Source organism: Lynx canadensis, chromosome E1 (genome assembly GCF_007474595.2).
Source record: "Lynx canadensis isolate LIC74 chromosome E1, mLynCan4.pri.v2, whole genome shotgun sequence".
NCBI classification, from domain to species: Eukaryota; Metazoa; Chordata; class Mammalia; order Carnivora; family Felidae; genus Lynx; species Lynx canadensis.
Window position 1 is genome coordinate 42,575,135 of NC_044316.2, and position 283,286 is coordinate 42,858,420.

At 50.5% G+C, this 283,286-nt stretch overlaps 7 protein-coding genes and 2 long non-coding RNA genes across 32 annotated transcripts in view; 2 read left to right on the forward strand and 7 right to left on the reverse strand.

Annotated features, from left to right (window-relative positions):
- Nucleotides 1-18,467: 18,467 nt before the first annotated feature.
- On the reverse strand, nt 18,468-50,320 carry ARHGAP27 (Rho GTPase activating protein 27). Of its 7 annotated transcripts, XM_030295332.1 has the most exons (18): nt 50,211-50,320; nt 49,165-49,301; nt 47,101-47,778; nt 27,631-28,035; nt 27,126-27,308; nt 26,809-26,889; nt 26,653-26,736; nt 26,235-26,302; nt 25,709-25,799; nt 25,139-25,243; nt 22,733-22,831; nt 21,484-21,589; nt 21,230-21,337; nt 21,058-21,156; nt 20,818-20,895; nt 20,571-20,705; nt 20,319-20,424; nt 18,468-20,200 (listed from the first exon to the last, which is right to left on the reverse strand). In XM_030295332.1, the coding sequence occupies exons 3-18, from the start codon at nt 47,758-47,760 to the stop codon at nt 20,023-20,025; spliced, it is 2,586 nt and encodes an 861-aa protein (XP_030151192.1). In that variant the 5' UTR covers nt 47,761-47,778; nt 49,165-49,301; nt 50,211-50,320; the 3' UTR covers nt 18,468-20,022. The 7 variants fall into 7 exon arrangements, with proteins under 7 accessions (XP_030151192.1, XP_030151191.1, XP_030151190.1 ...); XM_030295331.1 differs by having other exon boundaries at nt 20,818-21,156; nt 21,505-21,589; XM_030295330.1 differs by having other exon boundaries at nt 20,818-21,156.
- Nucleotides 50,321-51,804: 1,484 nt separating this feature from the next.
- Nucleotides 51,805-99,235, reverse strand: PLEKHM1 (pleckstrin homology and RUN domain containing M1). Of its 12 annotated transcripts, none has more exons than XM_036064343.1 (13): nt 99,152-99,235; nt 96,582-96,724; nt 93,329-93,417; nt 89,809-90,056; nt 87,448-88,074; nt 80,092-80,503; nt 70,751-71,021; nt 67,101-68,021; nt 64,655-64,800; nt 60,747-60,940; nt 55,622-55,685; nt 54,979-55,136; nt 51,805-54,141 (listed from the first exon to the last, which is right to left on the reverse strand). In XM_036064343.1, the coding sequence occupies exons 3-13, from the start codon at nt 93,374-93,376 to the stop codon at nt 54,030-54,032; spliced, it is 3,201 nt and encodes a 1,066-aa protein (XP_035920236.1). In that variant the 5' UTR covers nt 93,377-93,417; nt 96,582-96,724; nt 99,152-99,235; the 3' UTR covers nt 51,805-54,029. The 12 variants fall into 12 exon arrangements, 11 of the variants coding, with proteins under 11 accessions (XP_035920236.1, XP_030151185.1, XP_035920237.1 ...); XM_030295325.2 differs by having other exon boundaries at nt 96,582-96,764; nt 99,152-99,229; XR_003964604.2 differs by lacking the exon at nt 99,152-99,235 and adding an exon at nt 54,473-54,686 and having other exon boundaries at nt 54,050-54,141; nt 96,582-99,132.
- A 1,346-nt stretch (nt 99,236-100,581) lies between these two features.
- Nucleotides 100,582-105,378, reverse strand: LOC116737926. Its single transcript, XR_004343266.2, has 2 exons — nt 103,771-105,378; nt 100,582-100,957 (listed from the first exon to the last, which is right to left on the reverse strand). It is a non-coding gene; the product is annotated as an uncharacterized LOC116737926 (long non-coding RNA).
- Nucleotides 105,379-112,049: 6,671 nt separating this feature from the next.
- LOC115500704 (leucine-rich repeat-containing protein 37A3-like) lies at nt 112,050-170,395 on the reverse strand. Its single transcript, XM_036064342.1, is given in 19 exon segments — nt 112,050-112,740; nt 112,842-112,984; nt 113,064-113,118; nt 114,667-114,716; nt 119,110-119,214; nt 119,596-120,747; nt 120,749-121,404; nt 123,429-123,547; nt 131,295-131,369; nt 131,932-132,003; nt 147,064-147,135; nt 152,894-152,965; nt 155,471-159,224; nt 159,324-159,476; nt 163,713-163,811; nt 164,767-164,935; nt 165,765-165,887; nt 169,446-169,625; nt 169,991-170,395. Coding segments are annotated over 19 exon segments (7,242 nt in total). The 5' UTR covers nt 170,087-170,395; the 3' UTR covers nt 112,050-112,643.
- Nucleotides 170,396-171,630: 1,235 nt separating this feature from the next.
- LYZL6 (lysozyme like 6) lies at nt 171,631-189,180 on the reverse strand. Its single transcript, XM_036064352.1, has 5 exons — nt 188,901-189,180; nt 175,733-175,959; nt 174,634-174,792; nt 173,662-173,740; nt 171,631-172,375 (listed from the first exon to the last, which is right to left on the reverse strand). Exons 2-5 carry the CDS (start codon nt 175,869-175,871, stop codon nt 172,306-172,308), a joined length of 447 nt encoding a protein of 148 aa, XP_035920245.1. The 5' UTR covers nt 175,872-175,959; nt 188,901-189,180; the 3' UTR covers nt 171,631-172,305.
- Nucleotides 174,714-240,559, reverse strand: GOSR2 (golgi SNAP receptor complex member 2). Of its 7 annotated transcripts, none has more exons than XR_004908373.1 (7): nt 240,183-240,396; nt 233,845-233,909; nt 231,968-232,104; nt 230,760-230,892; nt 228,233-228,373; nt 224,819-225,030; nt 174,714-174,792 (listed from the first exon to the last, which is right to left on the reverse strand). XR_004908373.1 is itself a non-coding variant. In XM_030295355.3 (6 exons), exons 1-6 carry the CDS (start codon nt 240,466-240,468, stop codon nt 224,869-224,871), a joined length of 639 nt encoding a protein of 212 aa, XP_030151215.1. In that variant the 5' UTR covers nt 240,469-240,559; the 3' UTR covers nt 221,084-224,868. The 7 variants fall into 7 exon arrangements, 4 of the variants coding, with proteins under 4 accessions (XP_030151215.1, XP_035920243.1, XP_030151217.1 ...); XR_004908375.1 differs by lacking the exon at nt 174,714-174,792 and adding an exon at nt 215,983-216,391; XR_004908374.1 differs by lacking the exon at nt 174,714-174,792 and adding an exon at nt 216,398-216,734.
- On the forward strand, nt 197,913-199,154 carry RPRML (reprimo like). Its single transcript, XM_032595703.1, has 2 exons — nt 197,913-198,594; nt 198,858-199,154. The coding sequence occupies exon 1, from the start codon at nt 198,205-198,207 to the stop codon at nt 198,565-198,567; it is 363 nt and encodes a 120-aa protein (XP_032451594.1). The 5' UTR covers nt 197,913-198,204; the 3' UTR covers nt 198,568-198,594; nt 198,858-199,154.
- Nucleotides 200,049-206,855, forward strand: LOC115500710. Its single transcript, XR_003964619.1, has 2 exons — nt 200,049-200,975; nt 206,197-206,855. It is a non-coding gene; the product is annotated as an uncharacterized LOC115500710 (long non-coding RNA).
- A 34,498-nt stretch (nt 240,560-275,057) lies between the features above and the next one.
- The window catches only part of WNT9B (Wnt family member 9B), a 22,094-nt gene continuing 13,865 nt past the window's right edge, over nt 275,058-283,286 (reverse strand). The window contains exons 2-4 of the mRNA XM_030296689.1: nt 278,672-278,928; nt 276,372-276,637; nt 275,058-275,531 (exon numbers count right to left, since the gene is read on the reverse strand). Of these exons, the coding sequence (XP_030152549.1) occupies nt 275,058-275,531; nt 276,372-276,637; nt 278,672-278,928 (997 nt within the window). The remainder of the gene's footprint in view (nt 275,532-276,371; nt 276,638-278,671; nt 278,929-283,286) is intronic.

Here is a 283,286-nt window from a genome sequence, read left to right on the forward strand (position 1 = left end):
ACAGGTTACCTAGCTCTCTTGTGCCTCAGTTCCCTCATCCGTAAAAGGGCAGAATAATAATACTCCTCCCAGAGCGTTGGCGTGACAATTAGAGAATAAAATGCAAAACACCCATATTGCGTGGGACATACTTATACTAAAAAAACTGTTGTTTACCTGCAATTTAACGGGGTATCTTGTATCTTTACTTGCTAATCTGGCAACTCTAGCCTGGCACAGAGATAGCTCCCAGTGTACATTAGCTGGTGTATTACTAATAAATGTTGAGTGACGTGAAAAGCTTTTTATCACAGTATTTGTATGTGCCTGATCTTTCCCCAGTAGTTTGAAGGCACTTAAAATTTTTTTTTTAATGTTTATTTACTTTTTGAGAGAGAGAGAGAGACAGAGTGTCAGCGGGGCAGGGACAGAGAGAGAGGGAGTCACAGAATCCGAAGCGGGCCCCAGGCTCCGAGCTGTCGGCACAGAACCCGTCGCGGGGCTTGAACTCACAAACCAGGAGATCATGACCCGAGCCGAAGTCGGACGCTCAACTGACTGAGCCACCCAGGCGCCCCTAAAGGCACTTTAAAAACATTCATTCATTCATTCATGCATTCATTCACTTAATTATTTATTGGACATCTTTTATATGCGAGTCACGGTTCCAAGCCTTGAGGATAAAGCAGTGAACCAGAAGTAGCCCCTACCCTCGTGGAGCTTCCAGTCTGGCCAAGAAGACGAATATTAAGCGTGAATGACCCCGGACGATGAATAAGCATTGCGACAAGCCCCAAGCAGACGTCCTGGCCAAGGACAGGCTGGGTGGGCACCCGAGCCTCAGACTTTTCCATCTCCTCCCTCTCACTCTCGCCCTCAGTGTCCCCCCTGGTGGGTGCCTGGATGGGGTGTTGGGGGACAAGGGCTCGGAGAGATGCTCTTGATCCCTGGGAAGGAGGGTCGTTGTACAGGGTGGTTCCCACGGTGGGGCTGACACCCCCGAGCCATCCACACTGTCCCCAACCTCCCCGGGAATGGGGTGAGGTGGGAGGGATCAGGTGCGGCCGCGGAGAGGCTCCACCTGAGACCAAGGTGGATCTGGGGCCTTCATCTTTAGGAACACTTTGTGTGTTTGTCTAGCCGGCGGGCTCTGGGTGGGCGCTAAGAGAAAGGGTTTGGGGTGAATGATTTCTCTCGAGAGGGCAGTCAGCTGGTGATGTCAGTGGAGGGGAGCGCCTTTAAAGATCAACTGACTTGACATTTGATGGATGAGGAAACGGAGCACTCGAGAGGGAAGTGACTTCTGAAGGTCACACAGATCTCTCCCGGAGGAGCTGCCACCAAAACCCAGACTGACTCCCGGGCCAGAGTCCCTGCCCTGCCCCCTCCCGGCCGCAGCCCCCATGGTGTTAAAGGAGAAGGCCGCGTGAGATCACCACCTTCTCACTGGGAATCCCCAAGGAGGGGTCACCTGGGAGCCAGCAGCCCTCCCTCTCCCACAGCCCCCAGGCAAGTTTCTGGGCGGTTTGGGCCCCTGGCCTCGATCTGCAGCTCCGAGTGGGGGTTGGTGGTGGGGCGGGGGGAGCCACTGAAAGCCGACCTCAAACAACAAATGAGAAATCTGAAAAAGTTTCACTTCCCAGATTTCACTGTGGTGGCTACACTCCGGGCAGTGGGATCTGACATCCCTCATGCTCCCTCACCGGCTCCCTTTGAAAACCCTGAGGAGTTTGACTTGTGACCTACCCACTGAGGGCTCCTCCTCCCTGGTCCCCAGTGCTACGTCCTGATTCAGCACCCCCCCCCACACATCCAGAAGGGGTTCCCTGAGCATGCACACCCCCACCTCTCAGAACCACCCATCCGGCCCAGCAGTCCCCGATCCTCTGTGTGGATCCAGGCTGGGATGCCCGTGAGGGACAGGATAGAACTTTCCCCTCATGAGTGTCCTCTCTGTCCCCTCTCCATGCCCAGATCCACTGCCTTGGTGAAGACCCTGCCCTCTCTTTCCTGGCAGCCTGGCATCCCGTGAAGTCCTATGGCCTAATGTGTAGACTCTGCCTTCAGACCTCCCAAGTGCATCTGGGGCCACCACTCCCGGTTTTGTGTGGCAGTTTGAAAACGTACCCACAAATTCTTTGGCACCGTGCCCGTCAAGAAATGGGGCCTACGTCTTCCCTCCTCGAAGCTGAGCCAACCTTAGAGAGGCCGGTGACAATAGGGCACGGCAGAAGTTATTGTGATAGGACTTCCAAGGCTAGGTCTTAAGGACACCTCAGCTTCCTTCGAGTTCTCCAGGGACAGTGACCTTTGGCGCTAGGAGCTGCCATGTAAACGGTACAAACTCCGCCATATTTGTGAAGGTGTCTGGCCAGCAGTCCCAGCCAAGGTCCGTGTGGCCAGCCAATGTCAACTGCAGACAGCGAGGGGCGCTGCACTTAGGAATGGATGAGCCAGAGGGACATGCCAGGGTGCTGGGAGCTTCTCCATCAGGGCCCCACGGGCTCAGAGGGTCAGAGCCCCCCCACATCTGAGCTCACAATAGTGAGAGAGCTTGGCTCTGGAGGTTGCTCCCACCCTTCCTCTGGGCAGAGTCACTGGGTTAGAAGGGACCAACGATCTGGCCTGTTGAAACACGCTTACTCTCTAATCTGTGTTTCCTTTATACTCTACCCAGTAGAGTATGAACTCCACAAAGACAGGAGCTCACCGGAGTTTATCTATGTTGTAGTCTGCTACATCTCCAGTACTTACAACAGTGACAGTAGGTGCTCAGTGAACATTCACTGAGTAAGTAAATGGATGGATGGATGGATGGATGGTGTGTCTATTACTGTGAGGCCAGACCGGCTGCACCACTCGCTCCTCTGTGAAATGGGTGCCATGATGGGGCCTATCCATCAGGAGTGTTGGTGGTGACTTGAGAGAATGGGCCGGTGCCCCTGCCTAGAGCATTGCTAAAGTTCAGGAGGGGATTATGGGGATCGTTAGCATTACTGGTCGTCACAGGTTGAGTCTCCTTGTGACCAGAAAGACAAATCCGGGGTTTTTAAAGGCCCTTGGCCCAGGCTTCATGGAGATGCCCAACCCATGAACATACTGGGGCTTCTGACCCTCCAAGCAGATGAGGTACCTCCTTGGGGCTCCCGTAGGCCCCCACACCCTGTGTTCCCCAACCCCAGCTCTGGCACACAGATCACCTGTTGGTCTGTGAAATCCCAGGGGCTGGGGATCGGGCCTCACCCCCTGTATCCCAGGGCCTAGCCCCACTCCTGCCCGGTGAGTGCTGGGGAAAGGACAGCGAGGAGAATGAGTCGTTCAGAGCTTCCTCTGAGATTGCCCGATACCTTCCCGTTCGTCAGATTCTGACCCGAAACCCCAGAGCTTCCCTCCATGACACTGTAAGGATTACAACCAAGAAGGTGGATCACACAGGGCCAGTTTCTTCTCGGTTTCCTCCCCAGGCGGGAGTGCCATGGGAGCCTGTCGAGAGGAAGGCGGAAGCAGTGTTAACCAGGTCGCCCCTGCACACACGGATAAGGTGGCATGGCCCTCCGGGAGGCACCTGCTTTCTGCACAGCAAACACAGCAGGGAGACCGCGGAGGGGCTTGGTGGCTAATCTGGTTCCCCAAGCTCCCCACCGCCCTCCTCGTGGTTGAAGAGGTCCGTTAGGCAGGACCTCTCTGGAGCCCGCAGAGATTATCTGCAAAGCAGCAGGGGTGAGGAGACAGGGGGCCTGCCCTCCCTCGGGCTTCAGGTACCCGCACCTGGGTCCGTGCAGCCTCGGGCTTCGCTGGGAGGGGACGGAAGGAGAGACGGGGCAGGGAGAGATTGTTCTGTAGTTCCCGAAAAGCTAGTTTTAACCGCTGCTAACTGCTAGTTAATTTCTGACCCTCCTTGGGACCGTTCCTCCCTCCACAGTGCCCTCTGCTATGACAACCCACGGTCTCCACATCCTCTTCTTCCCCTCTCCTCGCTGCCCAGCTGGCTCGTCTTCTACCTCTGCCAGCGGGCAAGTCTGCCACAGGTCGGCAAGGCCCACTCCCTTTTCAGGCCTCTCTGTAACCCCTTTGCAGCCCTTTCTGGGGACCTTGGTGTTCTAGGGTGTCCCCTCACCTCCTGGCCCTGGTGGAGACTTCCCAGCAGCCTCCAAGAGGAGGCACCTTGGGGCTGGGAGGCAGGGAAGGGCATCCTTCTGGTTTCCCCTGTGCCTCTTACAAACCATTCCTTCTCCCCCTTCCTTCTTCAACCCCTGGGCTCATTTGAATACACCCCAACCGGCTAGATCTCCCCTGCCCTTGCCTGCCAGCACCAGGTCCACCACCTCCCGGCCACTCCCCTGCATTCTGGGGGTGCTCACCGCCGGCCTTCCACCCCGGCCTCCTTCTCAATGACTCCAGCACTCACACGACTCCCTGTCCACACCCTGACCTCCTCGCCCCCAGACATCACTTTCTCCGCTCTGCCCAGCTGCCCACTCCCAAGGTCATGCCCTACACCTTGCCTCGTTGCTAATAGTACCATTCCTGGATTTCCACCCCGGCCACACCTCTTATCCTTCCAGGCCCCTTCTATAACCACCCCCCCCGCCCCCACCCCCAGGAGCCCTCCCGCTCCCTCACTGGCTGTCACCCCTCTCCTTGCCACCTTGGAGTCCACGGTCTACCATTTTGGTTATTCTTTTGCAACAATCCGGACTCTTGTTCCCTGCCCCCTTTGTCACGTGTGCCTGGCGGAGCCTCACGGTGGCTGAAGCCAGCTCTCCGCTTTCTCCCCACCTGCACCAGAGAACCGGGAAGTTGCTGCGGCCATCCCACAGGCCCGCTTCCCTGGGCGCGCCTTAACCTCGGCCCTGCCTGGAAACTGCTCCCTTTCCCTGGTGTGGACATGGACAGAACTGGCTGGGTGTAGGCGGAGGGAGAGAAAGGATACAGAGAGGACTTAGACATTTCTGGCTGGAGCAGTAGGGTGTGTGGTGGTGCCCATTTTCTGAGACGGGAAAGATGGGGAGAAACAGGCCGGGAAGAGAAACCGAGGCTCCTAGCCCTTGGTTCTGACAGTTTTGCCTCCCATGTGGATCTTAAGCCGATGAAAGTCTCCCACCTTTGCCGCCTCCGGCTTGGGCCTGTGGTCTTGTTAAAATACATCAATGAGAATATCTCCTCCTTAAACCTTTTTATTTTTATTTGTTTATTTTTTGAGGGGGGAGCAAAGAGAGAGGGAGAGAGAGAGAATCCCAGGAGGGGCAGAGAGAAAGGGGGAGAGAGAGAGAGAGAGAGAGAGAAGCAGGGCTCACCCGAAGCAGGGCTTGGGCTCACCTGATGTGGGAATTGGGCTCACGAACCGTGAGATCATGACCTGAGCCAAAGTCAGATGCTTAACAACTGAGCCACCAAGGCGCCCCTCCTTGAACCCCTTTAATGCATCCACATCTCACTGTAGAATGAATCCAGGTATCTACACAATCTGGCTGCTGGCTTCCTCTTCTACCTCATCCCTTCCACGCCTCCGTTTTACCCCCATGGAACATTCCGGTTCTGAGCGCCTTCCTCCGCTTCTCTGATGCCCCAGGCATCGTCCCCGCCGCCGGCACCTGGACGTGTGCTGTGCGCGCGGCCTGCCATGCTCTTTCCGTGGCTGGTGACTTCCCAGATGCCACCTTCTCGGAGGGCCCTTCCTTGAGCACATGTCCGGCCCAGCCCCCCCAGTCACGCCGCGTCACCCCCTGTCGCGCCACTGTGCTTATCATCTCTCTCAGAATTTGTCCTAATCTGAGGCCACCTCGTGCGTGTGTTGGAGTTCATTCTTTCACACCCGCTGGCGAGAGGCGCCTGGCCGGTCCAGCTTGCCTTACGTCCCTGGCACCGGATACACGCCAGGCGCTCAATAGGTACGTGTTAAACGTATCAGTGAGGGAAGGAAGGAAGCGATGGGGGGGTGGATGCATCCGAGCGTGGACGGAGGGGGTCCTTCCTCTAGGGCTGCTGTGAAGAAGAGGGGGATGCTGGGTGTGAAATCACCCTGCCCGCCTTACCCCTCACCGGGCCCAACCCCAGCTGTATCACATTCCCTCCCAGGCCCTGCCGTTCCTGCCTCCAGCCCTCGGGACACACAAAGTACCTCCCTCCCAGGATGCCTCCAGAGGGGCCGACTTGCTTGATCCCCCACAACGTTGTTCCGCCCTTGCCGGATTCTTTCACAGACACTCAGGCATTGGGAAGAGCTGAGAACGAGCCTGAGGTCCCTGCCTTCGTGGCACTTAGATTCTGTGGACTGATCAGCAATCGAAACGTTAACCTCCCTCCAGGAAGCCTTCCCCAGTTTCTCCTCCCCGAACTGGTGCCTCTGACCACCCTCGGGTCCCTGTGCCCCGCCCCCACGGCACTCCCCACCATGTACTGTGAATTTCCGTGGGGATCTGTCTCCACTTCGAAGCCAGGGGAACCTGGATTCTCGTGTTTCCCATCTCTTATCCAGACCGGCATGGGTCTGGGTGGTAACTGTACCTTTGGGTCGCACTCCACGGGCTGGAAAGGTGAGGCGCAGCTTTTCTGGCTGAGGGCCTTAATGGGCAGAGCCGCGTCACCGCGTGAGTGCCCGCAGGTTTGGGAAGAGCGTGGGGTGCAGGGCGGTGGGGTGAAGCCGCACGTGAGCCGCATCTTGGACGGCTGTGCGGGTTTCAAATGGGGCTCTGTAGCGCTTGTCTTGCCGAGAGATTTGTCCCGATTTACTAAACCACCAAGGAAGCCGCGGACGTGGTCACATGTGCAGTCACGTCTGACCAAGTTGTCCCACTCTCCCCAGTGCCCTGCTGAAAACTCCTAATAGTTTGTCACTGCCTCACACAGCGAGTGCCTGGCTTGGGGAACCTGTTAGGCCACCAAGAGGTTAAGTGGGAGCTGGAGGCACTGTCATGGGTGACCTATCCATATAGGGTGGTAACGGGAACTGGGATGACTTGGGGACATCCCTAACCTTTGAGGCTGACGTCATTCTGATAACCACTCACCCACAACACATCTCGTGGTGCCAGAGAGGTAGATGAGGTCCCCAACGCAGGGCTGTGTGGCTAATACTCTTCTGCGCACGCAGAAGGAACCAGCAGAGAGACCAGAATCATTCCAAGAGCTGTTCATTTTTCCATGCAGCAAACTGTATAAACTCTACATGCTTGTAGCTGGGATGGCACAGAGGGGGCAGGGTTAATCTCATGTGGGGGGTAGCATCACACAGGAGGAGGTGTCTGAGCTGGGCATTGAAGGATGGGCAGCGTGATCTCCAGGCGGAAGGGCATTCCAGGGGAGGGAACAGCAGGCACAGACACTTGGTGTGAGACAGCAGGGCTTGCATGGGGAGTGGCAGGCAGCTGGATGTAGCTCCTGTCCACTGTGTGTGCCCCGTGCTGGACCACTTCATTCCACTGATCAAACCCGTCACCCTCCAAAGTGATTTTTGTAGACGAAGGAACTGGTGCTCAGAGAGGTTAGGTAACTGGTCTCAAGTCCCACAGCCAGTGGCAGAGCTCAGGTTCAAATTCAGGTTCATCAGATTCCCAAATCTGTGCTTCCATCCACCATGCTGAATTGCCCCATAACAGGACGCAGGACCCGAGGAGCCAGAGGTGGCCATTTGGACTTGATTCTAGAAGGCTGAGTCCCCTGAACGCCTGCCACTTGCACTCCACCTTCAAGGGAACCGTCACGTCTCAGACTTTCATTTCCTTAATGCTGTCTTTAAATGTTTTACTTAAAAAATTTTTGAGTACTTTTTCTCGGTGTATAACGTACCTATGAAAAGGACACAGATCAATTAATTTTCACTCATGTGAAAAATGACAATTTTTCATCTAGGTCAAAACCAGAATGTTACGAGCCTCTCAGTAGCCAGCCTCAGGCCTCCACCCAGGCACGACCCACCCCTCCCCCCCCCCCCCCCCCGACCCTGCCGCCAGGCAACCACTCTTCCAGTTGTAACAGCAGATTAGTTTTGTTTGCTTTTGAGCTCCATATAAGTGGAACCGTAAAGACCATTCTTTTCAGGGCGCCTGGGTGGCTCAGTCGGTTAAGCGTACGACTTTGGCTCAGGTCATGATCTCCCAGTTGATGGGTTCGAGCCCTGCATCAGGCTGTGTGCTGACAGCTCAGAGCCTGGAGCCTGCTTTGAATTGTGTGTGTGTGTGTGTGTGTGTGCGTGCGTGTCTGCCCCTCCTCCGCTCACACTCTGTCTCTCAAAAATAAATAAAAATGTTTAAAAAATATTTTTAAATAAAAAAAAAAGACTTCTTGTGTGTTTGGCTCAACATTTGTATAGTTCAATGTATTAATTCTCGCTTTTATACAGTATTACATTATATGCATGAGCCAGAATATATTAACCAGAATGTATTAATTTGGGGCCATTATGAATAGAGCTGCTGTGAACATTCTTGTGCACGACTCCCGGTGCACTCATGCACTCGTTTCTGTTGGAGTTATACCCGGCGGCTGAGCTCCTGGGTCAGAGAGTACTTTGGGTACGTCCTGCTTCAGTAGATATGGCCAGCGTCCCAAAGCAGCTATCACAGTTTACAGCCTAGTACCAGTGAATCAGAGTTCCAATCTTTCCACATCCTCGCCGACGTTTGATACTGGAAGTCTTTTTCATTTTGGTCCTAGTGGCCGTACGGGGATCTCAAAGTGGACTTTTCATTCACATTTCTCTCATGATTAAGGCGCTTGAGTGTTTCCAAATGTTGATTGGCCACATATAGCCTCTTTTTACGAAGTATTTAAGTCTTTTGCTCATTTTTCTGTTTGATTTTTAATTTCTATTCATTTTTCTTTTTTTCCTGAAAATTGTTTTTTTACTTTATTATATATACATTTTTATTGAGAGAGAGAGCAAGAGTGTGCATAAGCAGGGGAGAGGCAGAGGAAAAGGGGGAGAGAGAGAGAGAGAGCGCGAGAGAGAGAGAATCCCAAGCAGGCTTCATGCTCTGTGTGGAGTCCAACGACTCAGGGCTCGATCCCGCAACCCTAGATCATGACCCCAGCTGAAATCAAGAGCTGGACGCTCAACCAGCTGAGCCACCCAGGCGCCTTATTGATTTTTCTTTTCTTTTCTTTTTTTTTAAAAATTTTTTAATCCTTATTTATTTTTGAGAGAGAGAGAGAGAGGCAGAGTGTAAGCAGGAGAGGAACAGAGAGAGAGAGAGGGAGACACGGAATCCAAAGCAGGCTCCAGGCTCTGAGCTGTCAGCATAGAGCCTGATGTGGGGCTCGAACTCATGGACCGTGAGATCGTGACCTGAGCTGAAGTCGGGTGCTTAACCCACTGAGCCACTCAGGTGCCCCTGACTTTTCTTTTTGATAAGAGTTCTTTATATATTCTGGATATTAGTCCTTTGATGGATATATGACTTGCAATAAATGAATATGAATATTTTCAGTTATGCTAATAACTGAAAAATCCATATCCTATGTCATAGGTAGTAGGTGACTGGAAAATACGTGAAATAAAAATAAGACAATGTCATTACATTCTATCTAAAAATCTGCTGGCAGCAAGGCTAGAGTCCTGATCCCTGTTAAGTGACTAGCAAGTGAAAAAGACACCAAGGCGGGAAAGAATTAGAAAAGAAATAACTTTTGGAACCTACTCTGCACTAGGCACTGGGAAAGACTTCCTGGAGGAGGGGGCATGGAGCTAGAGAATGGGCGCAGGGCTGATGACAGAGAGGGAATGGCTTAGGCAGGGGTGTGGAGAGGGCTGGAGCAAGCCAGAGGACGGGGAGCCTGGGACTGGGTTAAGATCATGAAAAGTGGCTTGAATTCAGAAGGTGATGGGTCAGCGTAGGTTTTGAGGATAATCCAGTGACTCAGCGCTGTTCCACCATCAGACAGGGGCCAGATCCCTGGGAATGCTGCTTCTCTTCCTGGCCCTCAGGTTTAGCAGGTGCCTCACACAGTAAGTGCCCGCTTTGCGTTTCACAAAAGCAGGCTCTATACAGCCCATCGCGCTTAATCAGCCCGGGGTTTTGGGGGCCAGCGAAAGGCGAAAGGCAGCTTGCAGGGAGGCGTGCAAGAGGGGGACAGAGTATGGGGAGGGAGGGCTTACACATGTTCCAGGGTCCTGGGAGAGTTCCCTGGGACAAGAGAGCAATTGTCCTGGGTGGGACAGGGTGGATGTGACAGAGGTGCCAAGGCCCAGCCCGGTGGGTGGTCTGAGCTCAGAGCCCCCCCTCTGAGAGGGACCCCTGGGCAGGTGGAGGGCCAGAACCTCTTCCCCCTGCACCACACCTGCCTACTTCCTCGGGTTCAGGCCTCTCCTCAGCAGCTCCTCCGCATACTTTATCAGCCTCATTCCCCGGTCTTAGGGCTCAAGGCTGCCCTGAAACTTGGGGCTGGGGTCTGGAGGGGGATAAGACCCTAAAGTTCTCTTGGTTAGCGCGTACAGCCGCCCAAAGTGCCCCGGATCCCTGCCTAGCGCTCAATGTGGAGAATCACCCTTCGGACAGAAGACCTCGGGCGCCCCCTATTGTCAGCCGCTCTCCCACAAGCCGCATCACGTCGTCCCCGTGGCTGACCCTGAGGCAGGGGGCCTGGAGCCATCTAGGGCTGGTTCCAGAGGCGGGGAGCCCTTGCAGGGATGGAAGTCTGACTTGCGATATTTACCTGGACCCCAGCAGCTTCCTAACTGGTCTTCTTCCCTCCATCATCCGCCCACAGCTGGGAGAACCTCTTTAGAAGTGTATTTGTGGAGTACAAGCAGTGAACTGATACTCAGGAGGACTTGAATGGCTCTTAAAGGCATTACACGGAGCGCAAAAAGCCAATCTCGAAAGGTGCATAATTTATGATTCCATCTATAGAACTTTCTCGAAATGACATAATTAGAGAGATGGACAGCTGACAAGGTTGCCAGGCATGAGGGAAGGGGAGGCAGGGTGTGGCTGTAAAGAGGCAGCATGAGGGATTTCTTTTAAGGTGATGGAACAATTCGGTATCTTTTAATTAATTAATTAATTTATTTATTTATTTATTGTTTATTTTTGAGAGAGGGAGAGAGAGAGAGAGAGTGTGTGAGTGGGGAAGGGGCAGAGAGAGAGAGGGAGACACAGAGTCCAAAGCAGGCTCCAGGCTCTGAGCTGTCAGCACAGAGCCCGACATGGGGCTCGAACCCACAAACCCTGAGATCATGACCTGAGCCGAAGTCAGACGCCCAACCGACTGAGCCACCCAGGGGCCCCTGATATCTTTTTTTTTTTTAATTAATTTATTTATTTTTGAGAAAGAGAGAGAGTGCAAGCAGGGGAAGGGCAGAGAGAGAATCCCAAGCAGGCTCCACACCGTCAACGCAGACCCTGATGCAGGGCTCGAACCCACAAACGGCGAGATCATGACCTGAACCGAAGTCGGACGCTTAACCGACTGAGCTACCCAGGCGCCCCGGAACAATTCGGTGTCTTGACTGTGGTGGCGGTTATACGAATCTATACATGTGATAAGAAATGTCATGGGATTATACACAAAGACAGACGAAAAAGGAGTGCACATAAGAAAGAAGGAAATGGAGTGAGTCTAGTTCGTCCCATGGTGCTGATCACATTCCTGGTTTTCAGAGCACATTGCAGTTACCAAAGTTGCCACCACCGGGGGGGGTGGGGGGGAAGCAAAGTGATGGGCACACAGGACCTCTCTGTACTATTTGTGTAACTTCTTGTGAGTCATCATTCTTTGAAACGAAAAAGTTTATGAGAAGAAGAAAAAGCCCACCTGGCCTTATCATCCACCTGCCCATTTACTCAGGTCGCAACCCAGTGGCCTGTGGGGGATGGAGTCCATGAAGGGAAGTCTTTCAACTCTTTGAATAAATCAACCCCCCCTCGGAGGCTGGCGACAGCAAAAGAATATCCCCTCTCGGAAGGTGCAGGGGACGGGGCCTCCCAGCCCTGATTCTACCGGATTTTGTCAATGGGTCCCCTCCTGTACCGGCCTGAAGGGGGCGCTCTTCTTCTGATGCTCTGGCCCCCAGATGGAGCCTTCCCATAGCACTGCTGGGACTCAGGCTCAAGTCATGAAAAAACGCTGCTCTGGAGCTCTGGGGAGCAAAAGGGTCACAGTCCCTTGTGCCGTCCTGCCCTCCTGGTATTCTGGCTGCACATGGAGGGACCTCAGGACACTTCTGCCTCTGGCCGCCCCTGGGCCTGCTGCTGAGGCTCTCTTACCCCAGGACCCAGGACCATTCTCAGGCCTGAGGAATGAAGAAGATAACATGGCCTCCCGAATGTTCCTGTACCAGCTTCTGGGCCATGTACATTGCACCCATCTCACTTTATAATCGTAAGAAGTCTCCGAGGTGAGCATGAATGTCCTAACCTTACAGATAAGCACACTGAGGTGAACCGCCGGCCTCAGATCACTTGATAGAAAGTGACAGAGCTGGGATTTGAACTCTGGCTGTCTGCTTTTTCATGTATTGCCTCATCAACAAGTATTTATTGAATACCTGTCACGTCCCAGGCACTCTGCTGGGGCTAGGCTTACAAAGGTGAGCATACAAAGATGATACTGAGGTTTATAGGACCACAGAGGGTAGACAGCAATAAATAATCATGGTATGTATCATAAAATGACAAACTGAGATAAGAGAAACACGTGGGTCTCGACGTATAACAAAGAAAGCTGGCCTAGCTGGGTATTAGGAGGAGATGCCTAAGGAAAGGTTACCTGAGCAGAATGCAAAAAGATGACGAAGGCAAAGGGGAAAAGAGAACTGAAGAGAGGGTACAGCACATGCAAAGGCCCTGGGGCAGGAAAGATCATGAAACCTTTGGGAAAGGTGTAGTTGTAGTGCAGAAACCAGGAAAGCAAGTAAGGCATAGGTCCAGCAAGTTTTTTACTGAGTGTTTACTCTGGCCAGACTCTGTTCTCAGAACCTCAAAAGTAGAATCTCAAGTAATCTTCACAATTACCCTAGGAGATTGGTACTGCTATCGGCATCCCCATTTTCCAGATGCGAAGACACAGAGGGATGAGTCAATTACTCAGAAGCATCTAGCAGGGGTATTGTGGAGCTTAGGTTTGAATCCAGACAAAGGGGATTCCAGACAAATCCAGAGCCCGTGCTCTGAACCACTGAGCTATACTGCCCCACGAGGAGAAGCTAAGGACCCCGCAGGGGACAAACCAGGCAGAGCCCTGGAGGCCACGTTAAAGTTTGTGGTCTTTTCCTAAAATGAGCAGAAACGTTTTTAAGCAGGATGATGATATCATCAGGTTAATCAGGTTGTTATTTTTTTTAAGTTTATTTATTTATTTTGAGAGAGAGCAAGCAGGGAAGGGGCAGAGAGAGAGAGGGAGAGAGAGTATCCCAAGCAGGCTCCACACTTTCGGTGCAGAGGCCCCACGCAGGGCTCGATCCCACGAATCATGAGATCATGACCTGAGCCGCGGTCAAGAGCGGGTGCTTAACCAACTGAGCCATCCAGGCGCCCCTATTAGGTGTGTAATTTTAATTTTTTTTTTTAACGTTTATTTATTTTTGAGACAGAGAGAGACAGAGCATGAACAGGGGAGGGGCAGAGAGAGAGGGAGACACAGAATCGGAAGCAGGCTCCAGGCTCCGAGCCATCAGCCCAGAGCCCGACGCAGGGCTCAAACTCACGGACTGCGAGATCGTGACCTGAGTTGAAGTCGGATGCTTAACCACCTGAGCCACCCAGGCGCCCCTAATTTTAATTTTTTTTAATGTTCACTTATATTTGAGAGAGAGAGAGACACACACAGTGTGAGCAGGGGAGGGGCAGAGAGAGAGGGAGACACAGAATCTGAAGCGGGCTCCAGGCTCCGAGCTGTCAGCACAGAGCCCAACACGGGGCTCGAACCCATGAACCTTGAGATCATGACCTGAGCTGAAGTGGGACGCTTAACTGACTGAGCCACCCTGGCGCTCCTCAGGTTTGTCATTTTAAACGAGCGTGGGTGGGGTGGGGGAAAGAGGTTGTGGGAAGGGGGAGGGCGTTGCTAGGAGGCTGCTGCAGTGGTCCAGGCAGGAGATGTGAGCCCCTGAGACTAGGTGGGACTCTCGTTGGAGAAGTGGGTGGATGTGAGAGGTAGAACTGACAAAACGGGGATATAGATCAGGTGTGGAGGGTGGAGAGAGGGGGAGAAAGAGCGAGAAGGCCATACCCCCAGGTTTCTGACTTGCCCAGCTTGGAGGGTCATGCAGCCATTTCACTGGGCGAGGGCTGGGTTTGGGGAAGGTCATGAACCTAGTCTGAGGACGGGCGCAGGCAGATGTCAGGTTGTTAGGGAGACACAGGGGTCTGGAGCTTCTGGGAGCAGTCAGGCCTGGGGCTATGGACGAGCGAGGCACCGATGCCGTGGGTGTGGGTCGCGTCACTCAGGGAGCGAGTACAGAGGGAGAGGAGGCGCTGGGTCCGAGGACGCTGACCTTTCCAGCTGGGCGGAAGGGAATGAGTGCTGTGGCCGGAGTGGGAAGGCCCAGGGGGAGGTGGCGGTGTGCCAGCCAAGAGCAAGAGAATGTTTCCAAGGAGAGGGTGGTCAGCAGAGACCGGTGCTCCCAAGGGAACGGCTGATACGAGGACCCCCAACGTCCAGCAGTTATCGAGGTGGGATCGTTGGGAAGTTTAGGGGGGAAATTCAGGAGTCTGATGGTGTGTGGGGGTCAAAGCATGAACAAAGGCAGCAAATGGAGGGAGGAAAGAGCTGGCTAGATGTTGCAGTGGGTGCTCCGGGCGCCTAGTTCCCCAGGGGTGGCGGGGTTGACTGCTGACAGGTCCCGTCTGAGCCGCTCTCTAGGACGTGCCTTGGGCTGAAGAGTCTCTTTGCCTAAATTCATGGGCCTTCCCCCCTCCCCCCTCCCAAGACGGGCCTCATCCAGCGACTGGACGACGAGGTGGTTAATAAAGGTCTGGCCCCCTTGCCACAACGTGGGACAACGCTGAGGCTGTCCCAGCTCCAGAGCTGCCCGCGGGGTCGGCGGAGGCTGGGAGGGGCCTGTATCCCAGCTCAGTTTCCCCTCAGCCTGATCCTGTGGCCTTCATCCCCCACCCCCTCCCCCACCAGGTGTGGCTCCCGAGACCGCTCCCCAGTGAGCTTCCTTCTTTCCATTTCCTGGGGAGACCCACCTGAGACAGCAGTTCAGTGAGGAGGAGAGAAAGGTGGCCAGTGATAGTGGCTACCTTCTGGAAAAGGGAGGAGATTAGCTGAGCCCTGGAGTGACGTCTGCTCTGAGGTACCCGGGGGGGGGGGGGGGCCGGGAGGCAAGGGAGGGAGGATTCGGTGAGCCAGCTGTAAGCTTTGCTGGTGGGATGTTGAGGGTTTCCATCATTTCTGTGAGGTAGAGGTGAGGCCATCTGGAGAGGGAGAGAGAGCGAGAGCGAGAGAGCCAGAGGGAGAGCGAGAGTGAGAGGAGGCGGGGAGGGCCAGAGGTTTGAGGAGAAGGAGTCTGTGGGGCAGTGGTTGCGGAAGGTGGGAGAGAACAGAAACCCTCACACGTTGCTGGGGAGAGTGTAAAATGATTCAGCCACCGTAGAAAACCGTAGTTTTGGTTCCTCCAAAAGTGAAACGTAGAGTGACCATCTGACCCAGCGAGTCCACGCCTGGGTGGGTACCCCAGGGAATTAAGACATCCGTGGTCGGTCTGAATGATTGTGTTCACCGCCCCCACCCCCCCACCCCTGCAATTCATAGGCCAAAGCCCTAACTCCCAATGTGGTGATACTTGGAGGTAGGGCCCAGGAGGACAGGGGGCCCCCACGATGGGATTCGTGTCCCTGTAAGACAAGGAAGAGATGATCTCTCTCTCTCTTTCTCTGCCCCGTGAGCACACGGCAAGAAGGCAGCCGTCTTGCAGGCCAGGAAGGCAGCCTGATCGGAGACTTCCAGCCCCAGAGCTGTGAGAAAGTTTCTGTTGTCCGGGCCACCCAGTCTGTGGCATTTTGTTACGGCAGCCCACGCTGACACGGCGTGTCCACATAAAACCTTGGACACGAGGGCTGACAGCAGCATCATTCACAATAGCCCCAAAGTGGAAACCACCCAAATGTTCACCGATTAGTGAACGCATAAAGAAATGTAGGGGCGCCCGGGGCGGCGCAGTCAGTTAAGCGCCAGACTTCGGCTCAGGTCGTGGTCTCGCCGTTCGAGTTCGAGCCCCCAGATCGGGCTCTCTGCTGTCAGCGCAGAGCCTGCCTCGGAGCCTCCGTCCCCCTCTCTCTCTGCCCTTCCCCCGCTCGCATGCTCTCTCGCGCTCTCTCTCAAAAATAAATAAAATATTAAAAAAAAAAAAAAAAAAGGAATGTCCATCCAATGGTATTTATGTGGCCGTGAGGGGATGGATAAAGACATGCTGGCCAGCAGCCTAGTGGGGAAGCACAATTGCAAATGCCCGGAGCCCATGTGCTGAGAGCTGGAGGGACGGGGGAGCTGAGAGGAGGAGGAGGAAGAGGCAGGTGAAGGGGAGGAAGGCAGGGCAATTGGCTGGGTCACCCGGATGAGAGACTGAGGGGGAGGGGGACGGGAGGCAGTCAGGAGGTAGAAGACAGGGACCAGCGGGGAGGGGGAGGGGACTGGTAAGTGGAGGGCGAGGCCCAGAAGCAGGGAGAAGGGCTGCTTTCAGAGTTTTGCTGCAGGCAGGTGGCTCTCAGGGTGTCTGGGAGCCATCCACGCGGGCAGCCGTTTGCACTTGGAACTCAGGGGAGAGGGGTCCAGGCTGGCGAGAGATTTTTGGGTGACCCACGTGTGGGCCTGGTGACTGAGTCCCCAGAAAGGAATGGATGAGGGCCCTTAGGGAGGGTGGAGGGGAGAGAGCAATGGGCTGACGGCACCACCCCCCCAAGGGGGCATCGCTGTTTCCAGAGTGGGCAGAGACCCACGAGGCGGCAGGCGGAGGAGCGGCGTGCTTCGTGGGGGGACAATAGGCACTTCACGTGTCCACTTGCGTGAGGACTGGGCATTGTCCACAGGGCTTGGCAACCAGGCGGGCACTGGTTTTTTCTGGGGCAGCTTCGGGGGCAGATGCCCGGCTATAGCAGGATCTGGAGCATCTGCTCAGAGGGTGCAGGCTGGGGAGAGAGCCCTCAGTGACAGCCCTTATCAGCGGCGCTACTGTCCCTTATTTTTAGGTCTGTCTCCCAACCAGCTGGTGCTTCAAGAGGGCAGCTACTATTTTTATGTATCTTTCTTTGTGTCTCCAGACACAATCCAATTCGTTCCAAATATATTCAGGGAGCACCTGCCGTGCTCCCGTGCCCTGTGCGGGGTGTTGAGGATTTATGGCGGAGCCCACACTTGAAGCTCCGGGCAGGGCTCTGTCACCAAGCTGCCATGTGACCTCAGGTGAGTTAGGACATCGTCTCTCTAGGAGGTTCCTCATTGGCAGTGGGTGATTTCTGAAGCTCCTCCCGGTGACTGATTCTGGAAATTCTCTGCCTGCTGCTACCTTGCCTGCTCACCAAGGCGTCGACAGGGTCAGGAGCCTGGGGTGGGGTGAGGACGGTCAGGGGAGCGGATGCTTCCCAAGACCTCCCTGCCCAAGGGTCCTCCTGCCACAGCCCCTCCCCCCCCCCCCCCGCCCCTGCCCCGTTCACAGGCACACCCTGTCCCCTGCCTGCCTTTCCTGCGTCACCTCTCATACATGCTCACTGGTTGTATGGGCTCTAGTCACAATGGTCTTTTCAGATTTTTTAAAAGTTTATTTGGGGGGGGTGGCGCAGAGAGAAAGGGAGAGAGAGAGAATCCCAAGTAGGATCCGTGCTGTCAGCACAGAGCCTGACGTGGGGCTCAAACCCACCAACCGGGAGATTCTGACCTGAGCTGAAGTCAACACGCTTAACTGACTGAGCCACCCAGGCACCCCGTCTTTTCAGATTTTGTTCTCTCCACAAGCCTTCTTGCCTCAGAGCCTTTGCACATGCTGTTCCTCTGGCTGGACACCCTTCCCTTAAGTCCTCATCTTGTTGATGTCTCTTGATTCTTTAGTGCTTAGCTCAAATGGGGCTTCTGCAGAAGCATCTCAGGCTCCTGAGGGACAGCCACTCCCGAGTGACACGCCTTTAGGGCACCCTGCGTTTTTTCTTAGCTTTTGTACACAATAATGTAACCACGTAATCAGTTGTTTAACCTCTGTTTAGTTCTGTCCTTAGGCCTGGGTGAGAGGAATCCTTGCCCGGCTGTGGATCCTCCTCTTTAGAAGGTTCTACTCTTGACCCGCTTTCTCTCTCCCCACAGGATGAGGAATCTGTGGGACCCCTTGGAGCCCAGGCCCTTCCCTTTGGGCCCTGCTCCCGATATGCAAGACCCCAGAATTCCCTGCCCGAGTGGCCCCAGGCCCATTCCCTTAAGGGTGGACCATGCGGGTGGCCACAGGACAGCAGGAGCCAGCTCTTCTCGTGCCAACACACCGGGCACAGAACTCAGAAGAGTCACAGAAGTTTACATTGGAACCTGGTCATTAGGTCATTATGAACGTGTATTTACCAAAGTAGGAGAATAGAACATATTTTTATTTAACAGTTATATCTTGATTTGTAACTTTACAATATTTCGATGCATGGGGTGAGGCCTCCGTTTGTACTCTTGTCCCGGCCCTGCTGGCATGTGAGGTGGGCTTGGGTCGGCCACCGGGCCAGGTGCTCCACCAGAGCGGTGGCGTGGGTGGCACCCCCGCCCCAGCGCACAGTGCCCGGCGCGGAGGAGCAGACAATAAATATTGGCTGTGAGAAACTGAGACGATCCGGGTGAAATGCTTGGCGTGGCGCAAATGTCAATAAATATCAGTTCCTATTGTTTGTCGAAGAAATGAACCGTAGCTGGGGAGGGGGGTGGAGGGTGGGGCGAGACCCACAAACTGAGGTGGTTTGTGTATGAGGAGGGAGAGGGCATTGCTGCCCCTGGGGCTCACGCTCCCTTTCCAGAGGCTGTACCCACCCCTTCCCCCAACCCTGCAGGCCTCTCCCAGCTCTTTATGACCAGGTGGGCGCCAGGCAGGCGTGCCGGGCGGCCAGGGCGCTGAGAGGGGCTGGGGATCCGTTGCCAGTGCTAATTCCCCCTCCCCCAGCTGGGGCGGGTTTCCCCTCTGCCCTGAGGGTCTCCCAAGGCCCAGACAGAGCCTACCTTCATTTCTTTGGCTTTCCCCGTAAGCCCAAGATGGGGTTTGGAGGAGAGGGATAGCTTGGAGGAAAGGGCCTCCTGGGAGGCTGTGCTGTGCTGCGAGAGGAGCCTGAGCTGGGCAGTCCGACCCATCACCCCCACGGGACCCTGAACAAGTCACTTTGCCTCTGCCTCGGTTTCTTCATTTGTACAACGGGACTGTGTGTGGAAACGGTGCATGGCAGGTGGCCAGCTCAGGGTATGCGCTTAGCGAATATGGAGAACCCTTGCTCAGAACACGAGTGGATCAGGGAGGGCAGAGGCCTGGATCAGGGAAGCAGATGAAAATGGCCCACAGTCAGCCACTGAGAGTCAGGCAGGAGCTGCGCCTGAGGCAAGGCAGGGCAGCGGGGAAGGAAGGAAGGTGTATGTTGCTGCTTCATGACCCACACAGGGCCGGGGCCCCACAGGGAGGGCGTCCTTGAAGGCCTGACCAGGTGCAGGCCTGAAAAAGCTGAGAAGCCCCTCACCCCAAGTCCTCCCCTGGGGCATGGCCCATCTGGGAAATCAAACTCACCCCCCACAATTCTCTCTCTCTCTCTCTCTCTCTCTCACACACACACACACACACACACACACAGTAGGTGTCTATGTAATAAAGAACCAAACCCAACGAAGCCCCAAACAAGACAGGCCAGGGCGGTGGGTGAGGGGGGGTGGGGTGCGGGGGGAATCACATTTTGCAAACTGCCCACCAGGGGTCACCATACTGCACCCAGCGGCGCAGATTTCACATCCGCCTGCGGACCGATGGGAAGCGGCGGGTCTCACAGATAAGAGTTTGGCCAAGCTGCCTCCAACCGTCCAGCTTCTATGGTGGGACCCCTGTCGCGGTCCCCAGTCCCAGGTCCGCAGCGCCAGCGTCGGGGGTGAGGGTGGGGTCGGCTGTCAGTGCGGCCGGAAGATGTCTGAACACCGCTGCAGGATGAGCTCCACCACCTGACTCTGGAACACCATGGTCATGGGCATGCTGGTTTCCTCAGCCTCGGGCCGCAGCAGCGTGGGCCCGAACACTATGGCCACGCTCTGCACGGACATGCGGTTCTGATCGCCGTGCTCGATCACCCTGCAGGGGGGGGAGTGGGGTGGGGACGGAGGCCATCAGGGCCCAGAGCTGGAGGGGGCGCGGGGGGGGTGGTCCGCCAGCACCTGCCTCCCCACTCCCGCGCGGCTGTCCGGCTCACCGGCACAGGTGCTGGAAGAGCAGCCGCAGCGTGTCGTGGTTGGGGGCGGGCAGCGAGCGCACCAGGTCCCGCACACGGCGGCCGCGCTGGGCCTGGTCCGGCAGCTCTAGGGAAGGGAGGGTCGGCTCGGCCAGGGGAACGGAGGGGCTGAGTCCCAGTGGGGAGAGTGGGGGCGGGGTCCAGCCAAGGGGGTGCCCGAGGCAGGCCGGCCCCACCCCCACCCCGTCCCCCCCACCTCCCCCAGGCGCTCACTGATGGCCTCGATGAATTGGCGGAAGTGCGAGAAGGGAAAGAGGGGCTCCGGCAGCTCTCGAAAGAAGAGCTTCAGGGCGCCGGTGATCACGTGGACGTCCTCCCAGCGCCCGTCCTCCAGGTCCAGGCGCTCATCTGCCACACGGCGATGGGGAAAGGAAGGTTGGGGGGGGGGGTGGAGGAAGAGGCGGTTAGCACCCCTTTGCGCCTTCAGGCCCTGGGGTCGGGGACGGAGGACGGGCCTCACCGTGGTCCACCTTATAGCGCAGCTTCTGGATGGTGGCCAGGTTTCCACTGATGCGGTACAGGCCGTCGATGTCCAGCCCTGGGGCAGACGGAGGCGCTGACCTCGGGTTTGGTGGGATGGGTCTAAAGCTCCCGCTATGGCTCCTACCCAGGGGCTCCCGTTCTCCCTCCGCCGCCCTGCGCCCGCCCAGGGCTCTCCGCCAAGCGGCCCCGGAGGGAGGCCTCCGGGCGCCGCGCGTACCCCGGGCCTCGACGGTGCGGATGCACTGCTGTACGAAGCGCGGCACCGAGCTCCTCTCGCGTTCACACAGCGCGGCCAGCGCGCAGCCGAACACCTGGTCTGGGGGAGAGGCCCGTGAGCGCTGCCCGGCCCCCCAGCCGCCCGCGCCGCGCTCGCCGGCTCCCTCCCGTACCTTTGATGTAGCCCTTCTCCCGCAGCGACTGCAGCGTGGGCCGCCTCAGCAGGAACTTGCGGAGCTTGTGCCGGACCTTGCTCAGGTCGCTCTCCGCGGTGGCTGCGCCTGGGCATGGGCATGCGGGGCCGAGTCGCTCGGTGGCGCCCGAGTCGCTCGGTGGCGCCGGGACTGGCCGGGTGGGTCGTCCCCTGTTCCACCCCACCCCCGCCCCCAGGAGACGCCCTCCGCCCCCCACCCCCACCACCGCGCACCTGCAGTGGGCCGCGCCTCACCCTCCAGCCAGCTTCCCAGGCGCTCCCTGGACCCGAAGTCCGCGTTGCTGCTCTCGCTTTCCTCCTCCGGGGGCAGGTCTGCGGACTGGAATCACGGGGCCTCAGATTGGCAGAGCCCGGTGCCAGCTGGAGGTCCATCTGGGCTGGGGCGGGGACCCCGACGCCCCTCCCAGCGGCTCTGGTGACTCCCAGGCAGAGTGCCCTGTTGTTCCCTTCCCCAGTTAACATCCCCTGACCTCCTTCCACCAGGGGAATCTCAGAAACTTCACCTCCCTTGGCTGCTTGGAAGCCCTTCAGCTGTTGGAGACAGTTATCCTGTTCTCTCCCACTCTTTCTTATCCTGGCCCCCGTTTCCCGTATTTTCCTAGCTCCTCTGTGCACACTCCACTAGGTTAGCATTCCTCAGTATGTGGCTCCTGGTTCTGAATTTGCAGTTCCAGCTGAGGCCTCCGCACTGCCCACAACTGCACCAGCATCACCGCCCTAGATCTGGATTCCTACCTCTAGTAATACAGCCAAATTCTGTACCCCCCTGCTGGCTCCTAGGGAAACGAGGGTCAAAAGGCCCCAGGTTGTTCCCAGGTGAATAGCTGTCAGAGGAGGTCTGTCCTAACTCTATGTAATTAATTTTTTGAACCTAAAAAAATAGTCGACTCTTCTTTAACTTTAAAATTTTAGGGGCGCCTGGGTGGCGCAGTCGGTTGAGCGTCCGACTTCAGCCAGGTTACGATCTCGCGGTCCGTGAGTTCGAGCCCCGCGTCGGGCTCTGGGCTGATGGCTCAGAGCCTGGAGCCTGTTTCCGATGCTGTGTCTCCCTCTCTCTCTGCCCCTCCCCCGTTCATGCTCTGTCTCTCTCTGTCCCAAAAATAAATAAACGTTGAAAAAAAAAAAATTTAAAAAAAAAAATTTTAATAGCTTAAAATTTTATCTTGTGGTTTTAGCCTGTCGTTCTAGTACAGAGGCTCTTTCTTGGATACTTACTTTTCTTCCAGCCTCCCTTGAAACAGGACATTCCTCTAGGCTGTGTCTCCACCCCTAGGAGAACCCTCCTGCAGGGCCAACCCCTGCAACCCCACAGGCTGGATTTGCCTACTTATGAGAGACTATTTCTTCGGCGGCCCATCTGCAGGGAGGGACATTTATCCTCAGATGCCCGACCCACAGTGGGCCCAGCTGCTCTGTGTAATGGCCGACCCACCAGCCCCAGAGGCCCCCGGGCTCTGCTTACCAGCTCCTGGATGCCCTCGCCGATGGCCTTGTGCCAGGTGCTGATAATGGCCTCTGAGTCGTGCTGGATCAGGTACTCTGAGCCATCTCGGCTCCGTAGCTGGAGAGACACAAGTCACTCAGTCATCTCTGGTTCCCTGGGTCTACCCCGGAGCAAGGCCTTAGCAGGGGGAGGGGGAGGGGCAGAGAAATGGTGGAGATGATCTGTCCTTGTCCCCAGGAACTGAAGGCATAATAGAGCAAGGGCCTCACCCTGGGGGCCGAGGCATTCCACTTTGGAATGCCTTATGCAGTAAGTGACAGCATATCTGTTACAGATGGGCAGACCAGGGGCCTCTCAAAACAACATCCATTCATATCTGAAAGTTTCATAGGGAAGGAAAGGCTATATTGTACGTATACGTAGCAACAGATTTCACAAAACGTTCATCCTGTTGAATGCACAGGCAAGCTGAGCTGCCCCAAACTAGCTGTTTTTGGAGGACTATTACTGAAGTTTCCTGTGGCTCTGGAGTGACAAGGAAGACTGGCTGTGAAAATTTGCCGGGCCCAACTACCTTGGCCATGATATAGAATCTGGGGCTGTCTCTTGAGAAAAATCCTAGAGGAGCCTGCAGGCCACCCCTGAATGGAGGGAGGATGGCCACCTGCGGCCAAGAAGCAGAAGCAGGGGGCTCCTCCGCTTCCGTTCAAGACTGTCAGCCTTTCCAACAGCTTGAATAACTTCCACAAGTACCATCTGCCTTCCAGTTCTTGCCAGAAAAGACAGCTCAGAAACATTTATTCAGAAGCTTTCATCAAAAGCCAAGTCAGAGGGACGACATTTATAGAGCACTGGTTGAAGGACGTCCCTTTAGGTCAGGGAAGGGACATGCACAGCAAAGTGACGTTCTCCGGTCTGGCACCCGTGACAGACATTGCTAATTGGTCACAGCACTTGACGCTGCTAAACCTGGAGAAGGCTCCAGACGGACTGACTGAGCAGAGTAGCTCATGAGATCAAACTGGTTTTCCAAGCCTGCTCTGTGGATAACACTGGTTCTAGAACTGCATGAAGCTTGGTGAAGACTACATACTCAAGTGCCTTGCAGAACTGCATTTTCTGAGCTGAATGGTGAGGTTATGCTCGTGGCTTTTCTCATGTTACCTGAAGCAGCTAAACTAGAATGGAGCTCCACACTAAAAATTGCTTCGGGAGCTAAGGGTTAGGGGGAGCGCCTGGGTGGCTCAGTTGGTTAAGTGTCTGACTCTTGATCTCTGCTCAGGTCACGATCTCACAGTTTGTGAGTTCGAGCCCCGCGTCGGAGCTCTGTGCTGACAGCTCGGAGCCTGTGATTCTCTCTCTCCCTCTCCCTTTCCCTCTGCCTCTTCCCCACTCACACACATGTGCACGCTCTCTCTCTCTCCAAATAAATAAATTAAATTAAAAAAAAAAAAAAAGAGCCGGGGCGCCTGGGCAGCTCAGTCACTTGCACGTCCAACTTCAGCTCAGGTCATGATCTCGCGGTTCATGATTCGAGCCCTGCATCGGGCTTGCTGCTATCACCCTGTCAGCTCAGGGCCCACTTCAGATCCTCTGCCCCCCCCCCCCACCTCTCCCCCACTCTCTCTCTCTTGAAAATTAAATAAAACATTAAAAAAAAGAGCTAAGGGTTAGGAAAGAGCTTTGATTTCCCTCAAAATTGGGGAAAGACCCCTCCCTCATCAATAAGAACTATGTAACTGATTTTTTTTTTTTTTTTTAGCAACAACCTAGCACCTGTACATCAGCTGCCTCCTGATGCCTCTCCACACTGACCCCTTCCTCTGACTTGTTGTGGCTGGTGCTGGCTTTTCAGTGGATTTTACCAGCTCACCACACGTGTTCTTGTTGTGAGCTGCCTCAGAACTTTTGGGGACGGAGGTGAGGGTAAAGGTAGTTTCAAAGCAAGACCACATGTGGGCAGTGGAATGTGTGGTACCATAAGGGTCCTTGCCTGGGCCCCACGTGGCCTCTGCTTCCTGCTAGGGGAGCCTGGGAAACTGGGGACCCAACTTATTCACTGAGGACTCAGTTCAGCTGGAAGCTGGGCTCTGATCAGCCTGTTTAAGTGAGTAGTGGGGGACAGCGAATCTCCTGTCTAGGATGAGGGCCGCCTTTCTAGGCATGAGTTTCATTCCACAGAGACCCCTGCTTCTCAACAGCGTTTTGGGGCCAAGAACTTGAACCCAGTTCCTGGAGAGGGAACTGCAGAATCCGTGATGCCAGAAACGCTGTGGGCGGATGCCCGGGGTGGGGGCAACTTTGGCTTTGAGCCCTGAGAATTCCAGTCCCACTCTCCCCAGGTCCCCCTTCTTGAGGCTTGCCTAATGAGGGTCTCAAGCCATCAGTAAGCCCCTTCTCCTTCTCCCAACCCCTATCACTCACCTCCAGCACATTCTTCCTGCTAGATTTGTCTTTGGGGGCCCAGGAGAGAGAGGCCCCCCTCAGATCCACTGTGTACTCAGGCGTGGAGAGCTTGGGAGGCTGCCTCTGTGGGAGAGGGGAGAAGGATTGGGGGGAGCACAGTTACCAGGAGCCCTCAGCTCAGACAGGCCTGCCAGGGCTCCTGGCTCCAGGGACAGGATAGGGAAAGCGGGCCCAGGGGTTCCTAGAACCTAGGGATCCTGGACTGGCTGGTCCTTTGCTGCCTGCTCACCCAGGAGGAAAGGAGAAAGGAGCACAGCTCTCATCCCCAGGAGCAGGTGTGCCCAGTCCCCAGTCTGCCTGCCCACCAGGCTGGGGAGGCCACCCTCAAGGACTGCTCCCCATGCCCAGGGTGGCTGGAAGCACTTGTCGTGGGCTGAATCTGCTGTCGTCACTCCCTGCCAAGGCCCAGCTCCGCTGGCACTCATATTCCACTGTCTCAGACCTAGCCTTAGACAAGCCAGATCAGGTAAAGAGCCGCAGGAATCAGAAGCAGATGGGATGGTCTCTGTCCCGGGGCCTGGGCCTTACCAGGCCGCCTGCAGCTGAGGCCTTGGAGTCCTTGAAGAAAGTCAGGATGCCACCCTCCAGCACCGTCCAGGAGGCACTCCAGTGCTTCTTCCTAGGTGGGGGTGGGGAAGTGGGGGGTAGCCAAGCTTGCACTGGGCCCTGGGCTGAGGCCCCCTTCCACCCACAGGAGCGGGGCACAGAGCTTAAGAACACAGCTCAGCTTGGGGTACCCAACCGTGAGGGCTGGACTCCCAGTTCTAACACGTGGTGGCCAAGGGACCCTGGGGAAGTCACTATCTCTCAGTGCCTCAGTGTGTCCTCACGGGACCTCTTAGAAAGTTGCTATGAAGATTAACAAGAGCCTGGCATATGGAACTGACTCTTCATCTCGGGGCTGTGAGTTCGAGCCCCACATTTGCTGTAGAGATTGCTTATATAAATAAACTTAAAAAAAAAAAAATAAAAGCCTCGATATGGGATGTGCTCAGTAAATGTCATCTTAATTAAGGCCCGCCCTGCCCTAGTCTGAACGCAGACAGGCTCTCACCGGAGCCGCTTTCCTTTGTCCACCGTCTTGGTGCGATGCAGCACACCGGCCTTGTCCAGGGTCTTGATCTTAGAAAGACAAAGGGAAAGAGGATGGGGTTAAGGGGCTGAGCCACAGGGCAGGCAGGGGCTAGTCTCCCCAACAGCCGGCAACTCCTTCCAGGCGGGGCCTGAGTCATCACTGACCCTTTTCTGCTGCTGCTGCTGGTGGGGTGCCTGCTCCCACCCCAGCAGGAGAGATTTCCTCCCGGCTCCCAACCTCACCCAAACCTGGGCCCAGGATAACCCAGATCCAGGTTCATTCAGCTCAGGCTAGTGCTGGGGCCTATGGAGGTGACATGCCCGACCCCGCCCCAGGCCCCACGACCTCCAGGAAGCCCCGATTTCTTCTGCTAGGGCCTACATGCTCTTTCCTTTACCTTCTCCTCAGGGGGGCTGGCCTGGGCTGGGGTCTCACTGTTCTGGCTGGATTTGCAGATGCTTCGAGGGGCAGGGACAGGAACCTGGGGAGTAAAACAGTGTCAGGTATAATGCCCTCCCTTCTCCCCAGGACTCTCGCTTTCCCAGTTAGTTACCTGGGGCAGCTCCCACTGAACCGAGTCGTCATCTGGGTTGTAGAAGTAGGGCTTCCCGCGTTCGTCCTCCAGCCTCATCCACTGTGGGGAGAGGGATGGTCAGGGCTCCAAGCCCGGCTCATGGGAGGGGAGGAAAAGTTTCCCAATATAGCCCCCAGGAGTCCGGAGGGTCAGGTGCAGAAGACGGTGGGGGGGGGGGGCGGTTCTTGGAGCTTGCTCAGGAGCTGCAGTTCATGATGTTAAGGGGAGCTCCTGGTGAGGAAGAGCTGAAGAAGTGACCCAGGGGCTGTCTGTGCCCATCTGCCCGCTGCCCCTACCTGCTCCTGGGTGAAGTGGTTGGTGTAGAGCGTCTGCCCCTCGGGGCTCACGTGGCAAGACCAGCCGGGGGGCGTGGCCAAGGGAGAGGCGGACCGTGGCTCACTGAAAGAGCCCACGGGGGAATAGTCCTCCTCGGGGTAACTGGTCAGCGACTCGGGGTAGTCCGTCTCAGGGGTAGGGGGCTGCAGGGTACAGAAAACGGAGTCAGAGGGTCTCAGAGCCAGTACAGACCCCTGGCCCCGCCCCCTCAGGCCAGGCCACGTCCCCTCACCAGCAGTCTGGGGGCTGCGGGGAGCAGGAGGTGGGGTCTGAGACCCTCAGAGCTACTCCGCCCTGGCCCCGCCCCTCCCTTATCCAGGGGTCCCTTAAAGCCCCTTAAAGCCACCCGCCCATCCCGGCCAGGCCCCGCCCCCTCCCTCATTCTCGGGCGTCGTGGGCAGCAAGGGGCGGGGGGCAGAGGCCCAAAGAGACCCCGCCCACCCCGGCCAGGCCCCGCCCCCTCACCCTCTGGTCCCTGGGGCTGAGCGGGCTCAGTCCCGGCTGCATCTCCAGGTCGTCCTCGGGCTCGTCGTCGGGCTCGTCCTCCCAGACGGCCTCGCCCGTCAGCGGGTTGTAGAAGAACACCCTGCGGCTCTCCTCATCCCAGTACTGGCCCCAGTCTGTCTCGAGGCTCTCGCGGCTGCCCACCGAGGTCGGGGAGGTGGCCGGGCTGGAGGCGCCCTCAGCAGCCTCGAAGGGCGACTCCCAGGTGGTCACGCCCGTGTCCGGGTTGTAGTAGTAGGGGCGCCCGGTGCCCGCGTCCGTGTGCGTCTCCCACGCCTGGGGGCGGGGGGCCGCGGTGGCGCCGGGCGAAGTGGCCGGAGGCTGCCGCTCTACGTTCGCGTACACGGGCTCAGAGGGGTCGTCCACCTGTGGGAGGAGGGAGGGGACGTGACCTTCAGGGCATCTCCGGAGTCAGACAGTCCCGATTCGGCCACTTGCCATCTGGGTGACCTTTGGCAAGTCAGAGCGCACCCCCTCCCCACCCCGCCGCGTCTGTTCCGCCGGCTGCCGGTCCGGTCCGGAAATTGTAGTGAAGAGAGAATGAGGAAATATTCTTTTTTTTTTTTTTAATGTTTTTATTTATTTTTGAAGGAGAGAGACCATGAGCGGGGGAGGAACAGAGAGAGGGGGAGACACAGAATCCGAAGCAGGCTCCAGGCTCGGAGCTGTCAGCACAGAGTCCGACGCGGGGCTCGAACTCACTAACCTGAGATCATGACCTGAGCTGAAGTCGGCCGCTTAACCGACTGAGCCACCCAGGCGCCCCAAGAATGAGGAAATATTCTTGAAAGTGCATTGTAAAGTATGCATTGTAAAGTATGAGGTGTCCCAGAGGCCTAGGGCAGTTACATTATTTATTAACAATAATAAAATATCGATAACAGTTCTCCCGGCTGTGCGCTCAGTGTGCACTAGACCCGGGCGGGGAGGGGAGCGCGAATCAACCGGTTGGGCAGGAATAGAGACATGGCCTCAGACCCATTCCTTTTCCTCTCCCATTCAGGTCACACAGGGGCAGGGCCCTGCTGCATTCTACAGCCCCCTCCCCTTCTTCCTTCCTGGCCCAGAAAGATCCGGGACTGGAATCAGTACTGCCTCTGGATCTGAGACTGGAACTTCCTGAATGTGGGTTTTGCAGTCCTCGGAACCAATTGCAGAGAAGGGAAAGAGTGGGGAGAGCCAGATGGGAGGGAGGAAGGAGGAGCAAAGAAAGGTGAGGCCCTCTTCCCCCTCCAAAGAAAAGTGAGGTGGGCTGGAAACTCCCTTCACACAGAATGTAAGTCAGGGCATGCTTAACACCCTTACCGCTCTCTGCCACCTGCAGGGCAAAGTCTGTCCCACCTGCCTGCCTTCCGTCTGATTTCCTGCCATTCCTGGCCCTTTGCCTTGAACTTTACGCTCCAGTAGCCCTAGTATGCAGTTGCAGGAGGTCCCACCCTCTCTCCTGTGTCTTTTATCACAGCCTGCCTAGGCCCATCCCTGCCCCTTTCTCACCTGGAGGACTCAGGACTCAGCTCAGGTGTCAGGTTCAAGGCCCTTCCTGAGCTTCCTCTTGTGTGCCCACCACAGCCTAGCACCCTCAGCCCACCGGAGAGATAGATAGCCACATTATCAAACCCCAGTCCGCAGAGTAGCACGAGATTAATACTGTTTTCTAAGAACATATAATGCTATGAGGGAAATGCAGATTTCGACACGGTAAACAGCAGATAGTTCCAGTTATGTGTTTTCAGAAACCCTCCAAAATGCTAACAGAGGTTATCTCTGGGCAGTGTAATTATAGGGATTGGGTTTGTTTTTATTTGTTTCTTTAAACTTTTCTCTTTTCTTCTTTAAGCTTTTCTCAAAATTTTGTAATAATAACCAACCCCCCCCCACCCCCGCTCCTTTTCTAATCACAGAAGTTCCTCTGTTGCTGTGATGCCTTCACTGAACTGTAAACTCCCCAAGAGGGGAAGCAAGTCCTGTCAAGGTGGCTTCTCCCCAGGCCTTAGGTAGGTGCCTAAAAATCCATTCATTTGTCCCACGAAGGTTCACCTGTTCCGTGCAGGCCCTGTCCTAGGCACTGGGAATGCAGCAGTGAACAAACGGACCCAAATCCCTATTGAGCAGCTCGGGTAAATGGCCGGGGAGTGGGGAGGGAGCCGAGCAGGGTTCTGAGTGAAATGCACAGCACGTCAGGGATGATTACTGCTAACGAGGAGATAGTGTTGCAGTCTGAGAGCACCCGGTGGCAGGTCCCAGGCACGGAGGGAGGAGGAAGAGTTGGATACATCAGTTTCTCACTCCTCTCCCTCACCCCAGAAGCCCTTGTGTGGCTGAGACAGGACCCTCCACCCCACTTCTCCTTTCGCTGTGCCCACTGCAGCCCTCCTGGGCAACCTGGATTCCACCCACACCCGCCCACTGACCCTCCCCACACACACAAAAGGCATCTTCCTATCGCTGTACTTTCGCTCCAGTCGGTCCCCCAGCCTAGAACATTCCCTGCCTACCCAAATCCTGCTCCTCTGCTGGTCCCCAGCTCCAAACATCCTGGAGAGCCGGGCTCCATTTACGGCCTGGTGGCGTTCTGCTCTGCTGGCCAGTTCATCGTCCACCTGTCTGCCTACCTCCTCTGACCCCAAAAGGCAGGAGGTTTTTGAGAGCAGGATCCAGGATGATGTAACCCTCCTCAGTCACCCTCTAGCAGGCAGCCCGCTGCCCTGAAGCACACAGCCGATCCACCAAGGATACTTACTGCTAGAGTACCCGGGTCAATTCCATGCTACATTTCACAGCAGACAACAAACACACATATCCGACACTACAGGAGAGACGGGAGTTAGCTTTGAGCAGGGACTTTCTGGGAACGAGGGCTCGGCACAGGAGCCAGGAGACTCCTTGGGAGGACTAGACGCACCTCCTACCCACCCCAGCTGGACCCACTGAGGCTGGAGGGTCATATGGGGGGTGGGTGAGCTAAGGAAGGAGCCAGGCTCTTTGGACTGGGGATTTCCACTGGCAGGCTGCTAGACTTGGCTGTGTGTCCTCGGGGAGTCCCGGGCTGGTCAGGTTGATGGGGATCTTGCACAAGGAACAGCCCTAGCAGGTAGAGGAGATACAGGGGTAGATGTGTAGGCCCCCAGCACGACAGGGCTGTCACAAGGAAGGGAAGATACAGAATCACCTTGTGGGGCTCTGGACTGCAGATCAGAGGCCTGGTGGGAGCAGAGGGCAGGGTTCCTTGGAAGGAAGCACATTCTAAGGATTGGGGCTGCTTCAGGGGGTAGTTAAGGGGCCTTCACTGGAGGTGAGCAGTTAGGGGTACTGCAGCCCTGAGGCCCCTTCAAACTCTAGAACTCTCTGCAGAACCCTCACAGTGCTAAGATAGAGGCATTTTCCTCTCCTGGCAGAGCCACAGCCAGGATCAGACTGGAAGCCAGGTGGGGCCAGTCTCTCCGTGCCCTCTGGCCTTCAAGGGGAGGCTCGCCCAGGTTAGAGCAGGGCCCGGCGCCCCCCTGCCCACAGCTCCTGGAGGCCCAGACGACACCCCGTCGCAGCCCATCAACAGACCCTGACTAGGGCACCAACAGCTCTTGAGGCCCAGACCCCAATCATGACAGAGACACGTATGTTTTCCAAGTAGGAAAGGGGAAGTGATCTCCCACCTCAGGCCCAAGGACAGAGCTAAGAGGCGCCCTGGCTCTCACCACACCCAGCTGCCCGGCCCCCCAGCACCCCGTTTCCAGTTCCCTCCCCTCCCCGCAAACAGGTGGCAGGCCTGCCCCTCTTCCCCTCTTCCACCGATCACCGATGACCGATCACCGATCACCGGGTCTCAGCGCCCCTCCACAGCCCCTCTCAGACCGGCAAGGCCTTGGAAAAGGAAAGAGGCAAGAAGGGAGGAGTCCCCCCAAATCTGGGAGATGTCCTGCCCCCAAACCCAGCTCACCCAGCTCCTAACAGGCCAGACGCCCTCAGCCCTCCCCATCAGAGGCCAAGCTTGCCCCCAAACGCCACGGTCCCCTACCTGTCCCCGCAGGGCCCGACTCTGCCTCCTGGTCAGCTTGGCAATCATGTCCACCATCCTGTCCCCACTGAGCTGCTGGGACAGAGCCCTGGGAAGGCTTCAGGGGTGGAGCCAAGGGGCACAACCCCAGGGCTGGCACGGGGCAAGGGGGAAACAAGAAGTTGCTTTGAGATGGCGGGAGGCTGAGCCTCCAGCCCATTTCCTGTCAGGGCTGCGGAAGTGCTAGCCTGAGACAGAGACTGCCTGAGAAAGGGTGGGGTGGGGGAAAGGGGGTGGTGTCTCAGGTCTGGGGTATTTTTATGTGTCCAGGGACACACCGGCCTTCCTGCGCTATGCTCTGATGACTGGCAAGTTCTGAGTCCCAGGCCAGATACAGCCGTGGGGCAGGGTGGCACCGGGACCACAGGTGGGGGAGGGGCAGGCTGTGCGGCTGGGAGCAGGCAGAGGGGGCGGTTGGGTGCTGGTGCCTGGGCTGGCATGGACAGGATGCGGAGTGGCCATCAGCTCCCCGCAGGCCCGGGGAGGATGTGATGGGGAAGAGGAAGCTTGTGTGTGTGTCGCGGGGTGAGCGGGGGACGTCTCAAAGAGGAAGGGGTCTGGGCAGATGTGGTATCAGAGCGAGAGCCAGTGTCTGGAGTCTTCCAGCCACACAGGGAACGGGAGGGATTTTGACCACACCACAGTCTACTCGCCTTGACTGTCTCCTCCAGCCTGGGCCACCGAGACGCATGTAGCTCCCCCACAACCCTACACCAACAGCTTCCCCGGGTCTCTCCTCTCTTCACCCTCCCATCGGGTGTCCAAACCACAGTCCTGCACCACGGGCGCAGCCTGTCCCTGGTGAGAAGGTGCCGACCCCCTCCAAGCCAAGGACCTCCTTGTCTTCCTGACACTCTCAGAGCGGCTCCGACACCCGAGGGTCTCCCCCCTGGCCGCCCAGCTCCCAGATCAGGCTCTGACCCCCACCTTCTATCCCGGATGCCAGACCCCTTATCTTCTGCTCTCCCATTTCAGTAACCCTCCTGCCCCCAGCCCTGGCCCTCTTTTCTCCCCTGCCCATGTCCCCCAGGCCACTCCTTCCCTGCACGTACCGCGGGCTCAGGACAGGGACGTCCGAGTGGAACTAGGCGTGGTGTAGGCTTGGGGTGTGGGACATTTGGACGGACCACATCCACAGCAAGCCAGGGACCTAGGCCCTACTCTGCCCTCAAAGCTCTAGTATCACTCCCCTACCGTCCCTTGTGGGGCTCAGAAGCCTGGAACACCAGAGGCAGAGAGGCCTGGAGTCCTCCCACTTGTCACACATATGACCCATCCCACTGACCCCACCCTGAGGGACATGGTCCACACACACACACACAGGACAAGTCACCAAGAGGGACGGAGCCAGGCCCAGGAGATGGGAACAGCCTGTGTACATTCCAGAGTGGCCAGAAACTCTGAGCCGGCAGCAGGGAGGAGCTGGGGCCGGAAAGGGGAGAGAGGAGGCAGGTGTGGGAACCCGGGCCCTCAGTGCTGCCCTGCTGTGGGGTTAGCAGGCAGGGTCTCCCTGGGGCAGGAACCAAGAGTGACAGCGTGGGAGACGGGGACCATAGAAAAGGCTGCCCACCTGCTGACCTTCCCCGGAAAGAAGCCTGGCCGCCATGTCTGGCGTCTCCCAGAGGGCTCTGGCCTCACACCATAGGGACTGAGCAAAACCCACACGGCTCTGGCCTGTTCTTCTCGGTCAGGGAGGTTGGCGCCTCAGGCCTCAGGTATGGGCTTCCCCAGGCGAGATGCGACCACAGCAGCTCCCCAGTGGGGTCCTCCTCCCTCAACCACACCCTCACACCTCGCCTGGCCTCCAGAGGCACGTGGTGGAGGAGGGGACAGAACAAGCCAGCTTCGCCTCGCCCCGTCTCTCCGGCCCTCCGTCCTCGCCCCCGCCTTCTCTGCAAAACCCTCACCAGTGTTGGGGCACAAGCAGGTGCAACCAGAAAATCCTATCCGTTCTCTGGGGCCGGAGGCAAAAGAAATGCCTGCAAACCAGTGACTGCAGCCCGGGGTCTGGCTCAGGTGGCTGCGGAGGGGACAGGATCTCCTTTGCCGACTCCATGCCACCCGGGTGGAGGGAGAGTTGGGAATAAACTGTGATCTTTGCCTCAGTGAGGCAGTGAGCTTAGCCAAGTGCACAGAACTGTCCTGGTGTCCCTCCCCCGAGCACGCCCTCTCCAGGACAGAGTCCGGGCCTCACCGTACCCACCCCTAGCCCTGAGTCACTCATCCAGCCGTGTGCAGTGGGAAAGCTGGGGGTCACCCCGCAGGCTCCTCAAGCCTCAGAATAGTGGGGAACCATGCCTAGAGCTGCTCCCCCCACCCCGCCCCAGGGTCTGGTGTAACTGGTTTGGGCTGAGGCCTGGACGCGGGCTAAGGCCCACGTGAGGCTCAGTGTAATCTTATTGCTTGCCTTGTAGCCTGAAAGTCCAAACACAACAGGCCGAGGTGAGGGTCTTCTCTGGGGTTTGGGCCGGAAGCATCATTTGATTCAAAGGAAAAAAGAACAGAGCAGGATTCCAGAGACAGGGCTTCTTGTATAGGTTGTGCCTTAGCTTCTCTCTGGGCAGCCCCCTGAAACTCTGGGCCTCTGTTTCTTTACCCATAGAATGGGCTGTCATTCTCCACCCCACCCCCCCAGCCCCCCTTCCCTGCTCACAGGGTTGGGTTCTGTGAAAGGGCCAGGCAGGTCCCCTGAGGTTTCTACACCCAGTGGGGACGTGGGGGAGAAAGCGGGGCTGAACCCCTGCTTTTCTGGCTCTGGGTTTCGACTGAGTGCCCTGAGCTCTGGACTCTGCCCGCAGCCTCTTGGCGACCTCATGGGGCTCGCTCCTCCTCGTTTCGCTCGCTCCTCCAGGCAGGTGGGGCCTGGGGTGGAGTCCCTTTGCCGCTCACACGCCCTGTGCTCTGGGTGAGGCCTCCAGACACCCAGAAGGTCTCCTGCTGCTGGGCCAGGAGTCAGAAACGGTCCGTCGAGGAACCTGCCGGCCAGCAAAAGCTGTCATCGTGAGCCATGGGAGGAAAATGTGCCAGGGCCCCGTCCCCTCAGACGGATCTGCACCTGCACCCACCATTCCTCCTCACTTCCCCAGTGGAGGGACCAGGGTCCCCCGTCCACGCCGACCTCCCCAACCTAGGCCCAGGGGACCCCATTGTCTCTCACTTGCTCAGAAGCTGCCTCTCCTCAGATCTCCAACTCCTCCCACCTGACTGCCTTTGGCCCTTTGGCCTTTCAACAAATTCAAGGCCTCTCCATCTTAAAAAGAGACAGCGCGCCCCTGGACCCAGCTCTCCCTGCCTTGTTTCCAGAACCCGCTTCTTGCCCGCGTGTGTGCACCTGCCATCCCGCTGTCCACGCACTCCGACGTCCAGCCCACTGCTCAGGTCTCCTACTACCTCCCCGATGACAAAGGTGGTCCTCCTTGGGCCTGACTCCCCTCCGGGACTTAGTCCTTACAACCCTCTCCCTCCTCGTCTGCCTCCTCAGCCTGGGGCCCAGGCTCCTCTTCCTCCGCCCATTTCCCTGATGCCTGCTCTCACCTTTCCTTCTCACTCTACTGTCCCCGGGGAAGCCCAACCAGCTCAGTTAACTTAACAACCCGCAACCCCGCCTCCAGGAGCGCAGACCCAACTGCCCCCCTGCGTGTCCTCGGTATGCCTCAAAAGCTGCATGTCCCGGGGCGCCTGGGTGGCGCAGTCGGTTAAGCGTCCGACTTCAGCCAGGTCACGATCTCGCGGTCCGTGAGTTCGAGCCCCGCATCAGGCTCTGGGCTGATGGCTCGGAGCCTGGAGCCTGTTTCCGATTCTGTGTCTCCCTCTCTCTGCCCCTCCCCCGTTCATGCTCTGTCTCTCTCTGTCCCAAAAAAAAAAAAAAAAAAAAAAAAAAAAAAAAAACGTTGAAAAAAAAAAGCTGCATGTCCCAAACCAAGTTCACCTTCTTCCTCCTCCTTCTTCCCATCTTGGCATCATCTTGGTTGCTCAAGCAGAGACCTGGAGTCACTGAGCCAGGTGACCTGACCCGCCTAAGCCTTTCACACCTACCAGTCCCCAGGTAGCACAGGGATTAGAGGAACACCACATCGAGGAAGCAAACATTCAGATCTAGAGTAGATGTCCTGCAGGGAATTGGTCTGGTCTCTGTGTCAGGGCAGGAAGAGAGGGACGGGACAGTCAAATGGAACGCATGGCCCTTGAGCCGATCCTGGTTCAAACAAACTGGCTGTGGGGCGCCTGGGTGGCTCAGTCGGTTGAGCGTCCGGCTTCGGCTCAGGTCACGATCTCGCGGTCCGTGAGTTCGAGCCCCGCGTCGGGCTCTGTGCTGACAGCTCGGAGCCTGGAGCCTGCTTTGGATTCTGTGTCTCCCTCTCTCTGCCCCTCCCCCACTCATGCTCTGTCTCTCTCTGTCTCAGAAATAAACATTAACAAAAAAATTAAAAAAAAAAACTGTGAGAGATTTGTTTTAGGACAATGAAGGAGCTGTGAGTATGGCCTGGGTCTTAGATGATATGTAAGGAACTAATGTTAATTTTGTCAGATATAACAATGGTAATGGTATTGTGATTGTGGAGAAAAACATTTTTAAGAAATAGATGCTGAATTTTTTAGGGATGAGATGCGATAAAGTCTGGAATTTATTATTTCTTGGCACACACACACACAAAAGAACAAACTTGGCAAGGAGCAATCGTCAAATCTAGTAATGGGTATAATTACATTCGTTTTAATATTCTTTTTGCTTCTTTGCCTATTTGAAAATCTTCATAAGAGGGGCGCCTGGGTGGCGCAGTCGGTTAAGCGTCCGACTTCAGCCAGGTCACGATCTCGCGGTCCGTGAGTTCGAGCCCCGCGTCAGGCTCTGGGCTGATGGCTCAGAGCCTGGAGCCTGTTTCCGATTCTGTGTCTCCCTCTCTCTCTGCCCCTCCCCCGTTCATGCTGTCTCTCTCTGTCCCAAAAATAAATAAAAACGGAGGAAAAAAAAAATCTTCATAAGAAAAAGGGGAAAAGCATCTCCCTCAACCTTTTTTGCTATTGTGCGTTCTCAGTGTTACGACTTTATGAGGTGTTCCCTGTTTCTTACACAGAAGGACTGGCCCTTCCAACTCTCCCCCTACCCTCGGTCGTAATTTCTCTCCCTTTATGATGCAGCTCCGGTGCCAGGAATTCTGGAAATACGGCAGCTTAAACATGTCCTGCTTCTCCCCTTTCTCCCCCGACTGCTACGCTCTATGAAGGGGCTGTGCCAGTTGGTGGGCAGGGCTGGCTGGCCCGGGAACCCGGGAGACCCCGGGGCAGACCAGGCCCACCATGGGCCCCCAGAGGGAAGGCAAGGTGACCCCCAGGAGCTGACAGGGAGCCAAACAGGTAAGCTAGGCACTCTCTGCCCACAAGGTTGGGGAGGCCGGGAAGGCAGGGAGGGAGCAGGGAGAGCTCCTGATGGTGTCTTAGCAGGGGCCTGCCCAGCCCCCAGAGACCATCACTCCTCCGCTCCAAGCTCCAAGGGCTCCACCCCAGCACTTCGAGCAAAGACCCATAAACCCCACTCCTCTGACAAGCCAGAGGCTGGAGAGAGGCAGAGCAAACACAACCCAACCCACCGCCTTAATATAGCGGGTCCGGAGGGGACGGGACGTGCTAGAGACCGATCACAAGTCATGGTGGGAAGAGGAACTTGTCAGTCAGAAGTGACAGGACAGCTGGATGGCCGCCCAGAAGAAGATAATTAAAGGTGGGTCTACATCTTACTCTGTCCGCCCAAATATACCCCCGGAGGATCCAAGATTTAGATGTAACAAGTGAAACCATTGGGGCGCCTGGGTGGCTCAGTGGGTTAGGATTCGGACTTCGGCTCAGGTCATGATCTCACAGTTTGTGGGTTCAAACCCTGCGACAGGCTCTGTGCGGACATCTCGGAGCCTGGAGCCTGCTTCGGGTTCTGTGGCTCCCTCTCTCTCTGCTCCTCCCCCACTCACGCTGTCTCTCTCTGTCTCTCAAAAATAAAATAAAACGTTAAAAAATTATTTTTTTTAAAAGTGAAACCATAAAAATACTCAAACAGGAAAACACGAGCAACATTCTATATTTAAAAAAGACTTTTGTGGGGCGCCTGGGTGGCGCAGTCGGTTAAGCGTCCGACTTCAGCCAGGTCACGATCTCGCGGTCTGTGAGTTCGAGCCCCGCGTCGGGCTCTGGGCTGATGGCTCAGAGCCTGGAGCCTGTTTCCGATTCTGTGTCTCCCTCTCTCTCTGCCCCTCGCCCGTTCATGCTCTGTCTCTCTCTGTCCCAAAAATAAATAAACGTTGAAAAAAAAAAAAAAAAAAAAAAGACTTTTGTAAAGGCGTCTGGTTGGCTCGGTCGCTTAAGCATCTGACTCTTGGTTTCAGCTCAGGTCATGATCTCACGGTTAGTGGGTTTGAGCCTTGCATCAGGCTCTGTGCTGACAGCGCAGAGCCTGCTTGGGATTCTTTCTCTGCCCCCCACCCCCCGCCCTCCCCCCGCTGGTCCTCTCTTTTTTTTTTTTTTTTTTTTTTAAAAAGACCTTTGTAACAGAGACTCAAAATCTAAAAGCCATAAAGCACATGATTTATACATTTGACCACATATATGTACTTTAAGTGGGGCGCCTGGGTGGCTCAGTCGGTTGAGCATCCGACTTTGGCCCAGGTCAAGATCTCACGGTTCGTGGGTTCGAGCCCCACGTCAGGCTCTGTGCTGACAGCTCGGAGCCTGGAGGCTGCTTTGGATTCTGTGCCTCGCTCTCTCTCTCTGCCCCAACCCACTCGCATTCTGTCTCTGTCTCTCTCAAAAATAAATAAACATTAAAAAAAATTAAATAAATAAATAAATAAATAAATAAATAAATAAATGTATTTTAAGTAATTTGTGTGGCCAAAAAACAACATTAGCAAAGTCAAAAGACAATCTTAGGGAGATTACAACTCAGGTAAGAGATAAAGAGCTGTGTTCCCTAGTGTAGCAAAACCTAGAAACCAATAAGGAAAAGACCAACAACTCAGTAGAAAAAGGAGCACAGGATACGAACAGACGGTTCACAGAGAAAGAAAAACAAACAGTCCTTAAATCTATGTAAAGATGCTCACCCTCACTGCAAAGAGAAATGCAAATTTAAGCTATCTTAAGATCCTACATTTTGCTATCAGACTGGCAGAAAACAAAATTTTGATGCGACTTGGTTGGCAAGGCGTGGGGAATCAGACCCTCGCATTTGTGCTGGTGGGAATGTATGAGCCCCACGGGCGGGGACGGCAACTTGGCAAAATATAACAACTACCCCCTGTTTACCCTTCGACCCAGCACACCTACTTCTGGGATTTAGCCTCGATTTACCAGCACGTGTGTGAAAGATTATTTCTTCTAGCATCGTTCACAGTTGCAAAAGATGGGAAACCATGCAACTGCCTGTCAACAGTATACTGGTTAAATATATGATGATACATCCCTAAGGGGGAAAACCTGTCCCGCTGGAAGGAAGGAGACTGACCCTCTCTGTGCACAATCTCCAAGATACACTGTCAAATCAAAAAGGCAAAAAATAAGCAAGTTATAGGATTGTGTGTATTGCATGCAACCTTTATGTGAGAGAGGCGGAAAATCAAGTAATCAAATGCATATTCTTACAAGTTTGTATTTGTCTGAAGAACCAGTGAAAGAATAGAGAAAGGATTAATGAGCGTGGTGACTTCTGAGCTGATGGTGAACAGGGTATGGAAGCAGGGGTGAGAGAGAGAGAAGGAGAGAGCAGAGGAGGGGCAGAGAGAGGAGAGAGAGAACCCCAAACAGGTTCAGTGCTGTCAGCACAGAGCCCGAGGTGGGGCTCGAACTCACCAACTGTGAGATATGACCTGAGCCGAAATCAAGAGTTGGATGCCTAACAGATTGAGCCACCCAGGCGCCCCTTACTATATACTTTTTAACGTTGTTTTGATTTTTAAAAACCATGAAAGTATATTATCGGATTAAAAAAAAAAAACCAAGGCTATCGGCAAGATAGAGGGGCTGGAAAACACAGTGACAACTTAAACAACAACAAACTAGAACTCTTAAGAAGATTCAAGTAAAGCCCAAAAGGAAAAAAAGACTACTTTAGAACTTAAAATATATCCCTGGGCTATTCATTGGAGGCGAGGATAGGCACCCTCCAGACTCAAAGTAGTGGCCTAGAAGATAAAGCAGGAGAAATTGCTCGCAGCAAACGTACACAGAGACAGAAATGAAGGAGGCAAAGCTACAAAACTGGAGGTTCCAGTCAAGACAGCTAACTTGCAAATAAAAGAAAAAGTCAAGGAAACGATAATCCTACAACAAATAGATTGCTCTAAGCTGAAAACAGACCCAAGGCTATCTGGAAATGGACAGGGTTCCAGAAGGGAGTGCTGAGAAAAAGAATCCCCACTCTGCACACCCAAGGAGTGTTTGGTTAGGAACCCCAGGGAAGGGGGCCTGGGTGGCTCAGTCGGTTACGAATTCCGCTCAGGTCATGATCTCACGGCTTGTGAGTTCGAGCCCCGCTTCGGGCTCTGTGCTGACAGCTCGCAGCCTGGAGCCCGCTGCTTCGGATTCTGTGTCTCCTCTCTCTGCCCCTCTCCCTAAAATAAACCATCAACTACTTTGTACCCATTGTCAAACAAAATGTGGAAAGGTTGCATTATCCCATCAAAAGACAGAGTCAGCTTGGGTTTCAAAATACAGTGACAGGATATATATAAAAATCCACTTAAAAACGTGATGATGTTGAGGGGCACCTGGCTGGCTCAGTCACCAGAGCACGTGACTCTTGGTCTCAGGATTGTGAGTTCGAGCCCCACGTTGGGTGTAGAGATTACTTAAAAATAAAACCTTAAAAAAAAAAAAAAGGGTAATGTTGAAAATAAAGGGATACCGAGAGATATCACATGGGCAAAAAAGAAAATAGAATAAAATAGAGTGGCCATATTCATAAAAGAAAGGTGGAGTTTCAGGTTGAAAACACTACGCGGGATAAAGAGGGGCACCAGGTAACGACACAAAGGGACAATCTGTGATGACAGAACCGTCAAAATCTGGGCGCTCCCAACAGTGTTGTAGTTAAATATAAAAAACAAAGCCTACTAAAAATACAAGAAGAACTTTATAGAGAAAATTTGAGTGGAAGATTTAATAAATCTCTAATGGAACTGGAGTAAAAGAATAAACAGAAAGAAGTATACAAAGGAAATGCAAGTTTGACTAATATAATCAATCAGCTTGGTTTGATACATAGGGGACCTTACATCCCTTAAATAAAAAATATACGATTTTTCCAGGTCTATGAAACTCTTAGAAAAGTCACTGACTTGGTCACAAAGAAACCCATAAATAAAATTAAAAGTGGAGATTTTACAAATCCAGTAAAAAAACGAATGCTTTCCCAGTAAAATATAAAATGGCCCAAATTAGCGAGAACTGGTGGAAAACTTGAAAAGACCAAATCACAGTTGATGAGAAAAAAGTCTGCCACTGACAAAGCGCCAGGTGCAGAGGGTTTCACGGGAGAGGCTGACTTGTGGAAACCTTTAGGATTCACCTGCCGTCTCCCTTCCTTGGCCAGGAGGCAATCCTAGAGAAATTTCTCTCTGGCTAGCGAGGTTCTGGGGAGGAGGGCTCCACACAGCATCCACACCACATCGTAACTGTCAGTTGGCTTGCCAAGGTCTCCTCCCAGACAGTAAACTACCTGAGGGCAGGGACCACGCCTTGTTTTTCTTTGGCTCTCACTGCCCAGTCCAGCACCTGCCATTTACTGAATCAATGACACGGCGAGTGAAAAGTTACCGTCTCACTGTCAGCGCACCGTGATGCCCTGGGTCTGTAAAACTCTCAGACACAGAGCAAAGCAGAATGGATGGAAAGAAACCAAAATGCTAATAGTCATTAGATTGAAATTCCACCACCCCCCCATTAGCCAAATATATGTAGGGATATTAAACTATTTCTATGATGGTGGGGGGGATAGTAATTTATAAATTCAGACAATTCCAGGAGCGCTCCAGTTGTGGAGATGAGGCAGGAAGGAGGCTGGGGGAGGGGGGATCTGGAGGCAGGCCCCCTTCTGGCACCTTTCTTGGTTCTTCCGGCTTCCTCTCTCAGGCCAAACTGGCCCAGCCCCCAGGACAGACACGGAAGCCTGGACAGAGACCCCTGCCCTGCTCACCTGATGCCTCATGGTGGATCTCCACCCAGGGGAAGGAGAGGATGCAGGGCGGCACCTATAGGAGTCCAGAGCCTGGACACAAGGGCCCTGCAGGCCTCACTGTGCCTAAGCAGGTGCTCTGGAAATCCCCGCGCACCACAGACCTTCCTCAATTTGGCAAGAGCGAGGGACAATCCTTGCAAGAACCCCTATGTCCCTCGGACCCCGTCCTGGCAGCCCTAATTCCCTCAACGCCAACCAACATCAACTGTCCCCTGACACTCCAGTCTGGAACCCCGACCACATTCTGATCAGCTGAGCCCGGGCCTGATGGGCTCTCCCATGCCGGGAACGGGGCACTGAGCAGCCATCGGGGTTGGCATTCATAACCAACCACCTGGTCCTTCCCACTACTGAACACAGCTCCAGGAAGGGTGGAGAAAATAGACGGAGAAAGAGGCCGGCTGCTGGGGCTCAGGAAGGAAGTGGGGAGGCAGGTGGGCCTGTCTCAGGAGACCCGGGGTGCTGTGGGGAACCAGAGACTGAGAGGTGAGGAATGGGGCCCAGGCTCAGGGGAGATCACCCAGGGGCCCCCCACGGGGCCCCAGGGGCTGACACGGGGCCTGCAGGGTGGGAGGTTGCCTTGGGAGTGATGGGTGGCTGGGGAGGAGTACTGGTGGCCAGGAATGTGGGGTGAGGATGGGAGGGGGGCTACCCACGGAGCTGCTCTTTCATGGGTCAGGTCAGAAGCTGGGCAGTGGGGTTCCAGGGTCCGCCTGGGGCTGAAGGTGAGTCATGGGGAGGAAAGGTCAGCCCAGGGATGAAGAAACCAGCTGGGCCGCCTGGGGAGGTGAGAAAGACAGTGGCTAGGAGGAGGAAGGACTCCGGAGACCCTCCCCTTGGCCTCAGCTCCCCTGCTCTTACCAGCACCCCCCTTTCCAGAGGGCCCATGGCTGGTCCCCACCCAAAGGGGACCCAGGTGGGTTTGTCCGAGGCCTCAATCACAGCTGCCCTGGGCTGCCCTCAGAGTCTGTCCCACGGAATGGGTGCCAGGCCTGGGATCCGGAGAGGAGGCAGGGGCGCCTCCGGGCGAGTCACCGGGCAGGTGAGTTTCAGCAGGGGTACAGGAGAAGACCAAGGAGGGGGGAGGTCAGGGAAGAAGGGGAGAGAGTGGGCAACTGCCACGGCCCGCCCCCGCCCCCTGTGCAACGATATGAATGGTCACTCACAGTTCTCTGAAGAGGACAGGGAGCCAGGGCCCCGGGGCTCCTTCCAGTCCAGGCCGCCTGCTCAGGTGGGGCACCGGCCAGGCCGGCCGTTTGCAGAGGCCCCGGCTGTAACTCTTTCCTCCCAGTGGCCAGTGCCTGGGCAGCAGGGGCGGGCTCCAGTCCAGAGGGCTGGCCTGAGGCCCCGGGGCGGGGATGGTGACCGGGGATGGTGACTGCACCCAGAAATGGACTCAGCAGGGGAGGAGTCTCAGAGGCCCCTCCTCACCTGGCTTCCCCAGGCTCGAAAGCCTCTCCTCAGCGAGGGAGGGAGTAGAGTAGAGGGGAACAGGCTGGCTACGGCCTGCAGGCCACCTGGCTGAGACTGAGCCTGGTAACTAGGGTGGGGTTCAGGGTCAGGAGGTACGGGAACTGACTCCCGCTCAGCCAGCTCCCGCCTGGGTGACTTTCAGCCAGCCACTCAACTTCTCTGAACCTCTGCACTCTGGCACAGGGGGGCGCCCTTCCATGCAGGCCTGCCTTCAGAACTGCTGGGAGTGGGAGCCTTTGAGTGAGAGCCCACGGGATCACTAGCCCCTGTGGCGCAGGATCACGTCATGCGCCACCATGCTTTGTGTCCCCAGTGTCCAGCGCTTTGACCAGCGCACTTTGACCATCCACCGGCGCGTGGTGGATGACAAGGCCGTGAAACGCCACACGGTGGGCGAGGAGGCTTCTCTCTTCTGAGGGTCCCCGCCTCTGCCAATCGTCCTACACCCATGCCACCCTCTCCCCTTGTCCAAGGCTCCCCAGTCCCCGATGAGCCTGACCCTGTGTCCCCTCCATCCTCACATCCTTGGCCCTTGCCTCAGAGGGAGTGGGTCCCTCCCCGTCTGCCCTGGGCATCACCCTCACACCTGTGTCCTGGGATCCCGTCTCGTCAACCAGCTCCTCTGGCTGCTGCCCACTCACTCAGATTTGGGGAGCCCCCCCCTCGACCTCCACATGCCTCTGGCCACACGGCACCTCTCCCTTCCCTGCCATGCTTCTGAGCGGTCTCCACTCGGCCCTGCACCCTCATCTTCACCCTCTGACCTCTGCCTTCTGCTTTTGGTAACCCCTTGGCCAGCTCCTGATAAAGTGGCTGCTGACCTTGAGGTCACCACTTCCGATAAATGTTCGATGGCCTTTATCTAACTTCCCCTTCCTTCTGGACACCTCTCGGTGTCTGGACCAGTACTCTCCTGCTTCTCCTCCTTGTTCCCTGACTGTGTTTTACACTTCCTCCTCTTCCCTCCCCTGGTCACCCAAATGTGGTGGGCCCAGGGCTGTGGTCCCCGGGTCCACATGCTCCCTTGCCCCCCACATCTCCACACCACATTCTGGGCAGCTCCAGGACTCCTCCCACGCCTTCCCAGTGTCCCCGCCATAAACAGACCACTGTCTGCGCACACTGGGAGGCTGGGACTCATCCTGACTTCTCTCCCGCCCTCCTCAGCCCATCAGTCACCAGCTCCCTCGAAATCCGCTTCCCGAACCTCTCCTGTCATCACTGCATGCCTGGGAGACCATGAAAGTCCTCTGCCACTCTTAGAGTTCCAGCCAAGGGGTTCCTTTCTGAACCCCACTCCCCTCTCTGCTGAGAGTCTCCCGGTAGCTGCACGGTGACGTCCGAATTCCTGGCGAGGGCCATGAGGCCCCGCCCCCCAGGCGCCACCCACTCCCCACCAGAGCCCCAGCAGCGCAGGGTGGGGGCGGGGCTGAAAGGCCCCAGGGGTGCCCCATCTCACACCTGCACCCATGCCTGGGCACCGCAGTACACTGGGTGTCCTTTTTATCTCAGATGGCCTGGGCCATGCCGGCCTGAGGCATCTGTCCCCTCTTGCCAGGCTCCTGACCCAGATGGTGGCCCTCCAGGCCTGGGACTCTGCCTCACCAGATGCTCGGCAAGTGCAAGGTCACCTCATGCTTAGTTAATGAGTGAATGAAGGGGAAAGGTAGGAGCTGCCTCTCCTGCCTCCTCCAAGAAGAAACAGGCAGGCTCACCATTCAGGAAATTCTTCCTCTAAATGCTGCCTTGAGTAACTAAAAGGAGAATGGGGTTTCCTTCCCAGGAGACAGGCAACTCCCCACGCCAGGAGTGTGTAGGGGCTGGGGTGTCAGGGAGGCCCACAGCTGACACTGGAATAAAGCAGGGTCACAGGAAGTGTGAGATCATACCCATTACACGGGGAGGAAACCAGACCAGAGGTACTAAGCCTCTTGTTGAGGCCATACAGTGCATTCATTAGGGCCAGAAGTGGGACCGGGCAGAGCACTTCCACCAATACCCGGGTCTCTGGCAGACGCCCCAGTTCTTCCCTGCGCGAGCACCACCCCTCTCTCCATCATCTGTGTCCCCCGCCGCGGATACACCACTATACTGTGTGGAAAGAAAGAAAGAGGGGCAAGCTGGACAGGGGATGTGGAAAGGTCCTGGAATGCACCTCCGAGAGCCTGTCCGGGAAACGGAGGGACGCCGGGGTAAAGAGCACTGGTATCCAGCCATCTGTCCCAGAGAAGGGGGCCAACTGGCCAGCAGAGACGGCCGGGCACATTATTTCCCACCCCCTTACCCCTCTGGTTCCTTCTGGGCGGAGTCCCCATCCTCGTCCCCACGCGCCGGTTGCTATTCCCCGTCATGACCACAAGGGGGCGGGCTGCTCCTTGCAGAAACGGGAGCAAAGCTGGCGCAGACCAGGATACCGAATGCGACCCCGGCCAGCCTCGGTGGAGCGCCTACTACGTGCCAAGCGTTTCCATGCCTCACCTCGTTGAAGGCTCACAACACTAATCCTTAGGTTTTGTCCTGCGTTTACACACGAGGACACTGGGGCTGGGGAGTTAAGTGACTCCTCTGCAGCTGGCAGGTGACCCAGCCGGGTCAAATTCCAGTCTCTCTAAGCTTCAAATCCTGAGCTCTTTGCACTGTAACCAGATGGGCGGAGGGGAGACGCAGGAGCTCCCAGCCCGGGAAGGTGCTTCCTTCCTCTGGGCATCCCACACTCAGTCCTGGCATGGGCCAGGCATCAATGTTGACAACAAATACATTACATGAAGTACAAAGAAAGAAATCAGAGACTTACAAGGTTTAGGGATCATCCATCCACACTTTCCACCCCTCTTTGGGCCAAAGGACAAATCAAGACCCTCTGAGAGGAAATGAATTGCCCATAATTACCCAGCTGTCAAAAGGCAGATGTCAAAAAGGGGGTCTGTGCATCCTCCCTCCACATCTCCCCAACCACCGACCCAAAAAGTTCCTAAAGTTGAAGATGTCAGGGTCATCCGAAGGATTCTGAGGATGTAAAAGTGTTTTTAAAACGTGCTCTATTTTCGATTTCCTAAATTAACAACTGGGTTCTGAAACGAAAAAAACACACTCACTATCACTGGACCACTTCCTGAAACAAACAAATCAAAAATTGTCTTTTTTTTTTTTAAAGGGGGAACTGAAATATCGGAAGAAGCCAAAAAAGGAAGCAGATCCCTGACTTCCACATCCACTATCTCATCTGACCCCTAAGCTCCTCTAAGAAGAGGCAGGTGGAGTGGCCCGCAGGTCCACAACTCCATATCCGGGCGTGTTTCGGAATGTTGTGGATTTTAGAAAGGTAATACGGCGCACACACCTGCCAGCAAGGCTTGGAGCAGTACACTGTAATCCGGTTCATCTGCACTTGCGTAGTAAAACTAAATGTAATAAATAAAGACCACCCACAGCTTGACATCGGTTCAAATCAAATTTTTTACCACCAACTGAGTTACGGGAAACCTTTGGACTCCAGGGAGCTTTGGCATTTCGGAATTGCCCATAAGTGACCGGGAGCCTGCACCCTTCTCTTTCCGTGGTTTTGAAAAGTGAGGCTCGGCGGTGACTGCCGCCCCGTCGAGCCGGACGCTAAGCCGAGGGGGGTCTCCTGGAGTCCGGGCCCGGAGCGGCGCAGCACCCCGGCCCGCCACCCCGCTCCGCGTACCTGCTGCGGGCGCTCCTCCCGTGGCGGGCCGCGCACGTCCTGGACGACCTCGTAGACGTTCTCGGAGTCGCTGCGCGCCAGGGGTCGCGGGCACACCCAGGAGCCCGCCACGCTGCAGGCCTTGAAGCTGCCCGCGCTCCCGAGGAGGCCGGCAGGGGGCGCGACGGCGGCGCGCGCCAGGTCGTCCAGGGACTGGGCTGGCCGCACGGGCGCCGCGGGCCGCGTGTACAAGCAGGTGGGCAGGCCCGGCGCCAGGCTGCTGCGCTGGGTGGCGGCGCCGCGCCGCGCGGGGCCGCACAGGGAGCCCACGCGGCCCCGGGGCTCGGCGGGCGTGCCGTCGGGGCCCGCGGACACCGGCGCGCTCACGAAGCGGTAGTCGTAGGCGAGCGGTTCCGGGGCCACGGGCCCCGGGCGGAGCGCGGGTGGCGTGGAGGTGGTGGCCGGGTCCCCGAGCGCCGGCAGCTCGCGCACGTACTGCGCGGGCAGGTAGAAGGGGCGACCGCCGGGCTCGCGCCGCACGTGCCACCAGTGCTCCGTGCTTCGGCGCAGCAGCCTGTAGCGCTCGTTGGGCTGGATGGCCACGCGGCGCCCGTCCTTGCCCGTGTACTCGAAGGGATGCTCCACCAGCACGTACACGTCCCCCTCGACGTCCGCCGCCATCGCGGCCCTGGCGTTTCCCTGTGAGTGACAAGGAGGAGGGGCGCGGAGGTCAGGGCCACCGAGCTGGGAAGCGCAGAGGGACAGAAGACCTGGGTTCGAGTCCCAGTGCTGCATTCCTTATGTGCGTTAATTTCCTAGCTCAAAAATGGGGGGCTTGGATAAAATAATCTCCAAGGTTCTCATTCTTACACTCACTCATGGAATTATGACAATACCTTCATTCTGACAATGCCTTCATCCCGTGGCATTGATTACGAGATTTGAGTCCCGGTTCGATCCCTTGGTGGAGAAATTGTGGGTAATATTGGTCCAGCTTTACAGCCAAGGAAGCCTTGACCCAAAGAGTTGGGATGATTGACCGCGATAAAGTCACCACATTTGCCTAAAAGTTGACTGGGCCTCGGTTTACAGGTCTGTGAAGTGGGAAGAACAGCCCATTCTCTACCCACCCACCCCCGCCGCCACTCCCCTCGCCCCGCCCCCTGCCCTGCCTGTCCCGCCCCAGACGTCTCCAGCCTTCAGGAAATCCGCGTGCCCGGAGCCTCTTCCCTCCAGGCTCCCGCGCCCCCGGCCCGCGGAATCAGGGTTGAGGCGCGGGGCTCTGGGAACCACCCCGGCACCGCTCTATCCCGGGGAATGCCCCTGCCTCGCGTAGTCCAAGGGCCTTGGCTAAGGGACCGGACTGCCAAGGCCGGAGAACCGGTTCTCTCGGTTTCTCTTTCCTTCCCCAGCGGCTTGGCTGCGGACGTGAACCCGGGGCCTGGCCCGCCCAGACTGTCCTGCACCGCCCCCTGTTCTCCAGCTCCCACCTCCACCTCCCGAGTGAGGCTCGGCCCTCGCGGCCTACCCACCAGCCCTGTGATCTCCACATTGCCCCAGGAGAGTGGCCCCTAGAGAATGCACTTTGTGACAGTGACTGCCCCTGCGGCGTCCTTCCCAAAGCTCTCCCGGAGTGATCGCCACAACCCACCGCCCTCCACGCCAGCTTAGCTTGGCGCTTGATGTGGTGTTGGGAGTCCGAGCCTAACTGTAAATCCGCCTGTCTCTCCATCAAAGAGATGAGTCGGTACCCTCTTCCATAAGTGGCTGGTCCCTCCAAGCCTTTGCACTGATCCCATCTCCTGCCCCATAGAGGTGTCCTGGGACCAGCAGCTGGGGAGCTCGGTGGCTTGCTGAGGCTGAGGAACCCAAGGAACAGGGTCTGACCGGGGGGTGGGGTGGGGGTGCAGGGTCTGGCCAGGGGCACAGAGCGTTCTTCACTACTTTCTCCAGCTTCCCTTGTTGGGGAAAGGGTTGCACTCTTGGGCCCTGAAGTTACAGTGAACTGCCTGTAGCTAAGCCAACAACCCCCAGGGAGGACACCTCTTCCCGTCACCTTCCCCTGGACCCCCGCCTCTCACTCACGTTGGCAGGGCAGGTCTCTCCGGGCCCATGGGCAGGACCGGCGGAGTCCGCGGATGGATGCAGATCAGGCCCCTGCCATCTCTTTCGAAGGGCGGGGCTTCCAAGGGCTAAGCAGGAGAGACCTCCGGGATCAGGAGCTGGCAAGGGGAGCAAAGAAGGAGAGGGATGCTCAGGAGGGCTGCCCCCAATCCCCAACGCAGCCGTATCTCGGAGGGGCCAGGAGGAGCCTGAATGAGTGTGTCTGGGCGGGTGGGGTACACCGGGAGTGGGACGCACAGCAAGAGAAGGCGAAGGGAGGGAGGGAGCTGTAGGGGCTGCGACTGAAGGGGCCCTGCGGGGTCGTCAGCGGAGCCCAAGGTGGGTAGGGTCCCACCCCTGAGCCTCCCGCCGTGGGATTTGTTGTCCTCGAGCCTCTGCGTCCCGCGGGCGCGCTGCTCTGGGACAGCTCGACCCTGGTTCGTTGTCTCGCCCAGGGTTACAACCGAAGCCGTATGCACCCCGAATCACCACTACAAGCCCTTTCCAGCCCGACTGAACGCACCACTCGCTTCGGACCCACCTCCGCCCTCCCTGGGCCCTTTCCGGGCGCAGCTCGGCGGGGCCTGGAGTTCCCACGGCAGAGATCCCCACCGGAGCGCAGGGGCTCGGGCTGGGTGGGGAGGGGACCCGGGTCTCGTCTCCTTCCCCAACTCTGGGGGAGCCAGAGGAGCCGGTAGGATCCCTGGAACTTCAGGACTGACCCGTCGTCAGGAGGTGCTTTTCGTGCACTGCCCGGGCGACGCGAGCCACAGCGGCGCCGGGGCCTGGACTCGGGCCCCGCCTGTCCCCGGACGGAGGGCAGCCCTTCGGATCTCCGCTCCGCGCGGGGGACATCCGCCCCGCGCGGCCCTGCTCCCGGGCCCGCGCGGCTCCCTCCCCAGCGCCCGGTGAAAGGGGAGCAGGCGCGCGCGGCGCTCCCGGGTGAGGACCCGCCACCTGCCGCACCGCGCTCCCCCAACCCCGGCTCAGCAACCCCCACCCGGCCCGGCCCGGCCCGGCCCTGGCACCTTGGGGCGTCCGATCACCGGCTTCGCCTCCACTTGTCCCGGCAGGCACGCGTGCTTTCGGCGGCCGGCGCTCCCTCCTCCACCGCCCAGCTCCCGCGCAGCCCGGTTTCCTGTTCAACAATACAGCGAGGGAGGCACCAGCCGAGAGCGCCCGGCAGAACTTCCTCCCGGGCTGAGGCTGGGCTGCGGCTGCTAGAGACAATCCCCGGTGTCCCGGCTTCCTGTCCCCTCTGGGCCGGGCCAGCGCCCTAGGAGCTCAGACGCCACCCTCCCCCCTGCACCCCCTGGGATCCGGGGCCACACCTGGCTATCTCCAGCGACGTGGAAGCGGCAGGGCCAGGAGGGTGGCATGACAGGGGGAGGGAGGGAGCCTCCTCAACTCCTTCTGGAGAGGCCAGATTTCCCTCCCGCTGTGTGGTTCCATCCCCCTGCCTCCTGGATCCTCCACTGGAAGAGGGCCACCCTCCAAGCTGTCCATTAGGGTGTCCTGGAAGTGGACTCGCTCACCTCAGCATCCTTTCTTTCCCATGAACTTGGGACAACAACACCTACTTCACAGGATCTTTAGGAAGATTGAATGAGATGTACTAAGTACATACAATTCAGTAGTAGTCTCACAGTAGTATCGGAAGGATGCACAGAGCTATTAACGTTATTTTTATTATCAGATGAGCTGTCCTCCTCCTTGGGGTGTGATTGAGGTCTCCAAAGCCCCCATTCTTCTTTAGGCAGGAGGGGGAAGGGAGACACAAACGTCCTCAGAGGCACCTTGCTGAGGGTGGAGGCACTGAGACCAAAGGCAGGGTAGCACCCAGGCCACATGCCCCTGGCCTTGGTCCCCAGCGCTGGAACCCAGTTCCTTTTGTGTTTTCAGAGCCCACCCCCTACAACCCTGGAGGGACTTGAGGCCCTGGAGGGAAGCTGGGGCTCAGAGGATACACAGAAGACCTCTCTCATGGGCTGAAAGGTGTCTTCAAGGACCAGAAACCATAGGGCCAAATGTGTTTCAATCCCACTTTCCTGCAAACTGATTTCCCTGGAACACGTGTTTCCTTCTTCTGTCCTTACGATGGGAAGTGGTGGGCTTCTCCTGGAACTTCAGAGGAAGGGAGCAGCCAAGTAAAGTCCCCTTGGAGCCCTAAAAGCCATGAGCCCTGATTCTGGCCCTCCTCAGCCTTCCCTCCCTGAGCCCCTTCTCTGGCTTTGGATAACCCAGTGGGACACGGTCCCGAGATTTCTCACGTTCCAGTGTCGGGGATCGGTGGACAGGCACAGGAAAGAAGCCGTTGTGGTGGCATTTCAGGGATCAGTGTATGTGGGTAAATCTACCCAAAGGCCCAGAGATGCTACCCCCCTCTCCCTGCCACAGACTCCGACTCCTAGTGGGAGGGGGACAGACTGAACACGGTCACCCCTCCTCCCCTGCATGCCCACTTCTGGTGCACAATGTTTACCGCCGGCCACCCCTCTCCAGGCCTCCTGTGTGCCCAGGGACTAATGAGAGTCGGTGGGGGCGGGGGCATCAGACGGCAGGACGGCTGGTGGTTTCCTCCCAACCACTGGCAGCGTCGGGATTCAGAAGCGAGACCAGAGGTGAGAAAGATCAGGTCTTTACTGCAAAATCATTCAAAAATCACACAGCAGCAGTTCCTTCAGTACATTGCAAAGCGCCGTTCGGGGCCAGCGCGCCTCACTAGAAAACAGTTTATTGCATAAAATGGCGTTTTAAAAATAGTGTGGGCACCACTGAGGTTCACATCAGCTTTCCATTGGAGGTGAGAGGGTAAGAGTCAACTCATCGGGAAGCATCAGCAGCTTTCTGGTACTGGGGAGAGGCTGAATTGTAGCTAATGCTGCTAGTCCCCGGTGGGGGTGGTGGGGGAGGAGGGGGGGCACAGGCCCCACACAGCCTAAGCGAGCTCCTCTGGGGCCCCACTCCTGATGCCTCCTAGGGCACCTTCTGGCGCGCACATTGTTCTCACGGGCCTGAGATGAGGCCCGGCCTGGGCGGCACCACCCGCCGTCCCAGGCCGGCTCTGGGCCACTGGGGGATCTGGGGCATCTGTGGCTCTGGCCGGTCGCGCTGGGTCTGCGGTGGGGCATTAATCCTGGCTGTGGGGGTGCGGGCTGAGGATGGGGATCCACTTCCCCGTTTAGGAGGCTTTGGTGTGCCGGGCATAGGTGCGTACTGTTTCCGTGACAGGGGACAGACAGGCTGTGTGGCAGCCCCCTCCCCCACCTGCCTACCACCTCCTCTCTTCTATTGCACAACTTATCCAGCTCCACAGGGCTGGGCAGGTGACTCAGCAGCCGAATCACCCCAGGGGAGAGGTGGGAGTAGATTCATCTCTTGACAGTGAAAGGCAGTCTCCACCTGAGGCCCCCAATCCAAGGGGAGAGCTGACAGGACGGCCAGACGGCCCAGGGCTGGGGATCAGGGGGGCGATGGGTCCAGGAGAGATGGGGGAAGGCAGCAGGGGAATCGCTCCCAAACCACAGGGTCTAAACATCACTTTGCAAACCATTCCAGGCTCGCACTCTACCCCACGCCCCTTCAAAAGGCAATCGTGCTCTGGGGAAATTCTCTAGTCTCTGGCGGCGCCCCCTCCGGGCCAGTCCAGCAAAGCTTTGTGAATTCATGGCTTTGTAAACTGAGGCTAGGCATCCCTCCCACGAGGCGGCCGCCCCCACACATCGCCGCAGCACGGCTGGCACTCTTCCTGGGAGGACGGGGGTCACCACTCCACGGTGCCCAAGGCTGGCCTGGGCTCACTGCCCTCTCTGTGGGCCCCGCCTTCCTCTGTCCCAGCAGGGGTCAGTCAGGCGGTGGGGGGTGGGGGGTGTCCCCCTGAGAGTGTGTCTGCAGCAGCCCCGCCCGTCTGGCTTTGGGTCTGCAGTAGGTGAGGAGGACACGGGGCTGAGGGGTGGGCAAGATGATGACCCGGCCCTGGACCAAGCGAGGGCTCAAAGTGCTCACAGTGCTGGTTCCGAGTCCCTCCCTTCTCCCGCAGGGACCGAGAGCCCAGGCTACGGCGGAGCCAGGGGGCTCTGACGCAGAGAGAGGTGACGCGGAGAGAGGTGACGGGCTTTTCAGGTGAGGAGGGCAGGGCAGGGCGAAAAGAGGCAAGGGAGAGGAAGAGGGTGGTCATCGGGACCGACCCTGACAGCCCCTGGGCAGTTTGGCACGTCGTATTTGAGCCGTGGGCAGCAGTGTCAGGCGCGGGTGAAGGAAAGGCACCCATAGAGCTGACAGGCTCTGGCCCAGCGGCGGCCTGCCCGCCCAGCCACCTGCCTTTGGCCCGCAGGCCAAATGTTCCCACGTGTTTGCTCCGCATGAGAATGTCTGGATTTCTCAGGTGACTTGTGTAGGGTCAAGAATAAAAAAATATTTTCTATTGAAATATGAAGGGAAAAAACCCACCTTAAAAAACTAGACCTTTTTTGAATCCGGAATGTGGAACTGAGCACGTGCCCAAGTGTGGTTTCCACAGTGTTTGAAGAGCCCTGATGGAGGTGCCGTGTCTGTGAGGTGAGCTGGGGCCTGGTTAGTGCAAAGCTCCCCTCCCTGCTTCCCCTGGGACGGGGGTCGGGGGGGGGCATCTGATGGCGTCCCCACCTTGTGGAGCAGACGGGTGGTAGAGGGACTGGGGGACATCCTTGAGGGCTTCGTCTGGTAGGCTCGTGCTCCAGCTGCATCTGGGTCCTCCCGACAGGGGACACGGCTGGGATACCTCGAGAGTATGCAGGCTGATGCCACAGGCGGCCGGGCTGGCTGCGAGCCGCTGCCCCGCAGTCTCGGGCCGGGGATGGCGCAGCGGCTTAGAGGAGAGCGCTCCTTTCTTGGTACTTGCGCCGGCGGGCACAGCGGGGACAGCCCCCCTTCACCACGGCCTGGCAGCTCTGGTGGAAGACAGTCTTGCACTCGCCGCACCTGGGGGAGAGCCGCGAGCGCCGCTGGTGCCAGGGGGCCGGGGGCGGCCAGCATCCCGACCAGCGCCCGTGGCGGGGTGCGGTTCCACTCGGGACCCCAAGACGCGCCGCGCCGCGTCCCCCCAGGCCAGATCGCTGCCTGGAGACAGTGCTCACCCCCGCGTCACACCACAGGCGCGGACGCTCTCGATTCTAATTCACGTTCTAGAGAGGCCGCTAGAGACTTAGGGGATGATTTCTTGCCCACGTCGAAAACACTCTGCGGTTTAAAAAGCTGAGCCCAGGGGTTGAATCTGGGCCAGGCGACGCCTACTGAAAATGGATGCTCCCACCTGTTCAGTTTTCCACTCCCGTGTGGGCCGGAATGGAGGTTTGGTGGGTGACTCTTTCCACTTAGAGGCTTCTGATCAGGAGCGGTAATGGGATAGGAACGATGATTACCGCAGCAGAGAGCCAGGCAGGCACCAGCCGCCAGGCACCCACTTTGTGCCCGGCCTGTGCCACCACTCCAGGGCAGTAACTCATTCAGTCCCTCCCTCGGTCCGTCTGTAGATGACAACACCGAGACCCTCACTCAAAGAGGCAGCAAGTCACCTCTTCTCTAGGAAGACAGCTTCCCTGGTCTAGGGTAGGGCCCCGCGAGGGCTCTCTTGTCCCCGGAGCTGGACTGGGGCTGGCCGTGACTGCCCAGGGCGTCGGCTGTTCTAGACAACCTCACCGCCACGTGGCACTGGCACAGCTGGGGCGTTCAATGTGCTGCTGCACAACGGTGCCGGGCCTGCCTCCCTGGCACGCTGGGGCCCGCTGGGGGGGGGGGGGGGCTGGGTATCCCGCATACCTGACGGTGGTGTCAAACTCGAAGGGGAAGATGATGTCGTGGTGGTGGCAGATCTGGCAGATGAAGCCACGCTGGGTGCACAGGTCGCAGTGGTAGACGTGCTGGGAGGCGAATCCGATCAGGGCATCGAGGAACCCTTCGTACGCCCCGTCTGCGATCTGTGGAGGGCAAGGTCAGGCCGCCAGGCCTTTCGGGCAGCTGTGCTGAGACTGAGGCCATCTGTAAAAGGTGGCCCGCTGCTGCTCCTGGCCCCCTGCCTGAAGATTTCCGACCCCAAGAGAGGTTTCTTCGCACTTGGGCCAAAGAGCCTCCCTGAATCAGGCCGAGCAACACAGGTGTCCAGCAGCCCCATATGCAGAGGTCGCTGGGGATAACGGGCTTGACAGACGAGACCCCAATCCGCAGTACCCTCCCTCGAGGAAAGGAATGTCCCCAGCTGTCACCCCTGTGACCTGGGCTTTGCTGGAGTGCCTGCTTACAGCAGGAGGCTGGTGCTCAGTCATCACCCCAGGAGCGTGGGACAAGCAAGACGCGGAGCCTGAGGTACCGAAAAGCTGAAGCCTCCCTACCCGGTCCTCCTTGCTGATTTCCCATGAATGAGGGCTCTCTAGAGGGGCCTGGGGGCCGGGAAGGGCGTTCTCACCTGCTGGAGGTCAGCAACACTGTACTTGTGGGGAGACTCCAAGAGGTAATTCCTGTGGTTGAGCCTTCAAAGAAAACATAAGAGGTTCCTTATAAGGGTTTCCATGATCTGGGCCAACCTGTGTTTGTTTTCATTCCTTCAGCTGCTCACCGGGTGTGAACACCTGGCCAGGGCGGTGCCTAAGAGCACAGTCGGCCCCCTGGGTTGGGGACTTGGTCTTCCAGGTGGCCTTGGGCAGATCACTTAACCTCACCGAGCCTCAAGTTTCCTCACCTGAGCAATGGAGCTGTTCTGAGGATTCCTTTATGTAAAGCATTTGGCACAGTGAACGCTGAGTAATTCTCAGCCACAGTTGATAACACTGTGTTGTGTAACTGAAATTTGCGAAGACGGTACAACTTAAATGCTCTCGCCAAACACACACGTGTATACATGTAGCGAGCTGATGGATGAGCTGATGGATCCCTCCCCGGAGGGGAGGAGTCCTGTCGCAACGTATACATGTATCACAGCATCGTGACGTACGCTTTAAACATCTTATAGGGGCACCTGGGTGGCTCAGTCGGTTAAGTGGCCGACTTCAGCTCAGGTCATGATCTCGAGGTCCGTGAGTTCGAGCTCCGCGTCAGGCTCTGTGCTGACAGCTCAGAGCCTGGAGCCTGTTTCGGATTCTGTGTCTCCCTCTCTCTGACCCTCCCCCATTCATGCTCTGTCTCTCTCTGTCTCAAAAATAAATAAACGTTAAAAAAAAAATTAAAAAAAAAACAGTGTAATTTTGTCACTTACACTTCAATAAAGCAGAAATGTTTTTCAAAACAATTTGAAGGGATTAAAAAATGTCTATAAGCAACACTAATGAGGAGGAGGAGGAGGAGGAGGAGGAGGAGGAGGAGGAGGAGGAAAGCTACCATGTCTTATATCCATTAACCTGTTTTATCCTCACAGTAATCCCGTGAGGTTGGTACTACCTAAATCCCCACTTTGAGAAGACAACGAAATGGAGGCACAGAGAGGTTAAACAACATGCCTGTGGTCACGCAGCTTGTGTGTGGCAAAGCTGGAGCTTGAACGCAGCAGCCTGGCTCCCGAGCTCACATCCTTACCCACCCGGCGAAGGCCTGTGGGTGTCAGCTGTGGTCATGAGTGCCACCATTACATACCAGGGGCAGTGCTGAGGACAGAAATGCATAGGACGTGGTCCGTGCCCTCCTGTGGCCCCTGGTCTAGCTGAGGGACAGACAGTCAAGCATCCGGTTTCAGTGCTACGTGAGAGGCACTGAGACGTGGCCTAAGTACAGCAGGGTCCCATTTCACGGTGGGGTGGGGTGTGGGGGAGACAGAGGACAAGGACAGCTCTACTTTCCACCTACCAATGGCAGAGATCCTAGGGGTTACATCCTGAGGGAAGGATAGGAAACACCTGCAGAAACCCTCCTGGACAACCCCCGCCTGGCTTTGCCATGTGCGCCTGCGTGGGTAACTGGGGTTGGGGAAAATGCTCCAAGCCTAAGGAAAGCTTGCAAACTTGCCCCAGGATGCCCAGGACATCTGGGGGCGGGAGGGTGCCAGGCCCCGGGGCATCTGGAGTGGGGGCTTGGCCATGCTCCACACTATGGCCTCAGGTGTGGTCTGGGGGAACCCCATGTGGGGCAGAGATGACAAGTCCCATCAAGCAGCCAGGCAGGCCATACTGTGCCACAAGGGTGGGGACACTGCCGGCCACCTGCTCCGTTCACCAAGCTGGTTTCTCCAGTAAACTTCCAGTTTTCTGGGAACAGCAAGCTGCCATTCATCACCAGGAAAATGCAGGGGGCGGGGGTGGGGGGCGTGCAGACTGTCCCTGAGCTGGCAGGAAGGGTGGGGCTGATCTGGATGGAGAGTCATCTCTGTTATCTGCCCTCTGTCCACCATCATGGAAGCCCCAGGGACCAGCCAGGCCCAAGGCCTTCCTTGCAAGCCACTGTGCCCTGGGCCCGTCACACTCTCCGTGAGGCTTGCAAGTGATTTCTCCACAACGCTCAGTCCCGAGCCAGAGGGGACAAAGCTTGGCCGGGGGGTGAGACGCCACTGCTCATCCTGGCCGTCAGGAGAGAAATCCACACCCCAGGGCCACTCTGGGCCTCTGTTCTCCACGCCACAATCAGGAGACCCCTCTCTGTCCTCTTCAGGTGTGAGGAGGACTGCCTGGGAAGGGGTCAGAGAGATCCACAGGGCTCTCCGGAGGACACTGGAAGACAGAGGCAAGGTTGCCCCTTCACTCCTGCAAGCAGTGATGGGGTAGGAAAGGGCGCGCGGGCAAGGCTGGCACAGCTGGGTTCCAGGCCCAGGCTGGGGTCTCCTCTGAACTCAGGAACCTCCTCTCCCCACCCCTCCAGGGCGTTTCTGTGATGGCTCCTTCCCAAGGGCGGGGAAGGTGCCCTGGGGCTTCTCTGGCCCCTGAAGATGCATCCAGGCCCATCCCCCATCGGAGGATGCCTTTCTCTCAGAGCGCCCACCCCAGCCGGAGGGCTGCCGCTAGCGAAGGGGAACTCTTCCCTGACTTTACTCACACTCAAGACCTGCCCTTCCTTCTCAACCATTCAGGTCCTCAGCCTCCACTCTGGGGGACCCAGGCCAGGCCTCCACACCTCCCTGGGCTAATTACTGCACCAGCCCCTGCGCCCCACTGCTGCCAAGCTGGCCTTTTCTAAACCCCAGAGCAGATAAATCCAAATCTGGTGTGGTGCCCAGGACCTTCGAGGTCTGGCCTCTGCACCTGCAATCCAGCTGCACGGAGCCCCTCACAGGTCCCAGTGAGCCACACTCCCGCCCTTCTCCACATCACAGGCCCCCTTAAGCCAGGAAACCTAGGCCATCCCTCCCTCTTTCTTTTCCTTGGTTCTTTTGCAAAATCCCAGTTCACTATGTACATGCTGTTTGCATTGAGGCAACTCTTTTCCTGTGTGTAAGGACAGAGCTCTGGAAGCAGAGCCTAACGGTACTGACTGCGGTGGGATTGGAGGAGTGATCCGAACTTCCTGCTTAATTCTTTTATACTGTTTGAGTACTGACCAACTTTGTAAAGAAAAAAAAAAAAAAAAAAAAAAAAAAAAAAAAAATATATATATATATATATATATATTTGTAGCAGAATGCTACAAATCCTCAGCTCAGATGCCATCCCCTCTCTGGGAACTTTCTTGGCCCTTTGGCTGTCACAAGGCTGGGTCCAGGTGCTTTCCCTCACAGCACAAGCCATGCTGACCCCGGGCCGTCTGTCTGCCTGTGCCTTTCCCCAGACTCTGAGCCCCTCACGGGGCCCTCACCACAACTCCAGAAGGTCGCATGAGCACAGGGATTACTGGCCCATTTTATAAACAAGAAGGATGAGGCTCAGAGAAGTGAAGCAACCTCTCTGAGTCATACAGCAAGTCTGAGGCTGGGCAGAGTCTGCTCCTGAGCTCTTTCCCCTGCCCCATGTTGCTTCTATTGGCGTGGCCTTGTTCTCTTGAAGGCTGGTAGGCTGCACAGTAGGTATGCGGTGCTGCTACCCAAGGATGGGAACAACAAGGCCAGAGAGAAAGAGGCAGGGCCGCCCAGCAGGTCAGCCCAGACAGGTCAGTAAGGCCGATGACCAAACAATCTGAGCAGGGTGCGGACAGGCGAGGCCAGTGCCTGGGACACACCCTGCAGGCACCTGGTCTGCTCAGGTCTGTGGAAGATCCCCTTGACTGGGGTGGGTGACGACAGGGAGATTTCACCACCCTGGTCAGGGGGTCTGGAGGGCAGATTCTCTGGAGCCCTGAGGCCTAGAATCTCAGAAAGGAGGGCAGTGAGTGAAGACCCAGGCACCCAGCTGATGATTGAGACAGGCAAGGCCTCCCCGGGAAGCAGCCTGCTAGGGTCCCTCATGGTGGCATCCAGGGGGCTTTCTGGTCCTGTGGAGACCAGGGCTCAGCTGGCTGCTCTGGGAGCCTATGAGGAGCCAGCCTCTCCCCTGCAGCAGCTCGCTCCTTGAGATCCCCAGAGGTCTGTACTGGCACTGCCCGGGCCCCAAGCAGCCAGGCAGAATTGGCCCTGGGAGATCAGTAACCAGGACCAAGGAGCTGCAACCTATCAGAGAGGTGGTCTCTGGGCCAGCCCAGTGCGGAACTGTGGTTGGGGGCGGGGAGGAGGGGGACTGTGAACTGCTCCAAGTCCCCAGAAACCCAGCAACAAAGCCCAACTGGACAGTAGGCACCAGCTCCCCCACCAGCACAGCCCCAAGAAGGCTGCAGCCTGGGCTAGGAGGCGTTCACGATGGGCACAGGAAGGCCCTAAGCTCATACTCAAGCACAGCATCACCTCTCAATCCTAAGCAGGCCCCCGAGCGCTGGGGGCCCAGAAGCTTCTTCAAGGGCATCCTGAGGGTCCCACCCTAACCTTGCCCTCTTCTGAGGATTCTGGGAGGGATGCCATGCCAGACGGCAGCAGAGCAGCCACGAATGGGGGACTGGGGGGGGGGGGTAGGACAACACTGTCCAGCCTTCTCACAACATGCCCCCCTTCCCTCCTTGCACGCCCCGGAGCTCTCTCTGTTCTTCCCTCGTATGGGGCCTTCATTCAGGGCCTGAGCGCACCGTTCCTTCCATCTGTAACACTCTTTCCTGAGTCTTCCCCTTTCTAACTCTGACTCATTCTCCAAGGCTCATCTTATATGTACATTCCCCCAGGAAGTCTTCCCGGCTCTGCCCTCCTCCACTCCGGATTAGAGGGCTCACCTCTGTACTTCCAGGCATCCTGCCTCCCTTCTAGCTCCCTCTAGGCTGTTGTAGCAGCTCTACAGGCTGTTGTAGCTCTAGGCTTACTCATCTGCCTTCCCTGTGAGAGGGTAGGACCGGGTCTACCTTGCTCAGTGTGGAGCTCACAAAGCTGGCTCAGTGCTGAGCACTTGGTATGTTCTCAGTAAATAACTTTAGATGAACGAGTAAATGAATGAATACATGAACAAATAAAAACCACTCCCAAAGCTTGTGGTAATTTCCCCAACCTAGTGGGAAGGTGATTTCTGCTCGGCCCTGGCATTTTTCCCAAGGGGGCGTCTTGGGCGGGCACTAGGTGCATGCATGCGTGTGTGTGTGTGTGTGTGTGTGTCCGGGACGCTCACCTCTTGCTCAGCTCCTTCAGGGCCCCACTTCGGCACAGGCCCAGGTAATCCCCCAGAAGCTTCAGCTGCTCCCGTCTCCTCCGGACGAGGCGCATCTGCTCCACATGCTCGTACAGCGAGGCGTTCACCAGCTGCAGGCTGATGAGGGGCTGGGCCCGGATCTGCGTCAGGAACTTCAGAGCCTGCCGGCAGATCTGGGACACCACCAGACGGCAGACGGGGGCGGTTGGGGGGGGGGGACAGAATGGCCGTTCGGTGAGCATCTCTGCGACAGGCACAGTATTACCCACCCACTCACCCGCCCTGCCACCACCGTCCAAGGGAAGCGGTGCCATCTTCATTATACAGATGAGGAAACGGAGGACCAGAGATGAAGTGACCGGGCCTAGGTCCACAGCTCATAAAAGTCAAGATCTGAACCCAGTTGCCCTAACTCCCAAACCTACTCTCCCTCCCAGGCACTAGCTGCGGTCCCTCCCCGGCCACGTTGGGTCAATGCCCCTCTCCCCCTGGGCCTACAGATCCTTCCCACTATTTCCTGTCTTCCCAGCCCCCATTTTCCTGCCTAACAGAAACAGGCACTGCCCCAGCGCCGACTCAGGAACCAGGTGACTGTCTGAGTCAGGCTCCAGCCACGGGAAACTACAGATCAGACACAGCTTAACAAGGTTTCCCGAGCGCCCCCGCCCCAAGCTCTGGCCAGCAGCACCAACCAGGGCTCCCCCAAGTCCCCGTGTGGAGGGGAGCGATCAATCCCAGCCTCTCCCACTGACAGGGTGTTACAGGTTCTACCCTCGGCCCTGACCCTAATGCCAAAGCCGGTTACTGAGCGCCTACTATTTGCCCCACGGTGGGCTGTGGATCTCAACCATATCCTTTCTTCGGGCTGATGACAATTCAATGGGGGAGGTGTCACCACCCCCATTTTACAGATGAGTAAATGGAGGCTCAGAGAAGCTAAAGTGGCTTATCCAATCTACCTGCAGAAAGCAGAGCCCGGGTCTAAACTGAGGTGTTGTCTCTGCACACTTGGCTGCCTCATTAACTACCAAGAAGCTTCTCTCCCCTTCAGTCTCCTCCTTGGTGTAATAAGAAGGCCGGAGGATCTGAGATGGTCTCCACCATCAACTACCATGCAGTGGTTAGGAGTCGGGCTTTCAAGTCAGAATTGAATTCGAATCCTGGCTCTACCACGGCCTACCAGTAGGACCTTGTGACACTTATTTAACCTCTGTGACTCAGTTTCCTTGTCTAGAAAGTGGGGAAAAGAAAAGCATCTCTTACGGAATTATTTTGAGTTTAGGTTAAAATAATAATAATAATAATAATAATAATAATAATAATAATGCAGGGGCGCCTGGGTGGCTCAGTCGGTTAAGCATCCGACTTCGGCTCAGGTCATGATCTCCAGGTTCGTGAGTTCGAGCCCTGCGTTGGGCTTTGTGCTGACAGCTCAGAGCCTGGAGTCTGTTTCAGATTCTGTGTCTCCCTCTCTCCCAGTCCCTCCCCGCTTGGTGTGTGTTCTCTCTCTCTCTCAAAAATAAAGAGATAAACTTAAAAAATATTAAAAAATTAAAACAATAATAATGTAAGCTCCTGGCACCTAGCATATCCTCAGTAATGGGAGCTGCCTTCAGACCCTGAGTGCCTGCGCAGCCCAGCTGTCCCCCGAAGCGTTAGGAATGTACCAGGGCCCTCAGGAGACTGTCACACTGGGGGCTTGGGAGCCTCTGGCCCCCTGTCACCCAGCCCCACTGCTATCTCTTGCCTCCCGCAGCAACAGACAACTCCTCTTCCCACTTCCTAGTGCCCTGAGGTGACAGCCCCCGAGCCAACAAGCAGCCCAGCAGCAAAGCCCTGGTGACTGCTCAGACTGCTCTTCTCCGTCCTGGCCCAGCCCTTCCCACGACAGCTTAGGCCTTGGGCGAGGCTCAGATGAAATAATACACAGGAATGTGTGCTGAAAGCTGCCAAGTGCTGCGGACGGACGGGCAGGAGCTTCCTGCTCCCCAGGGACTGCTCTTGTCCTGTGGGCTTGCCGGAGACAGTCAAGAGAGCAGCCCCAGTCCCGGGCTGACGTCCTGCCAAGTGCCAGCCAGGCCTCGCACAAGTGGGTCAGCCGGTGGTAACAGCGAACAATAAGGCCCTCAACCCGTGAGCCAGCCACTTTGTATTTCGAATTTTCCCGTTCTTGCGTAGGCCAGGGATCTTTGAGAGAGCAAGAATGAGCGCTGGGTATTTCCTGATCTCAGCTATGCCGAGAAAAGTACCGTAATTTTCTAGCTGGAAAAAGGAAGTGGCACAAGGATTACAGCAATGAATGGGAAGATGGCTTAACAAGTGTCCGGATGTTGGGGCGCCTGGGTGGCTCAGTCGGTTAAGCGTCTGACTTCGGCTCAGGTCATGATCTTACGGTTCACGGGTTTGAGCCCCATGTCGGCCTCTGTGCTGACAGCTCAGAGCCTAGAGCCTGCTTTGGATTCTGAGTCTTCCCCTCTCTCTGCTTCTCCCCCACTCGTGCTCTCTCTCTCTCTTTCTCTCAAAAATAAATAAATGCAAAAAATAAAAAATAAAAAAAAAAGTTGTCCGGATGTTGTAAATAGCGAGTATGTTTTATGGCCAAAGAATTATTTGCATCTGTGGCGGTTCTGAGGTTTAATATTCTATATGCAATTAGTTAAATACTTACCACTGAGGGCAGGAGTGAGGACAAGGTAACCAACAAAAAGCCAAAGTGAAGCTAATGTCCTTGGGGTTCCGGTCCCCAGCAAGGTGGAGGCTGGGGTGGCACGGAATCTATGAGTCACGTTCCCTGTGCTCTGACGACACATCCACACGTCAAGACTGCATGGCCAATAGGCCTGGGTCTTGAGAAACAAATAGCTTCTTCTTTGTGCTTCTGTGTCTGTCTTAAGCAGAAATCTGTGCCTTTGGGAGAAAGTCAAGTTTGTGCTCCTCCAGGCAGGCTCTGACCAAGTGAATGAGGGGCTGAAGGTGTGGCAGGCCTCAGGAGAAAAAAAGGGCACTGATGTAAGGCTCTAAGAGACTGGCGGGTGCCATCTCCTGTAATGTCCTCTGAGGCAGGTACTTATTAATCCTTCTTTATAGATGAGGAAACTGAAGTTAAATAATTTGCTAATGGTAACATAGCTAGGTAAGTGGGTAAGCTCAGGTGGAGAAGAAGAAAAGAGAGATCTTAGAATACATCTTATTCAAAAGCATTTGGTGAACATAAAAAAGTACTCAAGACCAAATCACACTAAATGGTACCAAGTGGACAGAGCCTGTTATAAATCAGTATGAGTCCAGAATGATCCCAACTTTACATATGTATGTAAACAAATATACAGAGAAGGCTGACTGCTCCAAGGGGAAGTACAGCCAGTTGGCCAGCCCACCCATGCATCCACCCGTCCATCGGTCCACATCCATCTACCCATCCCTCCATCCACATCCATTCACCCAACTATCTGTCTACATCCACCCGCCAACCCATCCGCCCATCTATCTATTCACAACTATCTACCCACCCATCCCCCATCCATCTAGAAATATAATCTATCCTAACTATCTTTCCTTATCTATTCTTCCTCTCCCTCTCTTTCTCTCTCTCTAGTTGCTGGTGCCTTAAACAGTTTTGTCCGTGGCCATGGGAGCTGCAGAGAACCACCCTCAGACCTCCACCTGAGGAACGAGGCAGGCACTGACAGAGTTCTGCCCAGGGGCTACAGACCAGCAGCACAGGTTTTTCTTGGTTGGCCCTCCCACCATCATGGGGCCTGAACCAGTGACCCTAAATTCCCTAGAGCCAAACTCCTCCACACAAAGAGCAGCAACAAAGGGGAGCGACCATTCCTTTGTCACTCCTCAGCCCTGTGTGGCCACGACTGGTTGGGCCCAAGGCTTACCGGGCGCTTGGTGAGGTCCCAGTTGTGGATGATCCTGGCCGGAATCACCGAGGCATCGTCCTGGTGGCAGATGTCGCAGTAATAGAGGCCAGAGAAGGCACAAAGCTTGGGTCGTACAAACGAGAAGCCAATCTGCCGGGAGCAGCCTGGGGAGAGGGACGGCAGGAGAGTGAGCAGTGGCGGGGCCAGAGTCTGGGGACAACGCAGAAGCTCCTAGGCAGAAGGACCTGCTATTTAAGGAAGGGGCAGACATAAAAGGAGGACACAAAGATCAAACAACCGTCACTCACATGCCCACCGCTGAGAAACAACCCCATTACTTAGTCTTTACGACAAAACACCGTTACAATTATTGCTGTCATTTTGCAGCCGAAGCAGTCGGTGCACAGAGAGGTCAGGAGACCTGCCCAGTCACAGGACGATTAAGTGGCAGAGCCGGTAATCGGATTTGGGTTGGGTTGGTGTTAGAGCCCACATCCTCTTCTACCTAGCTGCCTGTGTTCAGTGTTCCCACTGCTTGCTCACCAATGCCAACCTCCCGTAGGCCCACCCCTCCACTGGGGCCCAGAAACGGAAGCAACCGAGTCAGCGCCTCAGCAAGCAGGGTAGGAGCTGGGGACATGGGGCCGGCCGACAGGCAGGGAGTAGGTGGGGAGGCCAACCGGAGGCAGGACCGTCTGGACACTGCCTGGTGCCAGCTTGGAGTCAGAGAGGCCGGACATCTCAGGACAGTGGTGCAGGGTCCGGCTTCAGCTCCTCTGCTGGAGGTCCCTCCACAGCAGCGGGCGGTGAGAGTCAGAGTGGGGCTCAGATCCTGAGCACATGCCTGCCTCCCACAGGGCCAGGGGAAAGAGGCCCTCTGGCCTTGGGACGAGAAGGGCTGGCTCTTCTGCCTAATAGCTGCCTCATCCTAACCTTCGTCGAGGTTTTACGAGGTTCCATTTCAGTATCTATAAAATTCAGCTGCTCCTTGCTCTCCTGTGGGGGTGATGACCAAGTTTAAATGAGATGAGGCTTTGAAAGTGCCCTGTGAACCATGAAATACAGCCGGATGCCGGCGGTGGGCATCCACCCGGCCACAAAGCCATGCCTGCAGCAGGAAGGAAGCCCAAGCCCCCAGATTCAGTCTCGGCCTGAGGGCTGGCGGGTGAGAGGCACAGTGAGAGCCGCCCCCTGCCAGCATTCACACCCACTGGGGGACCCTCCCCACCAGCCCTGGGGGGCCTGGCCTCCTCTCCGAGCCCAACACCCACAGGCGGAAAGGGCAGAGCGTGAGTGTTAGGGGTTGGCGGGTGTGAGGAGGGAGTGAGCAGGGACTTGAAAATGTCTTCTGCAGGAAGAAAACCACAGACCACTTCCTTCTGGATGCCCGAAGCAGACTTTCCCTCCGGTCCCACAGGCTCCAGCCAACAGGATGGTCCCCAAACCACCTGCAGCCGCGTCTCCTGCTAGGGCACCCTGCGGCAGGGCAAAATCCTCACAGTCCCCCTGGAGAACCGAAGGTGATGGAAACAGGGGTCTGGGTCGGGGAGAAGAGCTAGAAATGGAACGTGAGCCATGGAATATCTCACTGCCTTGAAAAGCAATGGGGTGGAGAGGCCCTGCGGGGACACGGCCAGAGCGAGGCTCTAGGACCGTCAAGGTCCGCATCTGGCTTCACCACAGGACAGGTTATTGTTAGGACTAAGTTAAATAACCCAAATAAAGCAGCTGGCCCGGTGGTCCCACACAGAAGAATCAGACTTGAGGACAGTAATGATACGGCAGATGTACTGACGTAGAATGATATCCATAATACATTCCTCAGTAGAACAAAACCAAGTTGCAGAACAATATATACAGCTGTGCTGGCCCGTACGGTGGCCACAAGCCACAGGCGCCCATTTCAATTTAAATACCTTTAAGTTAAACTGAAAATTTGGTTCCTTAGTCACACTAGCCACATTTGAAGTCCTCAGGGGACACAGGTGGCTTGTAGTTACCGTATTGGACAGCACAGATCTAGGATAGTTTCACCATCGGAGAATGTTCTATTGCACAGCATTCAGTAGGATGAGCCCATTTTTGTTAAGCGAAAAAGACTGTGTGCACTTGCAAAAGCATGCAGAAGTACTGGAAGGGTGCCGTGCCCCTGCTCCAAAAGAATCCAATGATAGGGTGATATAATAATGAAGGGGGCGGAGAGCACAGCTCCCTGGATGGAGCTCCCTGAGCAGAGACAGCAGCACCCGGCAGAACTGTGCACCCACAGGTCCCAACCCTCGGCAGGGCTGCTGGCCTCGGTGGGTGCTGGGGAGGAGCAGAGGCTACGTCTGCTGCAACATCCCAGGGGTGGCATGGGGGCGCTCGTGGAGAGCCAGGAAAGGGCAGAGAGCCTAAATCGGGAGCCCCACCCGAGGCAGAGTGAGGCGGGCAGGCTGGGGGTGGCGGGACAGCAAGGGGGCACCTGCACAGAAGCAGCCCTGGGAGTCGAGGCCTTTCTCCGTGGGGATGGCCACGAGGTACCGCAGCAGGAAGCCATTCTCCCGCGTGGCGAACTTCAGCACCTCCTGACAGTTTTCGTCCAGACTCCCGCCCAGTGTCACCGCCTCCTCGGCTGTCTCCAAGTAGGACGCCAGGACCTTGCGCACCAGCTCCCTCCACAGGGCGGCCTCCTCAGCATTCCCGGCCTGCAGCTTCAGGACGGCCTTGGCCGTGATGATTTTGAAGAAGGATGGGCCCCCGAGGCTCGTGTCTGGCAGGATGTCTCGGATGGTCTCAACTCCGTGGCTGTCACTTAACATTTTCTCGTTGTTTCTCACTCGGAAGCATTTCAGAGACTCCAAGGATAGGGAAAAAATATAGGGCATCCAGGTCCTGTCCGTGTACAGGTACAGAAGGGATTCTTTAATAGCATCTGGCTCGGGAACTTGGGCAGAGGACCAACAGAACTGCGTGCCCTGGAGAGTCTCGGGCTCAGTGGGTGGGTCCGGGTGGGAGTGGAGGCCACCCTGGGGGGCGTCTGGGGGGTCCTCGGGCTGCTCAGGGTACTGGATGTTCACCCACTCATCCTCCTGCTGGGGCCGGCACTTCTGTAGGGCCTCCCGCACCCGGTCCAGCCAGTCCTCGGCTTCGTCCTGGGAGGAGGCCCGCAGGGCCAGCTTCCTGCCAGAGAAGACCAGCTCGAAGCGGCCGTCGCCGTGGGCTGGCCCCACGGCCTCGCAGCGCAGCAGGGAGCAGTTCTCCACGCAGGTGCGTTCCTCGGTGTTCAGGTAGAGGCGGAACTCCAGAGGGGAGAGCTCGCAGAAGAGTTCCTTCCAGATGCCCATCGCCCCCCGCCGCTCCACGGTGCCCAGCTTCATGAGACCCCGGAATGGGTTGGACAGCCCTGGGGGCAGAAAGAGGCACTTTAGACGGCGGCGGGCCAAGCCTCTACCTCCCGAGGCCCTGCAGCGGGTGGGGACAGGGGCTGCCGCGAGAACGCTTTAGGAGTGCCTTCGTCCCATCCGCACCCTCAGCTGTTGACCTTGTTCCTGAATTTTACTGAGGAGAAAAAAAAAAACTAAAAAAATTACCTCCACAGAGCCCTCACTATGGCATCTGTACCCACACTCAGACTTCCCCCTTGTCACCGGGGATGAACTTCCGGCTCAGTCTGAGGCCAACTCCCCCGTCTGCACAGGGGACCCCTCCCCACCGCCCACTCAAGGACAGGGACGTCTCTCCAGCAGCCCCACCCCCCCGCCCCCACCGTGTCACTGCTTTCTCCCTTCCCTCCTGGCTCGTTCCCATCAGCACACAAACACGCTGTTATTTCTGCCATCTTTAAAAATAGCTTTCTTGATGGCACTCACATCTCTAATTACCACCCTGTTCCTCTGTCCCCTTTACAGAAAACCTCGAGGAGGTGTCACAACTGTCTCTGGTTCCCCTGCTCCCGTTCCATCTTGAATCTGCTCCAGTCAGGTTTTTGTCCCCTCCTTCCACTGAAACGGCACTTGGGAAGCCCCATGCCCTCCTTGTCACCAAATCCCAAGGCTAATCCTTGGTGCCAATCTGGCCTGACCCATCAGCATCTCAGGACACAGCTGAGACCCTCCTTCCCTCATGAGACACTTCCCTCACACGGCTGCTGAGGGGCCACTCTGGGTACTCCTCCGCCACGACGGGCCACTCTTCTGTCCCCCGGGCTCACTCCTCCGCCTCTCCCTGACATGTCAACATTGGAGCACCCCAGAGCTCAGTCCTGGGTCCGCTTCTCCATTGACACCCACCTCCTACCTGATCGTGCCTACGTGCAGGGCTTTATGCCAACAGCTCCCCAGCGTTTATCTCCAGCCTGAACCTCGCCCTTGAACTTCAGGTTCAGATCTCCGCCTGCGCCATGTACGGCTGATATCGAATAGGCATCTCAAAATTGACATGCCCGAAAATCAATTCCTGCCCCTCCCGCTGCAAACCAGCTTTTCTCCCAACATCCCTCATCTCATAAATGGCAAACTGCATCCTTCGAGCTGCTTGGGCTAAAAACCTTTCCTTTCTGTCACACACATACACACGCAGCCCATCAGCGAATCCTGCTGGCACATCCGGAACCCTCTTCTTCTCACCACCTCGACCGCTACCACACGGGCTAGATGGCTGTCACCCCTGGCCTGGCTTGTGGCGAGAGCCTCCTGACTGGTCTCTCTCCCCTGAGGTCCTTCAACATACGAGCCAGGATGACTCCCCATTTAAAGGAAGTCAGATCACGTCCCTTTGCCCCAAACCCTGCAATGACTGCCATCTCCCTCAGAGGGAAAGCTAACGTCCCTTCTGTGGCCCGCGAGGCCCTCCGTCACTCCGCCCTCATCTCTAACCACCCCCTTCCCATCTCCTTGGTTTCCTGGGCACGTGCCCATGGCAGGATCTTTGCATCTGTTCCCCTGCTGGAGCCACACAGGTCGGCCCGTGCCTTCCTGCCTCTCTCCCTGCACATCTCCTCAAATGTCACCTTATCTGTGAGGGCTTCCTTGGCCACCCATAAGAAATAGTACGCTCCCCCCCGTGGCACTCCCCAAGTTCTCCATAGCAATTATTATCATCAGTCCATACTATACATTTACTTGTTAATTCCCTTCTTCCCTGCCTCTTGCACTAGGATATAGGAAGTCTGTGAAGACAGGGACGTTGCTTTGCTTCCTGCTGTGTCCCTAGCACCCAGAACAGCCTGGCACAGCACAGATACTTAATAAATACCCGCTGAATGAGCGTGTGCCTGGACACCACACACCCCTCTATGCTCCCTGGTTCCTAGGGCTCTGCCAGCAACTGGGGGGTCCAAAGGACGCACAATTCTCTCTTCCGCAGCCTGAACTAGCCTTGGAGATTTCAGATAATTGTATAGGGTCTTCCTACCCTTCAGGGAACCTGACGGCCTACGCATGAGGCACACTTTCTCTGGCATGGTTACACGGACTACAAGAAAAACCTAAAAGAAGCCAGTGTGGAGACCAGGGCTCTCCTGAGCTAGGAACCTGGCCGGAATCGTCTGCTGAGTCACGGCAAACAGAAAATGAAGTGAGAAAGAGACCGGCTCCAGGGCAGACTTTTCTGTTTGTGGGGGTTGTGGAGAAATTCGCTTATGGTTACTGAATGCTTTTTAGAATTGCACAGGGTGCGGAACTCGAGCTGGCCTCATTGTAAACAGCGCACAGAGGACGGCTAACAGATGGCAGAGCTGATACACCCCCACCAGAGCTGTTAAACAAACCATCGAAGACAGAGGTCTCGGGAAGGGGCACTGAAATGCCTTCCGGAGGCAGGGTTTGCTCTGAGCTACAGGCAGAACCCAGAGTCGTGCATAGTCACACGACCTCGGGGGGAGAGTTTCAGTATTTCAATATATGAAACAGGTTTGGGGGCATGATACTGTGGAGCTCTCATGAGAAAATATAGCACGTTTCCTGAAATGCTTCCCTGAATTACTCAGCAAGGGTGTTCCTGATTACATTTTGGGAAGAGGTTTTGCTCGTGAGAATACACTACCCAACCGGTAATGGAAAAGAGGGCTCTGGCACTGCTCTCCGAAAGGCACTGTCCCCGCGGCAAGGTCACTGGAACCCTGCGGTCACCTACCCATCTGCCTACGGTGCACCACCCTGAAGTTCTGGTGCTCCTGGGCCGCCGCTGCCCTGCTTGGCCGGCCTCCTGGGGAAGGCACGCACGCTTGGTCTAAGGCCCCCGTGGAGTGGCTTTTCCTTGGCCCTTGAGAAAAATGCCGGAGGAGCCCAGGCCTGGACTCCGGAGTCCCTCCAGAAGAAGCCACGGAGTGTTCTGAAGGGCTCTCTGCGGGCGGCTCCTGGGGAGGCCGGTAGAAGTCATCCTCTGAAATCCAGCTCCTGCTCTTCTAGTGGGAAGGGAGGGAAGACATAGGTGGTGTTTGAAGGTTTTTGTGTGTTTGTTTTGTTTTACAGACATCTTGATGGAGACACAATTCACCGATCATCAAAGGAACCCATTTAGAGCGCACGACTGAATAGTTTCAGTGTATTCACGGAGTTGTGCAACCAGCACCACGAAGTTCAGAACATTTTCATTCCTCCAGAAAGAAACCCCGTGCCCGGGAGCGGTCAGTTCCCATTTCCCCTCAACCGCTCCAGTTCTAGGCCACCACTAATCTACTTTCTGTTTCTAGAGATCTGTCCATTCTGTTTACATAAACAGAATCTTCATTTATGGTTTGTCTTTTTATTCATTTGTATGTATATTGATTTTGGGGTGTGTGGGGGGGAGACAGCATGAGCAGGGGAGGGGGACAGACAGGCAGAGAAAGAGAGAGACAGAATCCTAAGCAGGCTCTACACTCAGTGTGGAGCCTGACGTGGGGCTCAATCTCACGAACGTGGGATCACGACCGGAGCCAAAATCAAGAGTTGAACGCTCAACTGAGCCACCAAGGTGCCCCAATATAAAAGGAATCTTCTAAATGTGGTCTTTGTGTCTGCCTTCTCTCTGAACATCAGGTTTTCTAGGTCCATCCATGTTGTGGCAGGCATCAGTATTTCTTTATTACTAACTAGTATTCCAAGGTATGGATGTAGCACATTTGGTCTGTCCGTTCATCAGCTGATGGGCATCTGGGTTGTCTCTGCTTTGGGGCAATTATGAATAATGCTGCCATGAACATTCACATAACCATTTCTGTGTGGACGTATGTTTTCCGTTCCGTTGGGTACATGTCTATGAGTGCACCTGATGGGCCATTCGGTAACTGTGTCTAACTTTCTGAGGAATTTCCAAACTCTTTCCCTAAGTGACTACACCATTTTACACTTCCACCACATATGGGGATTCCAATTTCTCCACATCCTTTCCAACGTTTTTATTATCTGTTTGATTATAGCCATCCTCACGTGTGTGAAGTACCGTCTTGTGGTTTGGGTTTGCAATTTCCCCAGTGTCTAAGGACAATGACACCGAGCATCTTTTCACATGCTCAGTGGACACCAGTAGATCTTCTTTGGAGAAATGTCTATTCGAATTCTTTGCCTATTAAAAAAATTTTTTTAATGTTTATTTATTTTTGAGAGAGACAGCGAGAGAGTGGGGGGGGGGGGTCAGAGAGAGAGAGGGAGACACAGAATCGGAAGCAGGCTCCGGGCTCTGAGCCGTCAGCACAGAGCCCGACGTGGGGCTCGAATTCACGAACCATGATCTGATCCGAAGTCGGAGGCTTCACCGACTGAGCCACCCCACCCAGGCTCCCCTAAGTCTCCAACTGATTTTGAGTTAATTCTTGTGTATGGTGTGAGGAAGGGGTCTACCTTTATTTTGTCGCAGGTGGACATCCCATCATCCCAGCACCAGTTATTGAAGGACTACAGTTCGTCAGCCCCACTTATAGGGTTTGAGATGAGGGAGGCATGGGTGAGCAGGACCCAGGACCCCTTCTGTTGCTGAGACTGAAGCTGCTCACCAGTGGGAGAAGTGGGGTGGGTCTGGGGTCACAGAATTGTGGGAAGGGATTTTAGCTTCCCGCCTCCCCCATTTCAAGCACTCCCTGCCTTTCTGTGCCTAAGCATGGATGAGCAGAGGCAAGAAGAAAGCTGGCTGGACTGCCCTAAGTGGCTGTCTACACAGAGGAAGTGACTCACACGAGAGGTGGGTCCAGCCCAGCTATTTTGTTAAGTGTCACCAACCTCACCCTGAAGTTGCTATTTCCACCCCCTAAATGAGACTGCCCTCTCTGCTCCCGTAGACGCGGAAGGGGAGTAAGGCTGAGGCTGCCCTAGAGGGATTGGTTTGCACACTTTAATCCATTCAGATGCTTTATGGCACCTTAAGCCAAGAGTGGAGAACTCTGAGTCGCGAGTACTGGGGCCTCAGAGCTGGGCTCCAGGGCTCCCTCTGAAAACCCTCGGAATTAGCAGGTGCTTCCTTCAGTCAGTGACAGGACAATGTGTCAATCAGGGTGGCTACTTGGGAAGCATTTGCAACACAAGATTCTGAACAAAGCCTGCGTGGGCCATAGAGACCCAGGGGAGCTCCCTGAGGAAAATGGGCAGGAGCCCCACAGAGCCTGGCACACACACCTGGGAAGTCCTGCGGCCTCCCAGCTCACTATTCCTTAAGACTCAGCTCAGGGGCCGTCCATCACCTCCTCTGGGAAGCTTTCCTGACTATTCCCCAGCCTACACTCCTCCCGCTGCCTAGCTGGGTCAGGGACTCCTCGGGGCTCCCACGGCATTCTTTGCCCACCCCACCCAGCACCTACCAAGCTGTATGCAATGGCCACTCTTCTTTCTGCCTGGCACAGAGTTATCACAGATGAGGGAATAATTCTTGAGTATCAAACGTCTTTGGCATAAAATAACAAGGCTGGGGCAAGGGGACTGGAAGGAAGGAGACAAATGTGAATTGTGAGGTGATGTAAGTTCACTGGTGAGGGCTTCTCTCTCCGAGGAGGCGAAGGAGACGACCGGGAAGTGTTCAGACTCGGTCCAGCGGCCACAGGTCAGCCCCCAGGAAATGATACTCCAGGAAAAATCTTTTGTTCTCTTGGACAACAGACAAAACCAATGGGAACACTGGGTCCTTGGAGCTAGTGCACACAGGCCTGGACAGAGCTCTGTAGCTGTGCCCCAGCCAGGGCCCCCGGTCACCAAGCGGGGTGTGGGGGGAGCACCCCACTGTTCCCCCTCCCCCTTCCTACCACTTACCTTCCTACCTTCTGCTCATTCAAGCCCCCACATCTGGCCAGTTCCCTGCCGCTCTAACAGTGGAGGAAACCACCACAGACCACGGGTCAAAGCCATGGCAGCACCTGCCACGAGGGGCCCGAGACAGAGGAATGCCACTTTCACTGGGTGAAGTCTTAGAATCCAGACTGTCCTCTGGAGTGCAACTGAGAAATCCGTTCACAGCCCCCCGGAGTCCACAAATAGAAGTCCCCTTAGCTCCCCCACTCCCGGCCCCTTTCCTTCCTGGCACTTGTGACCAGTGTAATTATGATGTGGGTAATGACTTGCCTGATCCAGTGTCTGTCCCCAAGGAGCAGGGCCCTTGTCCGTCCTGTCCCATCACCGTACCAAGTATGGTGCTTGGCCCAGAGCAGGGCCTCTGTGGTGAATGAATTTAAAATAATGTTTTTTGTTTCTTTTTTAAAGAAAGACTGAATGGCTCTCATGGTTATACGACTTGACAGTCAGAACCCTCTACTCACCCCACCCCCCACCCCACACCACCAAAGTGTCAAATAAATGGCAGTGACTAAGGGACAGAAGCACAGGAAAATGAGACTCACAGGGGTGACACGCGGGGCGGAGCCGGGGGTCCACCAGGTGGGCTGCACGGGAGTGCCCAGCGACTATCTACTTAGTGGAGGGATGAGTGGGTCCTGTGGGCTCTCAGCAACCTGAGTCCCCTGAAGCCTGCGGGGAGGCGGAGCCCACCCTGGTCAGACCCACCAGCCCAGCCCATGCACTTGGCGGCCTACTTCTCAGCGTAAACTCCCAAGCTGGCATCTCGAGAGTCTCTGAGAGTTCGAGAACCATTAATTACGCCTGCACTCACCCAGGTACGGTGTGCAGAGCTGACCTTACAGAAGGGAACAGACATGCTCTTCCGTATCACGGAGCCGATATTCGAGTCCAGAGGCAGGAAATCAAGTGAAGCAGGCAAATGGGAAAGGGAGTCACTGGGGACGGTGCTTTTGGGACAGGGTGCTGGGGGAAGGCGGAGACAAGGGTGAGGAAAAGGGGCGAGCTGGGAAAGGGTCCGGGCAGATGGAATGGCAAATGGAAAAGCCTGGGGCTGAAAGGAGCCTGCGGTGGCAGAAGCTGCCGGAGGCCAGAGGAGCAACGCCCGGTGAGCCGAGGAGCTTGGGTGACAAGTTAAGCTGCCCTGTCCCATCAGCTCTGGGACCCTGGCAAGACAGGATGTCGGAGCTGAGACACAACACGAGTCAGGTCTTGGACGGGAGTGAACTCAGCTTGGTCAACGCCACTCTGTGGCATCCTGCTAGGGCGCGCAGCCCCAGACCCTAGGGGTAGCCCCCTGCTTCCAGCTCAAGCCGGGGGCTGTGGAGTCGTTCTTCTTTACCCTTCAGGGTGTTGACAGTTGTCGACTCAAAACCTTCAGAGTCCTCTGACATTCTGGGCCCTGAAGACTCTTCAGGATAGTAAAAAATGGAGACTGTGACCCTCATTATACAGCTACATGGCTTATACAGTCACATTCAGTCAGTGGTGCTAGTCAGTCCGATATCTGTATGGACAAAACGTGACTTTTGACTCTTACCTCACACCATACACAAAACTCAATCCCAAGTGGATCATAAATCTAATTGCAAAAGGTAAAGCAACAAAGCTTCTAGATGAAAATACAGGGGTCTTCACAGCTTTGGGTAGAGATCTTAAAAATAGACACAAAATACGTAAACCACAGAGAGGCCAATAAATTGAAGAGCATTAAAACCAAGAATTTCTGCTCCACGAAAAATACCATTAAGAGATTTAAAACACAAGCCATAGGGGCACCTGGGTGGCTCAATCAGTTAAGCATCCAACTCTTGATTTCGGCTCAGGTCATGATCTCACAGTTTGTGAGTTCAAGCCCCGAGTCAGGCTTTGCACTGACGGTGTGGAGACTGCTTGGGATTCTCTCTCTTTCCCTCTCGTTTTCTTTTGTTTTTTAATGTTTATTTTTGAGAGAGAGAGAGAGAGAGAGAGAGAGACAGAGTGCAAGTGGGCAAGGGGCAGAGAGAGAGAGATGGAGACACAGAATCCAAAGCAGGCTCCAGGCTCCAAGCTGTCAGCACAGAGCCCGACGCACGGCTCGAACTCGTGAACCGCGAGATCATGACCTGAGCTTAGCCGACTGAGCCACCCAGGCATTCCTCTCTTCTTCTTTTTCTGCACGCGCATGAGCGTACACACTCTCTCTCAAAATAAATAAATAAACGTTAAAAAAACAGGCAAGCCATAGACTTGAAGAAACGTTTGCAATATGTATATGCGACATATTTTTTTCTCCAATAAAAGACATATCCATAATATGTAAAGAGCCTCTACCAATGAATCAGGAAATGCACACAACTCAATTTAAGAATGAAGCAATGACTTAGAGACTTCCAACAGCCAATAAGCAAACGAAAAGGTATCAAGATCGTTAGTCATCAGGGAAATGCAAATTAAAACCACAGTGAGGTCCCACTGCACACCTATTAGAGTGGCTGAAATGAAAAAGACTGATGACCCACTGGCTAGGATAAAGAGCAATGAAAATGCTCACATATTGCCAATGTGAGTACAAGTCAATGCAAGCACTGTTAGAAAACTGCTTGGCAGTATGCACTAAAGGTAAACATATGCCTTCCCAATGACTGGGCAATTCCGCTCCTAGATATATACCCCCAGAAAAGAGTGCAGAGGGGTTCACCGAAATACAGATGTAAGAACATTCACATCAGCTTTCATCATAATAGCCCAAACCTGGAAACAACCCAAATGTCTGTTAGCAGGAGAATGGATAGATGCACTGTGATATACTCTTACAATGGAATGCTACAGAACAATGGAGAAGAACAAACTATAGCCTCATGCTATATGCACAGGTGAACCCCACAGACATAATGCTCAGTGAAAGAAGCAAAAGAGTATGCATTGTACAGTTCCTTCCATACGAATGAAGTCGAACAATAGGAAACATTAATCTACGGTGCTAGAAGTCAGAATAGAGGCTTCCTTTAGAGGGGAACAATGGGACAAGGCATGAGAAAGCCTTCTGGTGGGCTGGAAATGTTCTATGTTTCCATCTGGAGGGTGGCCATAGAGGGTACGTCGTATATAATTACTCACTGAGATGTGTACTAAAGATCACTTTACAGCATTCCTCGAAAACGTTCTAAAGGGGGAAATAATAGTCTTTTTTTCTGGTAAATTTTTAAAAATCTTTATTTTTGAGAGAGAGAGAGAGAGCGCGCGAAGGGGAGGGGCAGACAGAAAGGGAGACACAAGAATCGGAAGCAGGCTCCAGGCTCTGAGCCGTCAGCACAGAGCCCGACGCGGGGCTCGAACTCACGAACCAGAGATCATGACCTGAACTGAAGTCGGACGCTTAACCGACTGAGCACCCAGGCGCCCGGAAATAATAGTCTTTTGAACAAATGGTGCTGGTACCACGGTACATCAATATGCAAAAGAATCGAGCTGGACCTCGTCCTTATACCATATACAAAAGTCAACTCAAAATGGATCATAGATCTCAATGTAAGAGCTAAAACTATAAAATTTTTAGAAGAACACATGAATCTTTGTGACCTTCGGCTAGGCAACGTGTATACAAGGGACACCAAAAGCACAAATGGCGAAAGAAAAAAATAGGTAGACTGGACTGTATCAACATTGAAAACATTTATGCTGTAAATGTTACCACCAAGAAAGTGAAACGACAACTCACAGGATGGGAGGAAATAGTTGCTAATTATGTATTTAATAAGGGTATACAACCCAGAATACATAAAGAACTATTATAATTCAATAATAAAAAGACAAATAATCCCATTTTAAAATGGGCCAAGGGGTGCCTGGGTGGCTCAGTGGGTTAAGCATCTGACTCTTGGTTTTGGCTCAGGTTGTGACCTCACGTTTCGTGAGTTCAAGCCCTGCATCGGGCTCTGTGCTAGCGGCAAGGAGCCTGCTTGGGACTCTCTCTCCTTCTCTCTTTGCCCCTCCCCTACTCATGCCCGCACTCCCACAAAATAAGTAAATGAAAAATAAACAAAATAAAATAAAAATGGGCCAAGGTTCTGAATAGACATTTCTCCAAAGTAGATCTACAAATGGCCAAAAGTCACACAAACAAGATGATGCTTGACATCATTAGTCATTAAAGAAACGCAAATCAAAACCGTAAGTAGATACTGCTGGTGCCCTCGGCTAGCTATAATGACAATTTTTAAAAAGACAGTAAGAACTTGGTGAGGATGGAATACATTGCTGGTGGGAATATAAAATGGGGCCGCTGCTTTGGAAAACAGTTTGGTAGTTCCTCAGAAGGTTAAATATAGAGTTACCATGTGACCCAGATATTTTGCTGCTGGGTATACATCCAAGACAATCAAAAATACACCCACACAAAAACTTGTACATGAATGTTCATTGCTGTGTTATTTATATTAGCCAAAAAAATGGGGGCAAAAAAAACAAAAGTCTATCAACTGATGAAGGACAAAATAAAATGTGACGGGTTCATACAAAGGAATCTACAATGAATTATTACTCCCGGAAGCACAGATCAGGCTCCAACAACGATGAATCCCGAAAACAGTATGTTAATTGGAAGAAGCCAGTCACCAAAGGCTGCATATTACATGATTCCATCTCTGTGAAATGTCCAGAATAGCAAATCTATAGACAAAGGAAATAAGTAGTTGCCAGGGGATGAGAGGAGTGAGGCCGGAGGAGGAGGATGGGGCGTCACTGCTAATGGTAAGGGATTTCTTTTCTTTTCTTTTCACATGTTTTTATTTATTTTTTGAGAGAGAGATAGAGACAGAGCATCAGCAGGGGAGGAGCAGAGAGAGAGGGAGTCTGAAGCATGCTCCAGGCTCTGAGCTGTCAGCACAGAGCCCGACATGGGGCTCGAACTTGTGAACCACAGATCATGACCTGAGCTGAAGTCAGACCCTCAAACGACTGGGCCACCCAGGCGTCCCAAGGGATTTCTTTTATGGGGGATGAAAATATTTTCAAATTCGATTGTAGTGATGGCTGCACAACCTTGTGAATATACGATAAAAAATGGAATTATACACTTTAATTAGGTGAATTGTATGGTATATGAGTCATATCTCAATAAACCTATTTAAAAATGTGTGTGTGTGTGTGTGTGTGTGTGTGTGTGTGTGTGCGCGCGCGCGTCCTAATCTATTTCACGGCCTTGGCCCCATCCTGAGTTACAGGATCTGGAAGCTACCGGATGAGAGATACGCACGGATGGAGCTGAAAAAGCAAGACTATATCCTAACGTGACCCCAGACAGCAGCTGGGATAAACCTGGGGTTCTGTATGTCCGCGTGCACACGTGCATACAACTTCCTACCCTGGCTATTCATCCTCAAGGACAAATGTGAAATGGCAAAGAGCTCAGGTCCACAGCTTTGAAAACCGCTTCACTGGGCCGATAGTTCTCAAGCCTCTGACCCATGGCTCTGTGCAGGCGATTCCCAGGGCTGGCTTCCCTCGGGGTTATCAGCAAAGGAGACCGGCCCATTCTAGAGCTGCACTGCCCAACAGAAACAGAATTCCAGCCACATGTATCATTTTAAATGTTCTACTAGCCACGTTTTTAAAATGTAAAAAGAAACACGTGAATTAACTTTTATATTTAACCCAGTATCAAACATGTTTTCATTGTAACACATAATCGATAAATGATTGAGATATTTCACATTCTTTTTTTTTTTCAGACTAAGCCTTCAAGATCCAGTGTTTATTTCACATAGCTTATCTCAGTTTGGACTAACCACATTTTACACGCTCATTCAACAGCCGCGTGTGGCTAGTGGTTACCATATGGGATGGTGCAGTTCTAACCTGGCTCATATTGCAAGATGAGTATTCTCAAAGTCTGGCATTTTAGCAAATCTGAATTTAATAATAACAAGAGCTGAGGAGGAAACCAAGGCTCAGTGAGGCAAAGTGCCTTCCCTGAGGCCTTGAGCTGATAAGTGGCAGTGGTTATGCGCAGGGTCTACGATCAGATGAGAATTATCTTCTCTACGGGGTCAATGTGAGAGGACAAGAGAGACCCATGGGAAGGGACTGGCACCGTGCCTGGCTCACGTCCGCCGTGACAGATATGAGGGGCTAATGGAGACAAGGCAGAGACCACTCGGGGTGGCTAGCTGGGGAGACCCTGCACCAGCTCTGAGACATTTCCCCAAGACCTCTCCCCGAAAAGCTTGTATCACTCACCGGGCTGGTGGGTGAGGACACCCCAAGGCTCCGTGCAGCTCCATCATCCTCCAGAGACTTCTGCTGGCCGCTCCCCGGGCTGACTGCTCTGGCCGCCGCCTCTCTCACGGGACTGGAAGGCCTCTGGTCTAAAATGCTCACCGAGGGGACAGCTTTGGCAGTGCCCAACTGCAGCAAGCCCAGGGTGCCAGGTGCCTGGGGAGGCGGCTCCTGCTTGCGGTCCCCATCTTGAGTCCCAGAGGATGCTTGGGGCGGGAGGGGCTCTGCGGGCACATCAAAAGGGATGCTGGCCTCCAGGCCGGGGAGGGGGAGTGAGGCCCGCCCCGTGGGAATCTCCATTTCTCCACTCAGTCCGCTCAGTCCGTTGGTTGGCACAGAGTTTACCTGGGCTTTGCTGAATTCCGACAATACCCTGGAAGTTTTTAAACAGAGAAACCTGTGTGACAAGCTGTCAGCTAGAATGCCCAAGGCTATTGGGACGGCGGTAAGAAGGCAAAACTGCTGTCTGGGGATTTCAAAAACAAAACATCCTCGTCATCCACCCACTGTGCTCCTCTGCTTACACACAAGCCTTCCTCTGACACTCCTCACAAAGTTTCTCCCCAGCTGGGACTGAGGTAGAGCGGGCGGCCAAGGGAACTGCGGGGCCCGGGATCTCCGGTGCAAGCGCTGGTCCACCAGAGCTGGGCCGTATGTGGGGTCCCACATGCCTCCTGTTCCCAGGACCTGCTGCCGGAGATCAGCGTACACGGGGTGCAGGAGTGTGCACGCAAGTATACATGGGGTGTGCACCTGCTCACTCTTCCAATGGTACTGCCTCTTTCTGCCCTTCAGTGGTGCTTCAGGGACTACGGGGAGCCAGTGTTACTGTCTTTACGTACACACACACACACACACGCACCCACATGAAAACTACTCTGGGCCTTCTAAAATGTGCACTGGCTAGTGGCTGCTCCCCTTCTCCTGAGGCTTCTGAGAATCCACATTCTGTTTCTGAACTAGAACTATTTGCTGTCTCCTCCTTTGTTTATGAACCAATAGAGTATGTCACGGGCGAATACAGATTCATACAACAACAAAGCTACCCGGGGCCCAAGAGATTGCCCATATCTGCCCTAATGGTTTAGACTGGGTCAGAAGACGTGCCAAACTCCCCTTAATGTGGGCTCATTTCCATAAGGATTTTAGAACTCAAGTTTCTACCTTAATGTCTTCTGGCTGAGCTGTGTGCTCTTATCTACATCATAACCCCAAACAACATTTCAAGACATGCTAGTCAAACATTGGTGAACAACCCATACATTTATGGGCAACTGATTTGCAGCCCAAGACATTTCAGTGGGGAGAGAATAGTCTTTTCAACAAATGGTGCTGGGATAAGCGAACAGTCCCATGCAAAAGAAGAAAGTTGGACCCCTACCTCACACCATATAAAAAATGAACTCAAAATGGATCAAAGACCTAAAAGTAAGAGCTAAAACTATAAAACTCTTAAAAGGAAACAGGTATAAATCTTTGGGTCAGGCAATGGTTTCTTATATGACAGCCAACAAGTAAGTAAACAATAAAAAATAGGTACGCTGGACTTTATCAACACTAAAAGCTTTGGTGCTTCAAAAGGATACTATCAAGAAAGTAAAAAGATAACCCATAGAACAGGAAAAAAATCTGCATATCTTATATCCAAGTATTATCATATATCTGATAAGGGTCTAGTATCCAGAATACAGAGAGCTCTTACAATTCAATAATATTAGAACAAATAATCTGACTGAAAAATGGGCAAAGGTTTACAGAGACACTTCTCTAAAGGTATACAAATGGAAAGTACATGAAAAGATGCTCAATATCATTAGACGGTAGTGAAATACAAATCAAAACCGTAATAAGATACTACTTTATGCCTACCAAGATGCTTATAATAAAAAAGACAGAGGGGCACCTGGGTGGTTCAATCAGTTAAGCATCCGACTTCGGCTGAGGTCATGATCTCACGGTTCGTGGGTTCGAGCCCTGTGTTGGGCTCTGTACCAACAGCTTGGAGCCTGGAGACTGCTTCAGATTCTGTGTCTCCCTCTCTTTCTGCCTCTCCCCAACTCATGCTCTGTCTCTCTCTCTCTGTCTCTCTCTAAAATAAGAAACATTAAAAATTTTTAAAAAATTAAAAAGACAGAGAATAACAAGTGTTGGCAAAGGTGTAGAGAAAATGGAACTCCTACACGCTGCTGGCGGAAATGTGAAATGGTGCAGCCTCTGTGGAGAACAGTTTGGTAGTTCCTTAAAAGTTAAACATAGAGTTACCATATGAGTCAGCAATTGAACTCATGGGTATATACCCAAGAGAATTAAAAGACAATGTCTGCACAAAAACCTGTACATGAGTGTTCACAGCAATATTATTCACAGTAGCCAAAAAGTAGGAATAGAACAAATGTCCACTAACTGAAAAGATAAGACAAATTGTGGTGTATTCACACAATGGAATATTATTCAGCCATGACCCATGCTACAACACGGATGAACCCTGAAAACCTACTAAGTGAAGGAAGGAGGTCACAAAAAGCCACATATTGCATGATTCCATTGGTATTAAATGTCCAGAATAGGTAAATCCATAGCTAGTGGGTAAGGGGTTTCCTTAAAGGGTGATGTTGGTTGGCTTTGGTTGGCACACTGCTGTGGCCCCACAATAGGTTCCTAAAGTTCACGGACTTCATTCCTTTACCCGTAAAACCGGCACGGTAACGGCACCCACCTATGACTGTGTTCAAGGCTGAATGAGATCATATAGGTAAAATGCTTATAGAGTGTCTGGCACAAAGTAAGTACTCAATAAACATTAACCTCAATTTGTCACTGGTTGTTCTTATCGCCACTGGCAAGACTGCTTAGCCTCTACACACATGGCTATAAAAATGTAAGGAAGGAGAATTACGGAAATATTCACCAGCATTACCGAAATGGTTATCAATTATAAATGACCCCTCATCTGTAAGACACATTTTATTTTATTTATTTATTTTTTTTAATTTTTTTTTCAACGTTTATTTATTTTTGGGACAGAGAGAGACAGAGCATGAACGGAGGAGGGTCAGAGAGAGAGGGAGACACAGAATCGGAAACAGGCTCCAGGCTCTGAGCCATCAGCCCAGAGCCCGACGCGGGGCTCGAACTCACGGACCGCGAGATCGTGACCTGGCTGAAGTCGGACGCTTAACCGACTGCGCCACCCAGGCGCCCCTGTAAGACACATTTTAATGATGGAGTGGACTGGGTGTGGGAATAAAGAAACACCACCCGACAGCAAGAAGCTTGTGTGATAAATTAGAGTTTCCACCAAATCAACACCACGGTCAGGATGAAATCAAGTTCACAAGAGTCTCACCAGGATCAGAGCTGGTCGGCAGGACCCAGAGAGAATAAGAGACATGCACAGCAAGTGGGAAAAAGTGCTAGAGATGAGGTTTTGAAGGAAAAGTGAAAGAAAGAGAATTTTCAAAACTTTTGAAGAAAATGCAACATAGGGCTGAAACGCTCCGGTCCTTCCACTTCTGTCCAGCTCAGGGCAGCGTTTTTCAAAAACTGCCTGTTCAAAAATTCTAGAAGTCTCTGCTTTCATTTAGAAGATAGTCTGAAAACATATACGTATTATATACATACGTATGTTGCGCGTACACAGAGGCGTAGGTGTGGAATAAAAGCATGGGCTGGAGAATCGGCATGACCACCCCATAAAGTGCCCCCCGCCAAGCGATTCTGAGCCTGCGCTTTTCCTGAGCGCGTGGACTAGCGTGTTGGGGTCCACGGCACCACCTGGCGGTCAGGGGTGCTCATGAAAGCACAGGAGGGGGCTGCATGTGCGAAGAATCATTTCCCCCAAGAGAAGGCCTCATGATAACGACCTCTGACAAATATCATCAAGCACAGATCTGCAGCCGTGTATACACCGACAAGTAGCGCGAGAAATGACATCACGGGGATGCCCAGTAGTAAAATGATAATGACACCACCTATGGAGCACTCACCCTGTGATTGGCACTGCTCTAAGCGCTTTGCATACCTTAACTCACTTCCTAGCATTCTTATCCCCATCTTGCAGATGAGCACATCAAGGTCAGAAAGGTTGAGTATCTTGCCCGGGGTCGCAAAGCTGGTTAATGGAAGACTCCAGCAGCCTGGCTCCTGAGTCCACACTCCTAACCACCGGCCCCTAGCTGTGCTTCTCAGCGATCACTGTAATTCAGACCCAACCAACACAAAAGAAGCTATTCAGGCCATCAATCCTCTATTCACAAAGCAAACTGCAGTTTGGTTTCCAGAAAACATTAAGTTAATACCTTTCCTTGGAATGTTACATCTTTTGTACTTTATGTTTAACTTGTAGATGATTTTAAAAAACTTTTTTTAACATTTATTTTGATAGAACGCCTGTTCTCTCTCTCTCTCAAAATAAATCAACTTTAAAAAATCCACGTAAACAAATATTTAAGTAATATGACAAAAATAAGCGAACTCTTAACTGCTGATGTGACTCTTCACCCTCAGACACACCCTCTAAGAGCTGGTGTGTGTGGACGTGCGAAGATAACTTCAAGCCCAGCACTCAGAGTGATGGTGCTGGATGTGTGTCTGTGCATCGGTGTGCTCTGTGTTTGCTGGTTCCGCACGCCACTGCCCCGCGCTGGTCTGTACATCCTGACCCTCTTCCCTTGACTTCTCCCACAATGCCCAGGATGACGCTTCCCACACAGGGTGGACGGTCACTGATTCAACGGCCTTAAGCTGGAATTTTCCAATCACAAGACTCACGAAAGATAAAAGCAGGGCACATGACAGACAGAGGGCCTGCGGGCTGGCCTGTGGGAGGAGGAGACACAAGGAAGGGTTCAGACAGGTGAATGAACTTAAGTCACGCCATCGGCCCAGCCGATAGAGAGGGGATTGCTCCCTTCCAGGATGTCCTACCTAAATTCTTGTTTGAGGTTTGAAAGTTCTAGCTAGGGGCGCCTGGGTGGCGCAGTCGGTTAAGCGTCCGACTTCAGCCAGGTCACGATCTCGCAGTCCATGAGTTTGAGCCCCGCGTCGGGCTCTGGGCTGATGGCTCAGAGCCTGGAGCCTGTTTCCGATTCTGTGTCTCCCTCTCTCTCTGCCCCTCCTCCGTTCATGCTCTGTCTCTCTCTGTCCCAAAAATAAATAAACGTTGAAAAAAAAATTTAAAAAAAAGAAAGTTCTAGCTAATGTGCTCTGTTGCTCAGAAGCTGCTTCAGCCGTAATTCGCCCCCAGGCATCTGATCTGATTCTCAGCCAGCTAGCTCTATGAGGGAGCCTCCACTTTACAGATGAAGAAACAACCTCACAGAGCCAACGCTTGGCCTGCCGTTACTGGACTTGGGACTGGTAGAACAGGGCTTGAGGCCGGATCCTGCTACAAGCCAGTCCGTACCGGCACCCAATCTGGTGTTCTTCCCACAGCAGCTGGGAAACCTGTAAAGACTTGAATGAACCAAGAAGGTAGGGGCACTCAGGAGTAGAAAAGAAGATCCTAGACGCTGGCTGAGGGAACACGGGTCTGGCTGAAGGAAGCGCTTAACAAAAATTTACCATTTTCGGGGCGCCTGGGTGGCTCAGTCAGTTAAGCGTCCGACTCTTGATTTTGGCTCGGGTCATGATCTCACAGCTCCTGGGATCAAGCTCTGCATCACGCTCTGCACTGACAGCGAGGGGCCTGCTTGGGATTCTCTCTCTCCCCCCCCCCCCCTCTCTCTCTGCCCTTCCCCAACTCATGCTCGCTTGCTCTCTCTCTCTCTCTCTCTCTCAAAACAAATAAATAAACTTGAAAAAAAGTTTATCATGTTCTACCTATTAGATGAGCAAATATCCAAAAGTTTGATAATACCTTCTGCCTACAAGGCCGAGGGGGCACAGGTACATTCCTGACAGAGTGTAAACAGGCGATTATCTATGAAAATTGTAGACTCATTTATCCTTTGCCTCAGCAATTCTGTTTCTGGGACTTTACTCAACAGAGATAGTTGCATAGAATTAAAAGATCACATACACACGGTTATTTATAGAAAGAGTGAACTCCAGTGTCCAGTAAATACAGGGCTGGTCAAATAAACTAAGGTACATTCATACAATGGAAACACATGCCACAGGGGAAAAAAAAAAAACCTGAAGAAACTGATATGAAGCTCCAAAACAAAAATTCTGAGCTCTTCTAAGACAAGGTATCAAACAGTGTATTTATAATAGCTTTGTGGGGATGAGGCAGAGACAAGAAATATAAAAGACATTAAAAAAGTCTATCTATTCATATCTGTTAGATGCATTTAGAAACATCAGAAAAAGACATGTAAAGGGGGTGCCTGGGTTGCTCGGTCAGTTAAATGTCTGACTTCAGCCTAGCTCATGATCTCACGGTTCGTGAGTTCGAGCCCCACGTTGGGCTCTCTGCTGTCAGCACAGAATCTGCTTCAGATCCTCCGTCCCCCTTTCTCACTGCCCCTCCCCTGCTCATTCTCTCAAAAATAAATAAGTAAACTTTAAAAAAAAGAAAAAGAAAGATGTAAGGTATTGATAATTATGGTTACAAAGGTGGAAAAGACGTTTCACTGTAGGTAGATTTTTTTTTCTTACCATAAAAATAAATCTATTAAAAAATGAATGTTTCAAAAGGGCCTGAATGAAGAAGGCTCTGCTGTGGTGAGCATGGTTAACATAGAGAGATGGTGACTCACTACGTTGTACACCTGAGACTAATATAACACCGTGTGTCAACAATACTCAAATAGAAAAAAGTTCTTTTAAAGAGATAGCTCTGCCCAGGGTGCCTTCTCTAGTCAAGTTCATTGCTCCCTGTGCTCTTCCTCCACTCACTTGCTTGGCCCCTTTTGTGCACCACCTCCTCCAGGCCTCATTCAGGGTCTGTGTCCTTCAGAGGCCTTCTGGGAGGTCGCAGCGGAGCACCCTGACGCGCTGGGCTTCACTGCGTCTTTTGGAAGTCGTATATCTAACTCCGAACCGTTCGTTTCCGCCCTAGAGGCAATAATATTTTACACGAAGCCTCAGAGAAATTGGGTAACTTGTGGAAGATCAGCCAGGGGTAGAGCTGGATCCTGATTCAGCTCTGAGCCCTCCCTGAATCCATTCTCCTCGCTGCCCCATGTGGCCTCCAGTTACAAGTCCCGGCAACTCCAGTCCCTGAGGAAGAGCCACGGTCCCCTTTTCCTTTATGCCCTTAGAGAGGTCAATGCTCAGTGACAGGCAATCACATGCTATAGGAAGGGAGAGAAAGAGGAAGAGGAGAAGGAAGGAAGGCAGGGGGAGGAGAAGGAGTGGGGGAAGGACACTCACTCTTGCAGAGACGGGTCTGAATCATCGGCATTTGCTGTCCCCAGGTCGGAGTCGTAGGACATGGGCTCCTCGGAACGGTCTGGACTCTTGGAGCCATTCTCTTGGAGTAGGCAGCTATCAGAGTTTAGGCTGCAAGACAGCTGGGATGAACTGGCGGTGTCCAGGCTGAGGGAGGAGGCCGTGAGCTTCCGGTTCCGTCGGATCTTATGGCCTGAGTGCTGGACTTCGATGTCCTCCGAGCCTGAGGAATGGGACATTGAATCCAGAGACTCTTTCCGCTGTAGTTCGGTCCCAGAGGTGGTGAGGGGGTCGAGCTCAGAGAGCGGGCAAAGCCCAGAGAGAGCCAGTGGGGTAAGCGTCCACTCGTTTAAGATGGCGGACTTGTAGGAGAGCTCGAAGGATAAGGACGTCAGTCCCTGCAGGAAGCTGAGGAGGAACTCGCCCTCCTCGGCGTCTCGAAGCAGGGCTGTGGGCTGATAGTACTCGCACAGGCGGGCGGGCTCCTGGAGGAGCAGCTTCAGGTAGCACTCCATCAGGCCGTCATTGAGGGCCAGCCTCAGCCAGGCCCGGCAGCGGCCCACGTCCGTGCTGACAAAGATCAGGTGCTCCAATTCCGAGACGATGTGTCTGCGGGTGGAGAGGACAGGCTTGTTTCAAGAAATGATTTCAGATCACGGAGGATTGTTTTATCCACTGGTGAGCAGGAGCCAGTAATAACGACTGCAAGTATATACAGGCTTGGGAAAAAATCTCAGAGAGCAGCGTTCTACAGGGAATTGGGAAATATTTAGCTACAACTCCCCACGTTTTCGAGGTTACTGTCATGCAGGATTATTGCCATTTTTGTTACAACTCCCCAGGCGCCCTTGACATCACCTGCTCTTCCGGCATACATCTGATGAGCCCCTAAGTGCCAGGTCTTCGGAGCCGTGAAGATACAGGATACAGACATGGTCCTGCCCTCAGTCCAGGTTACTACCTTTCAAGGGCACACGGAGGTGAACCCTGTGGTCAGTAGAGCTGGGGTGGGGGGAAGGCAATCACTTCCAGGTTGCAGTAAGAACAATGCCTCAGGCAAGGCATTGAGGGATTAGGCATAGGGATTAGGGATAGGCAAGGCATTGAGCTGGGCCTTGAGGGATTTCAAGCGGCAAAGATGGAAGGGGAACCTTAGGCACCAAGGACTGACAGAAAAAAGGCACCAAGGGTAGGGAAGCAGCAGCTGTGTAACAGGAGTGGTGAGCACTCCCGTTACAGCACGGGGAGGAGGAGGAGCGGCTGATTGGGTTGCAAAGTCAGGTGATGCAGGGTCTCGAGCATCCAACCGGTGAGGCAAAGTGGGGCAAGGGTCCCCACACCTGGCTGTGCGTCAGAATCACCTGCGAACCTGGTCAGGATACAGATTCTGGGGCCCCAACGAAGTGAATGGGACTCCAGGCTAGCACTGGGGAGCCTGAGAGTTTTTACACCGGGAAATGACTCGACCGCAGTCACGCAGACTTCTGGGTGGGCTGCTCGGGATAAGATCACGTACCAAACTCAGTTCCCGAACCCTTGGTCTGATGTAAATGCCCTTCCTCTGACCATCACAGTGCCCCGAGCACGTCTCGCCCATAGGAGTGCGTGCTCCACAGGGCTCAGGGAATGAGCTCGGGTTAGCTTAAGCTCAATAAATGTTGACCAGCTGCCTGACCTAAGGACAGACAGAATGAGATAAGGGGGACAATTAGAAAGCCACTGCCACCTGGGAGTGAGGTAAGACCCTGAGATAGGGCGGTGGCAGTCAGCAGGAAAAGGAAGATACAGACCGACAAGGCACCTTCAGGCTGAAGGTGGCATTTAATAGCCCTTAGAGGCAACGTGCCAGCAGCTGCTTGCTCCAAAGCCCAGGCAGTTAGGGCCAGGGCCGCAGAGGCAAACGTCCCGGGGTGGATATTCAGATGATCCGGATTCCACTGCTTTAAAAAATGCCACAGCCTGTTAGGATATAATACTTAGCATAGAGATGTTCAAACATTCCAAGGCAGGGTCAGCAAACCTCTTCTGTCAAGGGCCACTTAGTAAAGATTTTAGGCTTTGCAGGCCACACATTCTCTGTTCCAACCACCTAACTTTGCCACGGTGTGGCAAAAAAGCGGCTCCTGCTAAAGGCGACCAGCCAGGGGCCTGAGCAGCCCCAGGCCATTGCCTGTGCGCTGAGGGGCTCTTGAGGCTTGGTCTAACAATAACCCCTATCTCACCCATCTCCATTCTAGAACACAGAGCATCTCTGCTGCCTTCCCATAGAGCTGTAGAGGGAGAGCCCAGGCTCACCCACACTGAAGCTCCTCCCCAAAGCAAAGCCTCCCCTGCTGATCTCACTTGTGGGTGACAGTTTTCAGGAGGGGCCAGAAGACAGGCTGAGGCAGAGGCTTCTGGTGGGCGCTCTTCTTCCTTTTCCCTCCGGCCTCGGCTCGGATGTGCTTGGCATGCAGGCCGTGGATAAATACAGCCTCCAGGGCACTGCACATGGCGTTGGCATCTCCGTCTTCGCTAGTGACCACTGTGTCCGAGGACACGTACTGCTTCTGCAACGCCTTCACAGATCCCACTAGCTTCTTCTTGATGACCTAGTCAGTGTCAGACATAACACAGGCCTTTAGAAGATCCTGCGGTGACCCCTGGAAGGGAAGTGCTTATCACCAAATACACGCACACCCACACACGTCTCACGGCTACCTGTGGGTGTGTATACAGCAAAACTAGCACAAGCTAATCATAGAAAACAAAGATGGGCGCCTGGGTGGCTCAGTCGGTTGAGCGTCCGACTTCGGCTCAGGTCGTGATCTCACGCTTCATGGGTTCGAGCCCCACGTCGGGCTCTGTGCTGCCAGCTCAGAGCCTGGAGCCTGCTTTGGATTCTGTGTCTCCCTCTCTCTCTGCCCCTCCCCCACTTGCACACGCACGCGCGCGCTCTCTCTTTCTCTCAAAAATAAATAAACGTTGGGAAAAAATTTTAAAAAAAGAAAGAAAACAGAGACAAAGCATAGAGGAGAAAAGGAAAATTACGTACTTATACCACCCAGAGATAGTTATTTTTTTGCAAAGATATTTGTATGTTTTTCTTTTGTTTTGCTTTTTAAACCGAACTTCAGTGATTTGATAGCCATAGAAATCTTGTGTTTAAATACCGGCTCCATCATAGTTACAGGTGTGGGAGCCTGCGTGATCCATCTAGGGCAGGGGTGAAGCTTTCCACCTTGTTTAGGGGTCTACGATTCCATGAAGAGGCTACAAGTGCCACTTTAGAACCATAAAAACACCAAGAAAACAGGAGCATGGTCCACATTACGAAAGATCCTAGGGGCACCTGGGTGGCTCAGTCAGTTAAGCATCTGACTCTTGATTTCAGCTCAGGTCATGATCTCACGGTTTCTGAGTTTGAGCTCCGTATCTGGCTCTGTACTGACAGTGTGGAGCCTGTTTGAGATTCTCTCTCTCTCTCTCTCTCTCTCTCTCTCTCTCTCTCTCCCTCTCCCTGCCCCTCCTCTGCTCATGCTCACTCTCCCTTTCAAAATAAATAAATGTTATTTATTTAAAAATATCTTTTTAATGTTTATTTTTGAGAGAGAGAGAGAGAGAGAGACAGAGAGACAAACTATGAGGGGGGGAGGGGCAGAGAGAGAGGAAGACACAGAATCTGAAGCAGGCTCCAGGCTCTGAGCTGTCAGCACAGAGCCCGACGCGGGGCTCGAACTCATGGACCGTGAGATCATGACCTGAGCCGAAGTCGGACGCTCACGAGCCGTGATCATGACCTGAGCCGAAATAGGACGCTTAACTGACTGAGCCACCCAGGCACCCCTAAAATAAATAAATAAACTTTAAAAAGAAAGAAAGAAAAAAGGAAAGATCCTTGACCTGGCAGTCAGAGGCAGATGTTAGTCTCAGCTCTGTTGGTCAACAGCTGGGTCACTGCAGACATTTCACTTAACCTCACTGAGCTTAATTTCCTCATCTGTTAAACGGAACAAATACTTCCTGACCTACAGCACAGGAGTTGGGGGGTGGGGGGATTACTCTGAGGGCAGGACTTGCTTTTTTTTTTCATTCTTGCATCCTCAACACTTGGCCTGGTTCCTGACACATGTAAGTATTCCGTTAAGGTCTGTTACATAAATCAATTATAAAATACATATATGTAAAATCCTTTGGAAAGATAAAGACAGTTCTGTCATAATATAAGCATGTCAAAATTACCTATGTGTTTTGGAAAAGGATTGGGAGGGAATACAGAAAATCTGGTTTGAACTGTTAGCTGATAGGATTATGGATAAATATTTTACTGTTTTATTTTTATCTTAGCCCAAACAGTTCATGTTAATGTTCTTAGAAAAGTCGAATGTTCTTTTTTCTTTAAAAAAAATTTTCTTTTTTTAATGTATATGTATTTTTGAGACAGAGAGAGACAGAGCATGAACGGGGGAGGGTCAGAGAGAGAGGGAGACCCAGAACCCGAAGCAGGCTCCAGGCTCTGAGCTGTCAGCACAGAGCCCGACGCGGGGCTCGAACTCATGGACCGTGAGATCACGACCTGAGCCGAAGTCGGACGCTCAACCGACTGCGCCACCCAGGCGCCCCTGTTCCTTTTTTCTTTATAACAGCTTTAATGAGACACAATTTACATTGCATAAAATTCACTCATTTAGACTATACAGTTCAGTGATTTTTGGTATATTCACAGAATAGTGAAACTACAGCCACTACCTAATTTTAGGACATTTTCATTGTCTCAAAAAGGAACACTGTGCCCATGAGCAGTCACTCCTCTCTAGTCCCCTCTCCCTCAACCCCTAGCAACTACTAATCTACTTTCTGTCTTTATGGATTTGCCAATTCTGGACATTTTGTGTAAATGAAGTCATACAGTATGCAGTCTTTTGATGTTAGACATCTTTTCATATGACTTATGGGTCATATACTTCTTTCATTGTTTGCTTATTTGACTTGAGAGAGAGAGAGAGAGAGAGAGAGAGGCAAAGAGAGAGGGGGACAGAGGATTCAAAGTGGGCTAGGGAGTGACAGCAGCAAACTCCCAAATCGTGAGATCATGACCCGAGCCAAATGGACGCTCAACCGTCTGAGCCACCCAGGCCACCCTAACGCCTTCTTTTCTTTTTTCTTTTTTTTTAATGTTTATTTATTTTTGAGAGACAGAGAGAGACAGCATGAGAGGGAGAGGGCAGAGAGAGAGAGAGGGAGACCCAGAATACGAAGCAGCCTCCAGGCACTGAGCTGGCAGCACAGAGCCCGATGCGGGGCTCCAACCCATGAGCCGTGAGATCATGACCTGAGCCGAAGTCGGATGCTCAACCGACTGAGCCACCCAGCTGCCCCTTCTTTTAATGTTTACTTATTTTTGAGAGCGAGAGCGAGAGAGAGAGAGAGAGAGAGAGAGAGAGAATGCGCATACGTGTATGTGCCTGTGGGGGAGGGGGCAGAGACAGAGCGGACCGAGGATCCAAAGCAGGCTCTGCTCTGACAGCAGAGCGCCCAATGCAGGGCTTGACCTCACAAACTGTAAGACCATGAGCCGCTTACGATCATGACGCTTAACCGTGTGAGCCACCCAGGCGCCCCATATGTATGACTTCCTTTGAGAAATCCTTGGTCTTTAGGCAGCCCGTATTAAAATCCGTCGTTTTTTATCAATTCCCATTCCATCACCAATAAGATGTTCTAGAAAGGGCAGGATCTCCTCAGAGCCTGCTTCTGCTATAACTCTTTCTCAACCCGAGGCCTCGCTTTCCAGACAGTACTCATTCATTTCAAAGTGAGGAAAACCAATGACATGGCTGTCCCGTGCCCCCTTCCCCACCCTTGAGCCTCTCCGACTGCCTACCGGGATGGCAGCCCGGGGGTCCAGTCCATTCTCCACCACCGAGAGCATTTCCGCTCACACTGCAGCTCCCTCGGAGAATCACATGACACCTGCAGAGACAGACGGCGGCGGCCAGATGAGCAGGTTCCAGCTCACCACCCCCAGCCAATTCTCCCCCTCCCCCAGCAGGCAGCGGGTCAGCCCACCTTCCTCAAACTGCAACGCAAAGGCCTCTGAATTCAAAAGTAAAAGCCAAGAGTGGATTTTAAGGAAGGAAACAAGGGAAGAGAAGAAATCTGAGGGCTCGGATCTCAGGAGGTGGGGAATCCTATGTGCCATGGGTGGGTCCACCCCAATCAGGGCATGGAAAGGCCTCCGTATGCCACACCAAACGCTGGCACAAAAAAGCAGGGAATGAAGGGCTGATCTGGATACAGAACTAAGGGTGCGAGGGGGATGCTGCCGCCGGAGGTGCCAAGAGCCCACATGGACCAGGAAGCAGGGGCTCACAATTCACACTCGGAGCCTCTGACTCCTGTGCCAGCCCGATGTCTGCCAGCTCGGCAGGGACAAGCACAACCGAAGGAAGTTTCCAAAGGGAGGGCCTCTTGCTACACCGCTGCTTCCCCTCCAGGCACGAGGGTCCAGCTGGAGCAGCACAGGGACACGCCCAAGGGAAACAACACGGGTTCGAATCTCGATTTGCCACTAACCACTTAGGCATGCTAGGTGGGGCACCACGGCAGACGTCTCAAATGGAGGTTATGAATGTGGAAAACGCCCAGCACAGGGCCTGACGGTACTAAGGATAAATGGTGTCTATTACCCCGGTTGGATGTGGCCAAGCCTTACAGGCAAAGGCCACTGTCTGAATGAGTCCGCTCAACTACCTGAAGTGGGTACACAGGTAAATCCCTCAGGGCACTGGCTCCCCCCCACCCCCCGGGGGTGGCTTAGGTGGGGGGCGGGGGGGCTCAACCTGAGCCTCGGGGGGGCTGTTGGCTCGCCTGGACCGCCCCAGCCACTCGGACGGACCAGGATTGGGCAGGCACATTCCCATCTAAACAGATCTCTAGTGACCACACTGCCGAGCATGGAGGGACAACCAAAAAACAGGTCATCGCTGTCTCCGTTCTCAAAAACCGATGGCCCAAAGAAGTTATCAAATGGAGGCATGCTGAATGGATTTTGTACTGTTCACACACATTGCTTCATTCATTCCTTGGAACCACCCTAGGCGAGCTCTTTTATTATCCAGATCTAACAGATATGAAATCAAAGCTGACCCAGGTCAAGGAACTTCCCAAGATCCCAGGGCTGATCAGTGGCGGGCTCTACCACCTTCGGCCAGGATGACATCCACCCTTCTGGAAGAGGCAGGTGTGAGCTAGGGCTAAGGGGTGGCTGGGGAGGGGGCAGGGGAGTCTTGGGAGGAGGGCTCTTCGGCTGGGGGCCCAGGTGGCGGGATGCAAGGGAGCATCGGGGTTGAGTCTGGCAGGAAAGGTTTACAGGCGAACAGCGAGGCATGGAGAACGGCAGGGTGGCCCTAAATGATGAAAGACGCTCTGATTCAAGCCCTGGCCTCTGGATCCGGCAGAGGGTGAACAGGACCCAGCGCCGACCTTCCTAAGTAAGGACATGCAAAGGGAGACAGGTGTGTGGAGGACGGCCCCCACGAAACCAGCTCTGGTCAGCGCACAACAGACTGACAGGAGGAACGCTAGCCCCTGGCCACAGCCCATCAGGCTGTCTCTCCCTCCACCACTTTCCCAGCTCCTACCCACTGGGAATCCTCAGGACCCTTTGCTGGAGACCAGCTCCATGCTCTGGCCACCAGGGCACCGGGAGAAGGGGACGTACTACAGAGTCGGTCCTGAAACCGTGCCTGATCCTAGAGGCTGGGTTTCTTCAAGGCTACCCTACGCAGCCCTGCAGGCCAAGTTCAGGCTCTCTGGCTTTGAGACCCTGGCATCCAATCCCCTTTGGCAATTCCGGGGGCCTGCCCTTCTAGACAGAGCCTCAAGCCCTAAAACTGCCCTTCCCTCAGCCGGCCCCAAGGCTTGGGCCTCAGCAATCTGAAGAGGAGGACCATTGAGGCCTCATCAACTAATTAACTGAATATAATATTCACTGGAGGGAGGGAGGCTTATCGTTAAGTGGGTGCTCTGGCCAAGTCAGGGTCTGCTGAAAAAACAAAGTAAACCGACACTGAGGTCAGAGCAGGGCCAGACAAGAGACAACTGTGACCTAAAACAGTGTCAGGAACGTCACAGAAGGACAACAGTGCAGAGAAACCTAGAAGAATGGCCACTTGACAATTCACAAAACAGAACTGGGACGTGGGGGTCAGGCCAAAGTTCCGGGCACATCTTTCTTTGCAGGAAGCCAAAGCTCCCTACATAGGCCTGTCGGTTCTAGAACGCCTCAGGAAGGCAGGCAATGGCTCAGAGGCAGGACCACGACCATCTACGATGTGAGATCTCTGGGCTCTGGGTCTCCTGACTGCTAGGTCAGCACTCCAGCAGGCTCCTTGGGTGGGCCAGACCCCCATCTACCACGCTATGGGACTGGTTTCACTTTCTATCCTCAGAACTGTCTTCACTGACACCAAGAAGCAAACGAAAGAGGGGTGGGTCTTCAGGAGACCCAGAATCAAGAGAGCAAGTAGAGAGTTCAAACATCCCTGATACAGCTGAGCAGAAAAGGTGAGTGCCGTGTGCCTTTAGGAAACTCCTAAGCCACCCTTCGTCTACCTCTGCCCCTCTGTATCGGTTCACTCTGGCACAGGATCTCGTTCTCTATCCTCATTTAATTCTTAAAACAATCCTGTGAGAGAAGGATGATTATCCCTCATTCACAGAAGAGAAAACTGAGGCTCAGTAGAAACACGCCTCAGGTGAGGGACAGAATTTTCTCATTCCAAGCTCTGTGCCTTTCGCCCGTTCATACTGTCCCAGGTCCTCGGTTCAAAGAGTTTCAGGCAAACTTATTATTCACAGACTCTTCAGAAGCTCCACCTTATCAAAGAAGGCCTAACACTGACAAGAAACGATCTTGCCCATCAGATCTGTGGCCCCACCTAGCTGACCACAGGTCCTTTCCATGGCAGCCAGGTTTCCGAGCTGTCCCTCCTCAAACGTTCCAACACACAGGAAGGAATCGTTGTGGTTGATTCTCTTGGTGATACTGCCTGGCCTTCTATAAACATCCAATTTCACTTCCTCCAGAGACTAAGGAAGAACGAAAAGAGGAGAAGGACTCAGATGAGACTTACATTAAAAGAAGAAATGGATAACCTGGCTTCGCCACTTTCGAAACACTCCGTTCATCAGTAAACAGCAACCTCTTCTTCTGAGAGACTTCCCCGCCATCCGCGACAGCTTCGTCTCTACGGCCTGACTCCGATCCTGCACCTGGCTATGCACGACAACAGGCCGGTGTTTAAGCCCTCCAGCTGCTGTACCAGGTGATGAGTCAGGGTTTTCAGTTGGAAACAAATGACAAAGTTATCTTCTGATTCAGAAAGACAGCTGATACTTCAGACATGTGAGTGCTGAGTAAACAGCACCTCCTTCTACCTGAAGAAAGTTGGATTTCTAGACAAGAGCCCTGTGGGGGGTGGGATGGGTGGGGGGGGGGGGCGGGAAGGGCAACAAAGCAACTGAATATCAGCTGGAGGGCAAGCAACTTCTAGCTCGTGATTCCCAGTCCAAAGGCTAGTGGGTGAGGCCAGAAATGTGAAGTCTAAGAACACTGGGTATCTTTCTTTCCTCCCTCCCTCCTTCCATCCAACAACACCCATCTCTCCCATATTCTTGTCCCAGATCCCTTAAGATTCTGCCAAGGACCAAACTCCGAGTGAATGAAAGCAGGACCTTTGCCTGACTCATTCACCATTGTATTTCTAATGCTTCAAACAGTGCACGGCACACAGTGGTGCTCAAAAAATACTTGCTGAATGAACAGATGAGTAAAATAAAAAGGCTCAGACCGTTGCAGACCGTAAGAGGTTGAGGTATACAACTTTTCAGTGGTGGGGTCACTGTGGAACTCCTTCCATTACACCAAGCTGCCAACAGGCTGAAACCCTTCAGAGACCACACCTTAACGGAAGCGGATATTGAAGGTCAAAGGACATCCAATTCTCAAAGGCGTGAGACTATAAATGCAAGCAGAGACAATGGGTCTTCTTTGGGGTCCTTTACAATGGCTGTCAAATGGCCAATCCTTTGGAGTTTGGTCACCAGAACTTAGAGGGGAGGTGCACCCCCAAATCCCAGGAGATTATAAATGTTAACAATGGAGCCTGGGTGCCTCAAGAATGTCCTGCTACTCTGAGATAACTTGACTCTCTGTGTTCATGGGTAATCAAAATGGTCAAAACTCAATGATCCAGCACCTGCAAAAACAGGAAGCAATTCAACAGCCTCCACGGAGGCCTCGGCGTCCCCAGGATCCACTCATCTCTACTCTTCACAACATGTAACGTCACCTCTGGCACATTCGGTAGCGGGACTAATCTACAACCACTTCTGGCCAGGAGGAGCACTGGGTGAGGGTCCTTTCTAAGCGGCAGGGCAATACACACGGACATGATTCTGTGACCACAGCCAACCCCACACAGTGGAACCCCTTGAGTTTCTCCAGATCATCACCCAAAAGGAAGTGATAAGCTCCCACTGCCCCAGCTGAATGAGTAGCTATCCCTCACCTTCCAGGTATTTGGATGATACCTACCATTCCAGCAGCCAACGCGAGTAATGTAATATGGATGCCAGGAACACAATCCTTAAGGACAGCTACAGGGGACCTGACATCCAGGAAAAGCACTTGACCCACGGGAGAAGGATCTCTACTCCTCCACACTTACTTACCATCTGAGGCCCCGCATCAATTGAGGTGTTCGGCAAGTGCCTGGCTCTGAGAAAGCAGGTGGGGTTGGCAGGGGACTGCACTAGGTTCTCAGATCAAATGGGGACCACATCAAGGGAAGAATGGGCACAGAGTTGGGATGAAGAGTTGAAATGGGGATAGGAAGACGTCAATCTAACAAGATTGGGTAGGGGTGGTGGGAACTAGGGCAGCAAGAGTTGCGGGGTGGTTTAGCAAAGCCTCAGGAATGAAGTGTCCTCAGGCTGGCTGGGGATGGAAAGAAAGTACGTGGTGGGCTTGGAAGTTAGGGGTTGAGTGGGTGAGGACAAGAAGATACATACAAGACTTGAGACAGGGCTGAGATCAGAGTTATCAAGAAGAGGGGGGGTAAGCGCAATAGGGCATCTACTGTGGTGGTAGGTATTAAATGAGTGGGGGGAGGTGGGTGTTTTGGCTGAGCAGACCTTGGGGGGCTGAGCAGGGGGGCTGGGATAAGAAAGCTGAGCCTGAAAAGGGGTAAGCCAGAAAGACGGGGAGGGGGGAGGGGGGGTTCGAGGAGGTTTGCGTGGAGCACTGGGATCGCCAAAGGGGTTGAGGGGTGAGAATGACACGCGTTAGAGGGAGGCGGAGGGAAGTGGCTGTCCTAGGGGTTGCAAGTGGGCTACCGTGGGGTCGAGTGTGGCTGCACTTACGCAAGACCAGTGGTGAAGGGGTGAGGGTAAGGGCTGGGCTCGGGTCACGGCTGAAGAAGAGGAAGGGGACGGGTCAGCACTGGCTGTTTGGGCTGAAGGCTCGGGTCCGAGTGGGGTAGGGTGCGGGGCTCAGGCGGGGAAGGGAAAAGGCTCTGAAGCAGGACAGTTTCAAAGCAACCAAGGGTTTGCGATCACGGACAGGGCTGGTGACCCATCGCCCGTTCTCGTCTCGGCCCCGCCGTCCCTTCTCACCCTCCTCGCCCTCTGACCCCTAACTCACCAGAGGGAGCGGGGAGGCGGCGCGGGGCACTCCTGGCCACTGCAGCCCCCAAGCCTCCGACCAGGCGCTGCGGCCTCCCGGCCAGCGACAACAGGAAACGGCGCTCGCGGCGCCTGACGCCATCACGTTGGTTCGGCGTCCGGCCCCGCCCCCGGACCGCGGAGCCAATCGCAGGGCCGGCGGAGCCTCGGGGCGGGGCCAGCGCTCGGGAAAGCCCAAGTCCCCAGCCCCAGAGCAGGTGAGTGATCTGGGAGGCTGGGGACTCTGCGACCGGAGATGCGCACGAAGAGGCGAGGCCACCGGGCTAGCCCACCAGTGTCGGGCGGAACGTGTCCTACTGCCCGCCCCCAGCAGTGTCTGCGTCTCACTAGATCCCGGCCGCCTTCTGGGTTCATGACCTTGCCTGGGCACAGCACTATCTACCATTGAGGCTGTCTGTTGGCCTCCTGCCCGGAAGGTTCCCACTTGTAAAATCGGACCAATAACGTCTACCCTAGTTTTGCCTGCCTGAGGGCATCAGTGCAGTAGGTGCTTCCCGCCTGGTGGTTCTCGGGAAAAGCATACAGGTTTTGATCACCGCTGTCACCAAGGGAGCACCTTTAGGTACCCGTCAGCCCCCAGGCATGAAGCTTAAGGTTCTGGTTATTCTCATCTAGCCAGGAGGTTGTTTGTTTCCTTTACTTGGTAGAGTTGATATTTCTCTTTCACATGGACTCAGAACAAAAGGTCAAGAGTGTGTGTTGGTGGGGGTGGGGAGAGATGTCTTGTGCTTTGGACACTTCATACCTGCAGGCTTAGGTCAAATGGGATCTTAGGGCCTGAGTGTGGGGTGAGTACTGGGGTGGAGAGGTACTGCTACCTGCAGGTCCAGGGGGACTTTGGGGGTGTCTACAGGGCTGGTCTGGGAACGGGACAGGTCTTGGAAGAAAGCTCCACTGATCTGGGCCAGGCTCTCCATCAGCCTTTCTGGGAAGGGGAGAAGAAGGGGTCCCAGTGCCTGTTTCCATTTATAAAACCAGCTGTTGGAGATGTGGCACCTGAGTGTGTGCGGGCTGCCTCTTCAATAATTCTCTCTCTAGGAGCGAGAACCACCTCTCCTCGATTTTAGACTAGATGAATCTGAGTACATTTAGTATGGTTAACAGTTGAACAGAAAGTTAGAAATAAGGACACGGAGGGATGCCTGGGTGGCTCGGTCGGTTAAGTGTCTGACTTCGGCTCAGGTCACAATCTCACAGTTGTGAGTTCCAGCCCTGCATTGGGCTCTGCGCTGACCGTGCAGAGCCTGCTTGGGATTCTCTCTCTCTCTCTCTCTCTCTCTCTCTCTCTCTGTCTCTGTCTCTCTGCGCCTCCCTCGCTTGTGCTCTCCCTCTCAAAAGTAAATAAACATTAAAAATAAATAAATAAGGACACAGAAGCAAAGCATTATCTTAGCATTAAACAACTTGGAAAGTAAGGAATTTACTAGGAAATCCAGCTTCTTGGGCAAAAGGATAGTGTTTCTGGTTATAATTATAGCACATCAAGAGCATCAGTGTCTTGATACAAGCATGCCCTCCCCCAGATGGAGCCAGCAACATTCCTCAGTTCTTCCAATGAATTTTTGCGCAGCTGCTGTCTGCAAAAGCTGTGGGAACCCCGCATGGTAATCTCTTGTCGATCTTTTCAGGAGCCCCCGTCTCCTGGTCTTCTCTTACTTCTCAGGCCTCTCGGCCCCTCTGCAAAGTCTACGGGCTTGTCTTCCTCTCTCCATCTTACTCTGGCGCACGTTTCCACCATTCATGGGCCACGAGTCCACCAGGTAGTCTGAGGCCGGAAAAAAAAAAATCTCCCATTACCCTGTTATTTGAGCAATAATAAAGGTACATGCAAAGTGCCATGGTGCCAGAGAAGAGGCCTGGAAGGTTATCCTGGCGGAAGCACCTTTTATCTGAGCCTTCCGGGTGGACACAGGAAAGGGCGATGCCGGCGAAGAGACTGGTAGAGAAAGGGCTGGTGGGTAGGAATGCAGACTGAGCTCAGGGGAGGGTGCACGGAGAGGTGGAGAGGAAGCTAGGAAGTAAGGCCAGAGTAAGGGGAGGGGGATTAGAATGGAAGGGGGAGATAAAGACAGATTGGGCAATGGGGAAAGGGAGGAGGCACAGACACAGCTGGAGGCCAGTGCAGGAAGGGCTCAGAGGCTCACAAAGGCACTGGTCTGTCAGATTTCAAGCACTACGCATAGTCATTCAAAGCCAGGCAGGAGAACTGCAGGCATCTGAATTTCTCGGGGGTCTAAGGTGTAGATTCCTGAACCCCGCCCCTGCCCTGGAGAGTCACTCTGGGATGAGGCCCAAGAATTTAGCCTTGACCCAAACCTTTTCTGTCTCTTGCCCTACCACCCGTGGATCTGAAGGGTGAGAAAATGTGAGAATCTCTCTTTAACCTAGGAGCTGAAGGGCAAGGGATTTAACAGGTGTGGAAAATAGAGGCTCCTATTTGCCAGATAGGAATTTTGATTTATCCTTAGCAACCACCCTGAAGGTAAGCACCATTGTTATCCCCATGGCATAGATGATAAAACAGGCTTAAGAGAGGTTAAGGAACTTGGGGGCCCAAGGCCATACAACTCGTAATTACTACAGGTGGGATCCTCACCCAGCTCTGATTCTAGCTGGAGAACTAGCATAATTCAGTGGCCGAGCAAGTGGGCTTTGGAGCCAGGAACGCTTAGGTTTGAATGCCGGCTCTACCCCATACCGTTTTCTAGGCCTTCCCTAAGACAGCGCGGGGCCCAGCACAACCCAGCAAGTGTGGGCCTGAGACCACTGCCACAGTCAGTGGTTTTCATAGGCCCCTCGAGATGGCACCAGAGATAGAAACTTCTAAGTTTGATTGGTGGTTAGAAAAGAGAAGTAAATCACAACACTCTGAGGCCCCTTCGCCTCAGGCAGAGGGGCCAGAGTGTGTGACTTCCGGGAAGTTCCCCAAACTATCCGAGCCTCAGTTCCTCATCTGTAAATTGGGGAAAATATCAGTTGCCATGGGGATTAAAGAAGATAATATCCTCAGGACGGTTTCTGGTCTGAAGTAAGCACTTGAGGATAACTAGCTATATTATTATTATTATTACTACAGTTTTGGCTAATTTGTACCTACCCAGTCCAGTCAGATCTCCGTTTTCTAACTGGTCTTTGAGCACTGGAGTGAGAGCCTCTCTTGTTTGAACCCCAGATGTATCCTTACTTGGTCTCTGACCGAAATCATCTAAGTAGGACTAATGCCACCATTTCTTTTGAAACCGGAATAGGTAATGTTCTCATGGCTTCTGTTGCAGGAAGCTGGTTCTTCCCACTCTCTTTGAAAAAACGGATTTAAAGTGTTCGTAAAAATGATTTGTCAATTCTATCTCAATAAAGTTGGACACAAATACAGCTTTGAGGTGCAGTTGACAAAAGAATGGACTCCTTAAGCCTCCCAAATGTTATCACACGTAGTTTACAGTTCAAATAGTACGAAATGAAATGGTGAGGAAACAGAATGACCCGCAGCAGCCTCTTGCCTCGACCATCCCCACCCTCCTGGGCCAGCTCACCAGTCCTCGGTCCTCCTTACCTCTCGCTGGATCTTCGGGTGCTTATCTCCACCTATCTTGTGTTTCTAGCTCTTAATTCTTCCATTTGAAAGATTTTTTTTAATTTTTTTTTTTTGAAAGAGAGAGAAGGAGAGAGAGAATCCCAAGCAGGCTCTGCACTGTCAACACAAAGCCTGATGCGGGGCTCGAACCCACGAACCGTGAAATCGTGACCTGAGCTGACGTCAGACGCTCAACCGACTGAGCCACCCAGGTGCTCTGATTCATCCATTTTAGACACTGTCTGTGGACTTCCTGGCAACACAGGCAAGGACTTAGGTCTTTAACACCCCCCACCCATTCCATTCTTGGGGTTATTTTTGTCACTCTTGCCCCACGAGTGATGGTGGTTGCAGAATTGTGACTAGGTAAGTATTGTTCACCGCAGAGCTTACTCATGTAGTCCGATGGCACTCGTTTCTGTCCCCTGACCCCCCGGGGTTTAACTTCTTCTCCTTCTCTTTCTGTGCTCCCCGCCACGATCACTCCTCCACTCCGCTCCAGTGCTCTGGCATGACAGTTAGTGCCATTTCCCTCGGCTACCTCCTTGACCTGTCATACGCTGCTGTCCTGGAACCTTCCTTCGCTGCTTCGTGGGCTGGGCTTTTCCTGGCTCCCTTCTCTTCGTGCTTTCTTTACTCTCTCTCTTAATCTGCAGTTAAGAATCCCTTTCTAATATTAAAAAATAGAATGGTCTTTGGACCTGCTCGTGATCGTAGGTATCCTTTCGATATCTATTTATTGGGACAAAAAATACAGAAAGACCAAAAGTTACTATGAAGGCACTCCTGCTCTTAAGTGAATTTGTGTTTTACTCACAATAGCATCTATGAACGTGTGAAAGCCTGTTCAAAGTTTAGGCTTAGGGTTAGTTCAATCTAGCCTCAATGTCTGGTCTTCCATTTGTCACCTCACCCCCTCAACTTGCCGTGAGACAACCCCTCTCTTGACTTTCTATTCAGTTCCTGTGCCCTAGCAGAGACTTAAGTACTGGTTTAAGGCCCACCTTGCAGGTGCACGTGGCCATGGCTGGCCAATCAGGGTCTCCTCCTACCAGATACAGGGTCCGAGCAGACCAATCAGAGGCTTTTTGAAGACTGGCTTTCCTTTATGAGGCTTGCTCAACCTCAGTGGAGAGTTGGAGTTACTAACGACTATCTTTGCAGTCTTGGGGCATGCATCCTGAAGCCTGAAGCCATCATGGAGGAAAGCACAACTGAGGGACAGTTGGGGAGAGAATGACGTTTGAGCGCTAGATGCGGCCAGCTTTAAGATCTTAGGCTTCCGGGTTATGTGAGCCGATACACTGTATGACATTTTTGGTTTAAGCATATGTTAGTTGGATTTCTTTCACTTGGAGCATAAAGAGCGGCGACTGATATATTGTCTTTGCGAACTTGGGCAGGTTATACAAGCGGTGTGTACAGACTTGGACCGTGACAACGCAGCTCCCATTAGGTCCCCTATGGCTGCCCTGTTATCAGCCTGAGCCTGAGACAGCTTGACATTGAATAGTCCGTTTTAGGGTCTGGAGGAAACGACTTACCATGAGTCACTGCCCTAAAATATACTTTCTACCCACATGCCCGGTGCCTGGAATTCTGTGGTGATGGTGGCATTCCTTAGCGTCGACCATGGCTCTCTTCAAGCGGTTCTCCTTTGGACTGTGAAGTCTGCGATATTTAACTTGTAGAAGTCCTTTCTTCTGGAGGTCCCTCTGGGAGGCAGTGGATCCAGGATGCGGTGTAGACAGACCTAGGTACACATCTCAGTTCCCAATGGCACGGTCCCTTTGCAGCTTTGGGGGCAAACACATAGCACTGTGTGCTGACCTTTAGGAGGTCAGTCTGTATTACATAAGGAATCCTACGCAGAGAGTGAAGAAATGGTCTCAGATTCACCCAGTAATATCCCCGAGTCAGCCCTGAGGGCAGGGTCTGGCACTAGGCGTTGGGAAGAGGAAGGAGATGTGATTCTTGTCTTGTCAGGGCTCCTGACCTAATAGAGAACTGCGGTTGAGTCTTCACATGGACGGACGCTATCTTTCACTCCGCGCCATTCGTAGGTGACGCCTAGAAGAGCAGGGCCACCGTGTCGTAGCCTCTAACCCAGGACTCTGTCACATTCTGGGAGAGAGAATTATGGGCCCTCCCCGCATCCCCGCTCCTGCTGTGTCTCCTCGTGGCCACAGTGTACTTTCCCATCCCCTGGCTTGGGGCTTGGGGCTGGTTCCGTGCTTAGGCTCGAAGAGGCTCGAAGAGGCTCGAAGAGGCTCCGTGCTTAGGCTCGAAGAGAGCAAGAGTGCTTGCTCTCTTACGCTTCTCTTGGGTAGCCGCTGCCTCTTCAGGCTGGGTCCCGGCAGCAACACAGGGAGACAAGACCAGCAGTGAGAAGCCGCGCCGATCCAGCCAGCAGGGCATTAAAGTACAGCGGTAACGGCCAACCTGTGAGAATCGGTTTCCCAGCCTCCTGAGTTTTGAGGATGGTTTATTAGTTAGCACTGTTGTGGCAAAAGATAACAGATACATGGACTCCCTCCGTTATCAGGTTACGTACAGGTTCAGCTGCTGCAGTAGAGACCCGACACAACAGTGGGTTAAGTGATTTTTTTTTAATTCTTTTTTTTTAATCCTTTTTTTCGGGGGGGGGGAGTGCAAGCGGGGGAGGGGCAGAGAGAGTGGGGCAGAGGATCCAAAGCGGGCTCTGCGCTGACAGGCTGACAGCACAGAACCCGACGTGGGACTCAAACTCACGAACCGCGAGATCATGACCTGAGCTGAAGTTGGATGCTTAACCGACTGAGCCACCCAGGCGCCCTTTAATTCTTTTTGGTTTTAAATGTTTATTTCTTTTTGAGACAGGGACAGAGATTGAGTGGGGGAAGGGCAGAGAGAGAAGGAGACACAGAGTCCGAAGCGGGCTCCAGGCTCTGAGCCGTCAGCACAGAGCCCGATGTGGGGCTTGAACCCACAAACGGTGAGATCCTGACCTGAGCTGAAGTCGGACCCCTAACCGACTGAGCCATCCAGGCGCCCCAACAGTGGGTTAAATTAAAAAACAGCTTCTTGGGGGCACCCGGGTGGCTCAGTCGGTCAGGTGTCTGACTTTGGCTCAGGTCATGATCTTGCCGTTCATGGGTTCGAGCCCTGTGTCGGGCTGTGTGCGGACGGCTCAGAGCCTGGAGCCTGCTTCACATTGTGTGTCTCCCTCTCTCTCTGCCCCTCCCCTGCTCGTGCTCTGTCTCTGTCTCTCAAAAATAAGTCAACATTGAAAAGAAATTTTTTTAAGAAGCAGCTTCTTGATCTCTCATATGATAATCCGGTTAAGTACTGGATCTGGGGCTGGTTCGGTGGCTCTTATGTCAGGGAGCCAGGCTCCTTCTGTTTTCCTGCTCTACCACCCTGGGGTGTAGCCCTCATCCAGATGAGGCCTTTGTACTGTTGAAATCTTCATTTCCTCCACAGTGTGGCGCCAGACCGCTCTCTGCCGCTGCCCTGGAACACAGGCAGCCTAAGCACCATTCCTGCCTCTGCTTCGGGCCTCGGGACTTTTCTTCTTCTTGAATGAGTGTGCTCCCGCCCCCCAGCTGGTGCTCCACGCCATCCCCCAGGTCTCAACAACATACCCCCACCAGGACCACAGGAGCCAGAGCTGGTCGTGCCTGGTGCTCCTCAGGACTGAGAGGCCCTGACCTCCGTGGGGGCAGGAGCCGGCCAGCATGACCAGTCGGGACTCCCAGGTTAAGAATCCAGTTGAGCCTCCCGGTCATCCTCAATCTGCTCTGCCCTTCGTCTCCCGCCCGCAGATCCCTGCTGACCTCCAGCCCTGAAGAAGCCGGAGAACGTCTGCTTCCCCCACCTCCCCGTCCGCCTTGTCCTACTTCAGTAGTTTGGTGAGCATACAAAGGCCTGTCAAAGTGGTCCCTCTGTTTGGGGGATGGGCTCAGGAGGGGTGGGCATGTGGCTTCGGAGGGTGACAGATTCTTTCTCCAAATGCTCGCCGGGCTCCTCCGAGCCCTCTTCTTGATTCAACCTTGCTTGGCCTGTGAAGACTTGAACAAACACGGGCATGGTTGCTGGCAGCTCGTGGCCGCATCCCTAGTAGGACCCTAGCCTCCCTTAAAGTGCCTGCCTGCAAAACTCCCGGCTGTCTAAAGGATTGGCTGCTTAGTCCAGCCAACGCCTGAAGATCGGGCCCCTGTCTCCCAGCTTCTGTGAGAGGGCAGGAGCTTAACTTTGAGAAGTGTCAGCAAAGCCAGATGGGTCTCCTATGGGCCAGCGTCCCTTCCTGCTTTTTGTCATCTTTCACTTCTGATTATAGAGCCCCCACTCATTCCCTTCCCTAGCCCCTCATTCTCCCTGTGAAATACCCCATCTCCTCTGTAATAATGCCAGTTGGGTGCCTGCTCACGATGAACCCTTTCCCCTACGGCACTGCAATACTGTGTTACTGACTGAACTCTGTCTGGATTACTTTAAGCAGTGTCTGCTTTTGTTTATTTTCATCAGGGGAGGTGTGCAGGATCAGCCTTTTATTTTTTATTTTTTTAATATTTATTTTTGAGAGAGAGGCAGGGTGCAAGCAGGGGGTGGGGGAGGGGCAGAGAGCGAGGAAGACACAGACTCCAAAGCGGGCTCCAGGCTCCGAGCTGTCAGCACAGAGCCCGACTTGGGGCTCAAACCCAAGAACCGTGAGGTCATGACCTGAGCCGAAGTCGGTCACTCAACTGACTGAACCAGCCAGGTGCCCCAACAGCCTTTGAAATTAAATTATTTTCAGGATCAGCTTTTTAAGTAAGCATCCCAGGGATGTTTGCGTATAGAGGTCCAAAGGCTAGATTTTGAGAAATCATGTTTCCCTGTGGAGATCTTTTCTCTGGCAGCCCTTTTGAATGGGGGCTATGTTTTCTCAGATACTGCATTGCCAATAGTCCATCCAGCTTTAATTCCAGTGAGAACGTTCCAGAGATGAAACTAAGAATCAACTCCAGGCGCTTCTCCAGTCACCTCTGGGGATGAGTGTATGTCGTCAGCATCCAGCGCCTCACCTGCTGCCCAGCTAGAATGACACCTTTCAGGGTTTCTGACTTAGAAACACGACCACCAGGTTACTCCATGTGGACACCACCCCCCTTTTACAAAGCCTTTGAACACCCACCCATCAGGAGGGGTTTGCTGGATAATGTTGGTTGGCTCTTGACACCCATTTCTAGCCCCTTCTTTGCAGGTCCTGGACACCCACGAACCATAGTTCACGGATTCCCTCGACAGCAGAATTCTGCCAATAAAGCGTACCTGTGTGAAATTTGGAAGGCGGGAAGGAGGCGGAAGCCATGCTTTTCTCCTCTGCAGCAGCAGACATGCAGGCTGAATGTTGGAGTCCATACTCCCCACCAGTCAGGCTTGGGGCCATGGGGCTGTAGTGACCCCAGCAGTGGCTTCCCGAAGTTTCCTGACTGAGTGGCAGCAGCAACTTTGAATCTATGGAAAGCAACTGTGGTAAAGTAACCTGAGAGCTAGTGGTGCGATTCCCCCCTGGCCCTGACCTTCACCACCGCGAGCCCCACCAGTGGTGAGCACCAATTGCTTGTATGACCTTTGCGTGTGTGTGTGTGTGTTTGAAATATCTAGAATGGTTTGTTTTCCTGGCTATGGTAGTTTTAAAATATGTTCACAAAACTGAGGGTTGATGGGGGGTGGGAGGGTTGATGAGGGGAGGTTGATGAGGGGAGGGTGGGTGATGGGTATTGAGGAGGGCACCTTTTGGGATGAGCACTGGGTGTTGTATGGAAACCAATTTGACAATAAATTTCATATATTGAAAAAAAATAAAGATCTACTGAATGAGTGCTGGAAAAAAATAAAAAATATGTTCACAAATTCTTTGACTCTTCTCTCTTTATTTTTATTTTTTTTTAACGTTTATTTATTTTTGAGACAGAGACAGAGCATGAACGGGGGAGGGGCAGAGAGAGAGGGAGACACAGAATCCGAAGCAGGCTCCAGGCTCTGAGCCATCAGCCCAGAGCCTGACGCGGGGCTCGAACTCATGGACCGCGAGATCGTGACCTGAGTTGAAGCCGGACGCTTAACCAACTGAGCCACCCAGGCACCCCGACTCTTCTCTCTTTAAAAGGTGGGGTCTAGGGGCGCCTGGGTGGCGCAGTCGGTTAAGCGTCCGACTTCAGCCAGGTCACGATCTCGCGGTCCGTGAGTTCGAGCCCCGCGTCAGGCTCTGGGCTGATGGCTCGGAGCCTGGAGCCTGTTTCTGATTCTGTGTCTCCCTCTCTCTCTGCCCCTCCCCCGTTCATGCTCTGTCTCTCTCTTTCCCAAAATAAATAAACGTTGAAAAAAAAAATTAAAAAAAGTAAAAATAAATAAATAAATAAATAAAAGGTGGGGTCTAAATTCCCACCCCTTGAATGTGAACTGGATTTAGTGACTAAGTCACTGCTAAATGCTGCTCTGTGCCGTCTGAGGGGAGGTCATAGGAAGGATACCTTCTGTCATTTCTGTCTCTCTTTCTCAGATCACTCACTCTGGAGGCACCCAGCCATCATGCTGTGAGGACATTCAGTCAAACATCATGTGGGCAGGCTCATATGGCAAGGATCTGAGGCCTCCCTCCAACCCCCTTGACAGCCATGTTAAGTGAGTGAACCACCTTGGAAGTGGACCCTTCCGACTCAGTCAAGCCTTCAGATGACTGCAGCCCTGTGGTATCTTGAGAATCTCACAAAAGACCCAGGGGCAGAAGTGCCCAAGCTATTCCCGAAATTTTGACTGAAAACTTTTTAGGAATGGGGCGCCTGGGTGGCTCAGTTGGTTGAGCGTCTGACTTTGGCTCAGGTCACGGTCTCACCATTCATGGCTTCGGGCCCCGCATTGGGCTCTGTGCTGACAGCTCAGAGCCTGGAGCCTGCTTCAGATCCTATGTCTCCCTCTCTGCCCCTCCCCTGCTTGTACTCTCTCTCTTGTTCTCTCTTCAAAATAAACATTAAAAAAGACGTTTTTTTGAGGAATAAATGCTCATTGTTGTTTAAAAAAATTTTTTTTAAATGTTTATTTTGGAGACAGCAAGAGACAGAGACATAGAGTGCGAGTGGAGGAGTGGCAGAGAGGGTCATAATCTCGTGGTTCATGGGTTCGAGCCCCGCATCGGGCTCTGTGCTGACAGCTCAGAGCCTGGAGCCTGCTTCACATTCTGTGTCTCCCTCTCTCTCTGCCCGCATGCTCTCTCTCTCTTTCTCTCAAAAATAAACATTAAAGAAATTAAAAGAAATATGGCAGGGTAGCATTTGAGACTGATAAGTATTGTGCAAATTTGAGGTAGTGTTATAGAAACAACATTTTCTAAGCTTCACTTTATGAACCACATTTGCGCTAATGGAAATATTCCAAAATAGGAGAATGGAGTTGCCTGGAATCCCGGCCCACACTTCGGGAAGCCCAACGATGCACAGATGGGTCTTCTTGGTTTCTCGTCAGCTCTGTCTCTGTGTCCACCTCTCTTATTCAAAAAGTCACCACCAGCCCCCGCTCCACCCAGCTCATTAAGGAGTTTGAGCTGGCATGAGGAGTTTCTGCCCTTGTGACCTAAGAGTGACTACAGGGCCTGGTACTGCGCCCGGCTCAAAGCACGTGCTCAACAAACAGTAGCTGCCACCATCCTCATCGTTGTAATTATTGATTCTTTGATGGTAACCATGGCTTAGACGTCTCTGTACCCCTGCACCCTGCAGCAGGGCAGTATAACCGTCAGCAGGCTTTGGAGTTAACAGGCCTGGATTAAACCCCTACCTGGCAGTTTTGGATTTGCGGCTTTGGGCACCTGAACAGGTTACCTACGTCCTTTAAGCCCTGTCCCCTTATCTGCCAGATGGGGATAATAAAGTATGTTTTCACGGACTGTTGGGCGAAATTAAGACTGCAACACGCCCAACCCAGGCCTTGACACCAAGTAAGCAAATAGTGAACTAGCTGCTGCTGCTGCTTCCGATTACTGTTACTCTCTAGTCTCGTGCTTTCAACACAGTTATTTGTTGGCTCACTGAGGTCACCACACAGAGACAGACACTTGGTGGCCATTCTCACTAAAACGCTGGGGGAACGGGAGCAGGCACCAGGAGAACAGGTGTCCTTGCCCAGCAGCAGCAAACTAATAGAGCCGAAGAGGCACTGATGGGCCAATCACTCCGCTTGGAACCGTTCCTACCAACCCTGCCAAACCTGCTGGGCTGTGCCCCAGTCCTACTGTCCCCTCGGGGGACTCTGTTGGTGGCCAGCGGTTGGTGCCATATTCCATCACCTATCGCTAAGCCACCAGCATTTATTTGGGGGCATCTAAAGAGATTGTCAGGGGCGCCTGGGTGGCTCAGTCGGTTAAGCATCCGAAACTTGATTTCAGCTCAGGCTGTGATCTCACGGTCGTAAGATCGAGTCCCTCGCATCGGGTTCCACACTGAGCACGGAGCCCGCTTGGGGCTCTTTCTCTCCCTCTCTCTCTGCCCCTCCCCCCTTGCTCTCTTTCAAAATAAACAGACATTAAGAAAAGAGATTATCAAACCTTGTTCATTCAGGAATTCTTTTATTCACTACTGTATTTTGACTCTGACGTCCTTTTTCTAAAATCTGTCATTCATTTACTCAGAAAGTATAGATGACTTCATTATTTTTAATGTTTATCTATTTTTGAGAGACAGTGTGTGAGCTGGGGGGAGGGACAGAGAGAAAGGGAGACAGAAGATCTGAAGTGGGCTGTGTGCTGACAGCAGAGAGCCCAGTGCAGGGCTCAAACTCCCACACCATGAGGTCATGACCTGAGCCAAAGTCGGATGCTCAACGGACTGAGCCACCCAGGCACCCCGACTCCTCCCAACATCCCAAATGTGACTGGTTAACGCCCTCCTCTGCAGAAGTGGAGGGATGTTTGCGTCTTCTGCACGTTGTGCTGCATTATCTCCTGGAATCGTGCAGCCCTGATCTGAGCTGGGTAGGAAAGTAGTGGTAGGTGTGGTGCTGGGCTGAACTGGAGAGAGCCCAGCCGCACGCATCCGACCCTCAGTGGGGTCAGCAGAGGCTAGTGTGGTACAGGTGAACAGTAAGTGCCCCCGCCAATAAGTTTTCTGAAATAAAGGCCTGAGCAGGGCAGTCCTGGGTAATTACTGCTCTCACACATTCTTTACTCTAACCCTCCAGCATCTCCCTGCTAGCTCTCTGAGGGTGGGGACTTTTTTTTTTTTTAAAGAAAACAAACAAAAAAACCCAATGGGAATTATCTACTAGCTTGTAAGGTTGAGGAACACTCTACTTCCACCTACAGATTTTGTGTCCGAGTTTGAGCTCTTGGGAAGAAAGACAGGCCTCAGCCCGACAGTGGAGGTAGGCTCAGCGATCCAAACATTCTGGCAACCCCAAAGACCTTACGGAGGGGCCAGAAAGAGACGATCCTCTATGGGCAGGGGGTCAAGCGCGTTCTGAAGGACTGGTATTTGGTGAGCCAGGGGAGAGAGCACCAGAATAAGCTGTTAATTAACTTAATAGTCTAAGCCCCTTGAAGATACGTTCTCCAGTTTCCAGAGACTGACTGTATCAGGGAAATGAGGGAAAGACGCCCCATTCACCCTACTTTGCCCAGACTGTCTTGTGGAAATACTGGCTACCACGAGGGACTCTGGCTTCAGTCCTGCTTCTCTCGCCTGTGGCCCCTGTTGTCTGTAGATAAATATTGAACTGTTTACGTTTTAGTTCCTTACCATGTGGCTAGAATTGGTTATGGATTTATACATTTCAATATGAGAAGAAAACGTATTTTATAAGCAATGCTGAGAAGCCAGTATCGGAAAGTAAACTTTGTAGGTGGCCTGAGGCAGGACGGCGTTCACTCTGTGACAACCTCACATAGTGTCTCACTCTCGTCACCCAGCTCTTCAGTAGTGGAATCTGTGGCCTTCTCTGCTGTGGCTTTGCCAGGCTCCCTGGGAAAAGGAGAAGAATGCCAAGGCTTTGACTCTCAAAAGGAACAATTCAACTCTTCATAATTTCCCCATTTTAGAGAAAATCTTCCCCAATCACGTACCCTAGTTCCATGTGGAAAATCTCATCTTCATCAGAAGAATCCTTGTCGTGTAGCTTCTGTGCCATGTTTTTCTTGCGTGTGGCATTGAGAGGTCTGTACATGTCCCTAAGCCAAAGTGGCCACCTTCTCCAGAAAAAGCCCTCCTAGAAAACAGAAAGGACAATGTTAGGTCTGTTTCCCCTGCCTTCTCCAGCCACGGTACTTTATCCTCCTCAGATTTACCTGATTGTCACTTTCCTTTGAGCATCTCTTACGCAGCAGAGATCCAAAGAAGCCCCTTGAAGGAAACACACACACAGACAATTAGTGATTCATACCATTTTCCATGCCTCTCACAATGTATTTCTCCAGTCTTATTAGCAGGCAAAATCAACACAGACCTGGGATCTCAGAAATAATTCCATACATGCTGGGCTTTCAGAATTTTCCTGTGTCTGTCCATAATGGCCCCACAGTGTCCCTGGGAGACCTTCGTATGTAACTTGACATGAAGTATAGGCAGGATTTTCACCCTGCTCACCTTCTGGCCCTTGGCCAAGTGCCCTTGTGCAGTCAACAAACTGGGTGACCACACGGCAGAAGCACCTAACTCTCTCCAGAAGCATTGTACATCAGTCCCCGCCAGGCTTAGCCTCCCAGGCATCATTTGCTGGCGGGTGGGGAGGTGTTTCTATTTTCCTAGCTGCTTTACTTTACAAGATGAATCGCACCGAGTGAATGCCTGAGTCCAACCAGCAGTTATCTAGCTCACTGACTTTCACACTGCAGGCAGATGAGGGAGTGAGTCGGGAAATCATCTTAAAACACATGGCTAGCGCTAAAACAGAAAATACTCTTTTTGAATACAAACGGAATAGGGGGTACCTGGGTGGCTCAGTCAGGTGAGCAGCCCAAGTCTTGATTTTGCCTCAAGTGATGATCTCACAGATTGTGACATTGAGCCCTGTGTCTGGCTCTGTGCTGATAGTGTAGAACCTGCTTGGGATTCTCTCTCTCTCTCTCTCTCTCTCTCTCTCTCTCTCTGCTCCACCCCCCCCCCTCCCAAATAAATAATAAACTTAAAAAAAACAGAACAGAAAGAATCAGAGTGTATGGTAAGTTTGTTTTAGAAGGTACTTATGTCTATACGGTATGTGTGCACTGAGTTGTGACTCACATGCAGTTCACAGCCCAAGAACAGTGTAGTCAGAGATGTGCCCAACTGGAAAGGAACCATCTTCTTTCTGGTTCTAGTGGTACTAGTGATACAACCGTCCGGCAAGACATCTTCCTTTTCTCCTTCTCCATCTCATTAGTATAAAAGGAAGAGATAAATGATTATCTAAGGTCTCTCCCAGTTCAAATTCTATTGGGTCTGGATAAAGGGAATGGAGAGCGGGGCCTCGAAAACCAGAAGGAGGAAGAAGGAAGTTTCCCCCCCACTTTATAGGAGGGACTCATGTATTCCACCTTCCATCATGCTTGAAGACTAGCCCCTTCACCCCACGACGTTTGGCCCTCCCTATCCCTTCTCCAGAGCCTCTGAGAAGGTCTGTGGCCAGGCCTGATGCCCACCGCCAGCAGGAACGGGTCTGAACATTTTCACCTCCGTCCCCCCACGATCTTTCTTTAAAGGTCTAGTGAGCAGGTGCTCTGTGCCAGTCCCATTCTAACTCGGGTTTGGCTGGGCAGCTAACTTTGCTGGGTCCAGGCAAAGCATTAGGCCAAATATGTATTCTTTCTGCCTTTGGTGGTTTCCTGGCTGTAAAACAAGGGGATTGAAATAGATGAGTTTGAAAATCTAGTTCTAAAATTCTACTTTAACGATTGCCAGACTAATATTTACCTTGAGCTTCCTTCTTTACCTTCCTTGGCTGCTGCTCTATGACAATAAATCTGTTTTGGAGGAAAACATGATCAAGTTACCCATCACAATAACCACTCCCTCCAAATCTTTATTCATTCCTTTGCATTTTAGGTCTTATCTACCCAGTGAGATGATAACTTTTCCTAGGACAGGAATTTGTTTAATAGTCCTTTGACTCTTCAATAACACCTAACTTGTGTGCAGTTGGTAATACATTTTACTGACTGTCTCAGATAACAGTCAACAGATAATTCCTAATAAAAATTCTTGGGAGGAGGAAAAGAAAAGTGTCTACCAGAAACCTAAACAGCAGCACTGTTTTAATGTCAAGGACAAGAGTAGGATGTCTGTTATCACTGCTGCTATTCATTGCTGTTGAGGAGGTCCTAACTGATGCAGTGGGAAAAAATGGAGTCGTGGAAAGAAGAACTAAGACGTATTTGCATACGAAATTACAGACAAACTAAAAGGCCCAAGAGAATCAACTAAAATTTTATTGGAAGAAATATGAGAATTCAGTAAGATGGCTAGATATAAAATCAAGAGATCAACATGTAAACCTCAATGACTTTCCTATGTCCCATAAATAATTAATCAAAAAACGGAAGAATTATCCCATTTACAATTATCAATAAAAAGGCATAAAGTACCTAGGAATAAACTTAGCAAAGAATGGGTAAGACCTATGAGATGAAAACACTAAAGCTCTTCTGAAGGACATTAAGAAGAAACGAATACATGATGTGAGACACTATTTTCCTAGAATAGTGTACAGATGTCAGTTCCCTTCAAATTAACCTACAAAGTCAAGGCAATCCCATTCAAATCCCAAGACAGTTTTTTAAACAAAAACTGGCCAGCTGACATTTGGTAGAGAAAATGTGCAAGCATAGCAACAAACTGTATGAAAAAGAAGATCACAGAGCAGACATTAAAATACGTTCTTACAGAGCAACTGCAGTTAAGTATGTAGCATGATACTGATACAGGAAAAGAAAACCAGATTGATAGAATAGAGTCCAGATAAAAATGGTATTTTAGATCCATGAAGAAAGAATGAACCATTCAATAAAAGATTTTAAAGTAACTGGATCTTTACGTAAGGGAAAAAAGTTAGATCCCCTACCTCGACCGTACCAAAGCACCACACAGATTCCGTACAGATTAAAAATAAATAAATCACAACGAATATTATAAGAGTACAGAAGAAAATATCAGAGACTATTTTTATACCATGAGGCGAAAAGGCCTTGTTAACAAGACCCATGTCCCATAAGCCATGAGGCAGATATGGTGACGGACTGTCCACACCCTCCTGTTCATCGTAGTCCTTGCCCCCTTGATCCCCTGGATTGTTTGTCCTCTTCCTGTTGATTTATAAAACTCTCTTCATATGAAATATATTAATCCTTTCAAGGGCTTTCACTGAATTTCAATGTTTCAAATATTTGTCAGTGTTTTTATCGTGAAGGAGACGGAACAGTGGGATAGGAGCACAGGCTGACTGCAGGCACAGCTGGGTTCTGCTTTGGGTTTTGCCACAGGGGCCTTAAGCTGATCCCCTTCTATGGATGAAAGAAGGATGGTGATATCATCCTCACAGGACTGTGGGGATTCAATCAGATGTCTGGTTTATTCCAAGCATAAATCGGACAAGACGATCAAATCTATCAAATGTTTCTGCATGTGGTATCAGGTCACAAAGCTTTTTCTCACCACAAGATTATAAAAGTATTGATTCTATTTTCTTCTAATACTTTGACGGGTTCTTGTTTCTCTTTTTTTACATTTACTGAAATATGTTTTTTTAAGGTGAGAAATAGGGATCTGTTGTTATTTTCCTCCCAAATAATTAAGCAGTTGTTCTATTACCATTTATTTATTTTCTTCCACTGATTTGAATACTAAAAGGTAACATTTCAATGTTTATTTATTTTTGAGAGTGACAGAGAGAGAGAGAGTAAGAGTGAGAGAGGGGCAAAGAGAGAGAGAGACACACACAGAATCCAGAGCAGGCTCCAGGTTCTGAGCTGTCAGCACAGAGCCCAACACAGGGCTCGAACTCCTGAACCATGAAATTATGACCTGAGCCAAAGTAGGACGCTTAACCAACTGAGCCACCCAGGCGCCTCTAAAAGGTAACATTTCAAAAGTCCTAGTCACCCACGGATCTGTCTATTGCTGGACTCTGTAGGCTACTTCCCATAAATATTAGGTTGCATTATTCCTCCTTGTGAAATTGACACAATGCCTCATCTCTTCCTTTGAACATCATTATTGTCCACTACAGGAAAAAACTGCATGGTCTCTGTCCTCAAAAAGTGTATCATCTAAGTAGGGAGAGGAAATAATGAAACCACATAAAAAAATATAAACACAAGGTTAAACCACATAGGAATTTAAAACAGCAATAGGAGGGGCGCCTGGGTGGCGCAGTCGGTTAAGCGTCCGACTTCAGCCAGGTCACGATCTCGCGGTCCGTGAGTTCAAGCCCCGCGTCGGGCTCTGGGCTGATGGCTCAGAGCCTGGAGCCTGCTTCCGATTCTGTGTCTCCCTCTCTCTCTGCCCCTCCCCCGTTCATGCTCTGTCTCTCTCTGTCCCAAAAAATAAATAAACGTTGAAAAAAAAAAATTTAAAACAGCAATAGGAGTTTATAGAACTTCCCCAAAAGCAAAAGGCTGCAGGCCACCTCAAGATGCAGAGTACGGACTGGACAATGGCCAATGATTTCTCTTCCCAGAGGTCATGGAAAGTTGACCCCACGCTAGTTCCTAGGCTCTTAGGCTGAGAAATCAGACTCTGATCTCATCAAGAGAGAATGCACTTCTTTCTACATGGAGGCAATATCACCTTACCAATGTCACAGGATTGATCAAAATCAGAATGTCAGGTCATGACTTGACAATAAGGAAAACATCCGTTCCATAGATAGGGCATCTGTGTCTACATGATTGGGCATTACCTCCTGTGGAGACAGGCCTCTGTGGCACACTGAAGCATAATCAGAAGGCTATTTGGTGAGAAGAGAAGTGGAAGAAAAGTAATTAGCTGAATCCAGTGTTTAATGGAAAGGACTGAGGTAGCTAGATCCATCCATCTGCCCCGCGGGCACAGCCCGGCTGGTGGGCCTGACTCTCATCTGCTGCCTGAGGTGCCATCTCTACTCTTAGGCAAGGCTAGGTGGGCACTGCCCATGTTGGTCTCTTCCTCACCATTTCTATGCTTTTACTACTGACCAACCCTCCAGAAGACAGACATGTTTCTCCTTAGCAGTTAATACATCCAGTCAGGTTTTACTCAAGTCTGAGAGACCAGGAAGCCTTACATATCTCTGCTCTGATCCATGACCTTGATATTTCTCTCTTGAGGAGCTGCCTTTTAACAAACTGTTTAGCATATTTTTGTTATCAGGGGAGGGGAATGCGTCACTGTAGACCCTAACAAATGGTGACAATCTCACAGAAGGACTAGGTCCAGGAGTATTACAGTATTCGGGGAAGGCTTTGTGAAGAAAGATGAACTCGAGTTGGCCTTTGAAGGCTCATGGGACTTCCACCAGCAGAGTGAAATAAAGGAATTTCAAGTGGGCAAAGTCACCAACAAAAGTAGGAATGGGCATGGTCTGACTAGGGGATGGTGAGGGGCTGCTTTGGCTGAAATGGAGGGTTGCCATGACAGATGGCAATATATATATATATATATATATATATATATATACACACACACACATATATATATAAGCATATGTATATTTGAATAAATACATTGAATATATATTCAATTTATACATAATTGAATAAAAGGTAAACAGGCAAGCTCCAGGAATAGGCAACTGTAATTATAACAAGCTTTGAGTAGCCTGATGCAGGATTTTAGCTGCAGGGTTTTAACTGAACCTGTTTACACAATGCCTTGCGAAGTGGAGGAGAGGGCTGTAGGTATATCTAATTAATCAACAAGATGACACTTTTATCTCTAAGCCATGCCCTTTCTTCCAAGATGACTGATAGCTCCATGAAGGTGAAGACTATTTCTCTCTCATCATTTTAGCCAACGAGGAAAGAAATCAGTGGTAGTAGGAGGATGACTGGTGAGTGCATCAAATCGACATAATTTTTTTGAGTTGAAGAAATTTTACTATCATGTCAACTGTGGCCTTCTTAGACCTAATGTCTCAGAACAAGCTAATGGCTTGTTATCTTGGTTACAATCCACAGATGTCTCCTGGCAGTGGGGTTCCTTTTAAAATCCCTGGAATATACTTTGCAATAAAAGGACAAAGCATATCTCAGTCCTCCAGACTGAAGAGGGATATCAAGTCGTGATAGGTGGGAAAGTGGCTTTGATTTTCAGTTTGTGGGTTCTGAATCTATTATAAAGAAGGAATATAGTCTGGGAATCGGAATTAATTGTTGTCCTCACCTCAATGAGACAGAAAACTGTGATCAAAACCATCACTACTACAGTCACAGATATTGCCAAGATGAGTTTGTTGTTATAGCCATAGCCTGGAACTTCTTTTGTGAGCTAAAAAAAAGGAAAGAACAATTTTTTTAGAAAACAGAGATAGGATGAAAGTTAACTATTCTTTAACGACTCTAAAACCCCATTCTTTCCGATGAATCGCTTCTAGGTTCTTAAGGAATATACCAAATCTAATGTGATACGTAATCTTAATCGTTAGCATTTTCTTCAAGAATTTATGTATCTTGAATGTTAGGTCCTCTTTTTGTCTACTCTGGGAACAGCGGCACTGTTTCCTAAATGAGCAAAGTGGCAGATCACTGCCTTAGCCAAAATTATGTGGCCAAGACAAGACCCGGACTAGGAGCCCCTGGTCCTTGTGCTTGGGTCCATGTCCTAAACCACCTAAATGTCGAGACCCCACATTTTGGGATTTATCCTCACCTCCCTTGACTCCTGCCCTCTCTGTTCATTCTGGATTTCTGTGCTCTCATTGATATAATTCTCATTTTTCCATTGGTCCGTATCCCACTCTGCCTTGGACACCTTTACTTCTTGCTGCTTGCTGAGAAGTTTCATCAGGAGGCCTGTTCTGGAGATGAGCTTGGCACAGGCCAGCTGCATGTGGGTCTCAGAGCAGTCCATTTTCAAAGTCCAGATAACATGAGAAATGAGGCTTCTCACGTCATTGCTGGGGATGAGGGACCGTAGCTGCTGGTTTAACTGAATTTCAAACAGATCACCTGAGGACGAGAGCTTTGACACAGTGAAGCCTGTGGCTTTTGGGGGCAAGCCAGTGCCCGCATTGTGGTATTCCCATTGTGTATCATTGGTTTGTTTAACGGTCGGCGTAGAGTTGTCTGCAGTAACAGTAGAATTAGCAGTGGAAAGATTCTTACGGTTTGTGAATTCAGGGAGGGTTTGTTCTGGCACAGTAGTGTTTCCTGTAGAAATATTTTCGTCAGAAACATTTTGGGCAGTAGTGTTCTCTGCAGTAGTGTTTTCTCTGTAAGTTCCTGAAGGAGCAAAGAATTCTGGAAAAGGATTTTTCTGAGGACTCAGTTCTCCCGGAGATGAAAAATCCTCTCGTGAAGGGGAATTTATGAGGCTCCTGACTGCAGAGGATGGAGGCCTCTTTGCAAGCAGCTGTCTATTACTGAGTGAACTTTCCTTTCTGGACTTTCGATTCAGTTTGGCCTTGGGTGTTCTGTGGACCACACGGGAGCGACTTTTATGAAAGCGGTGTGTTTTTCTGGGGTGTGAGGCTGGCCCGAAAGCCTTCACATTTCTAACTCTATCATTTGCATCTTGTATAAGAAAAACGCTGTACATGAAGTCTTTTGATTTTTTTTTCACGTCAGGTGGGGATTTTGGAGCAGGGGTGGCAGAAGGCCTGCCCAAAGAGTATTGCTTCAGGAAAGAAGAGACCGCTGCCTTGTGCTCCTCTACGAATGAAGGCTCTGTATCGAAGGAGCTTCCCACCAATTTGCTGGGCCTGTGCGCCACGTGAAGCTCCCCTCGGGATGGTCTCCTGAGCCTTCTTTCCTTGGCCATGTTCTCCACAGACGGCTGGGCGTTCTGTGTCCTCTGGATTGTTCTGACGTCTCAGTTCTTTTAAGTGCCTTTTCCGTATGCCCTTTGGGCCCTTGATGACCTTGTTCACTGTCAGGAACTTTTTCCCCACACTCTCAACTTCGTCGAGGCTCTTCTCCTGCGGTTGGGCAGTTTCCCATTTCTTTGGAAAGATTTGACGTTTAAACTTGGGACCTAAAAGGCTGGAATGTATAAGCATGGCCGTTTTTTCTTCGTTTTTCACCTCATCAATTTTTTCCTGAATTTCTGCATCTAACAAATTTTCCAGAAAGTAGAGTTTTCTCAGTTTATTTTTGTAAGTTGAATTGTTGGATCCAGGTTTAAGAGAAGGGTCCCCTGTGTCGTTCATCGAGTGACCCACGGGCTTGTCTCCCTCTTGCACATTTGAAAACAGAAATTTAATGAACGGTAACAGCATCGATTCTACGTCTTCTAGATTGCCCTCCGAGAAATAAGGCGATATGTAATTGAGTGCACTAATGACATCACTTTTGTCATTGAAGTCTAGCTGCTCATTCATAAAGGCTGACAAACTGACACGATCTATGTCTGAGGATGCCTTCTCTGGCTCAATAGTCAGCTCCATGCTGGCGCTCTTCTTTCGAGCTTTCAATACCTTCACGAATGATCCTTCTGCATTCCTTAGGTATACTTCCTGATCTGTCGAAGAAGAAGGAGAGATGAGTTTTGATAATGAAAGACTGATAGCACAGCTCTTTGTCAATGCACAGTCATACATCCCAGTCAAGCAAATTAAGAATCAGCAAATACTTGAGCGCCATTTAGAGAGGAGACGAACTCAAACTTGGACCTACAATTGGCAACAACCAAAGGAGAAAAAGATGTTTTTTGAAAAAGTAGCTATTTCCTCAGAACATTCCATAGTGTGAATAACTATATTTAGAGTTATTCCATTGGTCCCTAAGGGCCGATTGCCCAGGCCTCAAGAAAAGCCAAGGCTGGAAGATACTCGGCTAAACTGTGTGCAGCTCTAGTGCGACTCCTGGCTTTCACATACCCCACCCTGTCCTGCTTCGGGGGCAGAGGGAGCACGAGTCTTCCTCCTTCTACGTCTTCAGTGGGCTTGAGTTCTTGCTACCATCACATATGCACGGGACAACACCCGTCACTAGCAGGTCCTCATCTGGACACGCCCTCTCCGCCCACCCACCAATTCCTTTGTTTGGTCCCTGCTCCCCTATATCGCACCTCCGGTAACATAAGCTCTAGACAGAAAAAACTAAAAACGAGACCCGCTAAGTCCACCCTGGTTCTTTGCTTCAATTTGGGCAGAGATGTGGGGTATAGGTTAAGAGATTTTCCAGGTATGAGAGAGATGCCACTGTGGGGCGTTCCAAAAAATCAACGGAATGATACTTGAGGTTTTAAAATGCAGAAGGGATAAAGAAACTTTGGTCAAATGCCTACTTTGCTTTCATTTCCTTTCATTTCCAGATTTCTAGCTTTACTGAGAGAACCATCCAGAGCTTCCAACTACATGAAGGTCAAGCGTACAGCTTGTGTACACTGAACAGCACTGTGCAGCTGGGTTTTTCCAGAAGAATTAAACGTATTTTTAGTGGTGCTGGGGAGAGTCAGAGGAGGAGGTTATAAAGGTCACGAGAGAGGAGGAGCAGCGGGCTGGTGGAGCGCCCAAAACGGGAGAGGAGACTTGAGTGTAGGCTACGGCACCTCTGATCTCATTTTTCCTCGCCTGTCAAAGGAGATAAAAAAAAAGCCTATTCTGCCCACCTCTAAGGGAGAAGGGAGTAAGAAAATTGGTAAAACCTTGTTTTGGAAAGTAAGCAACACTACTTACAGAAGTAGCAAAGTGTAATTTATGCTGTGCCCTAGACCATTGACAGGGACCCATATTCAAGCTATCCAGGTGCAAAAGCACATTTTGGAAGTCACCAAGTTAGTGCCAATAAAACCTAAGAACAGAAAAATACCTAAAAGCACCTGTGTTTTGGATAGAAAAGCTTAAGATTCAGAACAAGAGTTGGACAGCCCAAGAATAGAAGAGCCCTCTCATCCGTTAGAACGGTTGGGTAGCAGCTTCTGGTTAGGGAACAGAAACACAGAGGCTCCAAATAAAACTTTTTCAGAAATCAGCATCACTTGTACTCTTACACACTTATAAAAACAACAAAATAAGCAAAAAGGTATCTCCACCTGTCCTATAAGACAAAGGGCACCTGAGACCTAACGCACGTAAAATCAGCTTATAAACTGTGATGCACTATGTGAACAGGTTTTCATTTTGGGGTAGTGGACTTAATAATGTAACTGAGAATCTGACTTTTAACAAAGGAATAGTTCTTAGAAATTTAGGGATCTGAACTCTGAATGAGTAAAAATAATGCAATGACATCATTAGTTTAAAAATTTACCATTGTTAGGGTGCCTGGGTGGCCCAGTCAGTTAAGCATCCGACTTTGGCTCAGGTCATGATATCACAGTTCAGCCCCGCATGGGGCTTGCTGCTGTCAGTGTAGAGCCTGCTTCGGATTCTCTGTCCCCCTCACTCACTCTCTGCCCCCTCCCAGCTCACGCACGTGAATGCTCTCTCTCTCAAAACTGAATAAATATTAAAAAAAATTATCATTGTTGATTAAAAATAAAAGTTAAACCACAAATAAAATAAAAATTTACAAATTTATCATCAGGCAATTAGGACTTACCACAATGTGTGCCATTTGTCAGACATGCACTGTCACAATGTAGCTTGACTGTCTTACAGACAACCTCAATAGTATTTTTAAATTGGCAGAGACAGCAGGCCATACGGCTAGGTAATATCCTATAAATGGAAACACAGAGAATTAAATTAGTGGTAAAGGAGTTACTTGAGTAGGTAGAAGAGACGGGCCAAAGTCATCACAGGGCTGTGCAAAAAGGAATTCTTGAGGCACATGGCCTGGATGGTTGGGTAGGGACCAGTTGGCCAACTGCTGCTCTTGACTATTATAAATACACAGATAGAAGGACAGAGGTGCCCAACAGAAAGGTAAGGATGGCATGGGGTATGGTATCCTTAGAATGAGATAGAGATTAGAACTGGGTGACACGGATCAGTAGTTTAATACACAGGTAACTCCTTCCAAGCCAAAAGTCTCACTTTGGGTGGAGGGCACACAGAAAGAGGGTAGACTTCTAAGAGTCTGAATAAATCTGAAATATGGCCCATACTGAGGATAAAAAGCAATCAACTTTGGCTCAGGTCATAATCTCGTGGTTCATGGGTTTGAGCCCCACATCAGGCTCTGTGCTGAGAGCTCGGAGTCTGGAACCTGCTTCAGATTTATCTTCCTCTCTCTCTACCCCTTCCCTGATCACTCTCTGTGTCTTAAAAATAAATAAATGTTAAATTTTTTTTTTTTAAAGCAATCAATCAAAAACTAATCCATAATCTACACAAATGCTACAATTAGCAGACAAGGACATTTAAAAAAGTTATTATAACAGTATTTCACATATGGAAAAAACCCCATGCCTCTACTTAACTCAATGAATCGTGCAACAACTTCAAGTGGCCTAATATATGTATACTTAGAGTCCACGAAGGAGGGGAGATATAAAATAAATTTGAAAAAATAATAGCCCCCACATTTCCAAATAAGTAAACCCTATAAACTCACAAATCCAGGAAGGTCAATGAACTCTGAGCACAACATGGATTAAACTACATGTTTAGTTTAATCCATTAAACACGGATAAAACTACACCACGGCACATCATAATCGAACTGGTCAAAGCCAACGATAAAGAGCAAATCTTAAAAGCAGCCAAAGGAACAAAACCACACATGACATACAGAGCAACAAAGATATAACAATGACAACATATTTCTTGCTGGAAATAATGTAAGCCAGAACTCGGTGGGGCAACATCTTTCAAGCAGTGAAAAGGAGAGGGGGACCAAATAGCTATCAAGCTAGAATTCTATACCCAAAGCTTTCAAAAATAAAAGCAAGATAAAGACTATCTGAGACATACAAGAGCTGGAAGAATTCATCATTAGCAGGCTTACACTGTAGAAATGCCAAAGGAAGTATTTTTTTAAATGTTTATTTGAGAGACAGAGAGAGAGGGCACGTGCAGTATGCGTGTGCAAGGGGGAAAGAGCACTGAGGAGACAGAGAATCCCAAGCAAAGCCCAACGCGGGACTTGAGCTCACAAACTGTGAGACTATGACCTGAGCCAAAATCAAGAGTTGGATGCTTAACTGACTGAGCCACCCAGGTGCCCCTAAAGAAAGTATTTTTAAGCAGAAGGAAAAAGGATAGCAGACGGAAATGTGGATCCACACAAAGGAATGAAGAACATTAGAACTGGTAACTATATAGGTTATCATTTCACTTCACTATATGTATGATTATCATTTCACTATATGATTTCACTTATATGTAGAATCTCAGAAAAAACAAACAAACAAGGGGTGCCTGGATGGGCTAAGTCAATGAAGCATCCTACTCTTGATTTCGGCTCAGGATCTCAGGGTCCTGAGATCGAGCCCTGTGTCAGGCTCCACGCTCAGCATGGATTAGATTAAGATTCTCTTAAGATTTCTCCTCTCTCTCTCTCTCTTCTCTCTCTCTCTCTCTCCTCTGCCCCTCTCCCCAACTTGTACACTCTGTCTCTAAAATTAAAAAAAAATACACCAAAAACCATAAGATACCTAGGAATAAACCTAATCAAAGAGGTAAAAGATCTGTATGCTGAAAACAATAGAACGCTTATGAAAATAAATTGAAGAAGACAGAAAGAAATGGAAAAACATCCCATGCTCAAGGATTGGAAGAACAAATATTGTTAAAATGTCTATACTACTCAAAGCAAACTACACATTCAATTCAATCCCTATCAAACACCAGTATTTTTCACAGAGCTAGAACAAACAATTCTAAAATTTGTATGGAACAAGAAAAGACCCCGAATTATAATGTTGCGAAAAAACAAACAAACAAAGCTGGAGGCATCATGATTCTGGACTTCAAACTGTATTACAAAGCTGTAATCATCAAGACAGTATGGTACTGCACAAAAACAGACACATAGATCAATAGAATAGAATAGAGAACCGAGAAACGGAGCCACAAATATATGGTCAACTAATCTTCCATAAAGCAGAATATCCAATGGAAAAAAGATAGTCTTCGCAATAAATGGTGTTGGGAAAACCGGACCGTAACATGCAGAAGAATGAAACTAAACCACTTTTTTACACCATACACAAAAATAAATTCAAAGTGGATGAAAGACCTAAATGTGAGACAGGAAACCATCAAAATCCTAGAGGAGAACACGGCAAACCTTTTGATCTCAAAAGCAACTTCTTACTAGACATGTCTCCAGAGGCAAGGGAAACAGAAGTACAAAGGAACTACTGAGGAGTGCCTGGGTGGCTTAGCGGGTTGAATGCCTGACTCTTGGTGTTGGCTCAGGTCGTGATCTCAGGGTCGTGGATTGAACCCCGCATCAGGATTCTCTCTCCACTTGAGATTCTCTCTCTCCCTCTCTCTCTGCTCCCCCCATGCATACATGTATGTGTGTGTCCATGTTCTTAATTAATTAATTAATAGGGGCACCTGGGTGGCTCAGTTGGTTAAGTATCTGACTTGGCTCAGATCATGATCTTACAGTTCGTGAGTTTGAGCCCCGTGTCAGGCTCTGTGCTGACAGCTTGGAGCCTGGAGCCTGTTTCAGATGCTGTGTCTCCCTCTCTCTCTCTGCCCCTCCCCTGCTTGCACTCTGTCTCTCTCTCTCAAAAATAAACATAAACAAACAAACATTTTTTTAAATGAATTATTGGGACCTCATCAAGATAAAAACCTTCTGGGGCACCTGGGTGTCTCAGTCGCTTAAGCTTCTGACTTCAGCTCAGGTCATAATCTCGCGGTTTGTGAGTTCGAGCTCCGCATTGACTCTCTGTTGACAGTGCGGAGCCTGCTCAGATCCTCTGTCTCCCTCACTCACTCTCTGCCCCTACCCCACTCTTGTGCTCTCTCTCTCAAAAATAAACATCCATTAAAAAAAGATAAAAAGCTGTACAGCAAAGGAAACAATCAACAAAATTAAAAGGCAACTGATGAAATGGGAGAACATATTTGCAAATGACATAATCTGATAAAGGGCTAGTATCCAAAATATATGAAGGACTCAACACCCAAAAAATCAAATACATAATCCAGTTAAGAAAAGGGCAGAAGACATGAATAGACAGTTTTTCAAAGAAGACATCCAGAAGGCTAACAGACACATGAAAAGATGCGCAATATCACTCATCATCAAGGAAATACAAATCAAAATCACAATGAGATATCACCTCACATGTGTCAGAATGGCTCAAATTAATAAGTCAGGAAACAACAGATGTGGAGAAAGGGGAACCCTTCTGCACTGCTGGTGGGAATGCAAACTGCTGTAGCCACTCTGGAAAACAGTATGGAGGTTTTTAAAAAGTTAAAAATGGAACTACCCTACAACCCAGCAATTGTACTACTAGGCATTTAACCAAAGGATACAAAAATGCTGATTTGAAGGGGCATGTGCACCCAATGTTTATAGCAGCACTATCAACAATAGCCAAAGTATGGAAAGAGCCCAAATGTCCACTGATGGGATGAATGGATGAACAGATGTGGTATATATATACAATGGAGTATTACTCGGCAATCAAAGAGAATGAAATCTTGCCGTTTGCAACTACATGGATGGAACTGGAGGGTATTATGCTAAGTGAAATTAGTCAGTGAAAGACAAAAATCATATCACTTCACTCATATGAGGACTTTAAGAGACAAAACAGATGAACATAGGGAAGGGAAACAAAAATAATCTAAAAACAGGGAGGGGGACAAAACAGAGAGACTCATAAATATGGAAAACAAACTGAGGGTTACTGGAGGGGTTGTGGGAGGGGGGATGCGCTAAATGGGTAAGGGGCACTAAGGAATCTACTCCTGAAATCATTGTTGCACTATATGCTAACTAATTTGGATGTAAATTTTAAAAAATAAAAAATAAAACAAGGTAAAAAATAAACAAAAAATAAACAAAAAAACAAATGAATGAATAAACAACAACAAAAAAGAGAAAACACTTGTAAATATGGAGAACAAACTGGGGATATGGACAAAATGAGTGAAAAGGGTTAAGAGGTACAAACTTGCAGTTATAAAATAAATAAGTCACCAGATGAAAAGTACAGCATAGGGAATATAGTCAATAACACTGTAATATACTTATTGTGGTGATCACTGTGTTGCACACCTGAAACTAATTTAATATTACATGATCTATATATACTTCAATAAAAGAGATAATTGAGGGGCACCCAGGTGGCTCAGTCAGGTAAGCATCTGACTTCAGCTCAGGTCATGATCTCATAGTCTGTGATTTCAGGCCCCACATCAGGCTCTGTGTCTACAGCTCAGAGCCTGGAGCCTGCTTCAGATTCTGTGTCTCCCTCTCTCTCTGCCCCTCCCCCACTGGCACTCTGTCTCTCTCAAAAATAAAAAAATAAAAAAATAAAAAAAGATAATTGACTATTTAAACAAAAAAAAAATAATATGGTGTGCTAAAAGTAAAATGTATGGAAACAATAGCACAAAGGTCAGGAGGGGATCAATGGAAGTACACTATTTATTGTAAGGTTCTTATACTATTCATGAAATCATATAATATCATTTGAAGATAGACTGTGATAAGTTAAACATGAACATTACAAACCATTAAACAGCTACTAAAATAACAAAACCTGAGTTGTAACTATTTATCCCCCCACCAAAAAATAATAAAACGTACTAAATCAACCCAAGAGCAGGAAGAAAAAGAAAAAGAAACAAAGAACAGATGGGATACATAGAAAAGAGTAGACAGTAGCTTTAAATGTAATCATATAAATAATTACATTAACTATAAATGGTGTAATCACCTAATTAAAAGATAGAGTTGTCATACCGGATAAAAAAGCAAAAGCCAACTATATGCTGTCTATAAGATTCATCTTCAATACAAAGATATAAGTAGGTTAAAAATATGGAAGAACTTATGCTTTGCTAACACTAATCAAACGAAACCTTGAGTGGCTATATTTACTATAGGACAAAGTCAATTTCAAAGCGAAGATATTACCAGGGATAAATGAGGTTATTCCATGGTGATAGAAATGTCAACTAATAGAAAAGACATCACTTAAAAATTTATGTATCTGATAACAGAACTTCCAAATATATTAAGGAGAATAGGAAAGAGAGACACATAAGTACACAATTAGAGTTGGAGATTTCAATATCCCTCTCTCAATAATTGACAGAAAAAATATATAGAAAATGAGTAATGATACATCAGACTTGAAAAATACTACCAACCTACTTGACCTAGTTGACATTTATAGAATACTCCACACCAAATCAGCAGACTACATATTTTTCTTCAAGTGGGCACATAATATTTATCCAAATAGACCATATTCTCATCTAGTACCAGAATTCATTGGCTATAAAACAAGCCTCAATAAATTTAAAAGGATTTCAGTCATCCAACATATTGTTCTGTGACCACAATGGAATTAAATCACAAATTAACAGATCTGTAAAATCCCCAAATATTTAGAAACTAACCAACACACTCCTAAGGAACCCTATTGGTCAAATAAGTCAAAATGGATATTAAAAACTATTTTGTACCGACTGAAACTGAAAACACATGTCAACATGTGGGATGTTGCTCATATAGTATTCATCTTCCCCAGTGTCCACTTTTAAGAAACTAGAAAATGAAAAGGAAATTCATCACTGAGTAAGGAGAGAAAATGGAATGATAAAGATCAAAGCAGAAATTTTTAAAAAGGAAAACAAAAATAGAGAAGTCAGTGTAATGAAAAGGCACTTTTTAGAGAAGATAAGTAAAACTGATAAACTTCTGGCCAGATTTATCAAGAAAAGACAAGAGAAGACACAAATTATCAATATCAAAAATGAGAGGAATGACATCACTACAATTCTACAGATACTAAAAGGATAATAAGGGAATATTATAACATACTTTATGTCAATAACTTCAAGATGAAATAGATTCCCTGAAAGACATGAACTACTCCAAAAAATAAGTATGTAATTTAAGTAGCACTATTACAAAAATAAAATCTGTAGTTTAACACTTTCTCACAAAGAAAGCTTCAAGCCCACATGGCTTCACTGGTGAATTCTAACAAACATTTAAGGAAAACATAATGCCAATTCTGCACAAACTGTACTAGAGAATTGAAGAGAGGGGAACACTTCCCAACTCAATTTTAGGGCCAACATTCACCTTATGAAAAATAGATAAAGACATTAGAAGAAAGGATACATAGAAGATCTCATATACTGCTGGCTGGAATGCAAAATGGTACATCCACTTTAGAAAACAGGTAAGCAGTTTCTTAAAAAGTTAAATATACACTTAGCATATGATGTAGCAATCCTGCCATTAGGTATTTTACCACCTCCCCCCCTCCCCCAATGAAAACATATGCTCATACGAAGACCTGCATGTAAGTGTTTTAAGCAACTTTATTCATAAAGGCCAAAAAGCTAGAAACAACTCAAATGCCCATTAACTGATGAACGCATAAACAAACTGGTATATCCTCACAACTGCAATACTACTCGGCAATAAAAAGGAAATGAACTACTGACATGTGCAAAAACATGGATGAGTCTCTGGGGTGCCTGGGTGGCTCAGTCAGACAAGTGACCGACTTTGGCTCAGGCCATGATCTCATGTTCCGCAGGTTCATGCCCTGTATTGGGCTCTGCGCTGACAGAGCCTGGAGCCTGCTTCGGGTTCTGTCTCTCTCTCTCTCTCTCTCTCTCTCTCTCTCTGCCCCTCTCCCCCTTATGCTCTCTGTTTCTCAAAAATAAACAAACGTTAAAAAAGTTAAAAAAAAAAACAAACATGGATGAATCTCAAAAGGATTATGCTGAAAGGACCCAATCACAGAAGACTGCATACTGTATGATTTCATTTATTTATTTTTTTTAATGTTCATTTATTTTTGAGTGAGAGAGAGAGATGGAGGGCAAATGGGGAAGGGGTAGAGAGACAGGGAGACACAGAATCCGAAGCAGGCTCCAGGCTCTGAGCTGTCAGGACAGAGTCCGATGCAGGGCTTGAACTCACGAACCGCGAGATCATGACCTGAGCTGAAGTCGGACGCTTAACTGCCTGAGCCACCCAGGTGCCCCTTGTATGATTTCATTTATAAGACACTGTGGAAAAGGCAAAACTACAGGGACAAAAATTAGGTTGGTGGTTGCCAGGGCTGGTGGTGACAAAAGGGGATTGGCTGCAAAGGCACATAGGGGCCTTTTGGGGTGACAGAAATGGTCTACGTCTCAAATGTGGTGGTGGTTACATAACTACACGTTTGTCAAAACTCATCAAACTGTACGCTTAAAAAGAGTAAATTTTATACCTCAATAAATCTGACTTAAGAAAACAATAAAACAAATCTAAATAAACAACTAAGTGAAAATACACATAAGAAAAATCAACTTACAGTGTTTCCAATTCAAGGGTCATCATGAGGATGCTCTCAACTGTTGTAAGTGACACCTGTGTTGATCCCATGTCTCTGAAGGAGAAAGCCCAAACATGCGTGATTTGAACCCAAGGATAAAAATTCTGTACCTAAAAAGATACTTAACAACATGTGATTACTTCAATTCTGGCTTCTTTGTCAAGTCAGCTCAAGAGTTTTCTTGCTATGGACAATAATTTCAGAAAACTCCCAATGAAGACATTTTATGTGCATCATCAAATTAATCACCTTGGTGCTCAACAGTACAATCCTTTTTACTCTTATCCTCATTTTCATTCTCAATTGCATCCACCTCTCTTGATTAGTCTTTTTTCGTTTAATATACACCTTACTCCACTTTCCACTTTGAGATAAATGGTATTTCTACCTACATCTACAAGTCCCATGTCCGTTATGTGTTCTTCAATACTACTCCTTCCTCTGCAGGCTATCTTGCCCATATACGTTTTTTCTTTGCTAATAATGCTTATTTCAATAACCCAGTTAAAACTTAAATTACGACTTTTTAACCAAAACGCAAAATACTTAATCTTTTGATGACAACAAAAAAGATCAGAAATCATCTCATGAGCCATGAGATTGTTGCAATACTTACAAATATTTTAATGCTGGCAACTTAAAAAGATAGGAATCTTCAACAGCTGACAGAGGGTTACGACTGATAATTCTGAAAAATGCAATGGAATTAAAATGATCTGCATTTCCAGTAATGACTACCACGAAAGTTTATGTTCATTTTGGGGGTATGGAACTGGAAGGTTAAAACTAATCATTGTCTGCCTTTGCCTATAAATCACCCTTAGATTCTGTAAAGCACTCTTCCTTTGGGAACTACCCAGCTCTCTGGACGAGAAAGTGGAGAACAGAAAGAGAAAAAAAAATTTCTTTTTTTACGTGGACAGCAAAGCAAAGATATGCCATAGAACTTTTTGGGCTGAAAACCCTAGAAGTGACTATGCTGGTAGGAAGCCCAGGCTCTGTAGGAAATACTGTTTCTAGTGTCCTCTATAATTCTAGGTGTTTTTCCTTTATCTCTAGAAATGTAAAAAATTCCACAGTTTAAAACACCCGGTTAAAGACAAAAATAGGACCAATTCCTCAGTTTGGGGGCCAAAGACAAAGGGATTAATCTAAGAGGAAATGGTGGAAGCTATACCCCCACCATGTGTATTCTCCTATGACAGCCTTTGTTAGGTGGCATATGATCCCATTTCCTTATCCATCTCCTGGACTGCCAGCTCCTTGAGGGCAGGGAGCATACTCTATTGTCATTTTTGTCCCTGTGCCTGACAGAGTGCTTGTTATTTACTAGTTACTTCGTGAAGGCTTGTTGAATAAATAACATTTTGTCACTGCTTGACACAAGTTTTTATTCCAAAATGCTGAGTAGATTTTCTTCTCAGTTCTTTACAGCAAAAATAAAGTGAAGGAAACAGGAAGAAAGAAAAGAAAATCTGCCTTTAGGTTGACTCTGCTCAAGAATCATCACTGTACTTTTGCAAAATTATAAGGATAATCATCACAACCAATACTATTGGGCTATAGGGCATCTGTGATCAGCATTTCACATTTAAACCTCACAAGAACCTTATGTGATAGATACATCATTACCCCATTTTACAAGTGAGGAAACTGAAGTACAGAGAGGTTGTATAATTTGTCCCAGTTTGTCAAGCCAGTCAAGAAGCAGAGATGGAATCTGAACTCAGTTCTGACCCCAAAGCCTGTATTTAACTTGTATGAAAAAAAAAGGGGGTTTAAAATAGCCGTTACCTTAAGCTTAAATTTGAGAGCATCAAATATAGAAACACTTTGCTGAACTTCATCTCTCCATCTGGGAGAGCTTCTCTAAGAATTACATTTTCTATTTTTATTCCTTTCCTCTAATCATCTCCCATGATTAAGTATTTAATTAGCCTGTGATCATTGAGACTTTAGAGATTTCATTTCTTATTTTTTTATTCTATTTTTTGAGAGAGAGAGTACAAGAGTATGAGTGAAGGAGAGGCAGAGGAAGAGAGAGAGAGAGAATCCCAAGCAGGCTCCATGCCCAGTGCAGAGCCTGACATGGGACTTGATCCCATGACCGCAAGATCATGACCTGAGCCGAAATCAAGAGTCAGGCAGTTAACTGAGCCACCCAGGTGCCCTGAGACTTTAGAGATTTTAAAGCCCTGTTACAGGTGAATCAGTGAAAATGAGAAAGGAAGGACGTCTGAAAATTCATCCTTCCATAAAAGCAACAACAACAACAAAAACTAGCAAAAATGGTCAAAATCAACTTTCTCAGAACTTTGGAAATTTTAACCAATGGGCTTGCAGCAACCCGGAGAGCATGTATTAAAGAAACAATTACTAATTTCTGTAAGAACAGTGAGCTCTGTTGTTTTAACTTGTTCTCATCCTCTGCTCTCCATCCTGACGATAGCCTTAAAAATTGCCCACATCCCAGGGGAACAAAATGGAGCTGAAGTTCCTTAAAGCCTCATTCCCAAAGAACAAACTGTCATTGTTTTACCTGTCTAGTGGGGTCCCTAAAAAACTTCACTTGAAAGCCTTGCCCTTGACCTCACTGAGAACTGCACAGTGCTAAAACAGCCTCTTCCCAAGGGGCATTTTTTGAAAACAATTATAGATAAATGTTTTAATCTGGCAGCTATGTGAGGCAATTGATCACAAGACAAAAATAGCCTAAACAAAAAGCCTAAAAGGAAAAAGCTGAGAAATGAGATGTCCATAGGGACTTTGAAATGCTCCAACATCTTCCTGGGTAACTAGAAGACCACAAGACATATTCCTGGGCATGTAGAAAAAAAACCTTAGCACTAATAAATGAGTTCAGCAAGGTTACAGGACACAAGATCGATATGTAAAAATTAGCTTTATTTCTAGACATCAGCAATGACTATTCCAAAGATGAAATTAAGAAAACAATTCCATGTATAACAGTACTCAAAAGAAAAAATACTTAGGAAAACATTTAACCAAAGAAGTGCAAGAATCACACTAAAAACCACAAAACGTTGTTGAAAGAAATTAAAGAAGATTGAAATAAATGTAAAGATATGCCATGTTCACGGATCAGAAGAAAATATTGTTAAAATGGCACTATACCCCAAATTGAACTGTGGCTTCAGTATAATCCCTATCAAACCCCCAACTGACTTCTTTCCAAAAATTGGCAAGCTGATTCTAAAATCTGTATGTCAATTCAAGGGACCGAGAATAGCCAAAGTGATCTTTAAAAAAAAAGTTTATCTATTCATTTTGAGAGACAGCGAGCATACACACCCGTGCAGAAGAGCAAACATGAGCGAGTGTGAGTGGGGAAAAGTGTGAGCAGGGGAGGGGCAGAGGGAGAAGGAGAGGGAGCATCCCAAGCAGGCTCCATGCTGTCAGTGCAGATGGCAACACGGGGTTCCATCTCACAAACCATGAGGTCATGACCTGAGCTGAAATCAAGAGCTGGCCACTTAACCAACTGAGCTACCCAGGAGCTCCAAAACGATTTTGACAACGAACAACAAAATGGGGAGACTCACACGCCCTGGTTTCAAAACCTACTTCAAAACTACAGTAATCACGGTGTGGTACTGGCATAAGAACAGACATGTAAGCTGATGGAACAGAACTGACAGTCCAGGAAGAAATCCTCACATCTATGGCCCACTGATTTTCAACAAGGGTGCCAACACCATTCAATGTGGGAAGACTAGTGTTTTCAAATGATGCTGGGACAACCGTATATCCCCATACAAAATAATGTAGTTGGATTCCTACACTTCACACCATATATAAATATTAACTCAAAATGAGTCAAAGACCTAAATGGAAGAGCTCAAGCTATAAAACTCTCAGGAGAGAAATCTTTATGACCTTGGATTTAGGCAACAGTTTCTTAGACATGACACCAAAAGCACAACAAACCAAAGGAAAAATAGATAAACTGGACTTTATTTAAAAATAAAAAAACAACCCAAAACTATCATATGTCTGATACAAGTCTAGCATCCAGAATACCCAGAATATATAAAGAACTCTTAAAACTCAGGAAAAAGACAAATAATCAAATGTTTCAATGGGTAAAGGATTTGAAGAGACATTTCGCCAAAGAAAATACATGAATGGCCAATAAGCACATGAAAAGATGCTCAATGTCTTAGGTCATTAGGGAAATATAAATCAAAGCTACAATGAGATACTACTCTACACTCACTAAGATGGCTATGATCGAACAGAGAGACAATGATAAGTGGTAGCAAGATTTGGGGAAACCAGAATCTTCATACATTGGTGGGAATGTAAAATGGTGTAGTCACTGTGGAAAACAGTTTGGCAGTTCCTCAAAAGGGTTAAATATAGAGTTACTACATGACCCAGCAATTCCACTCGTAGGTATGTACCCAAGAGAATTGAAAACATATGACCACACAAAAACTTGTACGTGAATACTCATAGCAGCATTATTCATACTAGCCAAAAAGTCAAAATAATCCAAATGTCCAATAACTCATGAATGGATGAACAAAATGTGATTGGAGCACCTGGGTGGCTCAGTCGGTTAAGCATCTGACTTTGGCTCAGGTCGTCATCTCACAGTTCATGAGTTCGAGCTCTACATCAGGCTCTGTGGTTTTGGATCCTCTGTCCCCCTCTCTCTCTGCCCCTTCCCCGCTTGTGTGTGCGCTCTCTTTCAAAAATAAAGAAACATTAAAAAAAGAATGAAGTACTGAAACATGCTACAACCGGATAAATCTTGAAGCCAACAAGCTATGTGAAAGAAACTAGACACACATTTCGATGAAATGTCCAGAATAGGCAAATCCATAGGGGCAGAAGGTAAATTAGTTGTTGCCAGGGGCCTGGGAGGAGGGGAGAATGGGGAGTAAAGGCTGATGGGTATGGTATTTCTTTTGAGGGGGGTGATGACAATGTTCTGGAATTAGCAGTGATTATTGTCTATCAAAGTATACCATTGGACTATATACTTTATAATGTTGCATATTCTATTATGCGGACTATATCTCAATTTGAAAAAAAAAAAAAAGAACCACGTTGTGATAAATAGAGAACCAGTTGCCAGAAGACCAAACATGTTAGTAGGTGGAGAAAAGGGGAGCGAAGATTCAAACTCTTCCACAACGGAGGTCAGAGGGAGTTAGCGGTGCGGCTGGGAGCCATGCGTTTTTGTTCTTGCCTTGGAAACTCCCCTATTCTTCCTATTCCAGCCCATTCTTCTACGTTTTTTCAGGCCCATTAACATGTCGGGTTTGTGTAACACTAGTTAATATCCAGTCAGACAATGTTATGAAGAGAAAGAACGTGAGTGTCACATGTCTGGTTAAACACAGTTCCTCAACCTTGAGGCTCTGAATGTCCTTTGGCTTTGAAAAAATAACAATGGCATTAATACCTACAAGCTTACTGGTGGGCTCTGTGCAAGTAAGCTCTTCCACGTGTGTGTCTTCCCCTGCCCACCGCTCCCCCCCCCCCCCCCCCCCGCGCCCACCCCCGGCTCCCTATTAAGAAAGACTATGAAGAATTATGCAGCCAAAACAATTTAGTAGTTTGTTATCCTTCCCCCCAACTATCTCAGTGCTCTACCCCCACTGTCCCCCCCTCTTTCCTGGTAGCTCACCCATGGCCTTATACCCATCGGCTCAGTGCTTCCTCTTACCAGGCAGCCCTCCTGCTGAGATGAATGCCCCGTGTTTACCTGTAGTGAAAACAAAATACAGGCCACTCCAAATTATCCTATTTCCTCCTGTCTTTAGTGCCGCCTTTTCTTCACGGAGCGATTGTGCCTGAGCCAAGGGGAGAATGAGAACTGACCCGACAGGTTACATCTGCTGGACCGACAGCAACTGTTTTTCCACAGACTGCGATACGAACGAACGAACGGTGGACATTGCACCAGAGATCATCTCCATTTCCGTTCAATTCCCTCATTTTACAGATAAAAGGTGTGCTGACTCAGTCTATTGGCTTTTGGATATTCGTGGGCTTATCTTGATGGGAGTAAAACATAACAACAGTTATCCTCCAAGACTGTCTCATAATCAAAGTTGAAGAAATACTGTTCTAGATATTTTTTTTGTTTTTTAAAAAACTGTATCTTATTTGAAGAGGAAAACTCAAGTATTTTTGCAAAAGCTTTCTGTTGCAGAGCAACGGGACAGACTAAAGGTAGCTCACAAAATAAGGGAACATTTCTTACGTGTTATTTTTTTTTCTCCAAATTCTTCTACAGAGGTCCAGACAGATGGGCTACGTTTCCTTTCTATTAACTGAGGAGACAGAGAAGACTTGAGGACGGAAGCTTGTCACCACTGCCCTGAATGTACTGAAATCCTAACAGCTTTAGCTGAAAAAGTGTCCAAAGCAGGCAGTGACAATAAATTTCAAATAGGACAAACTCCAAACTCTCTATGCTGGAATCCCAAGGCATGGAGGGAAAACTGGCTCCTTGGAGGAAAGCAGTTGAAGAAATAAGTAGAGCGATCTAGACCCTACTCCGGTATGTTTGAAGTACTTGGGGATAGAATAACCCCTTTCCTTTATTCATCTACATAGGTCCATGAGCCATGAGAACATGACTCCCCATGTGAAGCTCCTCAATGCAAGACATCTAACGGCATCACGTAAATCCTTTCTCAGGGGTTGGGCGAAGCCTAAAGAATCTGAAATGGTGAGCCTATGTTTTAATTAAAGTTCTGAGAATAGCCTTGAAGAGGAGTTTCTGGCAGTGAGGACCAGCCCAAGAAGCAAGGGCCCTGGAATCAGGCAGACCTAGGTCTGAATTCTGGCTGTCACTTCCTGGTGAAGGGACTTAAGTAACGAACGTCTCCGAGTCTTTTTAGCAGCATTTACCTCATAAGGCAACTTGAGGATTAAAGGAAAGAGCATGTGCAAAGCACCTAGCATAAGGCTGGGCACAGAGCGGGTGCCTAGCAGTGACGACGTGATATTTGCACCAGGCGGTGAGCAGGAAGCCTGGGGATGCCCATAGGTGGCATGGCCAGGAGCTCCAGAAGCATAGGGAAAACGAGCTCCCTGCTCGAAAGGTCCTATTCCAGGGAGAAGCTGACTCCAAGGGACGACGCCCAAAAGGCCAGTTGTCATTCAGGTCCTACCTAGTGCCAGGGAATGCGGAATTGTATTACTCGCGAAGCTTCTTAAGTGGTTCTGTCACTTATTGACAGTGTGAACCTAGGCAAGTCACCCGATGTCTCTGAGTTTCAACTTCCTCATCCCCAAAATGAGGATAATACTACCTGTATCACAAGAGTTGCTGGAAAAACGAAAATGAAGTGCCGTGTGAGGGGCCACGTCCGGAGCATTTCCCACGTGCCAGGCTCTATTCTAAGAGTTTAAGACACATTGTCTTACTTGCAGCACAAGCGAAAGGTCTTAGCATAGTGCCGGAGCGCAGTAAATACCTAATAGAGGTAGGTATTAAAGAAATGATATGGGGCGGAGGAGCAACTACCATGCTTCCCAGAGAAAGAAGATGCCTTGGTATATACGTGGGAAGAATCAGATGCAGCTGGGAGAAGAAAAGTAATAGTTGGGTATGACTATGGCAAAGCTTTTGAACTACCACACACGGAAAATAATAAGAGTTACCCTAAATCACCCCAAAAGGACAGCCCTGAGTTGTTATCTTCATCCTTAACGTTTATGCCTTTCTGAATCTGAGAAGAAGCTGCCAGGATTTCCAGTACATACCAAAAAGCGATGACAATATCCTCAAGTGTGTCAACGTTTGTGGGCACACAGCTGTCTAAAAGGAAGCAGATGCCGGTTGACTGGGGGAGCGTTAGGGCGTGTCTGTGACTGCGGCTCGAGTTTGCCTTCAGAGGGTGGCCACACCTACCTCAATGATATTCTCAACAATAATTCAAAAGGGGTAAGGCTTAGATTGTCCTTATTCTCCCTTAGACCTTATGTTCTTGGCACAATACGGATGCGCCACAGACGAGCCAGCATGTGAATGTGCTCTATCCCGATAAGGTACAGCCTTTCTACATCGTAGAGTCCTTCAGCTTCTAAAATCATGGAGCTCGTACTGTTAGAACCAATGAAGTGAATTTTTTAAAATAAGCCACCAGTCTGGACCTGTGTAGGTGAATGAAGGAGAAGCACTTTAAAGTCAGGAAAAAAAAAAACGATACTTAACATTTAGGATTATCAACCACTGTTGGTTTTCCATAATAGATTTCATTCCTGATTTCATCTGAAAGAAACAGGATTACTACTACCATTCAAAAAGTGGTACCTGATTAATAAACTCTTGGCACGGCTTTGAGGTGGATTTCAGATTCAAAATAGACTTTACCACACCGCTAACGTGTTCACTCAGTGTTTATCCATAACTTAAGAGGCTTCATTCAAAAAACTTACTGAGATAGAATTACCTGAAACCCAGGGGTGAATCAAGGCCTTGTAGGGTCTGAACCTCATCTACTTTGGGAAATCCTGCCTCATCAAAACATGCAAAATTATGCGTACAGGAATTGCGAGGGTCCCTCCCAAGACTTTGGAAGGGGCCTATGTAAGTGAGGAGACCTGAAGTTTAAGCTTCAGTCAGTTCAAGATAAATCCACCTCAGCTGGGGCCCAAAAGGTTTACAAACTTATTTAATGCTGGAGAAAATACTGTTTCAACTTATAAACACCCCAGTAATAAGTCACATAGGCAATAGCGTGACTGAATTCACGGGATGGCATCTCCCCTGCGCATGCTCTCTTTCTCTCAGAATAAATAAATAAACGTTAAAAATAGAAAAGAAAAGTTTGGCCCCAAACAAGGAGCCCAACCTCCAATACACACTTACTGTACTGTGATAATTATTTGGAAGTTAACTGTGAATTCGTTTTAGTAGTACAGCTCTATTCAAACCACATTGAAAGGGCGGGCCTACACCGGCCGACTCCATCTTGTTCCGTGTCCTTCACCTTGATCACACCTCCTCCCCTTGAGTACCCCCCCCCCCCTCAACTGCCTAACAGGACTCTTCCCCAGGACCCTTCCCCAGCCAATCAGCTGAGGCCGCAGCCATTACCTCACCAACTGCCACTAGGCTCCAGTAAAACCTTTGTCCTTTTGAAACTCGCCCTCTCTCCCCGGTATCTCACCGCTGCGTCAGTGCAGGTAGGGGATTGAGCTCGAGCTAGCTCGAATAAAGGCTCTTTTGCTTTTACATCGGACTCGGCTCCCTGGCGGTATTTGGGGATCACGAATTCTGGGCATAACACACATGACATGAGTATTAATTTATTCTCAATACCAGCTAGCTCTGGTTCTTTAGTTACCTTTTTCTGTCATGTAAGATTGATGAGGGAGCATGGGGCAAGTTGAGGGCAAAATACAAGTTAGCACATGCCCCCGCCCCAGGTGGGATATGTGTGATTCTGGCTGCTGGAGGACAAAGGAAAGGAAAGAAAACAAATGGTTAACTGATAGAGATCTCAGTGGGGCAAGACAGGAGTTTCCATCAGTTTACAAATATCTTGGTAAATTACAAGAAAAAGGCCATCTTTTTCTCCTTTTTCCAGTATGAAAGATTCTTGGGGACAGTCCCTGTATATTCTTTGTACCCCCAGTACTTAGTACATGGTCCACATAGAGTGCGCGTGGCACTGATTGTTTTTCAATGAATTCATTCATTGTTATCAACGGATTCCACCCTATTTTGTCCTCTATTGCCTACATGACTATGAAATTCAGATTCTTAGAAGAGACTCTTGGTGTTATAAGATGCTTAGTAGAGGTGGTGAGTTTTAAGACATTATATTGACACCACTAACACCTCTTGGTGGAGAAACTCAATGAGCCCGTTCTCTGGCATGCTGGCAAAACAAAAAACTGACCCTCAGTATCCTTTCCCCAAGTTAGGCATCAGCAAATTAATGAGAGGAGAGAGGAGGCCCCTGCTCTTGGGCACCCGCAGGAACTCACTCCAGCTCCAGACACACCGTAAACACTTTCATCTAACGGAAGATAAGCTGTGCAATCGGATTTCTGAACCACAAGACAGTAAGACAGTCTTTTCCAGCGTCTGCTTTAGAGGAGGGTCTTCAACCTTGAGTCTAAACATCCCCCTCAGGCCACTGAACGTGCCCAGTATGATTCGCTTTTTTACAGAGAAATCACAGAATGCTCCGGCTGAAAGGGAATAACACACTTCTTAATTGAAGAGAGGTCAGGAAAGAAAGCACATGGAGAGCAGTGCCCTGTGGCAGGTTTTCAGGAGTTCTTTCCGCTTTCCTGATGGCTGAGGAAGCACCCACACCTTTTGCTGCCTGGAGAACTCTGTGCTAAACTTAGTTCTTTGAAGTTCTCTTTTGCATAGGAAACTTGCACATGAGCCAGAATCAAAGTTAAATTCAAAAGTGGATTTCAAGGACCATGCACACCTTGGGGAAGCATCACTGTCACAAATTCCCATGATAATACTGACTTGGGTGTTACTTGCTTTGGGCTTTCATTGCCCACACAAAGCTGGGTACGAGGGAGGGCAGAGAGTGCCATTTAGGAGTTAAGACAAGTCTCTTGGTCTCTTTGTACCTTAGTTTCCTCATTTGAAAAAAAAAATGGATTTTAAGACCTACTTTCCAGAATTCATACTGGGTTTATTAACACACACCTAACCAATCACTGTATGATATTTTTACAGGTAGTTTTTTTTTTTTTTTTACATGTATTCATTTTCTATTTCACTTACAGCTTGTGTAAAAACTGCATTCCATGCCAGGCCTGAAATGTTCCAAAGCTCAGTCTGGTGAGTAAATTGCAACCAAGATTTCTACACACACCAAAAAAAAAAAAAAAAAAAACAACAAACAAACAAGACACAAACGAAGAAGAAAAAAAAGATATTCTTTCAGAATATTTATCCTTTGGCAGTGATTCTAATTTATAGATAACGAAACATAACCACAATACTCTCTCCATACACTAAAGAAATCTCACTATGAAAGATACTTCCCTTTTTATTTTTTTTTAATTTTTTTTTTCAACGTTTATTTATTTTTTTTGGGACAGAGAGAGACAGAGCATGAATGGGGGAGGGGCAGAGAGAGAGGGAGACACAGAATCGGAAACAGGCTCCAGGCTCTGAGCCATCAGCCCAGAGCCTGACGCGGGGCTCGAACTCACGGACCGGGAGATCGTGACCTGGCTGAAGTCGGACGCTTAACCGACTGCGCCACCCAGGCGCCCCGATACTTGCCTTTTTAAAAAAATATTTGCATGAAAGATTTATACTTTCATGTTTATACATGTGGTGCATTAGATACAAATCAGTAAATGCTCAATAAATACTTGTGTTAAGTAAGTATTTTTTTCTAGAGAAGTAAGTTTATTTCTCTAGAAAAATGTTTCACAACTTTAGCACTGTTGAGATTTATGGTTGGATAATCTTTGTTATGGGGGGTGGGCGTGTGCTGCCCTGTGAACTGTAGGGTGTGACAGCAGCCCTGGCCTCCACCCACTAGAGGCCAGGAGCACATCTACAGTCTGACAATCAAAAATGTCTCTAGACACTACCAAGTGTCACCTGGATGCAAAATCACCCTGGCAGAGAACTGCTGCTCTAGAACGATTCACTCTGATCTCTATAATAACTCTCACACCAAACTTTGCCACAGACAAAAAAGATTTGCTACATAATTTTAGTAGCTTTCGACTAATAAAGTTTCATTCATTCAAAGTGAATAACAAAGAGGTTTACAATTAAGTTTAATAAAAATTCCAAATATAATGAAATTATATTTGTAACTTACATATACTGCAAAAAAGGTAGTGATTCAAATGTACGTCTTTCAATATATTGTATTTTATTGCAGGATAAATCTCTAGGAAAAGGAAAAGGAAAATATTACCTCAATTAGCTATAAGATATCTAATTAGTAGGATGATAGTATTGAATAAGTCGCTTTTGGCTAAACTCTGAGTATTAGGAATTGTTATTTGAACCTTCCAGAGCCCCTAACCCTGCCCTCACCTTTCTTAAGAGTCTCACCTTTGTGATCTTCATACATAAAACATACAACTATAGATCTTGATAGATCTTGGAAGTAATCTTTCCTGAGAGCAGAAGAATTGATTAAATGACTTTTTGTGGCCTCATCAATTTCTCAATTATGAGCTCAAAGTTGTGATCTCCACATATAATTTCTAATATTAAAAGGGATATTCTCACATTAGCACACCTTCCTGGTTTAGTTCTATTTCTCGACACCAAGTCAATACCAGAAGAGATAAAAGATACCTTTTCATTTAACTTGAAAAGAAGTTACTCCTCTAATCAATACCTAACTTTGAACGAACTCAGAATTAGATTATCATATTAATAGAAATTTATTTTTGGTTGTACATTGCCCAAACGGTCTATGAATTTATCAACTGCTTCAGTTGCAAGTGGGGCCAACAAAAAAACAACATGGTACTGGATTTTTATTTGGAAACACCCATTCTTGATTATAGTTTGACCCTCTTATTTCCATTGATTTCAGCTGAGTCCCTCACTTTCCACCTACATGGGTACCACCATCTTCTGACTGGCATTGTCATCTCTGGTCTCTCCCATTCTAATCTATACTGCACACAGTCACCAGATTAATTCTCCAGGAGTGGTTCTCAAATATCAGAGTCACTTGGGAACTTACTCAAGATGCAAATTCTCAGCTCTACTCCGGACTGAGTGAATCAGGAACTGTGGAGGTGGAACCTGTGTTCTGACAAGGCCTCCAAGTGACCCTGGTGCAGTCTAAAGTTTGTCCTAGAGCACAGCTGTGATAACACGGTAGCTTGGCATATTATCCAAGGCCTTCAAAATCCTAAATCTGGCTCTAGTTTCCTACTCTACAGATACCAAAGAAATTTCTCATGCATTTTGCCTTTCACTCACTCTATTTTGCAAGCATATTCTTCCCAAGATGTCTATCCGATGATACGTCATAGCCATTCAAGGTTCTGTTCAAACAGCATTTCTCTAGTAACTTCCCTGATCCAACTTGAAGTCTTCCCCCCTCTTCTATGTTCCAAAAACAACTTATACTTCTCATTGCCCAAATCCATTTCTTCCCCTCCCCCTCTCCTCCTCCTCCTTCTTCTCCTTCTTTGAATTTTTTAAAGTAGACTCCACGCCCAACCTGGGGCTTGAACTCACGACCCTGAGATCAAGAGTCGCATGCTCTACTGACTCAGCCGGTCAGGTGCCCCAATTTCTTCTTAATATAGTGATTCTGGCATTCCATTTCCTCTGGGCATAAACTCCATGAAAGTATGGACTAGTCTTGCTCATCTGCGTTGTCTACTGGGTTTAAAACTGATGCATGGACAAAGAACAAACTCAAATATTTATAAAATAAATTAACAGCTGGGTAGTGAGTACAAGGAGCAAAATGACTGAAAAGAAATGTGGTTTTATGACTCTGTGGCTCCCTCTTCTGCACTCTGTCAGTGCTTCATCATCCATTTAGTGCTTATGCGTTATGGTTTAAGCTTCTGTTTATTTTCCCTGTGAAATCATGAGTTCCTACAAGGGTGGGAAGCCTGTCTTAACCATCTGCGTGCCTATGGTACTGGGCATAGGGCCTGTCACATTCTTTTTTAGGTTTTGATTCACATTTTTTTTGAATGAATGAATGAATGAATGAATGAGAACACTTCACCTAACATGAAATAATTGGCTTACAAAGTACCTCACAGTAGAAATAATGAAAGGCCCAATCCATTGCGCAGTTTGTCTCTTTTGTTTTTCTCCAAACTGTGTTTGTAACGTTTGGAGCCCAGATGGCACAGGTAGCCAAGAAGACCAATACAAAGTGGTTGTCCCCTAAGACTTGGAAGGTTTGATAATTTGAAGGACTATTTTTAGTGTCATATGAGATTCCTTTTACTCACTACCCTTAAGCCTTCCACATTTGCAAGAAGAATCTATTTTCTAAAGCACATCATTAATAAGGATTAATGAGGGGCGCCTGGATGGCTTAGTCGATTGAGCATCTGACTTCGTTCGGTTCAGGTCATGATCTCACTGCTCATGAATTCGAGCCCCGCATCGGGCTCTGGGCCAACAGCTCAGAGACTGAAGCCCGCTTCGGATTCTGTGTCTCCCTCTCTCTCTGTGCCTACCCTGCTCATACTCTGTCTGTCTGTCTGTCTCTCTCTCTCTCTCTCTATCGCTCTCTCAAAAATAAATAAACATTAAAAAAAATTTTTAAAAAAGGATTAATGAAATACACAGCTTTGGATGGCATGGGCAAAGAATAAACACTGAACCTCCATAGCAAAGAACATTAGTATCTCTGTATGTCTAATGTACAGAGGTCTATGCAAACATTTCTTCCTTGACAATGAGGCTGGAGAGATGTTTATTCTGTAATTAGCAAAGTTAGAGGCATTTCTGATGTTTGTTTAGTGTAAACATTTCTAACTATACCACTTAACCATCATTATATTTTTAAAGATTTCATTTTTTTTTAAGTAATCTCTATACCTGACATGGGGCTCTAACCTACAACCTCGAGATCAAGAGTTGCAGACTCTAATGACTGAGACAGCCACGTGCCCTTTAGCCATCATTTTTTTAATGTTTATTTATTTTTGAGAGAGACAGAGACAGAGCATGAGTGGGGGAGGGGCAGAGAGAGAGGGAGACAGAATCTGAAACAGGCTCCGGGCTCTGAGCTGTCAGCACAGAGCCCGACACGGGGCTCGAACCCACAAACTGTGAGATCACGACCTGAGTCAAAGTCAGACGCCCAACCAACTGAGCCACCCAGGAGCCCCAACCCCTTAACCATCATTTTAAACATCTATTTTTATGGTGGCATAAGAATTTCCACACCGATCACAGGAATCTGCTCCTGAAGCCAAGAGCACACTGTATGTTAGCTAACTTAACAATAAATTACATAAAAAATAATAATAATAAAATAAACTAATAACATTTCCCACACTGAAATCCTTAATCTGTTCTCTTGATAATTTAATATGTACTTGGTAATACTGCTTACATAATTCACCTGCTTAGTTAAATATTTAATACTTAAATATTTAATTTAGATTAAATTACTTAAAAATTCTGGGTTAATGGCATTCAAATTAATGTAAGTGTTCTATATTTTCTTGTCTTGTAGGTGACAATTTGAGGTTAACTTCAATTCCTCTCATTTTACTAAGCCAACTTTTTCAAACCTTTTCTGTAAAGGCCAGACAGTAAATATTTTAGGCTTTGCAGGCCATATACGGTCTCTGTCACATATTCTCTGTTTCTTTCTCTTCTTTTCTCTTTTACAGCCCTTTAAGAACAAGAAAATCATTCTGAACTCATAGGTTGTATCAAGACAGACCATACACAGGATTTGATCCATGGGCCATAAATAATAAATATAAATAAAAGCAGGTGGTATATGAACACTTACATAACAAGGTTCATATGGGTGTCCATAATTGCTCAGACCTCATTACCCCTTTTCCTCTACAACTGAAGGGCTTTAATTTTAATAAAATTAAAAAGTTGAAAATGCATAGGAGGTATTTAATGCTAGAGATGGGCTGGGTCCCCACAGACTTACAGAGTTATAGAATTTAATAGAGAGAATTACAGAATTCTACTGTTAGAAGAAATTGTTGCAATTATCTAATTTGAACCCTGTATTTTTTAATAAATAATATAACTAAAAACTCATAATAAATGATGAACTGATTAACTTACAAATACTGGAGGGATAGCAGGCCTTCAAATGTGTCTTTACGTAATTCGGTCAGATAATTTTCACTGAGAATTCTGCAAAATGAAAAGGTCATTTCTGGGTCAAAATGCAAAATAACTACAACTATTTGCTACGCAGGACTGCTAGATGTGAGAGAAACCTGGGTAATGGTGCCACCAAATACATTAATTCTTATTTAATGTAGGGATGGCGATCTCTGCTGTTTGATTCAAATATTTTCTTCTCACATACTCCTTTGTCTCTCTCTCTCTCTCTCTCTCTCTCTCTCTCTCACATACACACACACACACACACACACACACACACACACCCCTATCCACTCTTCACACCAAAATGTACATTTAATGCCTACTCTCTGGATCACAAAATCTCTGTTAGAACCCAGCCCTGAGTGGCAAAAACATGGACAGAACTGCCACCTCCTCCTCTCTTTTCCCAAATTTTATTGTGGAAGCCCTATTTATAACCATATCAGTGCTACAAGTAAAGCCATCTAATTTTTTTCCCCAACTAAAAAATACCTGTGAGAACTAAAAATGTGCATAAAATGCACATAACATAAATGCTCAGTTTAATAAGTATAGAGTAAATACCCGTGTAACGCTATTTGTTCATTCTACTGTTGGTGGATACTCGATTTTTCTAATTTTTAGTGATTATAAACAGTGCTGCTTTGAACATTTTTCTGTTTATATCCTAGTACACATTTGCCTAAGTTTCTCCAGGATTTAACAGGGGTACAAAATTGCCTTCCTAAGAGGTTGTGCTATTTCAAGCTGGCAGATTGAAACATGCCAAGTCTCTACCAAACTGCAAACTCCACCAAAGTCCCTAAGAATGATTAGAAAAGATACAATTAGAAAATCCACAACCTTAGCTCAAAGCCAAGGGAGTAGCTCCACAAACACTCCCCACCAGAAATGCCTTGGAGCCACCTACAGGGTGATTAGCTGGGATACTGCAGTAGGACCAAGGACAGCACATCAACCCCACATCCTTCCTCCTTGGATCTGGCAGCAAAGGGTGTTTTCTTCCAGGCAGGAGCCATTGGTGTTAGAAGGGGGCAGGGTCCCAGAGCCCTGGAGGAAGGGTATACACTCTGACTAGCCATTAGAAGTCACCTCCCACCTCTTCTTTAACTCTCAGGGGGACCTGTCACCAATAACAAGCCCCGTGGTTCATTTCACCTCTTCCTTAGGACCAGAAACCAGAAGCAAGTCAAATCTCAACTACAAAGATAAATTGCACTCAGGAATGACCAAATGGAGTGAGAAAGCCAATTCTATTCAGGACAGAAAATAAAAAACAAATATAACAGCTTATAGTCAATGACACAGTTAACAGAGAAAACACAAAAGGATTTGAGAATACCAACATTAATGGGGCACCTGCGTGGCTCAGTCGGTTAAGCATCCGACTTTGGCTCAGGTTGCAGTCCATGGGTTCAAGCCCTGCACTGGGCTCTGTGCTGCAGCTCAGAGCCGGGAGCCTGCTTCACATTCTGTGTCTCCCTCTCTCTCTGCCCCTCTCCAACTTGCACTCTGTCTCTCACTCTGTCTCTCACTCTCTCTCTCTCTCTCTCTCTCTCTCAAAAATAAACAGTATAAAAAATTTAGAATAGCATCATTAATATACCCTCAGACAGAGGTAAACAGTACATCTAATAAAAAGAACCAACTCAAGATTATATGAATGAAAAGTATTATCATTAGTAAAAAACTCAGTCTATGAGCAGCAGAAATGGTCGTTGAATAAATTAGAAAACTTGAGGGGCGCCTGGGTGGCTCAGTCGGTTAAGTGGCCGACTTCAGCTCAGGTCACGATCTCGCGGCCCATGAGTTCGAGCCCCGCGTCGGGCTCTGGGCTGATGGCTCAGAGCCTGGAGCCTGCTTCCAATTCTGTGTCTCCCTCTCTCTCTGCCCCTCCCCCATTCATGCTCTGTCTCTCTCTGTCTCAAAAATAAAAATAAAACGTTAAAAAAAATTAAAAACAAAATAAATTAGAAAACTTGAGAGATCTGGCCACTGATTTCTTACCAATACTTGAAATCATATGTATTTATTATATTTACATATTTGTTTTTATGTTATATATTTGTAAACCCCTTGACAAGTGGGATATTTCGTCAGTTTTGTTCTTGAGCTTATATCCCTGGCATGTAAAACAGTTCCTGGGACATAGGAGATGCTCCCTAAATATTTGTTGAATGAATTCAGAAAGTGACAGGTATCAATTTGCAAATATACTACTTTTAATGAAAACAAATCATTCATTTATCATCATTTATGAGAATAAGTACAACTTCACAGGAAAACAAATGTCTTTCTCCACCTCCACCCCAATTTGTGACTCAATCTTTTGAGACAAGAACCTTTTGAGAATTTCATAAAAGCTATGGAATGGACCCTTTCCCTAGAAAACTGCACTTTCTTGAATACGTGCAAAGGTGTGCATGCGATTTCAATTTGCAGACCATCCCTTTAGGGCTCAGGTCCGTGAATAGAATGGACTGAATTTGTGGGTGCCAAACTTGGATGGAAAATAAAATCACATCTCTATTTTCACAAACCTCTAACTAGAATTAGCATTTCCTTCCATTATGAATGTAGGCAACAAACCACAGATTAGTATAGTTAATTTGGTCCCCAGCAGAAATCAGATATTTTCATATCACATATTTGGCGTGGATATCTCAAAATATCATTTATTCTCATCAGTACCTTGAAGTTATAATAGTTAGTAGGCCTACCATTATATTTTGTTATTTAATATTCTAACAGAAGCAGATTTATTGCTATATCACTAATCTTTTTAAAAAATTTTTGAAAACTCTATTTCCACATAATTTCCTTTTCCTATATATCTTAACTTATTATACATTTGAAAACATTATCCCAAGAACATAAGCTTCTGCAGATCATCAATAGATATATAGAAGGGTGCCTGGGTGGCTCAGTCTGTTAAGTGTCCAACTTCAGCTCAGGTCATGATCTCATGGTTCGTGGATTCGAGCCCCACATTGGGCTCTCTGCTGACAGGTCAGAGCCTGGAGCCTGCTTCCAATTCTGTGTCTCCCTCTCTTTCTGCCCCTCCCCTGTTCATGCTCTGTCTCTCAGCAATAAATAAATGTTAAAAAAAAATTTTAAAAAAATTGATATATAGAAAAAAAAGGTTAAAAATCCTGCCCCAGGGGACTATTGACCCATAGTTAAAAACTTCTGTCTTACAAGGCATAACCCTCAAGCTGAATTAGAAATCATCAAATCTTGGGGCACCTGGGTGGCTCAGTTGGTTAAGTGTCTGACTTTGGCTCAAGTCATGATTTCACAGTTTGTGGGGTCGAGCCCCACATCAGGCTCTGTGCTGACAGCTCGGAGCCTAGAGCCTGCTTTGGACTCTGTGTCTCCCTCTCTCTCTGCCCCTTCCCTGCTCTCTCTCTCTCTCTCTCAAAAATAAATAAACGTTTAAAAAATTTTTAAGAATCATCAAATCTTACCAGATTCATGTTCTAGTATATAAACTACCAAATACATGCTTTTCAAAAAATATTTTTTTAATTTCAGTTTATTTTTTTAATAGGTAATATATATTTGCATGGCTCAGAATTCCAAAGGTATATAATACACAATTCAAAGTTTTTCTCCTACCTCTGTCCCTCAGCCTACCCACTCTCTCCACTCTCTCTTGTTTCTTGTGCCAAATTACTTTCATGTTTCTTACAAGTTTGGGAAATAAGATCTCCAAGTTAGATACTATCATGAGAAAATATAAACTATATATAGTATTTAAGAAATTCATAAAATTCATAAGAAAACAACTACCTTGTTCTACCATTTGTCCCTTACCAGTAAGGTTATCAGACTAAGGGGCAGGGGGGAATCTACTTTAGGGGGATCATAATCCCTACATTTAGATTACTATGACTGTTATGTCTTTTATTATTAATTCAGAAGTCATTTATGACTTATCTACCCAAGTTGAACTAATGATACGACACACAATCTGTCATGAAAAATGCCAGTCAATTACTTTGAGTATAATATTGTTTCCAAAATTACTTGTGTCTACACTGACTTTTTCTACAAGTCAATTTAAAAAAAAAGATCACAAAAAAATTGGCAAAGGACAGAAAATTCAGACAAGAAACACAAATGCCCAGGAAACATACAGAGATATTTAAATGTATAAGCAATCAGAAAAATTCAAATTCAGAAGGGACCCATTTTATTCACCCACCAGATCAGCCAAGAAATGGAGAATATCCAAGAGTGGGAGGGTAGGAGGAAATGAATGCTGTCATGGTGTATGGATTGGTGTGTAAATTGGCACAACTTTTTTGAGGGCAATTAAAATTGTATATATCGACATCGTCTTCATCCCAGCAATTCCATTTCCAGGGATCTATTCTACAGAAATACCCACCCACGTACACAAAGATGCATGTAAGAGGTGGTCCATGCAGCAATGCATGTAATAAGAAAACTGGACACAGCCTAAATATCCATCAAGAGGGGAATTATTAAATCGTAATACACTCATACTATGGAATATTATGCAGCAGCTTGCATGGATGGGGTAACCCTCTATGTACTGGAAGAAAAAAAGTCTAAGACATGCCACGAAGCAAAAGAATCGAGTTGTAGGATGTTACAATTTATGTAAAAAAAAGATAAGAAAATCACACAACAAACCTATTTTGCTGTAAATATGTATGTAGGCAAATGCATGGAAAAAGGTCTGGAAGGATATATACTAAATCCAGAGTAGTGGCTATCCCAGCAGTGGGGGGATTAGAACATAAGGCAGGTGTTCACTATATCTGTTATTTCATCAAAAAAAAATTTTTTTTAATGTTTATTTGTTTTTGAGACAGAGAGAGAGAGGGAATGAATGAGCAGGAGAGGGGCAGAGAGAGAGGGAGACAGAATCCGAAGCAGGCTCCAGGCTCTCAGCTGTCAACACAGAGCCCAACGTGGGGCTTTTACTCACGAACCGTTGAGATTATGACCTGAGCCGAAGTTGGACACTTAACCGAATAAGCCCCCCAGGCCCCCCTGTTATTTCATTTTTATATATTGAGACTATAATCATGTATTCCTTATATAATGGAAAATAAGTTGAAATTGATTCTAATTTTAAAGGGAACCTGCCAGGGGCGCCTGGGTGGCGCAGTCGGTTAAGCGTCCGACTTCAGCCAGGTCACGATCTCGCGGTCCGTGAGTTCGAGCCCCGCGTCGGGCTCTGGGCTGATGGCTCGGAGCCTGGAGCCTGTTTCCGATTCTGTGTCTCCCTCTCTCTCTGCCCCTCCCCCGTTCATGCTCTGTCTCTCTCTGTCCCAAAAATAAATAAAAACGTTGAAAAAAAATTTAAAAAAAAAAAAAAATAAAGGGAACCTGCCAAATTTAATTTTTAAAATAAACACAGATGGGGCGCCTGGGTGGCTCAGTCGGTTAAGCGGCCGACTTCAGCTCAGGTCATGATCTCGCGGTCCGTGAGTTCGAGCCCTGCGTCGGGCTCTGTGCTGACAGCTCAGAGCCTGGAGCCTGTTTCAGATTCTGTGTCTCCCTCTCTCTGACCCTCCCCCGTTCATGCTCTGTCTCTCTCTGTTTCAAAAATAAATAAACGTTAAAAAAAAAATTAACACAGAATTGCAATCGGTAGAGGTTGAGTTGGGATATGGAAGGGGAAACACCTTTCCTCAGAGCTACTGACTTCAAAGTTCTGGACCAAGAAGGACCTTAGAATGCAGTTAGTTTTTTTTTGTTTTTTTGTGTTTTTTTTTGTATTCGTATTTGGAGAGAATATACTCACAGTTTCTCAGCCCAACGGTATCCCTTCCATACATTTTCATCAATGTAAGAAATAGAGTTTCCTTGGAAATTTCTGTGAAGAAACACAGTTCAGATCCTTGAATAGGTAGGAAAGGAATGAACGGAATAAATAAGAGAATCACTGGCAACCTTGTGGGGAATATTCCAATGCAGTAAATGCCAACTTTCTACTTTCCGCAGCTATCAGCATCCCAGGTGGTGCAATTAATAAAGAGCTAGCCTGGGGCCACTGGCACAAACAAGGCAGCTCCTTAGAACCTGAACTTCCTATTTGTTCCATTCCTTGGGTACATAAGGGTACATAACGCCTGTTAATTACTCTGGAGGTAAGTATTTTTTTCCCCCAAATCACTTATGTGTCTAAAATGGTTCCTTCCACAAATCAATGAGAAAATAAGAATTCAACGAAAAAAATGGTAAAAAATTTACCATTATCAGCAAACAAATGTAAAGAAGCCCTCTACTGAAACCTCTCTAGGTGTTAGAAGGATAAGGGAAGTTAGAAATTAGAATAACTAACATGGAAAGATTTCTTAGACATATTGCATAGGGTAAAGCAACAAATCACTGGGCAAGGAATTAAAAAGTATCCCCCCATTAGGAAATTAGGAAAAAATGCAAAGGAAAGAGATGGGAAGGAAGGACACACACCAAAAAGGTGACAGGAGTTATCTTATGAGTGGTAGGGAGGGTGGGGTGGGATTTTCACGTTTTATCCTCTATACCTGTGACATTAAAAACAAAAAGAAAGTATCCATGATAATTCATGTATCCATGAATTACACATGTTTAAAAGAAGCTATTAAATGCCTGAGGTTCAGTTTCAACCGCTAACTCTGCGTATGACTTTGAACCTTTACCTGCAGTTTTGTCCTCTTCCCTCAGCAACAGTTTACCTGGTCAGTTTATATACACATTTTTTTCAGGGGAGTCAGGAATAAATTCAAAACAGATACCCATCTGCCCATGTGCCTGGTGGACATTTCCAGTCAACCTGAAGCCTTCTGGTTGCTCTATGTTCCCTGGTAAAAGATGCCTCAACTTCCATCATTCTCCTTATCTGGGACAGAAGTTTCAGAGTAATATCTGAGTTTTCTCTTTCCCGTGCACACCCCACCCGCGACTGTCATCAGTTAGTCTATCTTGTCACTTCCTCCTTTGCAGTGCTCTCAAGGCTTTTCTTTCTACTCTTTTCAGCCACTCTGATTCGGCCCCTTGTTACTTTACTCCTAGGTTTTGTTAGAACATTCTATCTGGTCTCGCTGGATCAAGCTCTCCTCTCCAGATCGCCCTATATGGGGAACTGAAAATAATCCTCGTTTCAATGGTCTGTATCTCATGCTTGAAAACTTTCAGTGGCTCTCTAGAACTCAGAATGTAATGTTCAAACCTCTCTAGCTGATAGTCAAGGTTTCTCGTAATTGGATCTTTAACTGCTTAACCTAATTCTTTTTTTTTTTTTAAATGTTTATTTATTTTTGAGACAGAGAGAGACAGAGCATGAATGGGGGAGGGGCAGAGAGAGAGGGAGACACAGAATCGGAAGCAGGCTCCAGGCTCTGAGCCGTCAGCCCAGAGCCTGACGCGGGGCTCGAACTCACAAACTGTGAGATCGTGACCTGGGCTGAAGTCGGACGCTCAACCGACTGAGCCACCCAGGCGCCCCTAACCTAATTCTTAATTCCTGATCATTCCTGCAGCCATGCCTTTGCCTAGACTGATACCCATTTTTTCTCTATTTAACACATCAGAGCCACTCTTTAAGTCTCAGCTAAAGTGTTAGCTTATCCATGCAGCTCTCCCTGACCTCCATTCTCCACTGATTACAGAATCTGCTGAATTCCAACACCCATGGTACCTCTTTTAGTACTTAATTACATGCCACCTCCCTTTTTATGACCATTTCCTTTCTTCCCACCTGTCATTTCATGTTCTGAAGACGATTTCATCCTAGTGTGGCGCCCATCGTACTTACTCTTGGGTTGGGCCCAAACTGAGTACTGTATGTGGAAGGCTGGGGGTCAAAGATGAGGTCTGGGGAATCAAAATAATAGCAGCTAACACTCATATTTTGCCAGGCACTGATCCAAGTGCTTCATATGTATTACCTCATCTGGATCTCACAATAATCCCATGAGATGGTAACTATCATAATTTCCATTTCACAGAAAAGGAAACTGAGTCACAAAGCTAATAGATGACAGACCTCGGCCCAAACGCAGGCAATCTAGTTCCAGGATCTCTACTCTTCACTACTCTGTTGTATCCTATTATAGAGGATGGAGCAAAAATGGGAGAGTAGAGGTTAAGGAATGAAATAATGGGGCTAAAAATTGGATAAGGAAAAAGAATAAGGACAATTACAAGTAAAAGATGGGAGAAGGGCGAACAGTAGTAAAAAGGAAAATGAAGATAAGGGATAGTTGACAAAGAAAAGGTAAAAACAGAAAGTCAGTCAACGTGGTTGGGGAGATGAGGAAGGCCCAGGACGACATTGAGGAAGAGACTGCCATGTCAAGCAGGAGACAGAGAACAAACAAGTAAAGGCGATTCTTACAAGATGGTGAAGGTGCCGTTGTAGGTGTCGGGCTCCGGCACGGGCACTCTGCGGAGCCTCTGCTGTAGGCTGAGACCAACACACGACAGTGTCTCATCTTTGCAGGTACAACGCTCACATAGTTTGAGGTGTGTGGTGGCATTCTGTTCTGGTTGCCAAGTTAAAGTTGTGTATGCCTTTTCTGAGGTATAGTTTACAAAATGCACCACAGAATGTTGAGTTGTTGGAGGAAAACCTGTCTCAAATGACGCTGGTTGCTGACTTACAGGAATTTCTAGGTCCATAGGTGGAACCGTGACTTCAGTCAGGTTTCGATGTTGACTCTGAACCTGTTCTGGATGTGCAAGTGTCACCTCAAGGTCCTTTGGGGGAGGAGTTGTAGTCTTCTTCAGGGTTGTCGAATGTTCAGCCTCCGTAATAGGTTCTGGAGTTATAGTAAGCTCCACATGACGAAATGGGATGATGGGTGATGCTGGATGCTGACCTTGATCCTTACTTGGAGTTGGAACTGTCACTTCCTGCTGGAATGGATATTGAACTACAACCTCCTTAGGTGGCTCTGGAGGCTGAGTTGGGGTGTCTCGCGTGGTTGGAGAAGGTTCAGTCTCCACACTGGATCCTGCAGTTACAGTAAGTTCCAGGTCCAGAGGTGGAACTGTGACTTCAGTCAGGTTTGGATGCTGACTCTGAACCTGCTCTGGATGTGCAAGTGTCACCTCAAGGTCCTTTGGAGGAGGAGCTGTAGTCTCCTTCATGGGTGTAGAATGTTCAGCCTCTGTAGTAGGTTCTGGAGTTATGGTAAGCCCCAAGTCCACATGATGAGCTGTGACACTGGGCAATGTTGGTTGCTGAACTTGATCCTTACTTGGAGTAGGAACTGTCACTTCCTGTTGGGATGGATACTGAACAACCTCCTTAGGTGGCTCTGGAGGCTGGGTTGGGGTCTCTTGCATGGTTAGAGAAGGTTCAGTCTCTGTAGTGGATTCTGGAGTTATGGGAAGCCCTGGGTCCAAAGGTTTAACTGTGACTTTAGTTACGGTTGGATGCTGAATGTGCTCTGAATGTGGAAATGTCACCTCAAGGTCCTCTGGAGGAGCGGTAGTCTGCTGCAGGGCTGAGGGATGTTTAACATCCGTAGGGGGTTCTGTAGTTACAGTAAGCACCAAGTCCAAAGGCTGAACTGTTACATTCGGCAACCACAGACGCTGAGCTTGATCCTGATCTGGTGTTGGAACTGCTGCCTCTTGATATACTGGAGGTTGAGCTACAAGTTCCGTAGGTGGCTCTGGAGGCTGATCTGGGGTCTGTTGAGTTTTGGCCTTATTCAAGGTTGAATGCTGAACCTGAACCTGCTCTAGATGTGCAAATGTTACCTCAAGGTCCTTTGGAGGAGCTGTAGTTTTCTTCAGGGCTGTAGAAGCTTTAACCTCCATAGTGGGTTCTGGAGTTACGGTAAGCTCTAGGTCCAAAGGCTGAACTGTTACATTAGGTGACAATGGATGACGAGCTTGATCCAGACCTGGAGTTGGAACTGTCACCTCCCGAAACAGTGGAGGCTGAACCACAACCTCCTTAGGTGGCTCTGAAGGGTGACCTGGGATCTCTTGCGTGGTTGAAGTTTCAACCTCTGTAGTGGGTTCTGGAGTTATGGTCAGTTCCAGGTCTAAAGGCTGAACTCTGACTTCAGTCAGATTTGGATGCTCAGCCTGGACCTGCTCTGGATGTGGAGGGGTCACCTCAGTGTCCTCTGGAGGAGCTATAGTCTGCTGCATGATTGTAGAATGCTCAGCCTCCACAGTAGGTTCTGGAGTTACAGTAAGCTCCAGGTCAGCAGGCTGAACAGTAACATTGGGCAAGTTTGGATGCTGAGCTTGCTCTTGTCCTAGAGGTGGAACTGTCACCTCATTATGGACTGGAGGTTGTGCTACAACCTCCTCAGGTGGCTCTGGAGGCTGAACTGGGGCCTCCTGCTGGGCTGGAGGAGTTTCTGCCTCCTTAGAGGGCTCCGGAGGTTGAGTTGGAGACTGCTGCAGAATTGGAGATGGTTCTACCTTCTCAGGGGCCTCTGAAGGCTGAGCTTGTACCTCCTGTTGTGTTAGAGAAGGTTCTATCTCCTTAAGTGGCTCGAGAGGTAGAGATAGGGTTTCCTGCTGGACTGGAGACGGTGCCACCTTCTCAGGAGGCTCTGAAGGCTGAGCTGGGGCCTCCTGTTGGCCTGAAGCAGGTTCCACATCCTTAGGAGGGTCTGGAGTCTGAGCTAGGACCTCTTGTCGGCCTGGAGAAGACTCATCTTCAGGGGACTCTGGAGACTGGGAAAGACGCTTGGACTGAGCTGGAGAAAATTCAACTTGCTCAGGGGGAGATTGAGCAGGGACATCCTGCTGCACTGCAAGATGTTTAACCTCCTTAGTTGCCTGGGGACTTATGAAAACCCTCAGATCCACAGGTTTAACTGTGATATCAGGCGACACTGGATGCTGAGCTTCACCTGGACCTGGAGGTGAGAATGTCACCTCATGCTGTACTGGAGACTGAGCTACAACATCTGCAGAGGACCCTGGAGGCTGAGCTGGATGCTCATACTGAACTGGAAAAGACTCGACCCCCTCATTGGGCTTTGGTTGCTGAGCTGGGACCTCTTGCTGGATTGGAGGAGGTTCTCTACTTGCAACAGGCACGTGAGGCAGAGCTGAGCTCTCCTGCTGGCTTGGAGAAAGTTCAATTTCCTCAGGAAAATCTTCGGGTGGAGTTGAGACTTCGTGCTGGACTGGAGAAGATTCAACATTTTCAGGGGGCGCTGGATGCTGCTGTGGGACCTCCTGCTGGGTTGGAGAAGGTTCCAACTGCTCAGGGGACACTCCAGACTGAGCTGAGGCCTCTTCTCGGAGTGGAGAAGCTTCAACCTCATTAGTGGATTCTGAGGTCGTGGTAACTGAAGGATCCACAGGTTTAACAGTGACATTAGGCAACGGCAGGAGCTGAGCTTGATTCTGACCTTGAGGAAAAACTGTTACCACCTGATGTTCTGGAGAGTGAGCTGGGGCCTCCTGTTGGGTTGGAGAAGGTTCACCAGAAGGCTCTGGATGTTGAGCTGTGGCTTCCTGTTGAGTGGCAGAACGGTTAATTTCCTCAGAGGTCTGTGGATGCTGACTTGGGGCCTCCTGATAGGTTGCAGGTTTAACTTCCCCAAGGGGATTTGGATGCTGAGTTGTGGCCTCTGACTGGGCTGGAGAAGGTTCAGTCCCCTCAAGGGGCTCTGGATACTGAGTTGGGGTCTCTGGTTGGGTTGGAAAAGGCTCACCCTCCTCTGATGCCTGAGGATACTGAGCTGGAGCCTCCTGCTGGGTTGAAGGAGGTTTAACCTCCTCAGGGGTCTGTGGATGCTGAGCTCGGGACTCCTCCTGGGTTGTAGGTGGTTCACTCCCCTCGGAGGCCTGTGGGTGCTGACCCTGGCCCTCCTCCTGGAGAGGGGAAGGTTCACCCTCTTCCTGGGCCTCTGGAAGCTGAGCTGGGGGTTCCTGTTTGCTTAGAGAAGGCTTAGCTTCCTCAGGAGGCACTGAAGGCTGAGCTGGGGTCTCCTGCTGCCTTAGAGAAGGATCAATCACCCCAGGAGGCTCGGAAGGCTGACCTGGGGTCTCCTGCTCACTTGAAGGCTCCACCTCCTCTGGAGGCTTACCCGAGGTCTCTTGCTGGGTTAGAGAAAGTTCTGCTTCCTCAGTATGTTCAAGAAGCTGAGGTGGGGCCTCTTGCTGGGCTACAGAAGATTCAACACCTTTATCAGGCCCTGGAGTTGTGGTAAGTTCCACATCTGAAGGCTTACCTGTAACCCTGGGAAACATTAAATAATCCCAACCTGGCATTGGAACCACCTCTGGGAGCCTTTGATGCTGGGTTAGCTGGTCATTCAGATCCTCATCTGGCCCTGGGGGTAGTTCTCCAACGGAATCCGTGTCCAGGAATGGAACCAAAGTCTCCGTCAACTCCTTAGGCGGGGCCGACATCTGGGCCGGAGCAGAGGACCCCAGGTAATTCAAGCCCACCGGCTCAGCTGGGGGTGGAAGTGCCTGGGGCGATTCGGGTGGGGGATCAGACGAGCGCGAAGACCAGGGCTCAGCCGGCTCCATGGGGTCGGCGGCCAGCTGGGCAGGGTCCAGGGCCCACTCCGGAGGCTGAGCTGCCTGGACCAGCAGCCACAACGGTTGCCACATAAGGACAAGCAGTGGGGCCAACAGGCGCGGCCGGGACATGACCTGCGGAGGCTCCGGGGCGCAGCGACCCAGGCGAGTGGGGTACTGGCGCTGGGCCCTGAGCGGGAGCCAAACCATTATGGCAGCCCCGTGATGCGCGCGCGCACTGTTAGCAACTGCGCGCCCCTCCCCCGCCTACGTCCCACCCTTTATTTACGCCACCTTTATTAGCTCCCCCGAGATGGGCTCCGCACCACCAGAGCGGGCCCTTTTCCCAGAATCACTTGGGGCCCAGGCCTCCCTCCACCCTGCAAAGGCCACCACTCCCCCCGTCCCTTTTGAGGAATGGGGCGCCTGGGTGGCTCAGTTGGTTGAGCCTCTGACTTTGGCTCAGGTCACGGTCTCACCGTTCATGGCTTCGGGCGCCGCATTGGGCTCTGTGCTGACAGCTCAGAGCCTGGAGCCTGCTTCAGATCCTATGTCTCCCTCTCTGCCCCTCCCCTGCTTGTACTCTCTCTCTTGTTCTCTCTTCAAAATAAACATTAAAAAAGATGTTTTTTGAGGAATAAATGCTTATTGTTGTTTTCAAAAAAATTTTCTTAATGTTTATTTTGGAGAGAGCAAGAGACAGAGACATAGAGTGCGAGTGGAGGAGTGGCAGAGAGGGTCATAATCTCGTGGTTCATGGGTTCGAGCCCCGCATCGGGCTCTGTGCTGACAGCTCCGAGCCTGGAGCCTGCTTCAGATTCTGCGTCTCCCTCTCTCTCTGCCCCTCCCCAGCTCACGCCGTTTCTCACTCTCAAAAATAAATAAACATTAAAAAAAAAATCTAAAAAAAAAAAATTCACAAGTCTAGCCCCAAAATAAGCTCTCAATGACATGAAACACATTTTTGCTCCTTTTTTTTTTTTTTAACATTCTGTATGTGGCACATTAGTATTTTCTTTTAGAAATTATTTTGGCAACTTAATCCCTAATTCAGGACATCCATGTGAGTGATTTACAGAAAAGTTCTTCAGCAAGATATTCATGCAAGATATATATGAGATGCCGACATCTGGGTGACACATCCTATTTGAATGGCATAATGGTTTCAACGTTTATTTATTTTTGGGACAGAGAGAGACAGAGCATGAACGGGGGAGGGGCAGAGAGAGAGGGAGACACAGAATCGGAAACAGGCTCCAGGCTCTGAGCCATCAGCCCAGAGCCCGACGCGGGGCTCGAACTCACGGACCGCGAGATCGTGACCTGGCTGAAGTCGGACGCTTAACCGACTGCGCCACCCAGGCGCCCCAATAATGGTTTCAAACGCTGTAGTATAATCACATTTAAGGCCATAGTTACTCTGTTCCCAAATCCTTGAGATTCTGTTTGAGGGGAGCTCTAAAAGGCTTGTGTCCTCTCCTATGTCCACAACTGTGGGAGTGCTCTGATGAAATTTGCTCTCCAAATTTCAAATGCATTTTTTTTTCAACGTTTTTATTTATTTTTGGGACAGACAGAGACAGAGCATGAACGGGGGAGGGGCAGAGAGAGAGGGAGACACAGAATCGGAAACAGGCTCCAGGCTCCGAGCCATCAGCCCAGAGCCTGACGCGGGGCTCGAACTCACGGACCGTGAGATCGTGACCTGGCTGAAGTCGGACGCTTAACCGACTGCGCCACCCAGGCGCCCCTGCTCTCCAAATTTCAAATAAGGGGTCAGAGCCAAGGGTCAGGACTTCAGGAAAAGCCCCAGAAATCCCCTGCAGTCAAAAGCAGTTTCTGAGTTTCACATTTCCCAAAGGATGATAGAGCTAATGCCAAAGTCTTCCAAATTCTGCTGGTTGCTTTACATTGTGGCTACAGTGGCTATGTCACCCCTGAACTTTAATCTCCACATACTTGAATTAAATCCTGTAGCTCGTCTTCAGTACTGGCATCTGTGATCTCTTCACAGGGTCTGTATTCCACAGCTATTTTACCACTTTCTGAAATAAAGTGAATAAGGATTGGTAAAAAAAAAAAAAGAGGGCGCCTGGATGGCTCAGTCAGTTAAGCGTCTGACTTCAGCTTAGGTCATGATCTCATGGTTCATGAGTTCAAGCCCCATACCGGGGTCTCTGCTGTAAGCACCAGAGCACACTTCAGATCCTCTGTCCCCCTCTCCCTGCCTCTCCCCTGCTTACTCTCTCAAAAAGAAACATTTAAAAAAATCAATAAAGTTAACAAGATCACTTCAGAATTTTCCTTGTTCTAAAACTAGCTGTATACAATGATAGCACCCAATAACTAGACATTCTTTTTATTTATAAAAGCAGAAAATAAAAGCATTTTCCTAGAAGTTTTCTCATGTCACACTTCAGTTTTTAATCATAACTATGTGTGAAAAAATACACATGAAGTTAACGACTGTGTGGTTCAAAAACGCTATCATCTTAAGAGATAGGAACTAAGGAATAATGACACAGGAAGTTAAAACTATGGAAACAACACTGTTCAAAATCAGATGACTAGACAGTAAGGCATTAGGTAGAGGTCAGTGTGAGTTCTGGAATAGAGACCATGGACTATAGCTGATACTTCATATTAGAAACAAGGCCAGTGTCTACTCCCCGGAAACAAAATCCCACCAGATACAATGAACAATGCTTTGGAGAGAGGGGGAGGGGGAGGGGGAGGGAGAGAATGCGCTTGGACAGTTTATTGGCAGAAACTGGCCCATGTCCCTTATAGACAATACAATTCCCCTTAAGGCAAAGTACAGCTACAACATTTTGATCGTGTACAAGGGATACCAGAGCATGTTAGGGAGAGGTCAGCAACCCAAAGGTTTAGTTTGGTTCTTAAAGGTTGTTACTCAGAATTGACAGCTAATGGAGATTCTACCTGATGACCAGGGAAGTCAACGTTCACTGCAAGAGCTGTCCAGGCTGGAAGCCTGAGACCAATCCAGGGTCAACTCTTATGGGCAAATAAGGCCTCTGAAACTTAGCTAGGCTTTCTTAGTCTCTAAGCCTGCAAGACTGTGAAGCGGCGAGGGCGGGTTGGGGGGGGCGATTGTTTGGGGACCCATTACTAATTATAAAATTCCCTTGGAGCACAGCCTGTAACATTCACACCATTGTAGAACGCAATAGAGAACACAATCGATGCTATTCAATAGCCCGACCACTTTCAAGGTTCACAAGAATATAGCTGACCCTAATACAAGAATCATATTCACCCAATAGGTCAGTGCCAAAAACAAAAACTGAAGCTGAATTGATTCCAAAAACATAATCTAATAAATTCTCCAACAGGAAGACGATGATAACAAGTTAACATATTTTCTCTGCTTACCATGTTTCAGGGATAGTTTTAAACTTTTCCATCATCTCATTTGCTCTTACAATTCATCCCCCATGAGGTAAGTTGAATTATTACCTTTACTTGGCAGATAGAGAAATTGCAGCTTAGAGAGATTAAATACTTCAAATCTGACTATAAAACCTAAAATTGCATAAGAAATCTAGGAGACAGAGCTAAGATTCAACACCAAGACGTCCAAAGCTTCAAAGTTTTTTTTTTTTATTATTATTTATTTTGAGAGAGAGAGAGCACATGGCATGTGAGAGTCAGGGAGAGGCAGAGAGAGAGGTAGGGAAGAATCCCAAGCAAGCTCCACGCTGTCAGCACAGAGCCCGACATGGGGCTCAATCTCACAAATCGTGAGATCACGACCTGAGCTGAAATCAACAATTGGACGCTTAACTGATTGAGCCACACACGTGCCCCCAAAGCTTATACTCACAAGAGTATTCTGTGTTATGAGCAAACAATCAAGAAAGAAGACTGGGTCAAACACTTTCTGTGTGGACAGAGGTAAATCACTGTATATCTATATACTGGGGACAAAAATATTTGTGGTCATTTTTCTCACAAATGCCACAAAGAACAAGTTTGAGACTACTGCTTTGAAAGCATTTGGTGAACAAAAGAATATGAAGTGTTTTCATCCAATTAACTTTTCAGAATGAGTTTATTTGCTCGTTGAAACTGATATACTGCAAGGACAATCAAGTAAGTCTTACCTAAAATCACAATCAACAGTTTCTGGAATGCATCTGACACAGCCTTCTGAATAGCAAGCTTCTGGATTGTCCGCCTTTTCATAAGAAATGATAGTGGCCCTGCATCCAACCAAAACAAATGGATTTAACATGCCTATCTGAATGATAACTGATTTGGGGGTTATATGTGTAAAGGTGAAAATACATCCATGATTCGTCGTTCATTATCTTAGCAAGTAAGGGCAGGCACAACCCAAGGCTGAATGACTCTGCTGTAGGTATATCCTGGCAGGGCACATTTTGACTGCCCTGATCTACTCCAGAAGTTTTGGAAGTACCAAAAGGGAGACTCAAGCCAAGGAAAGTGGCACAGATCTCACATCGCTCGTAGATTTCAAATGGACAGGCTGAAACTATAGTTTCAGACCCTACTGCAGACCCTACTCTCCTGTGCATCAAGGGCTGGAGTCACATGGGGAGAAAGGTTCGGTGGTACTGCCCATGACCGCCTGGTCTCTTCCTGGGCATCACCCAAGGGAGCCTTACTCCCTTAGCCTTGCTAACAGCCCTGCCCCTCCCGGAAAACCCTAAGCCTAAGTGCTGTAGGCACTGGGAGAAAACACAGTACCAATGGGAATACCTTTTCTAGGCATCTGTATTTGACTCTTTACACTCCAGCCCTTTGATAGGAGGCAAAGGACTCAACATTCACACAAGAGTTTATTTAAATCTTTAGATGATTACTTTGCTGGGATAACTGCAGGCTGCAAGAGATATGTATTTGAAGGACTATTTTAGCACAAGGCGAATTCTTAACCAAAAATGGGAAAAACATTACTTCCCTCCTCCTAAACTTCTTGGCAGAAAGTCAGCTTTAGAATTTTAAAGTTAAAGGTTCTTTCAGGTATTGCCTGAGATAAAAGCCTGTACCGTAGGCCAGAAAAACTCTGCCTAGGGCTTTAGGAGCTTAGCAAGGGGGAGGGCTGGATGATGTATCTGAAAAGATGAGTTTTTAGAGAGAAAGAGGGATTCTGCCTCCCCTCCACCCCCACCCCCACCTCCACTGTAAACGGACCTTCCTCCAGGTTATCCAAAGGCTCCTCGGCCATGCCAGCTCCGGGACTCCGGCACTCATAGGATGGCAACACCACCTCTAAAGCACAGAAGAATTTCAGGCTCTGCTTCTGAAGTGGTGGCACAGTATCTTCATTTGCCCTTTCTTCAAGGTCAGAAAGATCCTGAAGCTGTTAGGATTTTATTATTATTTTTTTTTATGTTTATTTATTTTTGACACAGAGAGAGAGAGCGAGAGAGAGCGAGCATGAGCAGTGGAGGGGCAGAGAGAGAGGGAGACACGGAATCCGAAACAGGCTCCAGGCTCTGAGTGGCCGGCACAGAGCCCCACGTGGGGCTCGAACTCACAGACCGTGAGATCATGACCCGAGCCTAAGTCGGACGCTCAACCGACTGAGCCAACCAGGCGCCCCGAGCTGTTAGGATTTTAAATGGAAGGTCCTTCCTTGGATCTGAATGTAAGCTTCAAGATGTTTTGTTATTAAAAACAAAACCAGCGGCGCCTGGTGGCTCAGTTGGTTAAACTTCCGACTTCGGCTCATGTCGTGATCTCACTGTTCATGGGTTTGGGACCCGCGTCGAGCTCTGTGCTGACAGCTCAGAGCTTGGAGCCTGCTTCCGATTCTGTCTCTCCCTCTCTTTCTGCCCCTCCCCCGCTTTCAATCTGCTTCTCTCTCTAAAAAAAAGAAAAAAAAAATGCAAACTAAACTCCAGCAATCCCAGCCCACAATGGAGGTATCCTATAGCTTCAAAATCAAGTAAGACTTAGAAACGGATAAAGACAATTGGTTTTTATTATACACCATACAAATACTGGAGAAGATTATGGACACCACCACCCAAGTTACTGAGATTATTATGAATTCTTGGTGGCAGGCTCAGGTACTTCCAGTTAGAGGCCTCTCACATCTCCCCACAACCCAGTTTTCTCCTCTCTGAAGTCCAGAATTTCAGTGTTGAAATGATTCTAATTAGTCAGAGAAAATCTATAAAGTTTACCTTGATGATCCTTTTTGACCATCCATTGAAACCAAAGTAATAATTTGCCAGTTCTTGGCACTGGGAGCTGTTTAGGGCAAGGGCCTGATGTTGAACCGCCTTATGTTTGGTGCCAAGACGAACCTAAAGACATAAGAAATAGACCTGAAAATATCATAACCTGACACAGAGGCTTCCTTTGGATACACCTGAGATTTATCAATACCTATTTCATAGAGAGGTTGTGAAGATCAAACTGGAAACATTTTAAGAAATCAGCTCCTAATAAACCCTAAATAAATGCTATGTACTATTTTTACGCTATAGACTTTTCTGCATCATTTCCAGGGCCCTTGATTAATCGGCTTTTGTGATCTCTGATATTGAAAGTGATGATGAAAGCAACTAAGGAAGCCCTCTGGAAGCAAATTATAGGGCTGTAGGTAAGCAAGGGAAGTAAACTTTTTGCTGTCTCATCCCGTAGCTCCTGTTTGAGAATATGACCTCAAGAGCAGATAACATGGACCTGAGTAGGACCTGAATCAGCAGCACTCACCGCCCGCAAATTACTAACCCCTGTTAGAAGAAGGAATATACATACTTCTGTAAATTTTACAAGCAAATAAAACAATAAGAGGTTCATTTGCCTTAATAAGCTTCTTTGAGAATGCAAATACCTCCAGTGATAACTCTCTAAGTAACTTACACACTACAGTGTATTTCTTACATCCTCTAGTTCTTTTTTTAAATGTCTATTTCGGGGCGCCTGGGTGGCTCAGTCGGTTAAGCAGCTGACTTGGGCTCAGGTCACGATCTCGCCGTCCGTGAGTTCGAGCCCCGCGTCGCGTCGGGCTCTGGGCTGATGGCTCAGAGCCTGAAGCCTGCTTCCAATTCTGTGTCTCCCTCTCTCTCTGCCCCTCCCCTGTTCATGCTCTGTCTCTCTCTGTCTCAAAAATAAATAAAAAACGTTAAATAAATAAATAAATAAATAAATAAATAAATGTCTATTTCAAGTGGGGTGTAGTATATTAGTATATTCATAAAAATTCAAATAATTCAAATAAAGTCAAAGTATTATTAACTCTTTGTTGATTTGTTTGTGCAACTTCCTCTATCACTAGTTTATCAGTCCCTTAAGTGCTTGAAGGAACCATATTTTATTCTTTTCTCATTCCTAGAATCAAGCACAGGTCTATGGATTAAGTGAATGGATGAGTAGATAAAAAAGTGAAATTACTTTCTCCAACTGAAGCTGCCTGCTAGGAAGGAGAAATGAAGATGAACTTTTAAATGTTGAGTGCTACAGCACAGGCTAATGGTGAGGCAGAGTGGAGCTGTTCTGGACAACCAGGAAGCTTCAGAAGGGCCTTGAGCCCCTGAGTGGTAGAGACAGTTGTCACCTTAGATAACCTTGCCACAGTTCTTGCTGGCAACCGTTTTCCTTCATGCTACTGAAAAAAAGCTCTCAGATGCCTTAGGCCTTTCCTTGATTTTACTGTAAGATGTTATTCTTGGGGCGTCTGGGTGGCTCAGTCTGTTGGGCATCCGACTACAGCTCAGGTCATGATTCTCACAGTTTGTGAGTTCGAGCCCCGTGTCAGGCTCTGTGCTGACAGCGCACAGCCTGGAGTCTGCTTCCGATTAGGTGTCTCCCTCTCTCTCTGCCCCTCACCCGCTCATGCTCTGACTCTGTCTCTCAAAAATAAACATTAGGGGTGCCTGGGTGGCTTGGTCGGTTAAGCGTCCGACTTCGGCTCAGGTCATGATCTCACGGCCTGTGAGTTCGAGCCCCGCGTCGGGCTCTGTGCTGACAGCTCAGGGCCTGGAGCCTGTTTCAGATTCTGTGTCTCCCTCTCTCTCTGCCCCTCCCCTGTTCATGCTCTGTCTCAAAAATAAATAAACGTTAAAAAAATTTTTTTTAAATAAACATTAAAAAAATTTTTTTAATGTTCTTTTTTAATATGTATTTATAAAAGGCAAACAAACAGACAAACAACCAGAAACTATGTGTACTTGCCAAAGTATAAAGGAACACATAAGTAAATTGGGCAACAATTTCAGTAAGCAGCGGGGGGGGGGGGGGGGGGTGGTAACCCAAGGCTCTGTGTTCAATAAATAAAGAAATTTAATATGAATGCTCTCTCCTGTCAACTATATATTGACTTTGGGCTTTATGCTGTGAAATCTCAAAATCCATTTGTGAAATGGTCTTGATGTCCAATGAGAGAAAAACACCTCATTACTCACAACTGATACAAAGTAATTATTTCATAATCTGGAATAGCTGAGTGGCTGGGTGACATTTTCACAGGCTAGAAGCTTGCAAACTAAGGAATGCCTGACAGGTGATCATTTCAATCATAGGGAGTGGAGCCAGGATTGAAGACAGTGTTGAACAAGTGGAGATAGTATACTCAGAGTCACATTTGAGAAGGATTCTTAGATTCGATCCAGATTAAATCAGTAAGGAAGGGCATATGGTAAGAATAGGCAGTCAAGTCCATAGGAAGTAGCTAGATTTTTTTATTTTTTTATTTTAAATTTTTTTTTTTTTTTTTTTTAACGTTTATTTATTTTTGAGACAGAGAGAGGCAGAGCATGAACGGGGGAGGGTCAGAGAGAGAGGGAGACACGGAATCGGAAGCAGGCTCCAGGCTCTGGGCCATCATCAGCCCAGAGCCCGACGCGGGGCTCGAACTCACGGACCGTGAGATCGTGACCTGAGCTGAAGTCGGACGCTTAACCGACTGAGCCACCCAGGCGCCCCGGAAGTAGCTAGATTAAGAAGCCAGTTAGAGAAAGCTGATGAAAACATACAATTATAAAGTGAAAGGTTTGGCAATCTAAGCCTCACTCAACTTATTCAAAGGAGTTGACATGGCCCTTGATAAGGAAATGGTGATTGAATTGAGGCTCATAATGAAATATAATTCTGGGGCTCTGGGAAAGCAAAATGGACAGCATGTTGGTATGGAATAAAGTTTCTGTGGTGTATTAAAGAATGTTTTAACCATTTTCCCAGGAGTTGAAGGGAGTTCTGCATAGGCAGTTTGGGAGTGATGACGATGATAATGACGATGAAGCATCCTTTATAATACAACTGATGAAAGAGTTTGTCATTTTATATCCACATAATAGAGGGGGGCCTGGGTTGCTCAGTCGGTTAAGCGTCCGACTTCAGCTCAGGTCATGATCTCAGGATTCGTGAGTTCGAGCCCCACATCGGGTTCTGAGCTGACAGCTCAAAGCCTAGAAGTTTGCTTCTGATTCTGTGTCTCCCTCTTTCTCTTCCCCTTCCCTGCTCATGCCCTGTTTCGCAAAACTGAATAAAAACGTTATGAAAAAAAATTTTTAATCCCCATAATGTAAATAGAAACAAGACTTCTTGTGAAGCTTTGTTAAATTAAGGGCACCAAAAAATGACACGGGGTTGAACATCAGTAAGTTTGGGTTTGCCCTCTACCTTCCAGTTACTGTCATGAACCTTAAGTAAGTCACTTAACTACCCTGAGTTCGAGTTTCTTCATCTGAAAACAAAACAAACATAACAAAACAACCAAAAACCCAGGGAAACCGGAGGATCAGTGTAGCAATGCATCTAAAAGCATTCTGTAAACCACAGTGGTATACCAACGCTGGTCTATTATTGCTGAATTCAACACTTCGTCCCAGTGGAGTTAGGAATTTCCTACTTGCACCCACCTTCACTGGAGAATTCTGAAAAAGCTGCTTCTGGTCGCATGCCTTTTGGGCTCTGTGAGCATCCCTTGCTGAGTAAAACTTGATGATGGCGTAGAAACCAGGACGGGCCACTGCAGCGTTTGGGAAGACTCGGACCGAATACAGAAGGCCAAACTGGGAGAATACTGCGAACAGAGAATGCTGTGGGGTGGTCCCACGCCAAGTAAGTGCATGAAATTTCACGCCCAGGAAACAAAACTGCCTTCTATTCCCTAAGCCCTCCTGCACACGCAACCCAAAGCACTTCTCATTTCGTTGAAAAGATTTCCCTCTGAAACCCTAGGATTCGAGAAGCATTAGAAGGCAACATGTGCTGGCTGTTGAGAGTTACCTCTCAAAAATCTGCCGGGGCTGAGACTGCAAAGGTCCCTTCTAGAACTAAGATTCCTCTCGGCGGAGACTACAAGGCGCGCGAGGCGCTCAAAGCCAGACTCTGAGACTCCCAGTCACGGGGAGGTGGGGGTGTCTCCCTCCCCGCCTCCCTCCCTCCATCCCGCCCGGCTCACATGCAAGGCCTCGGCCGTGGGTCCAGAACTCAGCTCCCACACCAGCAAGGTTTTGTCACTCTCGGTGGGAACCGTAAAAGAGACCAATTCCGCCATCCTACCACCAAGGCGTAGGCGACTAAGGTTTAAGTGGCACCGCGCCTGCGCAAGGCGCGCCCGCGCTTTTTAAAAAGGGGCTGGCACGAGGGGCGGGGCCAGCTCGCCGCGGGGTGGGGCGGGGGCTGTCCCCCGGACCTCTCCTTCGTCCCTCCCGCTCTGGGGCGGGTCTCTGCCTCTACTTCCCCTCCCGCCGCTCCATTGTCTCAATGTCGTAGAATTTAGTGCTTCTAGTCAAGTGTATTTAAAAAAAATTTTTTTTAAATATTTATTTATTTTTGAGAGACAGAGTGCAAGCAGCGGAGAATCAGAGAGAGACACACACACACACACTCCGAAGCAGGCTCCAGGGTGTCAGCACAGAGCCCCAAGCAGGGCTCAAACTCACAAACTGTGAGATCACGACCTGGGCTGAAGTCGGACGCTTAACCGACTGAGCCACCCAGGCACCCAAGTGTATTTTTACAGTAGGGTCTAAAGGGTGAGCTTACAGGATCCCTGGGTGTGGACAATTTTATGGCAGCCTTCTTCGTCTTCAGTCCGGGAGAAGATTTAGACTACTAGCAGTTAGTAAGTTACCTACTGAACTTAAAAAATTTGGATTTCTCTACGTTGTGTGGGAAATGACCACTAAAGATGCAATCCTTTGGCTTAAGAATGTTTTCATGAATGTTAAATATACAAATAAAACTATAAGTCATTAAGCCATTAATGAAATCCTTAAAAAGCATTCCCTGATTTCCCTACGTGATTTTGATGAATTGGTGTACGTGTGTGCTTGTTGGGGTGAGATGATGTGGGAGTTTGGCAAGCAGGGTAAGAAGGAGAGATAAATTTGAAAAAATCAAAGAGTGAGGCCAGGTAGGGCACCAATATTGGAGCTCATGGTGCTTGTGCAGAAGGGCCGTTCTCGGCATCCAAATAGCTATTTTGAGGACTGACACACTGAGAGGGAAAGTAGGTCCTAATGATCCTTATTTTAATCCTAGAATGTCTGAGCCAGAAGGGGCCTTACAAAACAAGTCTCCTGAGGTTTCTAAACAGTGGCCTTCAGACTGCTGCTGGTCTGTGGTGAAGGTTTCACCAGTCCTTGCCAAAGCAAGAAAAGGTAATATAAGCAGGGTTAAAAAAAATATTTTCACAAAACAAAATCTATTCCATTATCCTATAAATCTGACCCTCATTTAAAAAATGATTTTAATATTTATTTTTGAGAGAGAGAGAGCATGCATGTGCGAATGGGGGAGGGGCAGAGAGAGAGAGGGAGACACGGACTCCGAAGCGGCCTCCAGGCTCTGAGCTGTCGCCACAGAGCCCCTCGCCGGCGCTCAAACCCACAAACCGCAAGATCATGACCTGAGCCGAAGTCCGACGGTCAACCAACTGAGCCACCCGGGCACCCTGACCTTCATTTTTCATGCTAAAAACTGTTTTATGAAGAGATGCTGATAGAGGATACTTGTGATTAATAGTCTTTCTTGGGCATTAAAATAAAAAGTTGGAAATTTTAACATGGCCTTAACTTTTTTCGTGTTTTACTGGTCTGTGAAGTCCAAAAGTCTGGGAACCACTCAAATGTCAAATCTCTCACTTCAGAGCTGAAGTAGTTAAGGCTCAGAAGTAGGGACAGCAGTGGCCCAGGTGGGACAATTTATTCAGGCAGTTCCGATTGTAGCCATGGGTAGAACATTCCTCCAACTGCCCCTTTTCTGTCTTTGCGTTGTCATTTTGCAGGTTCAACTCCACATCAGCACCATGTATTCATTGTATGTATCCACTCATTCGCTGTAGCCAGTATTCGTGTATGTCTCTGCCTCTCCAGGCAGATGGTGAACACCTCAAGAACAATAGTTATGATTTACCTTCCTTCTTCTAGTACCTACCACCCTCCTGCCATACTAGGTACTCGAAGATATCTGGAATTAAAAATGAATAAATCAACACATTCTTTGCACAAGGAATGCTTTAACAATTCCCCAAATATAACAACTTCTTCACTGTGGTCCTCTCTTGGTTTGCGAATGACAGTCAGGAACCAGGGGCCTGGGCCTGGATGGGTACAAGGAGAAAGCCCTAGAAAACCATTTATTCCTGGGGCTCCAGTCAGTCCTTTTTAAAAAAGGGAAGGAAAGAAAGTAACGTGAAGTGGAGGCAAGAGGAAGAAGGCATGAAGAATCCCCAGGCGAGAAGAGGAACGCTGGAATGACTCCACGCCTGTCTCATTCCTTGTGACACCCCGTCATCCAGTAGGAGAGTGGCCGGCCCGCACAGTGCAACCTCCATGCCACCCTGTGGAGAGAAGAAGGCTGGGCTCTTGCTTCCTACTTAGTAGCTCCTTCTCCACATCCATGACCCAGCACTTAGTGAACGCACAGCACAGCACGGCAATGCACAGAACCCCCTTCATTGCTCGCTCTCTGGTCTGTCCCCCTGTGGCCCCTCTGAGCCTTCCTTTAAATTTCTCTTATCTGTGGTGTTTGGCCCCTCCCCCCGTCCAGTATGCTCCCACGTTTTCAAATCCTCCTCTGGCCCCGAAGGGGGAGCGCACCATTTTACAAGGCTGAGAGTCACTAAACACACAGAAAGATAAATACATACATACATACATACATACATACATACATAACCAATCCGTCAATCTCAGGGGCAACTATCGACTCTCCCTCCAGAGAGGGTCATCCCTAATAGCCGTCAGCGTCTCTTCCGCATGGTGTTCCTAGAGTAGGCAAGGCACTTAACCCCCTCCATCCTCACAGGCACCTGTAGAGGCAACTTATCTATCTATCTATCTATCTATCTATCTATCATCTATCTCCAATCTGAAGCTCAGAAAAGTGAAGCAACCATTGCACTGTCTACCATTGGGAAGCTGACAGCTTTGGGGGTATTTGCTCAGCTGAGGAGCTACGCACCTTTTATAGAAAATGTTGCCGTGAATTATGGAGAGGGCCAGCCCCAACCCCCACCCGTGGCCGTGGCCAGCATGATGGTACTGCTTAACTGCTCCCACACCTACAGCTCATTGAACCACGCGGGGATGATGGGTCCAAGCTGAGCCAATCAGATTCTCTATCCCAGCCCCTTGGACTCTGGGGCTGAGACTAGCCAGTCTCGGTGACTGCTCAGAACATTAGCCCGTTAGCTCGGGGGCAGCCACGATCTGTCCTCTGGAATGTGGAGCAGAATATACTGGTCTACAAAGAAAGTAGTGAAGGAAATGCACGAGGAGGCAAAAACTTGTCAGCAGAGCCACACTGACAGTTCCCAGCTCCGCCTCCATTCTCTTCCCAAGAAGAGACCCCTTGGGTAAGCTCGGTGAGACACCTTGTCCCCTCTGAAGCCATCTCCCTCAGCTCACTCAAGTTGCTTTGCTACTGTGTCCAAAACGGTTTTAATACAACATCAGAGAAAGACCCAGATCCCAAGTCTTGTAAGTCCCAGTTCCGAGCCCCGCCGCTCTCCCACGTTTTTCTAGACGGTTAGAAGGGGTCGAGTCCTTGCCTCCTGCCCCCTCCTGTCACTACATCCTTCTTGGGGCTCTGCCTGCTAACTTAGTCCCACAGTGACCTCCTCACCAGTTCTTCATTCCCCCTGGTCCAGACACAATCTTTTTCACACAGTTGATGGTTGAGAGAAGATCGGGGCTCAGCAGTTCTGAAGGGGAGACAGAGAATACCCGTGAGAACACAGAGGACAGTCCCAGAGACTGAGGCAGACACTGGCTCTCCCTGCCCCCCAGGGGCTGAGTCCTTCCAGATTAGGCAAGGGCTCCCTCCCAGAGGCCCATTGAGATATCCCTACAATGGCTGCTAGAGGTCAAGGGTGGCTAGGGGTGGGGGCAGGAGGGGCAGGAGTAAATGTATGTTTACTACCACACATCCTAGCTAGGGTACATGCTGGTTCACGCCACGTTTGAGGGTTTCTAGGGAAAGGAAATGTCAAAACAGGCAGCACAGAGGCCAAGGTAAACCTTGCCTAATGAGAGAGGCTCTTCAGGTCAAGAGTGCAGGGATGTTGATCAGAGTACGAAAGAGGGAGTAAGGGGCAAAGTCATGGACCTGTGGAGCCTCCAGGAGTGGCTCTGAGGTGGGGAGTTTGCCCTTGGCCTCCAATCAACCAGGCCATTAACCACACAAAGTCAGTACTTGATGGTTAGAGCTGAGCCTTCAGGGCCACCAGTCTGGCATTCAGCACTGGTTCTATGAGCCTCAGTTTGCTCGTCTGTAAAGCGGGGATCAAAACAGTTTCCACCGCATGAGAAGCTGGCATGTGAAGTGCTTAGTATATAACACACTCTCGATAAATGTTGGCCGCTGCTGTCCTCTGCTACTGGGTGTGCAGAGCCTTTCTGGAGCCTGCACGCCGGAGAATCTCCTAACCGGAGGGGCATCGTAGCCACTAGTCAAATCCTCTGCTCAGCAAAGGCATTCCCGGACTCCTCGGGCCATCCCTCTGGGTGCATTCCCAGGCTTGGAGTGGGAAGAGAAGTCCTGTGAGTAGACCCCACTCATCCTCTCACCTCTCCCACCCTGAGACCCCGGCCAGACCTTTGCAGTCCTCGTGGCAAATGTTTTCCGAGTGACTCTTGTAATCATTGCACCAGTAGCGGCTGTTGATCTGGAAGATGCCATAGTCGAAGCTGCCGTCTGCATTTTCATTTACCTTTGATAGGTTGAAGTTGCTCTCCACAAAAGCCAGGCACAGCCCTTAGAACAGGGAGAAGAAGGTTTTTAGAGGGCTCTGAACTGAGGGACAAAGGATACGGAGGAGAAAGGGAGACGGGGAAGCAGAAGAAAGGAACAAGGCCTAAGAGGCTAGATGGGGCAAGCTGGCTGGAAACACCCATTAGCTTCTCCCCTCGCCCTTCGGTCCATCCACCTGCCCCTCAGTACAACCGCTCATCATCCCGCTGTCCATCCGCGTCTCCTGCACTTGATGACCGCCTACTGTGTGCCGTGACCCGTGCAAAACCCAGTGAGGGACATTTAGCTGGGTCAAAGGCAGCTGGTGCCTTCAGAGGGCCTATAGGACAAGAATGAAGACACACACCTTAAAGGACCGTAAGACAAGATAAAACGAGAAGGACGGCACAAGACAGGTGTGTGCAAAACCTGGGCAGAAGGAAGCTGGCCCCACCATGGAGGAGGACGGAGCCTTTGCACTGCCTGCTCCCTCTGCCTGGAATGCTCTTCCCCGGACATTTGGGCGACCCGGTCCTTTGCCTCATTCAGTGCTGCTCAATGTCACCTCCTCAGAGAGGTATTCCTTGACTTCCCCTTCAAGGACAAGGTTACCTCTCACTCCCCTGGCTTTATTCTGCTGCATAACATTTATCACCACCAGGAAGTGCTTCATATGTTTGTGTGTGTGTTTGGGACTCGCCTCTCCCCCTAGAATGCGAACACTGTGAAGGAAGGGGCTTTGTTGATGTCTCTGTCCCCAGCCCCTAAAATAGTTCCCGGTACATAGTAAGTGCTCAGTTAATAATTGTGGAAGGAATATAGAATGTTGGGAGGGGCTTCTCGGGGAGGGCTGCTTTTTGAACTTGGCTTCGAAAGATGAATGATGGAAAGATGGCCACATAGGGGGTGACCAGGAGCAGAAGAGGAATTGGGGGGGGCGGGAGTGTGAGAAAGCGGCACTCACAGTCACTCAGCGAGTAGCCCTCAAACCCATCCAGATCCTCCTTGTGCAGCACTCTGGCCAAGTCACAGCGATTGATGAGCTTGGCCTCATTTATGGCAACGAGGCAGCTGATCAAGGACATGAGTAGCGTCCTCATCATCTTCGGAGGGGAGAAGGTGCAGCTGAGGGCCTGTGGTCCCGAGGATCTCCCAGACGTGCTGCTGGTCTCCTCTGAGCACCTGAGGAATCTGGAGAGAGCAGCCAAATGTCCTGGCTCACTCACGGCTCCCCGCCTGGCTATTTCTCTTTCCTCTCACCATTTTATACTTTTTTTTTACTACAGAAACTTTCAAACATTTACAAAATAAGAGAGAATAATATCATGAATCTCCATGTAGCCATTGCCCGGGGTCAACAGTGAAAAACTGAGGCTGATCTCCTTTCATCTCAGGTTTTCTCCTCTTTTAGCCATTCTCACTCTTGTAAAGGACACCTGGCTATGGGCAGCATTTGGGTACAGGGGTGGGGAGTGAGGCTGGCAAAGGAGATTGATGAGAACTGGACTTTACTGGTACTTGTGTGTGTGGATTTGAACATGTGCTCTCGTAGGAAGGGCCAGGCCACTGGGTGTTGATCTGCCCTCAACCCCACGCTCCCAGACGCATGATATGTGACTTTTCCCAAGGGTATACCCTGCCTTGTGAAATTCCTGAGAGGCTGTCTTATAAGCTCTACACCTTTGTTTCCACTCAAAACTGGTATCACTCAAGTAAAAGTGACCTTGTTGAAGAAATAAACTTCACTTTCACACTCTGTGTGTGTGTGTGTGTGTGTGTGTGTAGGGGGAGGTGCAAGGGGCGGGGACTCTGGATTCACACCGTCTGCTTTCAAAGGTTGGGCTGCTGTGTGACCTTGGGCAATATACTTTACCTCTCTGGGCCTCATTTGTAAAATGAAGATATGCCAATACCGACTTACTAGGGTTGTCATGATGATTAAAGGAAATGATAAATGCCTAAATCTTGGTTTTGCATTTCCCCCCAAATAGGAAGCAAGACTTCTAGGACAAAGGTTGGTTCCTAGGCTGGAGTAGGAAAGGGTATAAAATAAGTCTGAATTATCTTGTGCTAGAAAGTAAGAAAGTGCTCAAAATATGGATTGGGGCACGTCAAATGGACATGAGAGCCAGCTCAGAGGGGCACCCACTGGCCAAATCTGGAACACTTTCTTGGTAACAGCTTTATTGAGATAAAATTCCCAGTACATAATTCACATACCACACAATCACTTAATTGAAAGCGTACAGCTCAATAGTGTGTTTGCAGAGCTGTGCGACTATGACCGCGGTCAATTTTAAAACATTTTCATCAACCCAACAGGAAACCCCATACCCATTAGCTGTCACTAATCCACCCCTCCTCCAACCCCTGCCCACCACAAGCCTACTTTCCATTTCTCTAGATTTACCTAACCTGGACACTGCACACAAACAGTCACACCATAGGTGGCCATTGAGCCCGGCTTCTTCCACTTAACAATGTTTTCAAGATTTACTCATGTTGTGGCAGCCACTGGGATCTCATTCCTTGTGATGAATCCTTCTTTTGTCTCTCTATTGATCGTTTTATAGACTTTGGGGCTACTTTGGGGCTATTATGAATGACGGTGCTGCGAACATTCACGCACAAGTGTTTGTGTGGACAAATGTTTTCATTCCTTCGGGCATATACACCAAGGAATGGAACTGCTGAGCCATACAGTAACTTCAAGTTTCAACTTTGGAGCAACTGCCTGACTTCAAAGTGGCTGTACCATTTTACATTGCCATCGGCTTTTCCACATCCTTACTGACACTGGTTACTTTTTAAAAAAAAAAAAATTATAAAGTTTATTTAGTTATTTTGAGAGAGAGAGAGAGAGAGAGGGTGCACAAAAGCTAGGGAGGGGCAGAGAGAGAGGGAGAGAGGGAGAATCCCAAGCAGGCTCCTGTCAACGCAGAGCCCAATGCGGGGCTTGAGCCCACAAACTGTGAGATCATGACCTGAGCTGATATCAAGAGGCTCAACTGGGGCGCCTGGGTGGCGCAGTCGGTTAAGCGTCCGACTTCAGCCAGGTCACGATCTCGCGGTCCGGGAGTTCGAGCCCCGCGTCAGGCTCTGGGCTGATGGCTCAGAGCCTGGAGCCTGTTTCCGATTCTGTGTCTCCCTCTCTCTCTGCCCCTCCCCCGTTCATGCTCTGTCTCTCTCTGTCCCAAAAATAAATAAACTTTAAAAAAAAAAAAAAAAAAAAAAGAGGCTCAACTGACTGAGTCACCCAGGTGCCCCAATGCTTGTTTGTTTTTTTAATTCAATTTACTCTTTTTTTTTAAAGTAGGTTCTGCCCATGACCCTGATGTTGAGAGTCACCATGCTCTATACCAACGGAGCCCACCGGCCCCCCTCCCCCGCTAACACTTGTCATTAACTGTCTTTCTGATCAAAGCTCTCCTAATGGGTGCCAAGTCGTACACATGGTAGTTTGGATCTGCATTTTCCTGGTGGCTAATGACGCTGAGCATCTTTCCATGTGCTCTTTGGCCATTTGCATATCTTTGGGGAAATTCAGTATTCAGATCTTTTGCCCATTTTCTAGTTGGGTTATTTGTCCTTCTTTATTGAGTTGTAAAAATTCTTTATCAGATGGGAATGCAAGCTGGTGCAGTCACTCTGGAAAACAGGATGGAGTTTCCTCAAAAAACTAAAAATAGAACTACCTTACAACCCAGCAATTGCACTACTAGGCATTTATCCAAGGGGTACAGGTGTGCTGTTTTGAAGGGACACATGCGCCCCCATGTTTATAGTAGCACTATCAACAATAGCCAAAGTATGGAAAGAGCCCAAATGCCCATCGATGGATGAATGGATAAAGAAGGTGTGGTATATATATACAATGAAGTATTACTCGGCAATCAAAAAGAATGAAATCTTGCCATTTGCAACTACATGGGTGGAACTGGAGGGTATTATGCTAAGTGAAATTAGTCAGAGAAAGACAAACATCATATGACTTCACTCATATGAGGACTTTAAGAGACAAAACAGATGAACATAAGGGAAGGGAAACAAAAATAATCTAAAAACACGAGGGGGATAAAACAGAAGAGACTCATAAATATAGAGAGCAAACAGGGTTACTGGAGGGGGTGTGGGAGGGGGGATGGGCTAAATGGCTAAGGGGCACTAAGGAATCTACTCCTGAAATCATTGTTGCACTAGATGCTAACTAATTTGGATGTAACTCTTAACAAATAAAAAATAAAATTAAAGACAATAAATTAAAAAAAATAAAAAATAAAAAAGTCTTTATCAGATACATGGCTTGCAAATATTTTCTTGCATTCTGTGGGTTGCCTTTCACTTTCTCGATGGTATTCTTAGAAACAAAAGAATTCAATGATGATGAAGACCGTTTTCTCTACCTTTTCTTTTGTTGCTTACGCTTTTGGTGTCATAGCTACAGAATTAATACAGAATGGTTTCTAAGGTAGTCTGGGACATTTTGGCCATCAACACAAATAAAGATAGTGACAGGGGAGCTTGGCCGGCTCAGTTGGTGGAGCAAGCGACTCTTGATTTCAGGGTCATGAGTTAGCACCCCACCTTGGGCCTAGAGCGTCTTTGAAAAAAATTATGATAGTGACACATTATAATCTAGTGAAAGACATAGGAATCTCTGAGTCCTTAATAGTAATAAATAGACAAACAGATACATAACGGCGATGGGGTTGGAGCTCTTCCTGACAATAAGATGGTGAGTGAGAAACGTGGAGGTGGTCATGAGGTTGGAAAATCATCACTCTGCAGCCATCATAGATTAGTTTGGGCAAGAATCATCAATGGATATTAAATCTAAGGTGGTGGGAAGCTTGGTGAAGAACTGGATGGGGCACCTGGGCTGGCTCAGTCGGTTAAGCATCCAACTTCGGCTCAGGTCATGATCTCGTGGTTCATGGGTTCAGGCCCAGCATCGGGCTCTGTGCTGACAGCTCGGAGCCTGGAGCCTGCTTTGGGTTCTGTGTCTCCCTCTCTCTCTACCCTCTGCCGCTCACACTCTGTCTCTCTCTCTCTCTCTCTCTCTCAAAAATAAATAAACATTGGAAAAAAACCTATCAATGCCATGAAAACACAGAATGGGGCTATTTCTGTCACTGTGTGCGTGTGTATCGTTGCCCTGAGAGTAGGTGTATGTTCCTGAGAGCAAAGGCCTAGGTTCCTCCACCCACAGGCTGCAGAGTCAGGAAGTTTCTGCTTGGGCAAGATGGCTGCCCTAATGGCCTTGTTTCCTCACAGATGTCTTCTAACCTCACTCCGTACCAGCCTGAGCTTGTGAACATTCTTTTGCTTCTCTCCCTCCCCCTGGTGTTGCCAGATTTAGTAAAGAAAATTTTACAGGATGCCCAACTACATTAGAATTTCAGACAAACAACAAATAATTTTTTAGTATGAGTGTGTCCCATGCAACCCTGCTCCACCCTGACTCAGGAGGTTCCTTCCGAGACTTGCCAGGGGTCACTGAGCCTTGGGAAGCAGGTGAGCTCTCTCTCTCTGCCCATGAAGTACCCCCTTGGGGTCTCCATGGGGAATACGGTGTCTCTGGTAGATGCATTCTCACCTCCCCTTCCGAAGCTTACCTCTCTCCTACCCCTCTCTGACCCCAGGTCCCAGACAGCCAGGGCTTTCCTCAAGAATCAGCAGAACGAAGAGTCTCTTCCTCATGAACTATACTCTAGCCCCGCCTAGGTCGCAGCTCCCCATGTTCTAAAGAAGGCGGGAGCGCTGGGCCACCCTGCCTTCTGGAACCGCAGTTCTGTGACGTCATCATTCTCCTGGACATACTTGGGTCCAAACCATGCAAACGGAGGCCCATGCAAGCTTCCCGCAGAAAGTACAGATGGGTCTGGAAGCACTGACTGGTGATCGCTGTCATGAAGGCCCCTGGGTGGGGCAGCACAGAGGGTCCTGGTTGTTCTGCCTCCTCACCTCCCTTCCCTTTGGTGGGTGGTACCACCTTTGGGGGAACTCCTTCCCCCATGGGGTTGTAGTGGAGAGTGCCAGTCACAGGACACTGTGCTCCGGGTGACAGGGTGTGCCTATGGCCCCCACCACTATATTTTGAATAGAAATTAAGTGGAACAGCTCAGCTTTACAGGGGAAGCCTTCAGGAGTGAGGCCAGAGGCCGACAGTTTGGAATCATGTGGACACAGCCCATCTGACAGCATAAGCTTCCTTGAAGAGGGAGCAGAGTCCAGACAGGATTCCAATCCTAGAGTCCACCCTTTCCGGGACCCAAACACAGTCTTGCCCTTACTGCAATCCTGCAATTCAATAAATGTCCCTTCCTGCGCCAATAAGTTCGAGGTGAGTTTCTGTCAACTGCAACCAAGAGAGGCCTGCATAGGAGGGAGCGTGGGGCTAACCACCTGTGAAGCGGTGACCCGACAATCTGTCACCTCCCCGTGAAGCTCACACATCCTAGTGTCACTAGTCACCAAAGAAGTCCGAAGCATACTTCCATCTGCTGTACAGAAAGGAGGCAAAGGAAAGTTTTATTACCGGTGGCTACACTACCCTCTGCAACAGGATGGTAGGGGCTGGCAGAAAGAAGGTAGCAGGAAGAGCCTTTAAGTGGGCAGTGCTGCCCTGTACCTTCTGCCTCCAGACTTTTCTTCCCAAGGACATTGCAGCTTGGGCTGACGATGTTGGGATGAGTAAGAAACGTATACCTCATTCATAAATGATGATGAATATCCCATGGGATTTTTCTTCTCTTCCTTTCAGCAAAATCGCTAATCATGTTATTTTTTTTAAGTTTATTTATTTATTTTGAGAGAGAGAGAGAGACAGAGACAGAGAGAGCGAGTGGGAGAGGGGCAGAGAGAGAAGGAGAGAGAGAGAATCCCAAGCAGATTCTTCACTGTCAGCACAGAGCCTGATGCGGGGCTTGAACTCAAGAACTGTGAGGTCATGACACAAGGGGAAACCAAGAGTCGGATGCTTCAACAACTGAGCCACCCAGGCGCCCCTAATTATGTTAGGATAATCAAGATCTTAGGGGTGCCTGGGTGGTTCAGTCGGTTGAGCACCCAATTCTTGATTTCGGCTCAGGTCATGATCCCAGGGTCCTGGGATGGAGTCCTGCTTGGGGCTCAGCGCTGAGCCTGGAGGCTGCTTAAGATTCTCTCTCTCTCTCTCTCTCTCTCTCTCTCTCTCTCTCTCTGCCCCCCTCCGCTCACACACTTCCTCTTAAAAAAAAAAGACTTTAAAATTTACTTAAGGATTAAAAACAATTATATTCAAAGAACAAACATGTAAATATATTCATTTTTTATTAATTTTTTTGTGACAATTTTTTATGAAAAAATTTTCCAGTGTTTTTCCAAACAGTTAGGGGTTTTTTTAAACATTGAAAAGTATCTAATAATGCAGAAGGCAAAATAAAGATTAGAATTACTGTATATCAAATTTTTATATCAAATATACGTAAGTCCAAATACTGTGTATCATTATACTCTCTAAAACCTTAATTAAATTTTATTAAATAACTTAATTTTAAAGTTTAACTTAAATTGTATTTAAATTATACATTTAATTTAAAATTTGATTTATAAATAAGTAACTTTTTATTACTTATTTATTTATATATTTATTTTTAGTAAATTTAACCACAACATGGGGCTCGAACTCGTGACCCTGCGATCAAGAGTCACATGTTCTTTTTCTTCTAATTTTTAAAAAATGTTTATTTTTCAAATGTTTAATGTTTACCAATTGAGCCAGTCAGGCACACCCCCCCCGAAAATAAGTACGTTTTTATTTTTTTTATTTATTTTTTAAATTTTTTTAATGTTTATTTATTTTTGAGAGAGACTGAGAGAGACAGAGCTCGAGAGGGGAAGGGCCAGAGAGAGAGGGAGACACAGAATCTGAAACAGGCTCCAGGCTCTCAGCTGTCAGCACAGAGCCCGATGCGGGGCCTGAACCCACAAACTGCAAGATCATGACCTGAGCCGAAGTCGGACGCTTAACCGACTGAGCCACCCAGGCGCCCCGAGTTTTTAAATAAAAATGTTAAAATTCATAATTCTAGCATTCAGTGTCCATCTCGCTGCCTGTGTAAAGAATCAGTATCGTTATGTCTAATGCCTAGATATACATGCAAATTTGAATATGTGTAACATGGCTTATGTAATGTCGCAAAAATGTCCTCAGTTTCCATTTACAATGGATGCAAATGCCGTCCTAATTCATGTGTAGTACCCCCAGAACCACGAATAAGAAGATGCAAACAAGAAACTATAGTCAGCACGACTAGAAAATGCCCTTTCATTGTGTTTAATCTGTTGCATTCCGGCGGAGAGGAAAGATCTGGCAAGTTAATTTGTCTTTTTTCTTACCTAAGTCCTTCTCTGCTGAAAATCTCTCTGCCCTCCGAGATAGTACCTAGCAGGGGCCCATCAAGCTTTCGTTAAACTTTTCGAAGCTGATGCATTTTTCTCCCCATCAATATAGGGTCAGATGTGAAGCATCTCCCTGGGGCCTGAACATTGTTGAAGAGCACGGATGTTTAGGGTTAGGTCCTGCTGTGCGAGTGCTGAGCGCCAGAGGCATTGTGCGGTCCTTAATAAATTTGATTATTTTGTCGGGGGGTACTCTATTTTCTAATTTTTTTTTAAGGTTTATTCATTTTTGAGAGAGAGACAGAGCACGAGCGGGGGAGGGGCAGAGAGAGAGAGGGAGACACAGAATCCGAAGCAGGCTCCAGGCTCCGAGATGTCAGCACAGAGCCCGATGCGGGGCTTGAACCCACGACCCGCGAGATCACGACCTGAGCCCAAGTCGGAGGCTTCACCAACTGAGCCTCCCGGGCGCCCCTGTTGTGGGGAACTCTGAAGCACAGGGCCCACTTGGGGACTTCTCTTGCCAGTTCTCAGGGCAATGCTGGAAGAGGATGCTTCTGGAAATAAACTGCTCTAGAAAACAGGACACTGTAAGGAAATGTCTGCTTTGAGTTCTCCATAAAATATGAGAAAGATGGATACAGCTTGCCGAAATGCAGAATGCAAGGAACCCAAATCCAGTGCCGGGAATGAGATCTGCATTGAAGGCGCAAAGAGCAGAGTCCACAGCACAGAAAAGTTCTTCGAGGCTGGAGCCACACACTTGAAAAGCTCTCCAAGTGCAGAGCGGAAAGGCATGTGGAAAACAATGAGACCAAAGAGAATGAGTAGACCACAGAGCTTATAGACTCAAACAGGCACGGAGACACCAGAGATGGTCCACCACTGTCTTTGGAATATACTCAAACCATATATTTAGAAGACTGAATTTTTGGCTTTATTATCGGGCTTGTACTTTATCCCACAGAATACACACCTTCTCAAATACTTCACGAATATTTACACAATTTGACTCTAAACTAGGCTACAAATAATACGTCAAGCTCTCCACAAAGGAGGAATTCTATAGGCTCCACACTCAGGCTACAGTGCAAAAGAAACTACCCAATTTCTTATGACTTTCAAAGAAACACGCACATACTTTTCCCCCCTGCATAATTATTAGGTCAAAGGCAAATTAAAATCTGGAATAACAGGTTTCTAAAACGATGAGAATGAAGGAACATAGGCCATTTCTGAAACTTAGTCAAAATGTATTTAGAAGCAAATGTGTAGTCTTAACTGCTTTCCTTCAAACAAAGCAAAACAAACGGACTGATCATGCAACGAGAAGTTAGAAAAAAATAGAAGGAAAACATTTCCAAGGCAAACAACAAGAAGCAAAGAATAAGAATGGAAGCATTAAGATATTTAAGGGACTTCGGGGGCGGTGGGGGGGGGGAACATGTGGGTGACGTATTAAAAACAGAATCAAGAAACAAAGACTAGAGGGGGTCTGGGTGGCTCAGTCAGTTAAGCGTCCGACCCTTGATTTCGGCTCAGGTCATGATCTCACGAACCGCGAAATCGAGCCCCGCATTGGGCTCCACGCTGGATGTGGAGATTGCTTAAGATTCTCTCTCCTTCTCTCTCTCTCTGCTCCTCCCCTACTCACATGCATGGGTGCATACATGTGCTCTCGCTCTCTTTCAAAAGAAGAAGAAGAAGAAGGAGGAGGAGGAGGAGGAGGAGGAGGAGGAGGAGGAGGAGAAGGAGAAGGAGAAAAGAAAAAGAAACAAAGACTAGAGACCTCGCATATTATATGTCCCACCATACTTGCTATGGACTTTGATACTTCTCTGTAGCATTAGAGCTGGTTAAAGGAAATTCTTCAGTTTCTGGAATGGGTTCCTTGCAAGAACAAGCCAGTCTGAAGTCAAGGGTTACCACCAAACAACAGACTCCTTTAATAATAACATGGTGGATAGATTATCCAAGAAGGTAAGTATAACTGAAGGCTTTATTTTTAGAAGTTTCTTTTTTTTTAAGTTTATTTATTTTGAGAGAGACAGAGTGAGCAGAGGAGGAGGAGGAGGAGGAGGAAGAGAGAGAGAGAGAGAGAGAGAGAGAGAGAGAGAGAGAATCCCAAGCAGGCTCCATGCTGCCAGCACAGAGCCCAACTTGGGGCTTGAACTCACGAAACCATGAGATCATGATGTGAGCCCGATGCTTAATTGACTGAGCCACCCAGGCGCCTCTGTAGTAGAAGTTTCTAAAGTCTTGTTGCCTCAAAAGCACCACTAAACACTTTCTTCCATAAAAGTCTATTCCGTCCTGAGACAGGCTCCCAGCAGGATAGAGATGTGCCAATGCCTGCTACTGGCCTTTAGAGCGGAGGGCAGGAAATAAGTCTTAAGTCTCGGTTCAGAAAAGTGCCAACAGAAAGCCCCCGTATTGCGCTCGGAAATGCAAGGTAAGTACAATACAAACACACCTTTGAGAAATCAAATATGGACCTTAGCGTATGAGACTGGCCATGCCTCCCTGATGGTCAGCCCTGTGAGAAATCTTTCCACGGAGCTGACATCTGCCTGTGTCCACCTCTCCTGCTCAGTCTCGGGCCCCACGCGTCAGGCTACACAGCATCGTCCCCTCCTGTGTGGAGGGGTCAACCGCTGGCCTTTGGAACCAAACCAAAGCCTCCGGCAAAGAAGCGGGTCCATGTAACTGTATGTATAGGTGAAGTATCTGACTACATCATTGTATGTTCCGGGGCGATCATGTCTGAGCATTTACATGGGATTTACCTATTGTTTTATTTCTTTCTTTCAGTTCCTATTATATTTAGGGCAGTAGACTGATTTTTAAAAGTACCAACATTCTGAATGGACAAATGGCAGTACATTCATACAATGGAAATACTACCTAGTAATAAAAAGGAATATACTACTGGTCCATGCAATGGATAAATTTCAAAGTGATTATGCTGAGGGAAAGAAGTCAGACCAAAAAAAGAAGAAGAAAGAGAAGGAGAGGGAGGGAGAGGAGAGAAGGAGGAGAAGGAGGAGGACGAGGAAGAAGAGGAGGAGAAAGAAAAGTAGATACTGCACGGTTCCATTGATAAGAAACTCTAGAAAATGTCAACCAATCTATGACAGAAAGTAGACCAGTAGTTGCTTGGGGATGGGGGAGCAGAAAGGGGCAGAGGGAGGGGTTACTGAAGGGCACAAGAAAACTTTGGGGAGCGAAGAGATATTAACTATCTTGATTGTGATGGCGGTTTCATGGGTATATACGTACGTCAAAGATTATCAAATCGTATTTTTAGAAATACGTCGTTCAGTGTAGGCCAATATCTGAATAAGGTATACTATAGTTACACACAATACATTTTATGAGAAGGGAGTTACAGGTCTGTCATGGTTGAGGACCCCCCCCCCCTTCCCCGGGGGGGGCGGGGGGGGGGGGAGGTACTTCTCCCACATCGTTGTCCTCAGGCCAACTCGCTGTGCAATCTATCCAGTGGCCACTAGGGGGAAGCAGCGGCCCACATACAGGAAGCGTGAGTCGCCAGGCACCCACAACTAAGAAGTCCCTCCAGTGTGCTCCCCTCCTGGGGAGGTGGGCGGGTAGCCATAGCTCCACGTGAGTTATCTGCAGGGCTGATACGGAGTAGTTGGAGATGGCCCCAGCAAGTTGCGATTCTCAAGGTGCCTCTGGAAGACCTAGGCCTGGAGTAGCCTCTCTATTGGCTTTCCGCCTTGCCTGAAACCCCACCAACTATAAAACACGACAAGATTCCATCAGCCAACTAAGCTAAAGAATGAAGCACCGAAAAGATTTTTTACAAGGGCGAGAGAAAGGAGACAAGGTGGAATTGGGGGTGGGGAGGAGATGGGGAGCACCCATGGGAGGCCACCACGGAGGATTCCCAGTAAGAACTGTTGCTAACACAGGCTGAGCCTTCCCAGCATGTGGGGCATGATGCCAAACACCGTAAGCAGTGAACAATTTCACCTTCACAGCACTCTTGTGAAATCCGCTGCAGAGAGGTTAAGTGACTCGCCCGAAGTCACAGAGCTAGTGGGAGGCAGAGCAAGGATTTGAAACCGGGTTTGATACTAACATGGCGGGTGTAGCTGTTACTGCTCATTTTTTACCAGTTTTTGATTTTTTTTTTTAATGTTACAACTCAGGCAACAATAGATGTTGGCGAGGATGCGGAGAAAGAGGATCTCTTTCACATTGTTGGTGGGAGTGCAAGCTGGGGCAGCCACTCTGGGAAACAGTATGGAGGGTCCTCAAAAAATTAAAAATAGAACTACCCTAGACCCAGCCATTGCATTACTAGGTATTTATCCAAGGGATACAGGTGTGCTGTTTCACAGGGACACATGCACCCCAATCTTTACAGCAGCACTATCAACGATAGCCAAAGTATGGAAAGAGCCCAAATGTCCATCGATGGATGCATGGATAACGAAGACGGGGTATACAATGGAGTATTACTCGGGTAATACAATGGAGTATTACTCGGCAGTCAAAAAGAATGAAATCTTGCCATTTGCAACTATGTGGATGGAACTGGAGGGTATTATGCTAAGTGAAATTAGTCAGAGAAAGACAAAAATCATACGACTTCACTCATAGGAAGATTTTAAGAGACAAAACAGATGAACATAAGGGAAGGGAAACAAAAATAATCTAAAAACAGGGAGGGGGACAAAACAGAAGAGACTCATAAATATGGAGAACAAACTGAGGGTTACAGGAGTGGTTGTGGGAGGGGGGATGGGCTAAATGGATAAAAGGAATTAAGGAATCTACTCCTGAAATCATTGTTGCACCATGCTAACTAACTTGGATGTAAATTAAACAATAAATACATTCAAAAAAAAGAAAGAAAGAAAGAAATGGTCAGGGGCACCCGGGTGGCTCACTCACGTAAGCATCTGACTCTTGGTTTCAGATCAGGTCATGATCTCACAGTTCATGGGATTGAGTCCTGTGTCAGGCTCTGACGCGGATCCTGCTTAGGATTCTCCCTCTCTCCCTGTCTCTCTTTCTGCCCCTCCCCTGCTCTCTCTCTCTCTCTCTCTCAAAAATAAATAAACATTATTTATTAACATTAAACAAATAAATTTAATGTTTATTTTTGACAGAGAGAGAGAGAGAGAGAGTAGGGGAGGAGCAGAGAGAGGGAGACACAGAATCTGAAGCAGACTCTAGGCTCTGAGCTGTCAACACAGAGCTCGATGCGGGGCTTGAACCTATGAACCACAAGATGGTGACCCGAGCCGAAGTTGGAGGCTCAACCAACTGAGCCACCCAGATGCCTGCTCTTACTGCTCATTATAACAGAATTGTCTTTCTTTCTCTTTGGGGCTGGGGTATTATTTAATTCATGTGTGAAACTGGTTGGTGTTGGTAGCAGGCGATGAGTATTTCAGCTTATCCTCCTGGAGATAAAGTTCCTGATGCTTCCAGAGAATTTTAAGCATCTCTGATGGTCCAGGAAGGAAATCTTGCCTATTTATTTGCTAAGCATTTGCACTGCGTGAGGTTCCGTGTTAAGACTGATACGTTCATAGTGATGAAAGTATGGCCTTTAACAGAGGCCAGCACGAGGAATCGAGAGGCACGTGACCTGTAGCAATGCGGTGGCATTGTTCATGTGTGTCCATAGGAGTGTGTTAGAGGCAGCGGTACCCCACCTCAGCTGGAGTCCTGAGCAGCTTGACCAGAGCAGGATGCAGGCCAAGAGAACTCACCAGAACGCCCAGTTATCAGAACAAGGCCAAAGCATCCCAGTGAGCAGATAACTCTTGCCCATGGTTTGTGAGGAAGTGAAGTTCATCCTTTCCCTCAGGACTGGACCAGCCTGCCTGGGATCCTGAAGCTTGATCCTTCAAGCGAGTTGCCCCAGGGCGGTGGCCTCTTCTAGGTTCTGCAGGAGCCAGCGGTTCTGGCCTTCCGGCCTTCCTGCTGCTTTTATGCTGCTGTGGCCACAGGGTGGGGTTGATAGGGCACCGGCACCGAGTAAAGGCTCCAGGGCTGCCCATGTGAAGACAAAGCAAAAGGAAGCCAAGGTTAAACACTGGGTCCACCTGCTTCATTCCCTAGATGGGGAAACCGAGGCCTGGGGAGAGGAAGGGACTCGAGTGAGCTAATGGCCGAGCTGGGGTAAGACTCCCGGCAGTCTCTTCTCCCCTACTCCCCGGCCCTATTTCATAATAGGCCCCTGCTGCTGGCTGCGTCTCTGCGCTTTGTCAATCACTAGTATCTTTCTTGAAACAACAGTTCTTTAACATCGTCCCGTATTCAGCCAGTGTTCAAATCTCCAATGGTGTCCGGTCAAAAAACACTTCGAACAGTTTGATCCAATCAAGATTGGGATCAGATGTGCTCAGATGTGACTGGTTGATGTCTCTTGAATCTCTTTGAATCCCCAGGTTCCTCCTCCAGCTTTCTCTTTTTGCTTGCGATTTATCACCGGAGAAGGTGTGTCGTGTATCCTGCAGATTGTCCTCAGTCTGGGTTTTTGTGATTGCAAACCCATGACGTGGCTTCACGCATTGCTCTGTTTTCTGTATTTCCTGTAGTTGAATCTAGGGGTTTGATCAGATCAAGATTTGGGTGCTTTGTTTTGTTTTGTTTTTGCAAGACTACCATAGGAGGACAGACCTGCACAGAGTCTTAAACATCATCCAGTTCAGCCATGTCGTGTTCAGATAAGCTGAGGACCAGACAGGTGTAGTGACTCATACGGGCTTGCACACACGGCCAAGGCCATGGACATATTCTTAAAGGAAACCACTGAAAATGCTTGTGATCAGTTCCAGTGCCTTGGATGGCTGTGTCTGATATTCTCACTCTACAGCCTGTGCTTGTACCCACCATGCTAGGCCTGCCTCTCGACCTCATCTCACTTACCGTTGTGATCCCAGGGCCTATGATAGGCACTCATCTGCTGAATGAATAAACGAATGACCTTACCATTGTTTTTATGTCTCAGAAACTGGCTGCTCCTGGACTGTCCACGGGGGAAGGTATTATAGGCACTGGCCCTGCTGTAGTTTTCCAGAAAGCGGCCAGCCTGTTAGGCACAGGAAGGATCCAAGGGTAAAAGAATGAGAGGGAAGCAGGGCTTACCCCAGAAAAGCAACTGGAATGATGGGCTGTAGTCCACCCAGGCAAGAGGCAAGCCCAGCAACACAAAATCCTGCAGGCAGCACGGATGGGGTGCAGTTGGCAGGGTCCAGCCACCGAGATGGGGTGGAGGCAGCACTCCAGTCCACGGGGGGAGCAAGCCAGGACCCTGCTCCTCACGCTGGGCAGGAACTCAGGCCAAAGATCAAGTCAGAAGCCCTGAGTATTACTTAGGATTAAGTTGAGTTGACAGGAATGGAAAAACCCCAAGTGTCATCGGCCCGAATAGGGTAGAAGCTCATTTCTCCCTCGTGTTAAATGCCCTGAGGGAGTCAGCCCACAGCCAGCAGGGTGCTCCAGGGGGCAAAGATGACAGCGAGGACCCAGCCTCCCCTGTCTTGTCGCTCTCTTATTATCCTCGAGCATGACTTTGTTCCACGGCACAATATGGCTGCTGGAACGCAGCCCTTCCAGGCCATATCCCAAGTAACAGGAAAGAACAGAGGGAAAAGAGCACTCTCCTCCTTAGGGCAATTTCCAGAATTGTGCAGACTACTCCATGTACATTCTCTTGGCCAGAACTGAGTCGCGTGACGACACCTCGCTGCAGATGATGATGAGAAATAGAGCCTTCATCTCCGACATCCATGGGCCCACCGACGGGTCTGTACGTGAAGACCAGAGAGCATGTGTCCAGGGACTCATTAGGATACAAGGCAGACGTGAGCAGAGGGCTCCCAGCTTAGGCGCAGGTGCTTATGTCCCTGCTGTAGCTGCTTATGTCTCTGCTGCCCTAAGTCCTGGGACTTGGGCAGCGTGGGGTCCTCTCAGTCCAACTGTGGGAGGGAGACGCTGTGGAGCCAGCCATGGGGCCTGACCGTTGAGTACCTGTCACTGCACAACAGCGGGCAATTTGTAGCTAAGCCCGGCACCGGCCCAGGGAGAAGCAGCAGCAGTAAGAAAGCAGGTGTGTTCATTGTCAAGGACAGGCACACACTCAAAGGCCAACAACTGCTCAATGCTGTGAAAAGCATCTTCAAGACGTTGAGTCTGGGGCCACAGACTGCCTTTTCTTAGGAGGCAGCGAAGGCGCTGAGGACAACGGCTTTTTTTTTTTATTTCCTTAAAAAAATTTTGTGTTTTTTTTTGCTATAGAATAACCTACACAGAGAAAAGTATACAAATCCTAAGCATATACCTCCACAATTTTCACAGAAGTGGACACACCGAAGTATCCAACACACAGATCAAAAAGTATGAGGCTTAGGTTAAGGTTAAGGTTAAGGTTAGGGTCAGGGTTAGGGTTGGGGTTGGGGTTAGGGTTAGAGTCTAGTATGGTTACAATCTAGTGCTGAACATCTTGTCTCTTATGAAGATTATAAAATCAAGCGGAGGGGGTGCCTGGGCGGCTCAGAAGGTTAAGCGGCCGACTTCGGCTCAGGTGAGGATCTCACGGTTCGTGGGTTCAAGCCCCGCGTTGGTCGGTGCTGACAGCTCGGAGCCTGGAGCCTGCTTCGGATTCTGTGTCTCCCTCTCTCTCTGCCCCTCCCCTGCTTGTGCTCTGTCTCTCTCTCTCTCTCAAAAATAAATAAACATTAAAAAAAATGTAGAACGTTACTACAACCCCAGAAAAGGCCCCGAGCGTCCCCTTCCTGTTACTACTCCCCACCCTGCTCCCAGCATTTAGAAAATCTTTCCAGGCGATTCTATAGTCAATGCTGAGAATCGCTGCTTTTATAACAATGGTTATCAAACTTGGCTGCGCATTAGAATCAAGTGGGCCACCGTCTGCATTTTGAGGTGGAAGGACAGGGACAGCTAAGAAGGCAGTGTGGTGCAGGGGAGAAGCCTGGGAGCCAGACAGGCCTGCCACGTCCCAGCTGTGTGACCTTGAACGAGTTCCTTCACCTCTCTGAGCCTCACCTGTGACATGCGAATACTATCACACACCCTGCAGAGTTGAGGCTGGGGGGGGGGCAGGGCGGGTGGGATGTAAGTTCAGGCACATGTAGTGTCAGTATATGGCATCCGCTACTGTCCTTTTTATTAAAGGGGTACAGCCCCAGGAAGACTGAGAGCCCTTCTTTATGCTAATGGCATTTTCCAAACTGTGCTGAAAGGTACATCGTGCAAAAAATATTAGTTTGTGTTAGTTAAATATTACATCCTGCATCCCCTCCCCCGCCCCGCCCCCCTCCACCCTGGGAAATTCACAATGCACACCAACGTATTAAAGGCTCTGAGAAGTCCTGTATTAAACAGACCTCTTTTGGTCAGTGTCACCTCTAAGGGGCAGTTCACGGGACGCAGGTATTAATCATGCTCCTTATTTCACAGCTGGGGTAATGGGGGCCCAGGCAGCGCTCTAGGTGCAGACCAGGCACAGATCTTGGGCGCCGTGCTCTCTGAACCCCTCAGGAAATGTAGAGCCGAGGAAGGCAGACCATGGCCCGTCTGACCCACTACCTGTTTTTCTAAATGCAGTTTTACTGAAGATGATCTGATCCAGATCCCTTGATTTACAGATGAGCCAATCGAAGCCCAGGGAGAATGACTAACTTGCTCAAGGTCACACAGTCAATTAGGGGCAGAAGCAGAAATAGATCCTAGGTCCTCCAAATCCAGGTATTCTCCAAAACACAAATCGGACAGGTGGGGGGAGGGGAGGTGGGGGGAAGGGGGGTGTGAAGCTCCACGATCCCCCATGATCCGTGTCTCAGTTGTCTGCCGTGCTACTTACACAGGCGCTGCCCCCTTTCTACCACTGCACAGAACCCCCTGCCGTGTCTCTCCCTCCTGCTGCTTTGGGGGGGGGCCTCCTCTGCTTTCCACTTTGCATGGGGGACAAAGGCTGAACCTGACAATTGTGTTTATTTTAATTCTGTGAGAGTTGCAGTAAAACATTATTAACTTCCCGTCTGCCAGGGTGAAACATGAGATCATTTGGACAGGAACCTGGCAGGAGGCAACCTTTACCGGCTCGGGGAGAGTTTGCCAAACAAATGAATAGCACACGCGGGATCCTAGGGGGTTGTTTGAGACCACTTCAGAAAATAAATTATGTCCAAAGGTTCTCAGACTCCCTGAAGTACGTTATACAACAGTCATGTATTTGCAGTTTTCAAGTGTTTCTGTGTGTAGTCTGAAGACGCAAATAAAATCATTCGTATCGTTAAAATGGCCCCAGCGCGCCTGGGTGACTCAGTGGGTTAAGTGTCCGACTTGGGCTCAGGTCACGACCTCACAGTGCGTGGGTTCGAACCCTGTGTAGGGCTCTGTGCTGACAGGAATCCAGGAGACGGAGGCGTCGTACTGACCTCGGTTGGCCAAGGCATGCCGGAGAGCTAAAGGTTCATCTAGAAACAGCTGCGGGAACAGCGGGGCATAAACGGTGGCCTCAGGGTGGAGGCTCTTCCTGGGACAGCCAGACTACCCAGATGGCCTTTCCAGAGCGGGGAGATGCAGACTTGTCACTGAGGTGGAGGGTAAAAATAGTCCTGTGTGGGTGGCAGCTGGGCCCAGAGGCACCAGCTTCCTTGTCTCTAGAGCAGAGAAGGCAGCCCAGTTGACAGACAACTTCTCAGTCTCCTGAGGCCTCCCGGAGGCTCTGGGGGCTGGGGGAGGGGCGTCTTTCCCTAACAACGAAGCCCACCCCACCCCCCTGGACGCACACCAAGGGCTGGCAAGAGCTAGGGTCAGGTTTTAAGGTAGAGAAGGGCTTAAATCCTGGCCATATCAGCTACAGGCTCTGTGTCCTCAGGCAAAATCTCTCTCCTTTCAGAGGCTCCGTTTTCTCATCTGTCAAATGGGGCTAATGGTTTCTCTCTATTCCGTTGCCATGAAGCTTACATAACAATGATAGCTAACCCACTGCCCTCTCCAAGCTCACTCTTCCACCCCTCCCACGCGTGGTCCACCGCCAAGCACGTTCTTCAAGAGGGGCTCTGTGGAAAGGTCTACCTGGGCAGAAACTGAGGCCTCAAGACAAGAGCTGTGTCAGGCAGCCATCTTGGAAGCCAACCCTTCACCCCCAGGCGAGCTTTCAAGTGACTGTGGCCCCCACCAACCCCTGGGCTACAGCCTCACAAGAGACCCTGAGCTAGAACCACCCAGCTACGCCGCTTCTGGCTTCCTGGCCCTCAGAAAACTGTGAAATCATCAATATTTGCTAAATTTGGGGATGAGCTATGATGCGGCAATGATAACGAATATAATTTCCCTTTGGGGGCTGTTATGAGAATTGAGACGGTGCACAGCAAATAGCAAGGAGACCTACCGGGACCGGGGGCTCCAGAAAGGGCAGAAGGCAGGAGGGAGCCCGAGGCAGGAAGCCTCTGGCCAGCACCAGGCCAGGAAGGCCCCTCCTCCAGGACTCTGGGGAGGAGTCTGAGAGACCAGATACACAGACAAACAGGGGCCACGCCATATAGAAAAACAGAACTCTGATCACTACCTGTAGCAACAGCCAAGGAGGGAAACCACTCTCTGCTGCCATTAGTCTGGGAAGCCAAAGCATACCCGTGTAGTAATAGCCCAGACGCAGCCAAGACTGGACCAACAGCTGACAGCTTCCCTCATTTTGCCCCTGCTTCCAACGTAGGACAAACTGGGGAAAGCCAAACATGCTCCCCGAACCCAATCACATAGGGCACCCCCCTTTCTAGCGAGCACATCCACAGGTTCCGTGCCAACGGCCTCTGAGCAGAACCTGAAGCCTTCCCTCTCTCCCACTATAAAGATTTCCTATTCCTCGGCCAGCCTTCGATTCTCTTCCAAACTCAAGCGATGGGGGCTGACTCCCTTGTGGTAGCGAGCTCTGAAAACACAGCCTTTGCTTGCTCTCACGTGGGTGGTCTTTGCTTACTTCCACAAGCCCATGTTCTGTCTCTCCCTTCCTGACCACAGGTCAAAAAGACAGCACCTTCCTCTTCCCCGCAGGTAGCTACAGAAACCAGCGCAGGGATGATGGAAGAGAGGGGCATGGGAATAATTAAAACATAGCTTTGGAACAGGACAGGGCTCTGTCCTGTTTGGAACAGGACAAATTCTGGCTCTGATGCTTAACTAGCTGTGTGATCTTCAGTAAGCCAATTAACCACTCTGAGCCTCTGTTTTCTCATGTCAAGAGGACAGTCCAGTGGAACCAAGGGCTGGTGTAACAGTGAGGTAATATATTTAATGCACTGAGCATATCGTAGGTGCTTAATAAAGGGAAGGTCAGCCGTCAGTCTCCTCACAGCCTCCTGCTGGAGTAGGCAGGCCCCTAGACCCCACCTTTGCTCCTCCTGCCCCTGCTTTCTGTGCCACAGGCAGCCTGACCTCAGCCGGATGGAGTCAAGAATATGGGCTCCACGTCCAGAGTGTATTATTCAAGATCGGGGGTTGGTCTCAGGAGAACGATGGACAAAGGACATAACCAAGCATTTCTCTAAAGAAATCCAACTGGTCAAAAGCAGGGAACAAAATATCTCATCAGGAACCTGCTGTCTCCCTGTTCTATCCTGGCTCTGGGGGGTAGTCAGGGCAGGGAGACTCCTGCCCAGAAAATTGTGAGTGCCCTTGTCCCAAGCGGCTCTTCCAGGACGGAGGAAGGTGAGCCAGGTGTATCCGTCGGTCTCTCCTGGGTGTCTCTGTGTGTGTATTTACGTGTGTCAGCTTCTTCATCTTTAAATGTTTTTAAAGTTTATTTATTTGGAGAGAGGCAGAGACTGTGAGTGGGGGCAGAGGCAGAGACAGAAGGAGAAGAGAGAGCATCCCAAGAAGGTTCTGCACTGCCAGCACAGAGCCGGACGTGGGGCTCAGACTCAGCAAACCGCGAGACCGTGACCCAAGCCCAAACCAAGAGTCTGATGTGTAACCGACTGAGCTACTCAGGCACCCTTCTTTATGTTTAAAATGAGAAACTTGGGGCGCCTGGGTGGCGCAGTCGGTTAAGCGTCCGACTTCAGCCAGGTCACGATCTCGCGGTCCGTGAGTTCGAGCCCCGCGTCAGGCTCTGGGCTGATGGCTCGGAGCCTGGAGCCTGTTTCTGATTCTGTGTCTCCCTCTCTCTCTGCCCCTCCCCCGTTCATGCTCTGTCTCTCTCTGTCCCAAAAATAAATAAACGTTGAAAAAAAAAATTTTTTTTAATGAGAAACTTAATAGCTTCCCAGGAGATACACACACACACACACACACACACACACACACACACGTGTATTAGTTCTAATGGCGGAGCGGTGGCTTTGAGATACTCCATGCTGGGGACATCCTGGGTACCCTCACGCCCACTTGCCAAGCCCTTTCCATCCTCAGGTCTTTCCCTCCGCCACCACCAGCGGAATCCAAGCCTCCCACAGCATCTTCTGCCTGGACTCTGGAAAAGACTCCTAGATGCTTTCCTTCCTTCTCCACAGCTCAAAGAATGCAAATTATACAAGGATGAGAAACCATCCCACATCCCATAAACAAAGGCAAAGATTATGAAAATAATGACAATAACCAGGATCGGGGGCAATGCCCCCCGCCTTCCCCATAGGGCTGCAGTGTAAACTGGTTCATTTCTGCAGAGCAATTTGGTAGGATGTAATCTTTGGATTCTGTGGGTCCATTGTTCAAAAAAATCAAGAAAAAAATAGTTTTTGCATACACTTTGATACAGGCTCTTTATGGTAATATTGGTTCTGATGCAAAAAGGGGGGGCCAACTAAAATTTCCAAAAATAAACATCTTCCTTAAATAAATGGTAGTAGTCTCTACCCTTGAAACACCATTCCTTCACTAAAAATTGTATTACAGATCAGTAGTTCTCAAAGCAGGACCCGGAAGCAGCATGAACATCACCTGTGAGGGTATTAGTAATGCACATTCTGGGGCCCCCAACCCCGACATAATAAGTCCTCCAGAATATTCAGAACCACTGTTGTAGATGAATATTTATCACTACAAAAAGATACACAATTAAATGACAAAACAGTAGGTACTAACAATGCACCTCTATTTGAATAAATGTATGGAGACTCGCAAAGAAAAAAAGCCCAGATTTTGTACCAAGGTGGTAACGTCGACACTCGGGGGTAGGATTTTGAGGTTTTCGATTTTTTTTTTTCATTTTGCTAATCCATACTTTCTAGTTTGCAATGGTGCGTTTTTTGCCAAAAGGAACGCGGGGCGGGGGGGGGGGGGAGACCTCAATAACTTCTTTTTGAATTAAAAACAAAAAATCAAATGGGGCAGGATGGGGGTGGGGTGGGAAGGACGAAGACAGCACGCCCCGCAGCCACTGCTTTCAGCCTGGGGACAGCAGCGAGGAGCGGGTAGGGGCGTGGTGGGACCGCTCGGACCCAGCGCCACAGCCCCAACGGAGAAGGGAGAGAGGAGAGGGCAGCCAACGCCGGGGGTGAGAGCTACTTCTCTGATGTCCAGGAAGGTTTACTGGGAGCCAAAGAGCGGAGCAGAAACTTAGGGCCGACTTCAGGAGGAGCTGAACCGCCACGAGCACCGATTCCCGGGATGGGCGCCTCGGGGAGATTTCCCAGCCCGAAACCCTCCGCCACTGCCCCAGGGGCGGGGCTGCCCGCTTCTCGGACCCAGAGGACTGGGGGGGGGGGGGGCGCAACGGGGGGGGAGCAGGAAGGAGGCACGAGGGGGCGGGCCGTTGCTAGGGGAGGGGCGGCGGGGCCGGCGAGCCGCGCAGCAGGCAACTGCGACCCGCGCTCGGCTCTCCGGCTCCAGCTCCCGCGCAGCCTGTTGCTCGTTCCTCCGGGCCGCCGCTTCCCGCCCGGTGCCCAGGGCCAGGCGGCCCGAGGGGTGCCGGCGCGCGGGCGGCCTCCCGCCTTCCCCTCTCCCCGCCCGCGGCTGGACCCCAGCATCTCCGGGAGCGAGGACGCCGGCCAGCCTCCCCGCGCGCCCCGGCCGGCGCGCCGAGACCCCGGGCGCCGAGCCGCGATGAACGCGACCTTCCTGAACCACAGCGGCCTGGAGGCGGCGGGCGGCTTGGGCGGCGGCGGCGGGGCCACCCTGGGGAACCGCAGCCACGGGCTGGGCACGTGGCTGGGCTGCTGCCCCGGGGGCGCGCCGCTGGCCGCCACCGACGGGGTCCCCGCGGGGCTGGCGCCCGACGAGCGCAGCCTGTGGGTGTCGCGCGTGGCGCAGATTGCTGTGCTCTGCGTGCTGTCGCTCACCGTGGTTTTCGGCGTGTTCTTCCTGGGCTGCAACCTGCTCATCAAGTCGGAGAGTATGATCAACTTTCTGGTGGAGGAGCGCCGGCCCTCCAAGGACGTGGGCGCCGCCATCCTGGGGCTGTACTGAGGCCGCCTGGGCCCGTCCCCGCCAGCCCGGCCGCAAGCGGACGAGAAGGGAGACCGGGACCCTCGTGCCCCTCCCGGGCTCTGCCGCCGCCGCCCGGCGGGCCGCGCGAAGAACAGCGACGGGCCTCGGGGCGCCCCGGCCCGGGGACACCGTGAGACTCGAGGCGGTGGCGCGGGAAGGGACTTCCACACCCGGCTCGGTCCAGTGTGCGCCTCAGCGTGGCGGGGTGGGAGAGGTCGTGGGAGGCTGCGTGGGGCTGAGGTCACGTGCGGGGGAGTTTTGTGCGTACGTAGACGCGTCCGTGTGCGGGTGAGTTGCGGGGTGGGGCAAGTTGATGAATCCGATTCCCTGAGCTCGTGGGCCGGATTTTGCATTTGAAAAGAACCGTGGTAATAAACCTGCTGCCGTCGGGCTTCCGGCGGCTTCCCGTTCGCAACTCTTCACGGAGTGTGTGTGTAAGTGTAAGCTGTGTTGGCTGGGGCGGGGTGGGTGCGCTGTGTACCTCACAGGCGGGTTGGCCGCCTGACTGCGGAGCCGTGGGGGGTAGGTGGGGGGCTCTTGAGACCCCACTTGGAGGAGGCCAGGAGGCCGTAGTCCTAGAGGGGAACGGGCAGGTCCTGCGGGGTGGCCAGACAGCTGGGGAGATTATTTAAATCTTTGGGAAATTGGAATCTATTCCGTGAGGGGAAAAAAAAGAAAAATCAGTGACTTACCTGCAAAAGGGAAGAAAAGCAAAATTAATATATCAGAACAGTGAATAAAAACTTAATCGGGGGGTTGGTGGGGCGCTAGATCTAGTTAAATTACAAGGCCAAAGCCCCATCTAAGGGCTTGCTTGGACACCATCCTTGTAGTGTGGAGCAGGAGTAGTGGGAAGAAATGCCCTTGCTGCCGGGGGTGGGGCAAGGGTGGGAGAGGGCTTTGTGGCGCGGAGGACCCAGGACATTTAAAATGCAGAAAATGACCTCCATATGCAGCTGCATTCAGGGAATTTTCAGTCCCCCGTTATGAGATACCCCGTTGCCCAGAACCCAGGCACCTCTTGGAGATGCAGAATTAGAGTAAAGCGGTGTTAACGGGCTAGAAAGATGCCACTCATCGGCCAAGGGCGAGTGCGTGGCTCCACTGTCTGCAAGTGTCTGATCTGGGGAAGGGCTAAAACTGGGCATTATTCATTTTCGTCATCATAACAATCCTTTGAGGCAGATATTAGCATTATCCCTACTTTACCTTTCACTGGTGGTGAATCTGAGGCCCAAGGAGGTTAGGCAAGGGGCTCAAGGTCACACCTGTACCTAAAGGGTGGGGGAGGTGACATGCCAGCCCAGAGAGAGAGAATCTTAAGTAGGCTCCATGCTCAGCGCAGAGCTCAACGCGGGCCTTGATCCCATGACCCTGGGATCATGACCCGAGTGGAAATCCAGAGTTGGATGTTCAACCAGACTGAGCCCCCCTGCCCCTGCCGGGTGTCCCAAGGGATGCAATTTCTGGGGTCAGGTGCTCTCACTAGCAAGATGGCCCCTGCAATGGAGGACAGGAGGGAGGCTGCAGTGCCGCAGGCACTGTGTTCACTGGGGTCGGGTGCTCTCACTAGCAAGATGGCCCCTGGAATGGAGGACAGCTACTCACTTTCCCACTTGTTTGTTGGAGCCCACTTGGCACAGCCATGCTCGGCTGGCTGCTGGGAGTCACCCTCCTTGAACCTCCCCAGACCCCAACTCAGCAGCAGACCAAGGGCAGCCTTGAGCATTAAGGGGGGTTTCAGAGGGAAAGAAGGAAGCGTGATGGTTGTGGGTACCCACAAAAATAGCCCACATCCAGCATTCCAATTTGGGGAAAAAGGTATGTGTGCACGTGCACACACATTTTATACAAAGGACTTTAGAAGGATTTCTGAATAGCATCCCTTGAGTGCAGCTCATGATTCTCTCTTGTTACTCAAGGTCACGAGGGATATGTGGGATGTCCAGATCCCTGAACTCCAGAGGCCAGGCAAGCATCTAGGCCTCTGGCATGACCACTGGGGAAGTGCCCTGAGGAAGCACCTGCTTACTCTTGCCGCCATATGCCTCCAAACTCAGAGGAATCTGTAACTCCAGTGCATAGAAATGGAGAGTTTAATCCATGGGGAACACTCTGGAATGCTGAGGAAAAAAAAATAAGCAAGAGTCAGGAAACCAGCTCCTATAAGACGATCGTCTGGCTTTACGTGTGTCCTACCATCTTGGAGGAATCAAAGACCACATCACTGGGGACTGGTACCCCTGGAGCTATCCACACCTAGGCTGGCCCAGCCGGGCAGACCAATGGACAGCTTCTGACACAGAGACACCCTCGGACACCAGAGCCTTGAATCTTCCTTTGCACCCAAAAGGGCGCTGTATTCCACAAACCAGATTACAACGATGGTAACCTACCTTTATTTATTTGTTTGTTTGTTTGTTTATTTATTTATTTATTTATTTATTTAGTATGGTCACTGTGCTACTCACTTTAAGGGCATTATCTAAATTCATCCTCATACCAATCCTTTGGGGCAGATACTAGCATTATTCCCACTTTACCTTTTACTGATGATGACCTCTATTTTGGGGGGCGGGTACCAGCAAATCTATTTAGACGAAACCTATTTGGGGGTACAGGGTTCTGATGGGAGCTTGCAGGCTGGCTGTGAACCTGCGTTTCTCCTGGGGCCTGTCTGGCAGGGGAAAGCTTGGGCAGAAAGCCCAGGACATGGGACCCGGATGTTGACGCCACAGCCACCCAGGCAGGGGACAGCCTCCATCACTGCGGGTCATGCTGTGCAAACTGCTGGTTTCCTGCTGAGCTGGACCAGGCTGACAGACATGCGCTCCAAAGGTGAAGTTCAGCAAGGCTTCCAGGGATCTTACCTGCAACCCTCACCTTCTTGCTGGGGTTCCTTTCCTGTTCCAGGTCCTGTTACCGTAACAACATTGAGGGTGATTATGGCTGGGCTTCGAAGAAAAAGCAGTTACCAGCCTCGAGGGGGCTTCCTCCCCTCCCCACGTGGACTCTGCTGTCTGGTTTCCACCACACCAGGCCCAGGCCTCCCTGGAAGGGCGACCTTTCCTCAAAACCGGGCCCTGGGCTCTACCCCTCTCTCTGCTTCCCAAAGCTTCACCCCTACCATGGAACGGGAGAGGGAGGGAAAGAAATGCCATCAGTCCCTCCTGCTGAAACCAGCCAGTCTCCCTGCCTTGCTCTGTGTGGGCCCCACAGAGGGGAAAATGAGGGTGGTGCTCTGGCCAGGAACAAGGAGGGAAATGGGATCAATTTGGGGGTCTTGAGTCCTTTCCAGGAGGGCAGCCAGATTGGTCCCTCATGGGGAAGGGGAAGTTTGGGCCATAAGAAGGCTCTGGGGACCTGGGAAGGGCAATGAGGAGGAAAGACATGGGACAGGAAGAGGGACCCAGAAGTGGAGGGCTGAGGACCCAGCCGTGGAGGCCTCCACCATGGCCCCGCTCCCTGCTGCAGGAGAGGCCCAGTACGGAGCCATTGGAGCAGGTCTGGAGAGCCACAGCAAGGGCCAGGCGTCAGCAGCAATGCTTTTGGTGCAAGGCCTCCCCTTGGACCCATGATTTCCAACTTGACAGCTCGTGAGAATTACCCAGCTGAGCTTTCAAAGCCCTGCTGCTCATATCGCACCCCCCAGACCAATTGCAGCAGAACATCTGCGGGTGGAAACAGGCTTCAGAATCAGGAGGCCCTTCCTTGTTCAGTGACCCATCAGGTGGTGCTGATCCCAAGAGAGAAGCCCTTGGTGTTTCAGTCTTATGTAGTCCCTGCTTGCCACCTGTGTCCTGAAGACCCGTGTGACCATCCGTGCAGGGGCGCTGGTGTCCGGGAGCAGGCGAAGGGAAGGGAATGAGTTTAGACTTTACAGAACCAGCAGCAAGTTAATGAAGTGTTCTGAGTCACACTGTTCATCTGTCAAATTGGGATCATAAAGCCTGCTTCCTGTGTTTGTTGAGAAGATTCCAGGAGACAACGATGGCTGAGCTGGGCGCGGCGCTCTGCCCACGGGAGGTGTTGGGTAACTGGTTGCGAGTATCATGCTGATGCTGGTTGACCTCGCAGGGGCTGTCCTAAACCTCTGTGCCAGCCCCTTTCACGGCATTTCTCTCTTGGCTCTGGTGATCTGGCCCCCAGTCTCCACTCTGAAAATGCTACAGAGTTCACACTCTATGGCTCCCGGTGCTCTGCTTCCCTCAAATGCTTTTCTTCCCCTCCGTTGTCTCTTATAACTGCTCATTCTCCAAGGTCAAGCTCAAGTGCAGCCTCATCCATGAAACAGAATTTTGATCTCTTCTATCACATATCTTCGTATATCTACATAACAGTAATGTTTACTGAGCCCTTTTATGTGTTCTGTTCATATATTAACTGTCCTAAGAGGTGGCTTCTAGTACCATCCTCATTTTACATTTGAGGAAACTGAGGCCCAGCCTCAGGGTAAGAGACTAGTCTGAGGTTGTACCGCCAGTAAGTGGAGCTGGGATCCCGAATTCAGGCAGACTGGTTTCTGAGCTCCCACTCCTAACCACCAGGCACACTGCCAAGGTGGATGGCATGGGCCTCTCTCTGCCTTGCGTTATGGACTCTGGTGTTCATGTCTGTCTCCCTCACTGCATTATCCCTGAGGACCGGAGCTGTTTTCCCTGTGTATATATTTTCTACAGCACTCACCATGGTGCCTTGTTTAGTTTAGGAATACCACAAACCTTTGTTGAACTGAGGACACAGCCCCCTGCTTTCAAGGGGCCGCACTCATCATAGGAATCAAGGATATGTAATCAAATCAAACACGAGGAGAAGGGTGGGCGTTCTCCTTAGTCAGAGACAAATAAAATTTTCATGGGAATGATTCCCCTTTTAGGTGCTAATAAGCATACTTGCCATTTAGAGAAGATCTTTCACATGCCAGAAATGGTGTGAAGCAGTTTTCCTATTTTATCTCATAATCCTTTCTGATTTTTCTATAGCCCATATCTAATAATCTCTGCAGGGCAGATATTGCTGTCATCTTTGAGAAAGCAAGGCTCAGATTGCTTAGATCACTCATTTAAGACCACAGCTAATCATTGGTAGAATCAGATTCAGGTCTGTCTGAGCTCAAAAGGTATTTGGAAGGTGAATAGGTGGTACATTTCATAATTTTCATCGAGCTTTGGAAATGAGACCATGCCTTGATTTTTCTGTTTTGTTGTTTGGGATGTTGGAGGAATATTTTTGTGAGCACTTCTCCCCTTTCTCTGCTGCACATGTGAGGGCAACGCCCCATGCATGAAAGGGACTATTACTGATGATGAAGAAGATGAGGGCGAGAGAAACAACCCAGCACCATCATTCGACAGGCCATATGGTGAAAACTGTTATTATAAAAAATAAAGTAGAGAGAGCAGGAGAGGGTTAGGTCGAAATGGTAGACAGAATACTCCAGCCGGCTCTACATCATTACGAACATCAGGACTGACAGTAAAGAAAATCCATAGCATTGCTGGAAAATAGGAAGGGTGCCCTCAGTGGACTAGAAATGATGGCGATTTCCTAGACAGTAGTTGGCCGATTAGGTCGTATTGAAGAAGGTGCCCACAGTCCGCAGTTCAGGCATGCAATGTGGTCTGTCACAAAAGGCGGAAACAGGGATGCCCTCAACTGAGATGCAGGGCCAAAGCAAGCAGGAGGAGGCCTTCCTGGGTCCTGCAGAGGTTGCGGTCAGAAGGATCAGCCTCCTTCCTGTCCCAGGCCACTCTGAGGTTGTGTCATGGGCAGGACACCAGGGAGGACACGGAAAAGGAGAACTTTTTTATACCCAGTGTGAGCTTAAGGTGCGCTGATCTGGAAAGATGAGGAAAGGTTCACGATGGTAGCGAGAAGGCTGAGAGGCCCCCAAAGACTGCTCTGGGTCTTTGATGCCACAGGCCCTGTCTACCCCGGATCCTGCCTTGTTATGTTCCTGATTGCAGCCTGGGATAATGAGATATTGCACTTCTAAAAAATGTGATCGTATATTAATTTTTCTGCAATGTACATATGGGCAATCACATGTGGACTTACCAGACAGGTGAAAAAAGTGAATTGCCATGGAGATGAAACCTGGGATGAGGTTTAGAAACTAGATTGTTTCTAAAAGGCCACATCACCTTAGGGAAGTAGGAAGCTCCTGTCCAGGACTTGAAGTTAGAGGCCAAATCACAGGCCTTCCCATCAGGGCCGGGTGCTCTTTCAGTTTCTTTTTACTTCTTTTTTTCTTTTCGTTCCTTGCCATCCCCAAAGGCAAGAGATGTAGGTTTTGGAGACCTTGATTCAAGCTCTGGCTGTGCCACTAGTAAGTCATGGGGACCAAGTATCTGTGGGCCCTGAAGAGGTGTGAGATGGGCTACAGGGCCTCCTCTCTAGCTTCGTACTGACTTGCCGTGTGATCTTGGACTAATCATTTCCTGGGTTTCCTCCCATGCGAAGTGAGGGAGGTGGACTAGATTCTCTCCAAAATCATTCCAATAATTTTCTCTTTTTCTCCCTTGACACTTCCTCGTAGGGCAAAGAGCTTCCCAAGTAAATAGGCTGGTGGAGCTGTCTATGGTGCTGAACATTTGGCTGCTGAGGTCTTGGGCTCAAAAGAGCTGGCTGTTCTCAGCACACTTCCAGACTTCTAGACTCAGGTCACCTCCATCAGGAGTCTAGGGCTTGCTTGCAGCTAGAGAGGAGACTCCAGAGGGTCTTGGGCTTCAGAGAGCACTGGAAAAGGAATCTGGAGATGTGGTCCTAGCCTGACCCTGCCACAGCCAGCTTTCAGTATATTTTTGATGAAGCCACACCTCCTTTGTTTGGACCTTTGTTTTCTCATCTATGAACCTGAGGTGGGGACCAAGATGATCTCTAAAACCTGGAGGGCCCAGAGTGGTTCTGGAAGCTTGCCTGGGCTGTGGGGGAGAGGAGAGCCTATAAAGATGAGGTCATTCCTCACCTGTCTCAAAGTTCAGGCTTCTCTAGTGGTGACTGAGGGTGAGGAAGAAAATACACTCCCTTGTTAGGAACATGTGTTCTTTTGTCTGGAAGAAAAGGCAGGCAGTGAGCAGATGTAGCGTTTACATTTTCTCAAATGACAACTGAACGCCGAGGATGATGATTAGTGCTTGTTATGAAATGTGTCAAAACTATAATAAAATCTCCAATTTATACCATCCGCCTACTTATTGATCATCTTTCCAGAATCTCCTTCACTTCTCAGTAGTCCAGGATGAAAAAGACAATGAGGGGAAATCTTAAAAGGAGCTCACACTAGGGGCACCTGGGTGGCTCAGTCGGTTGAGCGTCCAACTTTGGCTCAAGTCATGATCTCACAGCACATGGGTTTGAGCCCCGCATTGGACTCTGTGCTGACTGCTCAGAGCCTGGAGCCTGCTTCAGATTCTGTGTCTCCCTCTCTCTCTCTCTCTCTCTCTCTGCCCCTAACCCACTTGCATTCTGTCTCTGTCTCTCTCAAAAATAAATAAACATTAAAAAACTTTTTTAATAATTAAGTAAATAAATAAGTAAATAAATAAATAAAGAACTCACACTAGGGGAGACATCATGATTCACTCCGAAATGTTTTGTGTTTTTCAGCCTTCGACTTCCCCACTTGGCCATGTAATGTGATGGTTGGGAATGTCGAGTCCACATCAAGAAGGGCCCTGGATTCAAGCCCTGCTTCTGCTCATTCTTAGTCGTAAGACATTCTTTCCAAACTTCAGTTTCTTCATTTGTAAAATGGGGGTTAATGACACATATCTCTAAGTATTTGTTGAACGGATTAAATAACATCATTTATGAAAATGATTAGCAAACACGATGTCTGGCACACCTCAGAAGTGATTGTTTTGGTTATCTATCTATAACTATCTCCAAAAATTTGAGCTTTGAAACAATAACCACTTTATTATGTCTTCATGGTTCTGTGGGTTGACTGGGAGACTGTCGGCCAGCTGGGCAGATCTTCTGTCAGCAAGAACTGCAGCCATCTAGAGGTCGTCTGTCTAGTGCCCAGCTTTTGTCCCCAAAGCTCAGAAGCACAGTTGCCAAGCCTTCATAAGGCTTAGGCTCAGAATTGGGGTATTTTCTTCTCTGCCACATCCTATTTATTAACATGACTCACAGAGCCAGTCCAGATGCATTGTGGGAGGACAGACTATGCAAGGCCATGAATACTGGAGGCATGGTTCACTGGCAGGTGTCTTTGGAAACCAACGGCTACATTGATCAATAAATGATTTTTACAATCAGAATTCCAAGTATTCTTCACTCCCTTGTCTCTTCTTTAGAAGTACCACCTCTTTCTGGGTTTGCACAGAATTACAAAAATTATTTGTTGCCCATATAATTTAGAGTCATGTGGACACCTCCCAAACTATAGTCCCCTGGAATGGGTGTCAAGTTTTTTTCTCCCATATCCCCCCAGAGGCCTCGGACAGGACTCTGCATACTAAGTATTAAATGAAAGCTGTACATGTTGTTGGGTATTAATATTTCTATACCAGCTTTATTTTGGTTAATATTTTCTTCATGTATCTTTTTGAAAACCTTTTCCTTGCAAGTTTTCCCTGTCGATATGTGAGGCACATACAATACAGCTGGATTTTAAAAATAGAATATTTTTACTGGTATGTTTTCATGTTTTTAAAATTCATTTATTAGAGAGAGAGAGAGAGAGAGAGAGAGCGAGAGCCAGCAGGGGAGGAGGGGAGAGAGAGGGAGCGACAGAGGGAGAGACAGAGGAAGAGAGAGAATCCCAAGCAGGCTCCGTGCTGACGGCGCACAGCCTGACGTGGGGCTTGAACTCACGAACCATGAGATCATGACCTGAGCCAAAGTCAAGAGTCAGAAGCTTAACTGACTGAGCCACCCAGGAGCCCCTATAAATATGTTTACTTATTTATTATTATTATTTAAATTTTTATTTAGTTTTTAAATTTATTTTAAGTAATTTATTTTTAGGTAGACTTCATGCCCAGCATGGAGCCCAGTGCAGGGCTTGAACTCACGACCCTGAGATCAAGACCTGAGCTGAGATCAAGAATCCGAGGCTCAACCCAACTGAGCCACCCAGGTGCCCCAGTATGTTTATTTTTAAATTTACATTCAGTACAATTCACTTTTTTTTGGGGGGGGGGATATGGACAGTAGTATGAGTCTTGAACAAACGTTCAGGGTTGTGTAATCAGCAACATAATCAAGATACAGTTCTACCAAACAAGCTTCTTCGTGCTCCCACTCTGTAGTCAAACCCCCTTCCTTCCCTTAGCCTGTGACAAGTACTGATTTGTTCTTCGTCCCTGTGGTTTTTCTTTTCCAGAATATCAGATAAGTGGGATCATACAACATGTAGCCTTTTCAGTCTGGCTCCTTGCACTTAACCTAATACATCCAGGTTGCTGCAAGTGTCGACCGTTCATTCCTTTTTGTTGCTGAGCGGCATTCCGTCATATGGATGTATCACCATTCTTTTTTTTTCATTTAATTTTTATTTCCATCTGTCTTCGGTTGAAGGACATATGGGCTGAATCAGTTTTTGGTGACTACGAATAAAGCCAACATGAATATTCACACACGGTTTTTGTGTGTACGTGCAAACAAGAGTCTTAATTTCTCTTTGGAAAATACCTTGGAGGAGCTTTGTTGAGTCACACGGAAAGTGTATGATTAGCTCTATAAAAATACTGCCAAACTGTTTTCCATGGCAGCGATTACGTTTTGCATTCCCATCAGCAATGTATGGGTGTTCTAGTGACTCCACACCCTCACTAGTAGTTGGTATTGTCAGTTGTGTGTGTGTGTGTGTGTGTGTGTGTGTGTGTGTTGTTTGTATGTGTGCCTTTCCACGTGGGTAATGGTATCTCATTGTGGGTTAAATTTGTATTTCCTAGTGAATGATGATGTTGAACAGCTTTTCAGGAGTTTCTTTACCATCTGTATCTCTTCCCTGGTGAAGTGTCTTTTGCTCATTTTTAAAAAATAAATGTTTATTCCTATTTGAGAGACTGAGCATGAGTAGGGGAGGGTCAGAGAGAGAGAGAGAAGGACAGAGGATTTGAAGCAGACTCTGCACTGGCAGCGGCGAGCCCGATGTGGGGCTCGAACTCATGAACCGTGAGATCGTGACCTGAGCTGGAGTGGGACACTCAATTGAGCCGTCCAAATGCCCCTGCTCATTTTTTAAGTGGGGTTGTTTTCTCATTGCTGAGTTTTGAGAATCCATTACATATGATAGTTATAGTCCTTTGGCAGATACGTGATTTGCAAATATTTCCTCCCAATCTGTGGCTTGTCTCTGCATTCTCTTAACAGTGTCCCTCGCAGAGTTCCACACCTGCCTTTTTCCCTCCCGCTACTGTGTCCGCCGTGCCTAGGTAGGACCTGCATAGTAGATATGCCACAAATGTCTGCTGAATGAGTGAAAGAATGAATGAAAGGGAGAGCCGAGCTTTCTGGGCCACTGAAGAGGTGACTGCATACTGCACCCCTCAGGACTGCGGCCTCCTTGCTCTGGTTTCTGTCCTTCAAGTGACCTTCCCATCTCCGTGTTGGCTTCGTCGGTCTCCTGACACCCGGCCATGTGTCCCCAGAACAGTGAGCATGTGTAGCCTAAGTGACTGAACAGACATCCTTCATTCCTTCCGTTCCGAATTTAGGAAGTGGCTTTCTGGTGGTTCATCACTGAGTTTGGTCAGTCCTAAGAGGCTGGCCTCTTTCGAGTGTCCTGACCCAGCTGAGCTTCTGGACTCTTCCAAAGCCTGGACCATGGCGATCCCTCTGCATTCTGCCCTGGGGGCTCCTGCCTGAGGACGCAGCCAATCTTCTTTATGTGGCCTCACTCCTGTATCTCTCTCTTCCCTGCTCAGTCCAGAAGGGAGAGTGGAAAAGAATGGCTTCTGAGGACATCCAGGGCTGGGAGGACTTTCCATGGTTACGGGGAGAAAAAGGGAAGGGAAAAGGTTTGGGGCGGAGGGTGGGATGGCACAGGGGGGAGGCTGGAACAGGAAAAGTGCTCAAGAGATGCTCTAGCTTAATCTCTTCTCACCAAACTCACCGGAAGGGGTTTGCCACGCCCAGGAGTTGGTCACAAAGTTTCACTTCCAAATGCGGTGAGACCCAGCAGAGTCTTTCCATTTGTTCTAAAGATAGACAAATTGCCTCTTTTCTAAAGGAGATGATGAAAAACCTCTCCTTTCTCTAGAGTTTTTCATGCAGCCTGAGCTAGAGAGGCTGAAAAACAGTCAAGGACTCTGGAGCACGGGGAAAGAAATGTAGAAAAGAGGTGGGGGTGGGGGGGGGTGGATTCGGCTTTTTCTAAAAAGAGAGCAGAATACTTTTCCCTTTGAGCCAACCTTCTTTAAAAAAATTTTTTTTAATTGATTAAAAATTGAAAAATTTAAACATTGGAGGTTGTATGCTCTGCTGTCTTCTTCTGAGTTTCCTCTGTCATTCAGTCTGTGCATCTGTCTACTGGTAGGAAGCAGACGATGCTTCTGCTAAGTCACTCCCCCACCTTCCCACCATCCTCCTCGTATCCCTCTCCGGCCACACTCTAGGTCCCTCCTTGCATTCTTGACACTGACTCACTTGTCCTGGGACCCGTCTCTGCCTGAGGAGGAGAGCCTTGAGTGCCACAGCTAATTGTGCCAGGCTGCCCTGCACGGCCCTACAGACCTGTCTTATCTTTGCGTTGGGCTTTACTTCGGTAAAGCAGTTCCCGTGTCACGCTACCTGCACAGCCTCGGAACAGCTCTTCAAAGTCGGCGGCACATTTCACTGTCGGGGGAGCTGAAGGGCCATACCGCAAGTCGGGGTGGGGGTCTGGCTGAGTGGCTAGAGCTGGGTTCTCCCAACCCGTATCAAGCGTGAGGCTTTTAAGGACTGGACTCAGTCTGGAGGCAAACTCAAACTCCCCAGAGCCTTTGGCTTCCCAGAAAGTTGGGTCCCTCCCGTGTCCCCATCCCAAGACCGCTGGAGGCGGGAAGAACTCCTGTCCCCCAGGAGTGGGTGGGGGAAGGGCAATGCCCTGGTGGCCCAGTCGCCAGTCCGGAGCCAGCACATCCTCCTGGAGTGGTTCACAGCCAGGCCTCAGAGTGGCTCATCTTGAAGGCTCCTTCCAGCTTCAGTTTTCCAATTGTTCTTGGCTTAGTCAGGCTCTGAGATGCCTCGGTGCCTGCCCTCAGCACTTCCTTCAGTTTAAGAATAAAAGGAAGCCGTCTTCTGAGCCCCACACATGCCTCCCACCCCCAGAGTCTTCTTGGCTAGCTCCCGCTGTTGCAACTGTCAGCGGTGGATTTTTGGGTAATTGTTGCCATGGAGACTCTGCCTTGAGTTATTGCGCAAATGTGTCCCGTCTCCCTCATTTGGTGTGTGATACGGATGCTTGCAAAATGGTGAGGTTAAAGGCTCTTCACCTCTCTGCTTTGCCCTGCGAAGGAGGGGTTTGGTTTGCCTGGGCCAAAGCTTCTTCGCAGCCTGCTTCCCATTTCCGTCCTCCCTGAGGCCCCCTGGGCAGTCCCTGCCAATGGAAAGTCCTGGACACCTGAGGACAAGGAGACCTGCACTCTGTGGGCTGCACGGGGTGGGCCCAGATCCAGCGACATTTGGTGGCAGCTGATCTCCAAAGCCACCAGTCCCTGCACGGGGAACAGAGCCACAGCTCCCAGCACCTTCCTCCAGGAGACAAAGCCCGTCTACAAGTTGAGGGGTCGCTCACGCAGACCTCAACTCAATCCAGCTTCCGTAAATGTCACCATGCACACTGATCCCCGGTGTGGAACCCTGGCCTCGCACCTCGCCTCCGTTTCCCCTGAGCGCTCATCCTCCCACATGCAGATGATGGGATTATTAGCACTATTTTTATCATGTCTCTTTCCTAGCCAAGATCTGCCCTCGTCTCCCCATTGCCTCTTCTACCAAATACAGACTCAATTCGCATTCAGGGGCTCCCGCCAAATCCCTCCTCTCCCACCAAACCAACCGACCCTTAACGTCCTCTCTGCCCTCCCCCTCCCCACCTACGCCGTCAGCTCTCAGTGGTTCCTTGCAAGTAAGCTCGCCGAGGGGAGCCTCACCCACCTCACTCCCACTGCCTTTCCCCAGGTTATCTGTCCTTCCACAATGAATGGCTCCCTGACTCCTTCATGTACATCTGCTCCTTACTGAGCTGGCTTGTTTAAAAGGCTTCAGCGCAGGGATGGGGGCGAGACAGTACAAGGACACTGCAGCACGTTGGAAGAGAGCAGGACGGTGCCATCCTGTTCCCGAGATACTATCGGCTATATAGCTGACTGCCACCCACGGGGGCCCATGAGACAGTCCACACATGGCCACCCCCTCAGCCCCTACTCGGATTTGACCAGCTTCCCAATAAAGGATCCATCATTACACAACAGTTAAGAAACAGGGGAAATAAGAAAGCTGGTAAGGCGGAATTCTGGCCTTATGTGGGGAGGAGATTTCTGTTTCTATTGCTGCGCAGGAGGAGACAGGATCTGAATTAGAATACTGTAAGGGCTGCTGATCTGGGACTAATCTTAGGGGCTGTTCTTCAGATTTTCCCTGGAGGCGGAGACGCACCCTCCTGCTAACTGCAGTTCCCCCTCTTCCCTCCACTCTCCATCTCTGCAGGGTTGCGGTCCAGACCCTCTTTTCTTGTCTGAGCTCTGCTCAAATGATACATCTGACCGAGCACAGCTGGACCCAAGGGCTAATGAAAGGAAGTAATCAGAAAGGTAGGAAGGATGATGGAGTCAAGGGCTGGTTTGGAAGGCTTCCTGGAGGAGGTGAGTGCTTGAAGGGACGCCACACCATGCAGTGCCTCCAAGGTGAGCTTGGGCGGAGCCGGCCATAAAAACTGGAGAGTCTGTTCCTGATATCATCTAGTTCAGATATTAAGTGCTTTCAAGCTCTTATTTGACTCTGGTTGAGAAAAGGATTTGAGGGGCTCAAAGTCTATTCGCGGTGGGCCAGCTCTGCACCTAACATCTCATACTGTGGGTAGCTGGGGAGGGGAGAGCAGAGACACAGACGTGGTGTGGGTCTTATGCAGATTTTCCTTTGGGGCTCCTTCACCGACACAGACAGAAATTCGATGTGAATCTGCTTACGTAGAAATGGGATTATTGGCTCCCCAAATTAGGAAATTCTGAGGCTTCAGGCGTGGCTCAATCCGGGGCCCTAGCTGATACTGTCTTCTTCTCTGTCCGCCCTCCAGCCCCCATCTCTTAGAGGGTTTCATTCTCAGGCAGCCTCTCCACACAGCAGGAAGAAAGGCCTCCAGCAGAAGACGTCTTCATCTCAGAGACACTGATCCCTTAGGATTTCTGCTAAAGGGGGCCATACCAAGCTGGGTCGGTTCCTTTTGAAATCCTTTTCCAGGAGATCCACCTAGCAACTTCTCCCCATATCTTATGGATGAGAACTGGGTGATATGACCACTTCTAGCAGAAAGAAAGTCTGGAGAGATATTTAAAAAAATTTTTTAATGGTTATTTTTGCGAGAGCGAGCGAGCGTGTGTGTGCAAGTGGGGGAGGGGCAGAGAGAGAGGTAGACCCAGAATCCCCAGGCTCTGAGCTGTTAGCCCAGGGCCTGACTCGGGGCTTGAACTCACAAACTGTGAGATCATGACCTGAGCCAAAGTCGGATGCTTAACCAACCGAGTCACTCGGGCGCCCTGAGAGAGGTCAAGTATTTTTAATTGGGCTTCCTGCTAGATTAACAAAATTATGCTTCTGTTAGTGAGAAAGAAAGGGAGAATGGACAGTGGTCAGGGGACCAGCAGCATCTATGAGAATACCATGGAAGATTCTGACTGGCTCTGCATGGTCATGTGGTCATCCCCGAACCAAGCACAAGGACAGAGTCCTCGGATTGACCAGGCCTGTTTCAGGTGCGTCCCCTGTTGGAGGAGGCAGCTCTGGCTGAAGGCCGCGGAACAGGTGTCACACAGGAAAGAGATTATGTTACCAGCAAAGGGGCTAAGGGCTTGTAGTCCAAAGGTGGGATGCTGAGCAGATAAACATGGTCCACCCACTACGAGAATTTTCCAGTACAGAAAATATACCAAAAAATAGCTTCATAAAGGGGTGGGGGGGGAAGGTTCAGGAATCTCCCCCTGTCCCTGAAACAATATATTCAAAGTTATGTTGCAGAAACCAAATACAGGCATGCAGAGAGGATGCAGAGGAAAACGGTGTAGAAAGGAAGACTTCCTGGCAGGCGTGGGCTTGGAAACTGGGTTGTCAAGGTGGTGGTGGTTAGAGGGGGAAGCACCCGGCCAAGGCCGAGAACAGGGCTGGCGGGTGGGGTGCGCAGACCACACACAGAGTGCTCTCTGGCCCTGGGGCCACGGAGGCGGGGTTTCCTCCCTGAGTGTACCCGGGTGGCACAGACTGGAGGCTCCCCTCTCCCCGGGGTTAGCAGGTTAGCGGCTGGCTTCGGAGCAGCCTCGATTAGCATTATCTTGCTCTGGAGGCTGGGCAGAAGGGAATGGAGAAGGTCTTCGATGCTAAGCTCCAGAGGAGAAGAGGGAGGCGACTGACGCAGAAGCAAGAGGGGGCCACTGGGAGCAAGTTCCTAACCCGGTTAAGAAGTGATTATGCGGTCATTTTCAAGGGCTATGCCGGTTACCAGGCACCTCCCAGGAGGTCCCGGCTGGCAGGCTGCCGATTCACCATTACACCTGGGATGCGGAGCTGGGCCCGGTGTGCAGCTGGGCAAGGAGTCCGGCCTCAGGCAGCTGGGGTGGATCTTTACAGATGAAAATGATGGGTAAGGACTCTGCTGTTGCCATAGAAACTGACTCTGGATGGATGAGATATAGTTCAGTGGGTAACGGGGAGAATGACACCTACCGCCAGGCTTCGCTCTGGAACCCACCATTCCAGCCGTGGTCATGGGCTCTGTCCACCGCCGTCTGCGTCCCCTAAGGGACATCACAAGCTGGCAATGTGTGTGCCAGTTCACGTCAGTATCTGAGGGGCTCGGGAGACGCCCTCAAATCCGAACAGCCTTTGGTATGGCTCCTGCCACCCCAGTTAGCTGTGCCTGGCGAGAATATGGGACAGTGCCAGGCCAGGGGATTGTAGTTGGGCTGAGGGCCACAAACTAGCACCAGGCCAAGATGGCCCGGGGAGGTGGCCCACAGGCAGCAGGAATGGCGGGACACTAGCCCGGGAGTAGGTGACCTCCACTCTGATTCCAGACCGACCATTACCAACTGGCTGAATGATCCTTGGCAAGTCACTTTCCCTGAGGTCAGCCGTGGTGGTCCCTAGGGACCCCTTCCAGCCCCACTTTGCCTCTGTTTTGGGCTTTGGAACCCGACGTTTTCATCTCAGCCCCAAGTGTCAGCCCACTGAACTGACCTGCCGTGGCACAGGGTACCCGTCCCCCGTCCCCACCCCCGCACCCAGAGACAAGCCCAGGACTTTCCCAGGCTGCTGCACAGGGTCTGAGACAGGCAAGATGCTGGGGCGGCCCCCATGCTGCCAGCCTCTGCTGCTCAGGGCCATCCTGCCCCCGAGCTCAGGGGCGTCTGAGCACACAGAGGGACGTTCTCCTGTGCAGAGGGGTGGGGGACGGAGCAGGGCAGAGAGTAATGAACCTGCTTTCAGATACCCCGTACCTGGCCTTCAAGCCCAAGCCCGAGCCCTGCCCCCACTAGGGCACACCCCTTTGCTCACACTGTTCCCTCGGAGACCTTCCTCCCAAGCTGCACCTGGTCAAATCTGACTCATCCAGGGATTCGGTGCCATTGCTTCCCCCAGCGAGTAGATGCTACCTGGTACCTATGGTGACAAGAGTTTGAGTATTTTACTGTTGTGAGCTAGATGGGCGCGTTGTTCAAGGGGAGTGTGGCCGACTGTGCTTCCCTGAGATGGCCACACCCATGGGTTTATCCCACCCCACCTGCTCTTTCGTCACACTGTGGCCGATGGATGACACACTGTGGGGGAGTGGGGGGGAGGCTTGAGACTGCAGAAAGATGTCCTGTGACTTCCAAGGCTTGGCCACAGAAAGGATGCAGCTCCCACCTGGCTCTCTCTCTCTCTCTTGGGCCACTCACTCTTGGAACATGAGGCTGCGAGGAAGCCTTGTGTAGACGTTCCAGTGGACAGCCCCAGCTAAGGAGCGCAGCGGACATCAAGCACCAGACATGGGAGTGAATCTCCAGATGATTCTCCTCCCCGGCCGTGGAATCTTCCGGCTGAGGCTCTAGCATCATGGAGCAGAGGTGACCCATCCCAGCCATGCCCTGTCCTAAGTCCAGACCGTTAGAAACCAGGAGGTGTAACAACAGAGTATTGTCGTTTTAAGCCCCTGTGTCCTGATGACTGGTTACACGACAACAGGTCACTAATGCAGGTGGGGCCTCCTTAACTCGTGTTGCACTCCAGGGCCCAGCCCATGATGGGTACACAGTGGGGGCTCAAGGAGCGTTTATTGAGCAAATAAATGAATGAACTGTAGCAGGCAGCAATCCCAGTCTGACCTCTCAACCATCCCTCTCCCCTCTCTTACATCCCTTCCCCAGAGTCCCACTGTCCTCAGGGAACCGAGACAGTCCCAAGCCTGCCCTAGATGCCGAGGGCACGGAGCCCTGAATCAATCAACCTCGCAGCCTGTCCCAGCTCTGCAAGTTCTTACTGCTTGGCTGGTTGGAATTGGGGCTGCCGGTTCCCGCGATCCGGAGCATCCTCGCTGGTGCATGTGCCTGGTCGTTTTGTCCTCGCTGCGATTCTGAGGAAGGTCATTATTACCATCCCCACTTCACACGTGAGGATACTGAGGTGGAGAAAGAGACGGGGGTGGGGGGAGGGGGGGAGCACTAGTAAGTAATAAAGTGGGGATTTGAATTCAGGTCTTCTGATACCAAACTCAATATCATGTCCACAATGTTATACCTATTCACAAAACCAGGGCAACTGGAGGTACTTTCTTCAGAGGTGTCAGATCCCTGCCTCACCACCACATCACGTCGAAGGAGGGCCCAGACTCAGCAAGGCTGATTAATGGCACCAAAGACAGCCACTGTCTTTCTATGTCCCAGCCTGTGCTGCGGGCACTTTATATACATTGCAGTGTTCACGGGCTCCCAGCCGGCCTGTGAGATGGGCACCATTTACCCCTGGAAGGTAAGAGAACAGAAGCTTTGGTTCACGTGACTTGTGCAGGGTCCCACCATTAGTAAGGGATGGGGCCCAGCTGCATACCCAGGACCGTTTGATTTCATCACTTAAGCTCTTCTGCCTCCTTACAAATCACTTCCACTGGCCGGCAAGGTTCCAAGTGTGGGTATATGAACCACCATTAGGTATTATCATTACTCCCATCATACACACCCAGAGATGGGTGAGCACGACTAGGCCCTAGGTTACCCTTGCTAAGAGTGGAAAAGCCAAGATTGTCAGCCACGCCTGCCATCTGCAGCCCACCCTTCCCACCACACCACGTTGCCTCTCAGAAGATCGCATCTGGGGTCCCTGCCCTCTCAGCAGAGATGAGCTTGTCCGTACCTTGCCCCAGACTGACAGCTTCTCCCCTGGGCCTCCTCTGCAGGTCAGCACCAAGCAATGAGCTGGGTGGGGGGGCGGTTCTTAGGGAACGCAGCAGTGCCAGCCCCCCTTACCCAAGTCCATCCGGTGGTTTCGCCAGGTCAAGGTGGAGCCCAGGTGGCTGGGGGCTCCTGAGACTGGCCACCCAGAGTCCCCAGCAGACTTACACCAGCCCCTCATGGTGAGGCTGTCTTAGGAACACACACCCCTCTTCACTGGGCAGGGGCTCCTGGGTCCAGAGTCCAGGGCACGAGCAGGGCTCCTTCTGACATTTCTGGTCGCAGGACGACAGCTAGGGGTCCCTACATGGTGCTCATGCCAGCGCCTCCTGGCCTTCCTCCATCATCCCCTTTCCTGCTTCCCCCCAGTACCTCCCCACTCTTTCCACAGGACACCCAAACCCAGCCAGCTGAAAAGGGCGCTCCCCTCCCTGATTTCCCCCAGGAAGGCCAGTCAGTACCACAGCCCCAGAAAGTGCACACGCCCCTAACTCCCCATCTGGATGAACTCAGTCCTCTGAACTCGGTCTCTGGTGTCTACCCCACTTGCTTGGCACCTATCACTGCCCCATGACATCTCTTGTCATTATTAAATTGACTTCTCACATTAAGAGGGTATAATACTAGGATTGAGCTCTTTCTTTTTTTCCCTTAAGTGAATGGCTTAGGCCTTCTACATCTTTAATTAAGTGCTGTTCCCTCCAATGTTCTGAGGGTGACCTCAGAACATTTATTCCAAGGTGTTTTTGCATCCAAGGAGGCGGCCGTGACTTCTGTTCTGGAATTCAGCTCTGGAGGCTGCTTTCCAAGAGTCCCCCAGAGCCCCTGGGCTGCGGTGAGAGAGGCTGCCCTCTGCCAAAGGAGTAGTGGGGGAAGGAAGAAATGGTTTCCTGGAAGAATCCTCATGGACACTGACTTTACACCCACCCTTTGCATACAGCAACAAGAACTTGGACAACCCTCGGGTGGGTTCAGGGTTTTGCCTTTTGGTATTCACACGGATATGGAGAGGTCTGAGGGGCGGCGGTGATTCTTCTTCCCTCCTACAGAGGCCCAGCCCCCGGATACCCCTTCTCCGTCCCCGCACCACACCCTGGGCATGAGACACTCTTAGTGGGGCATGCATGCCAAGAACAGGGCCAGAGGGTGGGTGGGCCCTGCCCCCGCGGTCCTGGGGGCAAAGAACGAGGAATCCACAGTCCTGGCTGGACAGGGAAGGGAGGGAGCGGGTGGCCTCCCGTCTGCACAGTGCACACCGTTCGTCTCTGATGACTTACTACCCACCAGCCATTCAGCCCCACCTCAGGCTTCCTGGGTCTGTGAGCAGCACTTTTGCTGGGAGCTGTGAGTCAAGCACACAAAGGCACATCAGCCCCGTCAGCCCTCTCGGCACCTGAATGCTGGTCAGAGTTCATTACCAGTGCCCTGCGTGGCCTCTCCAGCTCCTGAGGCCCCCACCTCACTCTCCCCGAAAGCAGCTCCTAGTTAGCCCACTGTGACAGGCTCTCTAGACTCTTGTCCCTTAACCTGGATTCTGCAGGTCACTTTGTCCTCTGGTTGCTTCCTGTGAGTTCCCGTCTTTCCGGTTAGATGGGAACAGCAACCAACCACACCTAGGAGGCACTGGGGCAGTGGTCTCAACCCTGGCAGCACAGGAGACTCGCATGGAAACTTCACACAGACACTGAGACCCAGGCCACGCCCCAGATCAAGCAGCTCAGAAGCTCTGGGGGCAAGATCCCCCAGACTGAGGAGCTGGGAGGGCCAGGTCAGCTCTCCAGGAGGCATCCCAGGAGACGGGGAGGGGGGCCGAGGAGCCCCCACTTGTGGAGTCGCTAGGTCAGAGGCCAGCCTCCAAGGTCCCAGTGCCCTATTCCTGGGTACTCTGTCTGCATTTGTCAGGACTGTCTTAGCCGCTGAGGGCACCCTTCGCTAGGATGGCCAACCATCCTCATTGACTCCAGCCTGAAGAGGAGTCAGAACTTCCAGCTTGTTTTAATTGCACGTGCTCGCGCGAGACAGAGCACGACTGTGCCAGCAGCGGAGGGGCAGAGAGAGAGGGAGAGAGAGAATCCCAAGCAGTCTCGCACTGCCAGCGCGAAGCCCAACACAAGGGTTTGATCCCACGAACTGTGAGATCATGACCTGAGCCGAAATCAAGAGTTGGAAGCTCTACCGACTGAGCCACCCAGGGGCCCCAGGACTTCCAGTTTTAAGGCCAGGATGAACTAGTCACCCTACTAATCTCTCCCCAAACGGTCCTCGTTGGTGCATTTCTCCTCACCAAGTCCCATGTCTCTTCTCCTGTTACTTCGGCCATAGCACACGGCTAGTGGCATCAGTGGCCTTGAACCTTCTGGCTTCCTCCTAGCCTGGCGACAAAAGCTTTGCTGAACAATTGTACCCATTTCTCAGAAGTCTGTTACCTGCACGGGCTGGGCTCATCAAGTGCCCTCCTGCAGGCCATCGACCCCAATAGCTACCGAACGCCTGTTACGTGCACAGGATGCACGAAGTCCCTGTGTAGCGGAGACACACGTAAGCAACCATTGTTCCCCAGGGAACGCAACGCCAGAGGTATGGGGGGGGGCAGGCTTCCTGGAGGTGACTTGGGTTATGGGGGTGTCTGTGGCACACCCCGGAGGAAACATCTTGTGCACAGGTGCAGATGTGTGCAAGAGTATGGGATGTTCTCAGGCCCAGCAGTCCAAGGAGGATGAAGTGGGGAGGGGGGCGGGGGGAGGGCTGAGCGGTGCACCAGAGGTGGCGATGAGGCTGGCCTGTCACACTACAGTGCTTTACTCAGCAGACACAGAGGCATCAGTCGGGGGGGGGGTGTCTGCGCGTGTAGACTGGCCAGGAAGGATGTGGCCCCTCCCCCACCCACACGGGAGAATTAAGCTTCCACCCTCCCCAAGCCCATCCCAGCTGGTCAGGGCAGTGGTTCCCCTGGTGTGGCAGGGGACTTCAGGGAAGTTCGTGGGGGAACAGCCTCACCTTGTGTAGAAAGTTCGAGTGCTAGAACAGTCTTTCTCACCCTTGTCTACACATGACAATCGCTGGGACAACCCTTAAAACTCCTCATGCTCAGGGTGCGCCCCAGGCCAATGAAATCAGAATAGATCAGGGTAAAACCCACACATGGGTATTTCTAAAAGCTCCGGAAGGAGTTCCAATGTAAAGCCAAGGTTGGAGGACCTGTTCAGAGGGGTCCTCCAGCAGGAAACTTACCAATTGCACTAGAGCCCCCCCCCGCCCTGTCCACCTCCCTCTTCCTCCCCACTGTGCCATGTGAAATGAAAGGACACAAAAAGGGGAGTAGGAATGAACACACACTTTGAGAAATGTTTTCCATGCTTGTGTGCGATATGCCCACATGCAGAAGGAAAGACGAGGCAGAAGGGGAGTCTGAAAATCAGAACTAACAGGTTTCAGGTCAGGTTCAGTCTTTTCCTGAGAGCCTCAACGAACAGCCCAGAGCCTGATTCACAGGCAATTCTGCATCTAAAAGGAACCAACCCAAGCCTGCAGTGGATTCCTCCACTTCCAAATCCGCCAGGCCTCAGGCACCGAGCGGTTTTCCTGCCGACCAGCCACAGATGGGGTTATGTCGCCCCCTAGTGGCAATGCTTGAGTCCAGCTCCCATCCTCCACCTCCAGAAGCTTCCCCCACAAATCTGTCTTTCAATTAGGAAAATAGTTGAGGACAGAGAACCTGCTGGGTGAGGCACAACTGCCCTACAGCCTATACTCCTCAATCCAGGCATACCGCCCTCCATCTCCTGCCCCTCATCCTGGGCACGGGAGGCACCTCAGTGCTATGGTTATGAGCTTGGGCTATGAAGCTAGACAGCAGGCTCCTCCAGGACTCCCAATGGGGCCTAGAGAAAGTCACTACAACTCGGCCACTTGTACCATGGGGATAACACAGAACCTGATTCAGAGGGTTTGTGAAGGGCAGAGGGACGGCCCAGGAGACTAATCATACCTGACTTCCATGAACGGCCACAGACAAGCAAGAGGTATTAAGGGTTTTCCTCTGAGGAAAGGACACCCCCAATCCCCCAGTTAGACAGTAACAGACCATGTTTCTCTTTGCTTCAGCTGCTGGGGCTCAAAACTAAGCCCAGAACAGTTTTGAAAGGGTTTCATGACTTGCATTTGGGTTACTTTTTCTTGGTAATGACATTCTGCTCTGATTTGTTCTTGGTCCTTATTTCTTCCTGTTTCACTGTTTTAGTTACTTCCTATAAGCCTCTTCAAATCTTTTCTGGAATCAGATAGGATGTAAACAAGTAAGACTTTATTTTGGACTTGATAAGTTTTGCTCTTACATATATATGCCCAGCTAGTTAAGCGTAGATTTTCAAATGATATCATCTTTAAGACAAAAGCCTTCTGTCTAAAAGACAAGAAAATACACACATCAGAATTACCTTCGAGACTCAAAAAAACACTAATTTAAAAGGTTTGGGGACACCTGGGTGGCTCAGTCAGTTAAGCGCCTGACTTTGGCTCAGGTCATGATCTCACCGTTTGTGAGTTCGAGCCCCGTGTCGGGCTCTGGGTTGACAGCTCGGAGCCTGCTTTAGATTCTGGGTCTCCCCTCTCTCTCTGCCCCCTGCCCCCTGCACTCATGCTCTCAAAAATGAATAAACGTTAAAAAAAAATAAAAAATAAAAAATTAGGTTTGGGATAAGCCCATGAATCTAATTTTAAAAAAGTTTCCCAGCTGCTTCTAAGGCAGCCAGCCTAGCCCCTGGCCACGGAGCAGTGTTTGAGAATCTCTGGCCTGGACACAAAAAAACATTTGTTTTAGTTACAAAATAGAATTTCCTAAATAAAATAACTCTCAACTTTATTTAACTGATGTGTTTCCAAAACAATGGGTGTAACTCCAAATCTGCAATTCACACCCACTTAAATTCATTAGGGCAAAAGACTGGTAAAAACCCAGCAGTGAAGCTTCCTATAAAATCAAGACTCCCCAACTTACTGGGGGTCTTTTGAGTTTGGTCTTTCTTAAGGTGGTCATACCTGGAGGAAACTTCCATGGAATGAAGATATTCCCAAGTTCCTTGACAACCCACCTGTCTTCATCTGCAACAGGTGCACCCAAATCCTGCACAAGGTCACAGATGCTGTGCACCGGAGATTCTTGCACCAGCATGACCTAAGACTTCACCCCAGGTCCACTAGATGGTGCTCTTTCCTTGGCCTGGAACCCTTCCCTACACTCTGGGGGGGAGGGGGGAGGGAGGGCGTTGGTGCTGTAGAAACAGTAGAACCCCCATTAGGCCGAGGTATGTTTCTCACAGGACACTGAAAGCCAGCTCAGGCCATCTCCAGACACACTGGCTGCTGTTCCCTAGCCCCAAGTGGTAAAGACCCACGAACTGCCTGCATAACTTTCATTACAAAGCAGGGAGAATGGCTCTGAAGGTACAGCAGGATAGAAAGCCTTCTCCTGGTTCATCAAGACCAGCAATCGCTATAAAGACAAGTGTGGAAATACACTGGTATATGCTACAAATAGATCACATTAGCCAATGGAGGGCGGGGTGCTAGTTTCTGCCCCCTAGAGTTCAGGTCCACATGGCTTAGTTGCTCCATATATATGTATATAATATACCTTCAGAGGAAGGTATATTATATATATATATACACACACACACACACACACACACACATATATACACACACACACATATACGTATATATATTTATATATATACACGTTATATTTATATATATATACGTATATAAATATATATACGTATATATGTGTATATATACAGAAATATGTATGTGTATGTGTGTGTGTGTGTGTATATATATATATATATATATATACCTTCCTCTGAAATACGATCTCTGGCAGGATCCTCAGATGCCCAGGGGATAGGACAACAGGTCTGCGCAATTTAAAAATCCATGTTTTGGAACCCTTTTTATGGACTGCAGAGATCCCTGCGCTGACAGGGGTGCTGGGGGTGATGGAAATTTCACCTCCCCAAAGTCAGACCTAGGTCGGAAGACACCTTGATCCCTCCGTATACCCTTCAGTCCACCGTTCTCACTCTGGCAAGGCCCTCAATCCTTTCATGATGGAGTCATAGATTCCCCCTTCCTTGGAAAGCCACGGCCCCTGTTCAGCCCAGAGGGGAAGCAGCGACGGAAAGCCCACCAAGTGTGAAATCGGCACCCAGGAAACTCCCGTTAAAAGATCTGCGACCATTAAGAAACGTTCACCAGAAGGTATGCCAGAAAAGACCAATATTGCTCCAGCAACAGGTGGGAAGTAACTAAGGGAGGTGGGATGGGACACACAGAAAAGGGAAAGAAGACCGAAGACAGTCCAAGTGACAAAAAATAAACACACGAAGTAGGCGGAGCACGACGATCACAGGTGGAGTTAATACTGACCAGGTTTCCAGTTCTTCTGGGAAATTCTGAGATTGTTTTGTCTTGCCATAAGGCCACTGAGCCTACGGCTGTAGGGCCTGTGACAGATGAAAACACATGCTAACCAAGTCTTTCTAGGATTCGCAGCGCTCGATCGCAACAGAGAGGCTGGCTTTACGATAAATTCCACAACGCACCAGGTACTGGTACAGCCTTAATCTGGGGTTGGTCAGAGAAGGGAAAAGTGCCTGGTCCCTGAGATCAGAGACTCTCAGGACACCCGGGACGTCTCCAGGGTGGTGTCAGCCCACACTGGCTGGGTGGAATGGGGGCTTGGCTGGCAGCTGCTAATGGATTTCAGGGGAGGAAAGAGAGCAAAGAATCAGACACCAAAACTAGAGGAGATTCTGTAATGGACACATCACGGCAATGTTCTCCGGGCCAAAGGCCCACCAGAGCCCAGGCAGGATGCCAGGCCAGTCCTAGAACCACAGAAGCCAATCATTCTGTTCACCACTGGGAAAAAAATCAGTGATGGGGGTCTTCAGCCTCAAGACTGAACACTCTCAGGGAATAACACTGGCCTCGCTTTAGAAGGAGAAACACCCAACGGCCCTAATGTGGAAAATCTTACTCGCTGTCTGCAGTGGCATCGGTGCCTCTGCTTCCTCTAGGTAGTGGCTTCCAGGGAAGGGTGACAAGTACCAGCAATTAGTCATCTGCATGTCACTAGGGGGAGGGGGCACAAGACCATGGAAATCCATCTGTTATAATGACGCAGGAAAACAGGCCTCTTTCCCCTCCTTTTGGCTTCTGCGCTGGGTTATCCGCGAGGAGCCAGAGAGGCCAAATGATGCCAAAGTGAATGGTCCTATGTGCAAGGCTTGCTATTGAAAGCCTTCCCTGGGCGAGCATCAGCTACGTGGACAAGAACAGCAAAACCATTCTTTCCCTCCCTCTTCTTTCTTCACCCCTTACCCTTACATCACTTCCACCCCTAGTGAGGGCGAGAGAGGGCGAGAGAGAGCGAGAGCGAGAGTGAGAGAGAGAGAAGATACTCTCATTTCCTTAGGACCATGCATCTTGGTAGCATTCGCTTCCCCTCCAAGGTGTTACAGGAAACAGAGCAGGTCTGAAACGCCCGCTACCTTACAGATCACGATGACTCCCAGTGGTCTTCACAGTTAAGAAGGGCATACATTTAAGAAGGCAGCCTCTGGGCCCCCCTCTCTCTTTCACGCACACACACTCACACAGACTCTCGCACGGTGGGAACGACGCTCAGCCGCGGGGCGGGGCTGGCTCATGTCAGGTACTGCACCACGAGGAACATGACCACACAGGTGAGAAGCATGCCACCGATCATGAAGTACTTGTCCTGGAAAGCCCGCTTCTCAGTGAGCCGCATCACGGTGTTGGACAAGCCCAGCATGTTGGCAATGTCAAGGATCTTCTTCTGAGTCCCCTGGAGCGGACGAGAAAAGAAGGAAACACAAAGGTCAGCTCCTTTTGCCAAGGAATGGGACTTCTCCTAGAGACAGTCTCTTGGTCATACCTAAAAGCATAAGCAGCATCAATCCACTCTGTGGTCAAATGACTTTTGATCAAGGTACCGGAGCAAAGCAAGGAGGAAAGAAAAGCCTTTTCCACAAATGTGCAGGAATGATGGACCCTAGTACATATATATATCGTGGACATATATACATACATGTCTCATATGTACCATACACATGTCTGTAAGAAGATCCTCAGTTCCTATCATACACAAAAATTAATTTGAGATGGATCACAGAATTAAACATAAAGCTTCCAAAGGAAAACACAGAATGAAACAACCCAGGTGTACATCCACCAGAGAATGGATAGACCACTTATAGTGTATCTGTACAATGGGATATACTACTTGGCAATAAAAAGGACCTAATTACCAACTTGGAACAGTATGAATGAGCCTGGAAAACACTCCTGAGAGGAAGAAGCCGCTCTTGGTAATACATTTATATGAAGTCCACTAACAGGCAAAGCTACTCTACAGTGAGATAAATCAGAACGGTGGTTGCCTGGAAGGAAGGCAGGCAGGCTGGCTGGGAGAGAGCATGAGGGATTGTCCGGGGGCAATGAGGATGGTCTACGTCTTGACAGCAGTGTGAGTCACAAAGGTATATGCATCTGTCGAAATTCAAGGACCCGCACGAATTAGATCCATACGCCTACCGTATGTACGTTACACCTCAAGAGAAAATTTTAAAATGAGAATGTTTTACATATTTTTAAAAAAGGAAACCTCAGAAAACTTTTCCTCTGCTCCCTGACCCCAAAATCCTGGCTATCGGCCCGTTGACTGTGTGGAACACAATGGGATTCTGCTGCGTCTAACGTGTGGGTCAATGTCCATGTTCGCGAGAGGGTCTGAAGCGGGTAACGTGGAACGACCGTCACCAACGCAATGACCCCTTGTATACGTGCCATCAAGACCAAAAGAGTATTTTACTCCTAAATCAACAGCCCACAGCACTCAGCCTGCCCTTCCTCTCTGCTTTCCAATTTTTGTTCTTAAGAACACTTGACTGCTCACGAAGCGGCAAGTATAAACAGATGCTGGGCAGACCCCAACTCGCTTCCACACACGTGGCCCATCAGGATGGACGGCATCTAACCTAATGCCCCACATTCAGTTTTTAAATGAACAACACATTAACGAGCAAGACAGAAGAGGCAGAAGTGAAAACAGCATGAGGCATCACGGACAGGCACTCGAACCCTGGGTTCAGCCCAGTGACGAACAAGCCTCCCCGGAAGAGATCTTTCAGGTCAAACTTTACCGTTGCCAGCGGAGGCCAGAGACATGTTTTTGCAACGACAGTGATGGTGAAATTTAGGCTCTTGCTAAAGATTCTGGTTAGCTCTGGGGTGCCTGGGTGGCTCAATCAGTTAAGCGTCCGCCTCGTGATCTCGGCTCAGGTCACGATCTCACGGTTTGTGAGATCGAGCCCCACACCGGGCTCTGCGCTGACACCTCGGGGCCTGCTTGGGAGTCTGTCTCTCTCTGCTCCTCCCCTACTTGCACGCACACCCTAAGTAAATTATAAGTAAACTCTAAAAAAAAAAAAAAAAGATTCTGCTTAGCTCTGAAGGCAGATTATTTCATCCCTGCATGTAATACAAGTACCCAGCTTCTAAAATCACCTGAAAATTAACATAAATTTCAAAAAATGTATTCCTTTCCAGCCACAAATTTCCCCCAGCCACGGCCCAGCAACTTCACTCCTTTTAACGGTTTAGGCAGGAGTGGGGTGGGAGGAGGATGGAGAGAATCAAGACCAAAAGGCGGGTAGGTAGCAGCGGGTGTACAGAGGAAACTGAATTAGAAACCTCACGTTCCGACCCCAACCGCCTCACTGGGCTGCCCTGCGCATCCTTCTGGGGACAGCACAGGGGCAGATGCCGCTGAGACTCCGCAGTGATATCAGACTTTGATAGGAAGCGAACATTTGCTTTCGCAATAAGCTCTAACCCCCCACCGGGTCGACGTCAGTGCGACACGGGGAGGCTTGTCCTAAAAGGGTTTTACTGTTTTCCCGAGATATGGGCAATTTTCTAAAGAAAGGGCAGATTAATCATCACGTATCAGTTCAGATTACAGCAGGTGGCCGTTCAGAAAGAGGGGCACCCGCGAAGCTGTTGGAGACACGCTTCCAGACCACCAGAAGCACCACGGCCGGCAGCAGGGCGTGAGGGTCACTTGCGGGCTGCCTGACCTTCTCCCTGGTGACGACGGCAGGGGCTGTGCGGCAATGTACTGAAGTCCCGCGGGGCTGACGGGCTCAACGCAGTCCAACAAAAACTAAGATAAATCTCACACTTCCGAGTGACTGTTTCTCACAGCTCAGTGGCTGGGAGTGCTGCGTTCACAGGGGACCACACCCTGATAATAGGCACAGCCCACACCCCATTATCCATTAGAGCTGATACAGGAAAAGGGCTGAGGCTGAAACATCATGACTGACATCAGAATCTGTGTAATGTTTCTGTAAACCACTCCTAGGGGGTTTGAGCCTCGGCCAGTGGGGCGGGGCTTCTAGGAATACCTGGGACTACGGAGAGGGAGAGGGCAGCTGCTACGGGCCAGCCCAGATGCTCTAGAAGCCCTTCTGTGCCTGCGGCTAGTCAACCCAGGCAGCCCTCCGGCCCCGCCCACAGGGGCTCAGTTACAAGAGCACAAAAGGTCTCGGCTATCAGGTGGTCGGCAGGAGGGGCTCTCCGGGAAACCACGTGAGGGCGAGGGGCCACGTGTGGCCACGTGTGCCTTCTCAGAATCGTGCATTCTGTAATTTCGGCAGTTGCGGGATTTCTTGGTCTTAGTGGTGCCTATCGTAGCAGCCACTTTCATGGTAAGTTCAGTAAACGGACAAAGACCCAGATACCAAGTGATGCCAAATTATGGTTCGTTGCAAGCACAAGTAGCAGCTGCGGGCGAAGGGAAGGTGGTCACTTGTGGACGACTCATACTTCAGCTCCAAAAGAAAGGACCCCAGACTCAGGGCTCTTTCTCACCACCAAAATAACAAAACGCGAGGATACGTAACCAAGACGTCAACGCGGGTACCCAACTGGTGAATGAGGCCAGAACGAAGGGCCTCCTCCCTGTCCCCCAGAAAAGCCCCCACCTTCAAGGTCAGTCTCTGGGCCCTCAGTCCGTCCAGAATACTGTGCCCGCCTCCGATGAGGTCGTCCATGCCATGGTGAATTTTCTGGAGGGAGGAGTTGAAATGCAGCGAGCTATCCATCGGGATGGTCGTGTCAGAGTCCTGTGAAAGAGACGCAGGCACAGGATTAGCTCTGCCGCCTGGTCAGCTCCTGGGGTCCCAGCGGGTCTGACTGCTCCGCCTGTCGGCCAAGGCCAAGCCAGAGAGACAGCCAGATACACACGGCCTGTGAATTCCTGCCTCTCCACCATGACCACCACTTAAGAAGGAACATCAGTCCTGCAAGGTCTTGCTGGGCTTCTCCTGAAGGCTTTCTCTGACTACTCCCCTATTAACTTAGCTTGTTCCAAATGTTCCTTTCCTTGGCTTTCCCTTAACACAGGTTTGCTTTTGTTCTGCAGCTGTTTTATCTACAGTTGTCGCTGCACTTAGACGGAGTCTGACTAAGGACAAAGGAGACGAAGGCCTAATGGGTAGTCGGGATGGGACAATTCTCCTCAGCAGTCCAGAAAGGGCTGTAAAGAAATGAAGGAAGAAAAAAACTGGCACCGATCAAGTACTTTCCACCCTGATGCCCATTAACCTAAGCTCACTTAATCCTTATCCTAATGTTATAACACAGTTACTGTACTATCCCCATTTTAGAGGCGAAGAAACTGAAGCTCAGAGAGGTCTAAGATCACACAGAGCTGTTCAGTCCAGCGGGGCCTGTATCTCACTACTGAGTGCAGAGCCGGCCCTCTTAACCATTCTGTGGGAAGAAACACTGAGACTGGTCTCAGGGCTCTAAGTTTACACCAGAAGCGGACTGGATACAGAAGGCAGTCAGGACTGGCCATAGTTCCCTTCTTTCCCGCCTCCCGACAATCGCACATTCTTCTGCCATGCACGGTCATTCTCCCCTCTTTCAATCACCACGAAGAGGTTCAACCACCTCTTCCTTGCTGCATACGTTCAGAATCACTTTTCATGCACCTGCTTTCAGTGCCCCCTGCTAACACGGAAGCGTTTCAAGAAGCAGGCGGGGACCACAGCTTTTCACTTTTTCACAAGCTTTACTCTCAGCATCTTCAACAATGTTCTGCATACAGCTAATGCTCAGTGGGTCACAAGACTCCAGTGTTTGAATGAATCAAAGAGAGGCTTCTCTTCATTCGACAAGTTTATTGAGTGCCTTCTGTATACAAATCGTTCTTACCCTTCTGCCTGAAAGGGTAGACCTAATTGGACATTATCACTCAGAAAAACATATCATAGTTCCAGCTCACAGAGTGACCGGCAAGAAGTTCATTTGGCAAAGTCAACTTTGATTAAGGGGCACTGCGTGCAGAGCACCGCACCGAGCTGATATGCAAACAAAACAATTCTGAGCGATCATCCCTGACCTAAAAGAGGTTTGAGTACCCAATGCCATAGTGATCAAAAGCCCACACACTTTTTGGTGTGTTGTAGAGTTCATTACACTTTTTGAAAGGCAGGTATGAAAACTTGAAACTACCGGAAGGAAGGAAGGAAGGAAGGAAGGAAGGAAGGAAGGAAGACAGACAGCTGTGCCTACCACTATGCCTCCAACACGTCCTCATCACACTTCTGAATTGTTAATCAGTGTTACTTGACTGCTTACTCTAGAGAAGCAGAAACTACACAGGCACATTCTGAAACACTCAGGGAAATTTGCTGCAAGTGTGGACACAGCAGAGAGACTTAAGCATCTGTGAAACGTGGGCTGATTTGAATTCTGATGGCAGGCTTAGAGAGCTAAGACCTCTTTAGAAAATGAACCTCTCTGTTAAAACAAAACAACCCAAAACCCACCTCACTTGGTGGAAATACATTATAAGGGACCTGAAAAAGGCCAGTGTGTCCTCTAGCCATCAACAGCCATGTGCAGGAATGGATCCTATTAAGACCGAGGGGCAGGGGCAAGGGTCTCCCAAAAACCAAACATGCACACCAACCAGGCCACTTTCGAACAGGCTCAAGTCAAGCAATCCATCCAAAACAAAAGACCTGTTAACAAATTCCTCCAAACTGCTGCTCAGATTTGGGGCAAAACCTTTTAAGGCATCTGACACGGGAACCACACACATACACAGCACGATGGCAAGTGCCTGCAGGCAGCTTTGAAATGCTGCCCCTCATGACAAATGGTTTCAGTTCTCATCATCTGTCTCTACCTGATCAGAAACCGTTTCCACCATGTGAACTTCCACCTCTCAGTCAAACCCAGGTCATTTTCACCCCTGCCCACTCCTTCAATTTAACTGCTTCCACTTCGGGTTTTCGTGTTAGAGAAGGAGGTTCCCTGTCTAGGTCTAGTGTCTGTGGCAAGGCACAAAGCCCACTGTTACTTCCAGTCGATCGGCTTCGGACACCCCCTACAAAGATGAAGCTCCAGGACCCGAGTTTCAGTGGCGACGAGCTGCCGAGTGCCTGTAGACACTGCCCCCCCACCCCCTCCCGCCCTCCAGCCAGGAGCCTGGCTTACGTTAGTGGTGAAGGTTCGAGACAGAAGTTCCTCTCGCTGTCTCTCCTGCTGCTCCCTTGCGTATCGCCGATGCTGGAAGTTTCTGAGAGCAGTCTGCAGGTGCTGGACATCATACTTTAACTGGTCAACACGACTGGAATTGATGGAGACAGAGATTACATTCCAGAAACCCAGGGCCGCACATTTTGAGCGGCCAGCCTTCGTATTCAAGAAAGATGCTTCCCGGGGCGCCTGGGTGGCGCAGTCGGTTAAGCGTCCGACTTCAGCCAGGTCACGATCTCGCGGTCCGTGAGTTCGAGCCCCGCGTCAGGCTCTGGGCTGATGGCTCGGAGCCTGGAGCCTGTTTCCGATTCTGTGTCTCCCTCTCTCTCTGCCCCACCCCCGTTCATGCTCTGTCTCTCTCTGTCCCAAAAATAAATAAAAACGTTAAAAAAAAAAAAATTAAAAAAAAAAAAAAAAAAAAAAGAAAGATGCTTCCTTACTTCTCCCTACACCACTGCATGCTGTACCCACCAAAATGATCTGATTTTGATCACTGATGTTGAAAATAAAGAAGCGGCCTGTGGTTCAAGTACGGTTGTAGCACAAGAGATCCCAACAGCTTTACTTAAGCATCTGCTGGTCTCTGATTCTGGATGCATGACAGGGAACAGGTGGCAGGAAGCAGGCTCAAGGACCTCTCCCTGACCTGCCATGGATTATATCGCTTTTCAAGAAGGAGCCCAAGGGCACCTTTCGAGTAAAGCAACAACAAAGTTTCATAAGAACTTTTGGGAGCAGGGGCTGGGCTGGAGGTGGTGAGGGTTTTCATTTGAATTTCATGGCGGAGTATCAAATGTTAGATCAGTATTTCATTATAAATCGGCTGATTGAAGTGATTAAGGGCAAGATTTCATCTCAATCCAAGAATGCAGCAGGAACCAGAGGGCAGTGCACACCTCCCTGGCTGCTGGAGGCTTCAAGTAAGGCCACGGGTCTGGCCAGAAAAACGGTATTGGAGGCAAAATTTCAAAATGACCCAATGTAAGGAGACACAGGCTTCTGAGCCCCTAACCTCACAGGCTTTTTATTTTGAGGAAATATCATTGAAACGAAACCGTGCCCTTTAGGGGGACTTCATCTTCACAGAGTCTCAGTTTTTCAATGTGTAAATGGATTTTCAGAATATCTGACAGCCTCCCCTGGACAAGAGGCGTCACAACACTCACAGTTTGGCATTCTGTCTTTTGTTCGGGGGCTCCTTGCTGGACAGAATCTCCAGACGTTCTAGATGGCTGAATATCTGGTCAATGCTTGCTTGGATTTCGTTTTCTACTACTGCACAAAAGAGAAAAAAGAGTAATTGCTGGAAAAGAGACAGTGAGCTTAAATTAGAATGATACAATAAACATGTCTTTTTCCATATCCAATAAATTCAAAGAAACCCATTCGAAAAGGAGAAAAACGCATATCGTACTGAATAATGGAAAAAAATTCAAGTGATACTGATTCTGTAAATGTTGTTCTAAACACACACACGCATATATACATGTAGCTGTTAATGTCATAGCAATGCCAATTGTTTAAAAAGCTACAGATAAATCTGTAGAAATAAATTTCCTGCCTTTAGAAAATAAAATGAGTATTTGGGTTGTCCAAATAAAATATTTTAAGCAAAATGCAGTATCTTCTGAAACAGAATGAGGTCTCTTTTCCTTTGAGATTATTCTCAGATACGAGTTATAAATATCTAGTAAGAAGGCTGCCAATTGAATTCCCTACAGTAATGAGGTTAAAAGAAAAAAAAGCACAAAGGGGAAGATTAGTGTGTGAAACACAGAGAAGAGCTCCCTTGAGGCTTTCCATAAGGACGGGCAGACTGATGCTGGAATCCCCAAAATAGACTGAATATCACTAGGAAAGGCCCAGGAAAGAATCCACAGAGGTAAAGATATGATAAATACAGTCATTTTCCTTATCCCTCTTGATAAACAGTCAACATGGCCTCTTTTCCATTTCTAATCATGTGACAGTGAGACTGCTGGGAAGGCAAACAAAGCAGATGGATAGGAACTAAACCGTGTACAAAAAGGGCACCCAGGGGGGCGTCTGGGTGGCTCAGTCAGTTAAGCATCCAACTGTGCCCGACTGATGATTTCAGCACAGGCTGCGGTCTCACGGTTCGTGGGATCGAGCCCCACACCAGGGTCTCTGACAGCTCAGAGCCTGTTTCGGATTCTCTCTCTCTCCCTCTCTCTCTGCCCCTCCCCTGCTTGTGTGCTCTCTCTCAAATAAATAAATAAATAAATAAACAAACAAACAAACAAACAAACAAACATTAACAAAAAAAAAAAAAGGTACCCAGATTGCTTCTTGCCCAATAAAGACACGACAGTAAAGAAGCAATGTCACCCTCCTAGGCCAACCTGCAGCAGCTAACATATGCACTCTAGATTAGAACAGGGTGGGGCACAGAACCCAGAAAAGAGATGCTTTTGACGCTCCAAAAAGGAGGCATGAGCAAACAGAAAAGGGCATAGCGACAGCCAAGCGGGGAAGTGAACGGGTGGCTTCAGCAACGTGTGGGTAACCAGTGGCATCTGTTGTGGCCAGCTCAGAGAAAGGACCTTTTCTGGCCAACAGAAAACCGTAAAACAAAAAGCAGCACTCTTCTCAAATGAAACCACAGTGTGGGAACTACACTAATTAATATTGCTATTCGTTTCTGAATAATCCTCCTAAAAAGCCACAGTTCTCAGCTCAGAAGAAATGACCAATTCCAGTTAAACATCTCTGAATTTGTACGGAGTACATTCCTCCCAGGGCTCGGTAATTAGATTAAGACAGAGGAGAGGAGGTCCATTCCCATAGGGCCCTGTCAGGGTGAGTTGAGGGGTAATGGGGGATAAGGCCTGTGGGATTCCACGGGGCGCAATGAGAGAAGTCAGAGGCTTTGCCAGAGGGTTTTTCTGTCCACCCCTAACAACAGAACTCCTTCGGCATGGAATCATTAAGCCCCTGAGGCAGCAAGGCGGTCAGGAAACCCAGCCCATTAGCATCTTGTCATCAGGAGAAAGGACTCTGCTCTCCATAGTTAATTACTCACAGTGCAGAGACTGCTTGTCTGCGGTCTCCAGGCGTCCCATGTGAGACTGGATCTCGTGGACCTGCCTATCAAAGGAAGAGAGAGGAAATGAGTGAGACAGGAGTCATCGACAGTGCTTCGGTCAGGAAAGACAAATTTTCTGATGCCAACGTGTAACTGATTTAAATCGACAGCATCACTGAACTGTAAACTTTGTTAAGTGGCACTTTAGGCCACATGTTTTGGCCCGGTTTCTAATATTTTACCATGAATATTAATAAGAACACTAACAGGCGGCGCTTACTAAGTGCCTGCCACATCGGAGACATTCTGCAAAGTCAATAACCCTATGCGGAAAGGACCATTATCATCTTCGTTTTATAAATAAGACAACCGAAGCCCAGAAAGGTTATGTAACTTGTTCAAGGTCACACGGCAAGTGATAAACCTCAATCCGGACCCAGCCAATCCCACTCTCTGCTCTTTGACCCGATGTGCTGAGCGCTGGTCTGTACTAGGGAGAGTCAAAGGGCAAGAAAGATATAATCCTTGTCCTTGAGAAACAATGTAATTAGGAATGACAGGCCAGAGAGACATGACAAGTCCCAAGAAGATTTAGGGGAACATCACTACATGTAAGTGTAAACAAAAAGGAAGCCGAGGGGCTACGCGCAGTGGCGTGGTGCCAAGGAAACGTAAGAAAGTAAGAGTAAAAGCTGGCGGAACCCGGTGGCGTCAAGTGAGTTCTAAAGAGCACTCTGAAGACGGAAACTTGACCTGATGAGGGAAGAGATGAAGAAAAGGATCGGCAAAAAGGCACGTGGATTACAAGCAGGTGGGCCTGCCCGGAAGCGAGTAGGGGTCGGAGGGGAGAAGGGATGAGGCGCTCAGTGCGAGAAAACTATCAGAGGAAGGTCCTGAAAGACGGGGATGTCCCATCCGGTAAAGGCCTTTCCCTGGCAATCCCAGGCGAGTGCCACCTCATTGGGAAATGCGACACCGTACCCTGGCTCGCCAGCGTGGTCTCAGATGGCGGGCCCTAGCGTGCTCTCCGGAGGCTCCTCGGGGCTTGACCAAGGTCACCCCCAGAGGCCTTCCTAGCAGTCGTCTGCGATCAGTTCTGGAATACTGCCTATGCTACCCCAACAACGGGCTCCTGGTGCTTCCGGTCTCTCACATCAGAGCCACAGGAAAGCAGTCTGCTGAGCAACTATATCACCTCCAACCCTTGAGGGAAAGGTCAGCAACCAGCCTCCACCATGAGCACCACAATCTGTGAACCCAAATTTACCAATGCAAGCCAGAAGCCCAAACTGGGTTTCAACTCTGTCTTGTCTTTTCCAGGGCTTTCCTGCGGACTCTAAACATGACCCACGGCACCAGAAGCAAGGCCAGTGCTCTACTGAGTCTGAGCGCACCTGGGTAAGACCCACGGCCCTGAAAGGAAACTAGAAATCACCACTAGAGATGGAGGGACCAGACTGCTCCTCCGGTAAGATAGGTCCTGATAGTGTAGAATGAGGGCACGTGGAGGTATGGAGGTAGATGAAGGAACACAGCTTGAGTTAACCAACATCTGGGTCAGGGTAACCACAGAGACAGCAAGAGGACTGCACGGCGACGCCAATGGGAAGACAATTAGGATTTTACCAAAGGCCTGCACGTAGGCCGTGAGGTAAGTTGTCAATGGCAGCTTCATAGAGCAAATGTGAAAATTAGCAGTATTGACAGGAACGGGAACAGAAGAAAAAAAGGGAGGGGGGCAGGGGGCAAAGAGTATCCAAGACAACTCTGAATCAAGTATGAGAGGGATGACCTGGTCCACCTGCTATGAGGACTTATGACAAAGCCATAACAACAACACAAAACCAAACAAAACAACATCATTGCAGTGCGGAGACAGACAAACCCTAACCTTGACCCAGGAGCAAAGAGTAGAGTCCAGACACAAAAAGAAACGCAAGATGGTTTAAAGCCCAAATGTAAAAGGCAAGGCTTTCAAATTTTCTGGAGAAAATACAGGAATGCACACTATGACTTCAGGTTGAAGAAGAATTTCCTAAACAAGGCAAAAAACAATACTGTCCCCCAAACCACACACACCACAAGACTCGTCAATTTGACTACATTAAAACAAAAAACCTGTCTACACCAAAGACGCTCTAAAAAAATAAAATAAAAAGACAGGCAGAGACTGGAAGATACCCGCGGCAGATAAGAAAGGACTAATGTCTAGAATAGATTAAAAAATGCTGCAAATCAACAGGAAAAGTCAAAGCACTTTTGTAAAATGGGCAAAGAGCAAATGACAGAAAAGAAAACCCAAACATATCTATATCTATATCCATATCTACATCTATATCTATATATATTATTCCACTTGACTAGTAATCAGAAGAATGCAAAGTCAAAATAATGAGATAGTACATTTCCCCCATGGATTGACAAATACTTTAAACTTTAAGGACGAGGGCTTCATGGCAGGCTAAATAATGGTACCCAAGGGATGCTAGCCAAGATTTCCAGCATTCTACCACAGGACTGCCTTCAGCTCTACGTTTTGTTCAAGATTTTTTAACAAACCAACTTACGTTGGTGACATTTTCACATCACTCTGTGCTATAATGAGCCTAGGTTAGGATGTTGTACCACAAAACAAATAGTAATATTTTCATTTAGGCTAAAATAGTAAAATTAAATTTGTCAGGGATGAATAGCATTCCCACTTAAGACTTTTTTAAAAAGTCCCCAATGTACAATATCAAGTGGCATTCCATCCTGGGAGCTGTCTGTTAAAGGCCCCTATTAAAGACTTCCCCTGACGGAAGATGGATGAAGAGGATGACCGGGAAAGAGTCTAGAAGTCAAGTCATGAAGAGGAATGGTCAAAAGAGCTAGTGATAATAAGCCTCTGAGAAGAAAAGAAAAAAAAAGAAAAGAAAAGAAAAGAAAAGAAAAGAAAAGAGAAAAAAGAAAAAAGAAAAAAAAACTCCATTAAAATGGGGCAGCTGGTGCTTTTCAAATACGTAGAGCTGACATAGGCAGAGGAATGGGCTCATTCTCCACTGCGGCTCCTGAAGGGAGAGCCAGAACCAAGAGCCCCATTCAAGAGGGTAGCTTTCAGCTCAACATGCCCCTCCCCACAAAAACCCCAGAATAATTATGAACTCTCTCTCTTCAAGCAAAGAAAGAAGGGGGGCGCCTGGGTGGCTCAGTCAGTTGAGCGTCGACTCTGGGTAGGCTCAGGTCATGATCTCATGGTTCATGGATTCGAGCCCCGTGTCGGGCGGGCTCTGCGCTGACAGCTGGGAGCCTGCTTGGGGTTCTCCCTCTCTCTCTGCGCACCCCCCCCCAACTCGTGTTCTTTCTCTCTCTAAACTTAAAAAAAAAAGAAAAAAAGGAAGAAGAAAAACAGCTCCTGCATGTTTAAACACAGGGTACATGAGCTGCTTCGGGTTTTATAAAGGGTCTTCCTGACTACAGGGAGTTGGAATGGAAGATTTTGCCAGTCCCTTCCAATTTTTAAAGTCTATGAGGACAGAGTGAGAGATGATGGCAACACTCACCCTATAAACACCCTTCAGGTGGCTTATACCGTTTTCTAAGCCAAAATGGACAAACTTTAGAGTTGCAGGGAAACAATACTGACTTCTCCCACCTAAGCTCCGAATGCTTTGAATGAACTAGAAGAGATACGGCCAAGAAAATGATTTCAATCTCTATATTTCATGCATGGGAGGAAATCAAATGCAAAAAAACAAAGCAAGCAGGCATGGCATAGGGGGGACTACTATGTGGCAAGTCTGTTTTAAACCGAACTGGGAATTCAGACAACACACTTGAAGCCAATAAGGAACAGGTGATGCACAGGCAGGACTTGGGGCGGGTGGGGGGGGTGGGGGTGGGGAGGTGGACACTAGAAACCAGAAGTCTTAGCCCTGTCCAACATGGGGTCCGTGGTGGGCTTAGGTAATAACATCACCAAGCAGAGAGACCTAATAGTAAGAAAACAAGGTCACTGTTGCTGACTAAAAACAAACAAACAAACAAATCCAGTCTGTAGAAATGAAATTGCTTTTTTTTTTTTTTAAATTTTTTTTTTCAACGTTTATTTATTTTTGGGACAGAGAGAGACAGAGCATGAACGGGGGAGGGGCAGAGAGAGAGGGAGACACAGAATCGGAAACAGGTTCCAGGCTCTGACCCATCAGCCCAGAGCCTGACGCGGGGTTCGAACTCCCGGACCGCGAGATCGTGACCTGGCTGAAGTCGGACGCTTAACCGACTGCGCCACCCAGGCGCCCCTGAAATTGCTTTTTAAAAGTCCATGCAACTACTCTCATCCTTTCATATACACCTATTTTGTATCCATGCTGCCTCTGACCCCTACGAGCAGGGAACAGTTTTAGAGTTAAAAGATACTGGTTGCAAGTTCTGGTCCCACTATGGACTGGCTGAGGAACCAGGAACAAGCCATTTAACTCCTTGGTGCCTCAGTCTCCGATAAAACAGGGTACACACATGAATAAATAATCACAACTATTTAAAGGCTCATAGATCCAAATGCAATATGAAATTGCTGTGTAACCTTTACGGCATCATACAAACATTTGTGGTTGTTTTTGCTTTACTTAAAAGTAGTGGGAACCATCTGGTCATTTTCACCTCACCCACCTTGCCGCTTCTCCATTTAGCCTCTCACCAGAAGGCAAAATCAAAAAAAGGAAAAACTGGTCTTCAGATAAGGTAACAGTTTTCACACCCAGCTGCTCACCAGAATCACTTGGAGAGCTTGTTAAAAATAGAGCTTCTTGTGCTCCAGACCTACTGAATCGGAAGCTCTAGGGATAGAGGGACCTAGGTGGCTTAGTCGGCTAAGTGTCCGGCTTCAGCTCAGGTCATGATCCCACGATTCGTGGGTTCGAGCCCCGCTTTGGGCTCTGTGCTGACAGCTTGGAGCCTAGAGCCTGCTTCGGACTCTGTAGCTCCCTCTCTCTCTCTCCCCCTCCCCCACTCACACTCTAATTCTCAAAAATAAATATTGTTTAAAAAATTAAAACTGAAAAGAATCTCTAGAGATAATAAGGTCCAGGGCACTGAGGGATCCTAGACTATACAGGGGACAAATATAGACACCTCTACAACCACTTGAATATCAAAAATAGAAGCCTGGCCACTTATTCATCTATAAAGTTCATCCTAATGCAGTATTACTTAAGCATAAAATGTTTATTCTGATTTTCACCTCCCCTCCCTCCCCCACTCATTGCTCAGGCAGTTAAGAAGGAGTTTTCAAGATACAGAACTTTCAAGTACTGATTTCATTCCAATGTACTGTCAGGGACATGGCCAGAGATAACCACAAAGTGGGTTCAAAGTTCCAGTAAAATTAAGATGCTCAGTTACTGTTGTGTCAATTCAGCCTCGATCATTAATTTCTGCAACTGCAAAAGTTAATTGCTGACGCTCGCAGGATTGTGTGTTTCCTTTTAAGACACTCAATCACCAGTATCATGAAGCTGAAAGGAGCCTCAAAGTTTATGAGCTCCAAACTAACATTTTATAGATCAGAAAAAGAAGTCTAGAACCAGAACTCCCAGGACTGGTTCAATACTTCAGGGGAAAGACACACTAAAAGATCTGTCCTTTCTTAGTAACACAAAAATAATTCTATTTCATTCCTCTTCCAATGGACTCACAGGTCTGATTATTTAAGTTCCATCATCTATATAGATATAAAAATTTTTTTCTAAAGTAGTCTCCACGCCCAGCTTGAAGCTTAACGCAGGGCTTGAACTCACCACCCAGAGATCAAGCCGTGAGCTGAGATCAAGAGTCAGATGTCCAACCGACTGAGCCACACAGGCGACCCGTCCCTTCTTATAATTTTTATATGAGAATAGGGCTCCCAGGGTAAGAGCAAATTCTGTCGTTTTAAAACTGTTACAAAGTAGGTTTTATATTTGCACTCAAACCAAACACTTCATCATTATGGTCTCTGGTATAAACCAAATCAAAAGAAAAGGGAAAAAAGTGTAGCAGCAACAACAGATTAGTGTCAATCAAGAGTTGGGGCCGACGTCATTTAGGAGCTGTGAGTTACAATGAAACTTATTCTGACGACCTTAGCTCAATGATGGATCTTTCTAAACTAAAGAAGATTCCGTTTGTATTGTTCATTTACACTCCATCCAATCCTGCCACACCTTAGATTTTTTTCGGACGTCCCTGGGCTCTCCAAGTGAATAGTAAACTATGTGTAGGGGCCCTGACTCCCACCATCTCTACCAACCCAGAGCAGTGAGTTGGCAGGTGCTGGACAAACAATTTATAATCTGTAAGTGTGACTTTCCCTTCACCTAGTCTACTTAGCAGGTAGTCGCGGCCTCGAAGATCCCATGAGCCGTCCGGCCCAACGTCCCCACGCATCAGGCCGGACCCTCCATCCGCCGCCGACTTGGGCATCCCGCCAGAGACAGAACTTCCGAGCCGCCCCCGGCAGCGCCCCGGCGGAAGGACTCGGCCTCCACACTGGCGGGCGCCCGAGGCCCCAGCAGGGGAGCCGGCCTCGCCCAGCCTGGCTGCGCCCCCGCCCGTGCCCCGACGCGGCCCTCACTTGTGCGTTTGCTGGTACAGCGGCTCCATGTCGCCGGCCCCGCCGGGTCCGGCCCTGGCTTCCTTGGAACACGTCCTCACGGCCCCCCTTCCGGCTTCCGGCTACCGGCTTCCGGTCGCAGGACCCGCCCCCTCCTGCCGGCCAGGGCTGCCCCGGCGCGCGCCCTGCCGGTGGTGGTGGAGACAGAAGAGGAGGGCGACGGGAGAAGAGGCCCGGACAAAAAGGCTAAGGGTAGTCAGAGGCACTGCCGCAGATCGGGGACGAGGAAGCATAGTTGTGGGTAGGGGGGCGGGCTTCGGCATCGAGTCAGGCGTTTACAAGGGCAGTCGGAGAAGTAGGGACGTGAGGTCCTCAGAGCAAAGCTGCAGGAGAGCTGGTGGACACCTGCCATTCCCCAGCGGAGGCAGGCTGGGGGGGCTGTTCTCGCTCTGCTGCCCAGTAAACTGCTCAGTTGTGGGTCTGGAGCTTGCGCTCCGCTGGGCTCTTGTGCGCAAGCATCTCCTATGTCAAGTATGTCCGGTTACTACCCCCCCCCCCCATTTATCCTTCCAAGAAACTCCCAATGAATGAGTTGTAACCGTGTCTTGTGTGCTGTGGGGAAACCGGGTTCCTCTTGCCCTCAAGAGAGGTCGCGGTCTAGGAAAGGAAGTGAGATAAGGGTACAAATAAACAGCTGCAAGGGAGAAAGTCCAAAGAGACAGCCGAGCTAGGGTCAGCCCCGTCGGAGATTCAGGAAAGACTTAATGTAGGAGGTGGCATTTGAGTTACGACTTGAAGGATTTGTACGCTTCGGTCTCTCCACGTGGACCTAACCCATGTCCACCCTCCAGGCTTATCTGCAGTTCCTCCCAAGGGAGGAGATGTTCCTCTTCCTTTGACAAGTTGATGCTTTTATTTTCCTGTATCCTGGAGCCCACCCAGTCTTGTGTCCTAAGAGACCGTCCACCCATGTACATTCTTTCCCTAACATTTCCCACTTATTCTAATATTTATTAATGAGCACCTGCTATTACCAGGCACGCATATTGGAGGAGGAATACAAGTAATAGAACCCTCAAATCTCTCATCTCTCATAGCCTGTTGAGAGGGTTAGTCACGCCCTCAAGCAACATTATCAGGTCGAGTAAGTACTACAATTGATATTCTGGAGAAAAGCAAGAAGGGTTCATGGACTAAACAGCCTATGAATGGGGCCTTCAAGAATCAATAGAGTTTTAACAGTATCTTACACAAGCTCACTACTCTGTAAATGTTGATCTTGTTGGCCTAATGGAGATGAAGGGAAGGGCATTTGAAGCTGAGGGGATAGCTTGAGAAAAGGAAAAAAGCGGGAAAGAACATAGACCTTCTGTGGCTGGGTTTAGGGGGCTTGGGGGCAGTAATAGTGTTAGAAGGAGAGCTGGAGCCAGATCATGGGGGATCTTAAATGTCATGCTTAGATTTGTATTTATAGGTTTCTTTTTTAATTCTATAAGTAGTTAGAAGCCTTTAGAGGTTGGATAGAAATTTTAAATTTTCTCAAAGAATTTTTATGCCAATATTTTGCTCTTCTTTGGACCTCACAGCATCCTGGTGTGGTGGGTTAGGCAGATAAGGATACTGAGGTCCAGAAGACCTCCCCTCTGCTTCTCAGTCTCTAAGGTGTTTATATGGACATGGCCTTTCTCTAAAGAGAAGAAAACTCCATCTCCCCATCTTGCTGCACTTGAAACTTCTCATTTCTTTTATGACTAAACCACATAGACAACAGATCTACCCTGTCAACATCTCTATGGGTAGCTTGCCTTCCAACCTCTCCTTTGTTCTCCTAGAACTATTTTTCTAGGCTCACCAGAGTCTACCTGACTTAGTCCGGTGGTGTCTTTCCATGACTCTCTGTACAGGTATTCATTGAGTTCATACTACGTATCAGGCACAGTGCAAGGACTGGGGCACAAAGATGAGTAAAACATACATCAGCTTGCCATAGAAGTTCTTTAATATACACATCTACACAGGAGGGAACCATCTACAGAAATAATTAGAATACTATGTAGCTAGTGTGGGATAGAGGTAATTAGGAACTGTGTGATGACAGAGAAGTGACACTTAGCCTAGTTTGGGGATTCAAGAGGGCTTCAAAGAGGAGATGATATGTGAACCGAGTCTTGATTTATTTATTTAATGCTGGTTACATTATTCCTCGTGATGCTGCGTCATCCTTCACACTGAACGTGAATGCTGACTTCCAATGACCCAAAGTTTGTCACTGTGCTTCATTGATGATGACACTAATGGCACGTTTTCCCTAGAGTATGCAGGAAAATATGAATAATAATTCACTGTTCAGAATTACTCAGTATAAATTTACAATAATATATCTTCTAACTATGTTTTTTTTTTCTTGAAATTTGTTGGGCCTTAATCACAGCTTTCCTAGAATATGATCTCTTTCAGTGTTGACTGCAACACTGCTTTCCACATACTGAAACCATTTGGCAGAGGGCAAAGGGTAGTTAGGCTACAGGTGCATGGGTGAAACAAAAAGAGAAGTCCCACTCATGTAAGGGATGCATGGCCCTCACCTCGCCCTACTTAAGACTGACCCAGAGGCTCATGGCGTCAGTACAGTGATCAAAAGAAGGGAAAGACATTGATTGTAAAAGCCAGTTGGCAGAGTAATGGTCTCCAGCAGAAGATAGGCATGGCCACCTCTGGAGCACTACCTGACCTGCAGTGCAAAGCCTGTGGTGGGCGTGGGATGACCACCCTTACCAGGTGGAGGTGGGGAGCCCCACTATTCTGGTGTGTTGTAGAGTGGAGGCAGCCTTGTGGTCAGAACACAGGCTGGCAAGTGCCATGGCACAGACCCAAACAGGTGGCTTAACTCCAAGGGTCAATGGTCAACTGTCAGTACCCCAGAATCCTGAACTCATCTTGTATCCACTGTGAATGGGAATCGCCCCAAATCAGCAAGTCACTACCACGCAGGCAGCCTGATCTTATGCAATGCCACAAAAGAAATACTGTGCTGGTGGGTAGAAGCAATATGCTCGCCAGGTTTCCCTGGACAACCCACAGGCATGGGCCCTGAAGCTTTTCAGGGCACTTGGTCAGTCCCATGCATGGGACGGGAGTTTGGAGAATACCCTGAAGAGGAGAAACAGACTAGAATGATTGCCTCCACTGAAGGGGGGTTTAGAAAGATTCAAAAATAGCACTCCAAAGTGTGGGGCCCACTGAGGCCTGGGTCCTTGGCCAGGGACTTTACTTGCCTGGGTCTTAGGACTATACCATGTAGTTGAATAAAGGTGGTTTCATATTTTTTGCTCCCATTAAAAGATGGAGTCGAATTCCATTTCCTTTTTAATCTGAGCTGGATTTAGTGACTTGTTTAATGAATATAATGTGACAGAAGAGAAACTCTGGGTTTTCAAGGCCAGGTCATAAGAAGCCTTGCAGTTTCCACCCAGCTCTTTGGAAGGCTTATGCTGGTAACCCCAAATCACCTTGGAAGAAGTCCAATTACCCTAAGGCCATCATTCTGGAAAGTCTATATGTGTAGGTGCTTCACTCAACATGCCCCAACTGAGCCAACTCTTCCAGCCAAGGCCCCAGACATGTAGGTGAAGCCAGCTCGTAACCTTTATACCAATCCATCCACCAGCTGAACCCTTCAAGTGACCTCTCCAGGAAGAAGAATGGAAAAGAAGAATCACCCAGCTGAGCCTATGCCTGAATTCCTGTCCCAGGACATCAAGAGATATAGCAAAATGGGTGGTATTTTAAGCCACTGAGTTTGGAGGTCGTTTGTTATGCAGCAATAGCCCCCTGACCTCAAAAAGTTTATCATCTAAAAAAAAAAAAGTCTATCATCTAGATGGAGAGACAGGGTACAGGGCTTATGAAAAGGCAACGACGCAGAGAAGACAATTAAGTTCTGCCACAATGCAGAGAAGAAAGAGATCTCTTTGTGGATGATGAAAGAAGCCTTTCCAGAAGAGACGAGATTTCAGCTGGACCTTGAAATACACGAAAGATAAGACGCGTGGAGAAGCGGGCCCCGGGCATTCCTGGCAAGCAGGGAAGTGATCTGTCCAACTTGATGGAACTTAATTCTTATCTCTGAAACCCAATGAATCTGTTGTGTGTCTCTGGCCCCCTAATTGAGATTGAATAGAGCAATTCTGTTAGCCCTTCTCCCAAACGGTCAGTGCTCCCTATGCTCCCCCACCCTGGTCTCTGCCCCTCCCTCCCGGTGCACCTTCTGGTCCTGTTTCCTCCTGAGCCCCCTTTGCCCCTACTGTCCATCCCACCTGTGCTGATGTTCACACACCCCTGTGTCAGCTGGGACCATGTCTCACTTCCCCTACCAGCCTATAAGAGCCCATCGAGACACCCTATCACTCCTCAACCACTCCCTCCCCTTTTCCATCATCTTCTTGAATGATGCCCAAGAGATCCTTAAAACACAGAGATGTGCTGTCATACATACGCTGGAACCTTTGCCTGCCGTTTCAGAGGCCCAGAATTATTTGAGGTTGACTTTTAGGAGATTATAAGCTGTCTGCATCAGAGGAGCCACTCTTGCTGAAAGTCTTGTCACTTGAAATCGAGGCGGGGTGCTGAACACAATGCCTCCTCCTTAAGGACTTTCTCGGCAGGTTCTCATTCTGTGCTCCTAACTACCTGGGAGAGGCAGGACCCTGGTTTTCTAGACAAGTGTGCTGAGCTTCGAGAAGTGAACATGCCTGGCCAAGCTGACGGTGGGACAGGAGAGCCAAGGTCCAGGCTACGTAGTACTATCCTGCCTTTTGACCCAAAAAGGGCCTTGCCACAGATAAGTTAAGATGCCTGTGATGGCTTCTGCTTTGGACAGCAACAAAACCCTAGTCACTCTCCAAAGCCAGAGAAACATAATCTCATTGCCTCTGGGTTTGCTCCCAAACTCCCTCGACTAAAGCTGAGCAGACAGAAAGGATGGCATTTCTGAATTCAGGGGCTGCAACAAAGCTAAAAAAAAAAAAAAAAAACAAAAACCACCAAGCATGTGTGGCTCCTTCCAGGACCCACCAGGTGGAGGGGATGTTGCCCCCGGGGCTGCAGGAGGTGGGGAGGGGTCTCCAAGGAAGCTGCCCTTCATGGACAGTCCATCAGCAAATTGTCTCATGTAGCCATAACAGCCAGGAGCGAGGTGGGGGGAGCAGGGTTTTGTCCAAGGAGAGCCAATGTATTGTAAACAGGATAAAAGGGGCTGGAAAGCCCCACTTATCACTGACTAACGTGTCCCCAGGTCATCAGGGAGCTAGACCCTCACCGACAGCCCTGAGCAAAGGGAAAGAGAATTCCCGACTAACCCCATCACCTGTGAGCAGAGCCAGGGCAAAGGTCTGGCTTTTCCTCTTGCTAAGTGATTCCCATGGGGACCAGCACAGTTTCTAGGGGGCCCTCTGCCAGACTGGAGAAATGCCTTCTGAGTCCTCAGCTCTTTGGGCCCCCACGGAACAAGGTGTATGTGCGGGTATGCTTGGGAGGAGGGGAGGTCGGAGGAAGACAGAGGTGGCATAAGGTTTGGGAGAAGTTGCAGGGGGAGGGCGGTGGTCTCCTGGTTCATCGTGGGGGACAAGGAGGCCTGTGTGCCAGCACGTGGAGGAACCGATTGGCCTAACTTAGACTTGAGGGACCGACTGAGAGATTGCTGTCTGGACCCTAATGATCTCGTTCCTTCTTTCCAAGCCCCTTGTGTGCAGGTATGTTAATTTACAGACGAGAAAACAGAGGCTCAGAGAGGTTAAGTGCCCAAAGTTACCCAGTGGGTGGCCTCACTAACTAGCGGCCAGGGCACCTCAGCACCAGTGGGAGCAGGTGTGTACCATGTCGGTACTTGAGTGTGACAACTTTTGAGGGATGCTTGCCTCCACGAGGTTTTACTTCCCTCTGAACATACCTCCCCCACCCCAAGAGCTTTCCTTGGTCATCTCCGGTCTCTTCCTTTTGGGCTCCCATTTTCCCGGACCATCGAGGCAAAGGGTAGTAGGCAGAGTTCAGGATTTGATAAAGACAGCCTGAGTCTGATTTTCCAACTTGACCCTTTGGACAAATCAATTCATTCCTCTGAGCTTCAGCTTCTTTATCTGTTAGATGGGGACACTCCTTGTCCTTTTACTTAATTGAAAGAGGATTCAAGAGAAGGGGAATGAAGGGCTTCGCACAAGATTTGAGTGTTAATGACTTTCACAGTGACTGTCGTGGGACCTTCTGAGTCCATTTCTTGCCTCCGGTTTTCTCCCCGCAGCCTGCCCGCCTCTCTAGACATATTGCTTTCAGATCCACCTGCCTAAAACGCCTCCTTATGCATGTCTCCTGCTCAGGAACCATCAGTGGCTCCCTGCTACTGCTTCCTTGGCCTGGAACTCACCTTTCCTGGTCTGATCCATCACGAGCGCCCAAACCTAGAGCTTCTGCCTCCTTGCCTGACCATGGGCTTGAGTCACAGCTCTCACTTGGGCCGGGGTGGGGTGGGGGTGGGTGTCCAAACACATTGTGTGTTCACATCCTCTCGTATCTGCGGGCCTGTGGCTCCTTGGGCCGATCCATCACCTCTTCCAAGCTGGCTCAGATCCCAGCCCGTCCTGCAGCGGACTTCCTGACCACCCATCCTGCAGCAGCCTCTCTACCCTCTTGTCTTTATCTTCCTCTGTGCCTTAGCATTCACCTCGTGGAAGTCTTGGCTCTCCGTGGATAATCAGTGTCCGGGTTAGATCATAAGCTTCTCGGGGACAAAGGCCTGCTTGTATCTCTCAATGAATCTGCTCAACCAATCTAGGCTAGAGAGGCAGTGGGCTTAAGGGGATGTCCTCAGGAATCAATCCAGCTGAATATCAGGAGACAGTGCCTTACCTCAACACCTCAGCCCCTTGAACGGTAGTACTTTGAGGATCCGGCTTATGGGAGGATTCAATATACACCCATGAGTTAACCAAAGCTGTGGCAGTGTGGGGGGGGGGGCAGGGATTGTGTTTAGCAGGTGGCAACTTAGTGGGCCTTGGCAAAGGGTGCCAATCTAAAGGCCTCTATTCTATGGCCCCGTGGGCTTGCCCTAAGCATGCAGGAGCCCCTGTGTCATCCCTTCATTTCTGCCATTCAAAGAGTCCGCTGGGATTTAGGTGTGGCATGGGCAGTGAGAGGCATGGAGAAATCTCCTTCATAAACAGTGAACTGATAACCAATCCACCCACTCATTTCCCATCAGAGAAACTGAGGCCCAAAGAGGGGATATGACCTACCCATATCAGAGAGTTCAAAGCGTAGCTGGGGTGGGAAGCTACATGTCTCGATTCCTGTCCGGGGCTTAACTCCCCTACCTCACGCTGCCTGTTGAACGTGATGAGGCCCTGTAAACAGGGGTTCTAGAAGCGCAGGTCTGGGAATCGGAGCTCAGGACCCAGATTGTGTTCAACGTGCCAAGAGGCGAAACAGGCCAATCCAGACTGAAAAGTATCCAAGAAGGAGTCCCTAGGCCCCTCTCCAAGGCCCCCAAATTCGCCACACCTTGGTGCGTTCCATCAGGTTGTTTTCTCCCCTTGAAAGGAAGGTGCCGTCCCCACAGCCCTAGCTACATGGCGGTCACTAGCCACCAGCCACCTGTGGCTATTGAGGACTCGAAGTGTGGCTAACACACACTGATGCGCGCTGCAAATGTAAGAGACACGATGGCTTTCACAAAATTTAGCGCAAAAACACGTAGACTATGTGGATACCTTTTCACGTTAATTCGTGTTGAAATGATAACGTTATTAAAATGAATTTCACCTGTTTCTTTTTCCTTGTTTAATATGACGTCTGGAAATTTAAAATTAAATCCGTGGCTCACATTTGTAGCTTCCGCTGTGCTTCTGTCAGGACGGCACTGGTCCAGGGTACTTGGCCTTGGCTTCTCTCTGAGATTGCAGGCTCTGGAGGGCAGAGAGCTGCCTTGAATAGTACTTGTCCACTCAAGTGGTCCCTCTAAGTCCGGCATCCCAGGACCTGCACGTGCTGATGCACAAACTGGGTTCTTAGTTCTCCAGACTGCATAGCCTGTCCATATGGGCTCCTCTGGGGTGTCTTGGATCCACAGAGTCTCAGAACTGGGTATGGGAGCAATCAAGGCAGGCTTTCCGTTGGAGACGAATGGGGCTTTGGGTTCGGGGCCAGGATAAGGCAAGCCGGGTGCCAAGGGCACAAAATTTGAGTCACTCATTCTCAGGATGGGGCTAGAAACCTTACTTGCCACTTGGCTGTTCGCAGCCTTGCCAGCCTCCGCTATGGTTCCTTCAGAGGGCCCCAGGCCGGAACCACATCTCCACAGGGGTCCACAGCTGAACTCACCGCAGTCCCGGGGTGATCCTAACAGCCACCTTCCAGGGCAAAACCCCCCACTCAACACCCCCCCCAAGTCAACCCCGCATATAATCCAGATTCAGCCCCGATTCCTCCACATCCCGGGCCCCTTCGCTGTACTTTGAGTGCCTCCAGGAGACAAGCGGCATTAATGGCAATAATTTTGCAGCTTTGAAAGGGAAGCGCCCAAAACCCTGAGGCGTGGGGGCTACAGGAGCTCTCTGAGGAGAGGGCCAGACAGCAGGCATCCCTCAGAGGCCTCCGTCCCGCTGCAGGCCATGGGGCCAACGTGTCCCAACATTGACAGGCTTCCTTGCACAAGCCAGACCTCACAGAGTGAGGGGGGTGCGTGAGGAGGGGGGACAAGGAGGCTCGACAAGAGGGTTGGGGGCTCATCCATCAAGAACCGTCAAACAGCAGGGCCACAAGCCTGCCTGAACGTTAGGCTTTTTAAAGGGGACTTCTGCAGCTCCCCCACCCCAAAACCTTAGCCTCCTGAAATCAAGCACATTCCACCGGAGAGGGATTAGGGGGTTGGCAACCCAGGCCGGGCTGGCCCCTGCCTGCTCACCCACGGTGCTGGGACTGAACCCCCCCTCCACCGCCCCCCAACTGGAGCTGCGGTTATGGGGCCCAGGGCAAGGCAGAAATTGGTGGGGCCTTTTTGTCTGCCCCTGCTTTTAAGAAAGTAGCACACAGTTTGAGAGGCGATGTTTACTATCTTTTCTTTTTTTAAATCGGGAGAGGTGGGTCGCAGCGAGGGTCTCCAAAGCCTTGTTAGAGCCAAGGGCTGGGGCTGGAGAGTGGAAAGGGCCCCTTAGGTAAGAGCAGAGGACCAGTGCGGTCCTCCCCACTGAAACCAACACCTGCACTGGCTGACCGTCCACAACCACTGGGGATCAGCCAGCCTCAGGGGGCCTGAGTGCTCATGGACATGGTTAGGTCTCTCTGCCAGGGGGTCAAGGGCACAGGCTTCCTTGTCTCCTTCCCTCCACACTGGGACCCAGAGGACAGCAGGCCAGGAAGAATCTCAAACCTTGACAGTTGCTCATCAAGGCATCAGAAAGACCTATGTTCAGATCCTGGCTCAGCCCCCTGCCACCTGTTGACCTTGGCCGGCTACTTGAATTCTCCAAGCCCCGTTTCCTTAATTGGCAAGTAGTCCTAGTACGCTCTGGTATACTGGAAAGCCATCAGGTCTGGCTATCAGAGAGGCCTGAGTGGGGCCAGTGGCATGCTGTGCATCCTTGGGTAGGTTACTTGACTGCTCTGACCTTCATTTTCCTTATGAGGTTTTTACAAGGATTAAGTGAAATCACATGTTTGAAAGTACCTGGCACAATGCACGGTGGGTGGTGCCACCAGATGGCATTCATCCCCTTGTCTCCTGCCCTCCCCCCACTTCACGGTATGACTGCCCTTGGTGCCTTCACAATATAGTTCTGATCACCCTAATCACCCTAGCTGCAATGTAGCTGTGGCAGTTATATGCTGGTCTCTCAGGTGGTGGGTTCTAGGCAGGACACTGTGATAGCGCCTAGTATACATATGGTGCTCAAGCAGCGCTCTTATTTTTGTACCTTTGGGAGGTAGGGTTGCATATGAGTTAAGAGCATCGACTCTGCAGCCTGAGTTCAAGAGCCGGCTCTGCCCCTTACTGGATGGGCAATCTTAGGCCAGTCACTTAACTTCTGTGTGCTTCAACTTGCGCATTTGTAAAATGAGCAGAATGTTAGCACCATCCTCATAGAGTTGGGGAGGGGTGTTAAAGTAATAATTATAAAGGGCACATACTACGTGTGTTTTGTTAAATCAAATTTATGGAGGGGCACCTGGGTGGCTCAGTCAGTTGAGTGTTGGACTTCAGATCAGGTCACGATCTCATGGATCCTGACTTCGAGCCCTGCGCTGGGCTCTGTGCTGATGGCTCGGAGCCCGGAGCCCGCTTCGGATTCTGTGTCTTTCTCTCTGCCCCTCCCTTGCTCACTCTCTGACTCTCTCTGTTTCAAAAACAAGTAAACATGAACACAATTTTTTAAAAATAAAATAAATCAATCAAATTTATTGACCACCTTCCTTGCCCAGAGATGCTCACCATCCATCTGCTGGCCCCAGTTCAGGCCTTTGGCTGGGCTCTGTCCTATTAGTTCAGGGAAGTCCTTTCTGACCCTGTGTCTATTTTCTTATGGGAGAGGGGAGGGAGCCGAGCTCCCAGAGAGGTGAGGGGAAGGCCTTGGCTTGGCCTCCGGGTCCTCGCCTCCCACCCATCAGCACTGGTCAGGAGCCAGGGCTTGCTGCTCCTTTCCTGGGCTGGCTTTCTCCAGGGTGGGGGCTGGGCCGGGCTGGGTGGGCTGCCCCTCACTCTCAGGAAGAGATCCGACAGGCAGGGAATGCATTTGTAACCACCCAGTGGTCCGCACAAAGGTGGCTACAGGAGGAGCTTCCTCTCCAGGAGGAAGGGAGAAGGTCAGCGGCCCACATCCGGCCCTGCCTGTTCCTCCCAGATGCTATGGAAAGATGTCCTAGTCACTTCGTCATTGCTGGGCGGGGTCTTTCCTTCACGCTGGGGCTGGTCCCTTGGAGGACTCTGGCCTGCAGGGCTGGGCACACACTCAGAGGCACAAAATCTCTCCGCCTTGCACTCCCTGGCCCCCCATACACACAGTCCAGAGCCTGCGGGACGAAGAACCAGTGTCTGACTTGGCCATCTGCTTGACATTCCACTGGGTTGTCCCAGGCTGTAAGTAAGGCCCACTGCCTGGATGCACAGTGGACTTCGGGGAGTGATGGCTTAGCTGTCTGTGTTCATTGCCCAAGAAGTCAAGGTCACGGGTCAGTCCTTAGATAGGGCCAGAGATTTCCTTCTCTTCCATAGCCACAGGTGCCACCCCGCACCGGGGCTTCCTCTCTCACCCATGTGCAACATGTACAAAAGGGATCAGCGATGACTCAGCAGAAGGAGAAAACTGCATCTTCTCACTGCTGCCCACCCCGGCTGGGGGTGGGTTATTCTAAGCATCATCTTCATGGGGGACCTTTGGATTCTGTGATGTAGGTGAAGATCATCTCACTAGGGCCACCGTGCAAAAAAATAGAAACTTTAAGACACATGGAGACCTGCTCCAAACTCCCAGAGCTGGTTTTTTTGTGGTGTGAGTGGGCATCTCCTGCTCTGTGTTTGGGGAGGTAGAGCCCCAGGGAGGGGGCCCAGGAGATGGGAGCACTTCACCTCCAAGGGAGAGGCAGAGTTCTGCAGGAAACCCTGGGCAAGGGGGCTCATGGTCATGGACTCAATGGCACCACTGAGAATTAAGATTTTTTTCTATCTTTCTGCCTGACTACTCCCCACGTACTTGCCTCATGGTGTCAAAGTGGCTGCCACACACCCGGGGACTGCCGACCAATACGGTAAATGCCTGAAGCATAAGAGAAACAGTTTCTTCTTATGTCCCTTTTTAAGAGAGAGGGAGCCATTCTTACAAGCCCAGCAGAACCTGCCTTCAAGTCTCTTTGGCTAGCATTACGTCACCTGCCCGTGTTCAAATTAATCTCTGAAAACAGAAAAGGGATGATCACACCTGGATTTACTCCTGAGCTGGGGGTGGAGATCCCTTCTCCAGAGGGAATGGGTGTCTCACCAGAACCAGTGTTCTTTTACCAAGAAGACGGGGGAGCTGGCTACTCACAGTGTCTGTTGGCAATCAGAAGAAAGATCTAGGAGTTTGTGTTTCTTCCCCCCACCCCAGGATGGTAAACCCATCCCTGGCTTTCTCAGCTCCCTGCTTTGTTTGTTTTTCCCTCTAGAAGGACTGCTTGGCCACAAACTTCTCCTTGTTTGTTGTTAAAACTTGGCCAAGTGAAAACTTCCTGCCATAGTGTTCTCTCTCTCTCTCTTTCGCTCTGTGTCTTAAACACACACACACACACACACACACACACACACACACACACACACACTCTAGTGTCCATTGAACTACTCTGAATCCCACATAGGTAGGAGCAAAATGCCTGTTCCGGCGTGTTGCCCAGTCCCCGGCACAGACACCACCCCCATCTGTTTCTGACAAGGTTGGCACAAGTACACATCTACGAATCTCCATTTTTCCATAAACAACTCACAGCCAAATAGTGGGCTTGATTTAAAGCAAAGGCAAAATGACACCTAACCTCACATGCTCCACGTGGCCCAACCGGAAGGAGGATGCTTACGAGGCAACGTTCAGGGAGGGGCCGCAGCTTAGCTAGCTGTGTCCATAGCAGGCACCAGAAGGAATCTCAGTGGTAAAAATCTTGCTCCAGACAGCCCCGAGGCGGTGCCTGGTAGCTGGACATTGCGGAGGGAACCAAAAGATTCGTGGCAAATGACCCAGTCCCACTCCATTGCTATGAGCATAGGGAGATGCTATACTAGGTATATGGGTTGGGGTTCTGCTGTTCCCTTCCTGTCCGCCCCCTACAAGAAGTCTGGAGAAACTCCCCATGCAGCTGACGGCACTAAATACAAAAATCAAGTTCCTGATGCAGACGTGTGTCCTCTGTGTAATAGGACCCCCGCCTACCTCGGGGTCTCCCCTTGCTGCCCTCTCAGCTCCAGCCACACCATGGCCTTCTTGCCGCTCCTGAAATGTGCCAGGCTTGTTCCTGCCTCAATTCCCTCTACCTCAAATGCCCGCATCCTATCTTAGCCTACAAGCCAATTTTTCAGAGAAAACTTCAGTGAACACCTGTATAAGGCAGTCCCTCTTACCTTCATTTTATTTCTTTCAGTTAGCTGGACAGAAAACAAGTTATTTATAGGTTTACTTCTCTCCCCCCCCCGCCACCCTCAGAATAGAAGCCCCATGAGGACCAGACCCTGGACAGGCTTGGTCCCCACTCTATCCCAGAACACAGAGCTTGGCCTGTAGATGGTGCTCAGTAATGAACGAATTCACGATATCTCCAGACCAGACCACTTCTCTGGGATAAAATGAAAAACAAACAAACAAGCAAACATCAATCTGCTGGGAAAGTGCCTGATATTTTGGGGTGCCTGGCTGGCTCAGTCGGTGGAGTGGGCAACTCTTGATCTTGGGGTTGTGAGTTCAAGCCCCACTCTGGGCGTGGAGCTTACTTAAAAAAATTGTTGTGAGGGGCGCCTGGGTGGCTCAGTCAGTTAAATGTCCGACTTCGGCTCAGGTCATGATCTTGGGTTGGTGAGTTCGAGCCCCACGTCAAGCTCTGTGCTGAGAGTTCAGAGCCTGGAGCCTGCTTCGGATTCTGTGTCTCCTTCTCTCTCTGCCCCTCCCCCACTTGTGCTCGCTCTCTCTCTCTCAAAAATAAACATTAAAAAAATGAAAAAAGTGAAATCAAAAGTGCCAGGTAGAGATTAGCTACAATTACAATCTTCCCACTCTGCTTGTCCCGCAGTGCAGAACACGCGGGAGCGAACTGACCGAAAGTAGCAAGTGTAAGACCCCCTTTACTGCTTCTCCTCCTTATTCTTCATCTTATCCTCTAAGAGCGATTGCACTTTGGGGGGCTTGCGAAGTAGAAACGAAGGGGAGACGGTTGTATACGGTCTGTAACAGCAATGATGCCCATGCGTGCCAGGCACTGTGCTGTGCGTTTGGCATTCGGATCACGGTGCCCATTTTGCAGATGAGGACTCTGAACCTCATGAAGGCAGAGGGACTTGTTCAAGGTCCCTGGACTAGGAGAGGGGGGAGTTGGGGTTAGACTCTCAATAGTTGGCCTGGAATTTCTGCACTCTGAACTACTCCGCTGGCCACTTCCCCACCTCTGATGTGGGTCACCGTAAGATTTAAGTGAGGTAACAATCAGCTTACCGGACCCAGTTGCCTAGCATTTTCTAGATAACAGCTGTACTGGGAGAAATCACATAAATGAAGTTCACCCTTTTTCAAGCACACGAGTCAGTGGTTTTTAGTATGTTCACGGAGTTATGCAGCCATCATCAGCCACTCCCCTACTCTCAGAGAATGTTCACCACCTTCCCCTCAAAACCCATGCCTATTGGCAACCATGACCGTTCCTCCCTCCCCCCCTCGTCCTAGGCAACCGCTGCTCTATTTTCTGTCTCTGTGGCTTTTTCTACTGGGGACATTTCTTGTAGACGGCATTGTGCAGTGTGCCTATGCAGCGTTTTGTGACTGGCTTCTTTCACTCGGCTGAATGCTTTCAAGGCTCACCCACGTAGCAGTGCGCATCGGCACGTCGTTCCCTTTGATGGCCGTATACTATTCGGTCGTGTGGATGGACCACGTTTGTTTATCCGTTCGCCAGCTGGCGGGCCTCGGCTTGTTTCCATCTTCACACGATGGGAGATCGTGCTGCTGAGAGCATTCCCGTACAAGTGTTTGTACAGATGCGTGTTTTGCCTTTCTTGGGTAGATATCTAGGTATGCTATGGCTGAGTCATATGGTAACTCATGCTTAACATTTTGAGGAATGGCCCAAGTGTTTTCCACAGCAGCTGCACCTGTTATGTTCCTACCAGCAGGTTATGAGTTTATCATGCACGAGGGATTCGAGATGCTGCTATCATTACTGTTGAAAAAGACAGTTGTCTGACCTTCTGTTGAGGCTGGCTCCCTTATGCAAGGATCCTCCCTGAATTTAGAGGTTCCCCCAGCATGACCTTTATTTTTGTTCTGCTGTTTTCCTCTTCACCTGCCTCCTTATTTTCCTCCTTGTCCTGAGTCCTAACTCTTCCCCTGGCTCTTTCATCCCTGCAGGTGTCACCTGTTCCCCCCGCCCCACACACACACACAGTGGGGCAGCTGGAGGCCCCAGTGGGCCAGAGATGAGGCCAGGTCTCATGACAACAGCCATGGGCACAGGCCATGGCCAGAGAAGAGCAGAACAGCCAAGTAGCTTACTTCCTGGGGGACCCTTGAACTTGGCGGTGGAAACTCTTGCAGTAGCAGGCCAAGGATCCCAGGGGAATTATTGAAAATGTATACTTTTTTTAAAAATCGAAATTACTAAGATGTCAGGTGTTAAAAGCTTGGAACTTTCTCTGGGTACATCTGTGATATTCCGAAGCTGTGTATTTGTTGGCTAGGACAGGATGGGGAAGTAGAAAGAGAACAGTCTTCTTCTGCATCTTCCCTGGGGTATCTCAACAAGGTCACTGTGGTGTCCAAGGCTGAAAAGTGTGGAGAAATGTTAGCCCTTGAGTGGGTGGGTTGGAGAGCATGTGATTTCGCGAGCCCCTGTCCCTGGTAATGGTCTGCTCTGTTTCTGGAAAACCAATACTGCCTCTTCCAGGAAGTCCCTTGATCCGACTCCCCAAAATACCTTCTGCAAAAAGAGGAGACTATATTAAAAGGCCATATGCTCCTTGTATACACTATCTCTTGTTTTCCTCTTTGAAAAGTTCACAGTGAGAACCCAGGACCCAGGTGGGCAGGAAGCCTTTTGGTTCAGGAGGTAGAAAAAGCAGCCCAGAAGACTCTGTGATATTTTATTGCCGTACAGAGTCAGTAAAGGAAAATACACCCAGAGCCCATGCGAGGAAAGCCATGCATAAGTGCCAGCGTGACCTTACTACAAAGTTCCTCAATCCAATACGAGTCCAAGGATGGGGGGCAGGAAGGGGTGGCACGCCTGAGTGGCTTAGTCTGTTAAGCGTCTGACTTCTGCTCAGGTCATCATCCCACGGTTCGCGAGTTCGAGCCCCGCATTGGGCTCTCTGCTGTCAGCATGGAACCCACTTTGGATCCTCGGCCCCCCTGTCTCTCTGCCCCTCCTCCGCTTGCACTCTCTCTCTCTCTCTGTCTCTCTCATAAATAAATAAATAAATAAATAAATAAATAAATAAAACTTTTAAAAATAAATGAACAAAAGCCCAAGGACGGACTAGACACCAGTAACTCTGTGGTTACTGGCTCGTGGTGATACTAGAGTTCTAGTTTATGGCATCCCTGGCTGGGCTCTGCTGGGTTTTAGGGGCCTGTGTCCTGTGGGCCTAGGTGGTTCTAGATGTCAACAGCAGCAGGTGAAGGCAACCCTGGGTTTTTAGATGAAGGTAGCCCTGATCTATGGTAACCTCTGATTCTAGGGGTCAGTGACTCTATTTATGACCCTTGAAGGCAGCAGCTCTAGACGTTGGTGGCCAATCTGGGTGTTTCTGACCCTGTGGCATTAGTGATGGAGGCCCCATGGTTCTAGGCGCTGGCAGCCTCTGGTACTAGGTGACCAACGAGTCTGTGAGCGTTGGCTGGAGCTGGTCAGAGGAGAAGCGAAGAGGAACGAAGCCAGAATTGTCCCCACCCCACCCTCCGCCGCCGCGCTCCTGAGGGGCAGCTTCTGAGCCTGCATGGTTAAGCCCTGGGCTGCGGCGACCTCTGAGCTAAGCTATCTGGAGGGACTTTGAAAGGGACAGGCACTGTGTACAAGTTAGTTATTACAAGTCGCTGACGGGGCGGGACTGGGGGGATCCCAGCCAGCAGCCTCCACACTGACCGATGGCTGAACCCAGGCTGGGCTCCCTGCCCTGAAGCAAGGCGATGCCTGGGGACGGATGGCCTCGTGTCCTCTCCGCCTGGCCCCATGGGAGCCTAAGGCCACCTTCCCGTGGGCTCTACTGAGGTGCAGGAAGGGGCCACCGCTGAGGACGGTGGGGTCCAGCAGGTCTGGGCAGGTCTGCTCTGCCGAGGCCGGGTCCTCTCCTGGGTGGCTGGGGCACCCCAGAGCGGGCAGGCAGGCACGTCCCAAGCGCAGGCCCCTGCCCGGGAGGCCCGGCTAATGACCCCGTGCATTCCGGCCTGCATGGGCCAGGGAATTGGCTGAGGGCAGACCCATTAGCTGGAATTCTCCCAATGCTCACACATCAGAGTGGAGGGGGGAGAAGTGAAAAGTTGAAAAAGAGCTAATTATCGCTTTTATCAGAGCGGGTGGGTTGATGGGTCCTGCCCGAGGGCAGTTGGGGCTGCATTAAAGATTAAACGCCAGGTAGGGGGGAGCAGGGCTGTCATTCCACAGGAGGGAGGCCGGCAGGCCGCCCTACAGAGACCTGGTGGCAGGCGGCAGCCTTAGATCTGTCAGCCGAGGCCTCTGTCCCAGCGCCCACCATGGCCACATTCCACCAGGGGACCCCCGCAGCGCCCGACACTTCCGCCAGCCACCGCGGGGAGGGCGGCTGAGGTCCACATCTGCTCCCTCAAGGGATGAGGGGTCGGGGCAAGCCTAATTACCCAATTGGTAGTTTTCCTGGGACCTGTCTTTGGGGGACTGAAATGATCCCTGCACATCACTCAGTGACCTTGTATGTAGAACCTACTTTGGAATCATATGAGGCCTGGCAAGGACTCAAGGTCAGGGCGTCTGATCCTCCTCGTTATTACGAAGCGGGAGCCGAAGGCCCAGAGAAGGAAAGGGACTCACTCAATCACATTAACTGTGTGCTTCATCCCAGGAGGTTGTAAGTCCCTTGAGGATGTGCACTCCGTCTTCAATTCTCCTCGTTATGCCTAAAGGAACTGGAGGGATTCGCTTTGAGTAATCAAGGGCAGGGCAACTTCATTACGTCATTGCCACCCAATGGTGTTTTAAAGACACTGGGTGTTCAGTGAATGCGTGCTTGTCGTGTGGATGATAAAAAGGAGGCACCTAAGCAGCGTCATGGCCATTTGGAGCATTCTCCAAATCTTGGGAGCGAATCCGCTGGTCGAGAAGAAGAGATGTAGGTGGCTCTTACGGTCTTGAGTTACTAGAACAAACCAAAGCAGGGGTTGGGGGGGGAGGGCTGCTGAGTGCCACGGCAGACCGGCTGTAGGCAGATGTCATTAAGGCGACCACCCGTGCTAGTACCTGTTGTGCGTCTTGACAAAGACGTCCACGCAGACGTCTCCACCCCCACAGAGACCCTGGAAGCATGGTGTCCACTCTCTGGCCCCTCTAGGGACCCAGAGCCCTATGTGGCCAGCTTGGCTCTTCTGAGCATCTGCCCCTGGCCCAGAAGGATGAATTAGGCTCCTTGCGTCTTTCTCTCCTCCTAGCCTCTAGAAGCCAGAGCCTTTCCGGTTTGGTTCTTTTTTTCATTTTTTATTGATTTTTTTTTATATATATATGAAATTTATTGACAAATTGGTTTCCATACAACACCCAGTGCTCATCCCAAAAGGTGCCCTCCTCAATACCCATCACCCACCCTCCCCTCCCTCCCATTTATTGATTTTTTTAATGCTTATTTTTGAGAAAGAGAGAGAGAATCAGAGCATGAGAGGGTGGGAGGGGCAGAGAGAGGGAGACACAGAATCCGAAGGAGGCTCCAGGCTCTGAGCTGTCAGCGCAGAGGCTGATGCGGGGCTCAAACTCGCAAACCGCGAGATCATGACCTGAGCCGAAGTCGGACGCTTAACTGACCGAGCCACCCAGGCGCCCCCCATTTGGTTTCTTCAGGCTTCCAACCTCAACTCGAAATTTGGTGCTTTTCTCACCTCTCCCCAGGGTGAATAATAATTTATTTATGATTCAGATCTCCTGAAGCTTCTGCCAGCTGGGCAGGCCTTGACCCTCCTGGAATAAACATTTGTTGAAGGAGGGAGGAATGGATGAAGGGAAGAAGGAAGGAAGAAAGGGAAGAGCTTTTGCAGGAATCGAGGTGGATGAGAGCTCCCAGGAGCTCAACAGTCCAGTCAGGGAGAGAGATGGCCGCACTGTTGCCCACAGTGCAAGGCGGTTAGTGTGAACACGACGGGAAAAAACAGTCTGATGGTGGAACTCCCAGGAAGGCATGATTCACTTTGGGGAGCAGTGGGAACCTTCTAGAGCTGAGTCTTGAAGGTGGGGCAGGAATGACTGAGGTGGACAAAGGCAGGAAAGGCATTTTCGGCAGGACAGGCGTGAGCAGACGCACAGAGGTGGGAAAATGTGGCCACGTTCAGGGAGAGTGGAAGCACTCGGCTGCTTGGGGCCTGGAGATGTGGGCTGGGACGGTGGGGAAAGGCTGAGGGGCCACGCCTGGGGGTAACAGCCAAGATTTTCAGCAGGGCTGTGACACATCCAGCCCATAGGAAGTGTAAGGAAGGGCTTTGAAACTCTGAGGACTGGCATTAACCTTCACTAGAAAGAGAGACTATTCTATTTGGGGCCAAGAAAGCTCTGGGGTCGCTGAGGCTCTACAGAGAGTGATCCTCTCACCCTCTTGAGCAGAGCTCAAAGAGGACCAGGACTGGGGTGCCTGGGTGGCTCAGCCAGTTAAGCGTCCAGCTCTTGGTTTCAGCTCAGGTCACGATCCCCCAGTTTGTGAGATCGAGCCCTGCATCGGGCTCCGTGCGGACAGTGAAGAGCCTGCTTGGGGTTCTGTCTCTCCCCGTCTCTCAGTCCTTCTGCAACTTGTCCTCTCTCCGTCTCAAAATAAATAAATAAACGTAAAAAAAAAAAAAAAAAAAGGGAGCAGGACCAGGTGTCAGGGCCAGACCGGGCCGTGGGTGAGGACATCACAGCTGGAAGGCTGTCGGGCCAGGTAGTATGGGAAGCGTTTCGTTTGCTCCCTGACATCCTCTACAAGCTGACATCTTCCTGACTGAACGGGTGGACTGGGGCTGGGGAAGGTTGGGGGACGGGGCAGATGAACCCCTGCCACTTGGGTACCCCCGGAGCCCTCTCAGCTCTTAGGGCAGCATGGCTGGGGACGCCACGGAGGGTTAGCTGAAGAATGACTCTCCCATTCTAGACACCAGAGTGCGGTGCCCCTGCGGACCTCGCTCTGCGTTCTGGCTTGCCATCTTCCACCTGCAAGGGGCTTCACCTCTCCGAGCCTCAGTTTCCTCATCTGCCAAAAGGGCTGTTGAGTCCCGGCCTCCCCTGGGAGCTACTGGCGGACTCAACAGATGAACGATAGCCATGGAAGACACTTTGAAAATGGGAAAGTCCCACACAAAAGTTACACGTGATTCGTAAGACGTAATACCCGAGTCACAGAGCAGGTGTGTCGGGATTCTGTACCCAGAACCCTGCCAGGGGCTGGGACTAGTCAGGGAGAGCCCCCGAGGCCTGCAGGGGGCCCTCCTCTGTCACCCTTCACTAGATGCTCTGCAAGGGAGACAGACTGACCTGAACCCAGATCCTGCTTTCCCCCTTCCTAGCTGTGTGACTGGAGATCCCACCTCCGGGGACTGTTGTAGGAATTAAGGAAGTCGAGGCCTGCCGAGTCCCGGCACACCCACTGCTGGGCCGTGGGGAGCATGTGCCACAGTGACCTTGCATACAGCCCCCTCCCAGCCCCCTGCTCAGGCTCTTGTCTCTTCCTGAGGAAGCCCGTGGCTGGTGACCCCTGGAGGCGAGGGGCAGCAGGGCTGAGGAGAGAGGCAGCATCTGGGACTGGGGCGCTGGACCCCAGCCCCAAGGCCTGACCCAGTGGTTTTGCCAGGAGTCTCCCAGTTGCAGAATTCCGTGACTCTGAGGCTCCTCTTGGATTGAGTGCCCAAGACACCCACAGTCCCCAGAGGGCTCTGTCTGTCACAGGACGCTGGGCTGAGAGTCTACGCCGGGGCTATAAAGGCCAAGATTCCAAGACCCCCAGCTCCCCGGTCTCCTGCTCACAGCCCACGGAGGGGCCGCGCCTCCTGGCCCCCAACCCCCGCCGCAGCCCCACATGAGGCAGGAACCCACCTGGGGAATTCACAGACCCGCATTCCTTCTCCGGAAGCTTCCTCCAGCTGGGCAGCCCTTGCCCCTTGTGGAGCACATTAGGCAGAGCTGGGAAACCACAAAAATTTTAAGCTGAGATGAAGGAACGTAATGGGCTCTAATCTGAACTGACAGCAGCATTATTAGCTGGCCAAGGGCCTTAGGAGCAGTGGGTTTATAGGGAGGGAAGGGGACACAGGGGGAGGGGGGACTGGGGACAGAGACACAGAGCAGACAGGGAATGAGGCAGGGCCCTGGGGCTGGAGGCTCAGGTAGGGCCAAAGTGGTGGTATGAGGGGGGCAGCCCAGGAACCTTGGGGGCAGAGTCTTCTGGTAATAACAGTGATGATAATAATAATAATAATACTAGCAGCTAATGCTGGCTTAGAGCTGATAGTGTGCCGGGCCCTGTTCTAAGCTCCCATATTAGTGAGCATTATCCTCACCGTGTAGGTGTTAGTATCACTTTCTTCATTTCACAGATGATGTAGAAATTACGGCACAGAGAGGTCTATCGCTAGAGATCGCTGACCCTGTTCTGCAAGGCCGGGGTCTGCTGCTTTAAGAGGCCTTCTTCTGCTCTCTAAAGGTCAAAAGTCAAAGGCCCCACTCAGGATCGGTGAGATGTAACTACCACAGGGAGGAGTGTGTGGGACTCCTCCCTCCAGGGTCCGGAAGGGAAGAAAAGACATGTTCTCATAACTACCACCCAGGCACAGATCTCGGGGGGTCGGGTGAGTGCCAGGGAGGAGGGGGGCCAGGATCGCAGAGGTCAGAGGTCTGAATGAGGCTTTAGGAGCCAGAGATCAGAGGTGCACTTAGCCAACCCAGGTGCCGGAGGCCACAACCACTGACAGTTGGCTGGATCCTGCCAAGGCCCTGATGAAGCCATGTGCTTACGTGACTCCTGCTTTCTTCCGAGAAGTAGGCGAGGGGCCATGGTCACCAGCGTCACCAGCTCACAGCTTGCCTGGGGTCAGGGCTCTTCCCCTCGGGCCCCCAGCCAACGGGAGACATGCTGAGTCCCCTCCCGAGGGAAGCACTTCCTGTCAGGCGAAGGCTGTCACACCCCAGAGGTCCTGACTCCAAAGGGAACAGTGAGCTGTGCACCCCCACCCCATCCTCCGTCTAGATGTCCTCAACCCCTGACCATCCGACCTCCCTGGAAATCAGACTTCCAAAACTGCATTTGCTGTGACCAGGGGCTCTCAGTCTAGAACACAAATAAAGTTTGAGTTGTGCTTAGTGGGCTTTCCTGAGTCGGAGGAAATCGTTGTCTTCCTCTCGGAGGGGAGGGCAGAGCAGACAAGCAGAGAGAATCTGAGACACCGGAGCTCTCCTCGAGGGCCAGTGAGTGGCCAAGAGGCCTCCTGGGGTCAAAGTCTGACCGTGTGACCTCACGGAGGTGACTTAACCTTTGCATGCCCAGCTTCCCCATTTGCAAAGTGGGGGTAGTGATCATAGCCCCTCGCTCCTGATGGGGGTCACGGGGCTGAGGGGCTAGTGCGTCATCGCTGCTTACCACACGGGTCCTCGTGGCCACATCCCGTCTTGGGCCCGCGGCTAGGAGGGGATTCTGTGCCTTCCCGGCACGGGGAGGTTTCTCGGTCTGTGGCGTGAAAGCACCCAGGCAGGTGTCCTCTGCATCAGAGGTCCGCGGTGCTTTGGGTCCCGTGTCCGAGGGGCAACTGACGCCAGGGGAGCCAAGCTCCCGCTCCCGGAACAGGGCACCCTCAGCCCAGGCCTGCTCCCTGTCTGCCTGCACGTGGGGCTGGATCCGTGTGAACGATAAGATGCTGCGACAGCCAGCGCCCGGACTGCCTGTCACCAAGGGACGCCCAGAGGCTCCGGGCAGAGTCCGTGGCAGCACGGGGGCCCCCTCTCCCTCGCCCCTGGCCGTGGCAGCAGCCATCGCTGGACAGCAATGGCAGTAGAGGCCGCTGTACATTAAGCATATCCTGTGTGCCAGGCACTTTCGAGAAATACCCTCTGATCCTCCCAGCGGCACCTCCAGTATCCTGCCCCTCAAAGTCCTCATCTGGAGGAGCTGCAGGCTGGAGCTGGGCTACGGCTCCTCCGGGGAGCCTTCCCTCACTTCCCCAGGCCAGGTCTGCGCCCCGCTCACCCCCACAGTCTCCCCTTGAGCACCCCGTACTGACCCCGTGTCAACACCCTTCGCACTTTATTTTTTCTTCTCCTTTTTATTGTGTTTGCTTTGAGGGGTAAGTGATGCATTCACGTGGCTCACAATCCAAAAGCAACAGCAAGGAATACAGTGGAAAGCCTCCCTGCTCTCCCCGCCCTGTTCCCCAGCCACCGAGTTCAGCTGCCTGGGGCGACCAGGGTTGTCGGTTTCATCCTGCTGCATAGTGGTCACTTGTTTATCTGTCTTCTGTCCTTTAGGACCTGGGACTGTGCCTGCCCTGTTAACTGCTTCATCCCCAGGGCCCAGCACAGTGCCTGGTACATAAAGGAGTAACTATGTATGCAATCTGCCTATCTGTCTATCTACCTATCATCTGTCTATCTATCTATCTATCTATCTGTCTATCATCTATCATCTATCTATCATCTATCTGTGTATCATCTATCTATCTATCATCCATCTATCATCTATCCATCTATCTGTCTATCTATCATCTATCTGTCTATCATCTATCTATCTATATGTGTATTTATCATCTATATACCTATCATCCATCTATCTATGTATCTGTCTGTCTATCTAGGGATACCTACATAGAGGTTTTTGTCCTGTTTGTTTTAGTGAGTGAGGCTCCGAGAAGAAAGGTAACATGTTGCTTGACTTACCCAGGACTCTGTTTATCTGCCTTTTAGAGACTACCTACCCCTTGGGACGCCTGGGTGGCTCAGTCAGTTAAGCATCCAGCTCTTGGTTTTGGCTCAGGTCACAATCTCACGGTTTATGGGTTAGAGCCTTGTGTCGGGCTCTGCACCAGCAGTGGGGAGCCTGCCTGGGATTCTCTCTGCCTCTCTCTCAAAATATATTAATGAACTCTTTTTTAAAAAGCCTACCTATCCCTTCTTCTTGGACATTTGATCATCCTCTGTGAAATTGATCCTGATTTCATTTTCTAAACCCTAATGTGTAATTGAACACGAATAGTATCCCTCAATAAATGATCGCAAGAGAAGAGCCATGTGTCAAGAAATGGAATGTCTCCCCACTTCAGAAGGCCCTCTGGTACCCGCCCGCCCCTGACCCCACTGTTGCGTTCAGAATGTTACCGCCGCTGCTCGCCTGGGGGCTCAGTTTCCTCATCTGTAAAGTGGGAGAAGCCCGTTTAGGTCTGAAGTTCTGTGGGTCTTTGATGTATTTCCTGTTTTTACCCCGTCCGGCTGGTACTGCTTTATGCCAGCACTCAGATGAAATGGGAACGATGAAGGCTTTTTGGCTAAAGCGAACGCTCGATACTATTGCAAGAAATGTGTGAGGTGGGTCAGGACCGTTTTCTGTCTGTCCTGGGCTCAACACCAGTCAATCTGGCCAGGTCCTAGCGCTGACCCAGGCCAAGGATCGAGTACACACAGCCGTGGGTCCTCTGAAGAGCGGGGGGGAGGGGAGAGGCAAGAGGGAGAAGCCCACCCTGGGGGAGCAGGTGGAGGTGAGGGGTGGGGACCTCCTTCAGGAGGGCGGGTTGGCCCAGGTGCCATCTTTATAAGGAGACCAGCAGGCTTGGGCTTCTGCATGGCCTTGTTACTGATGGTTGGGCAGCCAAGGGTCCTGGGAGTTGGGAAGGTGAGGCAAGAGGGAGTGAGGGGAAGGAAAGGGAGGAGAGCAAAGGACAGGGAATTTGACAGATGATGAACCAGTGTGTCAGGGAGGGCCATGGCGCCAGCTGAAACAGGAAGCCTGCTCTGGAGGTCGCTGGAGGATGCCTCTAGGGAGGGAACTGGGGATAGGGATCAGTATGGAGGGCAAGACTCATAAACTCATTTCTCATTCATCTTTTCATGCATTCATCCAATAAAGCAAAGGATGCCAAGATTGAGAGATATTTGCTAATCGAGGTATATGCAGAATGCCAAGTCAGTGCAAACGAGGGGGCAAGCTACTATTTGATGGGGGCGCCTGGGTGGCTCAGTCGGTTAAGCGACCAATGCTTGGTTTCGGCTCAGGTCACGATCTCACGATTCATGAGATCAAGCCCCGCGTCAGGCTCTGTGTTGACAGCTCGGAGCCTGCTTTGGATTCTCTTTCTCTCCCTCTCTCTGCCCCCACCCCTCTCTCAAAATAAGTAGATAAACTTAAAAAAAAAAAACCTACTAGGGCGCCTGGGTGGCGCAGTCGGTTAAGCGTCCGACTTCAGCCAGGTCACGATCTCGCGGTCCGTGAGTTCGAGCCCCGCGTCAGGCTCTGGGCTGATGGCTCGGAGCCTGGAGCCTGTTTCCGATTCTGTGTCTCCCTCTCTCTCTGCCCCTCCCCCATTCATGCTCTGTCTCTCTCTGTCCCAAAAATAAATAAAACGTTGAAAAAAAAAAAAAACCTACTATTTGGTGGGTTGCAGGAATGGGGGCGCTAAGGGGGCAGGCAAATTTCACTGAAGATACTGAGGCCAAGCCATGAAGCAGGCATAGAAACCAGCCCCCGAGTGCTCCCCCGCTCTGTGGCCCGTCTCTTCCCAAGCCTCCACACCCCAGTCTGGCTGTTGCACCCTCACTGGGTCTGAGTCCTAGGTCCGCCACATACTTGCTGTGTGACCTCGCTCCAAACAATGTACTGTTGATATCCTCGGGATATCGGCTGCCACAGCAGCCCCTTCATTTACCCAACTCTGGGCCTCTGTCCTCGGGCAGGAGAGGACAGCCGAGGCAGTTCCCGGCATCTTCCATCCCACCCGCCCCCCTTGGGGGAAACATGAGAAGCAGAGCTCGAGGATCTAATGTGCGCCCCCCATGCCCCTTAATCCTTCCTGAACTTGGGGTGGGGGATGGGGGGGTGGGGGCGGCACCGCTGTAACACCTGCACGGCTCTGACATCTCCCGCCTCTGGGCAGAGAAAGCAATTTCAGAAATGACATGTTGCCAACAAGCAGAAATCAGCTTCTGAATTAAACTGTGTTGGCGTCAGGTGACCCCAGGCGTGGAGGGCTGGCTGCATGAAGACAGCTGAGATTAGGGCCTGTCAGCCACTGGAGGGGCTGTGCGGGAAGGGGTGCGGGGACCCGGGGGCCACCGTTGGCCGCCCTGGACTTGTTCAGACGGGGGCAGGAATTCGGACTCTGGGTCAGGATCTCCTGCGACTCCGACCGGCCTCGACTTTCTCACCTGTCCTCTCTCCATTGGTGGGGGCAGGGTGGGGAGAGTCCGGCCTGGCTCCCCTGGGCCCGCTCCAGCGTAAACACATTAATGGGACCGAGAGAGCCAGGGAGGAATGTGGGCCTCACAGCCCCTGGGGACTAGAGGAGGGACGGAGTTGGGGGGGGGTAGAGGGGATCAGACACCCAAGAGGCAGCTTCAGCTGCTGCAGGTATGCGGGGAGGAGAGACAGGGAGAGGGAAGAAGGAAGACAAGGAGGAGGAGGACCTAGGAAGAGGGAGGGGACACCACTGGCCACACTGAATCCTCAATTTCCTGTTGTCGCCTCCCCCCCCCCCCGGTGCCCCAGCCTTTGCACAAGCTGTGCCCTGCACTTGGGAGAAGAGTCGTGAAAGGGCTGTTTAATGGCCAGCCCCGTCACTTATTGTAGGGCTTTGGGCTTGGCAGGGAACCTCTCTGAACTTCTGTTTCCTCATCTGGAAAATGGGGATCGTGCTTGGATGTGTCCCCTGCGGTTGCCGTGGAGGCTAAGGGAGATGGTCCCGGCAGCAGCCCGTGCTTCCCATGCAGTCCAGCGTCCCTCACCGAGCTTAACACCTAGCGACCTCTCTCTTTGCCCGTCTCCTCGTCCTGCCTCCTTGGCACCCCAGCAAAGCCTAGCACGCAAGTGTGCTGAGGGAGCAGTTACATGAAGGGACACCAGGTGAGAGGACTATGCCAAGTAAAAGTGGAGAATGAATGGGAAGGGCAGGAGGTAGAGACAGAGGGCCCACCCGGCAGCTCTCACTCCTGAAGGTCCCCCCCACCCCCCAAAATCACAGGCCATCCCTCTGGTCCTTTACAGCTTTTCTTCCGGAGTAGGGCTTAGGCAGGCTATGATTGCTGGGTAGACAATGGGATGTGGGATCATTCCGTGTGTCTTTAGGAGTCAGTGGCGGCCACGCCTGGGTGGCTCAGCTGGTTAAGCGTCCGACTTCGGCTCAGGTCATGATCTCGTGGTTCGTGACTTCGAGCCCCGAGTTGGGCTCTGTGCTGACAGCTCAGAGCCTGGAGCCTGCTTCGGATTCTCTCTCTCTCTCTCTCTCTCTCTCTCTCAAAAATAAACAAAAAAGATTTCAATAAAATGCAATTCTCAAAAAAAACAAAAAAGGAGTCAGTGGAGCAGAGTCATTGACCTTGGGCCCTTCTCGGGGGCTCTAGGACTTGGGGTCACCACAGTCATGCTCCACAGAGCTAGGAACCCAGTGAAGACCCGAGCATGGCCCACAGGGGGTGGGGCTCCTTGGGAGCAGCAAAGAGGGAGGTGTCAGCACTGCAGAGCCTCTAAGGTGGGAGGCGGGCCCGGGAGGCAGGAACAAGGCCATCTCATGATTTCCAAGACAGGAAATCTCTGCCCACCACCTCCTACCCCACCCCTGCTGCTCTAAAGGCCTCTCCCACCTGCTACAGGAATTCTGCGGAAGAAGGCACTGCTCCTCATCCCTGCTCAGAGTCGAGTCATCAGAGAGGAAACCCAGAAATGCGAGAAGATTCCAGAGGGCAGCGGGTGAGAGCTCAGACATGAGGAAGGCCCGAATTTGAATCCTGGCTCTGTCACTCACTCAGCCAATGCTTGAAGCCCCCTGAACCTCAGTTTCCTCATCTGCAAGATGGGGGTAACATTTCTTACCCTGCAGGGTGATTGTGAAGATTCAAAGGAATACCAGAGGGGTAAGGGAGAAGGGAAAACTCTACAGAAGAAGACTAACTATGGGGCGCCCGGGTGGCTCAGTCAGTTAGGCATCTGACTTCGGCTCGGGCCATGACGTCATGGTTCATGGGTTCGAGCCCTGAGTCGGGCTCTGCGCTGACAGTGCAGAGCCTGCTTGGGATTCTCTCTCTGTCCCTCTCTCTCTGCTCCTCCCCCATTTGTGCTTCCTCTCTCTCAAAATAAAAAAAAAAAAGAAGGCAAACTACAAAATAGGCAAGGAATGATGGAATTCGAAAATCACCATTTGCGATCAATTTAGACAAGGACCCCAGTGGATGCTGGAAGTTTTTGGTAAAATGTTTGTTAAGCAACAAGATATTCGCGTCATGTCAAACGTGATCACCCTGCAGGTGAATCACACATCACAAGGGGAAGATGGGCACGTTGCATCAGACAGATCTGGTGGAAACCACCTGAGCCAAGTGATGAACTTCAACCTCACCAGTAATGCTTTTTTTAAAAAAATTTTAAGGCTTATTTATTTTGAGAGAGAGAGAGAGAGCATGAGTGGGGAAAGGGCAGAGAGAGAGGAAGACACAGAATCAGAATCCTAGGCAGGCTCCAGGCTCTGAGCTGTCAGCACAGAGCCCGATGCGGGGCTCGAACTCATGAACCATGAGATCATGACCTGAGCCGAGGTTGGACACAACCGACTGAGCCACACAGGCGCCCCAGATCACTGGTAATTTGACAAACAGACATCCCCCGGCTCCTGACAGCCGGCGCAGAGAAAGACACACATCACCCCAGGAGAATTCTTGCCAAAATGTTTAACCAGAATCTAGTCAGAAGGAAACAATCAGAAAAATCTCAACGGAGAGGTATTCTACAAGACATCTGGTCTGAACTCTTTAAAATATCAATGGCATGAAAACAAAGAAGGCAAGGAGACTATTCTAGACTACTGGAGAAACCGGACAACAAAATGCAGTGCAAGATTGTCTTAGTGGATCCCAGATCATGAAAAAAAAGTTAAAAAGATGTTTTGAGGGACACCTGCAGAAGTTTGAATAGGGAGCGTGTGGTAGATAATATTGTGTCTTGGGGGTGATGTGGCCTTGTGGTTCTTTTTTTAAAATTTATTTTTAATGTTTATTTATTTTTGAGAGAGAAAGAGACAGAGCGTGAGCAAGGGAAGGGCAGAGAGAGAGGAAGACACAGAATCTAAAACGGGCTCCAGGCTCCGAGCTGCCAGCACAGAGCCCGATACAGGGCTCGAACTCGTGGACCATGAGATCGTGACCTGAGCCGAAGTCAGATGCTTAACCGACTGAGCCTCCCAGGCGCCCTGGCCGGCCTTGTGGTTCTTTTGGAGAATGTTCTTGTTCTTAGGGGACATGTAATAACGTATCTTAAGTATCCTGGTGTCTGCAGTGTTCTCACAAATGTTCGACAAAATAAATATGTAGGTATAGAGAGAAAGAAAGAAACAGCAAATGAACCTGGGTTCGAGCCCGGCGTCGGGCTCTGTGCTGACAGCTCGGAGCCTGGAGCCTGCTTGGGATTCTCTGTCTCCGTCTCTCTCTCTCTCTCTCTCTCTCTGCTCCTCCCCCGCTAGCACTCTGTCTCTCTCACTCTCTCAAAAATAAATAAACATTAAAAAAAATTGTTTTAAGGGGAGATACCATAGGTCAAGTACCACCCAGTGATTGTCTAGCAAGCACTGATCCCCAGGAAGAGATCCCCTCACCGAGCAGCTGAGGGGGGAGAGGCCTGAGGGGCTGTTTGGGAACAGGTTTATGGGCAGGTGCAGAGCGGGGTTGGGGGAGGCTGAAGGCAGTAAAGAGTGGACACAATGTAGGGTTTGGAGGCAAAGACACAGGTTATGTGCCATGTGGCCTTCAGTGGGTCTCTTAACCATTTTGTGCCTCAGTTTCCCTATCTGTAGAAAGGGAAGAAAGCTGCCTGCCTCGTGAGGCTTGAGTAAGAAAACATGTAAGGGACGCCTGGGTGACTCAGTTGGCTAAGGGTCCGACTCTTGATTTCAGCTCAGGTCATGATCTCACGGTTTGTGGTTTCGAGCCCCGTGTCCGTCTCTGTGTTAACAGCATGGAGCCTGCTTGGGATTCTGTCTCCCTCTCTCTCTGCCCCTCCCCCGCTTGCTCTTTCTCTCTCTCTCAAAAGTAAATAAAAATAAACTTGAAAAACAAAGAAAAAAAAAACAGGTAAGAAGTCCGTGGGGACACTGGACCGTGTGGCCGTGCGTGGATGCTTGTGTCACTGCTCGGAACCAGCTGGTCTCCAGGCCTGAGGAGCACTGGTTGGAAGAAGGAACGTGCTCAGACAGGCCTGCAGGTGGAAGTGTAGGTGCCCTCACAGTTCGACTCTGTCTCCCTCTCCGGGGGCCTGGTGTGGATCCCAGCAGGGCTGGGAGGGCTGGGGCAGGTGCCAAGCCCTCTCTGCTGCCCTCTGCTCAGAAAGGGGCCTCCTCCCTCATCAGACCCCTGGGACCAGTGCTGGTTAAGGACACGAACTTCCCAAAGCATGCTGGGAAGGCAGGATGGCCAGAGAGGAACCCTAGGGTTGATTAAGAGGACCCAAACCATTGCACAGCTGTGCCTCCCATTTCTTCTACTGGGCCGTAAAGCCCTGAAAGTTCCTGCTTTGCACGATCTCACCGCCACCCCAGCCTGCATTGCTGGCCACAGGATGAAGGCATTAGAAATACTTATCAACTCCAGGAGGGCACCCAGGCTCCGGAGTGGTCTGACTTAGCATGTGACCTTGGGTGGAACCTTCTAGGCTTCGGTTTACCCAGAATCCATAAAAGGGGGTGATCCATTCCTGCCCTACCTGTCTCTGAGGGGAGGCAGCAGTCCAGAGAGGAAACACGCCATAGTTTGAAGACCAGCAGATTTGTGCTCAAATCCTGACATCCCTGCTTCCTAAGTGGCATCCGAGGGCCTTTACTGGTTGTGTCCAGTACGCAGGGTTTTTGCAATAAATCAAGACAAAGCAGGTGCAAATAGCTGACATGGAGTTTATTGGTTTATTGTCTCTACCCACCCACTAGAGTGTCAGCCCCACGAGGCAGGGATTGGTTTTACTCGCCGCTGCAACCTAGCACCCAGGGAGGTGACTCCCTAAGCAATCGCTGATTGAATGGATGGACGTAACAGGTGCTCAGTGTATGACAACTCCCATTGCGACTCTAAAACGTGCTGAGACTAAAAGCACTTGAACTTCATGGTTGTCGACAAAGGAAACGCTGGAAAGCAAGAAATAACCTTCAAGGCTGGCGTGGGTCTGTCTGTGGACCCGTCTGCCGGGTTCTGAAAGACACCGGGACTCTGGGCTTATCTGGGCTTATCTGGACAGGCTTATCTGGGCTTATCTGGCTTATATGGACACGATGCGCCCACAAGCGCCAAGCAGGAACGTCCATGAGTGAAGCCGACTGAGTGGGGGTACTTGGCCAAGTGGGGAACCCCCACGCAGCCCAGTAGGGCTCCCTGTGTGTAGCTGACGGTGGCCGGGTGAGAGTGCGGGCCCCGTTTGCGAGCACAACTGATTTTGCCAGGCAAGCCAGAAATCCGATGGAAAACGACTCATTTTGAAGAGAAAAACACTACATGACAGCAAACGACATCCATCTGTGGGCTGGGAGGGGCCCCGTGATGGAGCCCAAGCCTCTCAGGCTGTCCCTGGAGTGGCTCCCGCGAGGTCCCTTTCTCTCCAGGCCTCTCGGGCAGTCCCAGCCCCTGAGACACAGGACTCCACTTGGAGAAATGCTGACGTGCCGTCCAGGTCCAAAAGGTCAGGGTCAGACACAGCCAGGGAAGCGGCCACTTCCCTGGGCTCCTGGGCTCAGGGCAAGCCAGCTCCCATGGTGCCTGGCCTGTGCGGAATTTCAGTAAATACTCCGTGGACGATCCCCTTTAGCGTGACTTTGGGCACAGCCCTCCAACTCTGGGCCGCATCCACAAACCCAGCACAGCTTACAGGGATAACAGGGGTATCCAGCAGGATTAAAGGGACAAGAGGGTTTCTGAAGACCGCAAGTGCTCTTTACAAATGCAAAGCGTGGGCATCTTTGTTGTCATTACCATTGCGAGTAAGGCAGTTTTGCCAGGGCAGAAGATGGGCCTGGGACCCAGAAAAACAGAGAATTTACAAAAACTTCACAAGGAAGATATGGATCAAGCCCACCAGGGCTCAGGCTCAGAGGGGATGCGTTCTCACCAGCTCCGAGATAGGCCGGTCACAGGAACCTAAGAGATACCCCAGCCACCTGACGGACAGCTCAGTGGCGGGCGGCCCCGGTCAGGCCAAGCTGTATTTCCCCAGACAGATGGCTTCCCACAGAGCACACAAACCCCCCAGGGGCTGCCCATGAAATATAGAAATTATATAAATATTATACATAAATATTTTCTCATATACCTTCGCTATATAAATTATTCTCTTTTGCCCTAAAAACTATATATGTGAGGTAGACAAAAAAATACCCTGTGAGTGTTTCCCTTAAAGCTGTAGAATGAGGGGTCAGTGGCCACTGGTCCCCAGGGGTCCCAGCAGGGCTGAGGGGGATCTTTGGGGGCACCTGGAAGAGAAAGGGGCGGGAGCATGGAAGGAGGAAAGAGACAGGGGGCGAGACAGAAAGGAACCCCCCCAGGCCGAGGGGCCCTCAGAGCCCACACCCGTGACATTGGCCGAGGTCATCAGTGTCGGTGGCCAGCCATGGCCTCGGTCCCTTGGAGTCTGCCTTTGTCCTCCGCAACCCCGGCACTGCCGGCCACAGAGTCGGGGTGCAGATGGTGTATGGGCGCATCGGGTCCCTTCTTCCTGCCCGTGAGGTCTCTGCTGCCTTATGACGAGGGCCGAGGCAAGGCGGAGGCAGACTTGGGGTCTCAGAGGAACCAGAAGGATGGGGCTGGCAAAGAGAAAGTCTCCGTGCGGTGGGGGAATGGAAGAAACGAGAAAAGCAGCTCTCTCTCCTTTTTGTTCTTCTTGCCAAGATGTGGGCCAGCTGCCTGGGTCGGCAAAGTCAGTCCAGGGAGGGGGTCTCGGGTAAGTTTGGCTTTTCATCAGAACCTCTGCAGCCAGAGATCCTTCCAGCATCTCACAAGCCGCCTTGACCCGCCAAAGCTAGGGCAACGCCTCACCCTCGGAGATCTCAGGGAGCCCGGGGCTTCTTCCTGGGCTCACGCTGGTGGTTTCGGGGCATACAGCTGATTCTGAAGTTTCCGTTCAGCCACAGGTCAGCAACTCTAGGGAGAAAGGAAGCTGACAGAGGGGGCGGCAGGTCGGCAAAACGGCCAAGGGCTTCCTGATGGAGGTCACTTCCTCCTGGCTGGCCGTGGGCCCTGCTCTGGGGAAGCACTCAGCTTCCAGCAGAGTGACCCCTGAAAGATCCTGGTTCTGAACCGGAGAGAGTGTGCGGCTAAGTGGGAACCCTCAGCCTGGCGGGTCCAAGGAGTGTGCGTGTGTGTGTGTGTGTGTGTGTGCGCGCGCGCGCGCGCCTGTATATATGTACCAATTACTCTCTCCTCCTCCCACACAGGGCCTTGGAAGGTAGCACTGGCAGTGTCCACAGGATCAGAGGAAATTAGCAAAGTGACTTCTATTCCTCAGGTAGGAGCCCAAGTGGGGGCCATCAGTAAGTGACGGGGGCCCCCCAGGAGCCAGGCTTAGCGAAGACTTCCCTGCACCTGTAACCCCAGGGCAAAAACCTTAATTAGATGAGTAGCTGCAAGAGCAGAAACGTAACCAGATTCGGGACTCTACTGTGTCACGACCGTCAGCTGTGTTGGGGCCTCACGGCACGGGTGGACCGCAGCCACAGGGGAGCTGATCAAACCGGGCTTAAGGGGAGGCTGAGAAACGGAGCTCCTTGCGTCCCCGCCTCGAACCAGAAGGCTGTCACCCTCTCCTGCGCGGGGACTAAAAGTTCCACACCCAGAAAACGGCGAGGGGTCACTGTCTCTCTGTGCAACCTCAGCGCACTAGCTGGCCCTCCCTACCAGTCCTGCATTCACTGGTGCTCTTATCCAGCAGGGCCCAGTGGGTGTGAATAACTCAGCTCTCAAGGCAACGACGCCTCAGTGCATATTTGAAAAGCCAAATCAAGTACACCGGGCTCCGGGGCAGGTGTCGGACTTGGCCTCCCTCGGGCCCAGAAAGCCTTCCTTTCTCCAAACAGCCCCTGCCACCTGGCCTTCCCCGCCCCGCCCCCCCCGCCCCCACCTCTAGCCCAGCAAAGCCACACGCTGACACTGCCTCCCAGCGCGCTGCTGGCCCAGCCTGGCTGGCTCTAGGCCACTCATCCGAGGAATTGAGACAGCGAGGTGGTCCCCCCTCAAAAAACCCTCAGTCCTTCCTCCTTTGGTCTCCCTTATTCCCTCCGCATCCTTTCCTACTCTGCTCTCCTGCTCCAACGTGGTTGGGGACCCTCAGTTCCAGTCCCCCCACAACCTCTCTTTGCTGGGTGTCGAGGGAGGGAAGGACTGCCGGGCCCAGTGGAGAGGAGTGCGCGCGCGCGGGCACCGACTTCGGGGTGCATGCCGCGTGCGCCTGCCTGGGGGGCCTCCACGTGGCCGAGCACCGCGGGGTCCTGGCAGCGCCCCCCTGGCACACCGGGCCGCAGGCCTAATGCTTGCAGGTGTACATGAGCTCCTCCTGCACGCACTGCTGGCACTCCACGTAGCAGCACCACTGCACCTGGCAGTGGCAGGAGAAGGCCACCAGGCGGCTCTGGGTGTCGTAGCCCCGCCCGCAGCACAGGCTGCTGCAGCTGGCCTCCCGGGAGCACACCCTGCCCGCCGTGCCGGGCGAGTACTTGCTGGGCCGGCAGAAACTGGGCGAGTCTTCCATATAGACCAGGTCCCCGGGCCGCGGGGCCGGGCCCTTGGTGGGGCTGCCTGGCCGGGCGGGCGCCCACAGCTCCAGGCGGCCCAAGGCCTCGTTGGTGGCACTGGACACCTTGACAGCTGAGTCATAACGCAGTTTTAGCGCCTGGCCCGTCTCGCGGAACGGGGCGAGCTGCTTCCAGCAGGTGCGCACGGCACAGGAGCCCGACACACCGTGGCACTTACATGTGGTCCTGAGGCCACTCTTCACTGCCTGCGAGGAGAGAGGGAATGCAGGCGTGGTCAGGGCCATGGCACCGGTGTAGGCCAGTGTAGACCCCGTCGGGGGCGGGGCAGCAGGACGGGCAAGAGATGGAGGGAAGAGGGTGAATGGGACCCAGGCTAGCCCACACGCCACCTTTGTGCAAAGTAGCTCGAGGCCACCCTGCCGCTGGGCCAACGTGCCCGCCTGGCGGAGAGCAATGTGGGCCGGATCTCAGCCCCAGCTCCCTCCCTTGGCCCAGAGTTCTCGTGGAGTGGAAAACCCGCACAACTGAACACGGCAGCCCTGGTTTACCCCGACTCAGTGATGAGGACACAGAACTCCATTTGCTAGAGAGCTTGAACCCTCGCCTCTCCCAGCCTCTCGTCCCGGTAGGCTTAGACACCTTTTACCCTCCAGTCCTCCCACTACTGTGTGTCCTCTGCTAAGTCCCTCCCCTTCTGTGGGCCTCCTCGATCGTCCCATCTGTAAGGTGGAGGAAGAGGTGATGTTGCAAAAGATATCAAAGTTTTCAAACGACGTTGGCTTCCAGGATGTCCGGGAAGGACAGTCTCTGGCACGGGGACCCCTCTGCAAACAGGTTTCTGCCTCATCACGGCCGCATCCCAAGCCTGGCTCCCACCCGCCGCCCAGCCCGCCGTGTCGCCCAGCACCCTTCCCTACTTCCCGCTACTTGGTACTGGTGTGCTGGTTGAAGGGGTGAGGTTCCTCCTGGGACAGCTCTGTGTGTGCACTGAGGGGCACGGCAGAGGCAGGCCTCCTGCCGACCCGGCTCCCTGGCCCTGCACCCTGGCTGGGGCCAGGCTTCGGGCCTCCCGGCAACGTGCTCACCTTGATGCCCACGTGGGTGTTGTGAGCGTCCGCCCGTGCCCTCAGGTCTTTGCTTCCTCTCTTGGGCCCCAGGAAGTTGCTCAGGAACTTGGTGCTGTACTTGAGGTTGTCGCCGCACACGCCCCACTGCCAGGCCTGCCGGCTCTCCAGGCCCGGAGAATCATCACAGGTGCAGCGCTCCATGCGCCCGGCGCTGCAGGCCCGGGCCAGAGTGTGGGTGAGGGCAGCGGAGGACATTGCATACAGGAAGGCCGTCTCCTTGAAACCTGGGCCGGGCACCCGGGTTGGGGGGGGGGATCCGGGAGGGAGGGGAGAGGGGGGGTCAGAGGCTGCCCTTTACCCTCTGAGGGCAGAAGAGCTGACGGGGGGGCGGGGGTGACGAGCCAGACGAGGGTCATATGGACCTGAGGACGTGGCCCGGGGCACCCTTGTGACACCCGCGCCTGAGACTCGGGCTGCTAGCTGCTGCCCTTTAGACGGAACTTTCAAATTCACTATGGAGCGTATGCCCGGGCTCCCAGGGCGGCAGACAGGAGCGCCTGACTCTACGGGACACACGAGAAGGCTGAGATGCAAAGAGAAGCGACTCGGCACCTGGTGAGAGGCAGAGCGGGGGCCAAACCGCTGATCTCGACCCGAAGCCCGCGTGTGAGCCAGCTGGACCCATTTCTGAGGCCCCCGGTCCCCTGAAATATGCTCTGTGGGCTCCCTGCGTTTCAGGACGCCTCTGAAATGTCGCTCTCTGCTACCTACCGTGGAGCGGACCTAATGACGGAGTGACCCTGAGTCTCCCGCGTGACTTGTTCCAGACTGACCATCCCACGCCCTTCCGGGACCGTCACTTCTCTCGTGTTCTTGTGGGCCGTGGTGCAAACCTGCCCCCACCCCCGCCTGCTCTCCAGCGCACCTGGGTGCTGGCAGCACCCTTTGGGGAGTAGCAGCAGCTCCGTCCCAGGCCCTTCCCCACCACGGACAGCAGCTGGCCTCCCATGTACTATCACTGCCTTATTTCTTTTTTTTTTTTTTTTTCTCAACGTTTATTTATTTTTTTGGGACAGAGAGAGACAGAGCATGAACGGGGGAGGGGCAGAGAGAGAGGGAGACACAGAATCGGAAACAGGCTCCAGGCTCTGAGCCATCAGCCCAGAGCCTGACGCGGGGCTCGAACCCATGGACCGCGAGATCGTGACCTGGCTGAAGTCGGACGCTTAACCGACTGCGCCACCCAGGCGCCCCTGCCTTATTTCTTTTAAGTTTATTTATTTATTTTGAGAGAGAGAGAGAGCACAGGTGTGAGCAGGGGAGGGGCAGAGAGAGAGGGAGAGAGAGACGAGAGAGAGAGAGAGAGAGAGAGAAAGAGAATCCCAAGCAGGCTCTGCACGGTCAGTGCGGAGCCCATGTGGGGCTCGAACTCACGAACCGCAAGATCACCATCTGAGCTGACCTCGGACACTTAAGACTGAGCCACCTAGCTGCCCCCATCGCTGCCTTTTTGTAAAAGCCCCTTGCTACTTGGTGACAGAGTCACATGATGACCTGTTTCCCCCGTGGGCTGTAAGCTCTCCAAGGGCAGAGGGGGTCTCGTGCAGCTCGGTGCCTCCGGCATCCAGCACCGTGGCTGGCTCACTGCGAGCCTCACCGGACACTTAGTGAACGAGGGGTGGGAGGACGCAGCGAGGAGGGAAGAAGGCCGGGTGTGAATGGAAGGGGAGGAGGAAACGGTGGACCAACGGATGCGATGAACAAAGTCACGGGCATGAGTAAGCACCTGAATCCGGCCTGTCTCAGGGTATTCGGCCAACCATTCCCTGCCTTCCACCCTTATATGTTCTTGTACCTTGTTTTGCGTGTGTGTGCATGTGTGTGTGCGCAGGAGGCTGAGGGAGGGGACTGGGGGGCCACGCAGCTCAACTGTGGGGTCCTCCAGGATCCAGGAATGGGCTGGGCCTCCTCTTTCCCTGTATCTCCCCTGCTCCTCCACTCCCCCCAAGCTGAGGGAAAGACTGGGCCTCATTAACTCCCAGGACTCTTCTCACTGGGACTATGCTAGGTTCACAAGGGCAGCGTGGCCTGGGCCCAGGGGCCAGGGGAGCAGGAATGGGGGCCTTGTCCCCAGCCCCCCAGCCCCCTCCTCCCTAGCCCCTTTCTCCCCAAGTGCCCTCCTCCTCCCCAGCCCTCCTCCTCTGCAGTCCTCCCCAGCCCCCCAGCCCCCACATCCCCAGCTGTCCCTTCTCCCCAAGCCTCGTCCTCCCTAGCCCCCCCACCCTCCCTCAGCCCCTCCTCCCCAGCACCCCCACTACCTCTCTTGAGCAGGCCTGTCCTCCCCTCCAGACTGCAGTTCCAGCGCTCATGTCGGAACTGAAACTGGCACTCGAGCAGGCTGAGGTGAGCAGCGTCCTGCAGGGTCTCGGCCAGGCCGGGCTCCCTCCGGCAGAGCTGTTTCTGTCGGCGGGACAGCTTCAGCAGGTCACACGGCTTCAGGTGGGCCCCGCTCTGTGCTGGGGCCGCAGCGGTGCCCAGCCCTGGGAAGGGTGTCAGGACCTCCTGCCCGGTCAGGCTAGAGAGAGCAAAAGAGGGAGCTAGTGACCCTCAGGGGACATGATGGGGGAAGGGGGGAAGGAAGACATGGGACAAGCAAGAGGAAAGGGACCTCCTAGGGGGCTTCATTTATACCCTGCTGGGAGGCAGGCCAGCCCCATGGGGTATGTGCCCATTTCACAGAGTAGAAAACCCAAGTGCTTATAACAGGGTCTAGTGCCCAAGTTTTCCAGATGCCAAAGTCTCTGCTCTATGTCCCAACTTGGCCCAATCATAAAAATCATCTGGGTGCTTATTAAAAATACAGATGCCCAGAATCCACGATTGGCAATTCTGACTCTATTGGTCTGGGGCGCAGCCTGGGAATCTGTATTTACTACACATCTTGGGCGGCTTCTATGATCAGGAAAGTTTGGGAAAAAAACTGCATGTAGCGTGACTGCTGCCTGGAGGGTAGAGCCATATTCCTAAGAGGGGGCAGGCGGACAGGGGTAGATGTTGGGCAAACACTCAGCAGCTTCTCTGAGATCCCTCTCTCCCTTATGTTATATTGCTGCCCATGGAATCCCATGCCGACCTAGCCTGTTTCCATAATTCCCAGATCTTCAACCATCTGGCCACTCAGTGCCTGTTACAAAGGGATCCTTAGGGAATACCTGGATGGATGGAGGAAGGAAGGAAGGAAAGAAGGAGGAAGGAAGGAACAGATGGATGGATAAACTGGCCGATGGCTGGATGAATTTCCATCAGGCCGTCAGCCCCAGTCTTGCCGTTCTACTATATCTGAAGTTCATGGATTCTGAAGTCAGGCTGCCACTTCTTAGTTGTGTAAACCTTGAAGCCTTGGTTTTCTCCTCTGGGAAGTGCAAAGAGGATCCTTTCTACCTCCTGGGCCCACCACAGTGCCTGGGACACTCTGGTTCACCTTTCTGCCGGTTAGAGTTTCTCAAGATTCCTTCCTCTTGCAAGGTGCTTTATTCTCCAACCTGGGCAGAGTCTTCCCTTTGTCCACATAAGGAAACACAGTTTTATGAGGAGGCAGTGACTAGCCCGAGCCGTACAGCAGATGAGCAGCAAGGCAGGGACTACATTAGAGTTCCTTTTCACTCTCCCCAGAAGTTCTCTGAGACGGTTCTCCTGTTGCCTATCCTGTACCCTGGTGGTCCTCAGCATGGGTAGAATATATACCATTCCAGACCCAGGCTAGAGGAAGCAGCCGCCTTCTGGAACACGCCAGCCTCATGGCCAAGATAATGAGCAAAAATGAAACGAGGTGACGGCTCCTAAAGCTCCTGCTTGGATGTGGCCCTTGTCACTCTTGCTTATACACCACGGCCAAGGCAAGCCCTGGCCCAGCTGCGTGGTCAGAGAGGCACATACTGCATGGAACCAAGGGCCCAGCTCTCCTGTTTAGAGCCACCTGACCCAGCCAGGACATCTGGCTGGATGCCACACTGCCCCAGGGAGAGTGTGGGATCTGGCCAGGCCCCAGGTGCCCCCAGAAAGTGCCCGTAGATTCTAAATCCATCAGATGCAGCCAACCCAGTGTGGAGCATATCTCCGAAACCCCTGAGCAGAGACAGATGCTATCAGGCTCCTCCTGGCCCAGCCTGGCCCTAGGCTCCCCTGCTAGACAGGGTGAGGGCAGGGACCCGTTAATCATTAATCTTGGGGCAAATGGGTAAATTTCCGGCCCACTAGGTCTACACCCAAACCCCTCCCTGCAGCCTGGCAGGAAACCCTTAGAGCTTGACCCTTGGCAGGTCCAGATGTCAGCTCTAGCTGAGGAGGCCCCACCCTGACTGGCTTCCAGTGTGAAGGGCGCAAAGGGAGCAGGAGCCATCTAGCCCCTCACAGCAGGTGCTGGTGTGCGGGAAAGCTGCTCACACCGTTCCTGTGTGTTGGAAATTGGGACCTCCCTTGTAGCAGCTGATTGACAGGTGAGAGAACAAGCAGGGAGTGATGGCAGTTTGGACCAACGGGGCTGCGCATCCTTCAAGGCCTGTCTCAAACGGCATTCTAAGAACAATACGATGGTATCATTATAGCTATATGATACCTTATATCTTATCCTATATAGTCTATATTATTATCACTTTTTGAGTGCTTCTTCTAAGACCTTTAGCTTGCAGACATCTGTTGAGTTGGCTACCCACTGCTTCTTCCCAGCTACATGGATACCATGGGGTCGGCCATTTCATACCACATGACCTTGCTGCTCTGGCCCACTGATTGGACCAATGAGGAATCACATGACCGAAGCTGGGCCAATCAGTCCTTTCTCTGGGAATTAGGAATTGGAATGACGAGCGCATACGGTTGCTTTCTCTCTCTTCCTTTCTTTGGGCAATGGGGCCTGTAACTCAGGAGATAAAAAGAGGAAGCTGGCCCAAAGAGAGAAAAAGAAAGAACCAAACACATAGAGGGAAGCAGAAGTGAGAGTAGGAGGGAGAATTTGGGGAGCTTTTCAGCCCTGGCCCCAGAGTCTTCCTACAGGCGGCTGTGTTCTTGCCTTAGATGCTCCTATCTATAGTACAGTGTCAAGGCCCGGAGTTGGCTGTCCAACTAAGGATGCTGTCACTGATCACGACCTTCTGACAGCTGTGGAGTACCAGCATGGCCTCGCCTGCACTTGTGAGCCAGGCTCAGCAAACACCCTCTCCCCCATCCATAGGCACCTATTTTTTTAAATTTCGTTTAATAGGCCCTGTGATTGATGGCCCCAGAAGTCCAGTATAAAGTCGGTTAACTTTATTAGCAGTAATGACACTTAGTAGCGATTAATGGTCAGGAAAGGCAGCCAACCGCATAGAGGCCTCAGGCCACACTGGGCCCTGGTCTGCCCAGGGCTGCTCTCAGAGAAAGCTCTCTGGCACTGCCTTGGGGACCCCCACAGGACCTAGGAAGACAGCTGGGAGGTCTTCCAGGACCCAGTTTGCCTTTTATTTATTTTCTGTGTCACAGCTGGGATCCTGTTTCCTTGGACGAGACAGTGCCAGGACATCAAATTTGGAAAACACCGTATTTCCTCCGGTGGTGTTAGTGAGCTATCCTCCACATGCCCTTCCCTTGGCAGCTACCAGGGAAGGCTTCTTCCCGGACCTCAGGAGCATTCCAGGCACTGCAGGCTCCAGTCTGATTCAGGATCTGTGGGCATGATCCCCTCCCCTTGAAGAAGCCGCATTCCCCGGCACCCCAGGCCCGAGAACCCCACCCACCCGCCTCTCTGCAAAAACTTAATTGCCCACACGTCAGTCGGGCCCCATGAGAGTAAGCCGTACACCCGGAAGAGATTAAGTGAGCCTCATCAGTCTTACGAATTCAGACAAAATTTGTTTTCATAAAGATACTGCTCTGTGGTCAGGTCAGATGCCATCAGCCACACAAGTAGTCAGTGTTCTGAGCTGAAGAGCAGGGGCTGAGTAAGTTGTGAAGTTGCTAGCTGCTCTTCTGGGCTGTGGGACAAGAGTTCCTTCAGGCTTCTGCCTGATTCACGTGTTCCTGAGCCCTCTGGGACCACACCATCCCTCCCCCACCGCTGTATCTGCTTTAGCCCAGCTGGTGTCCCCCATTCCTGCTTCCAGTCGGGCTCCTCAAGGCTGACTTCCAGCGCCTCTTCTCTTGTCAAGAAAGCAACAACCCCATGTGGCCAACTCCATTCTCCTCCCTTCTTTGCGTCCCGCCTGTGACTCTCTGCTCTCTGTACCTTCAGGCCAAAGCCCTTAGTGTAATAATAAGGCCACAAGCCCCCACCCCTACACAACAAGATGTCCCTGGCTTTGACTCTAGAGCATCCACAGCTACTCCTGGGGCCACCCTGTCTCCACCCAGCGTGGGAAAAGTCAAGGGTGCCCCTGGGGACTTCATCTCACCTACCCCCCCCCACCCCCAGGCCTCCTCTGCGCACCCCGGCCCCTCCTGCCCTGGCCCTCCTTTCACTCTCTAGTGCTCACCCCATCCACAGTTTTGGCTGAAGCTGCCCCATCTGGGATGACCTTGAAGGAAGGAAAAGAAGGTTCTCCCAGGACTTGGAGAAAGTGTCCCAGGAAACTGCTTTCAGTTACCTTCCGCAGGACCCCAGTCACCACTAAACCCCAGAAAGGAAATGGAGCTCACCCTGGAACGGTCACCCACCACCTGCTGGAGTAGAGGGACCCAAGGATCTCAGGCCCCCAGAGCTGTTCTGGCCTGGGTGGCCTGGTCCCAGTCTGCCTACACTCACTGGTGACCTTGGGCACATCCACTCTGCCCCTGAGCTCATCCCAACTAACAAATACACACTGACCAGTGGGAGACCATGACCGGCCCAGACTGCTTGGGTTCCAGTCCCACTTCCGTCTCTTACTCGTTGTGCCACCTTGGGCGAAGCACTTCACC

Excerpts from the sequence above, each read along its gene's own strand:
- ARHGAP27 (XM_030295333.1), bottom strand. The coding sequence starts at position 48,008 with ATGCCACGGGATGAAGGCATTGTCAGAATGAAG. Across the intron at positions 26,737-26,808 it reads TTCAGTGGGAGCTGCCCCAG|GTTCCTGTCCCTGCCCCTCG; the intron begins GTAACTAACTGG and ends TTTACTCCCCAG. Across the intron at positions 21,157-21,229 it reads GGAGAAGGGCTACATCAAAG|ACCAGGTGTTCGGCTGCGCG; the intron begins GTACGGGAGGGA and ends CCTCTCCCCCAG.
- PLEKHM1 (XM_036064343.1), bottom strand. The coding sequence starts at position 93,376 with ATGCTCTCGGTGGTGGAGAATGGACTGGACCCCCGGGCTGCCATCCCG. Across the intron at positions 68,022-70,750 it reads GGTGCACCGTAGGCAGATGG|GGCTGTCCAACCCATTCCGG; the intron begins GTAGGTGACCGC and ends TTCTGCCCCCAG. Across the intron at positions 64,801-67,100 it reads CCAGGGCTGCTTCTGTGCAG|GCTGCTCCCGGCAGATTGGC; the intron begins GTGCCCCCTTGC and ends CCCTCTCCCCAG.
- LYZL6 (XM_036064352.1), bottom strand. The coding sequence starts at position 175,871 with ATGATGAGGACGCTACTCATGTCCTTGATCAGCTGCCTCGTTGCCATA. Across the intron at positions 173,741-174,633 it reads TTGCCACGAGGACTGCAAAG|AACTGCTGAGCCCCGATCTT; the intron begins GTCTGGCCGGGG and ends TCTCCCCTTCAG. Across the intron at positions 172,376-173,661 it reads CCAGGGGGAATGAAGAACTG|GGTGGCATGGAGGTTGCACT; the intron begins GTGAGGAGGTCA and ends TTCTCTCCACAG.
- RPRML (XM_032595703.1), top strand. The coding sequence starts at position 198,205 with ATGAACGCGACCTTCCTGAACCACAGCGGCCTGGAGGCGGCGGGCGGC.
- GOSR2 (XM_036064350.1), bottom strand. The coding sequence starts at position 240,288 with ATGCCCAAGTCGGCGGCGGATGGAGGGTCCGGCCTGATGCGTGGGGAC. Across the intron at positions 232,105-233,844 it reads AGACAAGCAGTCTCTGCACT|CAATTACTCTTTTTTCTCTT; the intron begins GTGAGTAATTAA and ends TCTCTTTTCCAG. Across the intron at positions 230,893-231,967 it reads AAAAGACAGAATGCCAAACT|TCGTGTTGACCAGTTAAAGT; the intron begins GTGAGTGTTGTG and ends CATCAATTCCAG.